Here is a 288,358-nt window from a genome sequence, read left to right on the forward strand (position 1 = left end):
TTTTGTACAGTTTAAGTGACAGGATGGCACAGTAGGTTCTCCAGATTTGGCTGAAACACCTTCAAAAATCCCTCAGAGATGTCAGTGTTGGTGGCAGCATTTCCCTGAGGATTTAGGAAACATGAGTCAGCAAGGAGGATATGAGGACAGGAAGTCAAGACATTATATAGAACCATAGAATCATTTATGTTGGAAAGACCTCTAAGATTACTGAGACCAACTGTTAACCCAGCACTGCCAAGTTCACCACTGAATGGAAACAGCAGAGTGTAAAATAAGGGAGGCAGCGATAGATCGAGTATTGAAAGAAAAGTTATGAACAATGAAAGGAAGACAGGAGAAAATGATACAAAAATGGGGAATAATAGTTCATGCATTAAGTGAGAAATAGGAGTTTTGGCAGCAGAACTGTGTATACAGACGAGCAGTGTCAGTAGCATTTTCTGGCTTTTCTAATGCCATGCTTTGCATCATGCCTGGTTTAACATGGTATGGGACTAGTGACCCAGAGGCTCAGATTTCTTTTGCCATGATGGATTTGGCATTTCACCTCAGTGGGGCACAGCATCCCACAGTGATGGTGGGGGATCATTTAAATGAATTTTCACAAAAAGGATATGAAACAAGCTGCCACACCAGAAAAGGGTACCAGCAGGGCTACACTCAGTACTGTCACTCAAGGAGCAGTGCAAGGCTGCAAGGATCCCAGCCCTGCTACCCTGATCTAGCAGAGCCTGGGGTAGTCAGCAGCTGCACTGGGCTGCCTCCCAGGAGCAGGGTGGACAAGATCAGCCAACATCTATTCCTCTTTAATCAATTATGTTTCTTTATGTTTTGGTGTCGTTCTTTTGTGCATAATAAATTGCATGCTCTGGCACATCCCCAGCCACTGTCCTGGATGGTGGTTCCTCAGGCAGGCAGTGCTGCCAGAGCTCAGAGGCTGGTATGTGTTAGGAGGTGGTGCAGGCTACAGTCTCCAGTGTGTTTCTGATGGCCCAGCTCCTCCTGCCCCCTGGGCTTGGCAGGATTCCCAGGGCTCACCAGACCCCATCGGGAAGAGGCTGAACCATGAAAGTTGGTTCCCCTTCATGTCACTGCTTCCAGTTGGTTTGATTACAAGGGGTGCAAGTCAGGACAGTGTTCAGGGCTTCCTTTCATGCACACCCTGTTATGCTGTGTCTGCAAGGAGAGCACCTGCAAGGTCCACTCTCCTGGAGCCACTGGTGCTTTTCACTTTGTGTGGGTGCCACTGAACACACTCAGTCGCTTTAGGAGGAATGGGAAGGGAAATAATGTACTAAGAGTACATTTTCATCTTCCACAAAGGCCTTGTACTTTCTCAGCTTCCACCACTGCTTCAGGAAGTTTACTGGGACCCTGGTAATGGAGCTAAAGATGGTTTTTTGATGAGAAGAGTGGTCACAGATACTCTGTGGGATATTTCTCCATTTAACCCCTTCCTGAAGGAACTCTCAAAGCAGCAGCCTGGAGGGTGATGGCTCCTTGTGAAACAAAGGGTTTAGACAGACTTTAGGAGGGGAGGCTTTTCCTCTCCAAGCAATGTATGAAATTCCAGATAATTTCCTTCTGCTTTGGTGTTTAGTGGTGTGCCTGCAACTCCTCCAGGTTGGGAAGCACGAAAGGATAATATTAATCACCTTCCACTTCTGAGCCTTTTGAAACATGAGGGCTGGCATCCTTACAAATGTTTGTCATGCAGGAAATCACCAGCAAGAGAAACATACACAGCACTGAACTTAGCTGAAGTAGTGAGGCACCAGCTTCTGCATGACTGCACACTGCAGTCAGGAGTAGTAGTGATGGCAGTATCGCACATGGAAGAGCAGTTCAGATGGTGAAGGGATGTCAGGAATACACAGTGGGACAGATATTGGAGGGTAGTAACCTAGAGCAGCTCCAAAGGATTGTGAAATGGCCCTTTTCCATGTCCAGCTCTAAGACAAAACTGGCTGGATCTATAGTCCCAAAACTCAGAGCAAGGAATGATAAATAAAGCTTGAGGACCTAAGCAGAGGGAGCTTCTGGCTTCCAAATTTTCCAAACCAACATTACTCAGCCCAGCATGTCTGCTTGGGTGGATGTGTTCTCCTCTTGAAGTCAGAAGGGGAAAGGGAGCAAAAAAAGACATGGAAAGCTGAGCTGCTTGCCCTGCTGTGCTGGTTTTGGCAGGAATAAAGTTAATTTTCTTCATAGTAACTAGTATGGGGCTGTGTTTTGGATTTGTGGTGGAAACAGTGTTGATAACACTGGGATGTTTTCTTTATTGCTGAGGGCTTGCACAGCATCGAGGTCCTTCCTGATCCTCAACCCCCTGCCACCAGCAATGGGGCTGGGGGTGTATACAAAGTTGGATGGGGACACAGCCAGGACAGCTGGCCCCAACTGACCAAAGGGACATTCCCCACCCTACAGCATCGTGCTCAGTATATAAAACTGGGGGAAGAAGGAGGAAGCGCAGACATTTTGAGTTGCTGTGTTTCACCTTCCCAAGGCACCATTGTGCACAATGGAGCCCTGCTTTCCTGGGGATGGCTGAGCACCTGCCTGCCCATGGGAAACAGTGAATGAATTCCTTGTTTTGCTTTGCTTGTGGGTGTGACTTTTTCTTTCCCTATTAAACTGCCTTTATCTCAACCCACAAGGTTTCTTACCTACATGAATTTGAACCATAACACCTGCTCACTCATCCAAGAGGCAGGAGCCGGTGGTGGCTGTGACCTGTTGATGATGCACCAGTGGATATCTGGGCACCTTTTCCTGTCCCCATCTCTGTGCTGGGCAGAGGATGCTGGACTTCCTCACACCTCCTCCCCTGGGATCTGCACAGCAGGGAGCCTGTGATGGCTGGGGAGCACACATAGCTATGGAGGCTATTGTTGTTCCATGGGTGGTGTTCAAGGGCTCAACCCTTTGGATTTTTCTTTCATGCTCATGATATCTTCATTTTCCAGAAGCCAGTGAAAACAGGATATGATGACATCAAGTGAACCTCTCTGATTACTCCTCCCAGGAAAACAGCCTATGGGCAAGGACCCTACAAAACCAGAAGGAACTGCCAGGAAAAACAAAACAGTCTCTTAGCAGTGACTTCCCCTCCATCTAGGGAAACCTCTGCCATGTCTTCCATAACAGAACAGCTTGTATCTCCTACTCCATGTCTCTGCACAGATCAGGTACTTGGATGCCAGACACCCTTTGGATGTTGCTTTGCAAGAGTATAATGTAAGATTAGGAGAAACAAACACAGAGCAATGAGCACTTCAGTACTGGTTGCTCCTTCCTGCTTCTCATTCTCCCCTGAGAGATAGCCAGTTTGGGAACCTGCAGAGGATGCTGATAAAGAACAGATGGGGCTTTAACTTACCAGAAAGGCCATGAGTTAGTACTCTCTATTGGAAAATCACTTTGCCTTTTTTTTCCTAACAATTGCTTCTAACTTTGCAGGTTAGGGACATGTCATATGGACTTACTTGCTCTGTGTCCTGGCTCCTGTGCCACGGAGGCATGAAAGCCTTTTGGGCACAGAGCTGCCCACACCAGCAATCCAAAGGACATAAAGAGAAATTTGTCCTCTTTCCTGGGAAACAGCGGTTCTCAGAACAAGTGAACCCTCACTTGATTTGCTTTTGCTTAAACAGAAGGCTTGAATCAGTATTAGAGTCAAAACAAAAGCTGTTTGTTCTTTGATTATTAATCTTTAACAGAAACCTGTAAACAGTGGACTGTGGGGATAATGCTGTACTAGAGATGGTGCATTAGTGCCTCCAGGATCTGAGATACAGGCTGATGTATTTGAGTGTTGACTTCTCAATCTCAGGGGAAAAAAATATTGCTTCAGACTGTAGGAAAGGTGTCTGGTTAGCTGTGTTGGCAAATAATCTCTCTGAGAGAAGACAATAGATTTTCTCTCTATTTTTGTTTTTTTTAAGACCTGTGATCATTGATATAGCTCAGGCCCATAATGGTACTGTTAGACCCATATTTAAGAAAGGAAATCCGAATTCTTCTAAGAAGGGAAGGAGGCATTGCTGTCTTTTATTTCTTTGTGTTTGGAGACAATTTAGTTACTTAAGTTTGCTTTGCTTCCCAAATTTTCAGGCTCTGTCACACACAAGGCATGCCTACCCCAGCATCAGTGTTTAATTGCAGCATAGCAACTGCATATAAACTCCAACAGGGATGAAATAACAGCAAGACAGACGTCCAGGGAGGCCTGTCAAGTCCAGTCAGGGGCTTGAGCAAGCTTGTTAGACCACACTGCTGCAGCTTGACTGCTGTTGACATCCTGACTACTTGGAGTTAGATGAGTCTGCCAGTGCACCATTCTCTTCTCCAACTGCATTTTAAAAAGGAACATCTTGTGGATCCCTCCACAAAGTCCTGGTATAATGTGCCATTCTGCACACTGGACAGGCTTTCCAGGGCTCTCCAGTGGCCTCAGATCATCATGAAGATTTTATATCTCTACACTTTTAAGATAATGAATCCCAAATCCATGAAGGGAACTCAGCTCCCCTCCTCACCAGAAAAATAATTCTCCAGAATCAGAGCAAATGGTGATGTGTCCCATGGACTGCTCCAACCAAGGGCCCAAACACCAGCACTGGAAAGTGGAAAAACAGCCCTCATGTGAAATCAGTGTTGCTCTAGAACCACCCCCCTGAACTATGTCTCAGGATTCCTTTACCCACTAGTCACCTCCTGACAGTCAAATATACTGTGAGCTGCTCCTCTTGACCAAGACTTTCTATTCCTGGCCCATACTGTGCTTACTCTGACAGAGCCTTGATCTTTCATTAGAGAAGCAGAATGTGAATACCTCCCATTCACAGCCTCGTATCTCACATGAAGGCAAAGTACAAGGGAAAAACCACACATATTTTTCTTGCTTTGTTGCCACCAATTACTCATTTCTCTCTTCCTATATTATGCTGAATAATTTCTCATCACTCTTCAAATACTTGGAGGCCAGGATTCTGTTCCTAATCAAACTAGACTTAGGCAAACTAGATTTTGCTTTTGGAATGTTTTTCTGCATGGGATCTCCAGCCTCCTAATCATCTTTGTTGCTGTTTTTTTATTTTTTTCTCATTTGTCATGATTTTTCTGGTAAATGGGATTCCTCAAAATGAGAGCATTATTCCAATGAGTGCAATATTCCAGCCACAGGAGCCCTGCATGTCCCATTGTGTGTGTGATGTTGCCCTCAGGTGGTTACTCCAGAGAGAAAATGCAGCCTGAAAAAAACCTTTGCTATTTCAGGGCAGATTTGTAACAGCACAGGATCTGTGGAAAGGGTAACTCCGTGCTCTGAAGTGGTGCCTTTGCAAAGAAACCAGGACTACGCTGGCTTTTTCTGATCCTCATCCAGTTCTCTGCATTTTAAATGTATTTCCTGATGTGGCTGTTGCTGTGCTTAAAGAGCATCAGGAGGAAGCTCAGCTTTGGTGAGCTACACAAAGCTGAAAGGGAATCCTATGACAAGAGGCACAAGAATTGAGAGACTTTCACCATCAACATCTTTATTAATACTAATTTTATCACTACAGCTTCTTGTCTTGGTGAGACTTTTCAGTAATTCTTTTTGTCTCAAAACTCTATGCATCATAGATTTCCTTTCTTTATTGCACCAGGTGTTGTGTAATTCCTAGATTATAATTCACATAAATTCATGGAAGGTGCCAGAAGGTGACAAGAGACTTTGCTAAAGGTCTAATTAGAAACTAATCATGCTGTCTCTTCCCTGACCCATTTCTTCACAAAGCTAAACCATAATTCTACTCATTCCCTTTTCCCATCACAGCCTCCACTGTCTCAATGATTATGGCATTGATTATTTTTTCCCAGCCTTTTCTATTCCTCTCTGCCCCTTTGTTAGGGAAGTGATCATGCCTATCACTGATTTCAACATAGAGATACACAGCTGATTTGTTTAGAGGTTCTTACGGTAGTGTGTACATTCCTGACCCATTTAATAATTGACAATTTGCTCTGGTTTTATCTTGCTCTGCACTGAGCATCCTCTCTCCACACTGCACTATTCTCCACAGAGGTGCCCAGACCTTTTCCTGCACATCAGCTCTAACCCCGATTTTTTTCATTTAAATATTAGGTAACTGAAATACAATTTTCCACCTTCCCTTAACTTATACTGCCACACAGAGAGCTCCATCTGCCATCACTTTGTCCCACTTATTTAACTTTTGGTTCATTCCCTCTGAAGGCAAATGCCAAAACTCTCACTTGCTTTAAAAGGAGTGGCATTTACTAGAGCCTATGGAAGGTTTTACCAATCATTCCTGTCTTACATAGATTTGGTCACCTCACTGAACACTTCAGCCTTTGGATGTGGCACAAAAGTAACTCTAATCTCCCTAATGGCACCAAAGATTTTGCCATTGAAGCCAAAGGAACTGGATCACTCTTGGCTACTGTGTCTCAGCCCTGATCATGGGAGTTGCCTTGCAAATCCCATCAATCCGTAAGTGCTGAGAAATGGATGCTTTCTTCTGTTCTTTCTTTCACAACCTCACTTTAGTTCCTTGCTTCCCACAGAACCAATGCTTGTACAATCACTTGGTGTGTCTATAGGTGTGTCCTCCTAGCAATGTCTTGATCTGTTTGCCAATTTCAACAACTTCAGCAAGCAGAGATTTCAAAAATAGTTCTGAAAGATGTTTCTACACGTTTCATGAAAACTGATGGTTTTGGGAGGTGCAGGGGGGGGGAATTTTATATACACACCTAGAGAAAACAAAGTCTTAGAACAACTCTGTTACAAAGTTTTTGTGTTTGTACTTGCAAAATACAAAGTCTTTGTGTTTGCAAATAGTAGCTGCATTTTGCAAATACATGTAGAAAAAGAGGCTTCATTAGTTCCGCTCCTTGTGGAACTGATTATTAATCTTTGGCAAGGATTCATCCTGCAAGCCGTTGTTGCCAAGTTTTCTTAAGAGCCACTTGCAAAGGGCTTTATCCTTGTACCTTTTTTGAAGGGCCAGTTATTTATGCTGGGATTTGACTTAGCTAAGTCTTTGCAGGAATGCTGAAAAGATGAAGGGAAAAAAATATGCTTACAGTCTTGTTGATAGTGTCTTGTTTACTGTATTCAGTAATACAGTAAAAAGATACATTAAAAAACAATCCCTACCTATGTTCCCACTGTATTTTGGGTCCTCATATAGGCCTCAGGGTCCATAGTGCTATTTTCTTTAGGCGAGATGTCTGCAGTGCTGTTATTACATTATACTCAAGCATGCCTGGTTTTCCAGACTAGCTGTTTTTAATGAAAAAGGAAAATCATATCCTTATGTTAGAAGTTCAGCTGACTCAGTCTTCATTTTCTTAATGCCTGTGGACCTGAAGGGTTTCTTCAGATTACTGTTGTTGTTGTTGTTGTTATACAATGTTGGCATAACAACTAATAATGGGCAGCAGGGCTACCACAGAAAGAATAAATAATTACTCAGAAAGAAGACCACAGAAGCATTTCCAGATAGCTAGTGCAGTTCCCAAAAAGGGGAGAAAATAATGCACAGAATCGGAGCAGAAAAGTGTCCAAAATTTCCATTGAAATGAACAGATCATGAGACCGACTTCTCAAAACACATCTTCTCTTGTGCATTTCCTCAGGCCTGCAAAGGGAGCTCATGCTCCAGCAGCCCCTCGGCAGCCTCCCAAACCAATTTTGGGAGCTCTGTGGGTGCCTAATGCTCAGTGCAAAACCGTGCTTAAATCTGGGCTTCTCCTTTCCCCTCCGAAGCCCTTCTTTGTAAGGGCTAGTTTTGGGAGCTGCCTATGAGGAGCTATGGCACAGCAAAAGGATGGAGAACCTGCCTCTCTCCTGAAATGCACCTATCCCTCACATCCCACAAATCCCACTGATGCTCACCAAAAGCCACATCTGGAGTTTGCCAAGATCAGGATGGAGAAAAGGAACTTGGGATCTGGCCAGTGATAACAGTTACTATTAAGGGATCCTCAGCAGTAGTAATTCCCTTTGAGAAGGATGGCAGACATTCTCTGCTGCTTCTTTTTGACTCAGCCCAATATGACAATTGCTTTTTAAAATTTTATTTGTAAATTATATAAATTATTGAGTATAGACTCCCTATACATACTGATTGATCAGCAACCCTTTTTTGAAGACACGGCCTTTGTTTCTGCCACCAATACTTCTGTCACTACAATAATGAAAAAATCACCCAGGATATTCTTTTCCATAAGAAATGTATAGCTGTACTGTTGTACAGATCTTAGGATTAGCCCTTCCCTCAAGTGCATTTGACCAGTGGCATTATGTGTTTTAATGATTTTTGCTTTCTTTGCAAGATGGTACTTTTAGATGGCTTGGAGCAATGGTTGCAGGGTCCAACTTAGCACTGTGCCCTGCTAAGACAATAATATTTTTGCTTTCTTTGCAAGATGGTACTTTTAGATGGCTTGGAGCAATGGTTGCAGGGGATACACTGTGCCCTGCTAAGACAATAAGACAACAAAAACGGCAAAACTGACCAGGGTTTAAATTTGTTTCTCTGCTGATTGGATGGAGTTTCCTTCTATTTAAGCAATTCCTTGTGTCCAGGCTGCTGTGCACCGGGGTTAGCTAGTGCACAAGCCCGCAAGCCTCCACCACGCTTCCCAAAATGCCAGCAATGTGTCCAGGCCCAAGGGGGCTCTGCCTCCCCTTTTGCTCCGGGATTAGCACTCTTTGTGTGCCGAATAGCAGGAGCCGTGTCCCGGAGCGCAGGAAGGACCTGCACACCCGGCTGTCAGTGCATGGCTGCGCGCACAGCTGGGACCATCGCCTGCTGCACTCCCGGTGCTGAGCCCGAGCTCCCGGTGCCTGCTGCCTGCCTCCCATCACCGATACCCCTGAGATTATCTCTGGGCTATCACCGACCTAAATACACTGGTTTGGACTTGAAAGTTGCCTTTGTTTTTAATGATGCCACGTCTCTAAGTCCAGCACACGTAAGAAACCGCCTGTTTCCAAACAGCTGTTGTGTAACTCGGCTCCCCACCCCCAGAGATGGTGCCTGCCATTCATTTAATGGGCTCGGTTTCACTGGGAAGTGCCTGGGGGAGCCTCTGAGCGCCCTAATTAGCAACAGAAGGGGCCAGTCCTGGAGGTAGCAGTGAAACATTTGTGAGGTCTCGTGACAATAAGGGATGCAGAGAAGAGGCCGTTCCCAGCTGGGAAAACATTAACTTCTATTCAACTTGCAGTGCAGAACAGAGGACTGAAGAGAAACTGTTGGAGGGAAGGTACCTGTAGAAATTATGAGAACTTTCTAGGCAAGAAAAGAGCATTTGTGAAGGGGAGGAGGGAGTGAAAGAGATTATCCATTGAGAGTTGTCCATTGCTCCTGCAGCCTGAGTTTTATGTAAAACACCGTGGAGAAACACGGAGGCCTCGTGGGCTGGCTGCTGGTGGAGACAGGAGCGAGGCATTGCTGCGATCTGCTCTCAGATGTTTCAGCTGGCTCTTGTTAATAAGATTCAGGAATTAACAGCTTGGAAGTGCTTAGGAGCTCAGTGTTTCCTCTGAGGATGTGATCACTGAGGCTGAGGACAGAGCCTGCCATTCAGCACTGGAGTAGACTTGGGTGCAAAACAAGTCTCCCACGAACCAGCTGAATGTCCTGTGACCTTACAAGGAGGGGGAACACTTTTCTCGTCCATTGACGGTGTGGTGATGTGCTTGGGGCTATTCCTTAATCCCCAGGACACAGCAACATTTGCTAAGCTCTCTGATTTTTCCCATGCAGTTCCATTTCTGGGCAGGGCTTTTTTCATACAATACCAATTGAGAAGATTTCTGTGGGAGTATGGACACTCCCAGCTTGGACCCACTGGACCTTGGGGACCATCCCCCTTCAGAAGTTATGCATGGAAATGCATCATTCAGTATCTCTGGACTGTGGGAACAAATATCCAGTGAAGCAAAGGAAAGCCTTGTCAGCCTTAAGGACCTTCCTTAAAAGCAAAGGAAGAAGGTGAAGTTCAAAGTGAAATCATGAGGCAAGCAGGGTTGTAGAAGCCTGGAGGAGCAGAGGGGGGATCTTAAATTTTCAGCCATCACCATGCCCTGCAATGCCGCTGGCCAGCAGCTCACTGGTAGTGGCCACTCACCAAGTGAGCTCGTCCCTTCGTCCCTGCTGTTCATAAAGATCCCCTGTTCTGAACACCATCTGCTCCCTGGTCACTTAAGACTGTGGACTTGATTTTGTGCATAAAAAAAAAAAAGAAAATCATGCAGCAAAGCATTCAAGCTGTAAGATGAAGACCAGCATGTTGCAGCCAGGGCCATAACATGCAGTGGGGGCATTGCAGTGACTTCAAAGGTCAAAATAATAATTTCTGAGTTGCAACAGCATCTCAGGTTATAAAAGAGCTGTGCTTGAAGCTTTTGTGGTCCACTCTTACCCGTGTTTTTGAGCTCATTTCATAACCAGAAACTACCAGCTTTCCTTCTTCTGTCTCAGGTTTTGGTATTAATAGTATTTATGGAGCTTTATGGATTATGGTTATATGCAACTGGAAATGAGAAAGAAGAAAAGTAAAAAAAAAAAAAAAAAAAAAAAAAAAAAAAAAAAAAAAAAAAAAAAGAGAAAAAAAAAAAAAGAAGAAAAAGAAAAAGGAATTATGCTACTATGAGCTATTCTCTCCCACTAGTGAGCACCCAGCATTTTGCAGAACTCCTGCATGGCCTTTGAGTGCTTTTTCCAGCAGCAGTGAATGGTCCTGGGAGAGCTGGCAGGTTATGTTGTGTTTGGCTCTTCCTGCTCATATCCAGCTGCTAAACCAGCTGAAAAAATACTTTATGCAGTTCCATGTGCACATTTTTTGTCACAGGGGTGATCCTGCAGATCAGTGACAAGAGCGACACAAAAACATAGGAAACAAGCTCTCTGTTAGTATGTGACTTGTGCCATGGAAACATATTAAATCCCCTTATAACATTACACCAGTTGGAAAGAGACTACAGGATGGCAACAACTGAAAGTTTAGGTGGAGCTGCAATAATAAGATACAGTATATCAAATATTGTTCTCTCTCCTGGTTATTTTGTTCTTTTTCTTCTTATTGTTGGGGTCTTCCCATTCCAGAAGAGCAGCTACACCAGGAAATCACAGCAGCGTGACAGAGGCAGAAAACTTTCCAACAGTGCTCCAAGGAGGCTTTTTAAAAACACATTTGCTGAGACATATTTTGCTAAGGGGTCCTGCTCCCGTACAGGGAGATGCTCTGAGACATTTGAGCAGTTCCTTTCCTGTGGGATTCCCCTTCCACTTACGGCACGTGAATCAAATCCAGCGGAAGGCAGCCTTGCTGAATCCAGCAAGTAGTTTTTGCCTGGATTTGTGCATTTTGGCCACTAGAGGTTGTAAGAGAGAGGGAAATAAAATATTGTTTTCCACGAGACAATCTGCTGCAGCATCCCAGAGCAGGATTTTTTCTAGGACCTTGTCCAGCAGAGCTCCCACAAAATTCCTGCACATTCCTTGCATGTACATAGATGGGATCCTGATATCTCAGCTATTTCAGATTTATAAGTGGCAGTTTGTTGCCTTTTAGCCCCAGGGCATTAATGGCCTTAGTGTGATCCCTTAAATCTGAAGTAAAAGATCTTCTGATTCTCAGAATCTTTTAGAGAGAGAGCAGCAACCGGTGTCTTTTCTCTGCAGCATGAACTAGCTCTTTTGGCTCTTTGCACACATTCCTTGTACAGATAATTTCACTCTAAGATGTTTAGGCCAGACCTTCTTCCCCCAGCCTTTATGCTTTTTCCTGGTGCTGAGTGAGAATTTTGTAATGGTCTTGTATGAATGTAAGAATTTTGCTGTGGTCCCCTGGAAACATCACAGCCTGTTGTACCTTGGCACCTTGAAGGGTCCTCAGCTACCTTCCACATGGGCTGCAATTCTTTCCTCTAGTTGCTAATAATTCTCTAGTCTTCTAACTGCAGTGCCTCTGCAGTCGGGGATACCATCTTCCCAGAAGACTCAAGAGTGCTGAATTTTGTTTGGGAAATACAATGTTAAAGCTAAGTAATCCAAAGAGTAGCCATGATCAAAAATAGCTATAGTGTAGCAATAAGTTGAACTTCAGCCAGGTGAAGGATTTGCAAAGTTTTCTTGCTGATGGCTCTTTGGGATGGCACAGTGGCTGCATGTGAACTCACAGCAGTACAAGACCTAATCATCACAGAGCTCACTGGTGGTGGGACTCCAAGCATTGCACACCGAGAGGAATCATGTCCTCTGCAGTAAAAGGCAGCTATTCCTGGACTGAAGCACAGCAAAGACATTGCAACAATTCCATTTCCCTGGCTACAGTTTTCCTCAGAATTTTGGGGACAGGATTATCAGCACAATATTTTAAACCTTCAAAAAATACTTCACAATCTTAAATTACTTATTTTTTTCCAATATATTTTATGCCAGTATTTTTAGCTTTATCATCATGTGGTTGAAAATGAATAATGTCTTCAGTCCTAACTCTTTATCATGCACAACCACCAGTAGACCGAGCTTGTTTACCAGCACTGGAAAAACCCAAGAGTCTCAATTCCAAGATTTTATGGATGGTAAATAGCAGCAAGCCACACTGATGACAAATGTATTGAATTGTACCTTACAGTGCACATCTTAATGTACAGCAGTGGCCTTGGTTGTGTAATTTTGTCAGTCCTCAAGTTTGAGAGGAAACCACTTGTGTCATGGATCTCAAGGTCCCCAATTCAACTGCAAGAAAGAATTACTATATTCACATGCCTTAAAATGTCCTTATTTACACACTTAAAAAAAAAACAAAAACAAACAAACAAACAAAAAAAAAAAAAAAAAAAAACAAACAAACCAAAACAAACCCAAAACCCTGTAATAAATCAAAAAAAAAAAAAAAAAAAAAAAAAACAACAAACCCAAAACCCTGTAATAAATTAATTTTTCTTCTTTTACCTTAAAACTCACTGACTGCAAAGCAGAACCTCAGACTTAGGAATAAGGCAGCACAGATTCCCCTGTTACTTAGAGTTTATGGACAGAAATCTTTTCCATCTGAAGCAGTCTCACAATTTAATTTTTATGACTGAGACCCACCATTGTCCTGTCTTCTCCATAGATGGAGGCAGCAAAGTGTCCTAAGAGAACCCACCAAAATTACTAAAGTTCATGTTTCAAGCTTCCTTATTTTGGATGCAAATGTATCACACGCATGAAATGGGTCCTTCTAGCCCAGTCCCTGCCTCTGTCAGTGGCCAGAGGGGAAGCTCAAGAATAATTTGAGAAGAGGCCATGCCCATGGTGGCAATTTCCTGGATATCTCCAGTCTCCAACAGTGGAAAAGCACAGGGCCCTCCCAACCAGCAGGGATTTCTTGGTGGATTTCCTGCTGGCATCAGGCCCTGCTGTGTAACACCCCCTGCTTCCCTGTCAGCTTCTACCCCTCAGTGCTGCCCACGGGGCTGTGTAGGGCCAGAACCCCATCTCAGGTCCATGGTTTGGGGTTAAATCCCAGCCTCCCCAGCTGGTGTGGGCTGGGGGAATGGAACAAAGCAGTGAGATTTAGTTGCCATAAGAGCCGGAGCGCAGGTGCCAGGCTGGAATTGCAGCAGCAATTGGTCAGGAGTGAGGGCAAAGCCAAGCCCTGTGGCAGAGGTGAGTAATGAACCCTGGGCACACCTGTGCTGGCCCCACAAGGCAAGGCAAGGCAATCTGGTAGGATTACAGCATCATCCATGTAGGTTCTAAACATGTCCAGAAAGGGAGACCCCCTGACCTCCCTTGGCAGCGTGTTCCAGTGCTCTGCCACCCCTCACAGCCTCACTCTGCTGTGGAGTTGCCCCAGGGGGATCCTTGGCCAGCCCTCTGGGGAGGTTCCTCCATTCCTGGTTGTCTTTGCTGTAGCCATGGACTCCTGGCCAGGGTCTGGCAGCTGAGGAGGGACTTCTGGGACTCCAAAGAGCATCACCCGTGGTCTTGCAGTGCACGGCACCACCACAACAAACCACACACTGCTCCGAGTTCTACAGCCAAAAAGGACTGTAGTGGTTTGGCCTTGGCTGGTGCCAGGTGTTCAAATCATGTACAAATGTGTGTGTATGTAGAAGGGAGGAATGTATTGTGGGACAAAATGATCTGTACATAATTCCTTCTCAAAGAAAGTGGCTTGTCCCTCCACTGTACCAGGACTTCTGTTACCTCTCAGCTGCTGCATATTCCTTTAACTAATTCCCTTCCTGTAGCATTGCCTCTTAAATCCTGGAACACTGAATTTTGTCCTTTGGTGCTACTCAAAGCTCAGTCCAATCTGTCATATATCAGAAAGGGGGACATGTCAGGGAATTGCTGAGGATTCTTGAAAACCACTTTGTTACAACCTTTGTAAGCTTGGTGCAGTTCTCCTCCCCTGCAGCATGTGGTACCTGTCCCCTTGTAATCACTCATGACCTTATGACTTCGCCAAAAAATTGCTTTGAGGGGAAGGGAGAGGAAAGAAATAGCAGGGTTTTCTCTACTGAATTACTGTGACTGTTCTTGTGGTAAGGAGGCTGCAAACTGGAAGGTTGTGTTTCTTACCTGCTCACAACCTGGAGAAGGGAGAGAAGGTTTTGATATCAACCTTCTCTCTGTCTTTTTCACATTGATTTGGGAGCTTGCTAATCAGTTAGGAAATACCTCAGTGACACAGCATGTCACAGACACTGAAGATGAAAAATGTACCCAAATAACCCCAGTGAAAGAATTTGCAGAAAAAGAGCCAGCTCTATGTCAAAGCTATAAACCTTTTTTCTTACTTTTTAATTTTTTTTTTTTTTATTTCATTTTAATTGCTGTGTCTCTGGGTTTCTGAGACTTTTTGTTTTCTAAGATACTGAGAAAATTTCTGGGTCAGAAGACCAGTCCTAGATTTATCATATCACAATGCCGGATGTAGCAAAAACCCATAAAACTAGGAGTGAAAAAAACCAAACAACACACTCATCAGATAAAGCAAAAGAAAAAGCTTGATTTACAATCTGCTTCTATAGAAGGCCTCACTCCTATATGTGCAATCAATTATTCAAATAACTTGTTAACAATTGATATAATTATTTCTAATTATTTCTGATTAAAGTCCTTGAATTATGTGATTACATCTTGATGTATGCATCATAAATGCAGAAGGTACAGCCTAGATGAGGAGGAAATATAATTTTATTTTTCAATTTATTTATTTTTGCTAGATAAAAGGACTCTGAAAGTTTAATTTTCATGATCCTAAGCAGAGGGTCACTGAACTCATCTTTATTACATTTCTTTTTGTAAGTTAAGTAGTAGAACATCTTCAGTTATGGAAGCAAAATTCACTGTATTCTTTATATTTAGGAAGGCTAAAAAATGCAGCAGAGTTGTGTGACGGACATGCAAGTAATGTGAATGTATATGTTTTCTTTCTACAAAATCAAGTCTGTAGTGCTAAATTAAGTGGGCTGTTCCTAGGAGAATATAACCATTGGAAAAGCAGCAGTTAATTCAAAGTTTGTTAATTTGTTAATTTCTCTCGTGTTTAAATTTTAAAATTCATGTTTCCTTCTACTGTAAATTCAACTATGTTCTTATGATTGTTTAGCATTTTACAATTATTGGTGCTTAGAAGATTTCAATATGTATCAGACAAGCATCTGAACTTGAGGCATTAATTCAGCGGGGCATGCAGCTGGAGGAGATTGCTGGCTCAAAACATCTCAGGTGGCTGGGTGTGAGGGAAAGGGGCAGGGGGGCCTTGCTCTGGTGGCTGCCAATCCCTGGCACACTCAGGCAATGCTCCTCACCTGCCTCTGGAGCTCCCACCCAGCCCAGAATGGCCAGGTGACAGCAAGTCCCCCCTGGGGGAGCAGCCCAGGAAAGCCAAAGGGCACTGAAACTGAGGCGTGAGGCAAGCACCAGTCTTGGCTCTACCTCCTCTCAGAACTCCTCTGAGCTGAACACTGCTGGAACTAGGAGTGGTAGCTATACTTGTTCTTTTCTATAGTGTTTCTGTCTCTCTCTTTCTTCTTCTAATTCCTTCTTCTTAGAGTTTCCAGTAGTTTAAAATCAGACAGGCTTGTAGTTTACTAAGTTGAATGGACTAAGTTAATACTTTGTGAAATGCTTTATGTTGATTGAATGCTTCCCTAAAACTTTTGCTGAAGTTCTCTGATTTTCTAAAGTTGCCAGTAAAGTTTTTTGCTGTTTTGACCTCTTGAGAAGATCTTGTCAGTATTTCTCCCTGCATCTAACTCAGAGTACATAAATAAATGTAAGCCCTTTTGCGAGCCTCATTGGGCAAATTTTTGGGGGCCTTAGTACCTAGCAGGGTACTAAGCAAAGTGGATGCTGAGGAAGCTCTATCTAGTGAGCCAGAACTAACCTGATCTCATCGCTTCCATGCATCTTCACAGTTGAGCAGATTGATTACACTGAAATATCTTCCTTTTTAAATTATTCTGTTTAGTCCAGTCCTTTGCTGATGCATTCTACTCACAGATTTTACAGTCCTTAGGGAGCTCAATCCTTCATGGTCACCAGCTGTGTAATAAAGATGAGGGAATTATATCTCACAGTGGCAGACCCTTGTGTCTTTGTGTGGTGCTGAACAACTGCTGGGTCACAGGAGTTACCACCAGGTTTTCATCGTGGTAAGTCCAGCTTCTTGTGCTTGGGCACACCAGTTCGGTGTGGCTCAGTAGCAGGCAGGAGCATGGAGTGAGCTGATGTAACCTCTGTAGCTTGAATCACAGCAGCATTTTGCTCCATCTGCATGAGATGGTTTCTAGTCTTAGGAACAAAGCCAGCCATGCAGAAGTCCTGAAGACAAAGAAGAGCTGGATCAGCAGGGAATTGGTGAAATGGAGGAAAGGGCAGATGAGGATGAACTGAGTACCAGTGCTAGTTGTTGCACCAGTTCTGAGGGGCTGCTGTACCTGCCTGTGATTAAACCTTTTATGTCTCAATGGCATCTGAATTCAGAGGCATTTCAGCATTGAGTTTACTCTTGCTTAGTGTCTGGCTCTTAGAAAAGACTACAGAATATCAGGAGAGACAACAGTTATTATCAGCCTGTTGTATACTGTGCTGGGGCTGACGTGAAGATTATTCTGGCGTCAAAGAGTGCAAGGACATGAGCAATTTTGAAACAGAGCTAAAAGAATGAAGGTGACAGTAACATAAAACTTTCCTATCACTTTCTGGCTTTGTTCCTCTGTATTTACACTCAGCTGAAATGTCATAACTCAATGCTAGGCTTGGCAAAACAATGGGAGCAAGAAGCAGCCAGGGATATGCCCAAGCAAAGAGATTTCCCCTCTGAACTTGTAGAGCAGAGGGGAAGGCAACTGGCACCAGGGTAATGTTTCCTTGTAACATAATGCCATCTTCTGGGCCTCGCTCTGGCAGAGGAGGCAGTACAAACGAACTTGGGATGCAAGTCCAGCAGAGCTAGAAAACACCTGCAGCCCCACAGCCATGTCAGCAGAGACTGAATGAGATTACATTTGCAGTTAGCTACTACATATGGTTTAATAGAAGCAGGTTTTAGAGATTTTTCATTCCTTACTGTCTCACACATTGCCATGGAGTATGACAGTGTATATACATCCTGTGCTACATTCAGACTGGCTATTGCTGCTGTAAGCAGTGAAAACCAAAGATGTGGTATCATTAAAGAGCAATTGAGACTTTCTGGGTTCACTGCTGTGTCGCTTGTAAGTCCAGGGAGCATTAAACAGTGCATTTGTCATTCCTGCAGCGGATAGACAGTGATAGGATAGACTTGTCTATGAAAATGATGTTCTGACTAGCAAGTAGGATTTCCTACTCACCACAATTCCCAAAGGTATGATCCCAGAAGCATGTTGGTTTGTGATACACATTTGCTAGTTGAGTTGAGATCACTTATATGATTAGAAGTGTAAGATGCTAGTGCCAGACTCCTCTGAGTTCAAATCCTATCCTAACACAAAACTGCCATGTAACCTGGGGACAGATGAGGAACTGGGAACTTTCCCAAGCTGTTCCCATGAGAGGTTTCTTCATATATATTTTGTTTGATGACAATACACTTGGAAGAAATTCCCCTGAGTGCAGATGTTGTTGTATTTTTCAATTTTTTTTTTTTTTTTTTTTTTTTTTTCTGAGGAGGCATGTTTTTAGGCAACCTGTTGCCTCATCTGCCTGAGTCTGTTAGGGAGGAGCACACCTACAAACATATCAAACTAGGTGCTCTTCTAGAAAGGATGCTCAGATCACACCATGTGCATGTGGTTTCCCATGGAACAGTACTCCTGCTGCTTCTGTTAACAGCTGCTGGGAGAGAAATTCTGCCTTTTCCCTCATGCTGTAATCCAGGACCCTGATGTTCAGGACATAAGCAGCTGAGATCTGGCTCTTGTTCTTGTCCTTGCCCACAAGGATTTAAACCAGAGCTCCTGCCTCTCCTGTAGCAGGGACTTGTGAGCTGATATCTGATAAATCAGCTTTCTGTTCATTATTTGCCAAGGAGGCAAGGGAGGCAATCCCCAGTAGCACTCAGAGCTACTTGAAATGACAGCAGTAAGGTGCAGTGTTTGTCCACCTGCAGCAGAAGCTTCCTGTGGCCATGGGATGTGTGGTAAGGGATTAAGAACTGCATGTCACATATGCTTTAAGGGCTCTCACTCCAGAGGTTCCAGCCATGGTGATTATATTGGATCTGAAATGGCACATGACATGCTTCCTTAGTACTACTGTGCCTGACTGGAAATTCTCAATGACACCTTTTGAGGATTTTAACGTGATGCATTTTCTACCTTCGTGATAATGGCCATACCTGATAGGTGTCACTAAGAGATGGTTTACAAAAAATACCAACCTTTGGCTGTGGTTCAGGTCTGATATGCAAACTGCTCAGATACAGGGCAGGTAGCCTTCCTTACCTGCAGTATCTCTGACTTTTGGCATTTATTTCCTGCAGTTAACTGTTAAACAGCAGTTGTCCCACTTTATGAATGCTAAAAAAAGGGTACAACAGCTCAGCATTTCTCTTTCCTAACAGGCTCATTTTAGAGGCCCTCATTGGCAGCTTCTGTGATTCATGCCAAATGGAACTAATTTCCATGACTATTAAGGGTCATTTGCAGAGAGTTACACATAACACAGCACAGGTTTGCAGTGAACACTCTCTGAGAGCTAATTTTTCTGCTGGCTATAGTCTGTATCACAGCAGCACTGTGACCATCTGTGGGTCTCCCTGCATCTGTGTGAACAGAAGCACTGCACAAAAGCAGAAAAGGTTAAGTGAAAAGACCTACTGCCAAGGGAAAACTCTTATCTCTCATGGACAGCTTTCTTCTTTTTAATGTGTTAGCTCCAACCCAAAATTGCATAATGGTAGGAGCCTTTGTTTTGCCCCTTGTAGGACATGCATACGTTCCAGGTAGAAAAGCCATTTCAGATGCTTGAGGAGGATGAAATATGAGTCAGCTCAGTCAGTTGGAGTGATCTTGCTCTGAAATTTAAAAATGGCACCATCTGAAGTTGGTTCTGCAAATACCCTAACACTTAGCTATTTTCAAGGCAGGACAAAACATATACATGAAAGAAAAACATTCAGGACTTCTGGGCTTCCTTCTTTGGATAGCAAAAAGGGCATCTAGCTTCATGAAGATTCTTGCATAGAGTAAAGCTGGCACTGAGCCCCTTGTCCTCTAACTGTCCCCAGGGAGCAGCAGTGAATGCACAGCAAGGTTGCACCTAGTTAGTAGCAATGTGTGAGGATTCATCATTTTTGCAGCCTCATTCTTTGGTTTAAGGCGTGCTCTGTGCAGGCTTGAACTTCACCTAGAGGCAAGGCACTCTGTGCATTTAAATGATAAGCAAAACAAGTAAACACAGACAGAAATAAGAAGGTGATTAGCATCAATAAAGGGGTTTGCAAACTCGGTTTGAACTTTCTGCAATTACTTAATGAAACAAATTCACTCCAGTTTCTGTTAAATCTTTCAGATTGTCTCAATCAAGACTGAGGGGTGTGAATAAACAGGGATTTGTTTTGTCACTTTTGTGGTAAAAGAAGGGGTAGTGAGTGCTGACCTGGCACATGTGATTTAAAGGGACTTTAAATCCTCCAAAGGAGAAGAATGCCCTGGATAACCTATTGAATTGCCTTCCAGAATTATTATGATGTTATCCCCTGTGGCTTCAGGTCTGCACAGGCCACAGGTTTTTAAGGGCAAATGACATATGGTGTCAGCTTGGCCAGCAAAGGATTTTTTCCCTTCAGTGTTTTTCCTGTGCTTTGTTCATGTTTGTTAAATTTCTCCAGAGCCTCCTGCTTGTTGTAACAGACCTCATCAATGCCAGATTTTCATTACACTCTTTTCAATAGACTAGTTTGTTGCCCAGAGCAATAGCCTGAGCAAGTCTGGGGACTGAAAAGATCTAAAATTAAAACCCTGCAGAGAAACTGTCTTTGTTCATTCCCAGAGAAATGAAACATGAATATATCTTTGCCAGAAACAAAGGAACCTATCCCAGAAATGACAGCGTTCTGTCCCTCTCCAAGAGGACTGGGAGCAGCTCCAGACTGTGAGAGACCCGGGTATGAAAGGCAAAGTGAGCGTGCCTTGCTCTCTCTTCCCTCCTGGGCATGGAAGGAGCACGGGAGCAATGTGACCACGGCCCTCCTGACATCAAGCAGAAAGCACTGCTGCCATTTGGAACATCAGCTTTATGTAGGTTTCTCCTTTCTTTACATTTCAGATACCAGGCTTTCCCACAGCATGGATTTCTTTGTCACAGTGATGTGTACCCAGGCTGGTGGACTGCACAGGCTGCTCTTCTGCACAGCAAATAACTGTGCTGGGAGAATCGTTCATTTTCCACGCAATGCTTCTGCTGTTTTCTGTCATTTTTCAGCAGCTTGGCAGAAGGGTGGCACCTGCCTAGTTTTTCATTTGGCTTGAGAACTACTTATTCTTCTATAGAACTACTATACCTGCATTTTTTGACAGGAAATACCTGAGAAGCCGCTGGACTCACCTGCCCCCCTTTCAGCACCCACACATGGTGGGATGCCAGCGTGGGCTGTGACTTTTTGTGTGTGGTCCCTTTTCTAAAGATTTATTTGGTTTTTAAATGGGTTTGTAGTCAAGTGAAATGGTAACATCCTTTCATGGAGACATACAAAGGCTCAGGAGAATGATGCTACGTGAAGTGACTTCCAGACCTTTTTCATTTGTAGGCACATTCTGTCTGGTGCCCTTATGTGGCAACTGTGATCAGAAAACATCTTGAGTCAGAGCACACCTTTGTTTCTTTATTGGTACTTCTCTTTGTCTCAGGAGCTAAGAGTTTTAAAATGTTGAGGAGCAGCACTTACTAACATTGTTCATTTGATGCTGGCCCTAGCCCCTAAAGCAGGCCAGTGGAGGTGTGCTGCCATGTGAGCTGAAAAGCACCATACAATGCTGACAATAGATGTTTTTCTTTGCTTAAGATTGGACCTTGTGTAAAGCAAAGCAATATTAAAATACATGTTGCCAGCTTGTGACGTAATCCTTCTCAAATTGGCAGGTTTCATTTTATCAAATTCCCCATAATTTTCCATTGTTGTTATAGGGAGGAAAGCATTGGAGCAGGACAATGTGTGTTTGAAAGTGTCTTAGCAGATCTTGTGGGATTTGAATTGAAGCTCTGGTGAGAAGTGAGGTAGTTCTCTGCCACGGAGGCAAGAAAAAGACCTGTTAAGGACTTCATGGTACAATAGGTAATTTATACTTCATAGATCTATTGGCTTTGCACTTTTTCTGCTCATCACCTGCTCGTCACCCATGATGCTGTAGGTACAAAGTAATTTTGGTTACCTGTAGGTTTGCTCATCTGAGAACACCAGCAAATTTGAGGAAAAGAGCTTTACTAGCTGTGTACAAGTCTAGGACACCTGGCAGAAAAGTAGTATCCCCTGCTATGGCAAGTTGAGGAGAGATTGAAATGAGATAAAACACTTTATCTAGTTCCAGGGCAAATAAAAATGCGGAAGAATATCTTTGTGCCATCTGGGAGTACCTGAATCCTTCAGCATGCCAGAGAAAGCTGTCAGTATCAGCCACGACATCTTAGAAATACTTTACACACGCTGCTGCTACAACAAAAGTTGTTCATTTTTCTGGTGACACTATTTTATAATTCCCTTTTCACAGTGTACAAGCATATCTTTTTGTTATTTCAATAAAGAAACAGTTTCTTGAAGTATTCTTGAGAGAGACTGAATGAGCAGTAAAAACCTGCTCTCTGTTTCCCTCTGTCTAATTACAGTCAGACCTTTAATGACTGGTACTCTAAGGTGTAGTAATTTTTTGACTGGGATCTGGTCTCATGCTTTTTATGACCTACCATAGCCCAGATAAATAAATTAAAGAATGTGCAGTGAATTTATTCAGACTTTTGTCACTGAGTACTCTAGTGATGGCAGACCAACATACAAATTCCTGATGCAAGCTGCTGTTTCTTTGAGCTATGACAGAACTGATCTTTGGTAATCTCTCAAGTGTTACTCTGAAGAGCAAAGAATTCCTCATCCAGCAGGATGATACACAACCTCATTGGGGCTTGCAGTTACTGTGCACAGTGTTTAGGTCATTGGGCAACTGGGACTTGAGTTTGATCAACAGGTGCTCCAAAGATCTTTGGCTTGACCTCAGAGGAAGGCTAAAATGTTAAAATTGTTTCTTTTGCTACAAATTTCTAGCTATGAAATCAGACAGGCCTAATTATGAGCACACTGCCTGTGGAGTCAGGAAGCCTGCATGCAGTTTTGAGGAAAATATCACTAATGGAGATAAAGAGAGGGATATTAAGTTTATGTGGAGTACATAAATTGTTTCAAATTGCTACCAGACACCTTTGCTGCAGGAGTACGAGGTTCTGCCTCTGGAAGAGGCCATTACTGACTGCCTCTGCCTGTAGAGAAATGTGTCTGATGGGGCTCTTAGCATTTAGCACCACAAACTGGTCTAATGGCCACTGGCCAGGCTGCAATCAGATCCCCTGGGGCCCTTTGCCACCATACCTGGGGACTCTTGAGCACCCATCCAAAACTGAACTGTGATACCTGACTCTGGCAAGTGAAACCTTTCTGGTCCTTGCAGAGAATTTCCTTCATTGCTTGTAAACTTGTACAGGTCCTGTGGGAATGCTGACTTATGTCAGGATGAATCTGTGCACTTCCTTCTTCAGAGTCCTGGTTTTGTTACAGAATCTGCTTTATTCTAAAGGAGACTCTTGTGTACAGCAGGTGCAGAGAATCAGGTGGGCAGAAGACCAAGAGGGATCACTTGGGTAGTAGCTTAAATTAATGCTTCTCACTTCCAGATTGGAGCTCCTGATTCTCTCATTAATTTCTTTGCTGTTAATATAATCCGTGTTCAATTCCTGTAGACATTCCAGAAGCCATAATGATAGTAAACCCCTCTCCCATGTTATTAATCTATGAAATGCAAAACAGGCTAACAAAACTCGCTGGAATTGCAAATAAGCAGTTTTATAGGATATATGAATAAAACTTTTCTGCTTCCTTCTTACAGAAATGGCAATGAAACAAGTTCCAATTTGTATGAACTTCTAGTCCTGGCATTTATTATTAATGTGATGTGTCTGGCTACTGTGTGCCAAAGGCAGCAATGTGAACTCCTGACAATACAGACTTTGAGTACTAAAGATCATAATCTTACCATTTTGTTCCTTGTTCTTTTATTTTTAGATTATTCTAATGTATTTTTACCTAAAGTTCACAGGAAAAACAGATAATTTGAAAACATTTTCCTGTAAAGCATACTATTTAGCAGCTGTTCTGAACTTTTCATTTGCCTTCTTAAAGGTAGATAAGCCAAAATCTTCAAAGGGTTCCATCCTTATCAAAATTTTAAGTCTCTACTTTATCTTTTGTTGTATTGCATGTAAGGTTATACTTGAAAAGTAGTTTTCTATTGATGCTTCTTTCTTACTCGGCTCGTTCCACAAAATGTTTTAGTTAAGGGGCTTTCAGACCTGGAGAAGACTTAGGACTCCAAGCATGTTGGGACTGAAACCTCACGGCAGAGCGAATACCTGGAAGTGTTTTTCAACTTTTTCCTTGGATTTTGTTACTTTTGTTACACTTTTGTTACACTTTCCTGTTTGTTATCCTGCCATCCCCCTTGCACCTATGGTGCAGTGTAGAATTCAGTTTATTTTCTTGGTTTACTCATTCACTACAGTGTAATATGTTTCTTGCCCTGTAACCTGCAGGGTTTTTACTTGTGTGAGTGACTTTTATCAAGTCACCAGAAAGAAGGTTGCTTGCCAAGTAGCTCCCTCCATCATACATATACCATAACCATTGTGCAGGCATTAATTCTGACAAGGCATTGTAACAGCAAAAAACGTGAGGTCTTGGAGATAAATTTCACCCTTCAGTGTGAAAACTGACTTTTGCTGTATACTTAGGTCAGAGTATGGATCAGTGATGAGGTACAGACTTTGACTCTTCTGCTCCATTTCCTTGCAAGCGCTGATGTACAGACCTAGGGAGGTCAGGCTGCAGCACTCTGTCTATTTTGGGTGTCCCACGACATGGATGAATCCACTGTATTGAGTTAGAGCAACATTTTTCTCCAAGTCAGGTGATTGACAACATGGTATTTCTGAAAGATTATTCTGCTGAGAGTTTGATACTTAGAGCTGGGGATGAGACTTTCCAGGATGGTAGCCACAGCTTGGGATGCTATTTTCATTGCCTGTATGAAAAAGGCCTATCTTGCCTTTTTTTTTTTTTTTTTTTTTAAGCTGATGCCACAGCCTGACTCATCTCTCTTTCCTCTGCTTGTAGATGAGAATTTTTTTTTTTTTTTTAATTGAAGGGGTTCAAGAGAGTATTTCTGGTCTGAAAACCACTGGATGTAGATTTTGCTGCTTTGGTTATCTGTAAAGGGCCATTTTGAAAGGGCCATCCCAGTAGTTCTCAGTATTTTCAACTCTTTAAATTCTGTGTCAATATGAACAAAAATGAATGTGCTGATCCTTTGGCTTTAAATAAGCCTTTAAAACAGAGCTCACTGAGCTGGTTCTGCTATGGAAGACATGACCTTTCTGGGAGCTTGGGGATGTGTTGGCATGCTGTTGGCAGGCTGAACACAGTCTTTGGGAATATTATATTACACCAGCAGTAAAATCTACCTAAGGGCTTACTGCCATATTGGTTCATTAGTGGCTATATCCATAAAAAGGATAGAGGGAAGGGACTGGAACATGACTCTTTGGTACCGAGCCATGATTTGTGCTTTCATCTTTGTGCTCTCTAGCATCATGAATGTATTTAAAACTGCAGGCTGCAGAAGGCTGTGCAAGGCTTGAAGAAAGACATCCCTTCTCTGTCTCGAAACGGGACTTGGTTCAGAGATAAAATTGAGACATGGGAGCCTGAAAAGTGGATTATTGCTGTTTAATGATTTCTCTGCCCTCTGATTTCAGACTTCCTCTGCCTCATTTTGATGGCACTTTTCCACCATTGGTTGTGGGACAACAGGAATGAAGTGATTTGCAAGATTCTTGCAGTGAGCCAAATACCTGTTCTAAACATTTTTCTTCTGTCTATAATACATTTCCAAAACCTGAGTTACATTTAGCAGAATTCTCTAAGTGGGCTGGAGTTTTGTGCTGGGACAACAAGTATAGGTTGTTCAGGAGTTATTTAACCTGGGACAGTCAGTCTCAGCACACTACCAGTGTGTTATGCACTTCAGCTACTTTAGAGAGCATGCTTGTGCTGGTTGTGGCTGGGGTAGGGTTCATTTTCTTCCCAGAAGCTGTGTTTTGGATTTGTGCCGAACACAGGGCTGATAACATAGATATTTTTTTGTTATTGCTGAGCAGGGCTTACACAGAGCTGAGGCCTTTTCTGCTTTCCGTGCTGCCATGGCTGGCAAGAAATTTGGGTGTGCATGGGATATTGGGAGGGGACACAGCTGGGACTGGTGACCCCAACTGACCAAAAGGATATTCCAGCCCGTATGAGATCCTGCTCAGGATATAAAGTGGGGGGAAGGAGGAGAAAAGTAGGGGGGCATTTTACAGTGAAGGCATTTGTCTTCCCAAATCACTGGCACCTGTGATGGGGCCCTGCTCTCCTGGGGATGACTGAACACCAGCCTGCCCATGGGAACTGGTGAATTAATTCCCTGTCTTGCTTTGCCTGTGTGTTTGTCTTTTGCTTTCCCTATTAAACTCTCTTTATCTCAATCCACGAGTTCTCCAGCTTTTACCCTTCCCATTCTCTCCCTGGCCCCGCTGGTGGGGAAGTGAGTGAGGGGCTGGCTGGGGCCTGGCTCCTGGCTGGGGTTAAACCATGGCAGTACTGCTAAGAAACCCATATGTGAAAGAAAGTGGCTTTTCTACTTTTTGTTTTGTCACTTGGCACCAAAGGGGTTAGCAAAGTCCAAGAGCATAGCACAGTTGATTTGGTGTTGCTCCTACTGGGGTACAGGTGCTGCCCCTTGCTGGGTTCTTTCAATGCAGCATTGCTTGAATACATGTGGCACTCCATAAGAAATGAATATTGGTACTCAAAAAAGAATCAGGGGTGTGGAGGGCTTCTTTTTTTTGTAGGAAACTGTAAAGTTATTGGAGATGTCAACATCTTTGGGATCAGTGCCCTACATTAATTGATAAAGTGTATGTGCTGCCTTGGAGGTGGATATCAAGTCTGAAAAGGATGTATCCTATGAAAAACATTATAGTATTGTAAGGAAGCATTGTCTGCTTTACTTGAAAGGTGACCTTTCTAGTGCATATGATTCTGAATAGAGAGGAGACCCACCCATTGCACCATGATCATCTCATTCCACAGGAGCACAAATCCTGCTGTGATCAAAGGCAGGGAATAGGATAAAATCCCTTCCTTCTCTGTGAATCAGTCCAGTGGCAGTGACCTGCACTGTAGCTGTGACATTGCAGCTGATTTCTTTTCAGCTACTGGGATTCAAATTTTTTTTGTCTTCTTATGGAATGCATCTGAACATTTCCAAGCATATTTCCAGAGAAAATGCATATTTGAAAAGGAAATTTATCTTGAAAATAGATGTCAGCAGCTGAATTTAAATATTGTGTATTTTGCAGACTAATTGTAGTGATACAGTGCACAGTAAGCAATTATAGTTGCTAATTGTCTGTAAACAGGACTGATATTTTGTTTCCTCCTTCATATGATTGTTGTGAAGCTGCATATGTGAAAAGAATATTGAGTTCCTAAATGCATATTTTTGTTAGATGTATACGTAATTTTTTATGGAAATGGGTGCTAAAATAATAATCAAGTAGAATAACTGTCTTGCAAAAAGCATGCAAAATGTGAAAGTGAGGTGCTCTGATATTGTCAAAAAACCCCCAACAAACAGGGACATAAGTAGTTTGGGAACGAAGGTAAAGCTTCTCTTCATGGGAATTGATTCCTTCTCCTTGTTCTGCCCTCACCACTCCTGCTGCACCTGAAATCTGTTCAGGTGTTGTATTTGAAACTCTGTGGGTAACAGGGCAGCAGCTCTTGCTCACCCCACTGGGACCTGTGCAGTCAAAACCTGCCTTCCTGGTGCAACATAAAACAGCTCTTAAAAAAGCACATGCTACTGAAGCTGGTGTTTATCTTGGGAAATCCAGCTTCCTCCCATCCCCTGTCAGTCTTCACCTTTTTGTTTTGAGTATTATTTGCTGCTGAGTGTTCTCATTTCCAAACTACTTGGAACATGAGTCTCCATAGAGTGAGTTATTTAGAATTTGGTAAATTCTGAAACTGGTAGCAGCTTTTTAGATGCAAATCAGAGGGGAATTTATGTTCATTTGGTTAGGACTCCTGTAGTCTTAACAGAATGTGACAGCAGTCCTGGCAACAGAAAATCACAATGACTCTGTGTGTCTCCTGAGAAATGAGAAATCCAGGGTAGTGACTGCTTTCCCAGATTCCAACCAGAACTTTAATGAAAATCTACTAGGAAAGAGGATCCCGTTGCAGAAGTCCCAGTGGTCTGGCAGCAGTGCCAGCGCTGCTCAGGCTCTGCAGAGCCCAGCACGGAGGCACCAGGTGGTCTGTCCGTGTTACCTGGTCTGCCTTTGGGGTGGGCTGTACAGAGGACTGGGAGCTGAACAGAAGGGGCTAATATCTGGCATTTTGTGCTCATAGAAACAAACAGACCAGAGAGAATAAGAAAAGCATTATGTACTGAAACGAGATTCTTTATTTCAGTGCAGTACAAAGAAATGGGGGTTACTTTGCTTTGAATGAAAGTACCGAACCTAAAAAATGGAGCAGATAAAATACGTTTGTGTAGTACTAGGAATCCTTGGATATCAAAGCAGTGAAAAATGATCTCTATGATGCTGCAGCATTAAAATCAGTATTTACATATCTTTAAATTAATAAATTACTAGCTTGATTTATGTTATGTTATTGGTAGCTTAGTTTCCAGCAGTACATTACCACTGACAATGCTGTCTTAGCCATCAGTCTTTCAGCCAGTGATTTCCTTACATTTAAAATGCATTGGTACAGAAGCAACACTCTGTACCAAGCCAGCTCTGCAAAACATCAGCAAAATCAGCCTCTTCTCTTTTTTCTTCCAAGCAAATGAATTTGATCAATTTTGTTAATTGCATTGAACTTTGGTTATGAATAGTAATACTGTAAACAGTGGGCCCAGTTCACAATCAAGTAACATGAACTATCTATATTAAGGTCATGAGTACGAACTTTAAGTATTGTTTAAAGGAAAAAAAAGATTGCTACATTGTCATCCTGCAGCACCAAAGAGAGTGGCTGCTCAGGATTGGATTTTTTCAATTACACCTTGCAATCAGGACAGATCATCTGTTTTCCAAGTAAATGCAGATTTACATTTTCAAAGGTACGAAAGCATACCAACACAGTGGTTTGCAGCAGACTCAATGGCCCCATTCACGGATTAAGGGATAATGTATTTTTTTTTTTAAATAAATAAACATTAAGTACACAGGTATTGCTGTGAACCAAGCCCATTGTCTAAAGGAAGCACATTTCTTGCCAAATTAAGTCTTTACATAAGAACATGTTTTTATAATGGATTTGAATAGCTGCTGTGCAAGTTATTAAAATCATGTGTCTTGCAGCTTGCACTTTGTACCAACACAAAAAGATGAATAAACATGCAGTAAAATGTAACATTGTTTATAAAATAATGTGTAAAAAAAACATTCAGTATCTTATATTAAAGCATTTACACTGCATAGGCATTCATATAAGGATATAGTATAATAAAACTTATCAAATATACAAGCATGCAGCAGTTGCCTTATATTCACAGTTCTAGAAATGACCACACATTGATTTCCTCAAATATAAATTGGATTATCCAAAATAGATTCTGCAGCCACTCTCCTTTGCAGTGGCAAACTATGTTCTCATGTGCATTGCAGATACTGACCTATATAACAGGCCTAAGCTATGCCGCTGCATTGTACACATCTGTGATAAATACTGTTTTGGAATAGGAAGGATAATGAGAAGTGATCCGTACTTCTCATAGCAGAACTTGGAGACTACACAGTGCTTGAATTGAACAAAATATATACGCATATTAATTGTATTCTCCTTAGAGAGTAATGCTGTAACCTTGCCACATATCTAGCTACTGCATAAGCTGGCCATGCAGTTTTCAAAATAAGTTTAGACAAATTTTTCTATTTGATATTTATTCCATCAGAAGAGGTATAGTAGGAAACATATAGTACACATCCTTTTTGCTCTGCAAACTCTACACAGGACTCCTGATACTTTTAGATTGTGTTGGAAAATACAGTGCAGTGCCAAAGTCACACTCAGAGATTTAAAATACATTTGCAGAGAGATATCTTTCTTCATTTGGTCTTTTGAATGCGGTGGTGTTATATATGATGGTGAGTTTGGATCATCTTAACTGTCACAAGATGACAAGTACCCAGGTTAGACCTCCTCTGTGGCCAAATGCCATCTGGAGGATAAAGGTGAGGTTACGCGGCTTGAAGTTGTCTGTGGTTTTGACTCACTTATGTTATTGCCTAGCTTGGCAGGTTAACCTGGAGTGTGACTCCAGGCCAACAGCAAACAGAATACCTGGAGGCAAGGCTTGTGTTAGTTGTGCAAGGTTTGCAAAATTGAGCTCTAGTTCCTAATACAGGTTTTGAGTGTGGCAAGGTGAAATCGGACTGAGGAGTATGACTTTAGACCCTTTCCCTGTCCAGGTGTTTTTTCAGTAGTGCCTGCATTCTGCTTTTGCCCTGACTTCACCTTGTCTTCATACATAGTAATTTGTGTGCCTTTAAACAATGTGTGCATGCACTTCCTTCTTCTGAGCACTTCAGGTAAGGCTAGTGGAAGTAACCGTGTAGGATGTTACAGCACCACCAATGCAAGTTGCAGGGATTCATCCTTGTGTACAAAGCAGCAGCAAAGGATTCAAAGAATTCAGGAAATAGCTTGAAAAGGAAAAAAGACAGATGAGGCACAGATGATGGAACATTTGCTAATTTGCAAAGTGGAGTGTGGAAAGGGAAGAAAAGTGGGGCAGTGATTGCTGTTCTATTAAAAAAAAAAAAAAAGGTATAATCCTCTCCGGAATGTTTCTTTCAGAGAGAAACACTGCCCTTTGTATTTTTTTTTTTTTTAACTGAGCTTTTTTTGGCCCACATGCAGTGTGGGAATGACAAGGTGAGTAGATGGGTTTGGTGTGTGCTATCAGAAATGGTGACACTGATGTCCCTCTGTGCTGCAGCCAGGAGTCCACTTTGGTAACTCATTATTCTGAGTCTCTGTGTGCATATTTACATTTTCTAGTAAAGGATAAGTGGCCCTTTCCAGAAAGCTGTACTATTTCCTGTCAGCCTTATTTAAGAGTAGGTCAGGAGTGGAACAAGTGCTAGAGATGTTCCAAGCTCTTCTACCAAAGATACTAATTTTTCCTTTGAGGATATGTCTCTGAGTGTATGTGTGTGAGGAGCCTCAAGTCTGTATTTGGAATCTGATACAAGGACATTTGGAATCTGATCTGGATGGGGGAACTTGAATGCTTTTATTTTATCAACCAGCACTTGGAAATGGGCTTGCAGCTTTTTTTGGTTGGCTTACTTGCTGCCACAGATGTTGCTTTTCTGTCTTTCTCCAGACGTGTTCCATAAGATCTCTGTAGTGACATCTGAAGACACAACTGCTGTGAGAAGTGACTAGTTTTCAATGATTATTTGGCAGTAAGATCTGTATAAATATACACAGAATCCCATTTTTTTAGCCTACCTTTTAAGCTGCATACATTGAGAAAGGGACATAAGACTTTGAATGCCGAAACCTTTATACAGCACATCAAAGCAGTTCTCTGATTCTTCACTGCATTTTCTGCATACTGAGAGCAGCAGTTCAGATGTGGGGACTGTCCATAAAAGTAAGAGTTTTGGTTTATAAATTCCAGTCCCATTAATCTGAGGTACTGCATTAGCCTTTCATTACCCTCCCAAGTCTCATTTGCTGGCAAAAATGAGAATGCCTTGCGGTTTTGATCCTGATTCTTGTGTATTTTAATATTTGTACTAGGTTCTTTGGATTCCTCACTGAACCTGCCCTTCATTTTTCCTTTTCACAGGGAAAATTCTTACAGCCTAGTTTAGAAATGTCTTTGAAGAATCTGGAGATTGTTAAAAGCAGATGTCACAACTGTCTTGAGCATAGTGAGAAGGAGGAAAAGGAGCTCTCCTGAGAAGTCTGACAGTTTGCCACAAAGAAATTGGTACAAAAGCTGTGAGCCCCAAGTTCCCAGAGAGAAGCACCATCTTGTGAGAATTAATAGAAGTCAGATGTGTAAGATCTTTGCTTCTTTTAGAAACCTTATCTGCTCTATTTCTAGTAGCAACCTGGCCTGTTCCCTCAGAAGAGGGAATGTTACCTGCTTCTCCCACCTCTCACACAGTGAAGAAATTAGTTCAATTCATAAAGATAAGGGGCATTTGACCTCTCACCTTTTCATGCTAAAGTTAGCCACACATTTCAGTCATTGCAAATCTGGCTGTGTGGTAAAGAATGGTTTATTCTAGAATTAAGCAAGCACACCAGAAGAGGTATTTATATAATCAGAAGACCATCTACCTCATTTAAAGCCAGCCAAGCACTCTCCCCACCCCCGCCTTCCATCTCTTTTCCCAGATTCTGCAGATGTGTCTTTCCAGGTCAAGAATTATGCGAGGCACCTGGAATTATATGCTTGGCCTCCTTTATTATACTTCTACTATCTCATTAGATGAGGGATCTCTCAAAGGGCAAGAACATGTTGAACAACCAGCAGTTTTCACAAACAGCAGGTGACTAAAAGTGCTTCATTTTCTTTGCTACTCAGGCCATGACAAATGTAAGCCTGGACTGGGTTGCTGAAGAAGTAGGAGACAATAAGAGAACAAGTTAGATGAGAGGAAGTCCTCTGAACTTTAGAAAGAAACAGCTATCGCTTCCAGAAGCATCCTGCTTTTTTGTCAAGTTCCAAGTAAAACACTGAATACAAGTGCAGTGTAACTTGAAGAAATAAAAATAAGGAATACTTGCAGAGTAATTTAAGAGATTATTGTGAAGTAATTGAACTTCGAGATCTACTAGATTGAAATCTACTAGAAAATACTTGTTAGCAGGTCAGTCCATAAAAAGTTGGTCTACATATTTCCATTTGAAGAGCTTCTCGTTTTACATTTTATATGCTGTTTTGCTTAGACACTACACATAACAGTGCATGTCTTTAATCTTTAATAGAAAGATTCCTTCCCCATTAAAACCCCCATTAAGTCCCTCAAAGTTACATTTGAAAATAATTCTAGCTTCTAAGTGACTTACAAACTTATACAGTTAGCTCTTCTGGGAGGATTCCTTTTCCTCATTTGAGTGTGTCAAGTTGGATTGCCTGATACTTGTGCTTAGTTTTCACCAGTTTATCCATAGTTCAGAATGGTATCTGTCTGATGACTGTATTTGTACATTGAGAGAACAAGCAATCCACAAGCAAATGCTGCGTGCAATGTGAAATTTGCAGGCGTGTGCTATGTTGTCAATTTTTGCTTATATTGTACTAGAAACTTCTGATGTCCAAGGAGGAGTCCCATTTCAAATAGTGCTTTACTACTTGCTACCTACTAAAGAGAAATCAATGGACTTTTATTTGTGCTGATTTCTTTCTGTTAAGCATAAGTTCGTGGTTGTTAAAGGTTCTTTCCTCATTCTGAAAACAATCATGGGATTTCACTTGTATCAAGATGAGCAAGGAGGATGCATAAGAAACACAGGATTTTGCAGAGAAAGGAACAAAACAAAAATGCAATCCAGAGCTTTTATGTCAGCATCCAGTCCATTAACTCAAGCTGATCCAAGTTAGTTTGCCTTGGCTCTTTTTGCCCCTTCCTCTCTACCCTTACTACATTTTATGCTGTTATAAGAGGGATGGATTTTACTGTATGAGATTCAATGTCCACCATGTGTTCACACAACTGTGATACATGCAATTCATATTGTTCATTGTTGTGGCCATGCAACACAAAATAACCCTCTGGAATACTGCAGTTGCCAGCCATTTTATTATATTTTGTTATGTTCTGTAGCCTGAATTGGCCATCAACCTTCTTTCTGTTCTTAAAGGGAGAATGATCATGATTATTTTACAGGGTTAAAAAGTTATTGAGTCTTCCTGTAAAATCTCAGTGTAGAATTTGTTGTGAACAAAATAGAGCTGACTACATTACTATAGCAGAATAATTTGCAGCCAGAGTTGAATTAAGCTCTTAAAATCTATTTTTAACAATGTTTTCAGAAATAGGCTGCTGTAGCTTGATTTTTGTCCTACATGTTTTTAAACTGTAGGGAAAAACCTGACATTAGCATGTTAATGCAGTTTGAATCATATGGATATGGAACATAAATGTGTTTTCATGACAACCCAGTTTAAGTTGCTGTGTTGAACCACTCAATACAGCTGGATTATTTTCAGATTCTCTGTAAATTCCTGATTGCAAGGTAATTCAAACAAACAATTCTCACAGACTTTCCAGGAAGCCCATGCAGAATTAATCTAAACTGAAGGTACAATAGAAAGTTCCACTTTATTATAGGACCAGAGTTTATCCATTGACTTCAGCACCCTTAAGAGTGTAAAGCACGTGAGTTCTTTTCTTGTCTAAACTATTTTGAATGAGGTCTCTTTTACATGCTAGTTTGGCAAGCTTCTAAGGCATTTGTGCAAAGTGATGATCCAAGAGCAACCTGATTCAATACTGAGAAATTCATAAATAACATCCAGCAGTAATTAAAGTGAAAAACTACAGCTAAGAAAAGCAATATCCTACAGCATCAGTTGAGCTGCTATACCTTGCAGTGTTAGAAGTGGAGCAGTGTCAGAAGTGGTACCTTTAACTCGGGAGGCATCATTGTGAATTTTAAACACACCAAGGATTCATTCTGGTTTCTTTACATAGATTGCATTGGAATAATGATGACTGAAAAACCATGAATGTATGATAGCTGTAGAGAGAGAAAGGGTAAGAGTGGAAGAAAAACACAGCACCAGAAAGTACCATCTGGAAACATACTAAACATTTAGTCAGTATATTTGTATTAAAATGATGAGTTAATTTTGAAGACCAGAAAGGTTTGAAGATAACTTAGTGTACTCTATGAGGTCATTCTCAGGAGTCAAGTGTATAATCATCTGAGACAGGGATATTTAGAACTTCAGACTGAAGAACTGAAAGAGCCAGCTGATGTCTTTACCATCTCGATGAGAGTGCACTCTCATCACTCTTTCCAGTAAGTACATGCTAAAGTCACAAAAAACCCCTATAAATTTTCTGCATTTTTTTATTAGATTAGGGTTAACTGGCAGATAACAGAACTTATTTGCTCAGTTTTTATGTGTGCAAATATCAACAAAGTAGTAGAATTTAGGCAGCTGGTAGTATAGCAAATAATGGGTAGGTGTTAAAAATAGCATTTGGAGGCCTTTCTACTTGTTTCTCAAGCTCTCTTCTGAACCACCAGCACAGCCTGGATTTACTGGGAGGAATACCTGGCCCTACACTGGATAAAGTTGAAATATTTTCCTGTTAGGGTACAGCTACAGCCATTGTGCTGTAGCACACAATCCATGCCTTTCTGGTCTTCAAACAAGAGGTGAGAGTTGCTGTGGATACTAGTTCATGCTTCAGGCAGAAAAAGTAGCTGGCCCAAAACAGCTTGAGACTTAACGTGCAAGATCTGGAAAGTAGCCACTGTGTGATATTTGGGCTTCAACCTGTGCTTACAGAAATTTCTGTGAGTATGGTATTGATAGCAGCCAGATGTTGGGGGAATTCAGATTTTATACCTTGGCAGGACAGAATAATTCAACTGTGTTGTAGATTATTGGATAAAGAAGCCAGGAGTAAATTGTGAAATTTAGTTCTTGAACTGGGATTGGATAAAAACGCTCCAGTTTAGATGTGCTTGTGGTTTGGACCAACATCTTGCAGTCACTTTTTGTCTTTTTGTGACTCTAGTTTTAGGTGCTAAACTGTAAACATCACAATGTCTTCTTACTTAGGAAGTTTGCTCTATGCCTCAGCACTAGGTACAGGATCTTTAGCAGGACTTCATGTGAGGAACAGTTAAACAAAAACTTGTATGAATAAGGCACTAGTAAATGTTTGCAGCAAACAACAATTACAGTCTATATTCTTTAAGAATAAAACCGTTCTGTTTAGGAAATTGCCTTTAATATTACAGAGTTACCAATGCCAGTTAGAAGGGCCTAGAGAAAGTGCATCTTTTGGGTTATGCCTGTGAGGTCTGTAAGAAACCCCTGAATGCAAATCCCTGTTACATTAGGAAACAGCCTGTGCAGTGGTGATACTCAGGAGATTGGAAGCAAGAGGAAACTGGTTTAGATTGTGATCCCTGCTAAACTAGTGTGAAATCACTGTAATGGATTTGCTTCTGATTTATTACAGTGGTAGAAGGATCTGAAGCCAAAACTGAGGCTGCTTTAGCAAATCTAGTTAAACAGTAACAGCACTGGCCCAAGCCAAAGAATTGGCGATAATCCCCTTATACGGTTTCAAAAAATAATCTGGTATTTTAAATTTCCTATTTGCTGAAGTTCAGGGATGCACTTTGTCTTTTGGCTAATGTAATAGGTCAAGGCCTTATGAACTACTTTGGAGCTGATGCCATTCTAAACAGTTATTACAGTATTGATCCATACTTTATACCAAATGGAATTTGAGTCTGCCATTCCATTTACAGGATGGCTGGCCAGTATTTTGAGTTGAAAGTTGTTCAAAACCACCCTAATTCTTCCATTCATAAAACCAAAATATACTACCACTTTAAAAAAATACTTTTATGTATCTGCTCTTTGAGGGGGTCATTGAAGCACCAAGAATCTGTTTATCTAGCCAATAAGAAAATATTTGCAAACCAGCAGACCTTGTTAGTATTCATGATCTGCATTTTCCTAGGATCTGTCCAGTAAAACTATTTTACCACTCATTTGTTATACCAAATCAATCAATGGTCAGTCTGATTTCATCAATAAACCCTGCTTGGTAAGCAACTTAGCTTTGTCATCTGACAAATTTGTGTTCCACTCAGATCCAAGATACAGATCCAGATACAAGATATCATTTAAAAAACTTAATACATTTGCAGTATCCATAATGCAAGAGGGGAAAAAAACCCCTTACACTGATTGATTACTGTATATTATTGCCATTAGGTGCTACATATAACAACTCCAGGCAGTGGTTTTTTTTTTGTTTTTTTTTTTTTTTTTTTTTTTTTTTTTTGTTTGCATGAATTATTTTGTGTTTTATGTAAGGTCATGGTATTAAGTTTATCTCAAACTTTAAGGTCACCTATCCATAGGGACCTCAGAAACTGTACAACTATCTCAACCAGCTTTTAAAAATGTGGTGGGCTTTTTGTTTGTTCATTTTGTGGGTTTTTGAGTCACAAGACTAAAGTTGTTGGTGGTACAACTCAGCTGAAATTTTCATCAGTAATTAATCTGGACTAATACTCATTTCTTAAACAAAACAAAAATTCCCCAACAAGTAAGTTAAGTTCTGGGAATCTCTCTCCCATATATGCTATACATACTCTAAATTAAATATAGAAGGAAGAAAATCCAGAAATTTCTACTCACAAAGACCTTTCCTCATAGCAATACAGGAAACCATTTTCTTTTAAAAAACCTTTTTCTTATCAGTATGTCAGATTATATGCTTTTCTATGTGTGTGAGAGACTAATACATGCCATGTGTTTATCTGAATATCAGAAAATGTTACTGACTATTGGAGTTGTGCAAAATATTTTCTGTAAAAGCTGACAATCTTAAAAGTTTTTTTGATTTGTCATTTTCAGTAAGATGATGTAAATCTTTGCAATTGCAAAATAAACAAAAAATCTTTGTCAAAAGTGTGCCTTTTGGGGTCATAATTAGTCTTGTGGGGTATCTCTAGCTGACAATTTGAAATTGTGCATATGTTAATTTATTAGAATTTCCTAAGCTGTGCTCAATGTGAAATAAATTTGAATTTTTTCACCTTATAAGTGTAAGCTATGTTTTGAAAGTCAAGGTGCATTTTTAACTTCCTTGTAAGATTTATTTATTGGAATGTGGTTGGGTTTCTTTCTCTTTTTGCCCTCTGCTTTTGAAGTGTGCCTTCAGGAGATGAGAAGAAAAGTCATCATTTTGGAAAACGTTCTGTGAATGTTTAACAAAACACAGAATGCAGTTTGCTTTCATGGCTGGGTTTCTTCAATGGAAGCAGAGGCATAGTAGTGAAGTATTTTTATTATGAAACTCTGCTATTACATCTCTGACTGGAGAAAAATCTGTCATCAAACATTTGTGTGCATTTCTTCAAAGAGCAAATTCACACTTTTATAGAACAGTTGCTTCTTGGTGCAACTTAGTTGTGATTGTAGAGGCACACTTTTGACACCAACAAAAACTGTGGTCTAAATGAAGGCAACACTTTCTGTCCATGCAGGTGTATTTAACTATATGGATGACATTTTAACAAAAAAATGTCACTTCACAATTTTTATTTCTTTTTAAAGTAGAAGTTAGGAAAGCAAATTCTTCAGGTGTAAAAATCAACATCATTACTGTATGATCATTTAACAACAATTATTGCATGATTTTGCATAACCCTTGGCCTTTCTAAAAAGCAGTACTTGATTTTGAGATGTGCATTGGTTTAATAATGAGTCATCACATATCTGCTGACTCACACGTGACAAATATTTAACTTGGGGAAGAAATTTTCTTCAGATTACAAAAACATAAAAATCCGTTCTAGGTTTTAGCTATTAACCCAGAGATTTTCACTGTTAGATGAAATGCATGTAATTGGAAATAACTATTCTGTTGAAAGGAATCCACAGTACTTTGATAAAAAATCTGAGAGGCTTTAGGGAATATGACAAACTTGATGAGGCCAACCCCAACCCCTCAAAAATTTCTCATACTGTTAGGAGACTAAAGAATTACCAATCCTGTAACTCCAATGTATTTTAAGGCTAATTAGAAGACATGGAATAGTGATACTCAAAGTAAACGCTCAAAACCAGTAAGTATTTTTATGACAGGGTAGTTATTCAAAGGGAATTATTTATATGGGTGAAACTTTGCTAATTCCTTTACATTTTCTATTACAGTAAACCTACCATCTATCTCTATGTTGATAATAACTGATCTTAGAATGCCATTTCATAGCTCAAATCTTCATTTTGCCTCAAGGTTTGCTCTAGCCAGGTTGGCAATTGGGGAAAGTCCTAAAACAGAAACATTGACACATGCTGATAAATTTAAATGTGGAACATTAAAATTTACATGGAAGCGGAAATGACATTCAGTGTCAGAAATAACAAATTTGAGTCTTAAATAATCCATATAGAGAATATAGGTTAGACAGATTTAATATAAGTGTGCTTTTTCCTAAAAACACCCCCCCAAACCAAACTTCTTTTTTTTTTCTTTTTCTTTAAGTCTTTTGTCTGTAAATATGAAAGAAGGCTACACCCCAACATAATTCTTCATTGCCATACTAAATGGTAAAACAGTCTTTCTAATTCACATTGCTCATGGAAGTCTTATTTGAAGTTCCTTTATTGAGTTTGTGATTAAAGCAGTTTGGGATTTTTGTTGGTTGTAAACTTTTGGCATAATGTGAATACCAGTCCCTTTCAAAAACAGCCTTGAGTTGCTTAATGATGCTTGTGCTGTTCCCCGCGTCTGCTTGGTTGATAACAAGGCCAGCTCCAGCATTCTGCGTAAAAGCATTTCCTACCCAATCAAAATTACCTGCAAGCAAAGGCAGGAATAGACAGTGAGTTTCTAACATTAAAAAAAGAACCAAATAAAAAACCAATCTCCCTCAAGACAATCCAGGATGAAGCACTACCATTTTCCCCAGTGCAGAGATGGAAATAAGTTAGTTTTTTTTTAATAGCAGCAGGAAAAAAAAGCTCCAATACATACCATGCGTAGTGAAGATTGTTTCTGGAAGTTTTAACAGCTCTAAGTCTTCAGAAGTGAAAAGAGATTCTTCTATTTATTCAAAACTAATTTGCTCTTCTTTTTACATCTATTACATTATTATTCCATTTACTTTCCTCACTGGCCTTTTCAGTGCTAAAAATGATTTTTTTTTCTGTATAAACAATTCAAAGTTCCAAACCAGTAGATATTTTACAACTTACCTGTTAACAGATACTATTTGAGGAAAGAAAAATAGGTTTTACTGGTTTATGCCAGTTATTACAATCTTTGTGGAAATCTAAGGTAACAAGTAAGCACTTTGAATCCTGGGGATATCAGGGCAAAAAGGTTATTTGGACTAATGGAAAACAGGTAAATCAAGTGCTTCAGCTACTTTTTTTTTATTTCACTAAAACTGTAAGTATTTCAAATTATACACTTAAAACACATGCAGTATTTTGGACAAACAGGGCTGTTACTTCACCAGGAAATGTTAAGAATTCTAAAGTTATCAAGGATGGTAAATTGGAACCTCATCACAACGGACAATTTTTCCTATGCTAAAAGTAAAAAAAAAAAAACCAACAACTTTTATGGGGTGCCACACAGCAATTTTAGTTAAATACACTTTTAACCCAAAATACCAGTTAGATATGTACTTAGTGTTAGGAAGGTGTCTGAAATGCCATTATAATAAATGGAGTAAGGCTTTGGATGATGAGGATGAAGAGCATCTGTACAGTATTTGCCAGGATTGACCATAGCTCTAGTAATAACATGGGGAAAGGAGAACACTCCTTCTTCATTGGATTGCAGAACAAGAGAATATGCTAATAATTATACCTGCTTCATAAATTGTGTTGTATTTGTGCTTTCAGTCTGTTTTAGGATACTGAAAGCAGAATGCTGGTCTCGAGAAACTGATTTAGAGGGGAAAAAAGAGTTTTAGATGAGAAAGTTCAGTTATCATTCAGGTTCCCAAAGAAATGAACTATTATCTTCACTTAAAGAACATATCAGCTGCAGATTGCTCCTCTACAAAAGGTTGTTATTTCAGGCTTTTGGATACAAACTAGAATTTCTTGAGATGTGGTTACTTACCAATATATGCAGCTCCATCAGTCACCATGTATTTGTTACGATTCAGTTTGGGAAGGGAAGTGTTCTTCTGTTCTTTAAGAAAGCAGGCACTCTCTTCCTCAAGGTCAAAGAATTTCTGCCATAAAATAGAAAGAAACAGGTTAATGAGAATTGCTCTACAAGAGAGAGAAAAAATACAGTCTGTTCTCTAATCTTTATTGAAAATTAGTTGGTACTACAGAACAGCTTGAGTTTTTATTGCCAAGCATTACCTTTAATAAAATGCTGCACCATTGTATTTCTAATTAAATTCTCATAGTTTGTGATACTCCTGCCTTGGCATTCTGAACTATATAAAGTGTATGGCTACTGCATGCTAAAAGCAATACAGTGCCAGGTAGTAAAGGCTGTAAAATGAAAAAAAAAAAAAAAATCTGTTCTCCATGGTAAGAGCCAGGAACTTTTTTTAAACTCATTTCCTCATTTTTCAAGGGACACTGGGGTTTGAAGTCTGCTTCAGGATTGGGATCAGTGACACAACAACAGCTGAATTAATACCTCTGCAATCACACATTGCATAGTTTCCAACAGGAAACTTACGATTTCAGAAATGTAGAAGCTTGTCAGGATTGAATTTGGTATAAAGAGATCAAATTTTCCAGGCAACAAGAGGAAAATGTTTTACCCTGGAGAGTGAAGTATGAGCAAGATTTATTTATTTATTTGTTTGTTTGTTTATCTATTTATAAATTTAGAGCTATATGCACTCCTCATCTGATCAGTAACAGACAAAAATGAGCAAGAATACACCTGCACAACTCAAAAATAGATTCACATGGATGCTCAAGAATAACTTGGCTGTAGATAGATGTTCCTTGCCACTCCTTTGTGTTTTCCAGTTGTCTAGAGACAATTTTGTTCTAGGTCATAACTTCTGCAGGCCCTTTCAAAGCACACACCTTCCTCTGTTCAGCACTGCACCCAACAGAGCTGGCCCCTTCCTGCTGCTCCTTTCAGAGTTAGAGCAGGCATTCGCACACACAGGATGCATTTACAGGGTCAAGTACACAAAATTTAAGGAATACAGGAATTAAGGTCCCAGGAAGCACAGTGGTGAGCTCTTCACCTTGAGTCTGCCCTTTCTGATTCAAGCTTTAACTTCATGACCACATGTGCATAGGACAGAGCTCCCTGCTTCAGCAGCAGTTTGAGATGCAGGTTACTCCTTGCCCTATGGCTGTGAGCTTATAGCATTTAGTTAGTCCTCAAACAAAGCTTTCTAGTGCAAGTTCTTCCAGTGACCATTTTCTTTAGAGTACTTGTATTGAGTTTGCATTCTCAAAACAGTTTCAGTTGAAACCAGTAATTATTAATGCTTCTGTGAATGAGACTCGGAGATGCTGCAAATGCCAGGTGTAACAGGGTTGCAATGCCCTAACTCTATACTTGCAGTTAGGCAACACCAGAATTTGCAATAGCCTGGTCAGGAGAAACCAGGAGGAGACTCCCATCCAACAGAGAAATTACATCTGCATCTCCTTCTCCAGAATGGCCATTGGCAAACCAGTGCACCCTGCAGCTGCAGTCAGCCATTGGCACTCACTGCAAACTTTCAAGCCAAACTGGTCTTTCCATAGGGATAAGGAAAAAAAAAAAAGAAAACAATCAAGACAATGCATATCACAAGGATCAAAAGCTGAATGAAAAATAAGAAGCTACTGAGTATGCTTTGTAGGATCCCCAAAAGAACAGGACAACACAGGGATAGGAGGTCATGTGGTGCAGGCGTGTGTGGCATTTTGCAAGAGGGAAAAGCAGTGTTTTCAATAGTTCAAAAGGTAACTTAGTTTTTTACTTTTTTTAACCTATTCTTTCTCCTCCATACACACACATAGTTTTGTTTCACTTTGATCCTGGCTGTAATGGATGAATACAGAAGAAATGCATCTTTAAAAAGCAGTTGCTCATCTGACATGCTTTTTAAATTAAAAGAGAATTGAGATGGAGCCTATGGCACTGTTGTGCCAAAATCAAGTCGATAACAGCAAACTCTGACCCTTGGGCTATTACTCATACCAAAGTTTATTTAAGGCAGTGGTTCACCCAGACTGGGAAACGTGATGCACAGCACAGAGGTAACTGACTTAGTGTTGTACCTTTACAACTCTCTACAGCTGATTTTTTTCCTGAAAGTTGTTCTTGTATTTTCTAACTGCAGAGACTCTACCTGGACTATTTACCTGGACTCTACCTGGACTATTTAGAACAGATGTTTAGGAGCAAGTTTTATTCCTTTTATCATTTAGTTCTTGACAAGATAAAATCTGTACAAAAGATTTTTCCTGCTGTAAATAGATGGTAATGGATATTAGGTACCACTTTGCAAAAAAATTTTGAATACGTAAATAGAATTTTGATGATAAACATGGAAAAAGCTAGAAGTTATTTAAAATTGAAGTGGCTTAAAAAGAGTCAGCTATGTATGGGGGTTTTTGACTTAAAACCACACTTTATGCTACTTTTTTACTGAGGAAACTTATAATAACAACATACAGGATAACAAAAATCCCTATTTCTAGATACACATAATACCACTTATTGTGTGTATAAGAAATAGTACTTCCTTTTTAGAATTGTTGTCAATTTTCAAACCGCCAGAAGAATTTACGGGATTATCAAGTTAGGAAATCAAAATAATTCAACAGATTATTTAGAACTTTTACCTGAAAAAAAACCAAAACAAAGTCAAATAAACCCACAACCCCCTCCCCTGCAAAGATCCAAGGTGGCTGATTTCCAGTGTGCTTCATTTCGTGAAAGTGAAGTGTGTCACACTGGAAATAGCACTTACCATACATTCTGTTCTCTAATACAGTTGTATGGTATTTCTCACTTTCCTGCACTGCATGTCTAATGTGGCCCCAGAGTGGTGTTTCTGTCTCCACAATTTTGAGTTTTTATTCTGAATTTAACGTAAAATCTTCATTATTTTTTCTTGTACTTTTCACTTGACTGAAGATAAAGGAGATGCTTACACATCTTAACAGTAAGGTTATGTGAATGCAGACTAAATCATATTTTTGTCAGATTGACTCTTATCTCACAGTATAAACATGACCAGTGGCTACAGTTCGCTCTGTTGGCTCCCCTGTGAGAGACCACGAGGTGTTTTGCACAGGCTGCCCACCACACTGACTGCCTTTTGGCGCCAAGGTATTTTTCTGTCTCAATTTCAAATTCTGTTAGTACTAGGAGTAAATTATTTGTTCAATATTTTACATTTCTTGATATTTAATTGAATTTAAAGACTTTGATAATAACAGAAAAAATTCTCAGTCGTTATATTTTCTTGATTTTTTTTGGGGGGTGGGGAATAACTTATATTTTAAAGTAATATGAATTATACTTACAACTTTCAAACTACAGCTTGGAACTTCAGTGCAAATAGCTTTCAGAGATGAAACAAAGTTGAAAGTAAGGGGATCTGTGTCTCTTGAGAAACTTATGAGAAGTCGCACTTTAATACTTCGTAAAACTAATGCTTCTCTTATCTTCCCATCTAAATACGGCCAGTACCTGTGGAGAAAGAAGACAACATTTGCAGAGAACTTTTAAAGCTTGAAAACATTAGGGAGAGCCGCTCCCGTGCTGGAGAGCCGCTGCCAGAGGGCGCTGCTGGCCAGCCCAGACACGGCCACAGAGGATTTCCCTGCAGGTCAGGGAACTGGAACACCGCATCCCTGGCTGGCATCCCTTGTTCACCCCCTGAGCATCGGGCCAGGGCAGGCTGGGGACCGGAATGCCTTCTGTAACTTCTTGGGAAACAGAGCTGCTGTGCAGGGTGCCTGTGTCCTTCAGGAGCAGCAGGTGAGATGGGCTGCTTAAGGAGGATGCTATGTGATGAGGAGTGCATAAATTCTGCCAGGAATGGGATGGTGGCTTCCACGGTGCTATTCTCACAATTGACAGTAAGCTTTGAATTCCTGACATTTGGTGGGAGCAGGTCAGGGCAGGGAGAATTAAACAAAGAAAAATGCATGTTTTCTACATTCCAGCAGTATCAAACATCTGGGCTAATGAAACCTGAGCTCTACCATGCCAGAAAATAACTTAGAAGCATGAACTGGGAGCTGGCAAGGTAGCGATGCAGGGGCAGTGCCTCAAACACAAAGCCATGATGAAGGAAAAACGTTGAAGAATTCACACAGGTGCTTCCCTGCATGTCCCTAATCCAGTAGATTTCTGAATTCTTCCACCATGAGAATAAAGTAAGGAGGAGTATAGGAGATAACATACAACACTGTAATGGTTCTACACACTAAGATGCTTTCCAAGATAAAGGAGAAGTAGGAGGGATACATAACATGAGACTGTGGTTCCCTATGATGGAGGCTGTACCTAATGAGTTTATTGGAAAAACTCTCTCATAGTCTTAAAACAGTTTATGCTTGGTATCAGTTACATGATAATTATTTTTTTAAAATTTTGAACAGAACAGCTCTAAATAGAAAAGAGTACATAACCACATGCTTGGTTTGGCTTAACTGTGTTCAAATAAAATGCAAAGATGGAACAGCAGACTTTGCTAGGTTCTATATTCATTGTGAGCATTATCAAGAGTAGGAGGGACCAGTGGATACTTGCCTCCTGAGCTGGATGGTTTTGATGCACTCTGGCTCCAGTGTTGGGCCTACGAATGCTTTTTAATGGTCCATACAAACTGGCTGTTCGAACATTATGTAGTTTTGTTTGGTTTTAGCACCTCTCAGCTAATCAAACTGTGAAATCATTCAAATGTAATCTATTCTGAACGGGGAATTTTCATTTATATGTGTATGCCAGTAAGATAATGACATTTCCCACACTGTATACAAGTATACACATTATTTCTCTCTTAACACACACACACACACACACACTCTGTCATGTTGAATATCTGCATGATACTCATAATATGCCAGTAGTTGTGGGCTCAGAATAGTCAATATAATAGTGCAAGAAATAGGATTATTGTATAAGCAGACTTATATTCCTGGGTCCCAGTCTCATGCAGATGGTCAGACTAGACAATTTCTGATCTCCTTCAACAGGCAGATCCAAAGCTTAGGACCCAGAACTGGAAATGTCCTCTTAGGTCCCAATTCTGCTCCCATTTAAGTCAATGGTAGGACTCTCACTGATTTCAATAAGAGCAGAATTGGGCCCCAAGAAACTGGTGCATAGTAGTAACTAACCTCCTGTGGGTTCATTTTCTCCAGCAGACCCTGCTGGCATTGTGGGAACCAGCTGGACCTGGACACTCACCGTTTAGCATTGGTGTTGATGACAATGGGCAAGTAGTCCATGACAGCAATGTACACAAACTGTTTGGCATCGTCAATAACACTGTAGATAGCTTCGATATCCAGGACTCTGTCCTTGGGGCAGAAGAGTTTAGGTGAGTTCTGTGAAAGGAAAAGTTCAAATATGGCATTAAAAACTATTTATTTTCTCTCCCCCTCAGTCTTCTAGAGAAGAGAAGTAGTATCCATTATTTTAGCAGAGATTATTAACTAATACCTTCATCTGTCCTGCTCCTGCTAGAATACTCAAAGCTACAAAGGGAAGCTACTTGCTTACTTGGCCCTCAAAAGCCTCACCATTTAGGTGTAACTGTCGGTAAAATGCAAAATACACAGACTTCAAAACATCCACTAGCATGAAAGAAGCTGTAATTGAAGTTAAATTTCAGAGAATTTTGCTCCAAAGAGCCCCAGAACTGGTTTCTATTAGATGAAGTGTTCATATGTTCCTGCCACATGAGCGTGATCCTTCACTTGTGAGCAGGAATTAAGTGTTTTATGTCAGTTGCAGGGAGACACTGCAGTTTTGCAAGAAACTTATCTTTAAAACAAAGCTTCAGGCATGAATTTCCCAGTACAGAGCTGGTACAAGCCCAGGTTGCAGCTTTTCTGCAATCCTCTGGGGCTGTCAAAGGCAAGGTGAAGCCAGTGGAAATTGCTCATCTGTGGCAGATGTGCCCAGGACTTTTTATTCTGCTGCACAAGCAGGGAGAGAAAAGAGAGTCCCCCTTTCAAGCTGCTTGCAGGCAATGACTTCATTCCTGGGACAGAGGTTGTGGAAGGCACTTTAACCCAGCTGGAACACGTGTTTTCCTGCCACTGTATCACCTTCTCACCTTTGTTACTTGCTTGGGTTGCAGCTGACATCCAGATGGGCATCTTTCCTTTAGGAAAAGATCCCAGAGGTTTTATTAGTCTTCCTTAATTTCAGTACACTGACTGTCACAGTGTTTTCTTATTACTGACTGATGTTCTTAAGGATTTACTAGAACTAAGTACAGAAAATACTAGAAAATTAACTGTAGCAAGATTTCAAGACCAATATTCTAGATCCATTCCTGAACACTAAAAAACCAAAACCTTTTACACTTTTTCAGCCAGCCTGGAAGATGAGTTTGTTGCTAAGCAACACTAAGCTATGATTCCCAAGTATAACAAAAAAATTCAATGACTGTGTATTACGCTTGATTTATATAGCACAAACATTGAAATAAGTTTTCAAAAAATTAATTTCAGCTCAAGAAAAAAGTGTAAAATGATTTAAATATTGTTAAAATATTAAATAGAATTATTTCAATTATCTGACACTTTTTGGAGGTAATTGCTCTGAGATGTTATTCTTAACACTTTTATTATTTTCTTGAACTTTTAAGTTACAGAACAGCTGGAGAATGAAATTGTCATGCATTTGTTTTATTCAGTTGTATTCAATACAAATATCTGAAAGTGAAAGACCTCCTGAAGATAATTAGGAGAAAAGTCTCAGCAAAAACCCTCACTGTAGCACTGTGCTTTGGCGTTCCACTTGTTACTCCATGGCACAGCTGATCCCTGCCCCACAGCCATGGACTGGCTTAGGACTCGTCTCCATGTTGTGTAGCACTTGCCGTTCTGATCAAGCACCCACCTGTTCCTCCTCTTCACCTGCAAGGAACAGGCCTTTATTCCGGCTGGGAACAGCACCTTTCCATGCCCCTGCTCAGGGGTGTGCTATCCCGAACCCACAGGGAGGCAGCAGCCTGTCTCTGCCCCAGGCAGGACGGCCACGGCAGCAAGGGAACTGCCTGGCTCCTGGAAACTCCTTCTGATCATTAGCTCAGGAACACACAACAGCATTAACATTTGGTCCACCAAGTCAACCCCAAGCAACTCCAGGACTGCACTTAAGAGGGGCAAGTCCCAAGTGGCTGTGGATACAAATTTAGGTATCTCTTGGAGTTGGATTTCAGTGATCTGAGCTCCTGAGTACCACTGAGTCCTTCCTTTTATTTTCTGAAGTGAAATACCAAGCCTACAGGAAAGGAAAAAATCACAGAGAAAGGGAACACTCTACAAACTGAAAAAAAAGGTAGAGTCTCTCTCCACCTGCCTTTGTCTAGGATCCCAGATTCCTTAATCTGGGCCTTAACCAGCTTTCAATTCTGTGTTCCCCTCCAGGATCGACTTTCAGCAGGATGTCTCCATTTTGTACAGATTTCCTAGAAAGGAGTAGGTTTTCATTTCACAGTGCATTAGCAAACTGTCCAAAACTGTCTCTCATTTAAGCTAGTCCTTAAGATTCTCCAGAATCAATGGAAGTGTCCATTTTTTCAAACCACTATTTATTCTGGCTGTCCTAGGCACTTCCACATTTTCACTCCAAAATAGTTTTCTGTCTGTCCACTGATTGTAGGAGTAGGAAAAATCCTGGACAGCAGAACATTGCCTGGTGCCCAGCAGGTGAAGGGGAACCCTGCCCTGTATAACCACTCATCTGCACTGTCTGATGCCAGTGGCTGTACAACTTAAAAGTGGCTATAAAGCAATGGCGGTTTTGCCCTTGTTTTAGAGAGAATGGAAAATTACTCTCAGCAACTTTATCTATATTCCTGATTTTGAAGGGGCAGTTTACACTCATGTAATTACCCCTAAAATGAATGACACTCCACATCTTCCATCATCTCTATCTCACTGGGTACTTTTTTCCAGTTTCACTACATCACTGATGAGATGGAGGATTCCGTTTCTTTCCATTAAAAATATATGCACAGACAGTGCTTCCATGGGGATCACTGCTTGGATTTTAGAAGTTTTAAAATGTCATTTAAAAATAAAGCTGAAGTAGATGATCTTGTACAGAAGTACAAATGTTTTGCAATAGGTGAATTCTTATAAATTACATTGATAAAAATGCAAACTCTGCTTATTCTGTATTATTTTCTATGTCTGATTAATTGTTCATTTACTCCCAAGTAATTCACATTCTATCTATTAGAATAAATAAAATGATTTAAATTGAAGGGTCTCTGTATTGTTTTGTGAACATGACTGGAAAAGTGTTGAACATGGCAAAAAAAGGGAAATTGAATAATACTCAAATGAAATCCTGCAGCATTCTAAAGTCCTGACAAACTGCGTATCATAGAAACCAGAATTAAACAAAAAATAAAAATTGTGATTTTTCAAATTTCCAGGTCTTTCAAAGATCTTGTGGGTTAAGTACATTTCTTCCCTATCCTCCCCCACCACCCCCTGGAACTCATTTCAGAACTTACCGACACAAAAGCTTCTGATTTTGTCTCGTTCAGCTGAAGTGTCAGTTTATTTTGAGTATCGTACACTCCATAGAGTCTCTTAGACCAACTCGGAGGTATTTTATTCTTATACCTTAATGAGCTATACAGGGCAAATATCCTTTGTAAATCCAGGACCAGGCAGCTACAGTTGTATACAATGACGCCAAGTTCCTTCATCTGTGAAATTAAAAGTTGGATCATTAGTGATATTTTCGCTGATGGATCTGTGGAAGTATGCAGCAAGAACACAAAAACCTCACCTCGGGTACCCCAGCTTTCTGGGTGTCAGTTTCTTCATATGTTAAAAGGGAGATAATGATACCTTTCTCTCACAGAAAGTACTCGTAAGCATAACAAGCATCAACATTCTCACATATAAATTATGAGGAAAAATAGTTCAAGTAAATACAGACAGCAGAGTACAATTAAATTCTTTAGCCTTCAACAGGCACAATCCTGCTTCTCATTTAGGTAAAGGCATGTCTTCTGGATCATAAATCTTGTCTTGGCAGAGATTTCATTAATTTTACACCCCTAGTAGCTAAGTTGTTGACAGAATTTCATGCTAAATGTATTGTGTGGCTTTTGTAATCAAAGTGTAACCACATGCTCACTCTCTCCCCTTCCTTTGCTTTGGAACAGCTCAAGAAAGGACTGGTGTGGGTCTGGATGCTATTGACCTCTCATTACCTGTATTTAATAATAGTTCAGCCATCTTCTAAAACAAAGCAAGAAGAAAATCTGCATGTATCTGTTGGAAAACCATTTGTACAATAAATATTTAAAGGATCCATGCTGTTTTTTTGCAGGCAAACTCTCTGCAAAGAATGCCTGGCATTATGAAGAAAACAAGGGTGGTATGAACTCTCCCGCATGCTTACCCTTTCACTCCAAAATATTCCCACTGATGTTATTCCCTTAGATGAGATCTCCACAGTTACACAGACTAGTTTCTGGTAAAAGCGTCTTTCTGTAAAGCCTGTGGGAACTCTGAACCCCGCACTGATGATATCTCAGAGCTTGTTCCAGTGCAATTCTCCCTGACTGCAGATGCGAACCACTCTGCAGGAGTGGGCAGAGAGAAAGCAAAGGATAGAACTGAACCTTGACTCCCTGTGTGATGGGTGAACACAATACTCCAGTGAGAAGGAAATTCTATGGGTGATACATTCTTCATGTCCCCGACCTGGAAATACCACATCCCTAAGAATACACAACACTGAGGTATCTCGTTCCTAAATATTTGCCAAATAGTAACCACAGGAAGAAGACCTAATATTATTGCTACCTAAATCAGAATATTTCTGCAAGCTTCTTTAATCTGTTAGCCTGCACAACCTGAAATTTGCAGAGAATTGAAAAAACCAGACATACTGCACTGCAGTCTTTCATTTCTGGATAAGCCAGTAAATTAATTTTTATGCTAAATATAAATATGACCAACATCCTAGCTGAAAAATCTATTTGGAATAACTTCCTTAATTTTTCCCCTGGGTGCTGGTATCTTCGAGGATGCTCCTGTATTCAGCTCTAGGCTGTCCCCATAGTCTGGGCACTATTTGTCTCCAAATATTTTTAACTATACATTAGCACTGTTTTCACTGTGTGCTGCCAATACAGCTCTCTTAATTGCCAGGCATGCCATTGCAGAGGACTTGCTAATAGTACTCTGTTACATCTATCTGCATAATGTGGTTTAATCGGCTTTTCATGGCTGTTAGTTGATTCTGACATAATTATGTGGTTACAGTTTTCCTTTCATTTATCAGTCCATTATTACCATTCCACTTTATCCATTCTATTAAAAGTAAAGATGAAAGGGTCCTCAATGCACACCAGAAGCTGCCAGGATTGCATCTGCATGAGCAACTCTCCTCGCAACAGGAGCGCCTGCAGTGCGGCCCCTCCCCGAGAATTAAGAGACTGTCCTTCTGCCTAAGTGGTTCCTCACGTAGAGATAGGGAGGAAGCCAGGGGCACTAATGGGTTTTGTTAAATGCCGCTTTCACAGATCACCAGCTAGCCGGAGTGCCAAGCGAAGCATTAGGCACGCCTTAGCGCCAGCCTCTCCCCAGGAGCAGGAGCGCACGGGGAGCGCAGGGCCTGGCGCTCCCGGAGCCGCTCCCGCGGGAATGCCGGGCTGGGGCGCGGCCGCTCCGCCGCCCGCAGGGAGCAGGCTCAGAGCGCGGGCTGCAATGGAGCCACCCAGAGATGTGGGTACAGCGCAGTAATGAACGCTGCCTTCCCAAGGTGTTGCGTCTTGCAGCTGGCTTCTCAAAGAACTGATCAAAGCTTTTCTTGTTTCTGAAGCTTTTCCCCACGGGGATTCCCTAATACATGATAGAGGCAGGGCTCCTCTCCCTAGCTGGGAAAACACAGATATCCTCTGCTGCCTGTTTTCATTAAGCTTTTATAAGCTTAGGTTCAAATTTAACTCAACCTGAACAGTAGATTCAAAGCTACAGGCAGAGGGCAGACAGCGACTCTGATGGTTGCTGCACAAACCAAATTTTCGTAAGGAACCGGTTTCGATGTCAACCTGTCACTTTGTGACCCTCTCAGTTTAGGCGTAATACATCCCCTTGAAATGCAAACAATACATGTCTGTAGTAAAACCCCACCTGTCTCTTTTCTTGTGTAACAGCCCTGGTAAGTTTGGAGACAAAAAAAAACGTGTTTCAGAAGCACCTTCTACACTGAGCGTAGTTTTACTCCCATACTCTGAGGTGAGGAGAAACTGCTTTTCTTCCTATTAATCATGAAACCTTATAATCCTGGAGACATAGGGGGCAGCAGGAATCTGGTAGTGACAGATTAGTATGAAGTGGTATGACATCTAGATAAGGAAAAAGACTTCCTCTTCTGTTTGAGAGCTGCTGTCATTACAGACTTTTCTTTTGTAGTCTCAGAGGAGAAGCAGAAAAAAAAATCTATATTGTAAGAATCAAAATATGAGTGTTGCTCCCTGACTTGTCATCATGGAAACCTTCAGGTAAGCATCATTTGAGGTATCTGTTAAGGTAAAACCCTTCAGGGCAGGAGCTCTTCAGGCAAGGGAAGTATTTCTTCATCCTGCGTTTTAAGAGCAATTAATACAGTAATGAAAATGTCACTAAAAATTAAAGTGAAGAAGATCTCAAAAAATCAAAAGCTTAATGAAACTAAGGAAGATAAATGTGAAATGAAAATATGGAGTAATAAATTGGTTACCTCAAAATGGAACAAAAGTTTTTGGAAGATAAAGTTGTACAGTTGCTTGTGAGTGACATTTGCAGGGCATGTGCCAGGGACTGCGGAAAGGAATGGTTATCTACACAGAGAATTTTGCGTCCTCTCTTAAGCAGATTTCTTCTCCTCTTTGTTAAGAATTACCATGCATGCTCCAATCAAAGAATGAAAAATATGGGAGCTGGTTTTCCTTGTTTTTCCCCATGCCATTTACATTTGTGTAGAGCAACTATTAAAGACTACCAGACTGTTTGACTTCCTTGCCAATAAGGGCTTTCTTAAAGCACCAGAAGAGTGAATAATCATACCTGGATTAAGAAATGTAGTTTCCTCCCACTGTACAATGATACTCTAACTACAGAACTCAGTTAAGCTATGAAAAGTAATAAATATGGCTTAGGTAGAAAAATAGTAATTTTTATGACAAAAGGAGGAATTCCTTGCTAAATTGGACAAAAACCAGCATTTCACAAACAGGAATTCTTACTTATTCTTTTTCCATGTGCATTCATAGGCATCCTCTGCAAAAGGAAGAAAAAACATGGGAGAAGAACCTGAACAATGCAGGCTGTGAACACAGCACTGTAAGATTCCTACCCTGAGAAACAGAGTGAGCAGGACTTTTTTGGTCTGTTTGGGTCATGGGCCAGAGAGGGTGTTCGATGTGTCCTTACCCTGCACTGTGCAGACGAGACAGCTCATTTTATATTTACCTTGAGCTATACTCTGAGAGACAACCCCGCTGTGTAGGCAAGGTACTATTTGACCTACATAAGAGTGACACAATCTGGTTCACAGCTTGCAATATCTGAGTTGTGGCAAATGTAGCAGGAAGCTTTAGAAAACCCCTTGCTTAAATAAAAAGTTTTTAGCAGTTGTTCACACCCAAACCTGATCCTGTAAACAACAGGCAGCTCTCCTCAGGCAGGAATTGCCACTTGCCCAAAAGCTCTGGCCACTGGCAGATGCCAGGAATCCATTGCCTGTGCTACAGAAACCCTGGATTAACTACAGGGAGCCTATTGCACACAAAATTTACTAAAGTAGACTTTTGGTATACAGGATAGTGTATGCATCTGTCATTTGCCTGTGTTTGAAAATGTATTTAATTGCACATTTGAGCCTCTGATTTTTTTAAATGACCAGTTTCTAAGTAAATGACTGACCAAAGCCAGAATCACAACAGGGTAAACTAATGGAATAACAAAAAGCACTCCATACTGGTAAATCAATTACTAAAGCCTGTGATTTCAATAGCTTCTAAAGGAAAGTAATATACAATATATTCATTGTCAGTTTAAGACAAATCACAGATATTTACGCTAATCTTTTTATAAAATATCCTCTAATTATCTAGTTACCCAGCACTCCAAACATACTTTCTTTTTCATTATCAGGCTTACCTGATCCTTACTGCAGACCTCCCTTATGTTTTGATATGGTATCCTTTAATACTGAGTGAATATTCCCCAATCATACATAGCACACTGAAGGCTGCCTCTGTGGAGCTATTCTTTATCTCTCTTTACCAACATATACCAATATATCTGCTGAGCAGATATGCATGCCCATCCCATGCCAGGCACAGGTGACAGCCAAGGCCTGTGGCAGCAGTGTAGGAGGAGAAGGGCATTCTGGTGGGGGTGACCATCAGCAGAGAGAGAGTTAGAGATTTGAGAAAGGTAAGAAGTGTTTCTCTGTGCGGAGTTGTTTGCTGTGACTGCTGTAGCACACTTTGCTGGAAGAGGCTGACAGGAGCAGTGCTCATCACAAATGCACCATTCAGGCAGACCTTGTTTTGATGTAAACCAAATGTGGAACCTGATGCTGAACATGCTGAGAAGACTGTAGCACTGCTTGGCATCTCTCTCACAAAACCTCTGCAGGTATTACAGTCCCCCACAACAGCAAAAGGATGTGCCTCAGCTAACACTTCACTAGAAACTGAAGAAACCTACCCTTACGTTCCTGAGACAAAAATCCTCCTTCTATGCTTGGCTAGTAATACAGTACAGAGACTTCACACTTTGTTATGTTAAAATCAAAAGTAATTCAGTGAAATCCAAATCCAGCACAGTCCTCTTTCTGCTCCATGTTCCACTTTTCCTTTGCTAGGAAAATGGGAGCTACATTGATAATGGGAAATACTAAGCAGAAAACATTAATGCAAATGGGAAAGCACTATTTTCCTAGGAAGTTAATAAAACTCGGTCTAGCTTAAAGTATCAGAAAGTGAATAAATCTAAATTAACAGCATCTTTGGATGTCAGAAATCATCTAGAGGACAATTAATGCTTTTACTTGAATTCCCTGTTATTTTGACAGCCACAAATTGCTTTAGAATATTACTTACAGAATTCAAACATATTAAATTTTGAGACTACCTATTTCAGTGTTTAATTGTGCAACTTTCCTGTTTTCTAAAGACAATTTCATTGAATAAATGGTATTTTTAAAATCTTACATTCAGCTCTCAACCATTCTCAAATTAATTACCTTGTGAATCTTGCACTTGGATCTCTCTCATGCCTGGCCTATGTACTACAGTTTTGTAGGTTTTACATTTCTGTCATCTAAGGTTAAAGGTTAATTTTCTATCATGTAGGTTTTAAGTAATTTAAAAATAATTGCCAGGTAGAATTTCTGATGAACTAGAAAAAAAGCTCTTGCACTTGACAAAAAAATGAAATTTCAACCTGAGCCAGGAACTCAATCTCATCACTGAAAATGGAAAACTGTCACTCAAGCCACTGTGCTGGAAATAAATGTTAGCATGTGACCAAGAAAAGGTGATGCCTTTGATAGAGAGCATACCCAGCATTTGTACTGAATGTCACTATAAAACCATGACAAGTTTTCACCAAAGGAAAGGAGGTGGTATAAGTGGACTGACTGTACCACTGAGGCTGATAAATTTGAATTGTCAGCCACCAGCAGTCCAGCTGTCTTTAATTCTCACCTTTAGAAAGTACACTTGATAGATTTGGAGCTGTAGGTCATGCAGAAGTCCCAAGAAGTTACAACTTCATATGTTATTTTTACTAATATTACCTAATGACAAAAAGCTGCTCTGATAAGGCAGAGAAGATCTTTAATGAGCTGCTAATTTTTGTATTCCCTTCTTTTTTTCAGTGGTCCATAGGCAAAGAATACAAAACTGCATTGTGATGCTCTACTCATTTCCACTTCACTTCAGCTGCACCATTATTTTTCATTGCACCCTGATCTTAAGGAAATCATGCTGAGAAAAAAAAGATAGGCTTAGCATTTCATTTCTGCTGAAAAGTACTGCTGCTGAGACACAAAGCAAGTTAGGCACCCAGGCAGAAGAGAGCTTGTTTTAAAATGGTGTGGTTTAAAAAGAATTTTGTGATGAAGAGGTAGCAATGCATATTCAAAGCAGAAAAGCAGAAATCCCCCGTGTCCTCATCACATTAGAAAGAAGCCCCATCATGATTTTTCTTTTTCAGCCATCTGTTCTAGTGATACGAAAAACTCATCAAAAATAAATTTGTTTGCAGAAAAAATCAAATAGAATTTGTTTAAACCATGGACCACTCTGGGATGATGTTTACATGGACCCTACCACAGAATTGTGAGTGCAAGTTTAGGCTTTTTACTGCTGTTGTTTAAGCTCACTAACAAACCAAGCCTGACACATGGCTAATTGTCAGAGCAAGCCAGAAAGCAGAACTGAATCAGTTAAAAATTCGTTGCCATATAATATATCAGCATAATTAATATCACTTGCCATAATCACAGCTTCTTTTATAGTTTTCAAACGAATTTTCAGTTTACAGTTTCATTACCCCCTCAAAGCAGGCACAAGTGTCTTCTTTAGGGGAAATGGAAACTTGCAACTGCAAGAAAACATTTTTCCAAGATCATGTTTGATTTATTTCTTATTTTACTGCATGAAATTTAATTAATGTGAATTCTAATTTGATTCTATTTCTCTTTTGAAACAATTTTGTTCCTTTTGTCAAAGAAAAGTGCAGGCTGGAAAGAAAAGGATCATGTTGTGTTGGCCTCCCATCTCACTGCTGGCAAGCTGCATCACATTTCAGTCTTTGTGTCATTCACATGACATTAAAAATTCCCTTCTCCAGCAGAACCACAAGAAAACTAGCAGGTGAAGTGAAAGACCCTGCTAACACCTGAAAAGGGCTGGACTCTCCTTCACCAGGTACATGTGTGTACCTCCCTGAAGCCTCTTTCCATCTTCCCTGCACCAGAGCCTGTCCTGTCAGCCCTTATCTCGCAGTCTCTTCACGCAGCAGGAAATCACAGCACGAGCCCTTAGCATTTGTTCTCATCCTATGCAATGCTGCAAAGGGCAGCCTGCACACATCTTCTGCTGTGCAACAGAGAGAGGAGAGTGCAGAGGGCTCATCTCAGAGTAAGGGCAGTATTTATATCTAAACATTTCTCTCAAAGCATACAGTTTCTTTGGGGCTTTTAGATCCATGGCCTTCAGGGAAATGCAACAGCATGTAGTTGACTAATTGGATGCATTATTTATAGTGTTACTGACACACAGAGTGGGTTTTCCTTTTGCAAACTGAATAGAGATTGGTAGCAGGCATGCTGGGGACACAAACCGGGACAATGACATTGCATATGAATTATTGCTGTAACTGTTGAGCTTTGCCAGACTACCTGATCAGAATAAGAAACATATTTTCTTGGTGTAAGCAGAGGGTCGAAAGCACCAATTAATTTTTGACTGAGCCTTGATTAAATTCAGTGTACAGGACCTTGAGGTAAGCTAGAAATCCAAGCAGTTTAGACACATAAGGCAATTTAGCCAAATGGTACACAGGCAGCCCCAGAACAATGGCTAGTCAATATGAAAATCTATTTTAGAAATCCACTGTGCTCTCTGTCCTTTTTTCTTGAGTAACCATCTTAGATATTTGTGAGGTTTCTGCTGCTTCAACATGGAAGCAATTTCTCTTGTAAAGATACAATCCCGATAAAGGCCCTTAGGAAGAAAACTGGCAGTTAAAATAATACATCATATTTCTGCCTCCTGACTCTAACAGTACAATTGGGAACACAGAATGACAGACTGTATAAGGCTGGAAGGACCCACTGGAGGTTATCTGGTCTAGCCTCCCTCCTACGAGGGTCATCCTAGAGCATATTGCACAGGATGGCACCCAGACAGTTCTTGAACACCTCCAGTGATGGAGACACCACAACCTCTCTGGACAATCTGTTCCACTGCACAGACACCCACACAGAAAAGTTCTTCCTGTGCATCAGTTTCTGGCCATTGCCTCTTGTCCTATTGCTTGGCACTACCACACAGAACCTGGCTCCATCCTCAACACCCTTCCTTGAGATACAGTCATTGATGAAATCCCCTCTCAATCATCTCTTCACCAGGCTAAGCAGGGTGAGTTTCCTCAGCTACTTCTTGTGAGGTGCTCTAGCCCTACATTTGAAAGAAATGCCTAGTAATTCATCTTACTGATTTGAAATAGTTGCCTGTCCAGTATCACAATTCCTATGACTTCCACAGTTCTTTGAAGACACTTAGCAATTCTGTTTGCAGGGGCTGCCTGCCCAATACACCTGCCTCATGCTGGGATTAATAGTTTTCCACTGAGCAGTTCCAGTGAAACATCAATGACTTCACTGTTTTGATGACTGCTGTTTACTTAGAAAAGTTAAGAAAGGTGACTGCATGATGACTTCTAAACCAGGCCTTGATTCTTATGACGACAGTATAAAAATCTGAAAAGGTTAGTGATGACATTAATGCTGCACATTCATATGGAAGGAATGCTTTGTCAGAATCTATTTTTTTCTGCTTGATGACTTATGGGTATAGAAAGATGAGTTTTTATTCTGAACTGAAGAATCATTTGTCTTTTATAAAATGACTGAAATTATTGTCCTTCCTTACCCTGACTCATGGAGATTTATGCCATGGTATTTCAGCCTGATTTACTGTGTGTCTTTTTCACAGGACAATACCAAATCCAGTTTTCCATGAAAGGATTCAAACTTTCAAGCAGAAGGTGACTGGGCTCCATCTGGGAACCTTTTGGAGTTGAGGCAGTTCTGAATGAAGACATTTTTCTAGGGGGGAACTGTCATCTGTGCAATATCAAAGTGTGTGTGCGTGGGTGGAATCACATATTGGGAATACACTTGCATGATTATTTTAATGTTGTTATTTTAATTGTTTAGTTGAACAAGATTGATCTGATGGGGTATGCTAATAACTAAATCCCTCTGAGAGGAATCTGTCTCCATTTGTTAACATTGCTGACCAAGATTAGTTGCCAGCAAATTCTTGTGGAAGATGACAGAATAGATTGTGGTGCATTAGCTCCCCCATCAGAGATTCAGCTTGGGTTAAACAAACAAGTTTTCTTTCAGCCTAACATAAATCAAATTTTTTGGAAAATGGTGGATTTACTGCCTTTTTTATATCCATGTAAGTTTACTGGTTATTTCAGACTACCCCTGGGTAGATCACTGCAGAGATGTGCCTAGAAACAATTTTTGTCTCTGTGACCAATGTCTTTTTTATTTATTTTTTTTTAAAGGCAAGACAACATCCATGTGAGCTATTTGTGATGCAGTTTCTGGGAGATCCTCCTAAACAGTTTTGATAAATTTCAACAGCTTAACTCTTAGAGTGCTGTGCCTTATCCCTAGGCCATAGACTCATGCAAGCACACCTCACCAGTGCTGTCTATTCACCAGTAGTTGCTTCGAGATAGCAGAAGAGGTTTTAAAAGCTGTCTCCTTTTTTGCATGCACTTTTATGGATGATTTTCCATCCTGTGTGCAGTGGTGTACAGTTTGTGTTCTGGCAGCAAATTCCTGCATGCCTCCAGTTCCTTAAACACTTTTAGAACCCATCTAAAATTCTCAAGTCTGATAATGCTAGTAAACTGATATTATTTGTCAATTATCTGAGGGACCAGTAATAAACCAGAACCAATCGCCCTCTCTTTGCAATATCCATTACTCTTAATTAAGACATAGTATGCATTAAAAGGCAAACAAATGATTATGAGGTTAGTTTTACTGGAGAAAGAACCTTCTATTTTCCTTTGGGGTTTGGAGATCCAACTACCTGAATATGCCATGCTACTTTGGAAAGAAGTCAGTCTATCAATTCAAAATGGATATTCCATAATTTTGCTCTGCAGGTTTATTATTTATTGATTTACAATCTATTCTTGATTACTCCAACAGCAGGTAAACCTGTTCACAGGACTTCCACAGCACAAAAAAAAAAAACGATGAGAAGAAAATATAATCATAGAATGATTTGCATTGAAAATGTCCATAAAGATCATCTAGTTCCAACCCTCCTGCTATAGGCAGGGATGCCATTCACTAGACCAGATTGCTCAGGGTCCCATCCAACCTGTCCTTAAACATTTCCACGGATGGAGTATTCACAATTTCTCTGGGCCAACCTGTTCCAGTGCCTTGCTACCCTCACAGTGCAGAATTTCTTCCTAAAATCCAATTGAAATCTACTCACACTAAACCTGGTATTCAGCAATATTCAGGTACCCAGCTACCTGAATATGCCATGCTGCTCTGGAAGGAAGTCAGTTTATCTGTTCAAACCAAATATTCCATCATTTTGCTCTGAAGGTTTATTTATTCTGATTTACAATTTATTATTGATTATTTCAACAGTAGATAAACCTGTTTCACAGAACTTTCAGAGCAATTGAACAAATTGACAAAAAATCAAAAAGACAAGATCTGTGATTTCAAAGGTCAAAACAGTGATGAGCATATTCCTACAGTCAACAGAAATCAAATAAAAACATGCAACAAGCTGTTGATGTATTTTGCCCTCTCCTACACTAAATACAGACACATAATGCAGATGATTCATTGGTGCATGTGAGAATGGAGCACAACAGTGGGAGAAGTATGACAAACGGGAATAATTTCCGAGTTCCTCAGAGCTGGGAATCAGCACTGCACCGAGAGAAACTAGCCAAGCTGAGAGGACTTTCTGGCTCCAACTGCAAGGTGAAGATATAGCTCCCATGCTGTTTTCAGTCAGTAAATCACAAAACCAGAAGGCCACAGCAGTAAGGAGGAACTCGTGGCACTACCAGGCAGCAATGAAGCACATACGTGGCACAAGTGGAGCAGCCACATTACCACATTCCTGTCCGGTTTTAACCAGCCCCCTGTGAGCAGTGCACAGCAATAGTGAGCAGGAGACAAACAGTCCTTTTGCTTCACTGATATTTATTTGTAAATACTGGTTGCATAGGTAATAAATTTCAAGCAGAGTAACCATAATGGGCAACAATGTCCTGATTTATTGGATGTAACCAAGAAAAAGCAGCCTGTCTCAGTTAAAGAATCAAACAAAACATTCTACTTCCAAAAATGCAAACTTTTCACCATGATAAATGCATGCTGTAAGATCTGCACATTTACAAGAGTATCATCTCCCAGTCCCCTAACTTTTGGGGGACAAGGAAAAAAAAAAAAGAAAAAGAGAAAACAGAAAAGCTGCAATTTTGGAGATATGTATCAGCCACTAAAGTGCTTTAGATTTGGTCAAAGATAAAAACCCTAGCCAAAAGCTCTTAGTGAAAATAATAGAAGTATTTTCAACTTGTCCTTTGAAGGACAAGCTGCAATAGCATCATAGCAAAGCTCTGACAGTACAACTAGACTTCTATGCAGCAGGAAATAGAAAAAAGTAATAAATAGTGTAAGTAAAAAATTACTAAAAAAGTAATTGTCAATACAGCTCGGTAATATCTCCCTGTGCCTGCTTTCTACCCATATTGCCTCATTTACCTATGCTTGAAGATCTGGGCTGCACTTTTCTGTTATCTTTAAAATATTAGCTAGCTCAGGAAATGATTGCATAGACAGAAAACCCATGAAGATTTTTTTAAGGATTGGATCACATGGATAACAGCACATCAAAACTTTTTAGAAGAGATATTCTCTATCTTATGTAAGAGATATTTATTAACCCAGAAATACAAATTTAGATAGAATACACCAGTATTATCTTGCCTGTACTTTCAGCCTAGTATTTACCCATCTGAGCTTGATGGAACCTCAGTGGACAATGAGGTTGAAAGAGCCTCGTTTCATGTTATAGGACACTTGAGACTGTGTTCACTTTACTAATAGCAATATGATACTGAACACCACTGGGATAGTAAGAAAATTAAGCAAATTATTAGAAGAAGATGGGAAAAACTGACAAAGTGCACATTAGGGACAAATCTGTAATTCATACTAGCACAACATGGTATCAAATGGAAACTCTCAATATAACTGGCTTGACTGAAAAGACGCAATTCTACTGTCAGACAAAATATCTTATCTCAAAAGGGCCAGATGCACCATTATATAACTTCAAGAGACTCAGATAAAATTCAGAGAAACCACTGACTGATTATAGACTGCTTTTGCTCTATGAGCTCTGTAAACATCATCAATAGAAATTGCAAATGTGCAGATCTTGTCTCAGTGGTCAGTTTTGAGAGGTGGCTCTGCTATGGCAAGATTTTGGGGAAGCTGGAAACAAATAAGATCATCATGATGTATTTTTGAGATATATAGAAATCCAGTGTTTATTACATATTGGTTTTATTGGAGGACAATATTTTCCCCACAATTAAATAGAAAATACATTTGATGATATAATTTGAGGAAATCATAATCCCCCTTTCCTAGGAGAGATACATAAAAAGAAACACAGCTTGCATTTGCTTCTGGAAGCATTCCAGAGATTCTTGAATTTTGGGTAAGTTTTCATTAGAATCCATATCCCCAGAAAGGAAGACCAAGAGAAGGGGTAATTCTGAGGTGAGTTTTGTCCCTGGTAAGTGTGGCCTTTGAGCTATATCTCCTCCTTATGAGTATCATCAATATAATTGGGATGAGAGTTTTGAGTAAGGAACCATGTGGATTGCTTCCACTTGATTTTACCCACCACAATCAATGAAAGGGTTGCTCCTCTGAGACTCCCAGAAACATAAATAGCTCTAAACCTGCCCCTTCAGATGCAGCTATTAATACCTGAAATACCATCATTTACCAACTCTTGTAATTTCAGAGTAGGATGGGAAAGAGTTTAGGTTTTATCAGTCTTTTTGTCACAAAAGATTAGAGGAGAAGATGGTACAGATGAATTCAGACTGCGGCTTTTGTCTCCTTTTTTCTGTTTCAGGAAGGACAGCCTGAACAACTCAACTGAAATCCCCATTATTTCTCAAACTAGTTCTGTCCTGTCTGGTGATAACAGGCAAGACAAGCAGACACATTCCAAGCACTCTTGGAGACATCCTGCTGTAAGCCTTCCTACAGCTTAGTTCAAAAAACAGACTCACACAAAACCAAATCAAATATTAGCTCATCAGTTTTTACTTAAAATGGACACACAGAAAATGTCTATCCTTTGACCAACCTAAGTTTGGGGGGTTTACTCCCTCCCTTTTTTGCCCTGCCTTTTTGTTTGTTTTCCTAGTGAGTATAGGCTTATTGATTTCACAAATTTTAGAATCCAATATACTTTCGCTGTAAGTATGCACTTGATTATTCGTATTTATCATAAAAGACAAAACTTATCTACCGTATCTACAGATGTTTAATAGATCTTTTTCTGAATAATTCTCATAGCTCTCCATCTCAGCTAATTTGACTGTTGATTCAACTGAATTATTAACAGAATAAATGAACGGGGCAACTTTATCCTTCAAATGTAACTGAAAAATTCATAATTGCTACAACTTTCATGTGCTGCAGGACTCAATACTAATGAGACAAGTATGTTTTAAATACTAACAACCATAAGGAAAAAACAGTTCACAGAGAGTTTCTCATTCACACACTGTCACATCTCACCTTCTACAGTACTTTTGCCCCCTTGGGTATTTATTTACCATCTTAGGTGCATCAAATAAAAACCACTCCTCAGATTAAACTCTCTGTTTCCAACCTGACAAAAACTGTTGGGACAGTTTATCTAATTTCCCAGTTGCCTTAAATTATGTAGATGAAATTAGCAGTTTGTAAGAGGACGATGGAGAGGAAACTGAATGACAAGGAAATCCTGATGGATTTTTAAGATTAAGAATAATCAAATGCCTTTCTGAAGTCTTATACTGGTGAAACAAATGACACAAATAATCCAACAGAGACACAAAATTAACAGGAAAATGAGAAAAAGATCACATGGTTATTTTTTTGTCTTTAAAGAAGTATGTTTCCCAGCCTAGTTGGATTTTTTTATCCTTTAAAAGGATAAAAAAATCCTGTGATTTATCCCGTGATTTTTACAGCCTGATTGTTTTTGGTACTTAAAAAAATTAAGTCTAGCAGCCATTTAGCTTAAATTTATCTGAATTTAAATGATCAGAAGAATGAACAATCCAGAAAATACATGGGATTAAAAGGCGTCTTAGAAACAAAAATCCTCTGCAAGCAGTTTTTACACAGCTAAGATTAAAAAATCATGCTTAGGAACTTTGCCTCAACAACAGCTGAGCAAAATTTAAGCAGGAACTTTTGGGATAATGGTTTTAAGATATGCCAGGCAAGAGAGAGCAAACGACTACCTAAGGTGGATCTGGATATTGGGATTTGTTTAAGAACCAACACGATGGGAGCTTTTGCAACTCCTTGATTATAGTTCACACTTTCCATCCATATCTTCTGTTCCTGCAGGGAAGGGGCTGCTGGCCCCAGATGCTGAGCAGAAAGTTGGGTCTATCCCTGCTGCATGGCTGCTCACCTGTCTCAGGCATCACCAGCCAGTGGTTTTGGTGCATCCCCCAGGTTCCATCTCACCCACAGCTCTCTAATCTCCAGGATCTCTCCCATTTTAAGGACTTTTCCTCCAGTCAGGGACTTCACCTTTTTCCCTTTGGGTCTCCCTCCTTAGTGTCAAGACCATTTCTTCCTGGCACCCCAGACAAGGCACTTCCCTTCAGGCCAGATGTTTTCAGTCAGACTCCACAATTCCAGGGAGCAAACAGCAAGCTTCTACTTGAGACCTTGAAGGCTCGAATTTGATCACTAACCTTCACACATACACTCAACTACCCGGTACTGGTAATATTCATGATTTAAACTATTTTTTTTTTTTTTGCCAACAAGACTAGCTAATATTAGCCTGATTTCACTTCCAGTGAAGACAACAGGATTAATTTTACTTTTTTCAGGAATTTTCAGTAACAGTATTTTCCAAGAGCTGATTATATATTGCACATAAATGCATTTTTCTGAAGTGGTTTAACTAATCCATTACAGTTGTTTGCCCACTGGATTAAATTATTTATGTGTGAATAAAACTTTTCCAAAAATGTTGCTAGTATTAAAACCTCCAGAAATGCTCATATTTATTACAAACTTCATGCTCCATAACAGAATTAAGGAGATAAGCATTTTCAAGCTTTGCTGCAGTTATTGGCGGGAGTCATGGAATAAAAGAAATATATGATAAGTTTTGTTAGCTGATGGATTATAACCATTTTTATATAACCATTTTCTTTTACTAAGTAATAATATGTTACTGGGTCAAGGATTAGAAACTAAAATACAGCACCATGGCCATCTTGATTGCTATTGGTGCAAGCCACAGGAAAAAATTAATCAGTATACATACACACTTTTAGGCATGTTTGAATGACTCATTTTTTTAGTTGTTTCTCAGTATGCATAAATTTATCAGCAAGAAGCTAGATGATTTCACTGGTAAAATCTTACAGAGCTTACTGTATCTAAGAAAGTGGCAAAGCTCTGATTGTTCATAATCATCACTTTTCAATGGGTTATGTAACTGGGTAATATTTGGATATTTTGATAACAATAGAAAAAGATGCAAAAAATCTAGACTTGTACAAAGAAAAATTCAAAATATTCCACTATGAACAAAAAAAAAATCCCATTTTTGTAAAATCCTGCCTTCAGGAACTCTAAACAGTACTTAACATTTCCCTGGGGGTTTGATTTCAGACTGAAGCAGATAGCTGGCATAGATGATTTCAGCCAGAATTACTAGTCTTGCTAAACTTTCAATTTAACTGAAACACAGTTTTACTTGAAAAGTAATGATGTGCTCTTAGCCTTGCTCATAATTTCAAAGCTGAGACTCTGGTGAGTATTAAAACTTTGCCAGCAGAGGCACAGGATATCTGCAACTTTAAAGGCTATTCTTAAGTAATGTCTGCAGCATATGAAAATCTCTCCTTGATGTAGAAAATTTGCTTTTAAGAAAATACTCTTATTGCTTCTTGTCAGTGCTGGCAAATCGAGAAAATGGCAACGAAACTAAATAAGCTTCCTATGTGATTGATTTCTGGTACCCAGCTTATAAACACAGAATTCTCCACAAATACTGCAAACCCAAATCACTTAAGTCCTGGTGATGTTTTCCAAGGAGCTGTTAAAAGTAAAATTATTGTTTCAGCTTTAGATTTAGCCTCCTAAGAGACAAATGATGCTATAAGAGACTTGGTTTGTCTTTTTGGTTGTTTTTAATAACAGGCAAAGAGACAATAGAGGAAAGGGAGAGGGAGAAGGAGAGGGAGCTGATCCCTCATTTGCAGCTATACTGAGACTATGATAATGAGAACCCGTGGGAGATACATTTCCCCAGTGAGGGCTCAGCTCACCGTGGGTTTTAAGATTAGGTCCCACACATGTGCAAAGCATTTTGCTTGAGGAAAGGACTCAAAATAAAATTACAGAGTTTTGTGCTTATTTTGTTTCTTATGTGGAAAAGAAAGTTCAAGACAGATTATTATTTTAGGACAGCATATCAGATGTCTTTGACAGTTGCCCTGATTTATTAACCTGCAGCTCTGGGGTAAGGGAATCAGACCTCAGATCTGGCATCAACAGGAGCCAAGCATCTAATTTCCTTTGGCTCTTCTGAAACTGCAACATACATTTCTCAACTAACTGAAAGCAGATTCGCTTTTTCCGTAACAAAGAGATTTCTTTTTGCATTGTACAAATAATCTTTGGAGTTTCATCTTACAACTACATATAAAAAATATACTGTTATATGACAATAAGATTAAAACAAGTCCAAATGCACACAGAAACGAGTGATAAAATTAACATCACTTTTGAAACACTGGCCTACAAGTAACTGGCATCAAAGTTTAATGCAGGTATGTTACAAGATTTAAGATTTACTTCAGCATGAGAAGAGCAAGCCTATATGGAATAGTATAATCTGTGATGAAAATCATAAATACATAAGCAATATATAAATAATCTAATAATCTGTGCGGTAAATGTGCTTCTTTTCCCCACATTCATTATTTTCACTGGTACTCAAACCCCCAAATAGAAGAGGCTTCAAAGACAAGCTATTTATAAGCCAAATAAATCCTATGAAGAGCTATTTTGTTATGACAGAAGAGTTTAGCTCATGAGGCAGAGATAATGTAAAAACATTTTCTGAACTGTCCAAAAGCCCAAACTGTATTTTCTTGCATTGACTGAAAATACAACATTCTCTTTTCCAAGACTTTCTCTAACAGCATTGTTTTTTCTACCACTGTTCCAGATTCCTTTGTAAGCATACCTTTTAAGTAAATTAATATAGTAAGAAGAACAAATATGCATTTGTTCACTTTCTGTACTAAATTGGCTAATTTGCTTTTAGTCAGACTTCCAGTCCTAGCTGAAAACAAATATTAAAAAGTTCAGCACAACCAAGACACACGTTCTTGTTTACAAAATCATTAGAACATCATCACGTTCAAAGTTACTCTTGTGTTTCTGAGATTCTGCTCATATTTAGAAAGCAAGCTTTTTATAGCAACTAATAACTACCTAGGACTGCTGCTTTTCCCTCTCTGTTGTGCTTTACAGTTACTGAGATCTCAAAGTACAAGTTTCACTCCATAGGTGTGGCTGAAAGCAGCCTCACACAGTCAGTGGTATGTAGCAAAAATGAACATGACAGCCACTAATAATCCTGAGACTGCTACAGAAATAAAAAAAGGCACACATACCTACAAAAAGGCAAATAAGATATGTTACTGACAAATTCCTCAAAATGGTCACAGACTGCACAGAGTTCTTAGCACTGCTTCAACTGTCATGTTTATGAGGAATAAAAATGTGGAATTCTCTCTAATGCATTCAGCCTTCAAAAGCATTATGCTGTTTGACTTTCTGTACCCACAAATCTGACCCTCCCCAAAGGTAGTGGGTATTCCAGTATAATACCCACTATCCTTTTGGAAGTCTTTCCAAATTTGGGGTTTGCTTTTTTAAATGGCAAATCAGAGGAACTACGACTTGCCCATGATATTACTATAGAGTTTCCATAGTGGTTTGTTTACCAATGGGTTTGCTCCCCCTTTTTTTAATAAGTAAACTGGAACAATCAATGACCATCACAGAACTCAATAAAAACAATCAAATATTTAAAATTTAAGCGTAACCATGGAAGACAGCTGTTATAACGAAAGGAAGCAAAATTTATAGTAGTACATTGTTGCCAATACAGAAGAGTAATCAGAACTGTGGCAGTACAGTTTTTTATGCCAGCACTTTTGCCAGCAAACTATCAGAAAACAGAGCTATCCAAGTGTCCTCAAAACACTACTTTTTTTTTTTTTTTTCATTATACACTCAAAGGTTATAGGATTAGATTTTCAATTAAATTACCTGTCCCAACGATCTCCAGTCCAGGCTGGCACTTCCAATGTATACATGCTGCTTATCAACAATCCAGAACGAAGACTGAAGCCGACCTTCATTATATGCTGACATGTTCATATACAACACTTCAGCACCTAGAGATTTAAGGATAAAATAAGAAATGGCATTACGTAATACAAGATAATTTACATTATTAAAAGAGAAAATGACTTCACATTTCATGGCCTCAGTTTCCAAAATTAGTGAGAGGCATAATGAAACATACCATTAAGGTTTAAAAACAATGATAAACATTGTTACTGTCCCAATATTTATGACTTTAATTAACATATTCAGTCATAGGAAGATTAATATTTCAGTCATATGAAGAAATATTTATGTAATGCATGTCCCAAGAATAGGGAACATTCCCATGTGTTATAATGTTTACATAATTTCCTTCCACTTTAGAATCAAATAATCCTTTTTTTTTCCAGCACTCTATGTTCCTAAAAATAGTTCATTTCTAAATTTCTATTCCATAGCAAAAACCCCATATTGCAGTAATGATCTTTAAAATATGAACACAATTAAAACCTCTGCCTAAAAAGCAGATTCTGCTCTGCTCCTCCTGCCCTGTGCAATGGTTTGAGCAGGTATCTGCAGTGGTTGTGGCATGTAACAGACCCCAACAAGAGGAACATGGGTGGAGAATTAAGGAAGTAAGCAAAGGCTTAAATAAATTATGTTGAAACAGCTCTTAATCCTGCTAATCTGTGATATTCAACCTACTACTCTGAATAGCACAGTTTTATTAATGACTATAGGCCCCTGAAATCAAAGGAGCTCCTTGTTGGCTCCATTGCATCACTAGGAATGTCTGAATTGGCCCCATCTCTATGTCTGCAGAACTAAATCCAGAATATATTTAATATTGGGTAAGTTTAGGGGATTTCTCACACCATTACTGTTCTTTCAGTGCTCTGGTGTTTGCAAAATTAGGTGATTAATCTGAATTAATCATTGCTGAAGGCATTTTACAATAACCCACTCATCTACACATTTCAGTCATGACTAACCAGGGAAGAGAACTGACAGTAAACAGCAGCCTGGGGGACAGTGATGGTAGCAGCCACCTCCTATTAAACACTCATGGGGCCTCCAGTACCACGAACTCCAGTAATGGTTGAAAATGACTCACAATTTAAAAAGAATTCCAGGATAGACAGAGAGCTAAATGTATATTTTTTCATCAAATTTCCTATTTTTGATTTCCTAAGAGACATTTGACTTGCAATTTTAGGCAACAGCTACCAGTGCTAAATATTTCTTTATTATTATGAGAACAGCAACTTTCCTTGAAAAAATTATTCTAAAAGTTCAGACATCAAGAAAAGAAGAAAAAGCAGGTAAAGGTGCCACTTACCATGATGCAGTAAACACGCAAAATAACATTTTGAGCACATTACAGACTTTGGCTCATTGGTCAACTGCATTTGGTGCAACCCAGCTACTTTTCCAAATTTTAGTATGTTTCACTTACCCACACTCATCTACGCTTAGAAACAAAGATTTTTTCCAATTTCCTTGCAACATATTGCTGCTACTTTCAATTCATGCATTAACGAGCAGAACTGTGCTAATTATTGAGAAAATGAGTGTGAAATGGAAAAGAAAACAGAAAACACTGTAGCAGCTATTAAATGGTTTAAATTGTTTCCTGGTGAATAAACAAAACAAAAGCAACTGCTATTAGCTAAGGATGACCGTTCTGTAAGGCACTAAACTTCCAGCTAGTCATCCAAAAACTGTGTTTAAAATCAGGTTTAACAAAGCAGTTTGCCTTCATGATGTTTTCTTTCCGTACATCCAATTTGCAGCATTAAAGAGCAGTATGAATTTAACACCCACAACACACCTACACCAAACAGATTATAAATGAAATGTTAGGATTTTTGCATAGTAAAGACAAAACAATAGGAAGTAACAATGAGCTTCCTTCCCATAACTGAGAGTATAAAGAATGACAATTTAAAACCATTTTTGAAATATTAGGGACAAACAAAAATGCTGAGTGCCAAAGCTATAACAGGAGACTATTTAACCAGTAATGCTAACATTAAAAATAGCAGACATCATCAGTAACTTGACACAAAATTCAAAAGTTGTAAAACACCAGAATTTGTTGGCGTGGGTTGTTCAGACATGGGCAGAAGCAGTGGGATGGGACTATTACTCTAAGATATAATCTAGGCTTCAATTACCAAAATAGTGAATATAGCAGTGCAGAAGATACCGCTATCACATATACCAGTAAGATCAAAACCTGGAACCCAATTTCTTCTCCTTTTGGAAACAGCCAACTAGTAAGTGAACAGGTGAGGAAGCAGTATCTCAAAGTTAATTAATAAAAAAGTCATTTGTTGCAAACAGCAGCTGTTGTGCAGACTATTAATGAGCCCTTACCTTTTGAAGAAAGGAAACGCGTATCAGTATTGATAATTGCCTCTGTTCCAGAGCCCTTGAGATGCTTTGTTAAAACAGGCTTATCAAGCCTTCAACACAATCCACCATCCCTAGCGTGGTTCAGGTCCCATGAGGAAATTAAATTGGACGGATCAATATGTGAAGCCGTAACAGAGCTCTCTGTCATGCTGCAGTCTCAATTACAAGAAGCTGTGAGTCTACTGAGTTCTACAACCAGAAGGGCACATTTGTAGGCTTGATTGCTAATAAACATGCCAAATAAATCTAACTATTTTGTTTCACTGGAGATTAAAATTCAGGATGAGAACTTAGAGAAAACCAGTGCTGTCACTTAAAACTCAAGTGGATTTGTCTGTTCCCTAAAATTGTACATTTTAAGCGCTGGGACAGGTTACACATTTTCTGCAGTAAAAAAGCCCACAAAAAAAGAGACACTGTAGGGAACAAAGCATGTTGTAAGTAACAGACATTTATCTGAGTACTTTTTCTTCTAGGTGGGGAATTTTTTCACACTGTATAAGGTAGATGACTGATGCGGTCTGGGATGCATAGAGAGGATCCTGCCATTGAGAGCCTGGACCTTCTGCATGTGATGTGAACACAGCCCCTGGAAGTGCCAGACAGCAACTTAGCCTCTAGCTTTGTCTCACAACAGAGGAAGAACACAGAAAGTATCAGTAGTATTGCAAGAAAGATTGACTTTTCATCCACTAAAAAAAAAATTAAAAATCCAACTCCCAAAGTAATCCCAAAGAAGAGGGATGGCCAAGCAAATGTCATTTACAATTTCTAGCTTTGCAACATCCTGTTTGGTCTAGCTGCCTGCTCTCAGATACTTCACTAACAATGTCTGAAAGCTACAGGGCAAGCTTGACTTCAAGAATAGGAACTTGAAGAGAATTGAGATTATTCAGCCTGGAGAGAATGCTTCATGGTGACCTAACTGTGGCCTTCCAGTGCCTGAAGGGAGCCTACAAGAGGATGGAGGTGGACATTTTCCAAGGGCATGTTGGAAAGCACAAAGGACAAAGGGGAATGAATTCAAACTGAAAGAGGGTAAGTTTACTTTAGATATTAGGAGGAAACTCCTTACTGTGAGGGTGGTGAGGCAGTGGAACAGGCTGCCCAGAGAAGTTGAGGATGTGCTGTCCCTGGAAGTGCTCAAGGCCATGTTTAATGGGGCTCTAAGCAACCTGGTCTACTAGAAGCTCTCCCTGCCCATGGCAGTGGGGCTGGAACTAGGTGATTTTTAAGGTCCCTTTCTACCCAAGCCATTTAATGATTTTATGAACCTAAAGCTAGGACATTTTTTACATATTTGAGGCAAAGCACTAAACTCTAAGCAGGACTCTTTGATCAGGAGCTCATTGCATACACGCTGTCATGAAAACCTGTGTCAGACACATTCCTGGCGCATCTGTGTTGTGGCTGTGGATTTTCCTGCTGCTCAAGCAAGGTCACCAGACAGCTACACTGGGAGTTTCTTCTTTGGGGGAGAGACGGCAGGAGGTCAGAACTCACAAGTCAGGGCTGCCACTTGGCCTCCACATCAAGTTTATGCAACAGTCTGGAGAAGGTGCATCTTCTTTTGAAACCTTCACTTTCTTCAGGCTTTGGATCCAACACCTGTGAGCAGCTTAGGATATTGTGCTTGTACTGAGGCAACATCATTATGTCAAATTCCCTCACTGGTGGATGCAGTAAATAATTTTTGTAAGGAAGACCCAGAAAGAGCAACTATTTAGGCTGCTATTATCACAGCTGCCTTGAAAGCAAACATGCAAATTCTGCTTGCCACAGTTTTCAGCAGTACCACTTACAAGCTAAACTCACTCTGGAGTTAGCAAACATAACGCCCAAGAAACAGAAGCTGCATTTGCTTGTAGCATGCCTAAAATTGGTCTTCTGTCTTCACAACTTTCTTACTTTAACTACAGTGTTTTTGAAAATAAGGGGGAGAACTTTAGGAATAAAAGGAGAGCCAGAGTTATCTGGGAAGTCTGTATAGATACAAATGTCTCTTTCTCTATATTTTGCAATATATGCTTTAACTTCATTTATTAGCTTTTGATAATAACCTTTAGCACAAAGTACCCCATGAATAAATATACTTTTTATTCTACTGAGACAAAGTTCAGAGTTTTCAATACAATTGGTCACAAGTGATGGAGTAGCTGTCTCATTTGGGGTAGACACAAGTAACCCAGGTGGAGGATCATCCCCCCATGAATTTTCAAGCTTTTTCTCAACCGATTGTAAAAAGTATGGACTTCTTCCAGAAGCCCTATTAGTGTGACCTACCACCACTCAGAATAGGACAAGTACAAAAGCAGAAGAATGCACAACTTGAAAACAAAGTTATTTTTACTAAGTCTCTGAATGATTAAAAGACAAACTAGACTATTTACTATTTCTGTGCTCTTCACGGAATATTGGATTTGAAATTCAATTTAAAAGTCTGCCTGGTCCAGAAAGATTAATGATTCAGACTTATTTTATAAGAGAACACTCAAGGACTTTTAGGGAAATCTCTGATGGTAATACCTTAACTTTGAATCAGCTGTTTAGTTTACATTGTCCTCTGCTTCTCTCTCTCTAACACACATCCCCCTGTTCTTTTTAAAACTACCAGGACTGAATCCTGTCACTCTAGGATTATGTGCTATTCATCAATCTAAAGACAGAGTAATTTAAAAAAGAAGCAGCCTAGAATCAAAACCTTGCTGTCTTTTCTCTAGCAGCTCTATATTCAACTGTCACACATGCAAAAAATGAAATCATAATTACTCAAAGAAGTTACATTCTAGCACAAGTCCAAGTAATCTCCAGAAAGCTTTTGCAATAATATTTACATTCATGCCATCCTGGCCTGTCTTAGACTCAATCCTACCTGCATGAGAAACACTCCCAATGTACAATCAGCCATAAGCTGTGTGCACATGTATCTTCTCAAAACTGCCTTTAGGAAAACCAGACTGTTTCTGATGTAGGTATTTTTCACAAAAATTTAATGTAATGCTTACTATCTTGTTTTACAGCATCTGAGGTCACTGACACAAAGATAATTTTGAGGAAATCAAAGCCCAGGAGAGGAATCTGTGACCAAAGCTCCATGAGCCCCTCTGCTCTCTCTCTGGAAAGACACAGGTGCCTGCAGCACCCACTGGAATTGCAGTGGAAGGGCTCACATGCTCTGGGCTGCAGCGTGGGTGGTTCGGGGACAACACGCAGTCACTCTGCCTCCTGTGTGCTGCTGCTGTTCATCTCCACTGGCACGCTCCCCAGCCAGCTCACGTGTCCCTGTCTGGCTGGAGCTTGGAAGACAGGCTGCTACAAGAGAGCTCTCCTAAGCAGACAGGCTGCAGTCAAGGATCTCCCTGTGGAGCTGAGGACGTGAGAAGAGAGGTCTCCATTGCTGCCGTCTGACTTCCCAGCCCCCTCTCCAGGCCCTGTGCCAGCTTCTTCCTGGCTCCTTTCCCTCCCCAGCAGACTGCAACATGCTGATGGGCTCTGCCCTGGATGATCAGGGGAGCAAATATCCTCCACACTCACCATTGGTTTTTTGCTTTGTTTTTTACTCAGTCAGCGGGTTGAAATAATTTCTGTGAGGTGGTACAGCCCCAGAAACTGCTCCAGCCACACAGCTGTGGAAGCCAAGAGCTGAGAATGTGGACAGGAAAGAGCAGGAAGAAAAAGGAATATAGTGACAAATGAGCATTACAAAACCCAGCTCTGTAACTGAAACCAAAGTATTACAGAATTACAAATGGCATGTTTAAAAAAGGGAAAAAAACCCTAACCCCAAAAAACCAACACCAATTACCCTAGTAGCATGAACAGATCTCGTCTTCAGCAACCCTTCTCCATCCCTCCACTGCCTCCTCAGCTGCGCCAAAGGAGCTTTTTCAGGGAGTCAGTTGGATCAGAAAATGGATGCAGGTTAAACATAAATAAAAATAAGGAAGTTATTTCAATTGTAGAACAATTCACTAGTCCAGCTCACCACGTGGCAGTAAACAATTTTTTCAAACACAGCTGAAGGCACAGAGCAAGTGTCGAATGAGCAGCTACGGCTGAGTGCAACAAGATGCAGGAACTGCTTATGGCACTGCTGCCATTTAAAGGTACACCCACACAGTCTCAGCCTCCGTTCCTCTCAAAATCAGGCCTCAGTAATTTCAGGTGGCAAGCTCCAGAATTCATTTGCCTTTTATCTTGCATAATCATTTGTCTTGTGCAAAGCAGATAAGAATGCAATGCTAGCATTTGCTTGGGTTGGCATTCTCCATGTGCTTACACAGGGGTCCACAGTGACACAGAAAATCAAGAAAAGACCCATCAGGGACCATGTGTGCAGAGTTTGCTGACTGGATACAGGATGGCAGATTTTTAAGAACAAAGGAAAGGTCAGAATTAATTTCTTGCAATTGCTGATTTAACTTCAACCGCATCTTGGGAGCTAGTTAGTTCCCAAAGTAACATTTATCTAAATATACCCTTACCCTGGCTTTGAAGAAATCAAATGTTGGCTTTTGTTGCTGGCCCAAGTAATCAAAACACTGATTTCTCAGCTAAGTACCCAACTGTAGCTAGAGTTCAGCGTGGGAGAGTTACAGCTCTCCCCCATGTGAATTTTGTGCTACCTGCTGGGCCATTTTGATTTACTCAGCAGAAAAATCCTAGAAATATAACCAGAGTGCTTCCCATCCCATCTCACAGGTCAGACAAAAGAGAGGCCTGACAGTATTACTTTGTAATACTTACTCACCCAGGTACACCTAACTTCTGATTCACCAGCAAACAGCCAGTGGTCCATCACAAATATAACAGAGATAGAGATTCCCCTCTTTACCCGCAGAATAAACACAGCAGGAGAACACTTTACCTTCCCCATTAATAGAATCATACAACGGCTTGGGCTGGAAGAGAACTCAAAGGTCATCTAGGTCCAAACCCTCTACCATGGGCAGGGACACCTTCCAGCAGATGGAAGACCAGGTTGGTCAAAGCTCCATCCAAACTGGCATCGAACAGTTCCAGAGACGGAGCATCAACAACTTCTCCGGACAACCTTTTCCAATGCCTCACCACCCTCACAGCTGATAAATCATGCATGGATGTGTTTACTTAACCTACAAACAGAATTTTAGACTGCAAAGAAGGAATAAGCTCATCTAACTACAGATCTCTGGTCTTTCCCATGATGGAAATCCAGGGCATCAGCATGCCCTTGAGAGGCATTTGCTGCCACCCAGTAGAAAATGCCAGCACCCGACAGCATAGCTCACTACATAGAACAAGACAGGAAAGGACATGCTCAACTCTATACTTTCCAACCTAGATGTGGCCTGTGAAGCCAGGGATACTGCATTTGCTAAAAAATTTCTTACTGTTTGGGCCAAAACTAAGGTCTCTCCTTTTAGTCTGTCTTTAAAAAAATTTAATTGAGCCTGTGCAGAAGAATTTAGTGTAATTTAAAAAGCTCCAAACAGCTTTTCCTTTCCACCTAGTAATTTTATCAAAAGTAGCAAACATTTCTGCCTCTTCTAACATGTGCTGTTGCTTGATGTAGCAAACCTGAGAAAAATCCTCATTTTTTACTGCTTTGACTCTGATATCAGTATTTTTATAGCAATTTTTACTTCTTTTTGAGCTCTTTGAAGTATTTCATATCAAGTCATAGAAAATTTTGAATAAAATTTTGAATAATGAGAGAATTGATGATCAGTTCAATTCTTTCCCCTTAGCAGAACTCAGCATTCCTTTAAATAGCATTTTCTTAGTACAAATCTTTTCTGAGAGGCTGATGATTCAGTAGAGCCTGTAAGAGAACTCATATACAACAAAGTTTGCTAGAATATTAAAAAAAAAAAAAATCCACATCTTTTCTTGCCCTTCATTATTGGAGAGTAGACTGCTCATTTACTAGACAAAGCTGTAAAAGTGATTGCTTTGGAGATTGGGAAAAGTAATTTTCTTACTTAGTTGATTCAGGCGACCAAGCATATTACCACTTAAAGGAAGACTATAATACAATCAGTAAAAGCATTATTAAAGCTGGATTCTGGCTTTCTTTCTTTGCCTAAGTATAATTGCATATGTGTTTACTATAAAAGAAAGGCATTTTAAATATAATAGAGTGATTAGTAAACTTGCACACTGCTTATCCCACTTCCTTGTGAAGACTTTTCTTTACTTGGATTAGCATTATGAACCACTATATTTATTTATATACTTCTTGGATGAAACATCCAAGAATTCAATGACATTATTTCATCCTAATGTATGAGGAATTAGGATCACAACCTTTTATGAATGAACAAGGCTAAATCTCTACCAAGAAAAATGCAGTAACTATTTATCCCTATCTCTCTTTTTAACTTAGCAACATGATTTCATTCTGATATTTATATATTCCAAAATCATCAGTATTGGCAACAGTCTCTTCTAAATATGCTGACTAGCAGTAACAACACTTGTGCATTATTCTCAAAATGTGCTCCTCAGACATCTGGAGCTCTGCTTTGGGTTCTGCCAGTTTCCTTCTCCAGAATGAGAAATAAATCTCAGTTCTGGAAAGTGAGATACTGCAGGGCAGGCAAAGAGTTGAGGGCAGAGTTTGCCCCCTTGAGTGGCTACTGCTTTTAATTTTTACAATACCTTCAAAACAGAATCTATTTTTTTCCCTGAACTTTCATTAGATGATTCTCTGAGCAGCCTCTGAGATACCAGAGTATTATCTGCAGGCTACCAAAAGCCAAGAGCACCAGCTGACCTGGTGGTGGCCACACAAGAAGAGCAGAGACACAGCCAGAAGTAATCTGGGTCTGCCAGTGGCACAGACATTTCCTTTCCCTACTTCTCCCTTGTCTCTAAGCAATTTTCCCCATCTCCTTCCTTTGATTCTATCTTGTTATCTTGCTGAGTCAGCCTTTGACTTTTCTACATTTTTTTCAGGTTATTCCTGTTTCAATGGCAATTATTTTTTCTCCATGTTGTCACAAGTCCACCAATAACATGCTTCACCTTTTGACAACATTCTGTTCAGATCTTTTCCTAAATTAATTACTCAGTTTTCAGTTTCTGACTGATGGTTCTATCTGCTTCATTCCTCCCTCTTATTTCACTTTCCCCACTATTTCCCCCCAACATCATTCATCCTCCCTCTCCTTCACTCTCTTTCATTTCATACTCAGTTCATAATTTCACTCTTGCCCTTGCCTACTCTTACATTGTTTCATTTATCTTGTATATTCATCCAGTTATTCATTCAGTCCCTCTCGCTCCAGTTACTTGAGGAACATATTTTATTTTATAACTACATAAGCAGTATGGTATATTCTTCAAGCCTTTGCAAATAAATTTGTGGAAAGGAAAATATACATTTTCTTACGAATTCTAAGGCTAACCATGGCTTTGGGATACCCAGATTGGTCCTAATTTTACTTTATTTACATGTGCTAGGACTTCCACAGGTATTAACTCAATATATACATGCCAAAATAAACATAGATTTCTGACAGTTATTGCAATTTAGGACTCAGGGAATTTTTTCTTGCTTTCTTAGTCTAAACAATAACTGAAGCTGAGCTTTTTATTACCATGAATCTTAGGTTCTTGAAAGAACAAGACACTTTTACAGCCTCTTCTTTTATCAAAGTAAGTGCGTACAGGAGACACTGCAGCTCTGCTGTAGCAGACTGAAGAGTCTCACACTTGATTTTCTATTGTTCTAACTAGTCTGTCAAATGCATTTTTGAGGTCTTCATTATTCTGGCTTGGTCCTTCATTCATTTATTTAAGTGGAGGCATTTTAAAGAGAAAAAATGGACATGCCCTGATGTCAAAATTGGAAAACTCCAGACAGTGGACTGATAAAAAACAAAAGGTGTATGGGGAAAAATGTGTTGATTTGAGGAAATACATAGGGGATACAAATCAATAGCTTGTCAGTTAGCAGATTTTTAACATGGATGGATTGACTTTCTTCCAAACAGCCTATTTGAAATGTAGAAAGCAAAACAAAGGAAACCACAACTCCACAGATTCTATCTTATTATCTGTGTGAAGGACACACAATAATACAGCCAATAAAAGTAACTACACACTGAAATCACAGAGGATTTTAGCACCACAGAGGGACTAGACCACAAATATTGTTTCATTTCTCCAGTGTAAACATCAACAACGTCCTGTGAAGGACAGGAATATAGGTATATTACTCCCCTGTGACATTTTGAACTGGTGGATAACCAGGTCTGTAGGACTTCTTTTTCTACTCCAAACCATACATGACAGACAGAATTAGCTTGAGGACAATAAGAGACAGAGATGGACCAGTTCAGTTGGGATGACAGTAGTGTACAGGACAGGGGCTGTAGAACTGGACTGCTTGCAGCTGACTACTGGGATCTCTATGAAAGCAAGACCAGAAGGCAGCACAGGCACTTCAAGTCCCAATATCAAATAATGGACTTGGTTCTAATCCTTTGTCTTATGACTGAGAACAGCTGCTCTTTGCTTAGGAACTGTTATTTTTGAAAGCTTCTCATTGCAATCATCACAATGTTCTTTTGTAGTGGTATTGAAGCTTAGTATCGTTATTATATAGTCCTATAACTGCTGGCACTTTTGTCCATCACTTTAATGTAACAAGACTATTGAGATTAAAAGCTTCAAGTGCAGGGATCTGTTTTGCTTTGAGTCACTGAAATGACTGTCAATTTCGGTACTACATAATTACTAATACTTGCACACTGTAGAAAGTTAATATTTTGTCCAAAGGATGGAAAAGGGGCTGAAATCACTCTGTTCTCAAGGATAAACATGTTCTCAAGGGTAAACATTAGAGACAACTGCTCTGTAAGGACATGCAGAAAGAGATGGAAAAGATGGAGAGTAACACAGAGATATCACTCTGAGAACTTTGCTTCCGGTTGAATAACTTCAGAAGGATCTTAATGTAATTTGCTTTCCAACCGTTAGGCTGTGTAAAAATTCATAACACACCAAAGTGCTGCAGAAACAAAGGTTAACTTGAAAACTGCTATAGGAGATTACCAGAAAGATCAGTACTGCAGTGGCAAATCCTTGTTAGAAAGATCAGGCTTGGTAACTAATGTTGTATAAACCACCAAGATTTGGTTACGTGGGTTTACTTTATACTACAGTTGTGCTGTACACAATAACCCAAGCTGAGTAGCCTTTCCAAAGTATTCATCAAATGAAAATCAAGTGGTGTTGGTCAGAGTGCCAGTTGGGTTTGGGCATTTGTTAATGCTTCTTATATAACTTTGAGCACACAGTATTTAATCAGGTTTGAAGCAGAAATTGAGCTAGCAGCAAAGGAGCTAAAAGAACAGTACAAGTGTCCATGTCATGTCACTTCAGGTGATGGTCTTCTCAGAGCTGCCCGGGTTTGAAGTTACACTTCAGTCTAGATGACATACAAAACTTGAACAAGGGACAAAAGACAAAGCTCTCAGCCCTGCTGAGAAGGCTGAAGCCTGCTTGCAAAACAGTAGCAATCAAAAATACACCAAATCATGCCAGCAACACAGTTTTGGCTGACCAAGGTACAGTTCTAAGAAAACAGGCTTCCAGTGAACATTTAAGTATGTGAAAATCACATTAATGGACAAACCAAAATTAAATTGTTTTCCTTGGATCCCTTTTAGGACCATTAGCCTTCATGTCTTTTCAGGATAACGTCAGTGTTATTGCATACAGGAGAAAGCATAGGATGCCAAAATTTCTGCAAAGGGAGCACAGCTACTTAACAAATGATTTCTGAGCTCAGATGGCCCTGGCAGCTCTTACCAACTCTTTCAGTAGCTGTAGGTAGGAACTTGCATGCTATCCATATGTTTTAAAAATGTCACAACTAATTTCTGCTAATGCCATCCGTTATTGGTTCCTCTGTGCTAAAGAGTGTCAGCAATTCAAAGCAGCTAGTGCCATAAGGGAAGAATCCATTCCAGCATGTGAACCACCAAGCAAGATTTGAAGATGATCCCTGTGGCACAAGCTCCTATGTTGGACCTTACTAGGTCCTAGCTGACAAGAGCACTTTGGCTCTTCACAAGATGGCTGGATTGCAAATGCTCATAGTTGTGCTGGAGCTTATTAAATAGAAAAATGCCCACTGCTGCTAAATCCATGAATACGCACACCTTAGTATCAGACTTGAGTGCAGTATTTGCAAACTGAAATTATGTACCAAAAAAAAACTGATCATCTACCATGAAAGCCCTTTTCAACTACAAATTTCAAAGCAGAAGAATTATGATATTGTTTCTACTGAACACCTAACATCTTAAATATGCCTAATACTACATCTGTCACTAAAAAATACACGTCAGAGTACATCTGTCTTTGATTAACGAAGAAAATTATTTAAATGAATGTATTATTATTTACCTATGCATCTTTGAAACAGAGACTACAGATACTGGAAAGCACGACTGGCATTTCATAACGCCAAAGTACACGTTACCAATGAGAGGGTACTGTCTTTGGGTACACAGCCATTTCTCTCAGCAAAGGTACACATTTCTAAGTCTACAGACACAGAAGCTGTAGAGCTTAGAATCAGGATTTATTGCTTACATATCTGGCTCTAAAAGACAGAATTTTTGGCTTAAGTGAACCTTTTCCCCCTTCCTCTTTGCAAAACAAGACAGTACAACCTAAGGTCCTGGCTGCCCTCAGAATTTAAATTATTGTGAACTCTGTTTTGGTTTTTTTTCTCCCTCTATTGGCTGTGGATGTGACAGCCTCATACTGATAATGCTTTCCTGCTAGAAAGTTCTGTAAGTCAGGCTATGCCTAAATCTTTTTAAAATTAGTGTGCTTCAGGCTCACAAGAGAAAGTAAGCTGTTCACATTACGAACTATTATGGTCCCTAAAATGAGAATATTTGTGTATTCAGGGGAAGTTTAATTCCCAGATTAGGCATCTAGTTTCCTATAAAACTTATAATAAAAATTGGATTATCGCTAGTTTATTGTATTTTTTGAGCTAAAAAACATCCAAAATAGGCAGCAGGCAATGCTGATGGAAAGTATGTTATTTATGTCAGTTCCTCACTTGGAATTGCACAGAAGGATGGATTCTCCAATGAAGTTTTAAAATTCTGTCCTACAATCAGAACCTTAAAATAATACTGTTACTATTAAGGGTAAGACATTTCTTTCAAAATATGTCTGGAGGCAATAGAAGGAGCAGAAGCAGAGTAGGGGCCGGAAGCCAGGTTTCTTCTACCCCAAATGAATGTGTGACTACTACAGCCATCTTTAAATGCAAACAGATAAAAAGATTTTCTACAAACTGTTAGAACTCAAACAGGAAAGACCAAGGGAGCAACACCACAAAACACCTTCTGCTCTTCCTAAATCCTTGTGATTGCAAGCTCAGTTTTAAGAAGGTTAAGATGTTCAATATTAGCTTTTGTGATACTAGCTTAAGTCATTTGCTTTCTGTCAGGTGCCTGGTAAAGCAGACAGCTGTAAGGTAAAAACTGGCAGTTTAGAAACTTTCAGACAGAGCAAGATTTTCAACATCATCTTCTGCAACTCAGGCTGATGTTCTGTGTTGAAGATGTTTGGTTATTGACATAGATGTAACAAAAATAGTCCCCACCTGCACTTTTCAGTCATGTTTCATAAAGTTGGATGTGGCTTATTTTACATTGCAGGACACAGCTCCCCTGCTGAAACAAATAAGAAACATTGCATATGAGTTCTCATGTGATTTAGGCATAAAACCAGCGCTGAACATTCCCTTGTGATCAAGATGTTTGTGGATATGTGCACACTGTGCAACATAAACTGAGGTAAGACAGTTTAGATGCCTAAACAGAAAGATGTTTCTCCAAAAACAAACCTAGTTTCTGCATGCTAGTATTGCTGAGATGTTATGTATGAATGCTTGAATACTTGAATCTCTGATGCAAAACTAGTACCTGCTTCTTTCCTTTAAGATGGGATGCAGTTAGCTTTGGAAATTCAGCTTGGTAATTCTCACTACATAGAGCTCAGTCAAAGTTACATAAGCATTTTAAGAGGCAAAGAACTTTATGAGATCTTCCATCTGGTAAGTGGCTTTAAGATTGCTTGTCACAGGCTTAAAGTTTTTGAGAAAATATCAGGAAACATTCTCCAATAGCAACTAATAAAAGATAAATCAAATCATGCATCTACTATTTTGTTGTATTCTAGTTGTCTAAATTAATAATAAAAACTGAACAAGCCATGATTCATAATAAATAAAAATATGAAAATGAATTTTAAAATCAGATGTCAAAGGTGTTGTCAGTGGAATTTTCATTAACTGCCTTTTGTACACTCCCATATTTTCAAGTGTGACTTAGAGTTTTAGAAGAATGTTAATATTTATGATTTGAAAGGAATGGAAGAGATTTCTTGCCCTCTGTTCACATTCACCTTTATTTAACTCTGTGAAACTCAGATCCAAATTACTTGCTTTCTTCAGGAAGACTCACCCCTCAAAAAATCCTGCTTACTTCTTCATGAAAAATCATAGGGAAAAACCAGTCTGCTTTTGGTACTGCTGCAGGAACTTCCTCCATCTTAACACCCTTCCCTCACACACACTCTTGGAGAATCCAGCCTAGGAAATGCATGAAGAAAGCAATGGAGCTACAGATGCATTCAATGCCTTATGCGAAACCATCCACTGAACATCACCTCTCAAGAGCACTCTTTACACTCCAATGGAACATGCATAAGATGATATTATTCTTATGGTACATTGTGCAAAAAACTGGCCATCTGGACAGGAACAAATCTCTTCAAGATCCACCTACAGGATTCCAGCTTCCCATTATATGAAAGGAATGTATTTTCTTCTTAGTCTTTGCAGAGTATTTACATTGATTCCCAACATTATCTTCACATGAAGAGGAACTAGAGACTTAATTAGAATCAGAAAATCCCAAGTTAAAAGGGCCCTCAGAAGATCGTCTGACCCATTTTTTTGTGGAAAAAGGGAACCTATGTGAGATTATTCAGCACCCTGTCCAGCAACAACATCTTGGAAACCTCCAGTAATGGAGACTCTACTACGTCCCCAAGGAAGGTTGTTCTAGTGAATGATTGTTCTTACTGAAAAAAAAATTCCATCTTATCTTGAAATAAATGTCCTTAAGCACATGCATTTATGTTCTCCTTCCAAATCATTACAGAATGATTAAACCCAGCTTTGAAATCAATCTAGACCATTCCCATGCACCAGATCTATGAGGCCATTCCTCACAGAGGCTTGTCTACTTTATTCTTAAAATTGCCAGTGGTAGTTCTTGTCTAATATCTTTACAGACCACTGCCCCCATATTTTGAACAGTTTTTTTTATAATACTGAAACCAATTATTTTGGGCTTAATATAAATCCATGTCATCATCATTTACCCTAGCAACGGCTGTCAAAAAACTTCAGTCACCCAGACCCTAAACAGTTTTAGGACCAAGGAAACTAATCAGGAAATGTTCACTCTTAGTCTTATAATTTTATCTTTTCCAGAAAAAATACCAGTTTCTCCAGAATGATCAATTTCACATTCCTAGGGCTTGCAGTATACAAAGGCTCTAGTTCAAAAAAAACACCAAATTCACTGTTTATTTCATAAGAAAAAAATGTTCTGATATTCCCAGATAATCTCCATCTTTTCTATGACATAACAAATGTCTTTCAATTCTTCAGCAGTATGTTAAAATTTATTTCTTCCCTTCCCCCACAAGAAGAGAGGGAAGGAGAACATGATTGTGGCCAACAGTAAAAACTCACACCCCCCAGCTCTAACACTGTACAGTACCTTAAGTGTGCCAACAGAAGCAGACAGAATATGGAATTAAATACATTTCATCATTTATATAAACCATATTTACTATTGCTGTCCATTGTGCTACACTTACGCCTTAAGTGTGCCAACAGAAGCAGACAGAATATGGAATTAAATACATTTCATCATCTATATAAACCATATTTACTGTCCATTGCTGTCCATTGTGCTACACTTACATTCAGACTGTACAGAAAAGTACAGGAAACACTCAAACTTCTCAAAGTCCCTTGACATTACATGAGCTTGAGCTTTCTGGTGCCAAGGCAGATTGAACCTGTTGCAACCAGGTTCCCATGGTCCTTCCGCCCTTGTCCACCCCAGCTACGTGTTTCCTTTCTCTGTGTTGCCCCCAGCCTGTGAGATCACACACTGAGTAATGCAGAAATCTAATGCAAATGACAATTAAGCTAGCCCAAAAAAAAAAGCAGTGTGTAAAAAAAAAAAGCAGCAAAATCAGCCCCCTGAACTGTCTCACCACGTGATCACTGGTGCAAGGAAGAAGGCAGAGACAACATATGGTGGGGAGAGCAAAGAGGAAGCTGTGATCATGCAGCTGCCCAGATATAACCTGATTTAATTTGTCATGGAATGGTATCTGCTAGTATTTGTAATCTAAAGGGCACAATTTAATGCAGAAAAAATTTCTAAAGCTTTACTATCTACTCATTTATTTACTTATGTACTATCTTTTTTAGAGCTTTACCATCTACTCATATTATTTTTACCCTGCAACTGCAATATAAGTTTTTAGTTTCTTTGTTTTGGTTGTATCTGATGAGGAAACACTGTCATCCTAGGCAAATGTGCATGACCTGCTCAGTGAATAACAGCTGCACATGTGATCTAGTGATTGGATCCTGCCCTATGACAATGACTCCATATTATTCTCTGGTTTTCTTGCTAATACACAAAAGTGATTAGTTGACATAGAGGATATTTTTTCCTAAGATCACTCTGTGACATGGACAGACTCTTTTCTTGTCTGTCTCAGCCACCACAGACAAAAGACAAAATATTCCTTGCAAATACATGAAAAATGCTTCATGAAAAAGGAGTACTAGAGTAAAAAATAAATAGAAAAGAAAGAAAGCAATGCAAATTGAAGCAGGAAAATCCATTGGTATGTCTTAAAAAGCATGAACACTATCAGCTAAAATATGAAAACAATTAGGAAGAGATGTAGATTCCGTACACGTGAGAAATAATACAACAACCTGCTAATTGGAGACAGTGCTATTCAAATGTTACTGATGAACAAAGACTGGGACATAATTATGTGAAAGGCGGAGGAGGGTTACAAGAAACGCTTCAGTCTAGTAGACTGAGCCCCAGCTGAGGAAAGGCTAAAACAATAACCATGAAAACAAGCGTTAATAAACTACTGTCACTGTACACAGAGGATAAAGAAGAACATGTTTGTTTACACAATGAGCTCAATTTTTGTCTAAAGACAGACCTACCTTTCACAAGAGAGTCGTATACAGATATGCATAGTATGGATACACATATGTCCTATAAAAACATCATCACAGTTTGTAGTCTGTCTAGTAGTAATTTTGAAAACGTGAGCTGGGGGAACTTACATGTGATTATTTGTTTTTAATTACTAATATGCTTATTTAAAATTTAATTGTGACTATAGAAAACAAATGCTCAGATCTGGCTTCTGGTGCCTGTGTTGCCATTAATAATCACTGGTTTCTATCCTCAAGAGATAGAAAAAGCAAAAAACCTCACGTAACAGGGATGCTGTAAAAAGAAATTCATTAATACTGTATTTGCAGATCACTCAGATACCACAGTAAGAAACAGCACAGAAAGGCCTATGAGGAAATTAATCATTCTGCATTCAGTGCAGGATCTGGCAGATGTGCAAAGAAGAAAGCCTAGAGACATACATTAAATATGAAGATAAAAAAAGATTCTAGCCATTACCAGCAGAAATAATATCCCCTGAATGAACATCAGTTGCCTTAGGCATTAAATGTTTGATGTATTCTCATTCAATATAAGGGAAAACCCTCTGATTAATATGCTAATATTACAACAAGTACCAGCCAGGTATTCTGTGCAAAATACAGAATCTGATAACATAATTGAAGTCTATCGTAAATATATGATATGGGATTAGTATTTCCTTATTTTTTCATGCTTAGTTTTGCAACTAAATAACACTCCCACAGTCCAGCAATTATTGGCAAATGTACATTATCTCAGCAGTCAGAGAATCCTGCCACCACAGCTGACACAGTATGGTATGTGTTAGCACAATAAATCAATCCGTGTTTCACACTGCAGCCACTGGACTCCTGTAATCAAGCTCCCCTGCTTTACAGCTACCTCAAGTAAGTCAGGAGAGCATAGACAGGGCAAAAAAAATTACTGGAGTGATGAAAAACCTGCAGGTTCACAGCTAGCTCAGATGTCTGCACTAGCATTGCAACTGTGAATTACTAATTTTATTTCACTCCACATCAGTTCAGTTCTGCTCCCCCTCCACATAAGCAGTTTATCTTACCCCACCAGCCCACATTTGAAGTCAGATTTCAGCCTTCTCTATTAATCAATAGGGACAGCTGCTGCAGAGGAAGGATGTGTGGAGAGGACTTTAGGTAGGATGCACCGTTGTGGCGGAAAAGATCTATAAAAACATCTTTCTACAGTTCTTCAGAAATGGGGAGAAGAGGCAAGGGGACTCAATGCATGACTGTCCAGAAAAAGGAAAGATGTGCTGAAATAATCTGTCTGGCAGAAATAGTCTCAAGACCTGTGTTAAGATGCAGCAGTACAGGAGCCTACCATGGTTCCCTGTACAAAAAAGCCAAAACTGCATGAAAACATATGGATGACAAAGTACTGCTCTTCAAGCAATCCCATGTGTTTAAACTGATTCTGCTTTGCTGAGGCTGCTTAAAGCAGCCAGGGCATGCTACCTGAAGATTCCCTTAAGGTTCCTGGGCAATATATTAACAGGTATATCCATGGCCAACAGCCAAATTATCCCTCGTCCTGGCCCTAGGAACCAGTCTGCACCACATGAGGGCACTGCCCAGGGGTTCTGATCACTCAGTCTGTTGAAAAGAAAGGCAAAACTCTTCCACCCTCTTCCTGCAATAGCAATTCTCTCTCATATTCAGTAGAACAGTTTGGAGACAGTCTGACTTGTGCATACAATCTGCCTTGGAAAGAAGAGCCAAACCTATGCCCACCTAGCAAGGTGAAGGCAGACTCAGACAGGCGTGAAATTCCCAGAGTCCCACTGGCTGTGTATGTGCTTTCTGTCCATACTGCCCATGGCTTGGGTGCCAAGCATGTTTGCTGCTTAGCAAAATCAGAGTCATTTATCAGCTGAGGAACCCCAGAGTAGTGCTTGGTCTCTCTGCTGCCTAATTCAGACTGACACCACAAGTCGGGGTTTGGGTCTGCTCAGACAAATGTATTTTGGTTCTCCATCCTGAGATGCTTCACAACTTGGCTGAGCCACTGATTTGTTTACTGCTTTCTTCACCAAGAGAAGGGTCAAGGGTGTTAAAAAGGGTGCATGGCATATTTTAAAGACAAATCTGACCAGTTGCAGGGAAAAAAAAAGTTAGTTGTCTTCATGGATATAAGTCCAAGTGATAATGCACAATTCCCTTCCAATGATCAGTTCTGACAGATTTCAGAGGATGCAGGTGGCCAGCCCCTCACAAACTAAAATATTAATAATTTTAGTAGACAGCTTTTCCAGGACAGCATAGCAAAGATTAATGTTATCTAGGTTTCTTTTTAAGCTAGCCTCACACTTAGCTTCTATTTGACACAAACAGGACATACCATAAACTGCTCATTTCAACATAAGGTCTACTCATTTCAACATAAAATTAAGACAACTAAATCTGACTGAATTAAAATGAATTTATTTCTTTTCAGGAATGCGAAACCAAAGAAAGATTTATCTAACTTCCATGGAGATAAAAAACAAACAGCAAACATAAATGAGTGAAGGAATTGCAACAGAGCTGGCAATCACCTTGCCATAACCAAGACATTCTAACAAAAAATATCAGCGAAGAAATTAACAGACCAAAACATGGAATGAGAAAAAAAATCATAGAGGGAAAATCTAGAAGTTGCAATATTGATGTTTGAGAAAGGCCAATAGTACACAATGATATATACAATTCCAGAGTTCGAAGATGATGACAACAAAACTCACAAGAATTACTAGCAACTTTCTCCAATCCTTTGTTTGTATATGTATATGTGTAGAGCACAAACATATTGATAATTTCATTTAAATACTGTAAGATTTCCTGTCTCAGAAATCTAAAAAAGTCATAGGGGAAACTGAAGCTAGTAAAACTGAAGCTAGTAAAAGCCTGTGTTCTGGGATTTTTTTAAGCTCACAGGTTAGATTAATTCCCACATAAATAGAAGGAAGTGTTAAAATATTGCTCCTCCTTTTCTAGCTAAAAATTTCTCTTTTTTTTTTTTTTTTTTTTTAATATGATTATTTTTGCTATTGGGTATTTTTAATAAATGATACTTAAAATATCTGTTGCCAGTACATTGATATGAATGTATAGGCCTACCTCTCCTATTCTCTGACTCATAGGAAATTGGGACATTAGAATCACAGGGAAAAGAAACAACTTTTCAAAAGATAATTTCACTGGCATTGGTACTAAAATACCTGTTTCCTTTTGAACACATCAGAAAAAGACATTCCACATATATCTGACAAAGTATTTGATATATTCTTACTGGTTATCAAAGGATCAATATCTCTTTTGGTTATGTAGCAGATATCATCAAATCCCTGGAATAGGTAGTGTCATGAAATGAGGAGGATCTATAGTTATTATTTAATTAAATTTAAGTTTATTAAATTTAAATAATATGTCAATCTTGATTAAAAGCTGATTTCCCTCAGAGATAAGGACTTCCATTAATAATATTCTTTTGCTTGTGCAGTGAGGGGATTACAAGGAATTTAAACAAATATAGATTGAGTTTTGTGGGAAGAGGGTGCCCTTTATTCTTCACCATGAACAGTCATGCTATGTTAGGATGCTACTACACAGATCAACTCCTTTGCCTAATTAAATTTTTTAGAGTTTCCTTTGTGACCCATACAGGTATCCTTGTCAAAAATGATCACCATCAAAACACATTCTTTTTGATCTTTGAAAAGTGTATATTACCCTTAAAATCATGCTTTTCTCAGATATAGATAAATAAGAGTGTATGAGATTGCTGGAACACCTAAGAGAGACTAATTTCTTTCAGCAACTCTTGAATTCTCTTTACCATTTTTCCACACAGTTTTACATAAAGCAAGTTCATTCATGTAGTGCCAATGTGCAATCCCTCTTTGGATAGGGATTTTTGAGCCTCAAAATAACAATTAGGAAAGTAGAGACCAAAGAAATATAAATAGCACAAAGAACCTTGTCAGCTGGTTAAATCTGACCAATGGTCTATTTTCCAGTGCTTCAGGATCATCAGTACCATACACATGTTGGTTTATTAATTTACTTAGGTATTGTTCAAAAGAGGAAAAGCATCTTGTCCCACAAGGTATTAGTGCAGACTCTCAGGTTATGTTGTCTACTGTTAAAATGAGCACAGGGAATTTAAACACCTCTCTAACACACTGCCTTTTTATTTGCTTGCAAACTGCAATCATCAGCTACAGTAACAGTTTCAGACTTCTGACATCCGTGAACCAGAGAAAGCTGAAGGATTTCAGAGTGTGGGGAAGGTCATAGTGCAGTACCAGTATTGTGCATTTTATGAACCAACCAAGTCTGCATTTTAAATAACAGGAGCATCACACAGCAGACAATGGCAGAACGACATAAAGACCTTGGTCTTACCCTTTGTTTTCAAGTCGTTTAATACCTTTGATTCCACGGGCAGTTTATCGCTCACTAGTTTTATCTCAATATTTCGGGACGCCAGTTCAAGCAGTTTTTCAAAAAGTCGCTGACCCTGGGAAGGACATTAAAGGAAAGCAGAAGCTTTTAGACACAGAATTGATCAAACTGCATATCAACAAATTAAAAAAGCATGTTAAAACAAAAAAAATTATAAACAACACCTGAGTAACTATGTTCCCAGATATGATTAAACCTACCCTAAAACTTTGCAACTCAATTTCATTTTCTTGGAGAAATACTGTTCTTGAAGGCCAATAAAGTTTCTTACTTTTCCCAGAATGTGCAATACTGACAAGGTGACAGGTGTTAGGCAGAAAATGAAGTGTCCAGGGGTTTTATGCTGCATAAGCACATTTTGACATTAACTTTCTTCTAAATAATCACAGTCTATTGACTTAGTATTAAAAGCTCAAGGAAAACAGTTTATTACATTTTTTTCTGTATTGAGTGATATTTTTGCAAGTGGTTCTAAACACAGCACAACACATTTCCAAGTAGTTGCTTGCTTGTCTTCAGATGAGTTATACCAAGAAGGAAAATAATTACCTATAGGAATTTTATGAGCATTTAAATTCTATGCTGCTGTAAACTTTTACTATTTAAACCCTATTTCTAACACAGAACAAGAAAAGGAAAGTCATACTGAGCTGGATACATGTCAAAACAGAAATTTCATATAAAAAAAAAAAATTGTTCATCATGTTTTTCCATATCCAAAAAAAAAAAAAAAAACAAGAAGTGAAACTTCTGATTGCATTGTAAATGTTTAAATTTTAGGTTGAATATTTTAAATTAAATTAAAAATTTTAGTAACATCCAACTAGACCATGTGAAGAATAAACTCCTGTGCTGTTACTACACTTACAACCAGAGCTCTCTTCCTTGGTGCTATTCTAACCTAGTACTGCAGATACCACATTCAATTAGCAGTCCAATACTTTGGGCTTATGCACCTGACAAAATGCCTTCCCCACCTACACAGTTCACTTGAGATTCAATGCATTGTTTGTCCCAGGGTGAACAAAAAACAAAAAAGCAATAGCTACACATCATCTTTCAAACAAACAGGTAGAAGATAAAGCTCTTCACAGAAACATGTTACATAACTCTCTGTACAAACTAAGAATCTTAAAATGATCCTTCCATTCAACAAAAATGACCCAACCAAGAACAGTTCAGGCTGATTTAATATGATGCAGCATGGACCAACAAAACCTCAGACAAAGGCCCTCCCCACACTCTGAAAACTAGCAGCAGAGAGTGGAAAGCCTAGAAATTTGGCCTGTAATTGCCTAGACAGATTGATACTTTGAGCTTTGCTGGGCTTTAAGCATTATGCAGTCGCAGAAAGTAGTGCTTCCCCTGTTTAAAGTACAGACCTATTTTTTAATATTCATTTATTTTGAATATATGTGGCAAAATAAAAATACCATCCCCCTAAAATATAGCTTTCTCAAAATTATCAATGTTCCAGAGGCTGCAATGGAAACAGAACTGCTGCTTGTTTTACTTTTGTAATGTATGCCTGCTTGCTCACTTAAATCCATAGTACAGCTCCCTGCTCATCCTAGGGCTCACAAGAACCTCACAGTGAACACAATGCTGCCATAGTGAAAGCATTAAAGAATAGCTAACAGAACAGAAAACAAGAACATTCCTTGCATGAAGTTCCAAATGCTTCTTTTACTCAGATTCAGCATTTCTCAAGGTGACTAGGTGGTTCCATATGTAAGAAATACCATCCATGATTTTAACTCACACACCCCAGAGTCCTGAGCTGCTCTTTTAGTTTAAGGAGTGGCTTTCCCTCACATACCTCATCAAGCTAAAAAAATCCTTAATTATTACACCAGAGATTGTTTGGTCTTTTTAAGAAGAAGAGCAGATGCTAGAGAATTTAAGAATTAATGAGGTAAGAGTGTGGAGGAGACGGATGCTCCATATAGAGTCATGCAGCTGCTCCAGCATGATTCTGGAGGAGCAGAGGTGCACTGGCTGGTGTTCCTGAGTGCCCTGCTCCCTCCAAGAGGGTTTCTCATGCAACTGCTACTGTCTGGCACTGCTAGACTCCAATCAAATCTGGGAACAGCCATGGCCATCCTGCTGTCTGCTGAATTCCCAATCCTTGCTTTGCCCCATCCCCCAGCTACCCTGAAGCATCAGGCTCTGGCATGTCAGAGCTCAGCCAGCCTTTGGATATGCTTCAAATATTACAGCCCATTTGGTTTTCATTAGCTACATCTTTGCAAAAGTCAGCTGGGAAATTCAAGGATTAAAAGGTTTGCATTATGCATATTAACTAATATACATGCAAGTAGAAAAGGTACTCAGGTTCTCTGTGTTGATTCCATTTACTAGATAGACAGATAAACACCATTTTTGTTTAGGTTATCTGTAAAAACTGATTTTGTCTAGAAGAACAGCAGAAAACTCTGGCATACAGAAATAAACATGGAAAATGCATTCATAAATTAGATGGAAAATTATTATAATTATCAATACAAATTAATAGGTTAACTGTTCTGACAAAGAAATGCTTAGAAAGTTAATGTCTAAAACTGATAAAATAAATTGCTTCAGGGGATGGCTCCTAATTTAATATAGGGAACTACAGTAGTTATTTTTGGATATTATTGTCACTTCTACCTGCAGGAGACTATATTCACGTGTATTGTTTGATAAACAAGCCTGGACATTCTGTATTAATTGCAGTTTGGACAAAAAAGAATTTGGCAGCACCTCCTGAGTTTTCCCTGATGTAACCAACACAGCTGTCTCCTACAGGCCATGCTGCCTTCTGAACAGCCCATCCTATGGGTTCATAGATTGCTTGGAGTGCAGCCCTGCATTTCAATGAAACCGTCTCCTCTGGAAATGCATCTGTTTTCCCATCAGGGACACCACAAGCTATCCAATTATGGCATTTTTTTTTCAATCATATTTATGAATGGTAAAACCTCAGATTGATTCAACATTTAAAGCATCTCTAAGTATGATGGTTAAAACCAGGAGTGCACTTGCCACAAATATTTGTGTTTATACAGGTACATAAAAACCACCACCTGTTACAAAATTGGAAAGAATTCCCTTTGTCTCACCTGTCACTGCATCATCCCTCAGCAGGCATTCACACCCCCAAGGCTTAAGCTTGATGAACCAAACTATGAAAAATTCACAACTTGCTTTTAAAAGCAAGTACATACTCCAGTAAATAGGGCTACTAGAAATTCTTCCCACACTGCTGAAGAACCTAGACTACTTCTCCATTAATATTAATTTGAAACTCAGTTTCTACACTTTCTGACATGTTTACTTGCAATTTTACTGGTTTGTTCTATGAAAAGGAAAAAAGATGGGACAGAAGGTCTGAAATGTTTTGTTACTGCTGTCAGAACATTTGAAATGCTTCTGTTGAATACAAACCCTTATGCTGTCATTCAGACCACATTCCCTTTGTGAGACAATACCAGGCTGCTGCACCACTACGTGACAGTGATCAGAAGCACTGCTATAAACCCAGCTTGGGAGGACTGAGAATAGGAGCAGCCAAGTGCTATGAAACTGTGGCTACCTTGTAGCAAAATCTGCATTTTAACAAACAATACCACCAGAAATCTGCTTATCCTGATAAAATATTCTCTTACACTTTTTGCTGGCCTGTTTGAAAAACACCAAAAGTGACAAAATAGAATGTAGTAAGTATTTATCACATGAAAAAAATTACTTTTGCATGGTGGCCTTAAACCAACATAAATCTCAAACATCAGTTTGAACTGTATCTGCCACAGAAAACTGGTGAATTAAAATAACCCCAAAGCTGTCAATACCAAAAGGTCCTGAAATTTCCCCCAAAGCAATTTATTAGCAGACTCTAGACAGGTTGACTGTACCCTGGCTGATTTCCCTTGTCTGCTCTTGTCTCTGTCACCATAGATTCCTCATTAGAAATAAAATGGGGAGATACAAACTGCTGTATTTACTGAAGGACTCAAATTGTATTATTGTATTCCTCAGTAAGATAAATTCCTGCCGTTTAGAAAACACTTATCTTTTTAATCCCACACAAAAAGCCTGGTTATCTCATAGACTTTTCTTCTGGGTTTATGTATATATTTCTACTATTTTTCCCAAGTTTTGCCATAATCCAGCCTCTGGGTATATTTCTAAAACACCACTAAAAACCATAGCATTCTGGCAGAAACCAACAGAGCAAATAAATCAAGAAATCCTAACTTTTACAGCTGGTATTTAATACAGAACAAAGAAACTTTAATGCTTTCCTCAGTTCTTCTAACCAAACAGCTAATGCAAAAGAAAGGAATATGCTTTCATTTTAAAAACCTTCCTTTCCCTGAATTTATTTTCTACACCTCAGTCAGTACAAGGGAAATGCCACCACCTGAAGAGGAGAGATGTTTATGTAAAGACAAGCTTGTATACCTCTATAGCTGATCCTATCCAATTTGCACTGGGAGCTGCTAGATTTGGAGATATACTTTTTTGTATTTATTTTTAATAATTTTCAAGGAAGGAAACAAGTTCTTGCACTAACATTTTTGGGAGCTGCTAGATTTGGAGATATACTTTTTTGTATTTATTTTTTAATAATTTTCAAGGAAGGAAACTAACATTTGTTCTACCAAACAAATCACTTCAGCTCCTTGGGCAATGCATGTATGAGTGACTCATGGCATCTCACCAGAGATTCATTACAAAGCTGGACAACTGCCTTACATCAGTATTAGATGGATGGGACTTCTTGCATCAAGCCATATAGAAAATTCATAGTAGCTTGGTGAATAAAATCAGAAGTATGTATTTTTTATGTGATACTTGTAAAAATCAGATGCAGATCTGCCCTTGATCATCTTATGTTTATCCAAATATCCATCCAGGGCCAACTGGGTCATACACATGGCAATACCAGTAAGTCATGATGGCATTGATTCTGATCTGTGAAAAACAAACTGAAGTTTGTGAAGGACTTGCTGGAAATCTAAAAGGTCATTCTAAATTAAAGTTTCAAAACATAAGATGACCCAGAGGAAATGAACTGTGAAAATTGTGAACTGGAAGAATCTTGTATTCACCTCTCTCTTTGCACTGAAAGTGAATCAAAAGCCACCCTCAAAAAAAAAGTTTCCATTTTCCTCTACTATCCCTAAACATAGATTACCACAGGAAGAGCCACACACTCACATTTCACAAAAACCTCAGTGCTGCTACATGACAATCACCCTGCTATTTGAAAACACATATACGACAATACAAACTTGCCAAAATAGGTGGATTTTTTTCTGAATGAGACAAGCAGCATAGAGAGAACTCACTATTTGCCAAGCAAATATTTGTTTATTTAACTGCTTTATCTGTTGAAGCACAGAAACACTGTTTCATCATATGTCTGTCTTTAGGGAATCCAATTTAGCAAAGCTCATCAACTCAGATGACTGAGCATGGCTGTTGTGACCTGGACAGCTCAGTTCTTAATGAATGTTTATTTAGATTTGTAACAACAAAACACAGACAAGCAAGAGTCAAGGACACCAGGTAATGTACCCACAAACAAAAATACAGAAAAATACAGCAGGAAGTTCTGCAATTTTATATATGCAAGTGTATACATATCTATGTATGTCCAATATACATTTGGACAAGACAGACAATATGTATACATATAGATTACACATATATTGGGCATATATGTGTATGTGTGCATACAAAGTTGCAGAATTTCCTGCTGTATTTTTATTCAATATGTATATTGCCAATATGTGTGTGTACATGTACTCATGCATCTATGCATGGGACTACACAGATGTATATAGAGAATGTAATTAAACATTGTAACTAATTGTGAAAAAGAAAGCTACCCAACTCTAGCTTTTCTCCTTCAAAAACCCATGTCTATTCAAGTGCTTTTGTGGAGAACCTTGCTCTCCAATACAACTTGAATATTCATAAAGTGGAAATTGCTAATTATGTAGCAGGATGTGGGTCCATATGGAAAATGGTTATGTCCTTAATTTCTAAAAACAAGACTCCTTCAAGGAACAACTAGAACTCATCCACTAAGCACTCTACTACCTGGGAGTTTTGCATCTCATCCCCTTACCTTTCATAATGCTTCTGCTATGCTGGGCAAATTTCCCCAAACTCAGATTGTAAAGACTTGAGAGCATTGGACTTATTCTTCAAACAATTACTAGATTATAGTTATTGAAACTTCTCTGAAATTTCACTTCCGCTTCACAGAGTGGAGAAAGCAGATGTAATGATACAAATTTTCTCCCTTCCCTTTCACAGAGTGAGCTTTGTGTACATTCTCTGGGGCAGCAATTTGTTAAGAAACACTGCTTCTTGGCAATTTTTTAGCAATCAGACTGGCCAGTAACAATATAGTGTTTTAGCATGAATAGACAGGCTTGACAGAAAGATCTATCAGCTGTTCAGCCCACGCTGCTGTACAAATGAGAAAATGACTGGAATATTAATTGCTTTTAAACAGAAGTAATTACTCATTTTTGTAAGACTACTAGCAGGTAGAAAAAGATAGCTAGAACAGAGTATTATGAAAAATGTTTCGTTTTTCTGGCTTCAACTGTGCATGTGAGGACAAAAGACCAAATCCACTTCTTAGACATCTCTTCTTCCTTTCAATGCTGAATGGTATCTTAGAGTTTTTGCTTTGCAAAGCGAATGTGGAAAAGGGAATGGATTTGATGCTTAAATACTGGAATCCCAATTTCAATTTTGCTATTTTATATCCTCTGTTTGGGATTTGTTAGGCTCTGCCAGTTTTGAAGCAAATGACATGCTGAATTTTTTTCAGACAAAATATTTTTGAAAGATTCATGCACATATCAATTCATGCACATTCTAGAAACATCTAAGGCCCTATCTCCTTGAATTCATCTGCTTGAATGACAGTACATCGGTTTGAAGCTTCTTAGGCAATAAATTTAAATAAAGCTTAGCTGCACAATTACATTGTGAAAAAGTCAATATTTTGATATTCCACATAAATTTATTCACAAACCACATTCCGATATTTATAAACATTCTAAAATGTAGGATTTGCATTACATTTTCTATTCATCTGCTCACCGTATATTTTCAGTATTTTAAATGGACACGCAGCAAACTTTTTCTGAAGAAAATTTAATGCATGCTGCTCAACTAGGCTACAGTCTATTTCAAAAGAAGCAGAATATAGTTGGAGAGAATACCAGGATTTGCCTATCATCTACCAAAAGGCATTTTCCTACAGCACCGCACCAACAGAACTAGTAAGGAAAGCCAAGATTTATGCCATGGTAGAACAGAGTCGATTCCTTACAGTTAGCTGGCTGTCATTTTAGCACCAATTCATGTCAGCTGAGTGGCTCCTTTCAGCAAACAATCTATCTAGTGGAAAAGAGAAGATACTCTCAGCCTATCCCTTCTTTGGTTCTTGGTTTCACAAGTGATGCTAAATGGAAACCTTTCCTGACCATATTTCTAAGAGGATTGCTCTCAAGAATGAAGTGTTTGTTGGCACAGCATCACTGCAATGCATATCTGCCTTATTCACTATGATTTATGATTTTTCACGCTGTTTTTAATTGCAGAAGTCCTGAACACTGCTCCCTTGCAAGACTAATTTTGAAAACCTATGAATCATCTGATACAATATTGTTCTTTGTAAGTGTAGTTCTATCCATCTATTTGGCTGGAGAATTAATCCAAATGCTTGCCTTTTTATTTCATCAGTAGCACCAAATAAAAAATAATTGTATAGATTTATGAATGTCACCAAATAGGTGGATGTGCTAATATAGATACAATTTGACAGTTTTCTTAAGGTCACACAATGTCTTTCTTTCCTAAGATGGAAGTGCTATATGTTGAATGTTACCTAGTCCAAGCATACCACTGCTCTTAGAAACTTTTGTATTGGCAGGAAAATCCCCATAAGAAAATTATTTTTAGACTACCCAAACAAATAGTTCTGCTACAGGGAAGGGTTTTAGTTCTGTAAAATTAAGTTTGACAACAAGAACAGACTGTTAAGGTCCCACTCTTTTGTTAGGCTAGAACATACCTGGCATGCTGATGGATGACTGTGATTGAGGTCCCACTGGGAAGATACTATGTCAACAGACTTTTCAGCCATATTAAGCAAATTCATCCAGCCTTGGAAAAGAGACAAATGGGATGGTGCACTGTCTGAATAGTTGATCCCTTCAGGAATATTTTCCACGAGAGCAACCCTGAGAATAGATAAGGAAAAAATAACCACTTAACAAAAGTACTTTTCTTTATTAGAAGGCTCCAAATTGTAAAGAACTTCAGATTTTGGGCCTGGGGTTGAACATCTGCTCCCAGAGGCTCTCAGCAGCTTGCCACCCTGTAACTCTGAAGCATCTGACTGTCATGCTCCACACTTCCCAGAACAATGAAGTGCAGAAATGACCTACTGCTAATGCAGCAAAGCCAATCAAGCTTTCAAAGCTCTGCAAAAATAGCTTACACAGGGAAAAGGTTATTTCTTACAACACAGTAAGTGGGAACTAGTCCTTAAGGTGAGCATGGGAAGAATGAAACGATCTCTTGCTTTGCCACTCTCATCTCTGAATATGTTTTCTTCTCTCTAAGGAATGTGGCAAGATTCACACTCCCTGGCATTCTCTTAGGTCTGCTTTTACAGCTGACATTTTATTACACTGACGTCTCTAAACATGAATTCTCCCTTTCCAACTGCTCTAAGCTACCCAATTTTTCTGCTTTTGTTTACCTGTGTAAGGCTCTAACTGGGACCCGGTGGTTAAAAAAAGAATTATGACCTTTTAGTTTCTTGCTCTTTTTGGAAAGCTCTTTGATCTTACTGTCCACAGTTTTCAAAACATTTTCAAATTAGAGTACACAAATTCATTTGGAGACAATCACACCCAGGAAGCCAAACAAGCATTGTAGCAAACTGTCAGCTCAAAACATGCTCCTCTGCTTCAGGGAAATGATGTGTTTCATTCAGCACCTCACTGCTAGATTTCCTTAAATTGCATCAGGTAAAGCTTCTTTCTACGCTCAGTAAAGGAATTTTAAAATGAAATAAAGTCAAACAAGTTCTTCAATTCTGTCTTTAGGTAAAGAGAATAAATTTTCATATAAATGCCTCCAACATCTGCCACTTCTACTGCGAATGATACAAACCAGATGTAGGAAAGCTGTAATAGGAACTTGGAAAACACTCCTCTACTATATACAAGTACATCAAGCATTTCCACACTGGTTTTGTACTTGTCAATAGCGTTAATTATCAACTCCAGTAATATGAATATAATTTGTAAACTTTAAGTAAATCATTATTACAAAATTCCAGGGTAAAAGGGATTTGTACATGTTTTGACTCTTAGAAAAACAGATTAGTGCAGTATATACTATTAATTCAGTTCATCCTAGAGGGTTCACATGGAAACTTTTAGAGCTATTTCAGAATATCAAACATGTTTGTAAAGAGAACCCATTAAAAGACTGAAGATTGGTACTCTTAAACAATGTTAAGAAAACCCAGCAAGAATTGTGATAAAGTAAACCCATGGTCATTATCACAATCTCCTGGCCTGGCAAAAAATCCCTCCACTCAAACCAGAACAGGCACAGCTCCTCCTGCGTGTTCTCTTATTCCCCCAAATCTGTCAAACAATGTCACTAAGCTGCAATTACCAATGACACTCTCCACAACTTACTTTGAACACACTATTCTATTTATTAACATTTAACTTAGCTACATTGCAGTAATGAAGTCGGAAATCAGCAAATAAGCTGTAAAATGTAAAAAACACAACTAGATTTTTAAATGTCTTTAAAGTATATTTTATTCTAAAACATTCTACCTTCCTTGTTTACAAACTTTCTGAAATAACTAGTGCTCTAAAAATTGAGAGCCCTTTTAAAAATATTTAAAAATAAACTATTTTACTCTAACACTCAGATGTTCAGCCTTTTCTTTGCCAATAATCCTGTTACACAACTTCATAAAACTTTGGTTAGATCCCTTGAAAGCCTCGCTTGTTCTTTTTCAATAGTTAAAATTACAAATCATATTGCAGCTCTTAGCATGCCCATGTTTCCAGAACTTTTTTATGGAGAGTTGTAGGATGGCCACCTACAAAGAGCAAGAAATTGAAGCTGAGAAGATAAAGTGATCTCTACAAGGACATGAAACCCCCCTCATAATCCAGTTGCAAAGATCAGAAATGAATGCACCTCTTTCTGAAACCTTCCATCCCCAACTCAATCACATCTAGACACAGTAAAGAGTTATTCTGAATATGCTTCAAATACATTCTTAATACCAAATAATTTTTCAAAAATAAAATAATGGCAAATGCAGTTCTGATTTACCTAGAATTTAAAAGTGTGCATCACTTCCTTGAACAAGTAGTGACCAAAATTGCCCAACATTAGAATATTGCCTGACATACACAGTGTTTTCTAGTGGAACCCATGCAAATTAATTACACAGGAGCCCACAAAATAACTGATAGGAATTAATCTGTCACAGTCACTTCCAATGGCTTTTAGTAGTGTTTCCTATGGGCTGTACTTGTGTCTCACTGGAAAACATTAGCTTAATTTCCACTTCTCCTGTCTCTTTCTCTGGCAAGTTGAGAGCTGACAAAAACCTAACTCTGCCACAGAAGGGCTAGGATGATCTGGAGGTCATGTAGCTCAACCCTCCTTGTTAAAGGAGGGCCAATGCCAGCAGGTTGATCAGGACAGTATCCAGTCAGTTTTTTGCATATCTCCAGTATCTCCAAACCCAAAACTCATCATATTTGAGATGACGGACCTGACACAGCCAAATACATACAAGTTAATTCCTGACTTCACATTATTTAGTTGCACTTTAAGCTATAATGCAGGAAGAGTTGTGGGTCATTGCTGTTCACATACATTTTGTTACACATACCATCAAGATATGCACAAAAGTTGGGCTCTTCCTCATTTGTCATGGGTTAAAACCTTTTACTTTTTCAAGGAAATTAGCAAGGAAAATTTACTGGGCAATAAGGAATTCAATCCCTCTTAAAGGGCCCTTGCCAAGGACAAGGTGCCTCTTTGCAAGAAAATTTGTCCCGACTATTGGAATGAACTAGTTCTTCACTTGGACAACATCTCCCAACTTCTAAATCTGCACAGCATTCACCAGGCTGTGGGACCAGCACTAAATAACACACATGACTGCACAGCTCCTGCCATTGTATAATTTGGTTTTGGTTGTCCAGTAGAAGCCAAATGCATTCCAGTTAACAGAAGTGTTATTCAGAACAGACACTATCTGGAAATATTTTTCCTACTCTTCCATTTTACCAAATAGCAAGTACAGGGAAGTGGTCACAGCACCAAGCCTGAGTCCAGGAAGGGTTTGGACAATGCTCTCAGGAACATGATGTGATTCTTGGGATGTCCTCCACAGGGACAGGAGCTGGACTCAATGATCCTGATGGGGCCCTTTCAACTCATCGTATTCTATGATTCTACCTTGTGTTCTTTAGCAAAAATGAATAAAAATTAAAGACAAAAAAAAAAAAAAAAGACATTTCATCTAGCTAGGGCACTAGTTAAAATGTTGTTTTCAGAGCGTAGATTTCTCTTTAATAATGAATTGATTCTGCCATAAAATTCCAGTGTTAAAACCCAACACCAAACTCAGAAGTACAACAAAAAGCCAAGAACCAAGTTTTTATACTATGTGATTTTTCCTTTATAATATTCCCTTTTTCTTTGGCACAATAGCAAAGTTCCAGTGCTTAGTCAAGATGAGTTTAATTAAAACTTCTGTGCAAAAATTTGAGTTTGCAAGCCCAAATTCCATCAATATAAGCTAAATTTAGCTTTCATTTTTGTTCCAATATGACCCACAAAGAAGTGTTCTTCAAATGTGGTATTACAAAAACTTCCAGGAGAGAAGGTCACTCACAGACCTTGAGGAAAGTTAGACATAGTGACATAATTTATTCTGCAAAAATGGCATATTAATGAAGCAAAACACAACTGTACCATGGTGATTAAAACAGGTTTTTCCTATCCTCAAAATCATTAGCAGATAACCTTACACCTGCTGAATGAAGATGTTCGTCCCTCTCTGATTTCCTGGTGCTCTGTTTCATGTGATAATGCCAACATAGTCTTGTGTCTTCAGTTTTACAGCTGAGTATCCTCAAAACTACCTCACACAGAGTGAGAAAGTAATGTTACACAATTTCCGTGAAGTTAGACACAGAGACGAGGGTCAGAGTGAGATCCAAGCTCTTCTCAGCTTACAGAAATGGGGCAATAGAATGGTGTTTAATGCCTACCACAGAACAGACCATGACCTCAATAATAAGACTCTTCTGAGCTCAGCTATGACTTGCATTTAGCAATTCCAAGTGAATTCTGTATGCAGTTAAGGATTCTTGTTCATCTTTGACAGTTCTTTGGTCAGAAAGCAAGAAGGTTTGTTTCTGGTGTCACACCCATTTGTTCCTCAGAAGGAAACAGGGCTTCTTAATTTAGAACATGGGTTAATTAAAGCAGAGAGGGCTGGGACAGTGAAAATAGGCAGATGCTATATGTCTGTCTCTTGAAAAAATCTGGGGCTATTGGCAGAAATTTATAGCTCTGTCAGAAAATTTAGCTCTGACAATTTTACTAGTATAAAAGGAATATTTTTTGATGGTTCGCACCATATTAAAACAATAAACTCTGGAACATTATTCACTTTGGTTTATCTCAATCTACAGTCATCCACTAAAGAAAACATAAGTCATATGCACTTAAGCATCTCTACATCATCTGAATTTACTCACCATTAAAGGGAAGAAACTTAGTAAGAAAACACTGCAATGATTTATATGAGACAATAAAGAAACAAAAGATGAACAAAGACTTTGACATAAGGCTGCTCTATTTCAGACAAGGGACAGAAAAAAAAAAAAGATGATTGAGAAAGGCACGTGAGTTCTGTCCCTACACTATGGTCCTATTTAAAGATACCCTCTTGTGACCCCTTTTTCTTTCTTTCTTAACCCAGAAGCCCTGGAATCACTATCCCCTGGCCTGAAGAACCACATCTACTCACAGAGTTCCATTCTGCTTATAAAGCCAGAGTCTTAATGTTTATTCAAAACCTACCATCTTTCTCAGATCAGTGCTTTCAATTAAGGTTTTCACCATGTCTCTTTCAAACCCTTCACATCCTTCTTCATCACATCCCTTCTACCACTCATCCCCCTCAGTTCTAATCATTAGCTGTCATCCTGGCCAAGAGTACCTTCTCTTCAGTTCTCAACTGAACCACAGCCTCAGCTCTTGATTCTGAAGGAGATTAAGAAATGCCCTTCTAGACAGGGTACAGTTACAACTTCAAAAACAAGCAAAACAAATCCTCTTTTCTGGGTTCACAGAGAAAATATCCTAAAAACATAGGGAAAGTATAACACAACTGTATTTGGATATTCTACTGAAAGACAATGGTAATGATTTGGAAGACCAAGTGCAATAAGTTTGCTTTGAGATAAGAAAGGAAGCATAAAGGTATCCAGTATATTTGGATAATTACATGATATATCCAGCAAAGAAAAATCAAACTGTGTATTGCATGCAATCTTTACTTTGTAATCAATTACATCTAATTCTTCCAGTATGAGAAGTTACAAAATGTGCTATCACATACTTATGCTATGAATTTCAATTTTAAATAAAATACTTTTGATCCATTATAAGGAATTCAAGACAGAACACCAGAGTTAAAAGTGAAATACAAAGCAACTAAGATAGAATTTACAAATGCCTGTGAGCTCAAGCTCAGTACTCAAAAGCACCTGGACTATTAGCATCTGAGAACATATCACAGGTTCTGTAACAGTGCTCTAACAGTGACAGTCTCATCTGGTGAGGCACGTGTGTGTATGTGTTTGTGTGTATGTTTGTGTGTGTTTGCATGTGTGCAAGTGCCTGAGTACATGCATAATATGAAAACTCTTTGACGGCATTTACTTGTCTGCTTTTTGAATTTTAGTCATGAAGACCTTGATGTCCAGAGACAAAATCTTGGGATGATGAATGCTTAGTTCAAGATTATTCTTCGAATTAGATCTGTGGTGAATGAGGATAAATTCAGGTTTATGATATTAAATATATTTTTCTGCAGACATGCAAGGTACAAAGTCTCATTTGAACATTTCCAAGTATGTGGTAGAGCGGACTAGAATGATGTTTAAAATGAAAGGCTGTGCTGCCTTAAGCCAAAGAGGGAACACTGGTCCTGGGTTTCTGCTCTCCATCACAGGAACCAGTCAGTGACTCCTCACTCACACTGCTCACGTGGGCTAGCATGGCACCAGGGCACCCTGACAAAAGAAAGGGTCCCAGCACTTTACACCATAAAAAGGACTGGACTCAGAAGACACAGGTCTCTTCAGTCAAGTGAGTGGCTTGATCCTTTTAAACATGCAGCTGCAGAAAGTGTCTGTGGCACAAGAGTGAGAATAAAAAGCCCTGCCAACTTCAAGTATTCACTGAAATCCAGCCTTAAGCACATCAGTTAATTCCTGTAATTAGAACTTATACCTTCCCCTTCTACAGCTGCCTCTTCTTTGCACTTAGCTTCTTTTTTTCTTACTGGTCCACAGAAACAATTGAAGCATGATAACTATATTTCAAAACATATTTTAACTCCTTACCACTTAGGCCTTTTTATGTTGTTTGTAATCAACTTGAAGATCACTTTGTTACTGCTGGGCCCACATAATTGTTTTTGTGCCCACTCATCACAATGTCTGGAAGACAAATACAGCATGCGGACACGCACAGCACATCCATTAATCTTGGCAGATTTTATGTCCCACACTCTTGGTTGGTACAATATAGAAAATAAGATTTTCAGTCAGTGGAACAATATTGGTTTTTACCACTTAAAGATTAGACTCAGTTCTGTAGCTCTATAGAACAAATAACTAGAAACACTCCCAGAATACCTCTTCTCTTTGGATTGTCCCATGGATGTGTGAAAAGGATGATACCCTCTCTCTGATACTATCATCTTCAGAAGAATGCACCAATAATAAAGTCCTTCTGTGATGAATAACGCAGTAGCTGTGTTGTAACACACCATAAGCACAAAAGTTTTAAAAGAAGGATCCACTATACAAATTCACCAGCCATCCAAGCTTTAAACTTCTGAATGATTTCTAATTAAACACATTTTAGGTGATAAAATTAAGTTTTCACAGTTGCATTTCAGATGCAGCTTTCAGTTCCCAAAGGCAAAACTGCATGCAAAAGAGGGAAAGAATTGACCAGATGTTTCACAATGTCACTTCATCCTACCGGGAACAGTATTTCCCTGGAGTCAAAGCAAACCTGAACCTTAGTTGGAAATTCAATCTAGCCTGCCAAGATCATTTTAATACTGGAACCTAGATAGCAGCCATATAAAATATCAAATGAAAAAGGAGCACAAGAAAGAATGAACAGCAAACATTAAAGGTCTTTGTTTATTTTACTTACATGACTGATACTTGCCTCAGTTCAAAAAAACATATAAATAAAGTACGATGAGCACAGAGCCTTAAGTAGCCTTAGGAGTTTTCATGTGGTTTGTGCAGACTTAGGATTTCTTGTGAATTATGCAGAACAATCCACTCAATACTGATCTTTTTCCTACACTTTTACATATCCAGGTGCATACCAAAATAAACCTTACCAACTGTCCTTTGTTCTATAAACGTTGACACAAGGATGTCAAAATATAATTGTTGTTTCCATTGTATAAAACTATTTATCATCATTAGGACTCAATAAAAAACCCTCACAGAAGAAGAAAAAAAATCAGAATCTAATCAAAAGGGATCGAAAAAATACATATAAAGACCATTTTGTAATAAAATACTGTGTGGTTTTGCTTCAGGTTTCTAGCTCTGTTATGCCTGAACCATAGCACTAGCACTCCTGTCTAAGAATACCTAAATATATTAGATATTTTAAAATTATTTCAAAAGCAAATTAACTTGTCTGATTGTTAAAGTCTACATATACAAGCAAAATAAATCTGAGAACTAGTAATCACTAAAAGTATCAACAGCTGAGACTCTGAAATCTCTAACTGGTAGAATTATCATCATAAGAATGCAGAGAACCAAAGAAGTCTTTAGTTTACTGAATTGACTTTTAATTTACTGAGATGACAGGATGCAGAGTTTAGTCTTCTAGACTTCAGTCTGGCATTTCTCACCAATTCAGTAAAAGAAGTTTTTTCACAGGTTCTGAACATAGAAATCTCATAACAATTTATCCTTTTTTATACCTTCTGTAACTATTTAGATATAAACAGATCAAACAGATAAAGACCTAGTATGCCAGAACATATAAATATTTTATGGAATAATTATAAATATTGCATTGTTTATGACTTGGATAGAATTTTTTTGACACCAGCTAAGGAAAATTACATTTTAAAGCTGAGCAGCCAAGCCATCAAACCAGAAACAAGCATAGCTACATTTAATAAACACAAGTGTAAAAATATAATAAAGCTAAAATCTACATAATAGAGATCTAGTGTTGATCTTAATTTCAATTCTGTATATAAATTAATGAAGAATAAAATTACTCAATACCTGAAATTAACAACAGATTAACAACAGATTTAGTTAAGGCTGATTTGACTGGAAAACCACTACACTATTCCAACACTATGCTTTATTGTCCCAGCTTTCCCATCTTCATCTATGAGAGTCAGTGCCTTATTCCATGAGGGAAGAGCTACTTGTTATAGTGACAACTAGGGCTGCAATAGTGACAACGACATTTGAATTTCCAAGACACAGAATGGATTTCCATTTTAGGAAACATTCAGAGTTGGATCTAATATTTTAACTTCAGGTGAAATCTTGCAGGAACTGATGAGCATTTGATCATTACTATCTAAATCCAGCCTGTGTTGGCAGTTCTTGAAACCCCACTGTGCTATTTAATCAGTAATCAGTGCTGAAGCATACCACAACTTTCATATTTTACCTAAAAGTTCAGCGCAAAGATAAGTACATTTACTAAACATCATAATGAAAAGTGGAATGTTTGATAAGGCTACAAGAAATGTCAAAAAGACATTATTTGAACCAAACTGGCACAGCCATCATCACACTTTCCCCATGTTCTGATGGAAGTTGACCTTTGAAAATTCATCAAATCAATAGGAAAGACAGCATACACCATATTTCTAGATTCATGCAATTCTTTGGTTGCTGTCAGAGCTTTGATTTGCACCCTTTTAAAATGGAATAATGCCTATATTTTCATCAGAAAAAAATTTCATAAAGTTCAAGTAAATCTTATTTCACAATCTCCTGTTTGAATTACTCAATTTTTTTTTTTTTTCAAATGAAACATCAAGGCACTTTTATGTCAAAGAAAGCAATAGTATCTCTAGACACTAATCATTGTGCATTTCAGAGCATGCTGTAGCTGAATTTCACATACAAGAAGGCACAATACAGAGGTCAAACGCTGCAGTGTTCTGCTCATGGCTCTCTTTATGCACAACAGATATAAGCCTTGGGGATATGTGTGAAATCTATTTAATGGACACAGACTAAGAACAGAAACTGCCATCTGTTCCTCATATATATTTGGAATTTCTGTAAGACACTTCCATTAGGCTATTGTTAGGCTATGACGAATCATGACAAGAAGCTCTAAAATTTGTCTGTGATACACCCCTGTCCTCATCATGTCTAAAACGTGCTACAAAACTCTTCAGCACCTTATCACGGGCCAGAATAACTTCCTTTCAGACTGTGATTTCACAACATTGTTTAAAAACAACAGAGGGAAAACAGCTTGCATTTTGATCTTATTAAAAAAATTCATCACTGATGAAGGATGTCATATCAACGTTTGCATATGACGGAAATTTATCTGGGGTCACAACAGCACTTCAGGAGTTCAAATCTGCTCTGTCAAACTTCAAGTAGCTCAACCAGCTTCTGTATGACTATTTCATTCTTCAGCTCCCATATTTCTCAGCAATTCTCTCATTTTTGTCCCCAGATGCTTATTCATTCCAGCTCCTTGTGGAGCACTTTGTGAGAGGGAACAAAGGCAATTTCTCTCATGGTTATCCTTCACTGTGATGATGTTTTATACAATGAAATATAAACTTTCTTGGTAAGTGCTCAAAATGCATCCCTTTGAATGAACTGTTCATTCTTATGAGATTTTCTTTCTTCTTGCTCTTGAGAAAAGAACTGCTGGGAGGAAGCCAGAATGGAATCAGCAAAGTCCTTTCATAGGGATCATTAGGTTTTCTAAAGACAATAGGCCTACTCTTGTATTTTTTTCCTGGGCATTCTCTGCATCAAAGAAGCTTGCTCCAACCATGTGCCATCTTTTTTTCCCCCACCATCTTTTGCTCTAGATGCATCCTGTTTTGAACTCTACTTCTCCCTTTGCCCCCCTCTTTTATGTATTACAGCCTAGACGACCTCTTTTGTTTTGTTCCATCTAGTTAGTCTTCCTCTCAATAAATTTCTTCCAAATGAGAAAACACAATACTGTTACTAAATCTGCAGGACATATCTGTGCATTCTATTCTGATTCTCCACCACATCTGATTTGTCCAGGTAGACTGAAAGCTCCGATTAGTGGCACTTCTTGTTACTCAAGCAGTAGTGACAAAGTAGGATTAAATTTTGGCAAATTCCTAGGAGTGACTACATTAGAAGGAAGCGCACAGGCTTCTGAAAAACTCTGCTGACAATAAACATTACCCAGGGACATACTTTTAAGTACTGCTACCTAAATTGTCATCATTCAATTCTTTACATAAAATGCCTCATGCAAGCCTAATCTGGCTTACTGTTTTGGGTGACAGGTTTTTGTGTATGGCTTTTTCTTTGTTTTGTTTTTTTTAAAGGGGGTTTGCAGATAACTTGGCAGCTTCCAAATTACAAGAAGCACAGTAGTAACAACCAAGACTTCTAATTACTATTTCTAATGATAACTCTTTGGAAGGTTCCTGCAACTTTCCTTTAGCTGCAGCAAATACAAAACCAGATATATCACTTTAAAAATGGAACATGTGGACAGTGTGTAGGACCTTAAGTAGGTATTCCAAACTCAAATGGAGAAGGTTTCCTGAGTGATCAAGTCTCTCTCCTTGCTACTTCAGGCAATGTTTCATATGCTTTTATTCTTAAATTATCACAGAATCACAGAATATTCTGAGTTGTTAGGGGCCTACAAGGATCATAAAGTCCAACTCTTTAAGTGAATGGCCTCTATAGGGATTGAATCCATGACCTTGGCATCCAGATGAGGAAAAGACAATAGTACAAGCAAGAGTTTTTACCACCACTTGTCATATTGGAATATTTTTATCTTGCTGCTTTCCTAGGCAGAAATCTGCCTCATTTCGTATCCTTTTACCTGCTCTAGCTTTTATCCTCAATAACTGAGATCCCACCCTGCAATTTCTCTCTCCTGTGCTATTTTCATGGACGACAATAATTTCTCTTTTTAGCTTTCACCCCACACAGCCAAGTGCTTTTAGCATCTTTCTTATTAAAGCAACTTTTCACTTCTAGAACCTTCTCCTACTAAGCATGAGTTCAACTTTCTTGATTACCCATGGTCAGTTACACATAATATTCCAGATTATAATCACTGATGCCTTTCAAAATGGCATTAAATACTTGGCACTTTTCTTGCCGGATATTAATATATTGCATCTATCTCTAAGCAATACTATCTACTTTTATTACAGTTTCCCTAAGGTATTGTTTCCCTTAAACAGCAGTAAGATGTAAAATCTAGTAAAATTTCAGTTGGACTACTGCTTGGGAGTGACAAAAATTGAACTGTTAACCAAAGTAGTACTTATATCCCCATGAGAAACCAGAATATGTATTTTCAAATCAACAATTTGAATAAAGTATTTTTCTATAATCAGCATGAGGAAAGGGCATTTTTTGATAATTCAATTATTTTCTGCCTTCAGAAAAAAATTATTTGTTGTTCAAATTTAATTCTAATGATCTCTATAGGGAGATGTATCTTTAGGAAGCTCTACAATCAGCTGCCATTCCCTACTATTGTCATTTCCTGCTTCTGCATGACTGCTGTAATTTGTAAAGTTCAAAGAGAAAAATAAAGTAAAAAGGTACCAAGACTAAAGAAATAAACCAACTAAAAGCCAGATGATACTGAGATGTGTAACAGGCATAAGAGAAAAATCTTTCTACAACCCTATTTTAAAACTGGAAGCAACATGTTCCAAAAAACAGCTGACACTTGAAGTAGCTTTTTCTCCAATTTGCTTCTGAGAATGTTTATTATTATTTTCATCTAATTCAAGATCAGACTGACCTCAGAACTTCAGGATTGATGAACTCCACAAAATATGAAACAGGAGACGTTGTTAAGCAGGGACAACAAAAAGAAGATAAAAATACAGAAAATCTGTGAAGAACAATTTTGAGGTGTTAACCCAGTCCATGCAATAAGAAATTACATGATGGAATCTGAGGAAAAAAAAATTAAGAAATTGTGCTGAAAAGATCCAGGATTAATCGTTAACAGGAGATTAACCACTGCCAGAATCACTGTAAGGAAGAATACCACTGCAGAAGAGAATAATGAGCTCCAACTGGCAATCCAGCAAACAAAACAGCAGACAGTATTATTAAATAATTCAGGTTAGATGATACCCCTGGAGGTCATTCAGTCTAACCTCCTGCTCAAAGCGGGTCCTCTTAGAACAGGTTGCTCATGACTTTGTCTAATAAATTTTTTGGTATCTCCAAGGATGGAGATTACACAATCCTCTCTGGGTGCCTGTTTTGATATTTAACACTCTAACAACGGAGAAAAATTTAAATTTAAGAACAAGATTCTATGATAAAGGCTAATGTTTTGCAGCAATTTCCAGCAACCCAAGAAATTGAGTAAGGCTCTTCATTCAATCTCAGTAGATGAAAAGTCAAAGAACCTGTGTCAATAATAAAGTAAGATGCCTTGTTCTAATCCCTGTTCTTGCTTTTCATCTGCAAATGAACGATTTTGCAATTTGCAGTAATAAGTGACTTTTCTGTAACTCCAGACCATAAGATCACCTCTTGCCTTCTATGATATTTTCCTGAACTTCCAAATTCTTCCAAACAGACACAATATTTCTCATCCTAATCCTTGAGCACAAACTACACTCATTAGAATATGAAATGGTATTGATAGTGAGCTGCATGACGCAGAGCAACTCAAAGTCCCCAGGCAGTGCAAAGGTGAACTGCTTTATTGCAAAAACCAGGCCTTTTAAAGCAGTTAGGTCTTTATCAGTTATATAGCTTTGAATCATAACAAATAGAATCCAACCAACTACTATATACCATGATGTGAACACATAATGGTTATATAACTTGATTTTCTACCTCTAACCCAGCTGAGTCACTTTCCCAGAGTCCTCTTCTACTTAGCCAAAGCAGCAGGCCTAAGCTATGATTTTACAAGGGTAACAAGGCCCTTATTTTCTAATTTCATAAGGCTTTGCCTATATGCAACAGTGAGCATCACTGATTCTCAAAAAATCCTGCTGTATGTTCTCTGTTCATGATGTTACAGTACCATTGCTGCCCTCCCTTGTGGTAATTTCTCACCCACCAAAATGTTTGCTCAGACTGATTCAGAGTACATCACTAGATGTACCTTACCTTGCTAAAGTAATTACCTTATGACTGGAAATACATTAGTCTGGTAGAACCTACCTCATACAAAATAAAGGGAATTTTTATCCCTCTTTCCAACATCTGCATTAAAGTATTGTATAACAGTGAAATAAAATTTACAGGCTGGGTTTTTGGTTTTGTTTTTTAAAGCAGAAGATATGTTAACTTAAAAACACTACCTGGGGAAGCATAAAATTTCAAGCAACCTATTTCAAAGAGACCAGACTTTCATCACAACAGATGAAAGAATTTTTCTTGACTTAATCATAGATTATAATGAGCTAATTATAATCAGTAAATTAAAGCAATACAGATGGGATGTAGAAAATTCACTTGCGACAGCAAATGAGATGTATGAAGATGATTAATTAAATTATTACAAAACAAAACCAACTGTAAGACAAGAAAGGTTGATACATAAAACCAAAAATAAAGCTTCTTTCAAAGGAACTTCAATAGGAACACTAAATTGTAAAGCAGAAATATTCCCTAACACACTCTAGTCCAGAATTTGTGTTTATAAATTAATTTGGACATTCACAACTAGAAATCTCTATATAAAAATAGGTTCAAGATCAGAGTAACACAAAATGTCCTATTATTTTGCCTAATACAAAGTGATTAGAAATGAAAACATCTTACTTTGATTCAAAAAGAGAAAAAACCTCCACATTTGTTAGTTACTCATTACTCAGGCTAATCCTTTTCCTATAAAAAACCCTCAGCATTATTTAATTTTGCTATTTCTGGTATTTTGTGGACCTAAAGTTTCTCATTTAACACAATTCAAGGCAAGTTTGTCAGGACTGCCTGCAGTACCCATATAGACTAAACTACCACTCATTCTCTTATTCTGTCTCTAATACTTCTCATAAGATGTGCTGTACTATCTTACAGTAAACAATTTATCCAGGCTTACTCAAAGAATAAAGCTGACAAGTCTACATTGCTGAAATTTTACTTTTCCACTGTAAAATAGAAATATCTGATGAAAACTCAACACTTTGAGGTACTAATTGCCCAGCTCCATGCCAATCCTCTCAGGAGCTATCTTCACTCTAGCTGTTAAGTATCCACCAGAGAAATAATGAAAGGTTATTGCATCCAACACTCTCACAAGTGCAAGACTAAGTCCTGCCAGGTATAGATAGTGTCATTCCTGGTTTTGTGCAGTATCTAACATATCCTGGACAAGAATACATTGCACACCATAGGCAAAGGTGGACTTAGGACTATGTCAAGATAGAAAGATAGATGAAAGGACAGACAAAAACAATAGGTTACAAACGGATTAATTTATTGTTCATAGGCCTTACTGGTAAAAACACCTGGAGCCTCAACAAAAAACCTACAATTCAGAGTAGATGCCTACCACCTTATCACACAATCTTTTGAAGCTACTTCCCCAGTCTACCACTATGGAAGAAGATGTTTTGGAAAGATGATATTGTTCTGAAGACTTTACATCTCTGTTCCCAAACCCAGAGAAAACTCAGGGCTGAGAAGGACCAGGGGAGTTTGTTTCTGTGAGCTGCTACTTCAGCTACTTATAATTGATTATAAGTGTTTTAATAATATCTGTCCTGAAGGAAGAATTTTGATGACTCTCATTAATCAAACTATGCCCATCAATGTAGATGCTATGGCAGGAAAAATGTCTCAAAGTATGTCTCTGTCCCTTGGTCTCAGTGACTACCAATAAATAACACAAATTATTGATAACCTGCACAGCACCTTTGAAACAAAGCCCTCCTTAGTGATGCTCCAAAGATAGACATGGAGACAAAACCACAGAGAACAAGAGACTCTAAAAACTTTATAGTAATGGTGATGGAAGAAAGAAAAATGGTAACACAATATCACCTCTTTGTCTCTCCTATTTGTCCATTGGCAAGCAAAAACTTCTCACAAAAGTGATAGGTTTCCTTCAGCCCTCCCAGGTGCAAGCCAACTGTTTATGGAAACTGTTCACAGATCCCTCATGTGTCCCTCACCTGAGGAGGCAGATGGTGGATTGTGATGAAGCAAAACAAATTAAAATCTAGGCTCCCTAAAGTGAATAACAAAATGCCTAACACTTCATTTGGAACAGAACTTAGCTCACACTTACTCATTTTAAATAACCTCCAGGAAACATACATAAAGAATTCTGTAGTAGTTCACTTTTCAAATCCATTAACTGCCTGTTTGGTCTCATTAATAATAAACTTTAGTTAATTCTTGCCCAGCAATTTTATGTGCCTCATGATTTTATGCATACAAGAAAAAGACTAAATAATTAGTATGTAGAAGGACTACAAATGTTCAGTTTGCGAGGAATTCAAGTTGCAAGTGAATGCTTTTAACAATCTAGTTTAAATGGTTATTGATAATCAAAAGCATTGTAGAAAAAAAGCCATTTGAGGCTTGTAATATCTGCTGTAAGGGACAGGATCAATGATTATTGATAATCAAAAGCATTGTAGAAAAAAAGCCATTTGAGGCTGTGTAATATTTGCTGTAAGGGCCAGGATTCACTTAGGAGCAGCCTCATCAGTGGGCCCACACACACAACACACAAAATTCAATAAATCACACACTTGCTCTTTACACAGCTGCTCATTCTACAGGTCCTGTGAACTCTGCCTTATTTCCTATCCACAGTTTCCACAGACAGCACAAAACACACCACAACACACACACATCTGGCTACACCCCTGATATGGTGATTAGGACACCTATCCAGAAGGGGACATGCAGAGAAAAGCTTACAGCTCAGCTCATCTGCTTTCCATCTACTGCTCACTCTCTAAAGACAGGCACACACATCCTCACCTGGTAAGGTCATGAGCTCAGTGGTGTGAGCTCTGCTTGGTTTTATCTGAGCATATCTCCCAGATCAGTAACCACCCAGAGGAATATTTTAATTGGGAAACCCAATTTTGCTGAAGAACAAGATGGAGACATCTGCTAAAAAGGCAGTGGTGTTATAAATACAGCATACAAGAAACCTCACCTGGTTGGGGTGCATTTTTCATTAGAGCAATTTTGTAATAGATTAAAAAAACCAAAAAAACCACCAACATAGATTATACTCTGGGCTTCAGCTCCTAATTCCTGCAAAATTTGCATTTCAGTACACAAGGTGTGGTTTGGGATGTGGAACCAACGCCAGCCAGCTCCAAGATGGACTCAACACTAGCCAAGGCAATGGCGGTAACACCTCCAGGGTAACACAGTTAAGCAGGGGGGCAAAAACTATTGTGCAAGAGTGATTACAGATGGGGAGAGGAGTGAGAATATGTGAGACAAACAGCCCTGCAGACACCAGTATAAGTGGAGATGAAGTGGGAGCAGATGCTCCAGGCGCCACAGGTGAGATTCCCTTGCAGCCCATGATGAGGCAGCTGTCCCCCTGCAGCCCATGGTGACCCACAAGGGAGCAGAGATCCACCTGCAGCCCATGGAGGACCTTAGGGAAAAGCAGGTGGATGTGCCTGAAGGAGGCTGTTACCCTGTGGAGCAGGCTCCTTGCAGGACCTGTGAACCTGTGGAAAGAAGAGGTCCACGCTGGAGCAGCTTTGCTGCCAGGATTTGTGACCCCATGAGACCCACAGTGGGGCAGGGGAAGAGAGTGAGAAGTCCTCCCCTTGAGGAAGAATGAATGACAGAGATAACATGGGATGAGCTGGCCACAGCCCCTTCCCACCCTCCAGCACCACTGGGGAGAAGGAGGTAGAGAACCTGGAAGTGAAGATGAGCCTGAGAAGAAGGGAGGGGTGGGGGGAAAGGTGTTCTTAAACTTTGGGTTTATTTCCCATTATCATACTTTGATTTGATTGGTGATAAATTAAACTGATTCCCCCGAGTAGAGTCAGTTTTGCCCATGACAGTAATCAGTGGGTGATCTCTCCCTGTTCCTATCTTCACCCACGAGTGTCACATTCTCATTCTCTCTCCTCCACCCAGCTGAGGAGACGAGTGATAAAACCCTTGGTGGGCACCTGGAATCCAGCCAAGGCCAACCCACCACAGCATACTGTCTGGTCTGATTCTGGCATTATCAAATGGTGAAAAACTTCTTGGCCACAGGAGTAAAAACTTCAAAAAACAATACTGAAAAGAATATATTCTAATTGAGCTGAAAGAGTTGTTCAGGACAGGACTTACTCTTGTGCCTGGGGAAATTTACAACAAAAATCATCATGACCAAGTCTTAGGTAATTAGGGTTGTCCATGTTCTGAGTACTGCAGAGATGAGAAAGAAATAACTTACAATACTCCTTTGTCTGGACAGTTTCTATCCTATTTGCCCTCTCCCATTAGTTGTACTCTGACTCAATTCATCACAATTTTTATAATGAATGCTTGTCAATACTTTATTTACCTTACAGAGAATTCATAAAAGAATTCTTTCAATATAAAGTTACATGTTTTTGCCAAATAATGGTTTTGCCTTTTCTCTCCAAGTATGTTGCAACATAACTTCCTTTCCCAATTTTTCTTAATCCTTCAGGTCTTGGCTGACAGAATCTCAAATACACATTAAGTCACCAACTCAGTTTCAGAAGTTTAGGTTGGCACATTCTCACTGCTTTATTTGATTATCCAGATTTTGAAAGTTCATTCTAGAAATCTATCCTGGGCAAAAAATGCACTTGGATAATAACACAATCATTACTGTCACTTAGAGAATATATAGAAACAATTTAAATTATTCTTATTTTATACTTTCTATATTTTTTCCTTCTATCTGGCTTCAAAGAATAACTAGATTAATAAAATCACTGTTTTATTTGCCACAATCTCAAATACAATCAGAAAAATACAATTTTTTCCACAGGCCTATTTATAATAGAAAGAGGTTTTTTTTGACACCTTGCAAACATAGACACTAAAATAGCTATAAGTCTATAAATTACATGTCTGGAAAATAACTAAATCTTTGGGAAACCACTATGATCTCTGGAAGAACAAAGTTAAAGTAAGTATGAAACTCAAAAAAAGGTCACCATGTAAGTATGTCTTTTCAGTAAGATCAGTGAAAACTACAAAATTACAAATTCCAATGGAGGTAACTAAAACAAAAAGCAGGGCAAGCAGGACAGATCTGAAGCAAACACTGTCAACACCCTTCCGCCCCCACAAAAAACCCCACAGGCAAAACGCGTAAGAAGCCAGAGGTGCACTCCCAATTGCCATGGTGCATTCAGGCTTTCAAGTTTAGGACCGACCTTTTAGGTGCTGACACTTGGAAATGGATTTGGCTTATTCCTGTTACTCTCCACTCTGCAGTGTCAATGAAAGCAGAGGAATATCAGATGCACACTCAAGACAGTAGCACTGTGAACAGCATGACACAGTGGGGCACATTTTGTCAAAAAAAGACTTTAAAAAATGCAGTACTCTTTCAGTAGCAAATAGACTCCAGTAAAAAAAAAAAAAAAAAAATAGAAATGGTCTTCAGTAGAACAAAAGTGAGGTTGTGTCTTTTAGACACAACTGAGCACAGCTTAGCACAGACACTGAACGTCCCTAAACTTGCTCAGATTCCAATAAATAATCCTCTAATAACCCAAAAAGGAAGAACGCATCTATGCTGTATCAAACATAAAACTTAAGAGTATAGCATAACACTACCAAACCTGAGAATGACAGAATAAAATAGTGAAAAGACAGTTTAAAAATAATTTTGCTAGGTAAAAGAAATCTCAGTAATTCTAGTCTTTGTTCAAAGAAAACATAGCATGTTTATCAAGATTTTCTGTAGGCCTCATGCATGAGACCAAAGAAGGATTTTATATATTTTAATCAAATTAATTCCAAATATTGTAGGTTATTATTTGATTTTAAAACATATATGACATTTAATCTAGAAAAAATTAAGTAACAGAACTCAGGTGTAGTGTTTGTGGCAAATTGAATGAAAAAATTATAAAGCATTTTAGTTTGATTTTTAAAATGTAATTTGTTTTTACATTTTAATGTATTATTCCCCTGCTCCTGATATGGAAAAGTAGTTTTCAGTATTAACTAAAGTTCATAATAACTATTTTACATTTATTAACTCTATATATCTTCTAGACAGTTCTTCCTTAGCTCCTTCATTATTGCTAAATTTTAAATCTGTATTTAACAACAGCATTGCAATTGTAATTTTGAGAGCTTTGGTCAAAGAAGTAATATGTTAATTAATTAAAATAACAACGTAGCTTGCATAATATAAAGGCAAGTTTTAGTAAGTTTTCAGCCCTAGAGAGTCTGAACTGGAATACATGAGAATGACATTGCTAAGTGTAAATCCATCTTTGTTAAAATATGGGAACATGAAAAATTTACTCATTATAATATTTTGTCATTTCATCTACTAAAACCAAGAAGCAATAGCCACATAACTTATAATTACACTGTCGTTATGAAGTGTATCAGTGAGCCATAACAGAATGATCTCATGAAAAAGAAATTACTTCAGCTTCAAAGCATATGAAAGCCAAAACTAAGCATTGTTGTCTTCTCCTCAGCACATAAACAGACTGTCCCTTGAGGGTGGGACTGTATGAAAAGCAAACACGTTCTGCCATTGCAAGCTTGCTACTATAGGTCAAATAACTAAAAGACAACAAGCAACTAAAATGAGGATTAGAACAATAGTTGCTTATTGCAAAAAACCAGACAAACACAAAAGCCTCATCAACAACAAAAAAAACTAAGAAGCCTTGCTCACATAATAATCTATTCTGAACATCTCCCCCCCATACCACCCTCAAAACAACAAGCTCTGTACAAATTAAAATGGGGACCTTTTATCAGTCTTATAGTTTAATTCTGTTTTGGTGAGACATCAAGACTACTTGAGCTGCACTTGGTTGACTGACTGACTGACCAAGGGTTTTTCGGTGCCTTTGCTCCCAAGCATTCCATGAGGATATAATAAAAAAACTTGGTTGACTGACTGACTGACCAAGGGTTTTTCGATGCCTTTGCTCTCAAGCATTCCATGAGGATATAATAATAAAAAAAATAAAAAATAAAAAATAAAAAAAAAAAAAGTTGTAGGTAGAAGACATCAGAAGACATTTTTCTATCACAAACTATCAAGACCCAAATCCACAAATCCCATACCTTCTTGTACACACCCTGAATAGCTGAATTATTAACTACCTGGAGTTTGGACTTTACTGTAGTACAAGAAGCAACAAGATCATGAATGAACACACATGAATAAAAGAAAATTACTGCAATTTTTCAGCAAGATACGCTAAGCATTAGCAGAAGATTTTTGCTGCTAGTTAGTAGTCATACACAAAATAATGGCATCTGTAATGAATACCACTTTTCCCACTGTTGTCTTCAAATGCAGAGTAAAGTTTCAGCAGCTTGAAAATGCTTTCTCTTTTATTATCTCAAATTGTTTCTTTTTCACTGCAAATGGAATGTGTTTTTTAAAAAGCTACTGAATAATCAATGAAATAGGAAAATTTGTGTTATTGTTGCACTACTTTAGTGCCATGACAAAATACAGACTTCCAAGTAGTGCTGAATTTACTAGAAATGCTTTTCATATTAAATAAATCCTAAATTAAACTGAATTTTAGTCTTAATTAGAAAAATGCTGTTATTAAAAATATTAATTTCACTCTCATATTAATTTAAAAAAAAAACCAAAAAGAGCAGCAGCTAAGTATTTAAAATAAGGTAAATTTGGGGATGCGGGGGGAAAAAGTAAATTTAAGAGGTTAACTCTTCAAACAATGAAAACATCTGGTAACATAGGTGTCTTAGACTAATTTGTAAGTAGTTTGTGATGTAGACTCTCTCTTCAAATGAGAGACCAAGCAGAAACTCTACTCCACTACAGACTTGCAGCAGTATTTTCAACTTTCAACTCAGGAGCCACTGCATTCAAATGGCAATTCCATAATCAGGTAATTAGCAATACTCCAGCAGAGAGACTCAGAGACAAGAAATAAGCACCCAAAGGGTGGAGATGGAGACAAGGCACTCCAACTCATTGCTGGTGCGAGCAGTGGTCATAGCACATTTTCCTACAGTCGGGATCCTTTCCTACCCATGGGATCTGACGGACGGGAGCTGTGAGAAATACTTTAGGAAAGAGGTGACCACAGTTTCCCAAAGAAGGGAATGACCACAGTTTCCCAAAGAAGGGAATGACCACAGTTTCCCAAAATGCCTGGCAGTAAAATTTAAAGGCTCAAGAGGGACATAAACAACCATGACTGCCTCATTAGCAATGTGATAGAGAATCAGTTTCTCCATCTCAGTGCTCTGCTCCTGTTGATTACTATCCTAACTACTTTCATCCAGTACCAGTATGGGTCCAACATCACACCAAGCCAGAGTGAGGTGAGCTGTGCTTTGCTTTTAGAACACTTAACTTGAGCTGCTTACCCAAGAGAAAAGAGCCTTCTTGGATTTTTAACTAATTATAAAAGTAAAAAAATCCCTGCTGGGAATTTGTTTCTCAGAAAATAAGCAAAGATCCTTTCTTTATCTTTTTCTGATACAGAGATGGGTAATTTTTATTTAACTACACTTCATGCAATCAGGTATTCTGCACAATTTCAAGTCTGGCCACTGTGCATGCAATGTAATGACCTTCTAGTATTAGCTTTCTAAAACACTCGCACTAAACTCTACAATGATATTTACAACACACCTCATTATAAAAAAGAGAGATGGATAGGAGAGCTCAATGCTTTGCCACTGCTTTTGACCTTGAACAAAGCCTAACACAGAATATTTCCTGAGGACTGAGGAACAACAACCAAAGGTTAGTTGTTTTTCCACTCCAACTCCAGCTATTTTGTATTCCTAATTTGTCACTTATGTGTAGGAAGAGTATCCCACAATAGAGTCATTATTAATAAAAGTCCAATCAGAATTCTTGCCTTGCTAGATGGCAAGACACATAGGAAGTACATTAAGCTTGAATATGTCAAACAAATGTCCCTCTTCATTGTCACATTATTAGCAACAGAATGAGTTCAAAGAATGGAATTACCTGGAAGAAGGGAAAAAAGGTACATACCATCATCATGATGGATTGCTGGATCTGGAGAGCAAAGGAGAGGAAAAGAGAAGATGCAACAACAACAAAGATTGTTCTGAGGACAATTTACTTTTCACATGTAATAAATTAGTTCCAAATAAAAGGTTGCATTTAGAAAATGGATGTTTACTCTGATTTTGTTACTGTTTAAACACTGCACATATGTGCCTCCCAAAGAAATTAAAAGCAAACCATTTGTTGTTTGTAGATAAGTCTTTGAATTTGACTAAATGCCTTTACTATCTTTAGTATTTTCTTTTAAATAAACTCATCTTGGTTATAACTAAAAACAGTAAAGTCAGAATTTGTGAGTTAAGGCTCTAGACACAGCTATTCCAGTTCACTTCCAGATGAAAGATACCATAGAAACAACGAAAACCTAAGTTTTCTGTAAAGAATCTACCAATTCTTAGAATTGGTACACATATGTTATTTATCTAATAGCATACTAGGTCAATATAAATAGGGAAAACTTAAAGAATTTTTAAATTTTTTTTTATTGTAACACACAAATACTCCACAAATAAATGAGGGTGACAATAATGCATATAACTTTAATACCATAAGACAGCTAATTAAACTTCAGTCAGGACCACTGATAACTCCTCTATCTTGCAATATGGGTTCTCAGATAAGCTTAAGGATAAACAAGTTTGGTATAGCAACAGATAATCCAGCTGATAGGTCCTTGATTACCAAAGGAATAAGCAAGTCTGTGGTTGCTGAGATCAAAAAAAGCCAACTTACTCATTTGTAATTAGTGCACGCCTTCAGGTTACGTTTGTGCCAACACCACTGAGCTTCTCAAACAGCGTTAAACATCCCACATTTAGCATTTTTCAGTTTCATTCCCCTGTGGGAGGGTAAAATTTTTTCTACCTTCTTCATATTTTGTTCATATCAATGGGACTTTCACACTGTCCACACGGAACACTGCAAACAGCTCTATGCGACCCAGATTTTTCTGAGTAACTTGAGAATCTTGTATGCCCCTTTCCTGACTATTCAGATTAAAATTAGACAATACTGAGGTGTACATTTAATCCCATATGTGTGTACTGTTGAGATGACTACAGAAACTTCACCACAAAGACCTCCTGTTTCTTGATATTGCTGAATCAAGAGATGCTCTTTAAACACTCAGTATGCACCTCAGTAGTGTTATAAGAAAGTACACAGAAAAGATATTATGTTGGCTTATTATTTACACTTGTGTAAAGCATTCTGAAGATGGTAGTGACAATCTTCAGAAAAGTAATTTGCTGAACTGCAAACTAGCCCTTTCCAAATCCTACCTGTCCTTGTTATGGATCATCTGATGTAAAACTGAGAGCTAAGACAAAATTCAGCAACATAAATACAGCAACACAGATACAGCACACCAATGCAGATGACTGCACTTCAGAGAAAATTTATCATGCACATTATGCCTGAATAGCTCATTCAGGGCAAAGGAGGACTAGCAGAGGAGGAAATTATTGTATTGTTTCAATAGAAAGTACATTACCACAGTGGGAAAAAGCAGAAACATAATCGACTCCTCCCTTTTTTTAAACCGTGGTTAAGGGAAGAAAACAACATCCTTTGAAACAGCCTTCATAGTCAACTGTTACACAGCTGTTGATTATTTCAGATGAGAGATGAAGGAAAAATAATTTTTTAATTTTCTGATCTGTCACTGCTGTTTTTAAAATTTTCACGAAGCACTCACCACTACTTTCTTTTGCAACAGAAGACATAATTATCTTAGTTAAAGCATCTTGCTTTTTAAGAAAAAACAATTTCCCTGGCTCAGTACTCTACTGACTGAGTCTTGGGCACCACTGTGTGCATTTGACTTGGCCACTGCTCTACAGAACATCAGTGGGTTCAAGCACCTAAATTATCTGCTGAAATACAGCAGACCCCCTCGATCCTGGGCTCTTCTACAGAACTTCTAAGTACTGCATGTAGGCAGGTGACCTCAGTGCCATTTGTGAGCCTAGGAAACAGTCCTTTCTTTGTGCACTAGCAGAGCAGAACATCACTTCTTAGCCCGTTATTTTCTCTTTAAAAATAAAACTGAAAAAAAAAAAAAGGACATAAAGCAAACCCTTTGCACCAAAGTCCTCAGGTGACTGAAGATCCAAAATACTATTGAACTTACTAATGGTAAAAGCTTCCCTCCCATTTCTTCAAACTTAGCATTCCAGCTGTATCAACTACGCCAAATCCTTATGCAGCAGGGAAACATTTTGAAAAGCATTTCTTGGCATCTTGCCCTTCAGCACAAGAAAATTTGCATTTTTACAGCATTTCTGCCTGTCAGCACTACAACATTTTAATGGGTTTTGCAGCTGTGGGGAGAATTGAGAACTGGTCAGCGGATTCTTATTGCAGACTGCTGAGAGACAAGTGCCTGAGGGTGCTGAGGCAGGAGAAACCAGCTGACCTGACCAGTCTTCACACTCCACAGAAAATTCAAACAGCACCTTTCACTTCCAATGAGTATACCCAAACAAAGGCCCTTCCTGATCCATGGGCTCTGTGTAGCAAGGAACATTAAAATCCTTACTTTTTTCCCCCCTTGCTCCTAACAAAATAAGCAGCTTTCTGTAGGAACTCATGAAAGAACAAAAACATAGCCAATTGCAACTTCAACTCCCATAAGCTGCACTTAGTATATGGGGTTTAAGTCACAGATCCCAGTAACTACTGCAAGTAAGAGCAAAATCAGAGAACCACAGGGTCCCAAGTTTCTCCTGGGGATGGGAACAGCAGCGTGGCTGACTTAAGGGTGCTTCTTCAAAGGACATTACTTAAATGTACAAGTGAGAGGCAGCAGCAATGCCAGGAACTAATCAGCACATGGAATCTCTCTGGAAGAGCTTCATGCTGAGCCAGAAGAGTATTGCAGTACCAGGAGGTATCATTCCACAGGGGAATTACCCAGCATATGGATGCCCAGTTTCAAAGTGTGAATTAAGCTCAAGAATCCAAGTCTGACTAGCAGGTTAAACACCATTCCCTCTGCTTGAAGCAGAATAGCACATCTTCTCCACAGTGTCTCTTAGTTGAACACTAATCCTACACATTTCACCCCAAAAGACATCCCTTGGCCAACCCAAGATGAATCTGTCTTGTTTCAGTCAGTGCACCTTATTAAATCCTACTAATTGCTGTCACAAAATATAATCTTTCTCAGGTGTAAAAAGAGCTGATATATTTTGATTTCAAGTCTATTAAAACTGGCATCACATAAGTATATTCACTGTATTAACTATCTTATGACACAGTTTTCTAATAATTACACCAAAACTAATTAGCCAAATTCTTGTCTTAACATAATACTTAAAACTGTGAATTCGTTTGATATTTGCAGCACTGTGGCCAACACAGATTTATCCTCCAGACACTCTCAATCTCCAAATATAGAAGCAAGATAGCTCATCTAGGCAGGGAACACGCATGTGTGTGGGAGGGAGTCTGGAAACATTCCGAGGAATGGAGTATATGCCACTTTCTAAACCAGTGGGGATAGGGAAAAACCACAAAGAGGCCTGTAATGAAAAGCCCAAGGGAAGGGCAAGCACACCACCAGAATCTCACAAAGCCAAACCCAAATGACAAGGTAAAGAAGGAGAGAAGGAAAACAAGTTACAGATGTCTGTCAAGGGGAAGAAAAGTAAATTTTAAAAAGTGCAAGAAGTAAGAAAGCAATGAGGAAATATCTTTATTGCATGGCAAGATTTAATCAGTGTGTAAGTCATGAAAAATGAAGTACACACAAGCAGTAAGATGAACTACTCCAAGTCAGAGTTTGTAGATAAAGCATTAACAATTTAACACACCACCATTCATTATTCAAAACATCCACACTCACATGAAAGTTCTTGAAATCCAGCTTGCCTCTCAGGTTTGATGTTAATGAGAGGAATAGCATTCAGGCTTGCCAGTATCCTGCCTATGTGACAGCCACAGTGCCTCTGTCGTTTTCATAACATCAAGGTGCTGCATCACTCAGTGCTTAAAAAAAATTAAAACCTCACCTTTGTAAAAAGCAGATCTGTAGCTCACATTATCACATTGTAGACAGCTAGGTGCTACATTGAAGGATAAACTACAAAAACATGAGGATCCTGAAGATCTGAGGTGAATTGAAATGAAAAAAGATAAAGTACATTTTGCAAAACTTCTACTAAAAAAAACCCCAAAAAACAGTGACCCAATTCTGTTGGACTTAGAATAAGAAATATATCTGTCATGTCTGTTTATTATCTAGAAGCCATATATACCATTAACCAAGAGGCACTACATCATTTAGTTTTCTCTGTTCACTACCATACTGTAATTGAAGATCTCCAGGATATGCTTATCAAAAAACCCACACAACTGCGTTGTCTACATCTTTCAAAAGTTCATGTTTAATCTTTAGACATAAAAGGACAAGGACACCATCAGAACAGAAACTTTTTTTAAACCCCAGTTTTGGTTACTAAACACACTATTTTTCTCCTCCCACTTTCTCCTTAGTTTTGAGAAAGGACCAGCCAATTTTCATTTTATTTAATCTCTTTTTGCCCATTAGATTTCTGACCCCTTACCATGAACATGGAAAGGCTGGCCTAGTTTTATTCCTATACTTCTAAATATCTTCATTTTGATGCCACAGTTCTAACATATCCTCAGTTTATACACAAAAAAACCCCTTGTACTACCAAGTTTGTTTTCTCAGCATCTTATTTGTTCATAAATTCTTAATTCTGAGCTGTTTTCAAGATTCACTATCTACAAATGTTATAGAAAAAGTCTTTCAAATACATAACATACAGCAGTTTGGCCCATATGAAGTGCCTGTTCCTGACTCCAGGCAATGCACCTAAACGGCAGCTGGGGAAGCTCTGCCCCCAGCCCATGGCATGCAGCTTCCTTCCTGACAGAATTGAGGACAGCAACGCTGCCCTCCTTAGGTGAAGCCACTCTTGCCCCTGAAATGGCTAAGGAAACCCAGCTGCACACTTCAGGGAACACCCTGCATATGCATTAGTCAGGAATCAGGAGCTGAGACTTCCCAGCACAACAGTAAGTGCTCACTTGGTACCTGTTCAGTCACTAAAAAAAATACCAGACTCTTTCCTTTGTTTGTACCATGTTTAAGTCTTGAGTAAATACCATTACCGTGACTTTCAAATTATGTAAAACTCAACAGCTGAGGTATTTAGTCAGTCCTGTACAAAGCCATATAGCAGCCACATGAGCCCCTCATCAGCTATTATGCCTATTTAGCTCTTTTAGGCAGCAGCCCATTCACTGTTCACCCATCTGTAAAATACACTAAAATATTCTAACATAACAACTTTAAAAAGCCTCTCAGAAGAACAACAAATATTGTATAAATAGTCCCTCTCATATACATTAATTAGTTAACCAGATGTTTTTATTTTATTTCTACATTCAGTTTGTGACTATGTTCATATTAAACCTTTTTATAAGGCTTGAATATGCCAAATAATTACAGACAAAACTAGGCCTTTTTTTTTTTTTTTTTAATAACAGAATTTGTGTTGCTTTTTTATTTCCTTCTATACAACCTTTGATCTTCTCATATGGGCATTTTGTAACTGCAAAGAGCAACATTAATTCAGACTGAATAATCACATATCAATACACAAGAAGCAGGAATTTGATTGCTACTATTTTTCATTTGGCCCATGCATCTTTCTAAAGGGTCCTGATTATCTTGGTGTGACTTGAAATGGATAAATGTGTTAGCTTATGTTTGTAGAAACCAATCAAGAATCAAAATATTCTTTTTGCTCAAAAATAAGCATGATTTTATGGTGTTAATAATTGAATGAGAATTTTCTAAGTAAGAGCTCTCTTATCCAGAACAGAAATTAAATTATATTCTATGATGTTGGCATTTACACAATCCAACAATACCCTAAACTTAATTAATGCCCTTCCTCTCCAGCAAGAACAAACAAAACTGCTTTGCAAAACAACAAAGGAAAATTGAAGGTAAAAACTTTAGTCAGCAACTATTTGAAATCAGCACTGCAAATTCAGCAGATATAGTCAAGGTAGGAACAGTAATAAAAATCCACAGATGAAAAGAATAAAGTACCTAAAGTATCCATTCCCAAAGGACACTGCAATGCTCAAATTACAGAGGCAAGAATCTATGGAAACGTTCCAGGACACCTCAGGAGTACTAAGATAGGTCTAACTACTGTCAGATGGTTTTATGTGGTATCTATTTGTATTTCTCCTTTGTTGTTTGTTTAATTTTGGTTTTAGTTGTGGGGTTTGTTTGTTTGTTGTGGTTTTTTTAAATGGTAATTAAGTTAGGTCCATCTAGAATTGCATCTGATTAAAAATGCATCTTTAAAACTTGTTGCATTCAAGTCAAAACCGGGAGGTGGGAGGAAAGGAAAATTGATGGGTACCTTTCTGGCCAAGATGAACAAAGTCAGGAACCTCTTCCCCTAACAGACACAAGCTATCTAGATTGATAAAGCAGTGTTTTAAGAACACCAAAGTGGGGGACAGGGGGGGAAAAAAAACTAAACCAAACACCTCTTTAGGTCTTAATAGAAAGCATTAACTGATTTATTGGTATTTACCCTACAGAGTACATTTTAATAGCAAAATCCTGACTCTCAAAAAAGGCCTGGAAACATAAAACCCCCTCAAATATCAGAAGCACATTTTTCTCTGTAAATTCTACCATGTGTACATGGCCAGAGCAGTACCTCTGACACAGGATCAGTTGGCTGCCCAATTTAGGTATTTGTGCGACTCTTCTCAAGAGCAAATTGAAAAATTCACTGTTGTCTCCTCTCTAGTCAGTCCTGAAGAAGTCTTTTCACATGCAAACAGATGTGCCACTAAGGAAAATAACAGATTGTCTGTTGTCATACACAGGTTATATCTCTACTGCTTTCCCACACTGTTCCCCAAAGCTGCTGTAGTGATGGACTGCCTCCAGTTTTGGCAGCCTGTCTTGGCCCAAAACTGGAAGGTGTATGGGGATATCTTTGAGGTGGCTCACATGCATTTATGAAACAGAGCAGATGGGGCAGCTCTTGCAGTCTATCACTGTCTCACTGGCACCGGCTGCATCTTTGAGGAGACACTTCCACTAGTCCAGCACTTCCGTCTCCACTGGCCCAAATACATCACCTCAAGTGTCTTCTAATGCATTTATTGAACCATACTCTCCACCAGCATCTGCAATGAACTGTAAAACATGCACTGCCAAGCTGATACAAGTGATCCAAAACTGGCTGAGAAAAGGACTAGGGTTTCTGACAGTGTTTGAACAAAATCCAAATCACGGCTGCCTCCCTGATGCTGGTGACACATTCATCTTGCCTTAAAGTGTCATGAGCAGTAATGAAGCTTATGCATGTTCATATTTTACTAAACTACTGGTAAAAGTGCATTTTTCTCCAATACTGAGCCAGTAGAAGAGTTCTAAAAAATATTCTTATTCAAGCCCAGCTAACTTGAGGAGCTATTTCATAAATGACAACAAAGAAAATTCTTAAAAATCACTTTATTTCCCCAACAGGTTCTTTAAAGAAATATTTTGATAAATTACTGAAAATAAATTAACTCTATACCTGCCAAACTGACAGAAGATACCAGATACCATATGTGGTCGTATATATGAATGTCACATACTTATTCCAAGAGTTACAATCAGATCTAGAGTACAAAGTCAAAGCCAACACTTCCAATATGCTATCAAATATCCATTAAAAGTTTAGTCTGAGGCAAGATGAATCCTCCCCCTCATGTCAGAAGGCATGTAAATCACTGATGGTTCTCAGAAGAGCCATTTCAACACTTAGTATGTAAAGAAATCAGCTTTAAACTCACCACATTGTGATGCTGTCAGTCATAAGAACTCTCAGCTGTATAATAATTTTGAAATAATCTTATTTGGAAAGGACTGGTCATTAAATAGAGAACAAATGACAGGTCTGCATCTGGCACATGCCAAAGCTGGTTTTGTGTGTTATTATTTTTTTTTTTGCTTTATGTCTGGTTGACAGGAAGCAAATTAATTATGGGAAAAAAACCCCTAAAACATAAAATGAGAAAATTCTAATGCTAATGAAACATTACTCCAGTGCATTTTTTACCCTTGGTCAAGACAATTGGATGCCAGTAAGTTGAATAAAGTAAGCAAACTCATACCTTCCTGATTAACACAGGCAATTGACATCTTGTCCAGCATGCAAGAGCAACCTGTATCTGAAGTGTTACTCACAACGATGCTCTGACTAACTAGAGAGACATGGTCATATGGACACCATATCACAGACCACTGAGAGGTGACTCTGGCTTCACCTAGATTTCACCCATGTGTTCAGAGGAAAATACACCAGGAAGAAAATCTTCAGAACAACAAAGAAAAACCCCAAACATTTCCCCAAATGCTGTGTTCCTGTACATGTAAAGAGCTTTGGGAAAAACCAGCCCCAACAAACAGCAACCACCAGCTCTCCCTGATGCCTCCCAGCAGGACACTAACACCAGGAGCCACTGCCCTTGGGGTGCAACCTCAGGGCCAGCACAGCAAAGTGAGCTGCACGTGGCTGAACAGCAGAGTCAGCTCAAGGCCACCAGGCCCACCAGCTCTGCACAAGGATTTGGGCTTCAGCAGGCACCACACCTGCTTCCTCTTGAACACAACACTGCCCCGGTGCTCGGAAAGGCAGGCTCAGCCACCTACCTACTCAGCACGTCACAAAAATCATCCAGCACACTACACTCCTGAGGAGTATCAAATCATGCTAGCCCAGAGGACACTCACAGTGCTGCCCTAGGATTAGCTGCAGAACCCAATACATCTAATGTAACCTGACAGGATAATAAGTATCTTTTTCATATCCTGCTCTGAGGGTGGAGAAGCAATTAAAAATAAATGGTGTCACTGGAACAGGCGCTTGCCAGGATCTGATGCAAAGTCAGCTCTGGCTGAACGAACAAGTCACCCTGAAATGGAGCATGAATTCAGAGAGATTCTACTACAATTTTTAGCTACTTTCAATGCCTTTCCCACAAGCAAAAGGAAGAACGATTTAACAGGGAGCTTTATTAAGCTGGGTGGCTACTCTCACCAGGCAGAATAAAAACCTCTCCGAAATGTATAAATCGGTTTTCAAGATCATGAGAATGACCAGTAATTTTAGATTTAATAGCTCTGTTTAGTATAGCCTTACAATCTGGTATAGAAAATGACCTCAGAAATCTTTTGAGTTCTGCTCGGATGAAGTAATTTCACTCTTCTGAAGACATTAACATGAAAAGAGAAAAGAAAGAATTAAGCTGAGAAGGGAGAAAGAGAGGGAAAAAAAGAGAAAATAGAAAGATTTAATCACAGAGAAGCTCCAGCAAACTACACAGGAGATAGGATACTCTAACACATGAATTGCTCCTTTATCCCACCTGCATTATCTAGGAACATTAAAGTAATAGGAATTTGATTTCTATTAGCTTGGAACATTTTCTCTGGTATCAATTCACAAATTGTAAGTCATAAAAGGAGAAATAAGCATGTACTTTAAAAGGTAACTTCAAGAACACAAAACATGTTAATCTCTGTTTTACATCCTAAAAAACATGTATCATGGCAGGAAAAGCTGCCTTAAGGAGACTCTAAAGCCCTCTGTCCTAAACTCCACAGAAAATAATTTGATTTAACGGAACTAAGAGTAGGAAAAGTAATAGGTTTGTATGTTTGAATAAAATGAGTGGAAGCCCAGACCAATTTAATCCAATGTAATAAACCATGAACTATCTACTGGCAGTAATGCAGACAGAAAACTATCTACACAGATCATGAGTTTTGTCACTTATTTTTTATCTGTGAAGACACTCTCTGTAGCTGAAAGTAAATGCAAAACAAAAAAAAAAATTTTTTTTTTTTTTTTTTTTTTTTTTGTATTTTGTGCTGAAACACAGGAAAAAAAATTGTATTTTGTACAGGTACTGTACTGTTAATACACTATCTTTTCCATTGAAATGCATTTCAAAAAATGAAAAATAAAAGGCAGAATAAGTAGAACTTCTTGTGCAAGTTGAATTTTTGATTTCCCTCCCTGGCTTCAGATGTTGAATGGACTTGCAGGAGGTACACCAGGCACCAGGCCTTTGCAGTGCCCAGCCAAGAAACTTCAAATGAAAGAGTATTCTTTCTTTGGATGCAAAAATAAAAATTACTACAAATAGAGATCATCTGAAAAATTAGGAGCTCATTCTCTGTATCACCCAAAACCAAGAAGAAAACAGTAATCTAGAATTCTTAGGGTTGGAAAAGATCTTAAAATCACTAAGTCCAATCATTAATCCAGCACCACTGTTAACCCTCTTCACCACTAAACCACATCCCTGAGCCCCGTATTTATATCTCTTTTAGATACCTGCAGGGATGATGATTCTCCCACTTTCCTGAGCAACTTGTTTCAATGCTTCATAACCTTTTCGGTGAAGAAATAGTTTTTAAGATCCCACCTGAACCTTCCCTAACACAACCTGAAGCCATTTCCTCTACCACTTGCCATGTGGGAGAAGAGACTGACCTTCACCTGGCTGCAGCCTGTTTCAGGTGGTTGAACTGAGCAGTAAGGTCAGCCCTGAGCCTCCTGTTCTCCAGACTAAGCAACCCCAGCTCCCTCAGCCATTCCTCATAAGAGCTGGTACCCCAGACCCTTCACCAGCCCTGTAGTCCTCCTCTGGACACTCTCCCGCACCTCAATATCTTTCCTGTAGTGAGGGGCCCAGAACTGATCACTGGATTCAAGGTGAGGCCTCACCTGTGCCGAGTACAGGGGGACAATCCCTGTCCTGGTCCTGCTGGCCACACTACTGCTGGTCCAGGCCAGGATGCCATCGGCCTTCTTGGCCCCCTGGGCAGACACTGGCTCATGTTCAGCTGCTGTAAACCAGCACTCCCAGGTCCTTTGCTGCTGGGCAGCTTTCCAACCACTCTGCCCCAGCCTGTGGTGCTGCAAGGGGTCGTTGTGACCCAAGGGCAGGATCCAGCACTTTGCCTTAGAGAACTTCATACCTTTGGCCTTGGCCCATTGATCCAGCCTCTCCAGACTCCTCTGCAGAGCCTCCAGAAGATCAACACTCCCGCTCAAATCAGTGTGTCTGCAAACTGACTGATGGTAGACTTGATCCTCTAGTCCATCATGTTGACAGAAAGCATTTTTATGCCAAGTGGAGTAGTTGTTTTGTAAATAGAAATCTTCAGTTGCTCTTTAACAGGCTTTTCAAAATCTGAGCATCTTGTTCTGTTTACACATTTAACTATTATGCTTGTCATAGTTTGTTTATCAAATAGAAACCAGTCAATATAAACCTTGCTATGTTCAAAACCCACGCAGCACAGAGAAAATCTCCTCCACAATAAACCAGGGGCAAAGCACTTCCAAGGTAAATGAATGTAAGCCTGTGCTGCAGCATGCTTATTTAACAGCGCTGCAAAACCCTACTTAGTGAAATAGCAGAGTACTTGAAAGAAAGATTTATAAAGCAACAGAAAAAAATCAATTGTGGGCCCTCATTCACAACCACAGAATAATCACCTAATGAAATTGAAAGCAATGCATGCAACACACAGTAATTGTTCAATATAAGTAATTATTGTATACAACTAGATTTAATCTCTAAAATTCAGCGTTGCAGGGTACTGTTGAATTCTAAAGCTTTGCACGTCAACAGGAAGATTCAACTCCTGTTACCAATCCTTATCCAAACAGGATACCAATCCTCATCCAAAACAATCCAAACAATATCTAAAGAAATCACAAACATTGCTCAGGTATCATTGTGTACTTGTGATAGGGCAGCACTGGTTAAAGCCTCCCTACAATCAAGAAGTGAACTAAATAGGCTTTGCCACTCCTGTCATAAACAACAGCAAATTCTTCCAACAGAAATCCAAACACAAAAGAGCAAGTGCCTTCATTATTTATGACTCTGAGGAGAAGAGAAATTATCAAAACAGGATCACTGGAACAGAATGCAAGACAGAATCTGCCATGAAAACACACAAAAAGAGAAAGCAAGAAAATCCTTCCAATTAGAATCAGAGAAAGGCAATATTGAAAAAAAATATCATGACAACAGTTTTAGTTTTAGCTTGGTAAGTATGGAAAGTAGCCACCATTGCTTCCCCTTTTTCCTTGTTCTGTAGTCCCTCTCAAGAGACAGGGCCAATCCCACAGCCAGAGGTAGGAGCTATGCCAGCTGCTACCACTGCTTCAACAGATATTGGAAAAGCCAGTGAGAGGAGGATAACTAAGGGCATGTGAAAACTCTCCAGGATCCCTTGCGTGGCTATCAGCACCAACAAGCAGGAGAAGAGGCTCAAGTTGAGCCTTGAACAGCTCTAGTTACCATTAATAAATCCAAAATATTGGTTCAAATAGTTTGAGTAGCAGAGACAATCTCTTAATAGTTGTAATTTCTTCAGTTTCCCAAATTGCTGTTTTTAGAGTTTATCAGTCAATTCCAACAAAGTCAAGTAAGTCTTAACTGCACAGAGTTACATCAGAGGCTAGCCAAGATTTATTCACAATAGATCAGCCATTAAAATGTACTATTTTCAAATGACAATAATCTAGTTTTATAGATTCACTGTCTAATGGACCCACAGCAAGACAGGCAACATTCCCAGACTGCTAAGCATATCCTCTTAACCAGTCTCATCCATCAGGGCTGCTGAACAGCATTTCTCAAGAGAATAATTTCCATCACTAACCGAGCACAAACTGCAAAGCCTCAACTTTTCACAGTCACTGCTACTTTTTTTCCTTTAATTTCAATCAGTTGACATTCCTTTTAATAGGATGGGTAGCATCAGTCTCTCCAGCAATCAGTGAAGATATGCAAAAAAGCTTGATTTCCCATTCCCTGACTTATTTTTGTTACAAAGCCCCCAAGAGAAATAAATACATCAATAAAGAGTAAGGTCATTCTGGGAACATATGCAGTAAGTATTCCCCATGTAATAAGTGCTTACGGAATGGTTTATAGAAGAGGAGCCTCATGATGAATTACAAGCAGATCAGAAAAGCTGCATTTGTGTTCCTGAACAATCCAATCACAACAACAAAGAGAGACGTAAGCTTTACTGGAAAACACCACTTGCTAAAGTTTTAGATTCTAAAAAGTCTTTTTACATTCTCTTTCTTTCTCTTAAAAATTCTATTTTTTCACACAAGCTCCAAAACTTTCTAGCCAGAGAACTTTTCTAGACCACAGTTCTATTTCAGGTGTATTTTCCTTTACAACAAAAACCACAGAAATTAAATTTTCCAAAGAAAACAGCCATTAAAAACCATCATCAAAGTTCTTCTCAAATCCACAGCATCCTTTCCCATCAACATTCTTCACAAATTCAATCAGTTAAAACCAAAAAAAGAGTTATAGGCTCATGCATATAAACTTATATTTGACAAACATTTCATTACAAAAAAAAAAGTTAAGAAATCATCTATTACCATTCTGTCTAGCACATCCTGCAAATGTAAGCACCTCTTCCTCAATGTCAGGGAAAGTACTCACACAGCCGAAATGTAAGAAACTCTTGTCTTATTAAAAGTGCTTAGCCCAAGTACTAAATATATGCCACTGGCAGCAATTGATTTGTGACACTTCAGCTAACTCTGTGATGTATTTAACACATAAAGGACTCCAGTTTCATCATGTAGAGAAGACTCAATGTTAGCAGGTAGCAGCTGCCAGCACTTTGGATACTGTTATTAGAACTGGTTTCGGCAGTTTATACACACAGCATTTATGTGCCTTCTGGTTCAGGCATTAGTAGCTAGATCACACACTTGAATCACTCAGTGAAAGGCGCCTTAAAATAGAGCTGGGGTCTGGGTTCACTTTTAGCCCTGTAAATGCAGAGCAGTTTAATTGATTATGATGTTTAAAGTCAAGGTGCTGAATTTAGTCTCAGGCTCCTCGAACACAATCCAGGCAGGGACAAGACTGACACATGTGAACCAACAGAACACTGAGCAAAGGTAAGCATTCTTTGGAAAGGCAGATTGCTGTAACCCATACAAACAGACAGAAGAAATCAATCTCTCACATGGAAAAAAATTAATATCCCTATTTTTTCTTAGTACTATGTATTACTTCTGATTTTTTTCTCCTTTGAAGAATAAAAAATGAAGAAAGTGAAGTCCTTCCTTAGCCAGGCCTACACAGCTACCCAGAACAGAATGGGAAACATTAGTTGATCCAACTAAGAGGAAACACGGTGCAGTAGTTTCTGACTGTGTTGAAGTCGTGTGCAGCACACTGAAGCCAATGAGCAGAAAGACATTTCCCTGATCTGACCTAGTTCTGTCAAGGATTCACACATGGAGACAGTGGGTGTAGAGGTGACACATACAGTATCTTCAAAAATTTTGGAAGGCAACACCTCATGGTAAAAGACACTTAAGCCTCTGATGGGGAAAAGAAAGCTGGCTGAACTCTAGAAAATTCAGGGAAGATATCAGAAGCCTGTCCAGATCTGTATGAGTACAATGAAGTGAACAAAATCAAACCTAAAAACAATTATGGCAAGAAGGGCCAGATGGACAGTTGGTTTCAGGACAAAGCTACCTGATGCTGCAAGTATATTCTGTTTGGAAGGAGATACAGATTTAAAGAATCCTCTTGGTTTGTTTTTTTCTTTCTTAAACAGCATGAAAATAATATTAAAAAACCCCATTATAATTAAAAAAACATTACAAAATTTTCTGGATTCTGAATTAGTGCTGTCTGCAATGTAACAGGTGCAGCATAAAAAGGTACTATCCCAAAAGAGTCTTCACACAAAATGAACAAAGAATAACAGAAATGAGGATCAAAAGCTCAAAGAAACATTAATCTTTCATTAAATTATTTTAAAATTCAAATGTCAATTAGCTCCTACCCAATGTATACCCAACCATTGGCAGGTTCTGCACAAACACTGGAACAGGCTGTCCAGAAAGGCTGTGGAGTCCATCCTTGGAGCTACACAGAGCATGACTGTGCACATGTCTGAGCAACCTGCTGGAGCTGACTGTTCTGAGTGGGGTCATGGACTGCAGGATGCCCAGAGGCCTCTCCCACTCCAGCAATTCCATGATAAGATTAGAATGGATTTCTGTGAAGTTATTTAACTATGATGGGTTTTTTTCGCACAGTGGATCAGAGTGGGTGCTCTGTATGAAATTAAAAGTTTTGATAAAATCCCAAACAGAATACAACTGGGAATGAAGCCTACAAATGGTTTTTACATCATCTTGGTGGACAGAAGAGGCCCAGAAGATGACCCAGGAAAAGCACTGGTCATCACTAATGAACTGATTAATGGAGGAAGCTGACAGTGAGGAGCAGCAAAATGAAATTCACAGTCAGGAAATGAAAGGTCCAAAAAACTAATCACCTACTTAAAACTAACAGGACCAAGAGTTAAAAGATATACACAGCCATGGCAGGTGTCTGAGGCAAATCTTAATTCAACACTTTCAACACTCATCTTTCTGATAATATCACTAGTTGCCTTTACAGTTCATAGGTAAGCCACTGTGTCTATAACAGGAATGCATCAAACAGGAAATAGAAAAGCTCCTCCTACACAGAAGGGACAGCAATCTTAGGTCAAAAGGCATCAGTGACCTTTCTGGGGAAAGAAAGAAAGAGGCAGTCTTGATGAGAAATAGACATGAAAGAATTGGGAACTATGTGATCCACCTCAGTACTTAAATACTGAAACATAATGGGCTTTGGCTCAGGCTTTCAAAATAATTGATCTAACATAAGGGTCTTGCTCAAAACACACCACAAAAAATAACGTCAAAAAGTGTGCTTTGTTTAACTAACCTCCAAAATGAGAAACCATTTCTTCCTGTTAGGCGCTCTTCCCAATAACACCACAGGATCATAGCAATTACTTCATGACCTTATATAACACACATATGTTCCTTTCCACCCCAAAAGAGAAGTTTTGTTTGTTACCTCTTACCGACAGTTATTTTGACAGTTCTTTTCTGAGAGTCCATCCTCATCTTCTCCCATAATATCCACTGCCGAAAATATCAGTGCAACCAGAATTGCAAAGCAGCATACCAGTGCAAAGATCACAATGCATCTTTGCTGGGACTGAAAGAGATTAAGATTAAAAAAAGTTTTAGTGCCATGAGCACATTCTAGTCAACCACTTGCAACTCTGAAACTTTTATGTAAGATCTAAATTTCTTTGAAGACCTTACTGCAATAGCTGTCAACATGAAACACACCTCAAGATGAAAACACTCTCAAAACTGTCCTTCATGTATCACCTTGAGATGTATTTGAAATCTCTCAGACGCTGTTTAATAATTCATATCACAAATAATATTCATAATTTAAACTGCTTTCTGTTTGTACCACAAGGAAAGCATTACGCATTAAAATAATGACTCCTACATTAACAACGTATTTTCTGATTGTGGCTCACAGGTAAAGTACACACTCGGGATGGCACTTAAAAGTTTTGTTGTGTTTGGTTGAAATAAAACATGTCGTTGCAAGAAGACTGAAGAGCAGTTTTTTTTTCTTATCGCTACAAAAAGTACCCGACATTGTCATTATGACTGTCGCAGCCAGACACTTTGGGAAGTCCTTGCCCCACAATATCTATAATATAATGAACACAAATTCACAGATGATAAATGGGATTCAAGGAAACAATGGAAGACTGTTGCCCACTACAATAGGCAATGCCTTCCACATCTCAGATTAAATATTAAAACACGGCATAGCACTACCTTATGCAATCTTGCAGTAATAAATCAGATGCACCTGGTAGCACCCTAGATAAATGTGAAACCTCCTAAAGACAGTCTCTTGGCATACAATTTACATAGCTGCATAAACATAAAGTATATTCTATTCTGAAACCAAATGTTCAAACAAATATACTGTGTTTTTTCCTGCTGAAGTAAATTTAAACAAGACCACATCCATATATATAAAAACATCAATGTCTAACTTCTGTTGCAATAGTAATTTTCTTAATTTTCATTATTGCTCCATAATTAAAATGTCACATGGAGGAAAAGGCCTCATAAAGGAATGGGAAAGCAGGAAAGCATGAAAAATGTAAGGGAAAGGAAAAAACATTACGCTTGCAGCTGATAACAAATTTCACAGTATTTCCATTGTTCCTGATTTTTGTTTAAGAGACAATAAGTTTCAGAGTAATAAGAATATTTACCCATACACCTAAAGAAAAGGTCTAACTTTTATTTTAAATTAAAAAATTCCAATACTTTCCAGCTAGTGCACTTCTCAGGAGAAACATGCTCATGTTTCATTTCAGAATAAATAAGATATAAAGATTTTATTTCAGTCTGTGAAAATACAAAACACAGCAAACAACTTCTTCAGACAAACAGGAAAATCTAATCCAAAATTTAGTGACAAATATAGCTTTTAACAGTAATACCAAATGTGTGGTTCAGGTTATAAGCATGTCTTAAATGCAATGCATATTAGACACTTTTATACATTTCAAATATATATTTAAATCCGTATTTCTATTATATTAACTAAAATCTTACCAGAATGCAGCATAAAAAAATGTTCTTCAGCCATAACAAAGACAACTCATGAAAGAAAATTTGGAAGGTTTTTTTTTTCCTGCTGCTAAGTAGAATCATGGCAACATTTGAAAAGAATTGTAAATTACTGCACCTGGATGTCCAGAACTAAGGCTGCACAGTGGGACTTAGGAAAAAATTGTTAAACACTCTCATTGCCTCATACTACTAGCAAGAAAAACTAAGAAGTGCTGAAGAAAAGTAGGTATTCAGGTCTGGGACACGGCTCTATGCCATTTCTTCATCAGGACACTTCAGACTGCTGTTAGGATGACCATTAGGAGACCAACCTGTCTCATGCAGGTTTCTGTAGTACTGCAAAGTGCATTCACAGAAACTCTTTGATGCAGGTTCCTCCACGCGCTGAACGTATCCCATGGCAGCAAGACAGCACAGCTACTCCCATAACCAGCAAACCAAAAAGAGCCTGGGCTTGTTTTCTAATCCCCAGGAGCACAGGATGTGACCCAGCACGGCTCACAAGCACAGGGCTCTTTTTCCTCCCAAGTCAGGCTAAATGCTGCCATTCTACATCCTGGGACTAATTTTGAGTTACTCTGGATAAATTTGTAGCACAAGCATCCTAGCTGCCACACTGTGTGAAAGACTTCATGCTATTGCTCCAGAGAGTAACTCCCATCTTCTTGTTATGCTTCCATGCAAGCTGCGCAACAACCACAGAGAGTAGTGGGATCACTGGACCAGCAGGGACCGCATCAGCCTCCGAGGCTGGGCCAGTACTCACAGAGACAGCAGGAGATGCTTCACTGAAAGGTGGCCACAGTGTTGTAAGTCACAACACACCTCTAGAAACCTCTCAGCCTGCTTAAAGCTTGAAGGCCAAATCAATATAAAACCTACAGAGAACCAACAATAACATGGTATCACAAGGAGGAGGGGCTGTGGGGGAAAATGGGCACCTGCAACAGATGCTTAAAGTTAAATACCAGGAAATCCTATGGCAGCAATTTCTAGGTGCTCATGTTAAAGCACTATGGAAAGGGGAAGTTAAAATAATTCTGAATGGATCCTCCTAATCCAACTTTAATTTCCATTCCACATAATTTTGGGGAACACATTCAAGGTTTCTTGACTTCTGTGTCATAGCTGAAAATTGTATTAAGTTTAAATCCCTGTTCTTTCATGGATACAGCTTGTCAAGCTCTGCATTTTGTGAGTACTGCTCACTGCAAGCAGCACAAGCTTAGTACCATTAGTAAGAACACTGCTATTCTACCAGCACTAAAATAAAGACAGAACCACACAAACCTATTTTACTGCTCTTATTTCATAGATCCTTTATATTATGCAGTTGTCTTTGACAAGTATAATGAATTAATTGTCTCACTTTTTCTTAAATACCAGCTTAACTGTATGGTTACAAATAGCATAGGGAACCTTTTAAATCAAAATTCAAAAAACCCCCTGTGATGACAGTAGTTTCTCTTTGAACTCAAAAACAGCGCAAAATAGTAAATAACATAAAGCAAAGATTCCAAATTTGTCATCCTCCTAACTCTACGTTTTCAGCCACAGGTCTGAAGGGTCAAGTAAAGGCAAGTAAAAAAAAATTAAAGAGAGTAAAGAAGATTTTAAAAAGTTTCACAGTTCATGTTGAACTTACTCCTGCTGAGTGGTGGGTTTGTCATTGCACATATTACATTATAAATTAATGTTTGGAAATTGTTTATACTAAAATTCATATTTATACTAGAAAAGAAAGAAGAAAAAACAGCTACTTGCATCAAACCAGCCTTCTGAGCCTATCTTTTCACAACGGTAATAAGTCTTTATTTTCACACACTTAGCCATAATGCTGACCATTTTCAAATAACCTTTTCCCAATTGAAACAGATTAGGGTAGACCATATCCCTGATCTATTATACCATCCTCTGTGTGCATCTACGTGCAAGGAATAGCAGGCATCATGAAAGAATCCAAAATCAAAGCGCTCACACCACTGACACACTAGAAGGGACCTGCTAGGCTGCTCCTCAGACCCCTGTGTCAGTGGGCTTGGGCAGACTGTTTGGTGCTGTCTTGTTGCACATCCCCTTGGCAATTGGGATCCCTCTGAGCTTATGAGACCTGTCCTTCTGTTTCCTCCAGTAAATGCCCCAGCATGCAAGCTTTCAGTCTTCAACACTTAATTACGAATACAGGGATCTCTAAAACTTATGCAGTCCGTCTATCCATATACATAGTTAATTTGTACAAATATTAATTCCAACAGATATTTGTTTGTCCTTAAAAATCTAGAGTTGAAAGAGATCCTGTAGTCTTTTCAGGCAACCCCATCCCATATATAAGCACCTGACTGATGCCAAACTGAAGTCTTTTATGCTGCAACAATACTTTTTTTTCCTTCCTGTACTCATGGAAAACAGTGAACAGAACATTTAATTCTCTCTTTTACATATTTAAAGGCTGTTATAGATGCTAAGAGGCTCAGGGCCAGACCCCCTACAAGTTTGACGGTACTGATGGGCAAGCCCAGAAATTCTATTGCATGAAAGAAAGATTTGTTCAGGGCTTAAGGAAGATTGGGAAAGAAATTCCTGCAGGAACAAAGACTATCAAAAATATTGTGAGTAAAATGTGTTTCTTTCACCTGGCTCAACTAACTTAAACAATACTTAAGTTAAAATAAATCCACCAAAACACTGCATTACTAAAACAGAGCACGGGAATTTTTTCATGCTGTTATACCTCTAGGGAGAGAGTGAGAAGAAAAGCCAAAAGCTGCACAATGGTTATTCAGTACAGTACTATTCAGACTAAAGTTTAATCTGGGAACGACCTGCTTGTTTATTATTATGAAAAAGGATTGCCTATGTCAATTAAGCTTATCAGAGCCTGTGATACCCATGCAGAATTGAGAATAAGAGCAAGAAAAAGGTCTCCATCTTTACTGTACTCACATTGCTCAAAAGCTGTTAAGAACACTACACTGGCTCCTGAAGCTTTCAGTTTCTTCACAAACAACAGGCATTGCTTTGAGACTGAAATTTAAATCAGGAATTTATTCTTCCTCCAATGCAGTACAAGAATGTCTTCTCCCAAAAAAAGGAGCCATGAAACTGCAATGCTGTGTCTACTGATAAAACTGACATAACAGAACGTGTCATGGCTTTGAACTTGTGCTTCGTTTTTTTACACCTACTTACAGACTGAAGAAGCAATACTTATACACCACACTAATACAGGCTCTAAGAGGCAGGCTTTCGCATCTTTGGTCATTTCATTAGTCTGCTCTTTCCTGCAACACACATGAACACAAATGTGACAACAAAAGCACTCATCTGCAACACCCATGACTGTTTGATAGCCCTTAAAGAGCTGCTTATGAGTCAGGTTCTATGGGGTGATGCAATACACCTGCCAAAGATAGCAAGGAACTGGACTTGAAGAATTAGCAATCATTCCTGATTACCCTTGGTCATGTGCGTTTATTAGAGAAAAACATTACTATAACTATTAATAACATTACTATAACATTATTATCATTATAACAGTATTACTATTAACATCACTATAAATACTATTTCCCCTTAATCTGGAATCTGCATACACTAATAATCTTCATTGCAGCCTTGATTCTCCCAGCTAGTATGATTAATGCCAATCGACACTTAAAATCCTCCTTAAAAGGAACAGACTGCTAAGGTAAGTTAAATATTTAAAACTGGCTGGACCTAGCTAGTTTCAACCTTGGATATTTAAGGTAGTGGCTGAAACTAACAGAACCTTTAGGACTCACCTCTGAAAACTCACAAGCCTGAGTGAAGTATCAGAAGCCTGGAAAAAGCAAAAGTGTTACCCATATTCAAGAAAAAATGGTGATCAGGCAGTAGAGGTTGGGAAACAATAGTTATTCTAGCTTCAGTCTCTAGAAAATACATAGATATCTAGCAGGTAAGAAGCTTTGTCATGCAAAATCATATTGATCAAGTCTGATTTATATCTTTCCTAGTCACAAGCCCTATTGTCCTAATGGAGAAGCTGAAAATAATGCATACTCTCACCTTTATTAAAAACTTTCTTACAAACCAGAGCAACTATTTCCAGATTATCACAGGAGAGGTATAAAGCTGGTTGAAAAATCAAGCTCATTGAAAAAAATGGGAGAACATTTTAGAATGGATTCTGCATTTAGAATGGATTCAGAGGATTCTGCTTTGTATCTGGTTTTGCTCATGTCTCCATTAACAATCTAAATTCTGGAATAGAAATGGAAAGTGCTTATTAAGTTTTCAATCGAAACCAAAGCAGTACAAATTGAAGACCAGGTTAGAATTTAAAAATGTTCTTGACTCTTTAGAGAGTATGTCAACAAAAATATGATAAATTTCAATAAAGGAAGAGAAAAGAGCTAGAAGCAGGTAGGATCAAGCTGTTGCATGTATACAGGAACTGAGAAACCACTAGGAAAAAGAATAACCAAAACTATTAACAGGCTGGAACAGATGTTTTAGGAAGACAGGCCAAAAAAGAGTAGGAGTTCATAGTTTGGAGAGAAGAAGAAATATGACCAAGGGGTACAATATTTACACATGAACATCAGGTATAGTGAAGGCAGAATTATCCACCAAGTACTACAATTCCAGAAATAGTGGATGTTTATTCAAACTTCAGGAGTTAAATTTCAAAAAGATAAAGTACTTTTTTTTGAAGATGATATTAAGCATCTGGAATTTGTTGCCACGGGAGGCTGTGAAAGCGAACAGCAGCAGGAGGTTTAAAAAGAGATTAGACAAAGCTTTCAAAAATACATCCTCATCAGATGCTAGAGAAAACAGGCTGGGATGTGCCCTCTGCTAGAGATGATGGGAAACATGCCGTTGCCCACTGGTAGGCACACAGTACAGGACTAGACATGCCGTGAGTGCGAGCTGCAGAATGTATTTTCTACCTTCTTAAATAGTTTTATTTTTCTGCAGAAGGAATTAAGAATTATAGCAGAGAACAACCTGATCATGTCACATCACGCCACATTGTGTTGACTTCGATTTCTATATCCTGCTATGATGCCTGAACTGCATGCAAGGCAAAAATACTCCTTAGCTTCCACTTCAAGCATATTTTGTTTACCTTTCAAGACTGAATGCAGACAGTTTAAAGCAGAGTCAACAGTAAATATTTAGTTCTATAGTTACCCACTGAAAAAAGAGAATCACCAACTAATTCTCCAAACACATCCTTTAATGTGGTTTCCAAGCAAACAAGAAGGTACACTGTCCTCTGTCTCCCTGTCTGCCCAGTTTCTTTTGAGTTGGATTCATACAGAAGGATTAAAATAATATAATTATCTCAGAAATCTTTGAAGATACATATGCAGGTAGATTTGGCTGAGAAAGACACAAATAAGTGCCTCTACCAAGGGAAAGACAGTCCAAAGTTTTGCCTTCCCCCACAGCCAGGGCTCAGCAGCAAGCAGCCTTGTGGAATAGGGGTAGGAGGAATCCCTGCCCTGGGCAGGGGGCTGTGGTCCCTGAGCACACACTCAGTGAGGCAGCTGCTTTGGCTTCACTGCTCTCTGAACAAACCTTTGATCCAACAGCTCAGGCACATAACACGTGGACAGGCTAAAAATAGAAAACCAATAAACTGCTTTGGAAGAAATCCAAGGTCTCAGAGGTTACTTATCTGGACCTCCTCCACACAGGGTTCTGTACTGCAGAAAGATATTAACATTCAGAATGTGATGTCTGTAAGAAAAAAAGGTTTCCAGCACATAACCAACTAACCTCTGATGCAATTTGTCAACCAAAACTGGAATAAGAGAAGGGGTGAAAAGCCTGAGTTCATGTGCTATTTTCCCAAAATTGGGCCCTGACTTCTCATCATGATATATCGACTCAGCCTTCAGCATAATGTAAGGCAGTATTATAATTTGGCAACATTAAAAAAAAAAGCCATTGTCTACCCTAAAAATAACATTCTACTCAAATCTATTGTCTCCTGAAAAGAGAAAAATAAATAACAATTGTATTGAACAATCTGTTCAATTGTATTGAACAATCTGAACCTGGCTTGAACAGCCAACTCAGAAGAATATTAATACTTCATTAGTATGAAAAAACAATGTGAGTAAGATTTCTATATTCCAATATCTCTTTGTGCATCTTTAAACCTGGATCCTCTAAATAAAGACTCCTACCACAGCTAGCATTACAGCCATTACAACCAGGACAAAACCAAACAAAAAAAGCACCAAAAAATTGTGTTCCACATACAGTACTTTAATATATTACATCTTTTATGTACAGATAGACTTTCTATGTACAACTTTATTTCACAAGTATAATTAAAAACTAAACTCTTCAAAAATCAGGTGAAACCCAGCAACTAATAACTGAGCAAACAAACATTTGGTCTATTATTTCCCATGAAAATCTGGATCCCATAAGGCAGTATTTTGAGAAAGAATGAAATTAATAACTACACGAAGAAGCAAACCATTAATATATTGCAGAACAGTCCATTTAAAATCAATTACAATCATCAGACAACAGCTGGCTGGGGGGTATATAGCAGATGATAAAAAGACTGGCCTAGAGCGTAGAAGTCCATTTTCTAGCAGAAAATGCTCTTTGAAATTTTACACCCTTTGTGTATCTGGAGTCTACAGCATGCAAACCAAGCAGTTAAAAAGCCCTACTCTGAAACGTAGGCCTACTTCTCTCAACACTCAGTTTAATTTTGATGCTGAAAGTCTTAATTCCTGATGAAAAACTAGACACGAATATCAGAATCTCTAAAAATTAGAATCTTCCATGGACACAAAACAAGGAGTTGCAGTAATTTACCATATTGCATCTGTCCCTAGCCAACAATACTTTGCTTGTATTCATCAAAATCACATTTTTGTACTAACCCTGACTCAAGAATTTATTAAATCTCTTGTGGAATTAATTGTTTATTGTACATGTTCAACTTTTAATCTAAAGATTAATTATATTTCTATGAAATTTAAATGGAATATTTTAAGTTAAAAAGAAGGGGAAAATTATAATTTTTTTCTTAGTTGCTGGTTAAACAGGCTCAACACTTTTCCTCTTAGATATTTCTGACTAATTTTAAGTGTCTCATCAAAAAAGTGAGGACATCCCACATTTGAAGTACTCAAAGTCATGCTTTTATTTCAAGTTTTATTTCAGATTGTATTTTCAACTGGTTGCTTTTGAATACAAAAGTGAGCTAGAACACAGAAGTGTCCACTGGCTACAATGACTGAAGAGTGATTTAATCCTAGTTCCCCTGGATCAGTCTAATATATTTTGTTCTGGCAGCATAATTCTGCACCAGACTAGGCAGGATTGCAATAACTAAGACAGCTTTAGGTTTTCAGGTAAGGATCCTAAAGGAGCAATATATAACAGCTATAAATGTTCTAAATTTTAATGATAACCCTGCCATGCTATTAAAGCACATTCCAGACTAAAGGCAGTTTATTTAGATGGCAACATCCAGATATTCAGTATATTTTAACAGGCTGAATACAGGACAGGAAGCATTTGGGAGCAGAGGACAGGACAGGGTGTACTCTGGCAAGTTATGGTATCTACCATTGCAACATCAAAGAGTTTCAGACTCCCTGACAAAGGAGATCAGCAAAATGTTGGGCAGCTATTTTCTGAGCACAGGATAAATAATTTTTTATGTGCTAGAGGACCTTTTTAAAAGAAAATACAGTAAACCTAACAGTATCAGTGGAAGCATGTCTGTGACAGATCACTCCACATCAATGAAGCTTCCAAAAAGCACCAAAACATCTGTGCGCGTCTTACCCACGTGTGTGCCATGGCTCCTGAAATCAGCATTTGTAATGTAGATTCTTGTTGCAGAACAGTTATTAATCTGTGTGTGTGTGTCTGTGTATATATCAATATTCTTAAATATGTATATTTATACACACAAACAGACATGTAATAATGACCATAAACATCCAACATAAATCTGTCTCTAAACCACAAAGACAAATTAGAAGTAGGCAGTGCAAAGTAGCAGCATGAAGGCAGACCAGACTATATACAGATGAATACACTGATTTACATTACAATTACACTACATTACAATACTCCAATTTACAAATGGCAATGCCTCTGTTATGTTCAAAATTAACTATAATTTACTTTTGTATGATTAGTAACTACAGAAAAAAATTCTAGTAATGTACTCAGTTAAGTAATGTAAGACACTGACAGTACAGCTTCAACTACAAGTCACTTTCTTTCAAGAAAGTGTTTTATATAACAGTGCTGCTAATAAAGCTTTAAGAGAAACTAAGGGAGATTTTAAAGCAATGAAGAAAGTTTATTCACAGTATTTGCATCCATCCTTTTTGGCACGTTAAATGATCATATGTACAGTCTGCTCAAGCTTCATGCACACAGCTTTGTTTTGCTAAGATACTTTCAAAATGAGACAAGACCAAAAAAAAAAACTAAAAATAAAAAGTTGTGGCTACTGGCACATAGACTCCATCAGAGAGGTTGTTAGACACAAATTTGAGCTCAAGTGCAGTTCTGTAGAATTACAAATTCATCACTCTACCTGGAGCATGTGTCTTCTTATCCAAATTGACAGGGCAAAATACATTACGTTAAAGCTTTGCAATGAGATTTTAGCATTTAACCCTGCAATTGGAAAAGGCTAACAATGTATCCACCATCAATTACAGCATTATCACATTAAGTTCCTATAAAGCAATAATTCCAGTCAAAGGCAGGTGGTGCAACGGAACCTGGACATACTAACGAATTTTGGTACATAAATCACAAATTACCGGATTATCTTTCATAAAGTGTAAACAGCAAATTGAGAATATTTCAGATTAATTTTTTTTAAAGGTTTGCTTTCACTCATTCTGACAAGATACACTTAAAGAAAAAGTTCTATTAACTCTGTTATAAATTAAAACAAGTTCAGGAAAAGAAATTATCTCATACGGGAAGCATTTAATTTTAGCTCATTCTGAATTTTTAACTACACTGCAAGTACATGTTGAACTAATAGATTTGCCATCTGGCCAAGAAGTTAATTCCATTGTCACAGAGAGCACAACCAATGTGACATTCACAATAGGAATTATATTCTACTGTAAAGAGAGATAAAGGAAAACAGAGGCTTATGATCTGCAGCTAATCAGAGATATAAAGGTAAACTAGTTAATTATAGTGATTAAGTGTATCCGATCTATGGTTTCTTTCCTGTGAAAGACTCAAGAGGTAATTTAGGCACTGTGGTTTTTATCCTACAGAATTCTGTATTTGAATTAAATGACAGTGTTCATACTATATTTTAAGTAACTCTACTTGACAGAAAATTCTTTACTGGCTGAGTAATATGTAATATTATGAGTAAAGATGGGACTGCCATGTTGACTTCAGCTTCCCTGAATCACAAGAAATGAACAAATATTTGGATATTTACAAATACAATAATTTTATAAGCACACACAAATATATACCAAGCAAGCAAACAAAAAAGAGCACCAAGAGAAATAAAGACAAGAAACAAACAGCAGCAGGCATTTAAGACCTCCATCTTCTACTTCCCTCTACCACAGTCTCTTATCTGTTCCAGATCTGTACTCGTTGTTGTAGAAGTATTTTTTCTGCTCCTAGTGGAGTAAACACACACCATTATGGGTGGACGAGATAAAGGTAAGAGAATCAAGTTAACTGGGCAAAGTAAATTGCTCCTGGATGTTTTCTTTTTTCACTATTTCAACTATATTAATCCTTTCCCCTTTCCTTGTTTCACCAAACAACAAAAAACAATTAATCACTGTCATTGTCTCGCTCCAGCTAACCAGCCCCCACTCTATTCTGCCATCTTACACGATTCTGCCTTCATACAGTGCAGACAAAAGCTGCACAACATCGACACCAGGATTCAGAACCAGCAGAAGATAATGGATATCTTGAGGGGAGAAATCAAAAAATCAGCACCAGCAGGACCTAGTTTTGAAGGATCAAAGAGATTATTTTTCTAGAGAGAGCTGCAACCAGGTTCCTGCAGCAGCAGAGTAAAAACTACTGTACTCTGATTAACTTTTCACCTCTCATTGGAATTACCAGATACCTCTTCTACCAGCAGCAATGCTCCCTGCTGTTTGCCCTTCCTGTGCTGCCTTATTTCCATATTAATAAGGTCAGACTCCTTCTGATATGTTGAGATATCAAGGTGTCCTGATTTAAGGCATTTTGTCAGGTTTGATTTCACAGCTTGTTTTTCTCATTTGCTACCTTTGTGGAAAAGGCTTTGTCCTACTCTTTTCTTTGTTTAATGTATTACTATAGCATTCTACTGAATTGGGCTCATTGCCTATTGTTCTACTACTGAGCCAAAATATTTATTTTTATTTTCTTAGTCTGTTTATAGGATAAATAAAATAATTTTAAAAAATAAAAATCTCCTCATGAAGATATATAAGGGCAATCTATCAATATTATAACTGACTGGGCAGACAAAAAAATGTTAACTTGGCTTCCTATATTTTCTATTTGTCCTTCAATGTTTTTTGCATTCAAGTAATAAAAAAAAACTAGATAAAACAGAGCCCAGTTATGTAAAACATTTCCCATTACTAGGTGGCAGAGAATATCTTTCCCTCATCTCACTTTCAAATATCATGACATCTGACTTGAAAATGGAAGAACTCCTCCTTTGTATTACATAATATTTAAGTCAGCCTATGAATTTAGAAGCTATTCAGAAGGAAAACTATGAATTCACATGAATACACATATTTACATGTGCAGCCATGACCACAAAAGTCTCAGTTCAATAAGAAGACAATCTTAGAGATTAAATACAATATCCAATATACATTACTGGTTAAAAATAAATTAATTAAAATATCTATCCAGGGACATGGCTGTCTCCATGAAAACCATAAAACATTCTGGCCTAGCTGAATGTGCGTCCAGTTTTATTATTGTTTTAAAGTAGGCAATCACTACAAATTTTTTAATGATTGCCAATTTGGAATTTTAATTATTCTGTAAAATAAAACATGGAATGAAGGTACAGTGAAATTCTGCCTTCTTATTCTCAGTTCTGTAGCAGAGAATCCCAAAAAAGTAAAAATAGTGAGAGAGATGAAGATGAACCTTGAATATAAAACAGCCACACTGCAGTTTGACATGGTGGTGCTACAAATACCTCAGTAAGGATTCAATGCTCCTGAAAGCAAGAGGAGGTGTATTGCACCGCACCAACAGAGATGATGATGGACCAGACAGAGTTCCAGGAAAGAGTGACTGCATGCCAAAGAGTGCCACTAACCATTATCACCTTTCATCCTACGTATTTTTTTTTTTTTTTTTTTTTGACAACAAACTTTCTTCAGGAATACTTTCTTAGGAGGAAAAGAAACGACATGTTTTGGAACAAAAGCCTCTTATGGCAGGCTACCAACTCATGCAAATTGTTTTGGGCACAGGTTTGTCTTACAATACCTTACAAGCCCTTTCTAAACTGAAAAATAAAGTGCAGCTTAAGTTTTCAATACAGTATTGTTGGGAAGGACCTGGAGTCCCGCATCTCTCATTCAGGCTCTTACACAGTATCAAGCCATAAAATTGCAAAGCACCCAGAGAAAGGTAAAGAGATTTATCTGTGAAATTTCAGTCTCAGGGTGACAGACTCATTCCCAGTCTAGAAGTAGTAGCAACAATTTATTAGAAGCTCTCACTGAAGAAAGCAGCCATTTTGTTAAGTTCTATAAAATTTACACAGACCTCTGCATTTATTTTCCCACACTATCAGAAATGTTCATAAAATAATGTTCAAAGAGGTCTCAAAATATGGACGTTTCCTCACCTCTCAGAAAGCAGCAAAATGCAAACTAATTTCTAGCATTTTGGAAGTAATTGGAGATACACAGATCTTACATTGTCATATTAATTTGCATTTTAAGTTATTTGCTGAAAGCAATAGCTGTGTAACACATGCATATTGTACTTACAAAAAACTGCTTAGTCCTAATAATTTTTGCATGTGTTGCTTAAGGCTTAAATATATTCCACATGAATAAAAATCAATACAGTGTTTACTGTGTATTCTGGTAAAATAACCTATGAAATTCATGTAAAATTGGGTCCATATTTGTTTTCTGAATGTGCAATATTTTAACAAGTATAATTTTAAGCAATGTACATAGATACTCTACTTCTCAAAAATAGCAAACTCAGTATAAACTGGTAACATTTCCAGATTACTCTGTGTCACCATGTGTCCCTGTACACACTTGTTGAGACAACAGTGACTCCCATAATTCTTCACATCCAGATTCCCTCAGTATAGGAAATGTAACTAATTGCTTTTCTTAGTTTCCTAGCTATTTATAAAAAAAAAATTAATAAAAACTCCAGTGGTACAGACACAGTAGGTATGTGGTTCTTCCACAGCACATTGAAAATAAACTATTATTATTTTTTTCTGAGATAATAGACAACATTTGAACAGGAGCAGAAGCTATATGAAAGGCCACATGTGCTCATATTATCAGCAGATTGATACTCCATGTTTACGTCTATGTAGAGATTACTTTTTAATTATAGGAATTTATTCCCATATTAATCTATTAAGAAATTTCCACAAAAACAGTTACACAGAAAGCCTTGGCGCATATACTAAAAAAAATTTTCATTTTGTGGACCAACATGCACTGAACTCCTGGTAGCCATGCAAATCAACAGATATCTTTGTTGGCATTTGTAAGAGATATGTATGTGTACACATATCATATATTTCCTACAGAGCTTATTTCTGGGCAAATGTCATTGTACATCAAAAGTGTGTAATAGTTCCCAAACTTTCTTGGTCACTGAAACCTTGCCAGACATCAAGAGCTACAATGGAAACCCACAACTATTTTTTTTTATCAAAAAATTGTAATTGCAATGAAAGTCAAGTAAGCAGTAATATTTAATACAGTTCAGGGGGTCATCTACAGATCACTTACCATAGCTTTTGTAAGTCATCAGTGCTGTCCAGACTACATCCAAACAAATTTCACAGAGAGAGCTTAATGATCTGGGATCAAAATTCCCTTTTCTTCTATCTATGGAGACATATGGGCAAGATGCACAGACCTCATTACAACCTAACTCTGCAAACATACAGCAGAGATGCTTGGAATATGTATTTTAAATATACAGCAAAGGACAAAATTTTGTAGCAGCTTTGACCTAAAAATGTGCAGGTGCATGCATTACAGACAGAAATGTCCACAAATGCACCAAAACATTCTATCACTAAAAATGACACTTGCTTTGCAGTAAGCTCACCACACTGGTTACATTCAGCAAGGAGTCACTGGGGAGAGGGTTGCTCTGAAAGGCTGTCTTTACCTACTAAATAGCCACCACGCTTGCTAGCACTCCCCCAAGGCAGATTTAATTCACAGTATGAGCCATGATCTATGACATTTCTCACGTTCCCCATTGTTATACTGATGGCAAACTGCCCATCTGCTCCTGTCTTTCTTGGCTACCCACCTTCTGCATTGAATTTGCTATTAGCTTTGAAAAAGCCTCAGTGTATAATAACAATTTTGCCACTGTCTTCAAAAGGAACACGGCTAAGCTCAACCTTCAGAAAGAATACAGTTGGATTTATATTGCAAAAGCCATAAATACACTATAAAAATGTGATAAATTTCCTTCAAATAATAAAATGGTGGCCTTTCTTTTTCAGGGGCATTAAAATGCAGACTATGATCACATAAAAGTCACTCAGTCAAAACAACCTTTTCAGGGGTAATATGCAATTCATTGTTTAAATTCTTTGCCTTTTCTCCTGTCTATTCTATCTGTCTATGAACAGTTTTCCAGTTTTCTGGAAGAAAATTCCAGTTTTCCCTAAGGCCCTAAGTGTACAATTAGATATATGCCCAAGCTAAAACTCATCCATGTCACTGAGCTCAAATTCAGATTTTTCCAAGGACATGAAATTGTGGCTATGATCTACCACATTCATTTTGGCACATTCATATTGTACAGGCAGGTAGCACACCCATAGCTCAAGCACTCCTGTTTAACATGGCTCTGTGCTAGACAAACCTCTTGATCCCATTTTGAGATTACACTAAATATATAAAGATATGGTGTACAGTCATCAGCTTGATTTATACTTTGAATACAAAAGACTTGAGCAAAATTTAATTGATGCTTCAAAGCATCTGGCATTTCATGGAATATTTAGATACTACCCTATTACATATTTACCCTATGACATATTACCAAGAATAGATTGCAATTTCATTTTCCTTTGCTGCTAAGACTTTTTAACATGTTTATAGTTTTCTTTGTCCCTTTCTTCTCTATATTCTTCAGGAAACTTTCCACAACATGCAAAAGTTTTAGATATTGTTTTTCTTGTGACAACTTTGCTCCTCTTGGGGAAACACCAAATGGCAAAACAACTCCCTTTGTCTGCTAGGACTGCAAGGTTCAATTTCCTTTTGAACATTAGCTTTGCACTCAGCTGCTGAGTTACTAAGTGAACAACCTGAACAATAAAGTGTTACACTAACTTCTTTTTCTGTTTGCAACTGTGTACTGCTATCATATAGGTACTGCCATAATAACCTTACAAAGTTCATGGACTTTCTTCAAAACTTGTGCTAATACAAACATGAACAGATTTCAGCCGTTGTTCTTCTTAGCTCCTTCATGGCTGCAACTTCTATACAGTTATTTAGTAAAGATGAAAACATTTAAATACATGTCATTCTGATCTATCTGCTTCTTGCATGGCCTTCAGTTCAATTCTTACATTAAAAAAAGGGTAAACTGGAAGCTAACTAAGCTTGCTATCTCAACTACATATTAATAATAAACTGAACTAGTTTGCAAAAGGTTATTATAAAGCTTAGCAGCCCTGCCTGAGAAGTATATAAACTATTTTATTAAACATGAGGGGAAAAATAATTAGTTTCCATCAAAGCCACAATAATTCAAACTAAAGGAAATTACCTAGCAATTTATAAATTCAATAAATATGCTCATGCTTATCCAGAGATCCCTTCAAGGACATTGCATCTATTTGCTATATCTGCAGAAATTAATATATTCCCTTTCTGATGTTTTGTAGCTGTGCAAATTGCTTTGTAGATGGCAAGACTGGCAATTTATCTCTTTGCTATGTAAGAATGGACTCAGAGACTGTAAATGATTACTTGACTAAAAGCATCTCAGGTTTTTTGGCTTGATGCAAGAATTTTCCAGTACTCTGTTACACTCTGAAGAATCACAAGCTGAAAGAAAGCACCCAGGTAACCTTCCCAACTGAAATGAAGATCTACACGTTTGAGAGAGAAAAGAAACTTTCTGAAGGTTAAAAAAACCTTCAACAGAATTTAAAAAAATACAAAAACAAGAAACAGTTTGAAAAAATTGCAGTCATCTTGCTTTAGTTAATCACAAGACTGAACAGAGCATGTGGTCCAACACATGTTTAAAAATTTAACTAATTATTTGGATGGCACCCTTCCTGAAAAGCAAGCCCTGTCTCCTCTCCAGCCTCTATGCTGAGCTGTCATAAAGCTCACAGGGCTACTTCAGGGAGGGTACCTAACGTGTAGACAAACCAAGCTGCTCTGCTGTGGTAAGACAGGGGAAGAGAACAGCCCTGCCTAATCATTATTCAAAGAGCTGGAACGTCTTTAGGGCAACACCAAAATGCCATCAAAGTGAATTAATGTTCACTAGGATGATGGCATTCCAAAGGCAGTTTAGGATAATGAAGTCATTTAAGGCCATCTTTCTGAACAGCAATCTTAGCTTATTCTATGAGGTGATTAAAACTGAGATGGGAAGTAGTGGGCTGTCTGCAACAACCAGTGCTGCCAAGAAAAAACATTGAAAAATCTTTATTTTTTATTCCTCCAAGGTACACACGGAGCCAGAAAAATTAAGAATGTGGTTCCCATATGTAATATTACAGGTTCCAACCCATCCTTTTCAGCCTCTCTGACCTGTGGATTAGAATGAGGCAGGTCTATGGGATTGAGGAGAAAAGAAAAGGAAGACAAAAGTTGGATTGTTATATGTATATCACTAACTACAGTGATAAGACAAGTAAATTTAAAGAACTACTTTTAGAAAAGTGAAAAGATGAACACTACAAAAATATTACTTGTATTTGTTGCTGAATTTCCCTGAAGATGATATATTTATTGACTTTCAGGCAAATCTAGCAAAAGATCTAAAAACACATGCTCATATCCCCAAGGATGCCCAGGATGAGGGCTTCAGCACTATCACAGGAACTACTGTAACCATGCTCACTCTCCATGGCCTTGATGTTGGAACATATAGCATAATGAAGGAAAAAAAATCCTGTCATGGTGCATCTAATATTCAAAGAATTCTTCCACAAAGAAGCTATGCACAAATTTCTTTTATCTTTTTTTTTTCCCATTTATCTGTGTATGGTATACCTCTATAAATATATCTTCAGAAGGTATCCCTTCATAAGTGTCTGGTACAACCAAGGAATAAATTCCAATATTTTCATATTGGAATATCATAATCACAGTAAATTTTGCTATTTCTTCTGCAATGTTATTAACTTTTTGCTACCACTCACTGATTCTCCCTCAATTCCAGCAAGTTCCCTGTCTCATCTCTGAAAAGATATATTTGCACAGGAGAATAAAGATGCATTGAGGCTTTGTAGCATGCCTCAACACCTTCACTCAAATAGCCTGGAAGGCTTCAGTATGTTCTACGAAAATCTTTTGACTGCTGTCAGAAGTGTCAGAAAACAACATCAAAGTCCCCTAAGAATACAGGACAGTGCCAAAACTGGAGGAGTAGCATAAGCAATTTCCATCTACCATTTTAGATTGTCATTTTTAATAAACACCTGGAAACTTCCAATAGTTTCAGTATGTCCCAGTCCATGACCACAGCTCTTATGGCTCTTACAACTTATTCCATGCATAATAACATATGAAAACCTATGCAGCAGTGACACCTAATTCCAAAATACTGGTCCAGTATTGAAACACTCTATGCTACTTATAGTGCAGAAAAATGCACACAACATTTCTGATTTTATTTGCCTCAAAATTATTTTTAAACTATAACCACTAAATTATTTTTAAACTATAACCATCCATAGATGGTTAGAAGCAAGATGACAGATTTAGCATGTAAACTTATGGAAACATCAAATTAGTGTCTGGAGGTAAAAAAGGCAAGCTGAATTTACTAGAGAGGGAGCAGAACACCAAAGAAAATTTCTTCACATTGTGAATTTTTGTACATTTGTGGACCTAAACCCTGAAAGTCACAAAGTTCTGGTTCACTCATTTCAAAAATCACAGAACAACTGGAAGAGGTATAGAAATAGGTAAAAAGGACAATCAAAGCATACAATGTTTCTATATAAAGAAAGATTAAATAAACTGGTAATCTTCGTCTTGGAAAAAGACATGACTAACAGAGGAATGTGACAGAACTACAAATTCATAAGCAGCATGGAAAAGATGACTATGAAAGAGTTATTCACTGTCTCTTCCAATAAACACATTAGAGGGCATTAAATTAATTTTGTTGGCAAGCTTGAATGAACAAACAAAAAAAGGGTACTCAAGGCATTGTTAAGCTATAGAACACTATGTCATGAGACACACAGGTGAGAGAAGCTTACATAGATTTGGAAGCGAGTATTTATGGGTTTTCTTCATGGAGAAAAGCCCTGGGATGTAGTGAAGAGAAATGCCAACTCTAGAAACTGAAAATTACATGATTGGGTCTATATTCTCCCCAGTTTGCCAGGGTCCTGTCAAAGATAGGCTACAAGGCTGGCCAGATGTTTAGCCTGAACAACACAGCTACTCTTGAGGTCCTTGGTAGTCCTTTCCTGGAGAACAACTCTGGCTAAACACTCCAAGACTGTATTTCAGGGCAATATTGTTGTAAGACACACTGCTCACTCAATATTAGTAACACAGTCACTTATGGCAAAAAACACAAACACTGAATTTTCTAGAATTTGCATTCCAGAGCTTCAAGGAATGTAACAGAACATTACAGATCCCAACCAGACCCCACGTCTCCTCCTACCAGCCAGTGTTACAGGAGCCCATGTCAGCTACCAGAGATGCCAGACCCTGTCCCAGCAGGGCTGGGCTCCAGCTCCCCACAGCCCTGCCCTGCCCTGGCACTGCTGAGCCAGGGCTGCCTGCAGCACAACCTGGAGCACCAGGGCTGCCCCCAGGTGCCCTCCTCCCTGGCTGGGCTGGTGAGAGGGGCCCTGCCCTGACAGACCCCCACCAGTAAGAGCCCCATTCCTGCTGGACTCTGCTTCCCAGGGGTGCCCCTGGCACATGTGGCACTCTGGCCAGTAGGGCCCACTGCACAAAGCAGCCTACGCCTCCCACAGCAAGGCAATGCAGTCACTGATCCCTCAAAATCTGCACAAGAGGAGACCCTCTTGCAGGCACAAGGGAGAGGTTACTGCACTGCACACAGGCTGTGATGGGTGACAGTGAGGTCTCAGCTGCTCCTGCTTTAGGGATCCAGAGATCTCACTGCTGAGTGATGACATGTAAGCTGCCCTAATATTTTACATGAAGAATGACCATACAATCTAATTCTGTAATCATTTGCCTTAAACACATCAATGAAGTCACATTCCTTCTATGCCCTAAGATTGGAATAAATGGCAAAAAATGTTTAGCTGAACTGTCTTGCATTTCTCACATTTTCAGAGTGTTCATTAGGGATCAGTGTGTTAAGCTTTTAGTGAGCCTGAAGTATCACTGTCCAGGAGACTTTCATGGAAATATCTTCTCATAGCCTCCAGCATAACTATTCTGAAGAACATTTTCAAGATTACTTTCTTCCTGCACATCATAGTACAGTGAACATTAACTTTCACTTGTCAGCTTTATCCAGTCACCATTACAAAGGAGAGGTAATACTTGCATAAAAAAATTAAACCTTAGGGCTGATCAGTAGATTTTATTTGTGACATAGGAAGAGAAGAAAGACAGAGAAACTCCTTTACATAAATCTGTCAAAATTTAAAACCATTTGTATCTAATTTATGACAAGAGTTGTATGGGTTCATTAAAGTTTATGACTTCAATAAAAACAACAGCAATTACAACTACCTACAAACAGCACCAACGTGAATTCAACAAACTGGCTCAAATGTTATAAAATAAAGCTAGAGTTAACACTGTCTGATGTAATGCAAACAACATCTGATAATATCTATCAAAGAAGAACTGGTATCAATCTAAATCCAGCTACTAATGTATTAGTCCTAGCCTTCAGAGGACACTTTTTCTTTATTATTGTACAAGACCTTGGAGCTCCCCAGTGCCACACACTGCCACGTGTTCTGTGCCAAAACTCAGCTTCCAGCTAGCAAATACATTAGATTCATGAAGACAGCAGACTGATTTCTCCTTGCTTTCTACTCTGAGAATTAAGTTTATCTAGAAAAAGTAGTGCTTGTCCACTATAAGAAGAGCTCTTATATCTATGGATTTATGTGATTTATATAAACCTTTCACATAAACACAAGCAGCAATGCAAATGAGTCTCAATAACTGCATGCACAAAGGTACTGTGTACTTTGGCTATATGGCCTGCTCTTCTTTCCCAAATAATAACAGAAGATTAATTAATTTTGGCAGTACTCCACCAAGCCACCTGAGAAGTCTTTATTATCTCTATTTTGCCTATAACACAAACTCAGTTTTTGCTCATTTTGAATAGATTCTGATTACAACAAAAGGAAGATATATTCATCTCTACCGGGAAAGAACAGTTAAAAGGATAGGTTTCAAGCTCCTTAAGTTGGCATAATTATGAAAGGCTTGTAAATGTCTCAGCAAATAGGAAAAAACATACACTCAATGTCAGTGGGCAAAGCAAGTTTCACTGAAATTAATGGAACTGGCACAAAATTCACTATGTCAATATCATTAAAGTGAATGAAAAAGATCTGCTAGTCCCACTGGAAACTTGACAAGGCTGTAATTGATCCAAGTTCCTACTAAACAGAATTAGCAACTAATAAACTGCCTAGAGAAGAAAACTGTCATCACCATCTTATGGCTCCATAAAATGCATCTCCTGATGGTTGACCAACACAGAGGAGAAATAAACACAGGCAATCCATTGCAGCTGGGCAATTTCTGGCTATTTCTTAAGCCAATATCAACAAAGCAAAGAAGATATTCTAGACTATTCTGCATTTTTTCAGCACTCCCATGCTCTAAATCTAGTCTCTTTCTTCCTTGTTCAGATACGAGGGGTACTTCCAGTAGACAAACCACTTAGCAGTAAAAATATACAATCTACATCAATTCTGTGAATAATTCAGAGTTTATCTGGCCACAATTTTAGAATCAGAGAACCAGTAAAAAATGAAGCTATTTAAACAGGAGAAAAGTAACAAATTTAAATTTAAAAACCAGTTACACACACATACACATACACACAAAGGGCTTATTAGGTTTGAAAAATGAAAAATTTTAGTGTTATGAAGCAGGATCTCAATTCCAATTTATAAATACATTCTAACATATCCACAACGGAACCATATTCTTTATACCTTCAAATGCAAACTTACTCTCTAGTTCTTTTCTGGATTACTGCTTTCTAAAATTTAAGAACAATATGTCGGCACCAAGACAGCAAAGCATAGTGCTCTTTGCTTTCTAAAATATTCATTCTTCAGGTAGGAATTATATAATCCAGATGATGAGTGAGATGTGTTCAATTTTCTCCTATGCACTGTCCCTACTTCTGTTCATTTAAAGGAGAGCAGCATGTACAAGACCAATGCTGATAGCACAGTTAGAGTTATATAAATGAACCATGAATTTCTCAAAGTAACATTAAAAGCAGCAATGAATCTTAGACTTAGATGCTGAAAAGGTTCATTAGTTCAGAGTACCAGTAATTTAAACATCTTTGTTTTACAGTCTGCAGAAGGAAAACCAGTAGAATTTCCATCTGTTTCTCAGACTGATAGCACAGTCTGACACAAAAAGCTATGAGAAATGATTCTCTAAGTCAAGACAGCATTCAGAGAACAAAAGTACCCCAAGTGACTTTCATGACCAGAGAGTAAATTCCATTTCTTTTGTGCTTTCACAGTCTTAACATACTGTCATTTTCATTTCTGCTTAGCAATGCTCTCGCCTTTACAAGCCCAATCACAGATTCCTTGCCAAATCAAAGTCTGCAAAACTCTCCCTCACAGCAGACAATGTCTTTCACCTCAAAAGTCCAAACCTCATGGTTATTTTTCAAGCAAGCAACTCCTGGAATTAGTTCATTACAAGTGATGGCATTGGCTGGAGAAAAGGAGGGGGTTGCATGGCCCGGGGCATGGCAGCAACATGAGCCTGGACTGGATCATTTCAGCTGCTTTGAGTAGAGGTGGTCTTGACAAATTCCTGGATAACCTCTTGTGTAACTACAGAGAACAACTGTGATTATGAAGTATTGTAGCTATTTCAGCCAGACGCTTTATTTTGGATGATGTAAATGGTCCTTCTGTATTTCCATTTTCAGTCATAGCAGAGCAAAGATTTCTGAAATTGAAAGATGTCATGGATATATTAAATTTGTGCTGCCTTGCCAGTTTTGTTGAAACATTTGTGAATTCACATTGATCACTAAAGAACATCCATATGATTCTGTCAGTGATCTTCCATGATTTTCAGGCTACTAGCTAAATGAACCAGGAGGCCTGTAAACCATTTTCAAATCAAATACACAGTCCTGTGCTGAAAAGACTGACTGTCTCTTGGGACACTAGGTGATTTGCAGCTATCATAGTTCATCTAATACATGTATCTCAAAAAAAGTCATCATCAAGACAAACTGAAGTAATGAACTGTATGTGCTAAGATCAGCATTCTTAAAGGGAAACACAATAAGATGCAGTCTTAATATTTTAAATTCCTCTATTTCCCACATCCATGCAAATATCATTCCTGGAGTTTTTGTTGAAGACTCAGCAGAACTCAGAACTCTTTAAAAATCCTTTTGTCTTGGCACTGAGCAAGGAAAACTCTGTTCAGTTCACGAGATCATCTGTCATCAGTGCTAACTGCAACACAACAGGATTGAATTTGTGATCTTGACGATAGCTTACAGACTACTTATGGGTTTTCCAAAGCTTGAGCTCATCCATTTTTGAGCTGCCTGTTTTCTGTGCTAGAAGGAAAATACAGGCCATTTTTCCTGACAACACTTGCACATTTTGGTGGCAAAGATCTGCATGTAAAAGGACCCTACTTCCTCCCTCCTATCTCCACTCCCCCAAGAAAAGTTGTAGCACACTGAAAAAACAGCATGTGGAAGTTTGGACTGCCACTGTCTAGGGAGCACATATTCCGTGGGCAGGCAGACTATTTCATTTGCCAGAGCTGTCAAGCCAGCCCTTTCTACAAACACTAGCTTAAGACAAAAGAAAAGAAAAATTATAACAAAATGTTTTAAAAGCTACATGCAGAGGGCTGAAGCAAAGGCATAGTAATTAAGTGGTTTCCTGGGTAACGATGGGGCAAACTGATCAAATCTGCCTGCTTAAAATTAAATTCTTAAAATCTACATTTAGACATTTAAGAGTTGCACAACTTCCAGGTGTTCTGAGTTGCAGCTGTTTTGATTAACTGCACCTCTAGCGAAGTAAGCAAGTCAGTCCAGTTTTGGAAATGTAAGTCAGTATGATTCTTCCTCTTCTCCAGTTGTGACTTCCGTATAAAGTACAAAAAGGGCTTGATTTGCCAACATGTCAGTACCCTTAAAATGTCAGACTGAAGTGAAAGCAAAGATCACAATGTAAGACTTTCAATTTAAGCATTAAGACTAGAGGTCTGCCTACCTAAACACAGGTATGAATCCAGTCCACTGTGAGAGAGTACATGACATGAAAGGACAGCCTAAAATCCAATGGTCTGACTTAGCAGTGAAATTTGTGGCAGAAATCCAAAAATGAAGCTTGGAAAATTTCCTTTACCATCCCCCTCATTAGGTACCTGCATTTCTTGAAAGGGACAACAGGGAAATAATACAGGTGAAGTGGTTAATGCTAGACATAAATCCACTGTAACATTCCCCTCTTCATGAGAGAGTTCCTGCCTTGCAAGCCTCCAATGAGTGCTCCACATGGTTTATCAGTCCTTTTGCCTTCTGGCAGTAAGTATTAGCAAGCAAGAGATCTCTGTAATGAACTGTGCAGCAAGGATTTGAAGAATTACTTAGAAATTTTATTTACATGAAAATGAAATGCACAGCCTAGCAGATGGGAGATTGTGAAAGACGATTTGGACTATCTAAATCATCTTTATTTCAAGAATAGATAAGCTCTTGTGCAGTTTTCTAAACCAAGGAATCAGACATCTGGAGATCTCATTGTCGTAGCTTAAAACCTTATTTTTATACTAGTTTTTCGCATCTTTCTGTTGTGGGAGGCTGTGAGCATGGGAAAGAAAATATTAGCTGGCTAATCAGTAACTTCGCATTACAAACAAAACCAGTTACGCATGGTTTTCTCTGGTTTGTACAACAATACCAGCCAGACTCTGGTGTAACTTAATGAAACAATTGGTCTCCTGCTAGGTATGCATTTGTGCAGGTGGTTTACAGTGTTATAATAGAAGTGATGTGTGCATGTAGTTCAGTAACTAGGATTCAGAAACAACCTGTGTAAAAAGGGAAATGAGGTGTTCATTCCCTTTATTTTCCTATGAGAGAAAATACACATGCTAAAAATGAAAAAAAAAAAAAAAAAAAAAAAGTGGCAGGTGGCAAAGAAGAACTTGAATTATGTTCCAACTCTTTAAAGAATTGAGCCATGGGAATTCTCATCTTTAAAAATAATTTGAAATGTCAGAATGTTATTCTCTATGGTGTTTCCTGCAAGGTTTGGGGTTTTTTCACTAATTTAAGCAAGAACAAACAACACTGAATTTTAATTAACTATCAGGTACATCAGTTTCTATTCCAAACCTCCTCCAGGAAACAACTATTTTAGAATTTAACAGAGAAGGGTGTTTATAACAAAAAATAATATGCTTCTCACTGCAGCCTAGTGAGTGCCAGGCCCTAAAGATAGTAAAAATCTTAAGCTAAGCATGGTCTTCTGCTATATCTATTTCCTCAGACTACACTGTCCATTCAGAAATTGTGCTTTTGATTTTAAAAAAATACATTTGCATTTACACAACATCGTCTGAGATCAGAGATTCAGGTGAAAATATACATGTCACTATTGAAAATAGAAGAGATTCTGCAAGTTTGCCATATTCAGCTGTGGGTCTCACTTTGACCATTAAAACTAACAACACTGACGTTTTTTAAGGTGAGATGGCCTCTTAATTCCTGAAAAAAATCAGCTTCATGGTTTTGGTCAGGATTCCTCCTTGAAGTTAATGCTGACTCAAAGTAACATCTTTCAATTAACCTTCCCCAAAGATTAACTGCTGTGCCAATTACTTTTCACCATATATTCTCCACAGCACTTCAATCAGGCCTAGAACCAAAATGTTCCACAGTGAACTCTTAGTGAAGATGCCCCAGCCATGGTCCCAGGCAGGTCAGGGCAGAGAGTGGCAGCCTTGGCCCCTGATCTCCTGTCAGAGCTCCTAGATGAGGGTCAGTGCATCACACAGCATCCCCAGGAGACTCCAGCTTCTCACGACAAGGATTTCTTTGGGCAACACTAAGAGCACAGCCCATAACATGTATTTTTGACCAAGAATTTCCAGGTGTATCTAAGCTGCCCATTCTTACAAACAAATGTTACCACACACACTGCCCACAGCTTCATTTGGAGACTGCTAAAACAAAATCTACTGAAGCCTTTTTCTTCCCACAGAAAATGAAGAAGCAGTGGGGAGGAGGAGGAGAACTGAACACTTTTTTTGTTGGCTTAGGATGCAATTAATCCCAGAAACCTCTCAACACATCACACCAAGGAGTGAGCACTTGCCCTAAGCAACTGACTCTGTTTTCATTTCTTAAGTCTGAGTCACTGCTGAGTTACTTTCTAAGTAGGAGAGTATTTAGCAGCAGGTGAATTAATATCATCACCTCTTCTGGATACCTTTTAACAAACATGGGTATGATCCACAGCAGTGGCAAATATGCACGTAATTAAAACTGTATTAAACATACAGGAAAATCTAGACTTTGGAGAATTTCCATGGTTCTCATACTCCTGGAAGAGCAAATAACTTTTAAGCTGTGAAACAAATGTTTACAACAGGGGCCTATATTAGGGATGTATTAAAATTCCAGTATAATATGTTCAACAAAAATTTTGATCAAAAATTATTTTGCTGAAGACAAAGATTATCAGAAAAAAAAAATGTTGTGTTACAGATGGGAAACAAACTGCTTAGAAAACCTTTATACCACTGATAAATTAGTATTATGTACTATTATTCCAGGAAAGTAATTTTTTCCCTATAATTATCTATTGCTATAAAGTAGTTTCTCAAGCAGCATCTTGCAGGTATCTTTTACATGCATGAATTTAATTATATTGCTCATGAAAAATCCTCCTACTCTCTCATCACTGACTGGAAGCTTATATTTTATGTGCTACCCTACCCCCACTGACAGATCAGAGAGAATATTTCACTGGAGCATTAAAATGATCCACAGCAAATGCAGGACTTCCATGAACCTGGACTAGAAAATCCATGAGGCTGAAACAACCAGTAAAACTATTAAGGTCACTGTACAGGAATAAGAATTAAAAGTATTTTAACCTTTTTCCACCTTTTAGATTCTCCCACAAATATTTTTACATTTCTTTTTACTAAAAAGGGACTTAATCAACAGTGAAGCCAACTCTGTTAGTAGATTTATAAAAGAGGTGTAGCATTTTGGGGACTTGTGATATGCTGACAACCCAAAATCTCCTACAAAAACAAATGTTTCACAAAGTCATATGAAATTTTAAAATATTGTATAATAAACTTATTTCTATAACAGTTTATAAACTGCATGTTCTATGTTATGATGCACTACATTAAAACTGTTTTATTCATTTGGCTTGCATTTGCCATGACTTCAAGGAGTTCTGAAAATGATGCAGTAGAAGGATTCATGTTTATGCTGGTACACTCTTAAATCTGTTTATGTTTTTCCAAGCAAGTCACTCTAAATTAATGTGTCCTATTAGGCTGTGGAACTACTCCCTATCCGAAGTAAAATACATAAATACACATTTGGTGAAAGTTACACATATTAAACTCATGGAGGTGTTTTGTTTTTATTATCTTCAAAAGGAAAGAACACGCAACATATTTGTTCTATGGCACACAACAAATGCTGTTAATTGCAAGCATCAAAGGATTAAACTGCTGCCACCCTACAGCACGTGTTCTCAATCCACACTATACAAAACTATATCCACAATAACAGTTTCCTAGTAGTTTTTTGTTTGTTTTAACACACTTAAACCCAGAATTATGACTGCCTCCTTTCTCGGAACCTAGCAACATGGCAATTAGCTGTCAATTTCAAACCTGTCAAACCCACCAGGATCACTAAGACAGAAAACTCTTCTGGGACTCAGTCTTTCAAGCTTTTCTTCAACTTCCTAGAAGACCAAAAGAAGCAGTTGGCTTTGGATGATGAATACATGAATGACCTTGAAAACAAAAGGCACAGCTGGAGAAAAGGGAACTCCACTTGCTGACTACAGGACCACACCAGCATTGATGAGCAGAGGAAATGCAGTCCACAAGCAGCCCCCGTGCACAAAGAGGTAACAGCCAGCTACAAGCATCATTTCATTACAATCTCTGCAGCAAACAAATGTTAGTAGAGACCTTCATATATTCTGCCGAAAACGTCCCTAGTGTGCTGTATTCATCCTTCACACAGAGCTCACTTTTTCATGCTTTGCATGTACAAGGAAACCATTTTTCTTCCACCTATGCCATAGCAGAGGAATTATTAGATGCAAGTGCTGATTTTGTGATTGATCCTCTGTAATAGTGGAATGAGGACTAGTACAAAAAAAAAGTTTTTTAAACATGCCTAATACTTTTGACAATCCTTCAAAGAGAAAAATAAGAAAATTAACATTAGTGCACACAAGTTTAGTCAGAAGAGAATCTAAAAGTTTATTTGAATTAAAAGACCTTAAGTTATCAAGCACTCTCTAAAATTAGTCCCTTCTATTTCTTCAATGAAAAGAAAAAATACATGAGGAACATTTCTTTTTCTGACATAAATTTTGTAGGCCAGTTTGAGTTGTTGGAAAATCATTTTTATGTGAATGATTTAGAGGTCTGCAGTACCTCTTTAGTTACTCAAGACCAAATGGCCCAGACAACATGTTTGTCCCAAATCAAGTACATATTTTTCAAAACTTAATCTCTAGAATTACTGCTGGTAAAATCTCTACCACATCAGATAGATTTTTTCTTTCTGAAAAGGAAGAACCACAACAAAACCTGCTAAAAGTAGGTATTTACAGAAAAATAAGCTAAATCAGAGGTGTAGTCTTATAACATCTTCTTACTTGCCATTTCTTCCAAATGACTAGGTAGTCTTAGTCATTACCTAACCAAATAAATCCCCATTATATGGCTAAGACAGAGTTCTCCCTGTTACTAGACATGTGTATGTCCAGTTAACAGGAAGAACATGTCAGCAGCCTTAGAGCCTTTAGTCTGGTAACCTGACACACATGCACCACACCTCCTATCCTATGACAGGGAAAATTATCACAGAAGTCCTGTCATGAAAGCCACATCACATAAGGGGAAAAAAGGCTAAAGGCTGCAACACAAGATCTCAAATTCTCTGAGCTATTCAAAAGGTTAGCACTATGAAGTTGAAGCCATGGCTATTAAAAAAAAGGACCCTATTATGGTAATGGAGTCAGAAGTCTTGAGGATTTCACCACCAGATTTATCTACCACCTTTGACTGAATAAGGACCAACAGCAGAGATTACCAACCTTCTGCTGTGGGTTCCAAAAATCTTTATGAATTCGAAACCTCTAGTCAGATATGCAATGTGTATGTTGGTGAGAAGAGTGGTGTCCCAGCACAGGGCCAGGGGAGTTGACAGCTCTCACCTCCAAGCTGAAACTTCATAATCAAAAGATACAATAGAGCTGCCTATGGGCTGTGTATCCCCAGGCCACATCACAACACTGAAAAACATCTAAATGAAATATTTATAACAACAGATTTACAGTAGACTGAAAACTCTAGTACAACATCTAGAGAATTCCTTTAGAAATGGCAGCTTCTCATCACCACTCTGTGTAGGGAAGCAAACCAGAAAATCTACCCAAACTGCACCATGCCTCCCACCACTACATATTACCCACCACTACATATTAACCATCCTCAGCTCTGCTTAGAGCACATTCCTTATACAAGCACTGGAACATATCCTTCAGGGCACAACTCCATAACTTGCTCTTCTTGCATCTGCACAGTATCAGGTGGGTATAAAGTTGTCAGCACCTTTTTATCTTCCCTAGACTTCTTTTACATACAAGGTCCATGGTAAGTCTCAATATTAATTGTTTTCAGTATTCTCAGTATAGTCATGAAGGACAAGAACAATTATGTGAGGCAAAACACCATGTTGCTACGAGGGTCCTAAGATATATGGGAAACATAATTCTGTCCTGATATTTCAAAACACTGCAAACACCACAATGCAAACATTAAGCAGATGCAGAAAAATATGTATCATCCAGCCACCTTTTCACTAAAGCTGTATTCCTCTGGAAGCTGCTCCCATCAATTATTTCACCTAGAGACGAGAATGACCTTTTTCCCTGCCTTCATTTTCATCAACTTCATTTCTGATGGCACAACCAGATCAAAGCCAAAAGGATAGACTAATGCTAAAAGCATCCATTTTAAACAGTTTTTCATATATCCCATGGTTGAAGGAATAAAACCCTGTCTTGAGCACAGATGCAGCAGGCATGCCAATACATTATGCAAAACACAGCAAATAATTTATAACTTCCTGAGAGCAACTCATTTTAAGTTATACTACCAGTGTAATGGCACAGCTTAAAAGATGGATTTCAGTGAGCAAAACCTGATCTGCATAGTAGGTTGATTGTAGAATCAAAAGGCAAATGGCTTAAAAACATAATCCCCCATCACCTAAAAAAATACTCTTGCATAAACCTTGCCTGCTGACATATTTTATTCACTGAAATTATTCAGGCTCCATAAACATGGATGCTGAGATTTTAAAATACAAACTTATTTCATTACATGTAAATGCTAACACATATATAGATATATCTGGAGATATTTCAACATTATATTTCAATAAAAGTTCAACATGGTTTATTTTCATCTTTCACAAACAATATTTATGGAGCATGCAAGAGTGTACTTCACTCTAGAAGAGTGCCAGACTTAATGGCACGGTAAATCGCCTGATATGCAGTTTTTTAACCTAAACCAAACTGTGCCAACAGTTACTTGGGACATATTAGGTAATACCAAACACATGCACAAAGTTATAGTGCAACAGATTCCTTCTGACTACTGTCAGCATGAGTACTTCTGAATGAACAAACTTATTTTTTACCAGAAAACTGGCAGAATAACATAAAAGAACAAAACCTGAGAATATTATTTAGTCTTGAATCAAGTTCATAGCAGATGCAAAGCTATATTTCCTTTCCTTAAACGTATTTTATATTACATATAAAGTCCACAGCTTATATATTTATAATATACCTCTTTAAATAAGGATTACATTTTCAGGCACAGATTATCAGACTTCAATTTAGTTACTGAAATGAAAAAAAAATGTTTAGCCTAAATTCATCTGGAGGAATAATACACCCAATTGTTAAATAAGCTTTTTTAAATTCTGCACCAGGAAGACACTGCAAATGAACTTTGCCATACCAAACATATCCCTTTCACTAATTATACTTTATTAGAATTTAGCACTGTGATAGTCATGTCTATAACTTTTTAGTTTTTCTGGTAAAGCCAATACGTTATTTATAATTTTATTTTTGTTCTTTAGACTAACTAGAAAAAAACACTTTGAATAATTAAACCTGATATCTAATGCATTTGACAGCTTGCAATTTGGGCTTCTTTAAGACCATTTACTATTTACATTCTACAAGACATCATATCATCTAAAAATTTTAAGTGAGAGGCTGTTCCCTCTGGACTAGTAATGTAATTTATTACATTGCTGACTACTATTAAGGGTAGTCAGCAATGTAACACACCTTTGGGAGATGTGTGTGGTGTAGGTTTCTTTTCTTTTTTTACTTTCTTTTTTCCTTCAGTAACTTATGCAAGACCCTTGCCCAGGCCATCCAAATTGAAAGAAATAGATCCCTTGTGAACTCACTGCTTTAGTTACTGAACTAATCCATGTCAAGCAAGACACAATGTAAGTTTACATTGGCTAAAACTTTATTAACAGCAAGTATGTGGCAGTACATGAACGTTATTTTTCTAGAAGGAAATGTTTTTATTAACTTGCTGGTACAGAAGCATAATCTGCATTTGACTTATGTAGGAACTAGAGAACCACAAAAGTGGAAATATATGTAACATCATTTGTTATTGATTATGTTCTATGATCACAATGGGCAAATTAAGCCTGAACTACTACCTCCAGCATTTTCCTGTAAGAAAATTTTGATGCAAGATAAAAGTAACTATGGGCACAGTCTTCTCTAACAAGAAACAACAGTATATTCAAGTCTCTTCAGTAAAACAGTACTGTTTAATGGTTACTCAACATAGGGGATTTTTGTCCAAAAAAAAGCAACAGTAATATTAACAGCAACAACAACCAATATTAATAACTATAACAACAACAACCACCACACGTAGATTCACACTAAACATCTTTCCAAGAACCTTACAGCCTGCTTGCCATTGAATTATTGATTTTGCAATCTATTCTACATACTGAGGAGGAAAACCATAAATTTTTAACACATCAAAGTGCAACGTCTAACATGAAACATATAGGCTACGATAACATGATTGGCTTCATGACTTTTATATCAGTGAAACCACTTAGAAAAGGAAAAGATCAGAAAGAATTTAGTGATAGTCTTAGGGTTTTTTAATTTTTGTACTACTGAGGAAGAACAAAATACACAACAAAGACAAAATATATATCTAATGTTGTTTCACATTTGCTGTACACTTTTCAAACTCTCATAGTTATTCTGGAAAAAATCTTCTCTTCCATTTGAATCACAAAGAGAATAATTCCCTACACATCAAGCTGGACTGTCAAGTAAATGTATTTCAGTGCTCTTCAGACTTATTTAGTAATTTGTTTAGCTTTCTCTCTGATGTACTGTAATGTCCTAATCAAAAAATTCCTGGACTTAGTATGCCCTTAAAATGAACGGCTGAGTTTCCATACAGGACACTGGGCTTGATGTTTATTTCAGTCAACACCCACCCCCAACCCCCAAAAAATCCCAACAAAACAGTCTTGACGAGTCTTGGGAGTAAACACTCCCAAGATATGCTTCCTCCCTCCAATTCTTTAATACGTAGAAAAATGCTAATATGCATATTTTTATTCTATTCTCAGGCATTTTTTAAACCATTAATAGCATTGGTATCAACTTACACTATATTTAGATCCCATATTTATGTGCTTTATATTCTACTTCTATTGTTTTAATGTTTAGACCAGAATATTTAAATTGGTACAAATAATAAAATAATTATTCTAAAAACTTTTCCCTGGTTATTTTTCCCACCAAATAAATGCACTAGAGAAACAATGTAATTAACAGGTTTTCATGGTTTGAAAACCCAGAAAAATAAAAACTTCATAGCTCTCTAAAAGTCAAAGACATGTACTGAGCAGATCTGCTTCTTTAAACCCCAAAACCCCTATGAAAGAAACCATATAAACATACAGCCTGCATGAGTGATTGGCATAGGTTTATTTATATTTTTATGCATAAAGTCTGTGTCAGAGATTATTAATCCAAAATCATTTAAAAAGCCCATACAGCTGTCCTTCTGAAATAAACCAAGTTGACAGACTTACAATTTACATCAAATACTCATCAGCAATCTTTCCCAGTTTTAAAAGATTTTATATAAGCTGCACAACATGTTCAGTGCCAGATATATTTGTCACCAACTTGCATTGCTGTTGTCTTGCAGAAAAAAATCATAATTCCTTTGCATCTTACATATTGGATTTTTCTTTGTTTTAAATACTGACCTTTACTAATTTCATCATCTTATAAACATTTTTAAAGAGTAATAACCTTGATCTGGTGAAAAAGTAAAGAGCTTCTTACCATCCTGATCCAGTATTTTCCACGTCTCTGGAGTTCAGCAGCAAGGAGCTGTTGCTGTTGCACTGCTTACTAGAGACACTGGAGGCTTTGGAAGCAGAGAATGTTTTATGTGGTTAAAATGTATCACCACTGATTATATTTCAGTCCCTCAATTCCTAGCCTTGATGCTCTGGAAATCAGCCAATCCAAGTGATAAAGAGGTTTGCAAAAAGAAGTTGCAGAATTTCCACAGTGAATGCTTCATGGAAATGTTTTGCTTCTTGATACTTGCTTTTTTATATCCACTAAATGTTAAAATAAATCCTGGCTCCCTTTTCCCTCCTTCTCTTTTTTCTCCCCTAAAATGAGATTCATATATTGTTCACAAGGGACTTTGGCATTTGCTATAGTCAGGCACAGTGCAGAAAGGCATCATGCCAGATTACGCATACATCTCAGCCAAGATACCTGAATTTTGACTTGCAACACACCCTGTTATTCCAAACATGGATCTTCCTAAGCCAAAGCTTCTAACTGCCAAAATACACAGTGTTTTTGTGAGGCAGCCAAATGCCCCTTCAGATTAGCTAAGAGCATCTTTTATTTGCAATGTGGTTGCTCTTTGTTGGCTTTTCTTTTTTTTTTTTTTAAACACTTTTTTCCCTGGGAAAGATAAGGTGGTAAGTTCCAAAGGGATGAAACGATCAACTGGCACTTCTACTGCCACTCCTCTCAAGAACAAATTTCACACAGCATATTTCACAGCATATTTCCCTGCAATGCTACAACTATGATTAATTACTCAGTTAACATTATAACCATCTTAATGTTCTCAGTGGTAGCTCAGGATGCTTCTGTGTTTTGTGTAATAAAATAAAATTTAAAAAGTCCAAACAAAACAAAACCAAAGCAAGCAAAAAAAAAAAAAAAAAAAAAAAAAAAAAAAAAAAAAAAAAAACAAAAAAAAAAAACCACCATAAAAACCCACAAAAACCCAAAAGTTAACTAAACAGGCAGTCCTGACTCCATGGTGTTATCAAATAACACCTCACAGTAAGAGGTGACTAAGAGGGAGGCAAAGGGAACCAAGTCAGATTACTGGCTAGTTTAACAAGTACTTAGAATAATTCCCAAGCGTTTTGGACCTCACAATAAAGGCATTTGAAAGAAAGGATTATCAAAAGGCTATGGAGACCACCTTAGAGATGCTCTCAAGAAGAAAGCATGTTATTGTACTAAGAGAGTGTAAAACTGAGCCTGAAATTTTAATGAATAATGAAAGAGGATGGTGTTAAGCTTCTGCAACAACAGAGAGTTTATAAAGCTCTAGAAAAGTGAAGACCATGTTCTGTGCAAGGAGGGAAAATAAATTCAGAAGAGATATCTGTGGGTTTTTTCTATTGTTTGCAAAAGGAAACAATAATGATTTTCACTGAATCTGAATGGGTATGGAAGTGCAGGACTGACCTGAAGAATGCAAGGAAAAGGATGCTGGACTAATTGGCAAGCCTGTTTAATAGGTGAAGAAGAGCTGGATGGAAAATTCAAATGTTTGTTGAAACAGCAATGAACTTAAGAAATTACATTAAAAAATAAGATTTAATCATCAATAACACTGACAGTGTAGTTTCTGCACTTAGAGAAAGAACAAAGTAATAAATGACACGTGCTATGAACACCATGGAAAGATTAGGTTGTTTTCTAGAGTGACAAGGAAGCAGCAGGAGGGGAGTCTGCAGGAGGCCTGTTTTAGCCATGTTGAGCTGTTGACATCTAGCTGAACAGCCAAAAGAAGCTCTCTTTATTCCAGGCCCTTCTTCTTCAGCCAGAGCTAAAAAAAACCATTTGCAAGGCATCATGGCAAAGATGAATTTGACTTGTATTTACAGATGAACTTGTCCGATGCAAATAAAAGGACCACAGTTTAATCCCTAAGAAAAATAGCAAGATGAAGTGGAAAGAGGTACTGAAAGGCTGATTAAGAAGATAGAAGGGGAAAAAAACAAGCAAACCAGGTTCTATGACACCAAGAGAGACAAAATTTCAGGAAGAAAGATGGACAGCAGTATACAAGATAGGTTACAGGACAAAGAAAATCAGTACACAGCCCTAGTTTCATTGTTTGACCAGAAAGCTGTCTACAGATACCTTGTCTTGAGCAGTATCAGCAGCACGGAAGGAGCAGAAGATGCACGGATTGGTCAGTGCCCAGGGCCACACCAGAACTCGGGCAGTGTCCATAAACAATTCACTGAGACCCAACTGAGGGAATTCTGTGAAACAATTTGATTGCAATCAATCTGGCTACAGAAGTAAAAACTTTTCCATCAGAAAGTTTTCAGTCATCTTATTAGTCTACACAAACCTTTCCTGTAATCCTTGAAATTTATGAAATCCTTATGATCACAAAGATATCTGCTGGGATAGTGATCAGATGCAGATGAATACATGCAGCCAGTTAGTGCTCCTGCATGTTTCTAACAAAATGTGTATGGGACAGGGTAGCATGGCCCTATGCATACACGCAACAACTCTGCCTTTCAGTCAATGAAGCCAGAATACTTCCATTTTTTACCAAAAATTTTAATTTTGCATCAGACAAAATTTTAATTCAATTATTGAATGCATACAAATTTCAGAATGAATTCTGTCACAGTCTTCTCACAATTAAAACACATACCTCCCAAATTCAAGCACAGATATCACCTCCTGAATTCAACTAAAAGATATTTCTATACAGAAAAAATGCTATCATGCAACTATACAGGCAGAAAAAAAAATTCAAGTTGACTAACTTCAGTTAGCACACCTGGCTCAAACCAAAGTCATCTTTTCCATTTACTTTGAACTCCTTCTAATACAGAAAAAGAAGTGACCACCAAGGGAAAGGTACTGATATAACTGCAAAAGTTTCAATGTGAACTCCCACTTCTACATCTATAAGCCTTAAAGATTTTTTTTCTCCCTTCAATTCTTGAAAGATTCACAAGCAATGGGAGCTTAAATTTTCCAGACAGGTCCAGATTTTCTCCTTTTTATGAGGAAACCAATTCCTTCCCAAGTTTGTGTTAAAACCTGTAATTTAATCCTTGCTGACTGGTTACAACCCTATTGCCAGACTTCACCACTCTCACCATATTAACTGCCAACATGAGCTCCTTGCTTTGGAGGCTATTTCAAAAATAAAAATAAAGCTCTCAAAGGCATCTGATACATTCTTTACGTCCCTGTAGAAATGTAGTTAGCAGGCCACATAATTTAAACACTTATTTAGGCGACATAAGGATGCCCTTGAATGTTCTAAATGATCAAGGAATATGTAACAAAACTGAAAAAACTTAAGCTGGATTAAAAGTAATCTATCTTTTGTGATGAAAATAGGTTAGATATGGCAATACAAGTTATTTCACAAGTGTTCTTTGCAACATGTCACCACTCAGACTAGAGCCCTCAATCTGCAACAACTGAATGGTTGCACTAACTGGTACCAAACATAAAGCAACTGATCAAAGAACTGAATTTTTGTCCCAATAGAATTTCTTTTATTTTGGCATTTGATTGTTGTCTGGAGAGAAGAGTTTAAAAAAATTCAGTTTTTCATTAAATGAAAAATCCTCATAAATTAAAATGCACAATTGTTGAGTTGTTTTGGATTTGTTTGAAATGCCACAAAGCCTCAGGGACATACAATTATGGCTCTCTTGGGGCACTCTGTAAGTCTGTCCAAATTGTCCTTAGAGTTATGAAGCATTTTCTCTCCCCATAAGTTGTAAAAATAATGAAAGTATCTATGGACAATTTGTTGTAAATAGATAAAAATAAACCACAGCTCGGTAAGTAATAAGACAAAACCATGTAATATTATTTGGCATCACAGAATGAAAACAAACGAGATTATATATGTCTGCAGAAATTCTAAAAGTCAGCAAACCAAAACAGATACAAAACTTCAAAGACAGCTAGACAAAAGATGAAATTTATCAATAAAAGACTTTGATGATTTATTTTTTTTTTGCTGGGAATAAATATGTCCAAAGTGCACTCTGAGTGTAAATTGGTAAAATGCTGTAATTCTATGGGCTAAAAAAGTCAACCAAACACAAACATTCTCCATGCCTCCAAAAATCTAACTAGAACAAGAACTCCAAAACCAAATGATACAATGATAAATGCCATTATCAGCTCTTTGTTGTTCATCAGTTTCATTAGCAACATCGAAAAGCAACAGGATTTGCAGGAAAAAAAAAAAAAGTAGGAAAGAAAGAGAGAGAAAGCAGAAAGACAGAAGAAGAGAGTTGGCAGGGGCAGGGTAGGGTGCAGAGAGGGGCAGAACTTCACAGTATCTCATCTTCAAGACTTGGTAGATCTACAAATAAATAGCTAGCTCAGAAAACAACCAACAACACTAAAAATCAAAGACTGATATCCCCATCTACTCTGCTACTCTTTCACATACACAGCAGTATTTCACCTTGCAAGAAGCTTTACCAAAATCTCAGATATAAGCTACATCCTGAAATCACTCTCTCACAATTCATATATGAATATCAATGAAACTTTCCAGTGGTAAAATCCTGTTCTTCAAGAGGACCTATAAAAGCACAGCCTCAAATACTTCAAATAATGTTCTGAAGCAGAAAAAAGATTAAGATGCTCGACTGGCCTTGCAGGAAAGAAAACTTTTATGCAAAATTCTGCTTGTAGAGATTTGGACATCACACAGTAGGAATACATTCAGATCTTATGAAATTGGTACAGCATCTACAGAATAGAAGAGGCTCCCTACCAATTCAACTCTGCTCAAGCAGTAACCAAAGATTAAAACATGGCCCTGGATGTTTAACATTACCCAGTCCTAAAATGATGTGCCAGCTCACAGGTCACAACTGGAGAAGATGGCAGCTACTTAAATGAGCAGTATCAATATACAGAGGATGATGGGCTGTCATTGCCATCAAGCACAAACATTGCTTACTTGTTTCAAAGAAGTATTTTCCCTTTATTTTTGAGGAGCTGAAGGTGTGAGTTAAAGGTAAGAACAGTTGCAAAATAAAGTCCATTGCATTAAAAAAAAAAAAAAAGGACAAAAAGAGACAGAGAAATAGAAAGCCTCCTTATCTATCTGATGCAGCTGAAAAAACATATGAGTGCTGCCTCCCAGAGTCCAGCTGCCTGGAACAAGTCTTTCTATTTTTAAAGTGATTCAGTGGCCAAGAAAATCTCCAAGGGCCAAGAAAATCTCCAAGGGCCAAGAAACAATAATTACAACCTCTTTCTGCCACTGTTCTGAGGGGTCACACCACCCCAGCTCAAGTTTCACATAGATTTGGGCCTGTGTATTGCCTAAACAGCAGAGACAGGTATCAGCTTAAAAACAGAGCTGAATTAATCTCTTTCTTTCATATGCACATGAATGCCTGCCCTCAAAATCTCATAAAGGAAAATGGAGTTAATAGACCCCCTCTCTGCACAGGTCCTGCACAGGTCTTGTAGCCAGGTGGGCTACAAGAGCCACTTCACTCCAGGGAGACGCTGGGGGACACGGGGCACAGAGCGAGATGCAGAGCTGCTCTGAGCGGCGGCAGCTTCCACTTTCTGTCATCAGTGTCAAAAGAGGCGATGCTACTGTTTCTCTGCAGGCTGCAGCCAAACTACTCAGAGCAGCACAGCATTTCTTGATCTAACCACTGAAATTAGCACACACTGCAATGATATTTTAAAGCCAAAAGCAGATGTTGAAGGAGTTCCATTTAAAGAAGTTTATGGTACTTTGAGCACGAATCAGAAATCACTATTTTGCAAGTTTGCAGCAATCCTTCCATCACAAAGTAGCTCAAGAGACGTTTCTACCAAAAAAAAAAAAAAAAAAAAGCGCGCTGCCGGCGGCGGGCGAGGCGAGCGCGGGCCCGCGGCGGCACCGGCGGCGCGCACCCGAGTTCGCTCCAGCAGCCCGGGCGAGAGCCATCGCCACAGAGGCTGCGGCGAGTGCTTAGGAAAAAAAAAAAAAAAAAAAAAAAAAAGCTAAGTACAAAGAGCATGATCTTATTATTTTTGTCAAAAGGAAACAAAAATTTGCTTTTCTTCATCATCAGTGAAGATCGGACACAGCCTTTAAATACTGAGAGTAAAATCAGCGTAACTCAGCAAACAATTCATTTCGGTCACTGAGAAATAAGGTTGCCAGGACAGCGTTTCCCTTACAAACTTCCAAGGCCGCAGGGGCCCGTGTCCGAATTCCGGGCGGGAAGCAGCGGCGCGCCTCGGCCCGCGGCCGCCGGGGGGCGGTGCAGCACCGCGGGCGCGCTGCCGGCGGCGGGCGAGGCGAGCGCGGGCCCGCGGCGGCACCGGCGGCGCGCACCCGAGTTCGCTCCAGCAGCCCGGGCGAGAGCCATCGCCACAGAGGCTGCCGCGAGTACTTAGTAAAAGGCAGCGTCTTTATGGAAAGACCCTACGTAATGCAGACACTAAAAATAGCCAATTAGTATTTGGCCTCCCATGAAACAACATTAGCTGTGTTGATGTAATTACCTTTTGTTTCCATGTGAAATTATACTTAATATGATTTTACTGGATCATAAAAGACGTTTCATTCTGCTGCAATACTCTGACTAATGCCAGTCTCAAACTTTGGTGGAAGAGGGACGAAATGGCAGAAAGAGAAAAGGTGCTACCACTAAGTTGAAAACAGTCAAATACAGAAGTGGAGAAAATGGAGCAGCCTCCAAGGAGATTTTCAGGGCTTTCTGTGACCTCAGGAATACTATAGATAAAGGTGACCTATATCTGTTGGACTTCCTTGACCATGGCACCTCTCCAAAATTGTCCCGAGCAAGCAAATGCCTGACACACGTGCTAGAGATGGATGGCTCTGGAAAACTCCAGATGGAATGGGAGGCACAGCAGAGTACTACTGCAGAGTCATATGGACAAGAAAATGCTCAGAAAGGAACTGGATGTCTAAGGCTCATATTCCTGTGTGACACAGTGCCTGTCAGACATGGCAAATCCCAAGCAACAGGGCCAGAAGAGTGTCAAACTATTCCAGTGTAAAAAGCTCAGTAACAGATATAACCTACTTTGAAAAGCAACACGTGAGTCTGCACAAGTGGTTCTCAGGGAAGGAACCAGTCTTAAGAAAGAAATTGAAACAGCACCAGCACTTGCTCAGGTACCAGACACTATGAAGCAGGTGATGCTGATTTAAACCTACTTCCAAATGAAGAGTCATGAGCAGAAGTCAAGCAGGCAAATGACTGCTACAGATTTGTGAAAACTTGAAAAGTGTAGGTGTACACAATATGCATCTCCAGCACAGGCTGAGCAAAAAATGGACCTGCACAGTGCTGAAAGACATATGCAAGCTCAATATCCCCCTTACCTGATAGCATTTTGTGAAAAGGCACAGCAAGTAGCCAGACAGCTGAACAGAAACAAGCTCTGGAAATGACAGATCATTTGAAAACCTGATCATAGCAGTGGATGACAACCTGGCCCACTTGTGCTAAGAATACAAGAAGGAAGAATAGGGAAGAGCTGATTTTAGTCTCAAGGTCTTTGAAAAGATTCTAAGAAGTCTGCAGAAGCTTCTGAATTCTTTCACCAAAATATTATCCATGTTGCAAAAAGGAGAAAACTGATTTAAGGGGTGGACCGCTGGCTTAAAAGATAGAGGAATAGTGAGTTATTATGGCTTTACCCTAAACTAATTAAGGCCAAATACAGTTGAGATCAACAGACCAATTCTTTCACTCATTTGACCAAGCTTAAAACCTGTCCATTTCACATAGGATCACAAGATTCCATGTCCTGAGAAGTAAGAGGCTCTGACCTATGAAAAAAGGAAGTCAAGAGTCTTACAATAAACTCTGTAAATCTATGTTTTTAAAACAAAAGAAGTTGCTGAGAAAGAACAGGTTATCTCACTCTGGAGGCTGATGCACAGAGCTGCCAGCCTAACAGCCAAGAACTTCAAAGTACAGACCAACACAAATCAGAGTGACCATCTGCTTATACACAGATACTCTTGGCCTAACCGTCACAAAAGACAGGCGCCTGGGGAGCAACACTGCTCCAACCAGGTCTGCAAATGGTTTATGCTTACATAAACTATTGTGGGGGGATGACCCTGGTCAGAAGATCAACACCCATACTGCTGTTCACTCACTTCCCCCCTCTCTGTGGCACACAGGAGACAAAATGAAGAACAAAGCAAGGAAACTTGTGGATCAAATAAAGACAGCTTAACAGGTTAAGGAAAGAGGGGACACACCACCTCCAAGGCAGCAAGTGACTTGAAGACACTCACTACCTCCCACAAGTGTGGATACCCTTCAAGCAACAACCACCAGGGAAACACTCACACACCCCCACACCCTCCTTCTTTTACCCCCAGTTTCTATTGCCAAGTAAGCAGTCACAGCTGTATCCCATACCAGCCTCCTCCCCTACTTTCCTACTGAATTTGAGGGGAGATGGAGAAACAAAGACCTCTGTGCTGTGCAAACACTCTTCGGCAATAGCCAGTTAGTACATTATCAGCGCTGTTTTAGCTATATATCCAAAACACAGTAACACACAGCACTGTGAAAAAAATTAATTACATCCCAGGCCGACACAATACAACTATTTTGCAAGAAAGCTGATTGTCAGGACAGGCGACCAGAAAAAGAGAGCAATCTGGATAATATGGAGAACTTCGTGTTAGACAAGTCTTAACAAAGAGAGAATGTTGCAACCTGCCTGAAGCCACCATAGATGGAGTTGGTGTTCAACTCAAAAGACTCTGTGAGAAATAAATTATTAAATCAGATATAACTTCATACATGAACAGTCTCAGACTTGCTCTTTGTCGCCAAAGCATTGCTTACTTCACAAATGAAATGTGTCTAGTGCTTCTCTGGAGTCAGCTGGTAGGATGACATAAGAGCTTCAGTTAGGAAAGAAAAGCGAGAAAGAAAAGTGATCAATAAGGCAGCAAAAACCCAAAGCCAAAATCAAGGCTGCTTGACTTCTCTGGACATATCTTCCAGATGAAAAGTGATCACTGCTTGTAAGGCCGTGTTTTCAGGCTAGCAGGAAGTGACTAGACAGTGGAATAGTGGTTGAGTAGCAAAGTAAAAAAAAATTTTGCAGTGCAAAATGAGACAAATAAAGAATATACAAAAACAAGAATATACTGTGCCTGATGAATACAGTCATTACACTGTACTGGCAGAGGAATAAAGGAATAATATGCATTTATAGTAATTTAAATTAAAGCCACTTTTTAGCAGTGTAGCTGAAATTTAATGTCGGGTGATGAGGAACTTAATGAACTTATTACTGGTCAAGCTGAACTGAAGGCACAGCTTAAGTTCATTAATAGCTTAATCATCTAATGATTTTAAGGCATCCAGAGGTAATTAAGGCCTAGGTATTCTTCCTGGCCCAATTCTTTGCTGCCACAGGGCATATACAGTCTCAGTAGTTTCAACTGTGTTTTACTTGTTGCTATGTTCCAATTGTTTACACAGCTGAAAAATATGGTGTGGCGAGATTGAGAGTGACCTGCCAGGAAAACAAAAATAATCTTTGCAAAACTAAGGACTGAGAAATATACAGAGAGAATGGCACACATTGCTAGAGCAATACCACCACTATTTCCAAAGTATTGGAAGATTCTGCCCTGATGACGTGCAAAAACTATGACTACTAAACTTAACAGCATACTAAAGTAGCATGCAGCAGTGCTCTCCATATTACATTTGTTTAATGCTGTCTTTTCAGCTTCTACTGGATAAGCATCAATGGGAGCAGACCCAATACCTCACAGAAGGGGTTGAAGAACCCACAAGTCAGACATCTGAATAGTAAAAGCGTGATTGGAAACAAATCCACATTGCATCTGGTTGCTGTACACATTGCTTTACAGAAGAGAGAAGCCTGTCTTTAAAGGCATCTTCTTGAATAAAGAACTTCAAAGATCCAATGCTCAGACTTAATTTTAAAATCAATTAAAATCCTCTGTATGATATATATAATACTTCCTACCTTGATAAGTCTTTTTTGGGCAGGAGAGAGAGGGAAATGTAATAATTTTCATTATTTACAAGAACTACATGCAATGTTTATGTAGCCAACAAAATAAAGCTTCCTGTATATATGAATTTCCTTAAGACAGTATCAGCCTTTGAATCTGCTATAAATAATTTGACCACTAATTGAAGAAAAAGCCACAGCATGAACACAGTTTACAGGAACTATTAAAAACTACAAATCAGACTAGTAGGAGTTATACATTTCTTCCCACAGATCTAAATATTTGAATTTTTTTCTTTGCTATATCTTTACAAATAAACTAACTACACTTGGATTATATTCTAATCTCTTATAACCTGAAGGGAATTGTTGACATCAGTTTTACATTCTATCTCTTTCTCTCAAAACAAGGTAGTTCATTACTTCATGAAAACCAGTCTCTCAGAGAAGAAAGTTATACTTCAACATATTCCCATTGGAAATCGCTTCTGCCTACTTTTCAGTAGGCTGCTTTCAAAACTTTATTGAGCCCTCTGAACACAGGAGAATCTCCAGCTAACTCAGTCCTGATCTAAGAAGAAAACAGAATATATTTCTGGGGAAAAATCCAAAACCATATCCTCCCCAATCCAAAAACCAGAGCTTCAATCCCACGAGCTGAAATTGTAAGATATGTTATGCAAATGCAAACCCTTTGTTTTCCTGAAGAGTTTATTTTTAGCTAAATGATGAGTGTACCTTAATTAGAATTTTATATTGCTTCTGTACTATTTGTGATTGTAGACATCAATCTGCAAATGCCAGGGCTAGATGAAAAGTGAGGGCAGTGTGCCTCTTCTTACAGACACAATAAAGAAAGACAAGCCCAAAAGTGAAATATAGCGGCTAGGACATTAATCTAGGAGTTAGAGAGCTAATTTAAATCCAAACCAAACAAACTGAGACAAATTGCCATTCCCTGCCTTTATTTCACCTCCTCAGCCTTCCTGACAAGGCCTCTCATGGCATTTGCACAGCATGCTGCATAAAAGGCCCTAATCTTGGTACAGAATGCTAATCCACATTATACAATATGCTGTTAAAAATATAAAGGTGACCTCCAACTTTCTCTACATGCTTTTACACAATTCTGTTTCTGTGAGATTAGGATACATATGTTCATAAACTAAGATTGTGTCACACAGTGAGCCTGGAACCTGTCCAACTTTGTTGCTATGACCTGTGAAGCCAGTCCAAATCTCTGAATGTGTTCTAAAGATAATCCCAGTTCCAAGCCTCTCCATCTTCACTGCTACTAGAACTGCAAAATTGATGACAGATGTCTACATATCTTCAAATTTGTAGAGTTAGATGCAGGTTTACTACTCAGTTTGAACCAAGGCAACTTTTGCAGTTGAATAAAAAACAGAAAACAATTTCACAGAATAGACAGATGCTTCAATGGCAACCTGAACATTTTCAAAGCACTGAATATATACTAAATATTATATTAAGTGGCTATCACAGTCTCCTGAGCTATGGGGCTTAATGTGAAGATAAAGTGAATCATCTGAAATTGTTCAGATTCTCCTTCTATCCAAAAATAAATGCATGGTTTTCATACTTTTCTGTCAAACTCTGTGTTACTGCACAAGCGTTATAAAAAAAAAAAAAAAAAAAAAAAGTGAAAATATAGCCTTAATAAACAGGGAAGAATAAGGAAGTTGGCAACCTGAAGTAGTCTGACAGCATTATCAAATGAGACAGGAATGGTGGTTTTTTGTTTTAACTGGCATATGTGCCTTCACAGAGGTGTACAACAAATCACTATTTTTCAATGAAAAAATCCCAACAACAAAAGTGAAAAACCACCCTTTCTGTAATAGAAGTTTGATAAGAATAAGAATGAACATAAAACAGGTGTTGTCTGATACACTTTGTAAGCAAAGCATATTTGTTGCAGCCTGTAAATCAAGACAGTCAATCATTCTTTGAATTACTGTACTCATGCATTTTTACCTAGTCTCTATCTTTTTTTACTTAGACAAAAACTACAGTTGCTGATTGATAGCAACACATTTTTACCAAGCTGCTTTTTCAAATTCCATCTTACTAAAAAGTGACTGAATGATTCAGTTTTCTGAAAAATTTAATAAACAGAATTATCTCTCTGAAGAATAGGAGTGCAGCCACCATAAAGATTCTTTGAATACTGCCTGATTTATACAGTTCCTCACCTACTGCACCATGACCCCCTACTCTGCAGTACTCCAAACCTATAGGAACTGGAAACACTGGGACTCCAGATGGCAAACAGTGCAGAATGTAAACAGGTTATAAATCACCTGAAGAGCTCAAGGGAGGTGTTAGGCAGGCAGGACAAGTGATCTTGTTATATATTTAAATTTTATTTTTTAAAATCACAAACTAGTACTTGCTTGCTTTAGCATACAGACTCACAGAAGTGTAAAAGTACTTAAAACTATATGCCCTACTTGCACCATTTTTAAAAATGAAATAAAGGTAACATTCATTTTCTGAAAAAATGGTAATGTAATTATGTCAGGTTTCTGTTATTATTAAAGTGTTTTAATAGAGGAGGGAAGGTATACTTTAAGAACAGGGTTACGCATTCATGTTCAAATAGCAAGAAAAGAAACCAACAAACAAATGCAAAAAGCACACCACGACCAAAGCCCCAACCCCTAAATGTAATGCAACACACTTACAAAGAAAAGGACTCCATTTCAAACTATGACAAATTAAAGACCAAGTCAGTGTCTGTGCCGAATATAAACTTAGAAATGAAACACAGCCTAAAGCCCTCAAGACAAGGGCTCCACAGTAATTAGCACCACGTAAGCCATCAACATTTCTTCCCACAGAGTCTAAAATGGATAATTTTAAGGCCTTGATCTCAAGTTCACTGGAATTAGCAGAGTTTTCAATGGCTTTGGATTATGTCCTAGAGAAATAAGCAGGCACAAGTAGACTGGAATATAAGATAAGCTAACAGAAAAACACATTAACAGTAAGAATGAGCTTACTTTATTTCCTGAGAAACAATTTGCACACCTGCTTTATTTCAAAATCCTAATACAATTATACTGCAGGCTACATTTGCGTGCAAGAGGCAGCAGTTACTTTGAACTGAAGATCTTCAGCTTATTTCAAGATAAAACAATAAAATCAAACATAAAAAGTAATAATAAATGTATTATAACCTAAGGGGACTTGGTAATTTTGTAAGCAAAGAACAAAATATCACCATTTTTATATTAACTGTAATGAAAAATATTAGATACATTAGTCATAACTCTGGCAAAAATGCAAGAATACCAAGTTCTAAATACTTTTTTACAGGAAACTACTATTTTAAGTCTTTAAACTGATGATTACGTCTTTACACTGATGATAAAATATAATCTTATCCATCATTCAGTATTACACTGAGTTATAGCTAATGTATTCCAGAGGTATAAGCATGAACTCCATGAGTGCCAATCTTCCTTTCAGTCTTGTTTTTATGATTTACTTAAAACAGGGACATATTTCATGGGCATGCTTCCAGCAATCCAATTATAAAACACACACGACTGTAAAAGTTGACAGAAAGTATATACATTATCTTATTATGCAATTTTTCTTCTTTTCCATTTCCCAGCAAAGCAACCTTTATATTCTCAGAAAATACACCTATTACATGTATTTTTGTTGAGTTTGATCGCTGTTGCACTGATCTTTTATCAGTGCAACAGCTTAATAGTTAATAGGTTTCTGTGCCACACGGTTTGCATATGTAGCTTACAATTTAATGAAAAAAATGTATTTTATAAAATTACAGAGAAATGTAATTAAATATTTTAATAATTATCTCTTAAAGACCACCTGTTGGTTTAAATTGCTCCAATGACTTGAGAAAAATGAAATGAGCTGGTAATTTGTTTCCATTTTACAGATCTGTTCAAGAATAAACATGCTTTGGTGCTTGATCTTTCAAAGTCTCCTGCAAGATCCTCATAGGGAATCTGATTAAATATGGGCTGGATGAGCAGACTTTTCAGTGAGGACTGAAAAGTGGCTGAAGGGTCAGGCCCAGAGAGTGATGGTGGATAACAGAGCAGAGTATGCCTCAGCAAGTCTGCAATGATACAGAATTGGGAGGAGTGGCTGAGATGCCTGAGGGTTGTGCTGCCATCCAGAGGAACACTGACAGCCTGGAGGAACCTCAAGAAGTTCAACAAAAGGAACTGCAAATTCCTGTGCCAGAACAGGGACAACCTCAGCAGTTCCTGTGTCAGTATGTGCTGGGGGCAGGCAGGTGGAAAGCCGCTTTGCAGAAGAGGCCCTGAGGATGCTGAAAGACACCAAGATGCCCTTGTGGCCAAGAGGACCAGCAGTATCCTGGGCTACATCAGAAGGGGCATTGCTGGCAGGTCAAGAGAGGGGATCTTTCCCCCTCTACTCAGCCCTGGTGATATCACAGCTGCAGTGCTGTGTCCAGTCCTGGGCTCCCCAGAAATATGGGGCTGCTGGAGAGGGTCAAGCAAAGGGCCATGAAGAAGATAGTTAAGGGAATTTATCAGTATGTAAAAATGTCTGAAGAGAAGCAGATGTAAAGACAATGGACACAGAGTTATCAGTGGTGTCCAGTGACATCTTGCACTGTTTATCCAAGTATTTGAGGATAAGCTCTCCAACCTGTGTGAAGCTATGGCCACATAGAGTATGCAAATACTAATAAATGCTATCAAAGTTATTGGAGCATGTGTGTCCTGTGTGCCTGTGTTTTAATAAGTGCACTCCTCAAAGCAGACAGATAAGAAGGACTTTATGTGGGAAATGAAGTGACTGGTAAGTAATATTATGAATTTGTACTAGCAATGCAAGTTTAATCAAAAAAGTCTAATAACACATGCCTCAAAGTTTCACCCTTCCTGAAAGGAAACAATAGCTAAATCAGTATGCTAGAAGACAAGAAATTTGAACTTGCATAACATCATATTAAGGCACTCTGAAGCAGCTGTTATTAAGAATTGTTCATATTAATATTGCCTTTCAAAACTAGGACCTAGACTGTCCTTTACCCTGAAGCCAAACAAAAGCCCTTGCTCAGATAAATAAGCCTAAGAAGGAGCCCTAGCAAAATGCTAAAATGTACTATGATAGCATTTAAGTTTCCACCTGTCAGAACACAATTATATTCTTCAATTTGCTCTTAGCCCCAAGTTCCGCAATGCAGTGAGGACACATCTTGTAAATTCAAAAAGTCCCAAGCACAGAGCCCTACCTCAAAAGTCAGTAGGCAGATCTACAAAAATAACCTAGTCCTGTCACTTTGGGAAATATTTTACCTTTTATGCTTTGGATTAGGGTAAGTCAAATTTCACTTTATGAAAGCTAATTGCTTAATGGCTAATGTTCATATTGACATGGAACAAACAAGTAATTGAAGTAATTTGTCCTCAAATATCATTGTGTACTGCAACAGCCTGCCAGAGCCATCCATCCAGGTTCCTACTCTGAAAAAAAAAGACACCAAAAGGCATACTCTGTGTGAGGCCAAGATTAATTCAAACATATCTCTAAAGATGCCAAATTGCTTTGCATTTCAACCAACCATCAAAAGGGAGGTTTATGATCAGTTCCTCTAATATTCTCACATTCCTGCTCCCTTCTTTTCATCAAATTTGCTCACTCTTCAGCAACATGAATGCTACATCATTTCACCCATCTGAAATAAAGGAAGCAATTCCATTTGGCAAAAAAATGAATTAAACTTTTGATAAAAGTCAGCAAGTTGATCATCTTAGCCTCTGGTCACAAGATCACCAGCAGCAACACAAGAAATGTGGCTAACCCCATTTCACTATCAACCCACAGAGGAGACATGCTTAGAATTACATCTAAAATTTCCAGTGTACCACCTATTCTGGTGAGCTGGTAACTATTCACATGGTTTATAACTTGTCTATGTGTATATTTTATCATCTTTACTGGATACATCCCCAGAACCCTTACAGAAAGCTGAGTAATGCTATAAGTCCATTATACATAGAGAGGAACAAGTTGCAGTAAGAGTATGGTACCTTGTCCAAGGTCACAAGAAAAACACAAAACCTGTTTCCATTCTGTCCTTAAAAGGAGTAGTCCTGAGATACTATCCTGAGATTTTATTCCCTGTCTATGCCCAAAACGTTTCTTTACACTAGGCCAACTTCAAGAGACTGAATCCAGAAACTGAATATAAAAGCATAATGAAGTGAAAATTGAGTAATACTTTCTCTGCTCACTTCCATCACTCTTTCAAAGGCTAGCCATTTTCCTGGAAAATGCAGGGAAGCTAAGCAAAGGTAACCTTGCAACAGAAGAAACTTCTGGCATATAAGGAAACTGGGTCAACATTTTGATTCTCAAAGAAGTACTTCTACTATTAGATACTCTTTTCTCTACTACAAAAAGAATTATTCTCAAATATGTTCTGAAATCTCTCAAGCAAAGTTACAGTCAGCCTAACTGCAGACAGCTTGCTTTGGGAGTAATCTCAGAAAGATAATAGCCAGGTGCACTTAAGAGCAGGTGCAGGGGAGAAATTATACCTACTTCTTTATTAGAGTTGGAAATGGCAAAAATTGCCCACATTCAAAGTGAGGTCAAGATCAGGAATTGGTCAGACTGAGAGGTCAGACTTTTCATACTTGAAGAGAGAAGGCAACAAGTGAGGAAGATGATGTGGACATCACCTGGATTTACCAAGAGCAAATTGTATTCAACTAACCTGAATGCCCTCTGTGTGATATGACTGTGAACTCCATGGACAAGAAGAAAGCAATCATATTGCATTGCTGGACACTGGCAAGGCTTATGGCAGTCTCCCATACAATCCAACGAGTATAAAAGGTTGCAGTGTTGTAACAACACCATAGACACTAAAAGTCACACCAAATTAAATCAGATAACAAAAACCTTAAAAAATCTCAGGAACAAGTTTTCTAAGTGGTAAAAAAAAGTTTCTTTTTCTCTTGAGGTCTGCAAGAATAAGATAGTCTGCCTCTGGAGTATGAAAGAAAATAAACTAGTCCTATGTTTAAGATCCCAAAAGACAAGACAAAAGGAAAAGGCCAGTTTAAAAATGCACACTTTTATTCCCTCAAACCTTATTACATAGGGGAAAATGCAGCTTCCTAAGAGTGTTGAAGAACTTTTTGCAAGCAGGTTGGACTTCCCCTCCCTCTGAAATTAGTCCATTAGGATGCATACACAGTCAGGAATTCGGGACTGAGAGAAAATGAAAGAACTGGTATTATTTCAAACTTGTAACAATCTGATGCCTTTTATCTGCAACCAACAATTTTATTGGAAATGCAAACTTTGTGAAAGCAATGTAAGAACTGAAACTCTTGCTATTGACATATGTGGCATTGATACTGTATTTGGAGGCAAGTCTAGGTCATAAAACACATTTCCCCATCAGACCTGATGTTCTTATCTGTACTCTTTATATCCTTCTTCCCACAACATATAGGAGAGGAAGGAAGAAAATAAAAGCTTCCTGATTATCTGAAATATCAGCATCAACCCCTGTTTCCCTTATCAAGTGAAAGTGCTCATGAAACACCAGAGAAAGGAAGGCATTTCAATTCTCAGAAAGACAGTGTTGTTACTGAAATGACAAATGGAGACTAGTCATAGCATGTAATGGGTTATTGACATGAAAAAAATCATGACTGAAGTGACTGTATTGTTCTCCCTACGTGTTTCAAGTAGAACAACAACCTTACAGACTATATGGTAGGCAATAACAAAGAAAAATTATTATTTCATTTCTGTAATCTTTGTTTTAGAGTCCTCAGGAAGGAATTCTACTTTTAACGTAGTTTTTCTTTGCAAAGTGGTATGAAAACTGATTGAATCTTTACATAAATAAATGACAACTTGCCTGACATAAAGACCACAGCAAGAAACCAAAAACCCTGTATCTCAGAATAAGTACGTTTAAATAAATCAGGTGAGACCATTATGTTTTACCTCTGTTTTTGGTGACATCCATACATACAAACTTTGGAATGAGGTGTTTTTTGGTGCTGAAAAAAGACCTCACCTCAGAAATGTTTGTACAAATGTACATTTGCAAAGACTTATGTCTAAAGCGTTCCTATGGTGGCCATCTAGAAATTACTCATGTGCCTTCTCTGCAAACAGAAAATAAAAAAAAAATAGAGAGCAAGGTGCAGACAACATTATTTGTTGTCTGCACAGCATTTGTTGTTGCAAACAGAAAATAAAAAAAAAATAGAGAGCAAGGTGCAGACAACATTGTGTCCAGTCATACACAGCAAACTGCAAATAAATAATTTAAACCAACAGAAAATCCTAAAGAACTTGTCAGATGCATTACGACTTTGATAAAATTAACTCACAATTAGAATATCTCCAGCTTGTAGAAAATAAGAGTGACCTCTATTCACTCCAAATACTTAACCACTTTTTGGTGGTTTCTGTAGCTTCCACATCCTTCACTTAAAAGTATGCAACAGAAGTTAGTTCAATGAACCAATGACTCCACGTGTCTCAGGAAAATACTAGTGTCCATTATACCAATACATTGAAAAAAGAAAATCAATCTCTACATCAACATCCATGTATGTTTTTAGAACCCACTATTCCAAGGAGTCAAACACAAAAATTGCTTTTGCTCTTCTTGTCTTGTTGCAATATTTGGCCAGTTTGTATGTGGAGATTAATGGTGGAGTTTCAGGCAGAGTCTTCAGGAGAAATCAGTGAGTCTGCCGCTGTGAGGATAGCAAAAGAACAGACAAAACCAAACAGCAGGAAGGAAAAAAAAAAACAACAAAAAACAAACCTACACAACTCTATTTGTAATTGCTTCCCCAAATGTACTAACCTAAAACAGAATCCAGAACTAAAATCTACTGCATGGAAAAATCTGAAAAAACCCACATTTTGGCCCTTTCATCTTGCACAGCTGGTCTTTTCCTCTGACTTGGCTATCCAAGTCAAAACTTTCAAAGGCTGAGTTGAACAATCATGTTTTCTACTCCAGAACCCTAAAAGAGCTTCCATCTTTCTGTGTACTCCTACAAGCAAGTTCTCCGCTCCTTTCAGCAATCTTCCAGCCTGTGGTTTCCCTTGTTTTATTCAAGCTTCATTGTTCCTCTCCCTCTCTGCTTGCCCCACCTCCACCTTAAAAGCTTCTCTGAGCCTCACGGCTCAGTTGCTTTCAAAAATCACTCATCTCTCCCTTCACAGCAGAGCAGCGAGGACAGTATAACAAGAGAACCTTTCTTCTGCTGCTAAGCCATCAGTTTTGGGTTTTTTTTATTTTTTTTTTGTTTGTTTGGTTTTTTTTTGTTTTTTTTTAAAGAAGAAAGCAACACAATGAATAGTAAATGTGCAATAAATACAACTAAAAAAAGCTAACTGTTACAATATCATACTCAATGATTAAAAGTATGCACATACATAGAAATTAAATTTAATTAAGTAGATCTAGAAAAAGCTACTGTAAAACCAAAGTAACTCACAGAAGAGAGGCCACTGCCAGCAGTTTTGCTGTTTTCAGACTACATTGCCATCATCATATCTCAAATTAGACAGGCAATTATCATCTAGAATGGTGTTTTGGGAAGGTGTTTCCTTCATGGTGGTAACAATTGAACAACCATCAGTAACTGGTTCCTCATCCAGCTGTTCTACTCAAGTCAGGAATTCCACATTATGAGCATGAATAAATTAGCCAGATATGTTATCAAAAATTAATAATGCCCAGAAATAAACTGAGAACATCTGATGCCACACAGAAGCATTAAGTAAATAAACAAAGCAACAAGTATTCCCAAAGGTTCTTATAAAATATTTTTCATCTTGCAAACACTGGAGAAACACATATTTAAAAAACCCAAAATGGAAACAGCTGTTAGGGAGAGACTTTTAGCAAAAAAGAAATCATAGAAAGCATCAGCTTAAATAGAACAACCAGATTTAGTCCAAACAGGAAGGGATCTTACAGCCTTTCAAAAAACCCACCCACCCACTCCCCCCACCCCCCTTATTTAAGCAATATATTTTAAAAGCCCAAAACAACAAAAATACAACATACAGTCATAACCTGAGAGCTAAAACATACAAAAATTTCAAGTACTTCATGTGTGTCTTAGGTACTGTGGCCTGTAAATCAGAAGGTATTACTATACAGTGGTACTTCCATAATAAACCGGTATTTCTACATCTGCTACAAATTGCTCACTTGACCAGAGAAAATCCTATTTACTACCGGAACAAACTGACTTGAAAAGATGCACTCTCAGTTTTCTATTCCTGAAAAACAGAAATAAATGTGCAATCACTTGAAAAACAGATTCCATAAGAAAAAGAAACAGCTTTTTCATCCCTTTCAAGACACAATGGTACAATTGCTTGTATTTCTCTGCACATTAAAAAAAAAAAAATTCAGAATCCTTATTTACTTAAAAGAAAAGACATTCAGAAAGAACATGCTGTTGGCTGACACGATGAAGTCACACTGGTGGTGAAAAGTTTTATTACTCTTCATGTAATCATTGCCCTTTATATTACCAGATCCATAGACCACACTTGCAAGGCTGTCAGACAGCTCACACTCACTCAAACTTCCATCTTCCTTGCAACTTCAGGATTTTCAGAAGTGCATATTTGGGATTTATGAGTTTAAATCACTTATGAACTTCAGAAAGTGTTGCCCTGCCAGAACAAAAATTATGTATAAACATTGTAAGAGAAGCGCATTCTTGAAAATCCTACATATATTTTGCTCACCATATTTTCCCTGGGTGTTTCACACAAGGTGCATTGCAGAACATGGCATGCAATATCAAAACAAGGCTGTGGATTTGTTAGAGGAGTTTGAGATGACAGAGCAAGAGCATGGGGACAAGGGAATAAAGAAAAATAATTTTAAAATAAGCATCATGAAAGAATTGATGAGATTACATAAATAGGAAAAAAATTAAAAACCAAGGGCCTTGGGTAGGCAAACCCAACCTTGGAGAAGTAAAAAGGGAAACAGTTGTGCAACACAGTGTCTTGTAAAAAATGGATAGGAGCAAATACAAACAGAATGCCTGGAAGAGTCCTAGCACAGACACACACTAGAGGAAGAAAGTGAACAAACTGAAAAAAAAAGTATTTTTAAAAATTGAAATTTCCAGCAGACTAAGGTCTCAGCTGTCATATGGTAGCAGAAACAAACTGATTTAGGCTGATGTGCATTAAGATCATATACACAGAGCCAGAGAATACAGTGTGGCACATTCCAGCTTTCTGCAGCAGGAGTTTGATGCAGCTAAGCCATGACAAAAAGGCTTAAAGAGAACAATATTGCAGAAAATGGGATAAAGTAACACAGAAGGGGTTAGCTGCCCGCCACAAGCCCAATGGGGAATTGAAAGAAAAGTCTGCAGGGACAGCAGCTCATGCTGGCAAATGAAATTGCATTGTTCAAAAGGGTAACGTTTTCCAAAACACTTAAGGGTTTTGTTCCATGCTAGACACAAAGGAATTGTTATTCAAACAATAAATTGTTTACACTGTAAAAGCCTGAAAACAGCATTTGATGTATTGATGTATTTTGATGCTCACAACATTCCAAATAAGCACCAATCAGTCTTCAGCATCACAGATTTGGTTCACATTCTACAAATAAGTCACTCAAAAAATAGTTTAAAATTGCAAATAATTTCAAAATTGTTTGGCTTTCATTTATCAATAATCTTTTTGTCTGCATGTTTTAAGTAATTCATTTCCAATTCATCATTTCTTATAACCATCTCATCCATTGCACTAACCAGGGGAAGTATGTAGTCTTTATTGATGTAACAGGAGTTACTCAAAAGATGCATCTTCTCATGGATCTAAAAAGCACAGTTACAACAGAGAAGCAGAATTGAATATACTTTGTCCAATATTGTTTTAAGCAGCACTTATGTACAGGATTGCATGCATGACTCAGAGCAACTCTTTTACCTAGACAATAGCAAAGTCAGATGTCACACTATCTCACTGGTTTTCCAAGAAAAGATACATAGAGAATTTGTACAGTTTAGCAAACACTTCAAACCATGACTGAAGCCACATCTAAATGATACAAAGAGTATCACTATCTTACCTGAATTTAGCACCATGTATCCTGTTGAAAACTCGGGGAAACTACTTTTCCACAAGGCATCCAAGATCACAAAGTAGAAAGCTGCCTTCAGTATTAGAGCATATAGGACTAAACACACAGCTGCAGGCCTAAGACAATTCTTTAATAAGCAGGAAGAAGTTATGGAATGTACTGATTCAGGGCAAGAAAGAAAACAGTGTGCTGTCTGCCAACCCATTGGCTTGAAACCTTTGAAACACTTTGTTCCATAAGGCAATAGCAAATGGGCAGCACGGGGTTACAAATGCACATCAACTTCTGTTTCAGAAGACAGAAATCCCCACCCACTCTACTGCAAAGGCTGTTAGAGCTCTTCCAGCCCTAGAGCCACTGATAGAGCATTAGCTCTAACTTAGTGTGTTTCACTCATCTTCCCAACCTTTTCTATGCTGGCTATTTTATCACAGCCCAGGAAGAGACTAAACAGGCCAACTTCTGTCAGCAGCTGCCAGAAAGCCACAATAATTTCTATAAGACATCATATCGCTTGTGTTTCTTTTTAACATTCCAGGAATACAAGCCTAGATGTTCATGGGTGCTCTCTAACAAATAACTATGGGGAAATAGCCGAACCTGACATGAATCCCCATCTTCATTGTAGCCACTCCAGTGTAGCCACTCCAATGTAGCCACTCTTGTGGACAGGAATGTCCACATTCTTCCATTTTCTCATCTTATTTTTCACAAGAGTCAACAGAGTCTTTTCGTTTTGGTTATCTGTCTTTTTTCCCCCAGTTATTACCATTGAAGCAGGTGCACATTTCTACTTAAATTAGCACAAAACATGAAAACAGATTATACCTGCTATCATAAATCTGAAATTATATTCCAGTTTAGGTTTGATTTGCTTTTTAGCATGATCAGCACTGTTTTTCACTTACACTTTCTAAAGAAGTACAGAAGTATTCTAATGGGGAACAAAGAAATAATTTCACAGGTAGCTTTGTTTTGCTGAGTTTTCTTAAGATATCCATTTATTACTCTTGGCATAAATTGCAGTTTCAAATGCGCCCTGCACCCATCTGACTTCCTTGTATATTCTCCCTTCTGAAACACCTTAAGGTGAGCTTAAATCTATATATTTTTTTCATATTCCCATAGATATTCCAGTTTTTTACATCCTTTCTTTTCTATTAGGATAACTTCTGTTCTTCTGATGGCCCTGTGCTAACTGCAAAGTGTTCTCAAATAATTTATACAGCAATCAGCCTGATGATCCTGAGACTTAAATCTCAAGAAAAAGTGAAGATTCCAAGACATATTTTTCCTCCAGCTGCTTAGCATGAGATACTGAGCTTGGTTTTTAGCTCCAAATCCATGACAGCCGAGCTGATGTAGTCTTTACAGTCTTCTCTCAAGGAGCTCATATACAACTTGAATCCATAGTAATGAAGTCAATGGATCATGGTTTTGGAACAAGATCAAACAGAAGCACACAAGCTGCATTTAGGAAATAGTGTCACCTTAAACACCATTCTCAGAAGCAAATAGCCTCAGCTGAGGTAACGCCTGAAGTTTGTTCAGCCCATAATGCATATTCCCTTAACAAAATAAAACCCTGCCTAGAAAAGATCAGTCATGAAAGTTAATGGACAGCCAGAATTTCTGTAACACGAAAAGCAGAGTAAGGCATGTTTATTGTGTCTGGAACTGCTGAAGACCTTATTAACTTTTACACATTCCTGTGTTTCAAAACAAATACAAATCTACTCATTATGGCAGGCTTTTTACAGCATAAACTGGCTTTTAGAAAACTAAGTTAGAGTACAACCCCAAGTACATATGCCTTTCCTGCAGTAACAACAGGATCACAGACTTTAAGCTGGTCAGTATCTTGTCACTGTATCTCATCTTGTCACTGCTCCACATTTGGTTCTGCCCCAAACAGTTAAAAATGCCTCGGGAAAATCCAGCCTATTTAATGTATCAGAATGCCAGGAATTATCTAAGTCACTATTTGTTTTATTAGCAGCAATTCTCAAATACATAAGCTTTATTATTCCATTAAACATTTAATTACAACTGTAAATAAACATACATGAATAGCAACAAAAATAAAAATAGAATGACTGGTATTTATGAACTGCAACAACCTTATCAGTTACAAAATAAGCCACTGATTATGTTGACATGATGCAGCCAAAAATGAAACTTACTAAGCTCTCTCAAAATCTTGGTTTTAAGATGAGAAATTAACAAAATGCACTTTATTCACCTACAAATACTGCACATAGTGGATTTTACCTGTTGTGCAAAAGTGGGGAAAAATTGGGAAATTTTTTTCATCTTCAGAGAGCAAGCCAAAGTAGAATTACTAAAAATACCACTCTGATATTTCTTTGTCCAGGGCTAGATACTATCCTACACAGTCAAATTCACAGTGCATTGATCAAAACAAAAGAAGACGAATCCCTATAAAAATATTCAAATCCTATATTATATTTGGAAAACCTTTATAAAAGTTAAAGAATTCTGAGGAGAAAATCCTATTAAGAAAAAAAAAATTAAACTAACTTTTGATGGATAAGCACTCCAGCAAACCCTAGGAATAAATTTCTAATCTAATAAAAAAATATTTTCTGATTAAATCAGTTCACTTAAGAGGCACCAATGTATCATTCATTTCCTCTCTTCCCCCTCCTGAATTTCTGAGCTTCTCCCAACTCCCTCCACACATTTTTTAGCTGAGTGGCCACTCTGCCCACAAGCAACTGCAAGAAGCCCAGCATTTGTCACTTGAGGTGACAATGGGTTAACTGACTTCCCTTGAAACATAAATGACCAGGGAATCTGTGAGTACCTCATTTCTCAATGAATGGATCAACTGCATCCCCACCAGGCAAGGGAGCACCTAGATAACACCCAGCTCATCTCTGCCACATGGGCAGGGAGATGTCAAGCAAGCAGCAGCACACGTGCTGGATTTGACTGCTCAGGGAACATGGATCCCAGCAGACACTTATTGCCTAGCAGAGATAGATCCTCAGGCAATCTACTTTTGTTCCCAGAAACTGTGAGGGGCAAGTTGAAAACAACTTGATTGTCCACTCAGACTACACAATCTTACAGACATTAGAGAACTGTCACTGCATGGGAAAATGAATGTTACACTTTTTCACTCTACCAGCTGTCACCTAGGAGTGCAAAATCTTTAAAAATTGCATCCAAATTTCATTTTAAGAAACCTCTTTTCAGACTCTGAAATACAACAGAGGAGCTATTTGGTGTATATGGATATATGGACCTTGTAAGACATTAGCAGGATGCCTATTTTTTTCCTCTCAGTAATGAAACTATAAAAAGGCATGGAAATCAGACCTGAAATAATGTTACAAAAAAAGCAAAGCAAGAGGTGGGCTGTTAGAAACCCACTACTTGTGCCTCAAGAAAACATTCCATCAGGGGAGATAGATCTAGAGAGTCTATTGCCAGCGCAGGACTTGTTCAGGAACAATGAAGAGTATATGATTTCCCATTGTGAACAGCAATAAAGCAAGGTTTATTAATCACTGGCATGAGCTGGCCAGTTGTTACCAGACTATCAAAAGGATGGAAAAGTTATCTTATCTTCAGTATTTTAGCATTCCTGCTTATGGAATGGAAGAAGGCCTAAGCTAAACACACAACCAGTCATAGCACATAGCTTCTTTGGCATCGTCTACAGACGGTGAACTGATAGCATCTGTGAGGAGATATTCATGAAGCATAATTTGCCCAGTGTTATAAATACTGCTACTACCCTTAGGTGTGTTACAGTCAATGGTCAGCTTCAAGACCAAATCACTGAAGACTGCAGAGTATTTAGTTGTGTAACAGACAAGGAGATTAAGTTGCAAGTTTCTGCAGCTCCTTTTTCAAAATGCTTAAACAAGAATGGTAAATGCTGTTAAAATAAACTATGACAGTAGCAAAAAACTAATTTGGATTTTCCTTAATTCTGGTAGCACTAGGACAAGCAAAGTAGGGGAAAGCACCTTTCCTACACATACACTGAAGTTAACATCTGGAAGAAATGTAGACTAATATATATGGGTTTTTTTCAGAAACCAGAAATCTTCATTTCTAAGAAGTCTTGAATGGGCTGAACTGAATTATAAATTAATTTCTATATGCATATAGAAATTAATTTTAAGAGCAACTTTGAAACTTTATTGTGTATTCCTGTGCAACTACATAGTCAGACACTATAAATTAAGCTTGTTACAGCCAATGTGCCTCTCAAATATTTTAAATTTAGCTTTAGAGATTTGGACTTTGAAAGTGACTGATGTTGAAATCATCAGAACTGATGCGTTAAATTAATGCAATGTTGAATGGTTTTCTCATACACCAGAAAAAGAAGAGCTGCTCCTAGGATTAGTGTATTTGGTTTACATGCCTAGGTTTTGGGGGGCGAGGAGACACTGCAGAGGTGGCCTCTGTGAGACCACTGGCTGCCCCGTGCAGGCCACTGCCAGTTCCAGCTGGCTCCATGACAAACCTGCTCTTTGCCAAAGCTGGACCCATCAATAGGACTGGCTGGTGCCTCTGTTGCCAACACATATGAGGAAAAAAAAAAAAAACCTGCTGTCCAGGAGCTATGGGAGAGGAGCAAGAAAAATGTGAGAGAAACAGTCCTGCAGACACCAAGGTCAGTGAAGGAGAACAGCAAGGAGGCACACCAGGTGCTGCAGCAGGGATTCTGCTGCTGCCCACAAAGAGAGCAGGCTGTCCCGCTGCAGCCCATGGAGAGCCACACCAGAGCAGGTAGAGCAGCTATCCACTGCAGCCCCTGCCAGAGCAGGTGGATGTGCTCTGAAGGAAGCTGTAGCCAGTGAAGAACCCACAAAGGAGCAGGAAGTGCAGTGCAGCCCATGGGAGGGCCCATGCTGGAGCAGTCCATTCCTGGAGTGCACCCCATAGAGAGGACCCACACTGGAAGGTTTTGAAGAGCTACAGTTTGTATGGAGGACCCACACTGGAATAATTTGAGAGGGACTATATCCCATGGCAGGGATCCCCCACCACATCAGGGAACTGTGAAGAAGAAGGAGTGACGAAGTGTTATGAATTCACTGCAGCCCCCATTTCCCAATACCCTGTGCCCCTCAGGGGGTTGAGGGGAAAGAGGTTGAAGATTCAGGAACAAAGGACTGAAGCTGAGCCTGGAAAAATGGGGGGAGGAGAGAAGGTGATTTTAGTCTTATCCTTGTTTCTCACTATCCTATCCTATATTTAATTGGAAAGAGAAATGAAATTTTCCCTAAGTTGAGTGGTTTGCCTGTGACAGTAATTGGTCATCTCTCCATCTTTATCTCAAGCTACAGGATTTTTTATCTCATGTTCTCCTCCTGTCCTGTTGAGGAGGGGGAGAGAGTGGCTTGGTGGACAGCTGGCAGAAAACCAAGGTTAACCCACTGTGACTAAAAAGAGAAAAAAAAACCTATTAGGTATCATATTTTCACTGCTTTGCAATACGAAATTACTTTTGTGTGTGGTAACTACAGTAACAAATTACTCAGCATTTGAAATTCCCCATACTACTTTCAAAAGAAAACATTTTATATTTTTTCCTCTCTAAAATGTTATTCAGTATCTCCCAACACTGCTCAATTATTTTGGTCCCCTTTTTCCACTTTTCTGAACATTTATTTTCTCTAATTATGTTTGTCTACAAAACATTACTGGAGAAAGACACCTGCAAGGAAATCAGCATTTGAACATAAAAATTCCCCTCCACACACAGTCTGTCAGCAGTGAAGTAAACTGCATGCTACTACTTCAGCAAGAGTCACAACTCATGCTAAGTACCACTGCTCCAGGCAGGCAATCCACATACCAGTCTCCTGTTGAGAAAAAGCCCAAATCCCTCTAACTCAATTGAGTTTGTTCCTTTGGTTTTAATGACAAAATCTAAATATAGATATCCATCTCCAGGACCAGACAAACATTTGGAATTATAATCTGCAACCACACTACCAAAAAGCTTCAAATATTGGAAACTAACTCTGTAGAACCCTCTGAATTGTCCCCATCTATGTACCTTCCTACATGGCACAAGTCATGCACTTTGGTATCTAACATTATTGCAGATGACAAATTATTTATACCTGCCTATTGCAAAAGATCTGACAACTGCACCAAGCACAGCATCGCTGGTCAGGGAAGGCAGGGGATTGTGCTGCAGCCTGACCTCGAGTGCTGTGTGCAGCTCTGGGTGCCACAATATAAGAAAGACATAAAGCTCCTAAAGTGAGTCCAAAGGAGGGCAACAAACATGGTGAAAGGCCTGGACGGAAAGCCATAAAAAAGTGGCTGAGGTTGCTTGATTGTTCAGCCTGGAGAAGACTGAGGAGAGACCCCACAGTCATCTACAAATTCCTCATGAGAGAAAGTAGAGGAGCAAGCTCTTTTCTCTGGGGACCAGCAACAGGACCTGAGGGAATGGCTGGAAGTTGTGTCAGGGAAGGTTTAGGTTGGATATTAGATAAAGGTTCTTCTCCCAGAGGGTGGTTGGACTGGAACTGGCTCCCCAGGGAAGTGGTCACAGCACCAGCCTGACAGAGTTCTACAAGTGTTTGGACAACACTCTCAGGTACTTGGTGTGATCCTTGGGGTGTTCTATGCTGGACCAGGAGTTGGACTCATAGATGACTCCTGTGAATCTCTTCCAAATCAGGATAGTCTGTGATTCTATGAACTCATTTAACTCAAAAGAAGACATGTGTTTGCATTTATTTCAAGACTAGGGCTGTTTTGGGAATATGGGAATGCTTTTTGAATTCTGATTTATAACCTTGCATTATTCTTCCTTAAACTGAAGCCACTGCCACTGTCCAGCAACTGATTTGGCTTCACTGGGGTCTACTCCTGCTATGTGCTTCATATCAAGCTATGTCCACCTTCTCTGTTTAGGTATTGAAGACTATAGCTATGCACACAGTGTCTTCTGCATCCTTCTGGAGATTACAAATTTGTCTTCTGACATTTAACATTAGTGATAATTTTAATGCAAGAGCAGAAATGCACTTGGAAACTGTCCAACAAAGCTTTTATTAAGGATTTCCAATATCATAAAAAAAAGAAAAGAAAAACAAAAGCTGCCTAGCAGACTTACTAATTTTTGAATAATAAAAATTAATTGGCAAAATGGGATTTGGAATTTCAACTTTTATAAAGGTATTATGACAGGTGAATTAAAGCTGTATTTTATTTATTATTTGCTTGTGCAGCTCTGAAAAATATTCTGGCTACGCTTGTCAGGCACTTTTGTAAACTGTCTTAAGCCTAACACTTGCATATTAGATATCTGCCTCTTCTGCCAAGTGACACTGCTATCCCTGTACCTCATGGCCACTTTTCTCCCTGGGCAGCAATGCTGCCAAAGGCATAGCAGTGTGCTGTCCAACAACATCAACTGGTCAAATAACAGCAAGAGCACTTAGAATCGGAAAATCCCAACACTGCCCTTGCTGCTGATCAGATCTTCAATTTAAAAAACCCAAAAAAATGATGCAATAATTGTCAATAACTTCTCTTAATTATGATTCTTCAAAAATAACAGACTGAGGATTGCCAGGAAATAACACTGTCCTAATGTCAGGTCTCCCCAGAAGTTAGTTTTGGACCAGTTTCTTAAAAGAGAATTTTTAAAATCTTTTAACATAATTAAGCAAATAATTAAATTTAGACATTATTAGAGAAAGACTACCACTACATCCTTGAGAATGAATACTTGTATTTGTCAAAAACAAATATATGCTTGAAGCATTTCTCTTGTACCTTAGAAAGAAATCTGTTCAGTTTGAACCTTTTATTATCAAAAATTAAGTTCTCTAGAATTCTTTGCTGAGGTACCAGGAAAGCAGCTATTCAATAACTGTCATTACTGTGGGATGCAGGGACATGATGGAGAGCTGCTGCAAATTAAACCAGACCCAATAACTCCTATCAGCCAAAGCTTACCACATGAGCTACTTTTTCCCAATCCCTACCTCCTCCTTCACAATTAATTTAAAAAGGCACCAGACAAAGAGAAAGAAACCAACAAATTAAAAAAAACCCATTATGCAAGGAAGAATTTAAGAATATTTCACTCATCTGTTTTCTCCAACACTTCCAATACCAGGGAAACAATTTTACTAAGAGGCACAAGGAACTAGTTGAAGCAAATACATGGAATCTGAACAATTTCAGCTCTGCAGGAATTTCAGGCAAACATCACTAAGGCCATATCTACAGTTGGAGTTCCCCACATCTCTTGTAAATTCCTCCATTAACAGTATGGCTCTTCAGCACACTGGGTACAGCATGCATGTACCTGAGGCCTCACTTCAGCAAAAACTCCTCACTGGGCCTTCAAACATGTTGCAGCAAATTAATTTAATCTTAAATTCAGCATCTGAGTTCTCAAAAGAACAGAGGTGGGTTGTGTTCAAATCTTTTATAGTACAAGCTGTGTTGCTGCCACTTGGAAAAAGAAAACCCTACAAAAACAGCTAGCCAATGAGCCACACTATATTAAGATCCATTTGAAGAACAATTAATTAGCAAGACACCAGTAGGATGTTACAGATTTTTACTTCCTCTATGGTCAGCCAATAATTAAATATTGATCAGTTTTAAAGAAACCAGATCATATTTGTGCATCTGAACTTGTCCTGTGCTTTCAGAAGAGATAAAACAGTTGAATTTTGAACCTCTTTACCATACTCTTGAACCTCTTTATCACAGTCCTCAACTTGACATCTGTATAAGAAAAAGCCTAAAACAAACCAAAAACCACAACACCAAACCCCACAACTTTGCTGCAGTTTTGAGATCTAGAAACAAACTGTTTCTATATTTGAGAATCTTTTTACATAATTTGATACAAATTGGCTTCAGAAGGTGTTTTTTAACTCATCAAACTGGATACAGATTAGTAAGTGTTGCACATGATTAAGTTAGGCTATTCACTTCGACAAAAAGTCAGTATAAAATACCTACTGTGGCCTACAAGGTCTTACTGTAAGTAATGAACAAAATGTGCTGGCCCAATTTCATCCCTGTTACAACAGAAATCAATTTAAGAAATCATTTCAATGAAGCAAAACTCAATCCCCTCCACAATACTGAAAGAGTACATGTGAAATTTCAAAATCTGTTCATGTGTACCTTGACTTGCACTCACTATATACTCTATACCCCTCTTCTGCCTAGCCTGTCATTGTACAGCATCAAGTCTGTGATTATATACTTTTAAATTCAGTGCCTCCATGAATGCTCACTCCCTGGATTTTGATTTTCTTTGTAGGTTTCAAATAACATTATTATCTCAGAGGGAGCTGTAATGAAATGTTATGCAAACTTTGTGAGGTGGATGGACGATATGAATATCTTCATTATTGGCCATAAGCGATCGTATGACAATGAGTATCCCATTCAAAATGATGCATCTCAAAGTAATTGGTTTGTCTCCTGGAGTGGAAGAGTGGAGTGTAGGAAATAACTTCTCTTGCAAGAGAACACTCAAAACTCTCAAAAATTCATCTGAATACAAAAAATAACAACCTTGCTCTAAAACTGTATAAGCAAAATAGAATTTATAATTAAATAGACATTTTATTTATATTCATGCAATAGCCTATCTGTTAAACACTCATGAGTAATGCAGTTGCCTTAAACCATAAAAAAAGTATTTTCATGTATCTACCATTAGCATATCAGTGTACTTTGGGGTAGTCAAAATAAGTGTAAATTAAATAAATATTTTATTGGAGGCAAGGGATATCAATGCTCCAATTTGTTTCTCTTTGCATTGTTTAAATAGGCTGTGGGAGTAAAAATAACTGGATCAACGAGAGGGAAACCCCCAGAAGAACACGCATTACAGATTACAGAGAAAGCTTTTCACACAAATGCTGCAGGGATATTGAAGACTGCTTTTGTGACAAAATACTGACTTAATAAAAATAATAATAACCCCCAGGAACAACAACAACAACCAAAAAAAAAAAAAAAAGGCAACAAAACCACACACAAAATAAAGGTTTTGCACTTTCAATCTTCAGGCAAGTTAAAGGCTATTTTCTTTCTTCCTGCTAATATTGTGGTAAGGTTTAATATACAGGTATCTGACCATTCAGCTACCAGATATCAAACTGTTGACAGATTAATCCACACTGCAATTAATAATTATTCATTTGATCACAGATATCAACATGTAGCAAAATCTGTTACAAAAGACACAGCTCAGATTTCTGTGCTTTCGATGTTTTAGCTGTACAAAGATAAGGCACTGACCTTTATTCTTGATTGACAATGGGAGAATACTTCAACTACAAGCTTACTACTGAAGCCTTGTCAGTGTGAAGAATCACAAAATTGTGTTAAAAGGCAGACAGAATTCAGTACCTTCCTCAACATTTGAAATGTGATCTTTCCAAAAGACCATCAGTTCTTGTCATTTCCCCGGAAGTATAAGCAAGTCAAGTTTGAGATTTCACTAAGAGGGATAAAATACTCTCTGCAGGTTAGGGGGAAGAGAGGGTTACAGTCTATGAACTACTTGGTAAAGGACCTTCTTTCAGGTTTCCTCTTCAAAGGACTCTACTATGCCATCTAGGATTTTCATGTAATAAAGACAATTTATCCTTCTTATCAGACCATTTCTATTCAAAGAGACTTGAGGTGGCTGTACCAGAAGAAATATTTTCCTGTACCTCTTGAAGTCAATGTGACTGTGATTGCAAATTACTCACTAATGTAAAGAACAGCAGACTGTTGCATTATGCAAGCCCATCCACATTCTTTTGCATCCCTGTAAATGCAGCCACTTCCCTGTCTTGATTGTACTGTACACTCTAACAATGGGTTTCACCTAATAAGCTATTCAGGAAACTTACATAGCATGCAGGTCATCTCAATCCATTTCCTTGCTGTTACAAGTAACATGAAGAATGCTTTCAAACATCATCTGAGACAGGAACACTTTGAAGCACCTTAAATTCTCATAAAATATTCACTAGAGCTATCCACAATATCAGTCTTATTGTGGCCTCAAACACATTTAAGTCATGTACTACTGCTGCAGCAAGAAAAGTCTTGAAGGAAATCTCTACCCCACGTAGGTAGAGCATGTTCAAAGTCCCATGCATGGAGAAGGAAAAGATGGGGGAGGGGGAGGATGAAAATTACATCTAAAATTTAAAACAAAACAAACAAACAAAAACCCAACCACCAGTTCTTTTAGCTATTCTAGAACTGCATTATAATCACCGTGAGATAAATGTTCTAACCTCCATCTGCACCATCCCAATCTTTTTCCTCCCACATCAGTGCTGAATTTGCTGGAGTAGAAGAAGGAATCAGCCAAGAATGTTAAAAAATATTTCCAGTTAGAAGGATACTTGTAAGTAGTTTGGAACAGTACTGACATCCCATTTATCTCAGATCTGACCACTATGGGACCTCTAAATAGCTCCTTTCTCTATCATTTGGGAAATGCCATGCCCAACTACTGGAGCAACACTTTTCTTCTGGAGTCCCAGCTGACAGATAGCCTAACAGAGTACATAGACAGAGGTCCAGAAATAAAAATAATAATAAAAAAATTTTAAAAAGTGGGGGGATAAAGAAGCTGGCTTACGTGCTCCAGTTTGTCTTTCCTCCTCAGCCAGACACTGGCACTGTAGTCCTGCTGCTTGACAGTGCTGTAGAAGTTCGCACCTACTCTGGTGAGGCTTGGGGAAGGCTCCCTGGGTCTGCTCTTCAGCCTCATCTGCTCGAAGCCCTCATGGGGGGATGAGGAGAGCCAGTCATGCCTGACTTCCATCTTGACATGACAAGGCAAAGTCCAAGGGGAAAAAATCAGAAGAAATCAAGAAATTAAGAGGTACTAAACGAAGATGGTCCAAAAAGGGACAGAATGGGAGAAGAAGAAAGAGAAGGAAATCAAAAAACCCCTTAAAACCAGAAAATGGTAAGAGAAGGGGGAGACAAGCAGAGATAAGGTAGGAGTGGAGGGAGAAAGAAAGGAAGGCTGCAGGTACGAGAGAGGAGCGGGCTGGGAGAGATGAAGGGGCACTCGGGAAAGAAGACGCTCCAAGATGCCGCTGCTTGTTGCCCTGGCCGCCAGGAAGCTGCAGTCCAGGACCGACGCAGCGGGAAGCGGCAGCCTGCGGCTCTGCCCGGGACGGAGGCGAGGGGCGGCGCGGCCCCGGCAGCCGAGGCCGGGCGGGGCTGCCGCCTCCAGCCCGCCTGCAGGTTGGCGCAGTGGAGGGGCCGCCGCCCGCCTGGGGATGAGCCCGGCTCCGCCCCCGCCTCCCCTCCCCGCAGCCACCTTCGGGGGAGCAGCCAGCGGCACGGGAGAGCCCCTTCCTTTTGACAGGAGCGGCCGCCGCCGCCCTCCTGGGGCCCCCCGTACCCCTGGGGAAGTTGTCTCGTCTGCTCTCCCCTCGTCCCGGCGGCACCGACCCACCCGCAGCCCGCCGAGGGCTGGGCGGCCGCTTGCCACTCCCTCTCCTGGAAGCCTTTGTCCGATCTCCCCACGGCGGAGCTCCCGGGGCCGCCGCCCGCTGCCCTGCCCAGCCCATCCCGGGGTGGGCTGTGCCCCTCACCCCGCCCGGCCCCGCCGCGGCCAGCGGGGGATGCGGGGCTGCGGCCGCCGGGGCCACCGCGGGGCCTCTCCCGCAGCACCTCGCCGTCACCGCGTCCCCTCCCTCCCTGGGCAGGGGCTCACGGTTCTCTCGGGCGTAACCAGACCGAGCTGCCGGCCCTTTCGCCGGGGCAGCCAGGAGCGCACCTCGCCTGACCAGAAGGAGAAAGCCCCGGCTCGGCTCCGGTCCGGGTCCGAGTCCCGCCTGGAAGCCCCCGCCGCCGCAGCGACTCAGCCGGCACCAGACCTCAGGAATCGAACCTCTTCTGTGGTCCCGATGGACAGGGTCGCTGGGATGCCCACATTCGTAGATCCCTGGCATCTAGGATTTCTCTCATAAAATAAAAAGACCTTCTAGGGTGGTTTCTATAGTCCGCTGCCACCTCTTTTAGTAGAAGTTGATGTGTGTTGCTATTTAGCTCAAACGTGTTTCAGCAGAAAAAAGGACTTTCCTTTTTCACACTATGAAAAGCCACCTCGCTAATTGCCCACACACTCTGTAAAGCTATATTAGGCATAGACAAGAAAACTTTCTCACACTGCGTATCAAGAAATATTTACTGGAGCTCAGAACAACATTTCAGTTTCCTGGTCAATATTTGTCATCGGGCAAGTGTTTGCATATATTCCAGTCCTTTGGAAATAGGTGACTCTGAGTATGTATGACTGATACATCAGCATCTGCAGATTTATTTTTTTTTCCCCTGCTACACAACTACACTGATGTCGCTATTCTGATAAAGGGATGCTGAACTAGAGGTCTACACTCGAATGCAATTAACTGATAATAGCTTTTGAATGGTAAAGAAGTTCAACCAGACAAATTTCTGCGAAAATTACAGCAGAGCCCTCGGCTAATCACTTGATCTACAGAGTGCTACTTCCGTCTGATGAAAAAGTAAATTTAAAATATCCTTATGATTAGATTTAAGGTTTATTACTGTAAAATAACAACCAGAAACCAGACAGATAATTAATTTTTTCCTGTCAAGATTCTAAAGATAAGACAAAACTCACATCACAACTCATAATTGAGGATTATTTATAATAGATAATAGTAGTATATTTGTGAAATACTGGAAAAATAAACTCAACAGTAGCAGAGGTTTGATAGGAACATAAATTACAGCATCTTCCTCTAAAACTAGAAACAAAATTTCAAAATCCTTACCTAAATAATACTACAAAAATGAGTGTAACAAAATGCTAACAACCAGAACCATCAATATTATATACTTTTCACTCACCAGTATAAAGGACTTGTAGTTTTCTTTCTATTAACTTTCTAGTTTCTTCAGTTAGGAAATGTAGGTATTTCCAGGATTGTCAATACAGCCTCAAAACACCTGGATCAAGAAAGAGACCTATGTGATCCTGCTGCATGCAGGACACACTGGAAGTCACTGAGATTTAATGTATGGCACATCTCAGCTGCAGCAGTTTTAAGCTCACACAGAATAACTTGATTAGAGATCTGCTGAACTGAACTTGAGCTGCAGATGCCCATTTAGGAATTCTATATGCTCATACATGCACCTATTCCCAAAGGACTGGAATAAATGCATACATTCAGTCAGAAGAAAGGAAAAGAAGGGAAAACAAAAGATCCTCTTTGTTTCTTCAAATACATAATATCCCAACAGGTGTACGTATACATACATGTATATATAGCGTTCTTGTAAAACTGCATGTGCAATAAATCAGGAGAGCCTGCTTTATGCTGCTTTTGCATAAGAATTTTCACATTGTTTCTCTAGCAGTACATGAAGCACTTCAACCTTTTCGTCATCCTTCTGATCTTTCTTGGTTTTGCTGCTTGCAAATATTCATAAAGAAGTTGTTAGTGTCACTTTGCAGTTGCCCCCTGCTTTGCCCCCCATCCCTTAATACTGTAACAGAATCAATGTGCCACTGTACTTGAGTACAAGGCATTGTCTCATTCCCCCATATGTACTGCATTAAGGCTTTTTAGTTAGCAATTGGGTAGGGTTAATTTATCCTACCTTCCCTAGCTGCACTACCAGCAGAGCTTCTCAACTGCCAGAGGAATGTCTTTCTGCCTATCCAGGACAGCCAGATAATGGAGTCCTAAAGTTGCTTTTAGTCTCTAGGCTATGAAGAGAGAGTTTGCTCCTCTTTCCAAACACCCTCTTTGACATGTAGGTGTGCTGCTTTCTACTACTACTACTGCCAACATTATTATTATCTCAGTCCTACTCTCACTAGGAATGAGAGAGAAAAGGCAAAAAAAGAAGCCTGGAAAAAGTCTGTTAAAATCATGCGAACAAGCTGTGCTTGCTAAGCCTTTCTTGCTTGCTGACCCCAAGCAGAAAAGATTTCTAGTGGGAAAACATAATCTAATGACTATAAATTATTGTGTTTTCATAAAAATTTTACTCAGGCAAAGTAATAAGCTAAGAATACAATGTCAGTCCCTAGTGAATACGTGGTTATTAATCTAATTTGAAAAGAGTAAAGAACTGTTTTCCAGATTTCGTGTTCCAGTTTATTTCCAGGTTAGATCTATGCAATCCCCCCCCCCCAGTTTTGTTCAAACAACCACAAGCATATCAACCAACTTAATTCAAAGATAATTCAACTCATTAAAATTCAATCAGTTCTGTAGTAGATAAGCAATTCCAGTTGGCTGTATGAGCTGGATTAAACTGCTGTCTTTCTCTTCCACGCAATTTTCAGAATTACCCAAACACCTGCTCCTGTCAAGGCCCTTTGCTTCCATACCCAGATGACTATAGCAGCAAGGATGACTGAAATTACAAACATCACACTTATATAATTAGCAATAGATGCAAGTCATGCATATAATTCATTATATGATTTTACCTTACCATGGTTCAGGTTAGAATTTTCTTCAATTCGCTGCCCATCTTATCAAGATTCAGAGGAACTCCTTTAAAGCAATCTACAGAATTTTCCATTTTCTATACCAACAGGATGAATGCTGTAGGGGGCAGAGTTAACTCAGGCCAATACAAAGAAAATTAGGATATAAGTGGAAACATGTAGGTAGGGCTTCAACAGATTTACTTTTTTAAAAAGACAGCTTCTATTTCTTCCAAAAAATATTATCTAGATAAGTTTTAAAGGACCTTTTCCCTGTGCTCCAGCTTTCTAAACACATTTTTTTTAAATGAAGGGGTTCTAGCAATTCAACATATCTACAAGAACCTTAGACATTTTATCAGCAAATGGCATATACCTAAAACTATAAAAACTCCTATAGCAAAACTTTATTTTGGTTGCATAGCAATACTTGCATGCATGCACCTGTAATAGATTCAAAGCCTCCTTACAAAGTACTAATTTCTAATGCAGAGCTGGGCTGCACACAAGCACTGACCCACTTTTTAGAATATACCACACCTGACCAAAACAGCAGGTAGGAATTGCCTTGCAGGCTTCAGCTGCTGTCCAGTCAGAGGGCTGTGACTGACACCAGCTCCAGTAGCAGTGCTGGGCCAGGCAGCCGGGTGGGAAGGGAACTGTCACCTGCTTACCCAGCTCAGCCTAATTTGCTTTCTCATCTAGGAATTGACAAAAACACTCAAATGGACAGATCTTTTTAACCTTCCAATAACACTGGCCTGTTCCCGATTAAATTAATCGTCTTTCAAACAATTTTTAGACTTACCAAAACACCAGCTCCTTCCTAGCTCCCCTAATTCATCAGCCTACAAAGAAAAACCCACTGCAGCAAGCTGTTTCCTCTATGCTGATATGCTGGCCATGTCTCCAAGCCTATCTGCTACTACATTCTGGAAGTAGCTGCCTATCATTGAAACATGGGTTTGCAAAAGGGAAGGACCAGAGAGGGGAAAATAAAAGAAAGAAAAAAGAGATTATTTTTTTCCCTTATAGTGCAATGTCCTACAGAGCCAAGCACAAGGTCAGAATAGTAAAAGTCACTAGATGTGCAGTAGGAAAAAAGTAAGAAAAAAGCTAGACTGCTACATTGAGATTTATAAATAATTTGTGCATTATTTCTTTGTCAAATCCTATGCAGCACAATATGAAACCTTTATACCTTTATCTTCAATTTTTGGACAAGAATTGCAGTTAGAAGTATGAAATGGGAGGGTCAAATCTAAAGTTAAGGGGAAATTTTGGAGTTGGAGGTGCTTCAGATTTCAGGTTATGAACATATCAGACACCTACCTCAGAAATAACATGGAAACATCATCTAATACTGATAATGTTCCCTGCTTTAGCCCTCTCTTTCTGAATTCAACTATTAACCAAACTCTTCTGTGTCTCTTGCATGAAATTTTAACCTCAAACTCTTTCTTCTTTTCATGATCTCTGATTCAAAATAAAAATCAGCAACAAACAAAAAAATCCCAAACCCCAAACAAACACAAAAAAAAAAAAAAAAACACAAAAAACCACACATAACAAACATAACAAACCCTAACACAGAACAACCATGTGTTAGGAACATCATTAGTCTTGAGACATCTCTTGTCTGTCAGATTTAGTTGAAATAAAGCATGTCCCAGAACACAGTCTGGGATTGACAGACAAATAGTATAATTACATAAACTTTGTTTGCTTTAGAAACCAAATAAAAAATGCCTGAGACATCAACTAATCCATCTTCCCTTTGAAACAAAATGTTATTCTATAAGTATCATCAAAATATCCACTTCACCTAGAACTCCAAGCCTAGAGTGTTTCTCCTGTGGCCTCCTTTTATCTCCATCTAACCTAAGAGGCTGCTAAACTGGTCCCTTGGATCTGTCATGAGCTGCATGGATACCAGCATGGACTGGGACACTCTCACTTTCACTAGGGATTGTGAGATAATATATATCTTCTATCTCAAACCAAATTCTGCCTTTGCCCTTTCCACTCTCCTTCATCCCTTCCCCCACACCCAAACATACATTGCTGAAGAACACTTTCAGTTCTGGGCCTCAATAATCTTGTCCAGACAAGATTTCATTTTGCACCTTAAAATAATATTCATTAGTGGTATACTTACTAACTGGGCCGAATTCTGTCCTCTATTCCACCTCTATGTCCCCACCGGAGTCATGAAACAAAAATAATTGCATAATGAACCTGTGACCAAGGGGCAAAATTTGGCCTACATTTCTTTAAAATAAATCTGTAGCAAGTAATAGGTGTGCACTTACGGTGAGAATGAGACTCTTTACATTTGTGTGAAGGGTCCTGGCTTTTTTTTTTTGTCTGTTTACTGGGCAGATTAACATCTATCTCAGCTTGGGTTTTTCATGCTGAATTTATCTGGTTGGTGCAGCTAAGTGCAATAAGCAGAATTCTGACAAGATCGGAGCTCTCGACGAGTCTTGCTCTGAAGTGAGTTGTTGAAATTGTTCCAGAGAAGCGGCAGTCAGCAGACAAAAAACACTGTAAAGGACAATGTTTTTAACAATTGTTCAGGGATAGAGGAATGCTTTTTCACTTCTATTTTCAACACATAATTTTTTGTTGATAACAAGGGATATATTCTTTACATCTGCATAATTTGAGGTGTAGGGAGGAACAGGTGAGAAAAAATTGAACAACCTTAGAATCATAGAATCATTAAGGTTGGAAAAGATCTCTAAGATAATTGAATCAAACCTTTAACACTTTGTTCACCAATTAACTATATCCCCAAGTGTCCTATCCACACACCTTTTGAATACATACCAGGTATGGTGATTCTGCCACTTCCCTGAGCAGTCTGTCCCAATGCCTGAATGCTACTACATAAACCAAAAAAAAAAAAAAAAAGTATGTAGAGAAAATAAAGAAACTTCAATTAGGGTATGGGGGATGTAAAACAAAGAGAAGGAAACATTAGTGAATATTCTTTTGAGGATGGATGGGTAGGGCAGTGTAAGGAAAGAACAGGCTCTAACATTAGCACTCTGAAATCTCCTATAAGTGTATTCTCACAAGGATTAATATGGTGCAAAGAAAGAAATTTATTTCAAAAAGATCAAAATAGCACAAAGACTTCTTCTTTTTTTTTTTTTTTTTTTTTTTTAATAGCAGAGTATCTCTGTAGTGTATGTTTCCACTTACTCAGCAAAATTTTCAGCACAAAAATTATTAAAACAGGAACTATCCAAAGACATATAAGACATTTTTTACTTACAAAATATTTTTCTACCATAAAAAAGTATACTTTCAAATAACCCTAACTTTTTTAACACAGAAATTTAATTTTCAATATATTCTGCCTAATTTTTGAAGATATTACTCTGAACTTAAGAGAATTACCTAAATTTTAACTGCCTTTTGGAAATTAGCTCCAAACTTTCTAAATAATATCAAACTGCAAGCTACACTATCAGAAGCTTTAACACAATGTGTTTTCTAACTGCAATAAAACTTAGAAGAAAAAATGGTTCATCTGCATTTGTGCCATCCTGTGTACTGTAAATACAGTTGATTTAAAACATTTTTCACTGAAGTGTTTATAAGCATTTGGATGGTGGCTTCCAGTGAGATACAGGTGAAATGGTCATTATTTGCTGAAATATTTTTCACTGAGGGAAAGCAGAAAGTTATGTCACAAAAGACATTTCTTCCCCACAAGAGTTATGTTGTGTTGCATCGGACATCAGACCTCCTTGTGACAAGAAAGATGTTTATTGGTGTGACAGCACCTAAAATAAGATAAAATAAGACCCACGAGGCAATATGATACATATTCTTTGACTACAAGCTTATCCTTGTTCCATGGCCCAACTGATCTGACAGCATTTGGGGTCGTTGTGCATGAATAAGACCAGCTACACACAGAAGAGCAAAGTTGGAGGACAATGTTCTCACATGGTTGGTGCAAGAAAGAAGAATTGACTGTGGCAGCCTGGATTTAGAGTGGTTTGAGTTACAGAGAATTATGTCCTTACAAATAAATGTATTTCATATAAAGCTTGACTGACACAGAAGATTGCCTACATGATTAACACTTCAGGACAAGTTTTCTAAAGGTTATTATTAATCAGTGCCTAGCATACATTATGGCTCAGGTACAATATAAAAAAATTACAGACACTGTCTCGTTCACATTTGCTGTGACAGAGATCTTGGGATTCTTTGTACAAGGTTTTGCATAGATATATTATAAGTGATACTCTCTGCCTCTTGAGCTTTCTATCTGAATAAACAAGTCAGAGATCAGAGAAAGAAAGGAAGCAGTTATTCCATTTTAGCAGATAAAATCTGAGATACAAAGAAGACATGCCAAAATTTATTAAGTAGTCTGTAAAAGACCTAAAGATTGAGATAAGACCTCCTGGAATTCATTCCACTCCTTAGCCAAAAAATGCACTATGGTTTTGTGCTAATGATTACACACTACAGAGGAAATTTCAGCCCAGTGGTTATGCAGTAAAGGTTTTCACTGTTTCTTTTCTAGGGCTTTGCTAACATAAGTACCAGCAAGGGTGTTGAAAATACCATAGATGTGCTGTCAAACAGGTATAGCCTCAACAGGACTTGGCAAATTCATTATGTGATGTTGACAGCTGCATTACAAACTCCTGATTACTTTACAACCCTGATGCTATTTCACAAAGTAACACAGAGTGAAGGAGAATTAAGGTACAGAAAAACAAAAATGCAGAATATGTCAACTGTTATTTGAAGGAGGTGGAAATGAATAACTATTGGTGCCAAATGCTAACAGGAAAAAACCCACTTGTAATAAGGTGATGATAAAAAGCAAGCAATGTGTACTAGTTTGTGGATTGTAACAATACAAGGAAAAAATAAAATTTCTCAGGAAAGTGCATCTACCTTCACAACAAAAATGAAGTGGATTCCTAGCACAAAAAGATTTACAGCTAGAGGGCTAGAGGGGTTTTTTACCAAAATAAATTAGTTCAAAGGAGGCAACGAATGCAAATACCAACAGTCAGGGTTAGGTTTTTCATTGGTATAGATTTCCTCATCTGGCTCAGCTTTGTTTCTTGATTTTACTGGGGACATGAGTCAAAGCTGCCAATATTCTGTCTCTTTTTCACCTCAAGAAGCAGTAGTTGGTTTGAAGATTGAAACATATATGTGTATAGTGTATCACATGAAATGAGAAAAATGGGGAAGGATGAATGATGTAGTCTTCTGCTCTGCCCTAAAACTAGTTTTCTTCCTCATACATATATTTCTGCTACATTTAACATATTCAAAAGGGGACATGGTGGAGCTGGCCAGAAAATCTGTTGGTTCATACTTAATTCTATCCATCTGAATACACACTGATTGTGCAGTTGTGTTAATGTGACCAAAGTGACCAACACTTTCCTGAATCATTGATGACTATGGTTCAGAAAGGACTGAATCTGTCTGAGATCCTTGGGATATAGGATAGTCTTACTTTCCGTAAACTTCTGGGGTCAGATTAGCATAAATAGACACAATACATTTGCCTTTAGAGCCACAGCTTCAAAGAAACACTCTTAGCTCATCCTCACTTTGCTGTACCCTCACTGGGAGATTGTACTGGAAGACAAAAGCTGAGTGAGGGAGCATGGATATTATCTCTGCAAGCAATGCTTCCTGCATTGTACCATATGGTTAGGCCCTTGTATGCAGAGCCAGGCAGAATCGCCATAGCTCCAACCTATCATAGCGACATGTAAGACATGTGAGATGTGCTCCTGCTGAACTTTGCTGACTTCTGGTACAAAATGTGTTTCGTTCTAATAAAATCCACAGGAAATGTATTCTAAGGGAAAAGTTCATTTCCCTCATAAACACTCTCGATAGCTTAAACCAAATAATCTTGAAATATTAAAATCCCTGTGAAGTCGGAAAACTGGCAAAGGAGGGACTGCAATCATCACAGTTTGTGTACTCTGCTTTAGAAAGAAAAAAATCCTTAGGGTACTTAAAATTAAAAATAATTAGAACTTTTTTCAAAGTCGAATTTTGATCATCTGTAAAGCCTGGAAATTACTGTAAATGTTCAAGCTATTGAATGTTGAAGTATGTATTACCCTTTCCTGAAAATTGTTGTGGCGCATATGATCCCTTTTTATACTGCACAAGAAGGATTCAGATAATCCCTAGATGCGTCACTAAGATTTTTTTCATGCAGAAAACATTTGCAATTGTGACAGTCCTGAGGAAAAGGTAGAAAAAAATTGATGCAGTGTAAGGTATCTTAGTATTTAGTAGGTATACTGGCTTGTTGCTGTTTGTTTTCCAGTTAATTTGCAGTACTCAACTTCCCTTCTGTAAAGTATTTAATTACCCTTATGTAATGAAAGTTAGAAGCTGAAAAACCTGAAGCAGTTACATAAATGCTTAAACCCATCAACCAAATTTATCAGGTGTTCTAGAATTTACCAATTCAAATTCTTGAAACATTATAGAAAATCAAAGTAAGGCCACTTTAGGGATCCTCTTTTAAGAGCTTTAATATGCTCCATGCTTTGGTAGAGAAGTAGAATTTACAAGGGATTGATTTTGTACCAGGAATGTGCTTTCTTGTAAAAACCCATCCACAACTGACCATGTTGTACTTCCCATTCACACAGTTTGCTCATTATGTACTTCTCAGAGTTCACATGAAATTCTAAGCAACTATATAGGTAAAGAATACCTGAATGTCACGTACCATGAAGAGTTTTCACAGGCTTCTTCTGTCTGTATTTCTTCTGAGGGGTTGGGAACCTCTTCCCAAAGATTCTCTCTTCTTGAACCTCTGTCTTAACAGCAAGGCATAAAAGACAGAAGAGTCCATTCAAAAAGGAAAGGAAGTTTAGAAATGGAATATTATTTCTGATAATGGGAACTGCAAAGTGGGAGTTAATTATGAGTGGCTTTCTAGGAATGAAGGCAGTCATGGGATTTTCACCAGAAGAGACAAGAGTTTGCTTTTAGAGAAGACTCAGGTTTGTCTTTCTGCAATCCAGTACATACTGTTTTGAAGCTATCCCATAAATGCTACATCCATCAAAGTATTGATCAAACATAAGTTCCTTCTGTTGGTTCCATAGCTACTTCTTAAAGAGCTTTCCCTGTAACTGACTTTAGGCAAATGTGGTACTGACTGGCTAGCACCACATCAAAATCAATAAACTAATCTCAGTATTATATAGAATCTCAGAATATCTTGAGTTGGAAGGGACCCATGAAGCTCATCAAGTCCAAATCCCTGCTCCTTGCAGGACTACCTAAAAGTAAACAGTATGGCTAAGTGTCATCCAGCTGCACCTTGAACCCTGGCAGGCTTCATGTTGTCACCACTTCCCTGGGAAGCCTGGTGATTCACCCTCTCACAGTGAGGGTGAGACATTTTCCTAATGTCCAGTCAGATTTTACCCTGATGCAGCTTCATTCCATTTCTTTGTGTCCTAATGCTGGTCACCAGAGTGAGGAGATCAGCACTTGCTCCTTTGCTGCCTGCCTTGAGGGTGTGTCTTAACTGAAGTGAGCCTGCAGTTATTATTAAGTCTGTTAATGACAGGGGGCCCAGTCTGAGCATGGCAAATGAAGAGGATGGACTAGCCTGAAGAGAATTGAGCAACATCATAGAACCTGGTAGCTGGATTCTGAGAAAAATGGACTAAGGAGTGAGCAGAGAGGCTGGGGAAAACAGTTTAGCATTTAGTTGTGTGCCTGTGATGTAATGATCTCCCTAAGCAGAGTTTCTTTATTCAAACTGTAATTAAACTTTTTAGTCCGCTATGAGGCATTCACAACTCAAGATAAGAATATCACCACTTACACTTGATTTTGAAATATCCCTCAACATTCATCTGATACACTTTAGCAGTATCATCTCCAAAAGAAGTACTAAATTCTGTAAAAGTTTTATATTCACTTTTCTTTACTAGCAATGCACAGAAGGAAACTTTAATATTTATTAATATGTTAAGGTAATCAATTTTGAACAATTCTTTACAGAATATTTTTTCAAAAATTAGGTTTTTAATAGCAATAAATATGTCTTCCAAATCTAATAAAGCAGTAAACCCATACAATTTCTTCTTGTAATACAAGCTGTAAAGCAGTTCAAAATGGAAACAAGAAAAGCATAGTAAAAAAGGTAAAAATTACTCTTTGTACCCTAAACACTAACCACCTGACATACAGCTTATGAGCAAAGAGACACTCACGGTGAGCTGATATTCCTCCAGTATTCTTCCCAAATATATCTTTTAAAGAACTGAAATAACTGGCTGGGAAAGACATCTGATGTAGCTCATCTGAAAGAGCAGTGGGATGTGCCTCCAGATATTTTCACAAACAAAAGAAGAAACACTGGTGTGGGTAGGGTTTGGCAGAGAGGACACTCACATTCAGGGTAAAATAACCCTGGTACCAGTTAAAAAATGAGGAAGATCTCATTGGATCTTCCTCCTCCTCCATGGAGCATCCTCCATTACCTTCAGGCCAAACTGTGCAGAAATGCCAAGACCTAATGAAGAACTACTTAACCTGAACTGCAGAATGGAGTCTCCTTACCTTGTGAACATCTGCTCTACCCAGCCCTCTTATTTAGAACCATCATTCACTATGCACTGTTGAAACTTAAATATAAAAATTTCAAAATTAATTTTTTAAAAAAGAAAGGCTTGTCTTTAATGCCCAGAACACACTACAGGGGCCACTGTATCTCATACAAGCATATCCCATAGCCATGTCATGTCTTTATTACTCAGCCTAAAGAGGTTATCATCAAATAGTTGGTTGACCCATGGTAATTTGGAAGACCATCTAATACCATTCAAAATATTCAGTTAAAAAAGAGCAACCAAGCAAAGAATCCAGTGCAAAATATTTTCTACAAAGAAGTGAGAATTTTGCATGTAGCATATTTGGGGGAGGGGAGTAACCTGCGTTTGTAGAAGAAACCCTGAAAATGTGACCCAGTTGCACCTTATGGTTTTAGAGAAACAGGGGGCAGATACAAAAGATCAGTTTTGCAAACGATTTTTGCATTTAGGGATATATCATATTTCATCCTCTTTAAATTATCGAATTTGTCAATAATGTTATACTAGGAGTTTTTTTCCTGGATATCTTACAGACTTTGCTTGCTTTTGTACTAATTAGGCTATTGACAGCAGTTCCTGAGGTGATTTGTGGTTTCTCAGACTGTTTTAGGAGTGAGGAGCAATGTTGTTACTTTTGTAATTCATGGACTGGCTTATCATTCTAATAAAGCAGTAAACCCATACAATTTCTTCTTGTAATACAAGCTGTAAAGCAGTTCAAAATGGAAACAAGAAAAGCATAGTAAAAAAAGTAAAAATTACTCTTTGTACCCTAAACACTAACCACCTGACATACAGCTTATGAGCAAAGAGACACTCACGGTGAGCTGATATTCCTCCAGTATTCTTCCCAAATATATCTTTTAAAGAACTGAAATAACTGGCTGGGAAAGACATCTGATGTAGCTCATCTGAAAGAGCAGTGGGATGTGCCTCCAGATATTTTCACAAACAAAAGAAGAAACACTGGTGTGGGTAGGGTTTGGCAGAGAGGACACTCACATTCAGGGTAAAATAACCCTGGTACCAGTTAAAAAATGAGGAAGATCTCATTGGATCTTCCTCCTCCTCCATGGAGCATCCTCCATTACCTTCAGGCCAAACTGTGCAGAAATGCCAAGACCTAATGAAGAACTACTTAACCTGAACTGCAGAATGGAGTCTCCTTACCTTGTGAACATCTGCTCTACCCAGCCCTCTTATTTAGAACCATCATTCACTATGCACTGTTGAAACTTAAATATAAAAATTTCAAAATTAATTTTTTAAAAAAGAAAGGCTTGTCTTTAATGCCCAGAACACACTACAGGGGCCACTGTATCTCATACAAGCATATCCCATAGCCATGTCATGTCTTTATTACTCAGCCTAAGGAGGTTATCATCAAATAGTTGGTTGACCCATGGTAATTTGGAAGACCATCTAATGCCATTCAAAATATTCAGTTAAAAAAGAACAACCAAGCAAAGAATCCAGTGCAAAATATTTTCTACAAAGAAGGGAGAATTTTGCATGTAGCATATTTGGGGGAGGGGAGTAACCTGGGTTTGCAGAAGAAACCCTGAAAATGTGACCCAGTTGCACCTTATGGTTTTAGAGAAACAGGGGGCAGATACAAAAGATCAGTTTTGCAAACGATTTTTGCATTTAGGGATATATCATATTTCATCCTCTTTAAATTATCGAATTTGTCAATAATGTTATACTAGGAGTTTTTTTCCTGGATATCTTACAGACTTTGGTTGCTTGCTTTTGTACTAATTAGGATATTGACAGCAGTTCCTGAGGTGATTTGTGGTTTCTCAGACTGTTTTAGGAGTGAGGAGCAATGCTGTTACTTTTGTAATTTATGGACTGGCTTATCATTAGGGCTTAGAAATCAGCTACAATATTTGTGGCTGCAGTACATAACTATAGATTATGTAGTTTTGTATCGTGGGGTAAGAACAGCTAATAGCTTGTTACAGAGCCTGCCTTAAAAGCTGAAACATTTGCCAGTCATCTGCTTGGCATTACTGGACATTTGGTATCAGAGAGGAAAAACAACACACTGAAAAACAAACAGAAAGAGCATGAAAATAGAAAAGAAACCAGGCAGAAAAACTTGGAAGTTAGGATATTTATACAAACTGCTGTCTGGGACAGCAATAACTTCATTATTTTCCATGTTTCCATATCATACAGTTCATTCTGTACAACAGGGCAGGGAAGGCAAGGCAAGGGAAGGGAAGGGGAAAGAGGGGAAAGAAGGGAAGGCAAGAAAGCAGGTATTTCTAGACATGTACAGAGAACAGAGAGGATTAATCAATAGCCTAGAGGATAGGAGCAGACACTGCAGTGTATGCTTGTCTCAAAATAAATCTATATACTGTAGTTTCTACCTACTCCCAGTGAGAAACAGTAATATGGATGGTCTCACAACTAAGGACTAAGAATTCTCCTTGAACTCCCAGCATGTCTCCTGTACTTTGGAGCAACATTCTACCCTGTGTCCACTTGGCCTCCCACAGAGGAGAAGGTCAAAGAAAAAAAGGAAAAAAAAAAAGAATATAAAGAAAAGCAGCAGCAGCACATTTTTTAGGCTGCAGGGCCTTTCTTCCTGCAAAAGGAAAGCAAATGGCCTTTTATTCCCATTGCTGCCTGTGGCACTTTTCCTCTCTGTAAATCCCATTAATTTTAACACACTGGTCTTACTGTATACCAAGATCCTGTCTCATTTTTGGTGCCTTTTGGTGACCTGAAGACTCACAAGAGGAAGTAGGACATAGCTTCACAGGACAAAAGAAGGCAAAAGCTGAAAGTAAGTGAGAATTTTCTACAGAAACAATAGATTGTTGACAATCTTGAAAAGTAAGGCAACACTTTCCCCTTTCTCTCTTCATTCATTTTCTTTCCATTTACAGTCAGAAATGGGAAATGTTTTTCTGCAGAAGTTGAGCTTCTGTACACTTCTTAAATAGTCAGAGCTTGTAATGTTCTAAGTGTTCATTACTGTACTGAAGTAAATGAAATCTCTATAAACACATTTAAAATGAAATTTTTAAGCAAAATTAAATAAAGACGGTGGCGATGTCTTTGCAGTTTTCTTCAGCGACTTTCTGTTAGAAATCTTATTCTTTTCATGTTTAATAAATTCCACAAAAATTACTTTAAACAGGTGCTTTATTACTAGTATTGATGATCAATGACTAATGAACACTACACTATATTTCAAGAAATGCCTAGGTAGTTTTAAAATGCAAACAGGCAATTGCATGTTAGTTGGAATTACTAAGTTCTAAGCAATCTGTTTTTCTGGGTCTACTCTTGGTTCATGATATAAAAATGAAAATTACATTTTCCACATCTCAGAGTAGTTGAGATTTCAACTCCAAATTTTCCTAACATTCTTTCACTGAGATTGCACACGACTCTAAATTATGCTGGGTGTAAAAAATGGGAGAAAATTGTGCAATCTTATTTAGCATCAAACACCAGACTTTTTTTTCTCATATTTGATTAATAGTATTCTCTCCCAGTTCACAAGAGAAAGAATTCCTATACAGAATGAAGCATCATCCTATTTTTATGGAGATCGGTACAAACAGGTATTTACTGCCTTTCTGTATTATCTTCAAAGTCTCTGAAGATGTGATTTTTGAATGTCAAATATTTTTTGTATCATCAAAAAGTATCATATGCAATAAAAATCAAAAGAAATATTCATCGTTTAAACTGAAGGTAGCTGAACATTTTATGAACTATTTTGCATTCTGCTAACCACATTTTGTAATTTTCTGAAAGAATATGTCTATATTTTCTTTGAATCACTGAGCAGCATCCTGATTTAATCCATACAATTCCAAAGACAGATACAAAAAAAATTGAAAATCTGTCTCTCCCAAGATTAATCAACAAGGCACATACAAAGTTAAATCTCCCCTTTTTTATTTCCTGACATTTTCTGAAGAATAGTGGTTTTCAGGGAACTATCAAAACTGCAATTGTTCCATCACCTCTTATGATGGACAAATAATAATTCTAACTCACAATGATTTCTAAGTCCACAAAAAAAAAAAAAAAAAAAATTAAAATATTTCTCCCACTTAACACAAGTTGTGCTGAAAAAGTGATGGAACCAGGGATTGCTGATGTGTTCATAGCCTCCACATTATCATTGTCTCATATGATTCTGGTAATGTGTCACTGAAAAGTTGATGTCCCTTATGTTCCTCCTCCATCATCATCACAGCATGCATTTTGGAATGGTAATTAATATTGCATGGATAACGGTTTTAGTTCCCCCCAAAAAAATTTAAACAACCCAACCCATAACTGAAGTGATTGTCTAAAAGTAAATTGCATAGGTGGTTCTAGTTTTTCCAGTTCTATATGGGACTGGGTAAAGCTCAATATCCAACTAGCTGAAACAATATTAATAAGCTACATTCAAGTGCAACATTGAGTAATACTAGCCTCATAAACATGGTTAAATTAAAAGGCCAATTAATTTGTTGTTGATATTTATTTCATGCATAGTATACCATATCTCAGAGGGGTTTTATCCATTTTTCCTGATGGATGAAAAAAAGGTAGCAAAATATTCACTAAAGAGGTATAGTAGTTAATTTAGGATGCTGACAGCACTGAGGTTCTTTAACAATTTATTTACTGACTTGCACACTACCACAGTTTGTAATAAACATGATTGCATTGCTGGCTTGTGAGACTTAAGAGAAATTAACAACAAAAAAGGAGAATAAAATGGAATTCTTATGACATGATATAATTACTTGCACAACTTATTAATGCTCTACTTTAGTGAACTGTTACTTTATAAATTCTTGTATATTAGAAATTATGCTCAGAGTATTTTCCATGTACCTCTGGAGCTAGATACAAGATATTTTATCCTTTCCCATGAATGATTATTATGAAACTTTACAAAAACTTGCTCAAAAAGCATGTTGGTTTCACTAAGTCCATAGAAGTGCTACATTAGAAAGGTCATGGGTAATTCTATGGTATTTTCACTAATTTCTCCCTGACTGGCTTTGCATACCTGAGATCACAGTATCTACATAAGCTGAAAAGCAACCCTTATAGATGTTTCAGAAAACTGATTCTCAGTTTTATTGTCTATGGGTTTCTGTGACACTCAGAAACACCACCAGTACTGAATCACATTCTTAGATTCACATCTAAGAAAAAAGGAAAGGAAAAAAGGAAAGTCTAAAGCTATATCACATTTTTACTTGGACAGATTTTACATAAAATGCTGAACTGAGCTATGCATTTTTTGTTAGCCTTTCTTAAAGTCCTTTGCCTGCTAGACATAATCAACACATAAATATCTTTCACAGTAAAATTAACCCCTTGTTTCTCTTGACCAAGAGGAAGAGCATGTTTCAAAAGATGCAAAACCAGATTTTCATTTTTTAAAATGAAATCAACAACAATGAGGTGAAGAGAGTTTTTATCAGTGAAAACTTTTTCTCTTCTTCTTTTTTGATGGTTATGTATGCAAATGCTTCTATATTTTTGCTAATTTGGGGACCTAATTTGTTTACAACTGAATAAAAATTGCATGGCATTGATTTTTTTCTGACATTGCTGTTCTGATTATTATTTTGAGCAACAAAAATGAATGCAAAACAAATAAACAAACCACCCCCAGAACATCGGGGCGATATGCCAGTTTCCTCATTACTTCTGTCCTGTATGGTCAATTACAGCAGTGCTCCTGTTCCGAGGCTCATCCTTGTTTACAAAGCATCTCAGTACATATTGTAATGTTACCTTCATTTTTCCAAAGCCTTGCGTTATTTTCACTAGTCAAGCCTTAGGGCATTATTACAAGCTAGAAACAAGCCTGTAAGAGCTGTAGTTGTACTAGACAGTAGTAAATCAATGCCGTAAATTGCAGTCTTTACTAAGAACAGCCCACCTTTTCTAGCTGCTGGCTGCAAAACCAGACAACACAATGGAAGACACAGGCCACTACCATGAGAAAAACTGTGCCTTTTGTCAGGAAAAGCATGCAAGCTGTAGAATACAAAAGCATCAGCAACAGACTGACACCTACGTTTCAGCAATAGTGTGAAACATATTTTCGAAAGCATTTCAAAATTTTATCCAGAGAAGGTAGAGTATATAATCATTATCTGATAGTACTGGGATTTCTCCTTGGTAATGAGTGGTAGCCACAATATTGACACTTATTCATCACATCAGTTAGGACAGAAGACTCTCTTTCAGTACCTGAAACCTAATTTAAACAAGAGAAATTAATGAACACCAGGGTTCTGGTCCCTCAATTCATCTCCCATTGCCGCTATTTCATCTCTGTTTAGTAACTTAGTAACCTTTCCAAAGTCTGCAGAGATACAAATTCTTTATCATACTGGATTAAGTCATAATGAAGTAAATTCAGAAAAAATTCCAAGTTTCTGTTTATACTAATGCCAGCAGCCACATCAATCTAGAAATGCCATACAGAGCAAAAAGGTAGATAATAGAATCTGACTGGGGATTACATGGGAAGATTCTTGCTGTTTCTGTGGATGTTGCTAATTTGTTAAATTCTGTAATCGGGTGGATTTTGCATTCATGCAAGACAATCTCTACATCTTCCCTCTACACAAGGGAAATAAGAGGCTTAGTAATTCTCAAGTCTATTAATTGCTTATTCTGGACTGCAGATACCATCAGAGCATAAATGCAGAAATCATTCAAGATTATTCTCTGCCTTCCTGCAATCTATTTTGTCACAGAAAGTCAGGAAAACCAACAGGCTTCATAGCTGAGAGAGGCATTTGGACACTTGCAAAAAGCTGTGCAAGCTTTCTGGGTAGTTATTTGTCCTTGTGTAGCCAAACAAATTTTTTACTACATTTGTTATAATACAGACTTGGAGATTGCCACTATTATCAGCAAAATAAATAAAAACATTAGACTTCTTTAAAGATTCACTCAGGAAACATGTAAAACAACACAAATCCAGTAAAAATATTTCTTATTGATGCTCTGAATTGCTCTATGATCCTAAGGTCAGGAGAAATGGCTTGAAAGAATTTATATTAATCAAAACAACCAATGTGAGTTCCAACAGACTGATGCTATTTAAAGTTAATACTAAAATATAAGGCAAATAATAAGGGCAAAATAATATTACATATTAAGGCCAAATATATAAGGGCAAAAACATATTACATCAGTTTTTATCCATAGCATATCCATGTCAGTACTTTGAAATGGATACAAAAATATATGCACTATTATTTATGCTGCAAATACTATGCTGCTATCATAGATAAATATCTTACAGAGTATTCTTAATATATTTTTCCTTGCCTAAAGCTGATTAAATATTCTCTACCATGATTGAAAATGCTCCATAAGTAATAGATTTCGATTGTTTGCCCAGTATCTTGTAAGCATACATAAGCAGAAATATCCTGACTCAACATAATCTGGTCAACTCTGACAACAGATATATTTTATTCATGTATTTCTCTCTCTTTTATATGGCTAACAATCTGAATTTGCTTTGTATACCCTTCTAAGATGACCACCAGAACCGGACTTAAAAATCCTTTTGCTCCTTAATGTTATATTGGCATTAATGGCATTTACAATCAGTGTGTTTCATTTCTTATCAGTGACAAGTCTCTTCCTAGCAATAACTTCTGAGTATGTGTTAATCTGGGATGTGATAACACAAATGGAAAGTCAACTGGAGCAAACCCAAATATTACAATTTATTTCAAAGACCAAAGTTGTCAGGGAAGGAAGAGGCAGTTTAATCTGAGAAGTCACCTCAGCAGTAGTATCTAATCCTCAAAAGAGATCTATTCAATATTGCAGCTGCAAATTTGAGCATGGCCAGAAGGCCAAAAAGAAGAAAAGAAGTATATTTCTCAGCTCTTTCAAAAAAAAGTAATTGAAAGAGCACGTTCTCTTCTTCTCATTGCTCTTAGAGAGTACAAGGAAAAGGGTGCTCCAGGGAGTGCAGAAGCAGACGTATATTTGAAGGCAGTGTTGAAAAACAGAGACAGCAAGTAGAAAGCTGAGTATTAAGATTCTCATTACTACATTAGAACATGCTCAAAATATATTATGCATATTGGCTTATTGTTTTTTTGCTTATGTTCAGGTACAGAATCAGAGTAATATCTGACACTGTATTGTGAGACCACTTTCCCTCCTGGGGCCTGAGACTCACTCTCTTGTTTTTCAGGTTGGTGTCTACAATTTCTTTTATTTCCATCCTGTAGCAGCCCTGTTGCATTTTACTTTTACCAAAGTTATGAAGAGAAAACTAGAAAGAAGTTATAAAAGGTAAGATATGTATGAACTTGCTTTTGTTGCACACTGGAAGGTAGTTCTGAAAATCACATATTGGTGCACCATTTTCATTGAAAATTGTTTCTTTGAATTTATCTTTTAGCTAAAAAAAATAAGGACATGTGAAATTTGTATGTGTGGGTATGTGGATGTAAATGGTACATAAGATCTTATTGAGAAAGAGGAGAAAAAACGTAGACCTACAACAACAGCAGATTTTAGGTGAGGCAGTTTCTTTCTATATTCATGGGTTTTTCCCAAAGAATTTAGGAGTTGGACAAACACTCAGCAAACTATCAGCCTTCTGTGTTATTACAGTAAACAGAAAGTTGCTATCATGTGGCCTGTAGCAAATGATGAAATGTGCATGTGGTGTAACTGGCACCTTTTTGAATAGTAGAATATATAATTGCTATTCTTTCGGGTTTTGTATTGATTTTGTGTGGTTGTTTTTTTTTTTTAACAGACTGGCTTAAAATACTTTAAAATACTGAAATAAACTTTCATATCCCACACATTGGGTATGTGGACATAAATGGAAAATTCTTTGATACCATTTTTGAATGGAGTTTAGATGTAAAAAATTATTAGTCATTCGTAGTGTGTACTTTAGGATCTGATTTTGAATAGTTGTACACCCACGTGAGAATTTGGCACTATTTTTGTTAGTCTTATTCTATTAAATAATATTTTCATGGCAGAGAATTAATTTCAATCTGTATTTTGTCTAGTCCCATGAGAACAGTTAATTGACAATGGGATAAATGGTTTTCCATGGTGTCAAAAAACTGAACAAATAAATACCTAGAGGGAACAGAAAGTTGGGTTAGCCAAAACAGTGACTTAAAAACACTGCTGTTAGTATTTCCACTTGAGGGGAAGGAAGCTTCATTTTAGACTGAGACCAGGAGTCAAAAGAGGGATGCTTAGGATGAAATCACCGGTTAGATACAAATAGATTTCAGTGGCCTTTTGCTTCCCTCAACTGCTCTCTCACCTAAAAAGTGTCAAGATTATGATGTCAAGAAAAGGATTAAGGGATTTTAGAGATAATCAGAATTTGAATCAACAAGTGAAAGAAGTTAGCAGACTTCAAACTGCAAAAATTATGTCATATTTAGTAGTGAGACAGTGAGGGTGTATATCACTGAACATGACGAATTCTTCATCACCTTCAGTTCGGATTGATATCCTTCTGAAAGATTCACTCAAATGAGGATTTTGCAAGTCAGATGTAGCAATGACTCTCAGCAATTCAATATTAATATTATCTAAGGGTTCAAACAGACATTTTAAATATTTCTGTGACTTTGAATTCTATTAATATTATTAATATATATAGCAGAAAAATCTAACTTATGTAACAGGACATTTATGAGTGAGTAAAAGATGAAATCAACTTCTGCTCTAAAGATTTTTGTTTTATACTTGCCCCTGAAAAGAAAACAAAAATAATTTAAATAATTATATTGCATAATTGTAATTGATATTTTAAAATAGGTATATTTAGGCTAAAAATCTCTATACAAATAAGAATTGCAGTAAACACGATCTAGTGGTTATAAAAGTGTCTGATAAGCTGTTTTAGAATTTAGATAGAGAACAGCAGAGATAGTTAGAAATTAATTTATCAAATTACATCAGTTCAAGCCATCTCCTCACTTATAAATGCTGAGGGACAGGTGAACAGTTCAGATGAGGCAAGTCACAAAAGCCACCTGCTGAGGTGTAAGGATCCTTAAAAAACACTTTGGATCAAGCTTCAGGAAAAAGCAGCACATACATTACATTCTCCATCTGGAGGATGTGATCAAAATGGGTCTTTTAAAAAAAAAGTTTCAACCTCTAAGTGCTTTCACTGTGGTCACAGCTGGAAGCTGGGCTGTGGTTTTGTAGGCTAAGCTTTTACACTTTCTGCTGATAACTATTAGAAGTGTGTGGAGTGCTGACAGATTCTTTTCAGGCACTGACCTAGATTTAGCCTGATTCAGTCCAAAGACCTTTTCATAGGGAGAAAACCCTGTCCTTCCTTATATTCTAATTTATGCAACTTGTTTAGTCTGGATGACTCTACAGCCTGTAGTACACAAAGGCAATTCGAAGCATCAAGGGAATATACTAAATATGAGCATAACCCTGTTTTATCATCCCTTTGTCTGACAGCAACAAAGATTATTCTACAGCATTGTAAAATCATGATTCCTGTGAGCTGTTCCCAAAGGACAGGCATCCATCAAAGTTTCAATCTCATTATGGAGTGCAGAGCTTTTATCTCCTTTGACAGGTTCGCGTTCAGGAGGTGACTTTGACCTTCTCAGAGCACCTCTAAATTCACAGAAATTGGTGTCTTTGCCGTGGGCACCTGTTCATTTATATAAGCAGAGAAGCTTACAAGAATTTTCTACTGTATTCACCATAGGCCTAGATTTCACTTTTCCACTCCTTATACAATTCCTTTTCACACAGAGAGAAGCTGGGCATTAACCACTTCTCTCATCTTAAGAAATTTCTTTTAACAGTTCACCTATCCTTAAATATCAAGATTACATTCTAATGAGTACCTTTCTACCTAAATCTTTGCATCCTGACAAAAAAACCCCAATCCTGTGTTTTTCTAACTAAGGCAGCTGTGCTCAGCTTCAGCTGACCTCAAAGATAGGAAGATGGCACAGGTTACACAGGGAGTTTGTGCCATTCTGTACATTCTGCTCTTTTAAAAGTTATTAATACCTGTAATAAAATCTATATTTTCTTATGTTAATGTTTAAACTCTCCAGAGTTCCTGTTTCTTGTATTCTGCTTGTCACATTACCAATTTGTATTTTTAAAAATCTTTTTGAATCCAGTCCTTTCTAGCTGTAAGTAATGTAAACAGCATCTACATCTTCAACCAACTTCATTAATATGCAATACATTCTGACTTCCCAGAGTGTCACCAATGGCAAAACTAAACAGTGAAAAATGAGAGCAGAGGAATTATTGATGTGTAATTTATAAATATGTAACTGCAATGCTAAATCTAGTTCTCTTTCATTTTCTTTTGTGGTCAGTACTGAGCAAGATGACAGTTCAAAGTACCTAAAGGTGGCTCCTCCTTCATTTCTTTTACTGAAAGTTGTCTATGCTGGGAGCCTAAAAATGAGATATGTCTGAGCAAATGCAGATTTGAAGAGTTGTGCTGGTCACTTAAGGCTTCTTTACAAGGTCAGAGGGAAAAATAGGGAGTAAGTCTTCTTTAAACTGCCTGTCTGTAATAGGTCTAATGAATCACTTTGTGCTTCTCCCATTGACCTTAAAAAGAAGACTCAAATTACTTTCTTAAGTGCATATGCTTTCAGCTTATGTTGTAAATGCCAGAAGGTGGTGCAATGTATTCCACACTAACCTTCTAATTTAGATTATTAAATTTAGGTAGCAACTTCATGCATAGCTCCAGGCCATCCAATAATTAAACTTTCTTTTCAAGTATTGAAAAATGTGCTATTTTGTTACCTCCCAGTTCATGTTTAGTTTTCAGGCAGCAAAAAGAGTTTAGCAGATACAGTTGACCCCCAAACTCTCCCCACCTTTTCCTTCCAGACCTGTAGCTCCTACTCCGTATCCACTTCAGACAGACATCCAGATTCATGTTGTAAATCTTCAATTTGCAATGTCATGTGGGCAAAGCCACCACCTTTTGTGACCACCTATGATCCCAGCCCTCAGCAGGATCATTTGTTCTCTCTGAACACTTGGCTCTGGGATACTGGACCAATTTTCGGATGCAACAGGAAAATTCTAGTTCATAAAAGATGTGTAACTACTGTGATTATACATTGCTTTGCCTGGAAACAAGGGAGATCCTTAGAGACATTGGCTGAAATGGCAGCCAGAGAGTTTTTCACAGTAATTTATGAAATTGGATGATCCCCCAGACACTTGTGGTGTTGAACAAAATAGAACCAAAAGCAGAAAGGTGTCTGACCTGGACATTAGGAGAGAATATGTCATCCTTTCCTTGTAGAGTTTCTGTCTCAGCTCAGAATCTCTAAATTTTGGCTTGAATCTCCTTCCAGTGCATAGCTGGGACATCAACAAACTGAACAAAATGAAATCAAATTTTGAATAAATGCAAGCTACCTATTTTTCTTATACACTTAAATTAATATACTTCTAACATTTTCAAAGAATTTTTACAAATAAGAGGTCACTGTTTGTCAATGCAACTTATGGTGGCTCCTGTTTGGCAATAATTATTATCAAATTCTTCACTGATTTTTTTTCTTTTTTTTTTTTTTATTTATAATGCTCTACAAATCATGAGAATATTTTCTTGTTAAGAGAACTGCCTCTTCAAAAACAAGACTGTACTCAAAATATATACATATGACTCTTAAATCATCAATGTTTCTAAAATAATGTGAGCTTTTCTCGATTAGGATTTTACATAAGTAAATGACACACAATTAGAATAATGGCAGTTACAAACAAACTCTTCACCTGTCTGAAGGAAATGTTTCCTGAAGCAGCTGACAGCACACTTAGAAGCAAGACACACTCTTTGTGTCTGTGAAAGTGGAAAATAAAAGAGTGACTTCTACTACTGCTACTTTATGGCCATCATACCAGAGCTCTCCAAGCAGGGGGAGCGCAATCCACGCAGGCATCACAGTACATTTTGGGGTTGCCTCTTCTGGTGGCACTGGCAATGAAAACCCTATGGAGCAGTGGCAGCAAAGCACTTCCTAAGGAGCAGGAAGGGCTGCAAAACTGAAGCCACTTTGCATTCCAAGCTCCCACCCAGTAATAACCCACATCTCATTGACTGGGTAAGTCCAACTTACAGTCAGTGCTTCTTTCACTGATTAAGAAATATTCTGGAGTCATTGTAAGGGAGGGAAATTCTAAAACTGTTTGTGAACACGGTGATAAATTTCAGCTGTTGCTTTGGGCCACGTCTTTTGAAGAGCTAGTAGTGTTTCTTCTGCAGGAATATAAGCAGCTCAGAGAATGCCTTACTTCAAGACGCAGAAAGAGAGTAATGGTGATATGCACACCACAGGACTGTAGAGATATCATGTGCCTTAAGTAGCTGAAGGACCTGACGTGCAGGTCTTATTTTGGGGAAGGAAATGAGAGATGGACAATAGAAAGACAGGGACTTAGCAGGGACTGTGGACTGTGGAGTAGAAACTTGGAGGAAAATGGTTAAAGAGAGAGAAAATATGATGGGATGGTGGATTAACAGGCGCAGTCTGCACTGGGACTAGAGGATGTATATGTGTATTTGTGTACATACATGAATATATTTTTTCTTAAGTTTTCTACAGAATATAATTTTCTTTTACTAGGTTTGTCAACAGTTGTTAGAACCATTCAACAACATGAATATACCCTACTGTGTGTGATAAATAAGTTGTACTTCCATTCAGTTTTATTTATCATACAAGTTGAATGCCACATCTCCTTTTTAATTACTATCCCTACTGAAAGATGCTGGCCTGATTTACAGAGCAGTACAGCAAATGTAAGATTACACAGACTCGATAATGAGCTGTAAGCACCTATGAAAATGAGGCCAACTTTATACTTGGGGATTGCACAACCCAGGGCTAATGAAGCAGCCATGCTGCTGAACATCTCCTGTATAAAACATTCATAAAGAAAAGTGCATGCTGCAGTGTGGAGGTCGGTATTTGAGGGTTTGTCGGGTTTTTTTGTCACCCACATTTCCTTAAGCTTTGCAATATCAATGAGCACAGAAAGATGGCAACGACTTTGATTTTTGCTGACTCTTAAGTTTTGCTGAACTTGTATTTTTTACAGTCTTTAGTCTATCAGTGTATTTAATACCAAAATACTGGCACAATTTGCTAAAACAAAAACCTTGACAATAGTTAAAAACCTCTAATTATGGACAAAATAAATCTAAACTTTAAACAAAATATGTCTGACAAGAAAGCTAGCTCCTTCTAGTTTTTAACGTTTTTATTTTGACTTGGAATGCTGAAAAAAGGTTCATGTATATTTTACAAATTTCATAACTTCAGGTGTCATAATGAAGTCTGTGCTGCTTACTTCTGAAGCCAGGATGTGGCTTATATTGTGAACCTTGCTAACCTGCCATTTCATCCTGCTTAAATTCCTGTAGGGCTTGCACAGCTTCAGCACAACTTTCTCTTTGCATTTTCGAAAATAACATCTTAGAAGAGGTACTGAAAATACCACTTTGACCAACATTCAGCCCTACTGTAAAATGTCTGAATTCTGAATTTTGTGAAGTATAGACTATTCTCTGGCTAAATTTGTCCCATTGTTCTTGTAGAAACAAAGGGGATTTTGGCAGCAAACCTGTTAAAAGGTATTCAGCCCTTACAGTTCTAGTTTAGTGTTTGAAAGTTTTATTCTTCATGAAAGGCTTGTTGATCTATATTGAAGAACTACAATTTTAGGGTAAAAATTCCCAAAGATTCTGTAACTATAGTATTTGAGGGATGAGAATATTTTTTGCAAAATCTAATGCAATGCTGCTTGCAAGTTCCTTGAGAAGTAGCAAGGGATTAAAAAATGCGGTTGCAGTCCATGCACACCCAGGAGAACTTAGTGTTTAGAAATGATTAGAGGCTATTCTTGTAAGGTAATGATCTCCCTGAAACTGGCCATGAATGTATTAACAGCTGTACCTCCTCCTCACTAAATTCAAACCCTTATGAAGCACTGATAGATTAAAGTGTTAGAAAGTAATTAAACCATAATTGCACAATGAAAAATAACTTAGAATCGTGAAGAAAAGAATAAACTTACCAGAATATTAATGCTTTGTTTTTTTAAATACAACATAGCAATGTAATTCACAGGACTACAACATCTTTTCTGGCACGAATGGGAATTTACAGACTTCAATTAACAGTTTTGTTGTTCAATACTGTTAATTAAAACATGAGATGTACATTTAAAAAAAAAGTCCAAAACCACAGAGCCTTGGAGTTTGGATAAAACTAATCTCTATCATTTATATCAACATCTTTACATGTTGCAGTGTTTTATGTAAACCAGGCTGTATTTACATCACCAAAAGAGAAAAAAAAAACTAGACAGGACTTCGAGACTAATTAATTGCATCAAAGGACCTGATAATGTAAAGGGTTGAGCATATTTCACAGAAGCCTGAGAAGAGACATTTTATCTGCACCCAGCTTCCAAAATATAGAAACATGGTATAATCTAAACTCTGACTCCTTTGTAGCATCTGAGCAGCCTGCACTTATGGCAGGGGGTCTGGTATTAGAAGATCTTTAAGATCTCTTCCAAAACAAGACATTCTGTGTTTTCATGATTCTATGATCTGTAGAAGAATATGCCTAGAATCTTTCTGTTTTAAAAAATTATCAAGACTTGTGTTTCTCTTTTGAGGAAAGATTGGTCATCTGATTAACCTCAAAGCACTGGCAGAATCCAACATTTGCTCTTCATCAAAAATGACCCAATTGCATTAGGCATTTTTAAACTGAAAATTACCCGAACAGAAAAGATCAAGCTGAAATGTTTTAATTGCATCAATTACCTTAAGTAATTCATTAAAATGTCATAACACTGAGAGATGATGCTCTCCAGAGTTCATGTATATATGATCTTGGTTGCTTTAATGTTTATTTTGTATCACCCATAATCATTTTACTCAAACAAGATGCTTCTTTGTGTATGTAAGGAGAACAATGAAAAAGCTGTTGTTTTAGACCATATAAAATGTGAAAAACTTGCATGCATATCTGAAATTATTTTCTTATCTTTTATTTTCATTTTTTATGAAAATAAAAATCTCCTAAATAAATCTCTGTGAAGGCATGGACTATGTGATAATGTAATCTCTCAATCTCCTTTATATTTACCAGTGTTCATAATGTGTTTTAATTGGTTATTCAGTGCTCCAATAATTATCTCAGAGAGAACTAGAGCTTGTTTGTGTTTTAGTTTAAGCTTTAGAGGACAAAAGGAAAAAAAAAGGAGGCATCTTGATTTCCTGGTCTCACAAAAATTGAGACATAAACTATGCAAAGTAAGATATAAAGATATGGTAAATCAATTACAACCCAGTACTTGGTTTTGAAGTGCAGTGCAAACTTGGATACAAAAGTCAGCAGGCACCAGAGACACTGAGGGATTGTAAGCATTTGACATTTTCAATCAAAATATGACACGATTATACAATGCATAACTATATTTCTGAAAAACATCATTACCCTAGCAGATGAAAGAATAAGAATATTCAAAAACTGGAAGCGGGATAACATTAAGCACAAAAAGCTGGATAACATTAAGCACAAAATTATTTCTTTTCAATAGTTAAAATAAGTAATGGTTGGAGCTCCTTCAGAATTTATGGTTTAGGGTTCCCATTAATATATATTATGTATAAATTAATATGTATTATGTAGAAATTAATATGTTGAATGTGGAGCCATTAAAATACAGAAGAGAGAGGACAAACAATTGTGAAGGCATGCAAAGGGATGCTAAATCAGAAAACTGAGAGAGAGTTCAGAATATTTACCCCATGAGTTTTCCACAGAACTTAGAAAATATGGGTAGGAAAAGAAACACTTAAGGAATTTCTTCACTGTCTTCAGAGCAGAATACAGTTCTGTGTATGGGAGATAAAAGGAAGGACCAAGAAAAAGCTAAAGAAGAATGTGGAAAAATTCCAAGCCCACAGCTGTGGCATTTCATTGCAAATCAATGATTAATTTCCAATAATACAACTTGAAGATACAAAGATGTGATTGAGACTTCCAATTTCCTAGAATTATATCCTTTGCACTCAGCAAAAATAAAGGATAATTATTTATTTGGCATATTTTCAGAAAAACCAACATCAAATTTAGATACTTTGCATCAAAGATTTAACTTGTGCTGTCCAGTCTTTAAAGATGCCTGTCAAAGCATAATATCATCATCCAGAAACAAGCCCACAGCTAACCAAAACCATATTGCAGGAGTCAAACTCTACCAAGTAAAAAAATTAATCTGAGCAGTCTTTGATTTTCCCTTGCTCCACAAGCCCTAGTACAACAATATTGACCTTAAGAAATTAAGACTTAATTATATCCTTTCTATAGTTACTAAGCAGTTTTTCTACAGTTATATATATAAGCATATAAATACTAATATGTGAGCACATATAGACCAATCATATTTAATTAATTATAAGACCGGGTACATTACTTTTGTACTTCAATGTTTTTGCTTTTATTTTTACTGTAAAAGTAAATCCTAAAATTATTTTCATTTGAAAATTCCTGGAATAACTTGAAACTGTGATAGTCTGTTTCACATCAGTATTTTTTATTTTTTTAAAAGCAGAAGTCTGCAAATGAAAGTAAGTGTAATTCCCACCTCTTTCACTTTTCTAACTCTCCTCCAAAGTCAGACCAAAGACTGACCCATCTTTATGTGTGAGTCATACTTTAAGTAGTTCTCTGGCTCCCCTGTGGATCTTTTCTTACTTTTAGAGAAGATGGGCAATGCAAGAGAGAGATTTATTTCACCACAGAATGATGAGGAACACAATGACTGCACAAATTTATGATCTGCTGTGAAGAGAGATAGCACTGTTGGGAACAGTCACCAGATATGTGATAAAATGTGTAGTCTAGATAGGTTTGGATTTTAAAAAATTAAATACTGCACAAATATGAACATGTATAATGTAAATCCATGTATTTGTAATATATGGTTATAAATATTTGAGAAAAAAAGTAAAAAACTCAGCACACCTAAATTTGCTTTAATAATTCATCCACATTAATGAAATCCTAGCAATTTTATATCATCAGTTAACTACAAAAAGAGCAGAATTTTTATCTTGGATGGTACAAAAAAACGTAACCGATGAAAAACTTTGAGTAGAACTAAAGTGAGTATCAGATGACGCTGTGCATGCAACTTCTATCTCTAAAAGCAGAAGAGACTCCTGCTTTGCAATTGCAGAAGGATGGAACTAGAAGAAACCAGAGTATCTGGTCAAAAATAGGTGAATTTTTTGCTATATATGACCTTTACTTCATACAGGTAGTACATATTTGATGTTGAAAAAACACAGTCACTAATATAAATAATGTTGGAAAATAATTTAATTCAATTTTATAGGTAAGTCAATACATCAATATTACTAGTGTGATTCTAGGCAATTATAAGCAAGTCTAAGGCCTTCAGAACACATGGATCTATGTTATATGTTGAAAATTATACTTTTATTACTCAGGAAAATATTTGGAAAGTTGTTTTGTCTAAGGATAGCAGTAGATCCCAAGTTTTCAAAAACAGTAAGCATTGGTTTATTTGCTACCTTAAGTTATCCTAACTATTTTGACCTATCCTGTCAAAATAGTTAACATAAAGAACAAAACAAGTCACTGAGCATTTGAGGGTTTTATCATTCAAATGAGCACTTGTTATTGTAGGGGCAAACTATTTTTGTTTTATTACATTTGTGCTATGACAGTTAATGAGCTCCATCAGCCTAATCGTGCTCCAATACCATGCTCTCAGTCAGTCACAGAGCACCATGTGGCCTCTCTGCACCCAACTCACTTTTTGGACTTAAAGTGCACTCATTATGCTTTGCTCTATAAAACAAAATGCTGCTCTAGTTGGATTCCAAACTGCTGCTGGAAAACTGGGAAAGCTACTGCCAGGGGATCTGGAGTATTTAGTTACACATACATGAGATAAACAAAAAAAGAAAAGTAAGAATTCTGACTTAAATAGAAGGAATTACCACCTATTAATGGAGAATGCCTAATATTAATTTAATTCTCAGAGCTGAGTACTAAGGGAGATAAAGGGAAATAAATGAACTAACAGCTCAAAAGCCAACACCAACAGAATGCTAGGTTTTAACTTAGAGATAATCAGGCTACCTAAAACATGTAGAAGATTCAATTATCTTATCAGTTCATTTTACTGCTGTGTCTAATATGTGGGAAAAGTACCTTGATTAAGATGATTTTTGACCTCTCTGTGAGAATTGTCTTGGATATTAAACAACTTATCCATTCAGCAGTACTGTTACTAGTACCCTGAATGTACTGATAACCATCAGCAGTTCATGGCTTAGAAAAGTCAATCTGAGCATTGCAAAGACAGCATTGTAGGTTTGCTCAGAAAAGAAGAGTAAAGGTTGCAGAAGGATTACTTACCTCTAATAAACATTAGTTAACTTTTCATTTCAATAATCTAGAATGGGCATTTTGATATTAGAAAACTCTTAGAAGGTATTGAAGAGTAATAAAACTTACAGCACACTGTTACAGCCTCCTGACAATTCAACACAGTCCTGTCAGAATTCCTCTGGCGTAATACTGATCTCATATGAAGAATTTTTTACCTGCCAAAACAAGCCAGAAAAAATCTTTTTTGGAAGAAATCTGAAAATCACCAATGCTATTGAAATGATAAGTATTATAAAAAGCTGACATCAATAAAATTGAATTAAATTTTATTTTAACATTATTTATACTAGTTAGTGTGGTTTTTTATTATCAAAAAGTTGCCAATATATTTGGTTAAAAACTCTAACCTCAGATTAATGAAGATGAGAAATAAGAATGACCAAATAAAGTAGGTGCTTGGGAAGAGCAGTTTTTTCTCTCCTATGTGTTATTTTACCTAAAAGCAGGCATTGAAGATTTCAGATGGAGTAGTCACATGGATACTTAGTCTTCAAAGCAAAAATAAATTAAAATTGCAAAATTATGTTACAGTTACATAAAAGAGGTTTCACGACAGCTCTGGAAAGTTGACTGTTAATGTTCCCACTAGGTATTACTCAGCAGCACACAAAATTATGCTTTGGTATTTAAAAAGGCAATGAGTAAGTAATATCCTTTGTATTAAATAGCTTACCAAAGGATAGCGGTGCAACTGTTTCTTCTGGTCATAAAAAAAGTGTAATTGTTTCTTCTGGCCATAAAATTTGTATAGAAGTCCATATATTTTCACAATTGATTGGGGTGCCCTCTGTATGTAATGTAAATATAGAAGAAAAATTGTAATCTCTGAAAGAGAAAATACTAAAAAAAGCAATTTGAGTTTAGCTGGTCTTGTCATCTACATGTAGAACTCTAAGTGTTCAGTATTTTGACACATGCAAAATTAAATGGTAAAGGGAGTTAAATAAATTAAGCAGTAGAAAAGTTAAATGAAACCATGAATGATTGTGATTTCAGTCATAAATGGTATTTTAAATAAATAAATTATATTTTAGGTAACTTCCAATAATTACTTCTGGCCTATATGGCACCTTCTTTCATGAATTACATTCTCAGATTCTAAGCAGGCTGAAGAATTTATTTGTGCACAAAATCTGTGCATTATTAAATTTGGAAAGTTGATTTTAAAAGCCAGAAACATATTCAAATTATTTTAAAAATTAAAGTCAACTTCCATGCAATGTTTGTTTATACTGTAAATGAAACAAGATGCTGCTTTAGAATGTCTCATAACTAAAAAAACACAGACAGAATGTAGGTATTAATTTGGTTGACATTAACATGAAGACACTTTTGGATATTCTATTTCTTAAAACAATGAAAGACAGGAGAAACTCCATCAGAGTCAAGGCATTCACAGTTGTGCAAAAGTGCTTGAAAAGAGAATATAGACCATTTCCTCTTTGGCATCTTACCAGATACAATTTTTATCCCAGCACTGCATGGATTCTTTTATTCTAGGCAATGGTTCAATGTACGTTATAGATTTAGAGATCCTCCCCTCTGCTTACAATATATATTCACAAGATACAGAAGGAAAAAAAATAACAGCAGTGTAAGAACAAGGATAACTGTTGCCATTGGCAAAGTTTTCTATCATGTATCAGACAGCTGCTCTTTAAGCATTTTTGTGCTTCCTTGTCTCAGTTAGTGCTGCTTGCTCTCTTCTTTCTGTCTTCAATTACCTGTATCCTATTTTCACATTTATTCTCGTGTCCTGTAAATTCATTGGCATTGTGAAGTCACTCAGCACACATTGGGCCTGTTTACATTCACATCTGAGTTTGGCTCAAGAGTGTGCTTTTGAAATAACTCCCCTCTTCATGCTGTATATATCATGGGTTGGTTCACACCACAGAGCAGCTGTTTTATGTACAAGACACTTCCTGTGTGAAGCTGAACTGAAAGATGCCCTCCAATGCACCCCAGCACTGGTCATTGCATCACCCGCATCAACTGCTTCTCCCTACACACCAGCTCTTGTTGGATTGCACTTCTTGCTAATACCTGTAGTTGCATGCAACCAGCAACAAGCCAAATGTTATCTCTTGCTTGCCAAAATAATCCATTTCCTTCAATTTTGGTGTGTTTTTGGAGATGTAGCTGAATTATTTTTTTAATAAAAGGATGAGATGAAGAATGCAGCCTCTTGACACAGGAGCTGGAGAAAAGGCTGTTTGGAGTATTTTGTGAGATAGCAACAGATCTGTCATCCAATTTAGTGTGACAAATGCATATGAGGAGCAAAACATGCAATATTTGCGTTGTATCAGTCATAGAGTGGGCAGGGTGAATCCTATTATTACCTGGGAATACTTCCATATGTCTGTCCTCTCCTTATACATAGCTTAGTTCACCTTCCTTTTACATTTTAATAATAGTCCTCAAAATGAACTAGTAGTAATAGAATTGGGGTGGCGATCTCCTATATGACCAAAAAAACCCCACAGCGTCTATGCTTATTCCCAATACTAATTTTGAAGAAGGGTAGAAGATGGGGATCTTTCACAACTGTGATTGACATGTTAAAATAAAGAGAATGAAGTGACCATATGTTTTGTGCTCTGACTGAGGAGATTGTCATCAAGTTATATATCTGTCTAGCCAGTTAATGACTAATCCAAACCTCTTCTGTTGTACTGTTAATTTCCTGTGCTGAACAGTGTTTCTCTAAGATTACAATGAACTTGGGATTTCAGCATTATTTCTGAGGGTGGTGTGTTTACACTGAGTCATCCATCCATCCATCCTGATGCCCTCACCCTCTTGGAAGTTCCTTTTAGTAGAAACTTTGTTTTCTTTTCATTTGCTTGAAGAGTCAAATGAGGCTTTGGACTAGTTTCAAGGATGTTAGCAAATGCTGCAGGGTCAGCTGCAGTGATTAGAAGTTGGTTCTGGGGAGCAGCAGAGCTATCCAAGTAGTGGAGATCTACCTGTTGAATCAGAGGACTCTGACTTGAGCTCATCTGCAGCTTGAAAGTTTGATGCTTAAAATTAAAGATTCGTGTCTACCCTTGCTCTTTTAGTGGCCTCAGCTTGGGTTTCAGGCACTCCCTGAAGAGAGATCATACTGAGAGTAGGCCCTGTGCAGCTGTGCCTGAGCTCATACATCATCTATAACTTGAACTTCATAGAAAAAGTAAAACTTTTAAGGGAGGAAGAAAGCCATCAGAGTATGTATCAGGTACATATGGTTAGTACTGAGACCAAATGAGGCCAATAGCTACTTACAGCTAACTACCAACATTTTCACTTTGCCCACTTCAAACCTAAGATACCTTTATTAATTGTCATGAAAAAAATAGCACCAGAGCTATCTCTACATACCACTTTCCCTCTATCCCAGTTCTCCTGTGGATTAAATTCTCATCTTCCTGAAGCTGTCTGCAACTTTTTTTGCAGGTTGACTCACCTGCCTTCTTTTAAAACCTGATTCAATCCCATGAACAAACCTTGCTGTGACCTTTTACAGCTAGCTTCCACTTTGCTCCCAGCTTGATTAATTTTGCCCGGTTTTCCGACTTCTGTGCTTTTATTTGCACATCTCTCTTATACAATCTATTTGGCCTTGTTCTCTCTTTACCTTTGTCTCTCTCTTTGGCTCTCTTCCTCCTGCCTTCTATTTACACTTTTTCAAAAGGAATAGGGCTCTCCTTCCTGTGCTCCAAATATTATTCATTTTCCTTCTAATACAGCCCTTTTCCTGTCCTCTTTTGCAAAGCTTTACTATAATAGATTTTTCTCACAGTGACCTTTTGTTTTCAAAAGTGTTAGTCTGAAAAATTGGTTAGCGGTGAAACCTCAAGGATGTATACAATGGCAAAATGAAAAGAATCAAACCTGAGTACTTGACCCCTGGCTGAGTGCAATGTTCAGTTGTTCCTTCTCCCCCAGGCTTTGCCTGAATGGTTCACACCAGTTTTCTCCAAAGCACCCTCACTTATTCTGGGGATGATTCACATCAGGGATTACACTGAAAAAGAGTGATCATAAGACTGCAGCACTGTCAGCTCTCCCCAGCCTGTACAATTGTTTACCACCCTGTCCTTTACAAATAAAGAATCCTAGGGCCTGTCATAAACAACGTCTGTGCCAGGTGATGAAAACATTTTGGTGGAATGTAGAACATTCCTCACAATATTTCAAGCACTTTGAACATAAAAGTAATTGTGTTTTAGAGCTATAGGACAACATGTAAGCCATGTGGTAAACAGCTTCCCTGCTGTAGAAGGAATCAGCCAGAAGCAACATAGGCATAGGCACATGCACACAAATTAGATTTAGGGACAAGGATATTATTCTGAATTTTTTTTTATTTCACTGTATAGATATGTTTTATTATTGCTTTTATGATTTGTTCTCCTATGGAATGAGCTCACATGACTCACAGTGCTTTACAGATATAATCCACCATGATGATACCATCTCACACTTATGGCTCCTCAAAGCTACAGCTGATCTCAAGATAGACATTTCATTCTTTCATTCAACAATTCTTCTGTCAAGTTAGTCCATGCTATGTTCATGCTTAAACATACCTGTGTAGCCTATGGGTGAAAGAAGTGCTGAATTTTCCATGACCCCAATTTCCATTGAGGCTTTCTTCTACACCTGAAAGCAGAAATGACTGGATGCTGCTGCTTCATACCTGTGCCCACAAGGTATGAAGCACCTCTCCTTTTTTCAGGTCATAGTCTTGCTCTAAGATCCGCTGAGTATTGCAGGACTGCCCAGTTTATTACAACCTGGCTTCCAGTTTGCATTCTGATAGCTTACTCATTGATCAGATGGCAAATAAATCTTTAGAGGTTATGCCAAGTATTAATGGAAAAAGAGAGACCAAGTGGAATTAATGTTGCTGGCATCCTACTGGTTTATATGGTCATAACTACATGAAGGTAAAAAATGTCATCTCATTTCTACCAAAATCAGTGAAAGCCTCCCCATTAGTAGAAAACATGTGGTGATCATAGTTTGAATGGAAAAGTGTCTTTTTTTAGAGCAGTTGATACAGATGGAAAAAATAGGCAAGCTTTTTCGCACAGACTTTTTTCAGGTAAGAAAACAGAAACAAAACACTTCAAACACCTTATGAAAATTGGTCTCAGCTTAATTATCATCAGTCATCAGTCTGAAAAAAAGAAGAGGTAGGAGTTAGTAGTCGTAAGATAGGGTGATATGTTAGCAAAGGGTGGAGGAGAGAAGTTCAGTAGCTCCTGTGAGAATACAGAAAAAGAAGCAATTATCTCTTATGCAGCAATGAGATAGGAGTGATGTTTGGCACAAGAGAAATCCTAAAGTCTTGATCTCATTGTATTTTTTTTTTTTTTTTTTTTGTGGATTGAAGTTACGAGCTTCAATTCTTAGGCTTGTCTTTTAATTATACTTTGAAAGTTTTCCTTAAAGTCCAAGACATAATGATTGTTTTCTGAATGTTCTGCTAATGGTAACAGCTCTTCCAGCAGCTGTATTTGCAAGTCTTCCTTGAATATGTGCAAGTTACACATCTAAGATGTATGTATGTTGAATATCCTGCTGGATAAGTGATAGATTAAGTTTATTGCACATTTAAAGGGTGACAAATAAAAGAAATATGAAAGAAGGTGAAGAAAGAGGGGAGAACAGTAGCAGAGGGAATGGAACCTTAGCTCTTGCTCTATGTCTTCACAGAGGGGACAAAATAATAAAAAGGAAGTTAGAAGGGAAAAGATGAGATAGCCAAACTCTAGCTCTGTAAATGAATCTTGATAATAAAGATAGTCTAACGGTAAGTCTGGGACTTTGAAAAGTGAAGACCTACATTTAAGAAAATAAATTCTCCCAGGCACTCATTAATTACTTCCTTCTAACAAGAAGCAGAGGAATGTGAAGCAGCATATGACTTTAAAAATGCACCACATTCTTACAAGAGGCAATGAGAAAAAAGGAGCAAGTACATTAATTTATTGAGACTGGAAGTTTTGTCAAAGTTTACTTAAAAGTTGTCTATTTAAATGTATATGCAGACTAGTAGAAGTATGCTGCAAAAAAAATCTTTTTCTTCCTCAGTAGTCAATAAGACAACATATAAAAATCTGCTTTTAGCACTCCATTGCTTTCTGGAGGTCATTACTTGTTTACTTGCTTTTTTAATTCTTTATTCTAGGGCAAGTCAGAGTGAGTACCTTATCGTATCAGTAGTACTGGAATGTAAAAGCCTGATGGACAATGAATTGAAGTGGACCTAAAAAAAATTTAAAAAAAATAAATAGGCATTTAGTGGGCTTGGTTTTCAGCAGCATCTAAGATTTAAGCTTTCTGGGAACAGATAAGCAGGTCTGTCCTTGCTGTTCTCTCTTCACCAGAACTGGGGATTGATACATTTGTTGTGGGTTTCCCTTCAAGTATTGTTTGTGATGTAATTCTGTGCTTTTGAGGAGAGAAATATAGAGAAACATTGTCTTCGTAGAGAGAATGTTCCAGAAGGCTTTGAAATTCCATTGAACTGGATGCAGTATTGGATGTAGATAAGGGGACAAGTAGCCCTTTGTAGTTACTACCAAGAAAAAGCATTCTGAATATCTGGATAGAGTATGGGAAAACACAATTGCCTTTATAAGTGCAAACTTGTCCCCTGCTGTTCTTATTCACCATGAAATTGTCAATAAGCAGTTTTTACTCTTTCGTCAAGCATGATATGAATTTAGAGTAAAAAAAAATAAGAGAGTGCAGTGTTAGACTAATCAAAATAATGTCCTTATTATGATGAGCTTAATAACCCAAAAATGTATCTTAATTAATTAGCTTTAAATCAGATGCTAAAAAAAAAAAGTATCTCAGTTCTAAGTGGGACCTCAGATTAACTAATTAGTTAATGTTTGCAAAGTGTGGTGGATATGTGGAAAGGGAGGGAGCTTTTTCTGTAGTGCAGGATCTGTGCTTAGGCTGGATGAGTGTGGTCTCAGCTGAGGCCCTGGAGTCTGGGCTTGCATATAGGAGAGAATATAACTTGGTGGTTACAGTCAGCTGTTGACAAAACATTACAGCTCTGAGCTGAGCTGTGCTACTGATGTACTGTGGCTGGCAGCAAGTCTGTTTTGTCCCTCTATTATAGCAGAAGAGTTAGAACAAACTGCTTTGGTAGGGCAGTAAGGTTCAGTCAGCTGATGTGTATGATGCTCTTGAAAGGCCATTGAGTGATATTGAGCATGAATTTAATCTCTTTATATCAACTGTGACCTAATGCAGTCCTAAGGACTGTACTTGTAGGGTGAGGGAGCCATGAGTTCTCTGTGGCTTTCACAATGCTGTGTGCGTGCATGAAAAAAGGTTTTTGTTTTGGTGGCATGCCCAATTGATTTGATTTGCAGATGTACAACTGAGGCGAGGTGACCACAGGAAGGAAGGATGGGACAGATTAAAGGCAGAAGATATTGAGAGGCAGCTCTCAGTAACAGGCAAGCAGCACAAACAAAAAAAAAAAAAAAAAAGAAGGAGTGCATAAGGTGGGTTGTAACACAGGAAGGGGCAAAGTAGGGAACACATACTTAGCAATAATACAAAAATTAATCTTTGATTCCTTCCTCGGCAAATGACAACACACCACTAGAAATTGTTTTCTCTCTGAGAACTACTCAGACTGGGAGGAGGAAAATTCATACAAGATTTTATACTGTTATGGAGTAATTTGAGCCCTTGTGAAGGACAGCAGAAAGAATTTATCTTTCTCGGTGATACTGTGTGCATGAAAGGCATTATAACAAAGCAGGTATGTTCTTGCACCACTAAACTGGCTCTTTCTCACATCCAGAAGATAACACTTGCTGTATTTTCTACAAAAATTTGTGGCTGCTTGCTCTAGTTGTTTTCCCCATTGATGATCTGCCTCTCCTTCTACCCCTCTCTCCTCTACAACCTGCACCCCTGACTCACCACTGACTGTTGCAGAACTGATGTGTATGTGTCAGGATTCTTGGTGACTGCCTCAGAGTTTGTGTTCCTGCCCAGCTGAGGGCATCTCTTCCTTCTTAGATTTATCTATGAAGTCAGAAACTAGCTTGGTCTCAAGCTTCTTCAAAAATTGACAAGTAAAACATAAAATACTAGTGCCAAATCAGTGCTCCGTGATGTCCAACTGACAGCAGCTTGAAAAGGAATCCAAGCCACAGCTCTTTTCCATATCCATTTACTCGCTTCTGACTTCTGCATGGTATGCAGTATCATGCATTTCTCATAATCAATTTTATTTCCTACTGTAAGTATAATTTTCCTTACTGTTGAATTTCATTAAAATGGTGAAAATTTCAGTTCCCATCTATTAAATACTGTTTTACACTGTTGACTATTTTAAATTCCTAAAATATATTTAATTTGTTAGCAATTTCTCCACTCTAAGGAGCTCCTTATATATTCAAGTGCAAAAAGGAAACTTCTATTATATTTTGCCTGTTTATCAAAATTTCATACAATAGTCTAATGAAAGCATGTACAATTTATTAAACAGTTACTAATTAATTAACTTCAGGATTATTTCCCTTTCATTCGTAATATTTATCTTTGCCTCAGTAAGGTCTAATGCTAGAGGCCTTGCTTGGTTTGGATACAATAATTCCTATCTTTATACTTCTGTATATCATCATTTAGAATTCAACAGTGCCTACAAATAGCATCTAACATGCATTATTATGGATTTGTCAGCAATTAATTTAATCTTTTATTATATTGACAATTTATCTACCTTTTCTTCTCAACTGATCTTTAGACCTGACTAATCTAATTACTCTTTTGTTCTTCAAAGCTTTGAACAACTTGACTCATCTGAGGAAACCAGGACCTCTGAAATGTTAATGCACAATGAAATTGGCTAACAGGGAAAATAAATTCAGGCTACTTCAGTATCCTTTCCTTGAAATTCTACCTTCTTAAAATTTTGGTTTATATTTTAGCAATATTCTGGCATATATTCAAATGGAAGAATATGCCATACTCACGGAAAGTAATAATTTAGAATTCATATCATGCTGTTTCACACCGGAAACAGCAGCCAGTCAGAGCTATGAGAAAGTACAGTGGCATCAGGAAACCTTACTGTTCTATAATGTGCAAAAAAAAAAAAACCCTGTGAAAACTGTAATGGTTTGACATGAGAGTCACGTTAGAGTTTGACTGTCTTCCTGGGCACACAGAGATGAGGCTGAGTATTTCTTTTGCCTACCCATTCTCCTAATTATGGTGAAGGTAATTTCAATAGCTACCCTGCCCAGGGAAGGGCTCAAATTATCCTAAAGGCCACACATCCCCAGATCCCAACTTCCATGTGGATCTTGGAGAGGTTCAAATACTCTTGTAAGGACAAAACGCATCCCCACAATTCCCACCATATATGTAGGACAGGGACCAAAGTTATGCCTTCATCCTTATTACAATTACTCTTCTCTCTTTTTCTAGTCTTCACCCTTTTCTCTCACAATAAGTTCCTTGATCCCAACTCATTTACTCCCAGTATCTTAATTTACTTCTTTACCTCAGCCTTTGTACCCCTGCGTATACTCTTTTTTTTCTCAGTTCACCATGAGGATATTCCTGTACTCACTTTTCTAAAAAGGGCCTACTTCCCTATCTTCTCTTTAAAGAGTGTGGGTCCTTTCTTGTTGTGTGGGCTCCAGTACCATTCGGAAGATGCAAAGAATCTGGCAAACCCAAAATAAAACATACAGCATATGAAACAATAATAGACACTGTTTGTAATGAAGAGCAATTTTATAAATTAATGAAATACATCAATTTTTAAATTGGCAATTTTAAATTGGCCCATTTAAGTAAATCCAGCTTTCCTTTGAGTGGTATTAAAAAATCTGATAAAGTGCTGTTAGTGTGAGGTGTGCTGTCAGGGGACATGACAGTGATAAGTTTTGAAGCGAAAGTGCAGACAAAGAGGTTTGATGAAGTAGAGCACATTTTCTTTGTTTCTGCTTAATTTGATGCAGCAGGGGATATAAATACGACTCATGGTACCTTGGTTCAAAGAAAAGGAGCATAGCAATCTCTCCTCACACAAAATAAAATCCAGCTGAGCCATTACTTCTAAACAGATCTGGAAGTTTTTTCATAGCTACTTACTTTTTATCTGAGGTGTGCTCCTCAACCCTCCATTTAGATCAATTTCATTGCATTTTAGCTTAATGTGATAAGGAAGGAATATTTTTTAGGAGAACCAGAAGTCAGGTTCAAGACAGTTTCTCTTTTATCAAACCTGGGCAGTTGGTAGCTAATCTCCTGCACCTTTGGTCCACAGTACAACCACGCATAATTTTCAAGCTCCTTGTCAGGACAGACCCAATGTCAGAACAGCAGTAAGTCAATACACAAGTTTTGTGCTGTCAAAAGGAGAGCAAAGACTTGTACAGACTGGAGGTTGTAGAACGGTGGGTTTTTTCCCTCTGACACAGAAATGTGATGTTATCTCCCATCTCCCAGGAGATGAGTTTGATTTAAGGAGTGAAGAAATCCTTCTCAATAGCTATTGTGCTGAAAGACAGATTGTCAACAACCCTTGAGATGGTGTCTGAGCAAGAGATGTGTATTTCACTTCAGGTGATGTAATTCAAAACAGGCTGTAAGAATCAAAGGAAAGTAAAAAATAAAGGGTAACAGTCAAAAAAATTTAATAATCTACTGACAATATCCATTGCATATCTACTGCAACCTGAGGAATTTATCATATTAGCTATCATTTTTATCAGCATTATTATGTGATTGATTGATTGATTAAAAGAAATCAATGTAGCTAGTGAATCAATAAACTTAGGCAACATTTCAGGTGTCACAGACAAGAAAAAAGAAGCAGTGACTGTCTAAACCACATAGATCACATACTATCTTTAATTTGACTTTTTTCACATATGCTATTAGTTTGTGGAAATGTGAATAAGTAGCAAAATGAAAAATAAAAAACCCCACTAAATTTATCTATAATTATATGTGATTTTCAGGCTGGGTACTAAATTTGTGCTTTTTATTGTTTGTTTCCTTTTGTTCTTTACTTATTGTAAATATTTCAGAGACTTTCTGAGCTAATGGCATGCCTGATTTCTTCCAAAAGATACTTCTAAGTTCACAGCAGGGAGCTTAGTTATCAATATCCTCTTCATTAACCACCTATTTTCAGGGAAATGCTGTGTTCAAAAACCACCAGGTTTGAGCTGAAGCTGTTTATCCATGGGAGAGAGAAAGCACACCAGTGACACAAGTTTCCCCTGTAAGCTCCATGCTCTAATGCTCTGTGCAGGAATGAGATGTCATGTTAAGTTCCATACCTAAGAAATATTTCATCCTTTGCTGAGTCTGCCAAAAAAACAGTCATTAATGCTAGAGGTGAACATAACCTACCCTCTAGAAACTTCTAGCTGGCAGTCAAACAATTCTATACAGTCCAATATTGCTGTAGCAAATAATGCAACCATGCTTATTGAAAATTCCCTATAAACCCCACCTCTGGGGAAATTCTGTCCTAGAAGATGGACTTTTCAATGTCAGAACAAAAAAATGCTCCATACTACCTTTTTCATGCATAGAAACAATGTAGAGATGAGGTAGAAATTGAATCTAACTCAATCCTTTCTTCAAGTTCTCTAAATTCTTTAGCTGATCCCATCTGAAGAACCCTGAAGCCCTACCCCACCTACTGGGATCCAACCTATTGGGAATCCATTTTTTGGTGTTGGCTGCAACTTTCCATTGGAACAGCCACTGTAACAGCTAAGCTTGTGAAAACCCTTTGAGAAATCTCTGCAGATATGTGGACTGTGGGAACTCTGGTGAGGACAATGTTTGGCAGCACCGCAGAGGGTCTCTGCAGTTACTCACTCCAGCCTCACTCATAGGTTTGGAAAGAGAACTGTTGAAAGATTAGACATCACTTTTTCTTGCTATCTATAGGTCTTCAGATACCCTAAAAAAGAGCAAAAAAAGAGAAGTGTGTGAAAGTGGTGACCATTTTCTACCCACAGAAGGAAGCACTGTCCCAAGCAGCCTTTGGCTATAGAGAAGCACTGGTAGCAGATGAGCAAAATGGCAGAAGGAATTTAAAAATTGATGCACAGAAGGATTGTGGCCTCCTTGATGTTAATTTTCTCATGCTTAGAAGCTGGGCCCTGAAGAAGGAAGGTCTTTGACTGTATCTGCTGACAAATGTACACTTTTTTATATCACTGCCTTTCTATTATACACCTGTTTCTGTACTGTTAATTGCAGCACTGGGCTTTGAGGCAAGGTGAAATGAGGTCTCTTTAGTACGCTAAGTTTTGCTATAGTTTTTCATAGGAAAAAGTATGAGTGATGTAAATTTTCTTCAGTGTGGAAGATATAAAGTGATATTAGTATAGCAAAATCATAAATTGTGCCAGCTACAGAGTTTCATTTGCTAAGCAGCCTGATTCAACCTGGTACAAATTCAGAGCTGCTTATCAGCAACTCAGTGCTTGAAATCCCAACCACTGTCACAGGACAGTTTGACATTGCTCTAGCTCACAAACGTCCTTTCCATGGGACCCCTCCCTACTGCTAATGAATTAAAATGAGGAAAGGCACCATGCCTTTAAGTCCCAAAGGGAATCAAATGCAAAAAATGTGACAAATTATCAATGTAATTCATAATCCTGCAGAGACAATATATATTTCAGGTAGAAGCTGAAAAATGTAAAGCGAACCTAGAAATACTTTCCCGCTTAAAGAACAATTGTGAGAAGCATTTTTCTCAGTGAACTTAATTTTTTCTACCAGAAATTCATTTTGAACCATTTGGTTTGGGAGGAAAACTTGAATGCAAACAGCTGAAAGAATCCAGTGGATCGGTGTCATGGTGGCTAAGGGGCTTAAGTACATGTCAATGTGAAATATGAGAAGAAGTGAAGGGAGGTGCATCTGTTCAGTCTGAGGGAGGCTAAAGAGGTAGAAAATCATAGTTTTCAATTACCAAGTAAATGGCTATAGAGAAAATACATGGGAAAAGGCCTGTGTCTTTTTGAAAGTGCACAGCAAAAAGAGCAGAGGCAACACTCACAAGCTGCAGAAAGGGAAATTGCAAAGAGAAGAAAAATATTCCCCTAAAGGAGTTTGCTTAAACACTGAACCCAGCTGCCCAAATAAGTTGTAGAATTCCTGCCAATGGACTCAAAACTCCTGTGTACAAGTCCCAGAGCTGCTCTGACTGCACAGGTTTATCATGTCCTCTGAAGTCCCTTCCAAGAAAGTCTCTAAATAGTATTTAGAATAACTTCATAGTTTCTGAATGTCAGAGTAAGTATAAGTGAAATTGCATTAATGAAAGGCAAGGTCAAAAGGTACTACAAATGCATACAGCTATGTAATCACAAGCTCTCTGTCATTTCAGCATGAAAAATTAATTTAATTTCCTATGAAAACTGGGTCAGAGACAAATTGCTTCATGGATAAAGCTCAGTTTATTTTTTACCACATCAAAATCCAAAGCTCAGTTTATCTAAAAATAGTTTTGGGGAAAAAATTGTGGTTTTGCACTAACACTCAGTGTTCTAGAAAACAAAACATTCTCTGGCATGTTTTTATACATAAGAACATCTACTGAGCTTATAAAATATTGATTCTGCCTATAACTGACAGTGTTCAGCTTCAAATGCTCTGCTTCAAAGATGTGAAGACTGCTGGGCAAGTCTAAATAACCTGAAGGATGAAGAATTGATCAGCCACTAAGAAGAGATAGTGAATAGGCTAACAACCTGAAACTAAAAATTTTGTATTTTCTGTAATTCAGTCACTGTTTATTAGGGCAAAGCCAAACATTTCCAGTAGTGCTGTTCATTTGCATTTATTCACACTTTTATATGCTTACATTTACCATAGATTTAAAAAGAAAAAATAGTCCATGTACTATTCAATGAATGCACTGATGCCACGCTACTATGAAATTAAAACCATGGTTTTATTCTGAAAATAAACTCAGATCCCTTCTGTTCATAGGTTAATATTTTTGTTGAAAGGGTATTTAAATTGGGTCATACTAATTTTAAAAAAATATAGCTGTTTACACTGAGGTACTGAAATTAAAATAACGACTTCAATGAAAAATCTATTATCACTTAATGACCTCAATGTCCATCATTTGATCAACCAAGATTTAAATAAAAAATAATATGCACGAGCAATAGCATCAATAGGCATAAAACGTAATTCAGTTTTTGCCTGTTTAACCATAGCATTTAACCACAGAGTTGGCTCAATGAAGAAACACTATAGACAATCATGACATACAGGTAGATATATACAGGTGGGTGTGTATATATATATAGAGAACATACACCTGTCATTATACATATGTTGTAAACATGTTTAATGTGTTTGTCTTATACAGTTGCTGTAGTGCAGCATAATCTAAAATAATATGAGCATAATCAAATAAGCAACTTCTGTCACACAAAACTTTTTATAATATCTTGTTCTTTGAGTTAGCAAAATTCTGTTAGTCTGTTACACAATGGTTGTTACTGGCTTTTGTAGCAGTAAAGTCCAGTCCTATCAGTTTCTAAAAGTGAGCTGAGTCATGTGGTCTATTTTCTCTGAATTATCTGTGCCCATCTCTCTAGGAACTACAGAAACACAAGATTGTACAGTGCCACTTTGTCACTTTTTCCCATGTCCTTTTTAAGATCTTTTCACTGAGAGCCTCACATTTTTCTTCAAGCAATGTGTATCTACTGTGACACTGCTCTTTTTCCTGACAAATCATTTCTGCAAAATTCATTAGCATTTCAAATCATCTTTCTACATCTTTGAGTTCCTTTTCTCTTTGCAATCACCCTGTTTCATGCTAAGGAGAAAAACACGTTAATTATTTATTCCTCAATTTAATGCAATGATGAATAAAGAATAGCCAAATGGCTTCAACTTACACTTTGCAGTACAGGAAACACTGAAAGAGGATTAATTTCAGTAACTGTTATTCTCCAGTGTGAGTTCTCTATAGCAGCTGCATTAAACATTTCATGTAGCTCTTCTTTTGCAGGTAGTTTTTCCACAAATACTTTTTCTCAGATCAAAAAGAAAACAGATGCAGTTTTAGCAGGATGAAAAATGGTTTCTCTTATGCAAGACTTATTCTTTCTGAAGATTAAGACCCTCTCTTACTAACTTAAAAATACATAACAGAAAAGGACCCCTCACAGATAGTCACAGAAATACTCAGAGAGTCTGTCAGTGATTGTTGATAAAATTACTTTCAAAATCACCAGATGAAATTAAACTCAAAAGGAACTGTATTTTAAGAAAAAAGGTTTACTTAAAACATTAACAGCAGGCAGGTTGGAAATCCTTGGTGAATAGTTTTTACTTCATCATACAGGAACACATTTGTAATGGTAAAGAATTTTTTATGACAAGTAGATCGTAAACCATATTTTAAATAGTTCTTCATCATAGGGCTACCTTTCATCTTAAAATATTTAATATTGTTAATATTTAAAAGATGGTTTTAACTTGAAAATAGTAACATTTTTTACACAAAGAATAAGAGATTCCTCTCTGACCAACACAAAAGCACTCAAACCCCATAGTCAGCCTGAATGGGGAAGTTGGGAAAAGCAGAAAAAAGCGCACCAACCAAAAATGTAGAAGAAAAATTACGTTTCATGCTGTGAGATAAACACACTTTTCATTGTAATTAATTAAGTAATGCAAAGGCATTATGTCATATGTCCAAAGAACAGTTTTGGTCTTACGAGAAATTTTAAGAGACTTTTGGTCTTAAGCGATTATATTCCTGTTTCCCTGATCAATTAATTTTATGCCTTCAAAAGTTGCATTGTGCTATCTAACTTAGTCAGCTTTAAGGACAAAACTCATAGCCTAAATCTATTTAGCCTGGAAATTTTTAATTCTGTGCATTAGAATTTGTAGATTGTCCATTTGGTAAGTAAAAGCTGAAACACTTAAATATTAATGAGTTTGTCACCAACCCACCTAATTAAAGAACAAAATAGCATTTCAATTACTTCTGGCTTTCTGAGGACAAGAAATTGAACCAAGTTTAATATTATGATGTAAAACCCAGCACTTGTTTCAAGCAGCTCATTCATTATAGTGAGTATATCATCATTGTTATTCACACTCCAGCAAGATCTCCAAATGGCAGGGTATATATCATTCAAGTTGATATTTACAAAAGAAACACCACGTATTGTGGAGAAGAACTGGGGAAGAAACCTTTCAGTGACTTTTTTCCTGTGAGAAACTTACTATTCTTGTCTCACTGTAAAAAATGGCAAAACTGACAGTATGATTCAGCCATTGTTTCTTGCAGCCATTTGCCAAACAAAAAAGGTAACATAGCAACTATTTGTAATCACGTTTCTGAAAATATTTAGACAGATGGTATGGTGACAAGATGTTGGTAACTGCATATTTGAAAGAAAGCATACTTTCAAAAATCATCTTAGTCCACCCATTTACAACAGCAGTTTAGCATGAACAAAATTGCTCACATATATGAAAACTTCAGAAAATATTTCACTTAAAAAATCTTCAGAAATTTCCCTGCCATAATTGAAAGCAGACATTGTTAGCAGTTACATTTGCTGATACAGGAAATAATGATAATAAAATAGTCAAACAGGAGCCATGAGATACCCACGCTCTTCTAAAAATTGATTAATAATGCAGCAGTGTATAATCCTTTCACTGTAAAATCTCACATTTATGTAGCATTTAGTAATATTGAACTTGACATAATTTTTATCACTTCAATAAATATTAAAGAGATAACAGCCAATCTCTATCACAATCTGTAATAAAATTTCCCAAGTTCTTCAAGGAAGACAGGACTTCAATAATGTGTTTCTGGGGAAGGGTCACCGCTGAAAGCATTTACCATAGGGCCAAAACCACTAGGAAAATATGAGATAAAAAAAGGTAGTCTTAGGGAACAGAAAAGATGACCTGAAAAAAGCTAGGAGAACGGACATTAATCCAAATTTCACTTCAGAACATTTGCAATGCCTCTCTGACTGGAAGAAAATATCTTTAACAGAACCTAAAACTTTCACTGATGTTCTAACATAATTCTAAACATATTTATTTTAAAAATGTCTTACTTTTTATATAAGCAATTTAATATTAACAATATTGAAATAATTTGAAGTAGTAATTCAAAAGTGATGCATTTGTTATACATCTGAGTTCCATCACAGACACTCACTGATTTCAAGTTTTTGTGAAATGGAGGCATGTGTACCAATCAATCTATGGCTCAAAAGCTCTCTTCATCCTAGTAAAATGCTTGGAATCTTATTAAATAACTCTGCAAAGTCTGCATCAGTCAGGGTAGCTCTGAGTTCATTACAAAGACTGTAAGGGGAGACCATAATAACTGAAAAAAACATGAAACAGATCAATAAAAGTAGTTAATAACATGAGCATACAGATATATAGAATTTATATTCAGAATGTCACTAGAAATTTCATAAGTCTATGTGACTTTAAAGTTTATTTTATTCATGGTACTATTCAAATTAGAAAGTGCATTCCTGACACACTAATAACAGAGAATAATGCTCCTAGAATGAATGCCGAGTGATTTTGCCTGTACATTTTTAAGCAGAAATTCTATCAGACAGATAGAATAATATCAAATAAGTCTGCAGATCAATGGGTACAAAAGAAATGGACACTCTTGATACAGAAGTTCTGTTCAGAGTGGCATGGTTCCATTTGCAAGTTACAATTTCTTGCTCCACGCTGTGGATATATCTATGCTGTCATCCATCAGTTTTAGAGATAAGCAAATTACATTTCTGTATTTAGTAATTCTTCCACTTGTTTTTGATGCTGCTAGAAAGTGGTTTATACCTGCTGTGCAGGTGACAGTGCTTTGGAGACAGCAGCACTATGGAATGTAATGATAGTACAATAGGAATTTCTAACTATTTTTCTTTAGACAGTCAAGGAAATCAGAAGGCATCCTTAAGACTGCCCACGTATGTTTGCTCAGCCACACAATATAGGCACTGTTATGAACATGTAGGACTCATAAGCACAAAAAACACATCCTCAAGGAGGAAACAATCAAGAAAAAAGATTCATTGAAAACTTATTTCCACATATAGTTTGAACATTAGAAGAGCATAAGTTAAAAAACCATTAATCATATTCAAAATTAATCTTAAAGATTTGCTTTTGTTTTTTGAAGATCTGATAGGTTTTTCTTCCCTTCTGTACTTGTTTATGCATTCCTAGTGAATTTATTCCAGTTCTGAGTTCCCTAAAGTCTTCTCAGCAAGCCTACAACATCTTCTTCAGCTAACACTCTTCAATTACATAGAGCTCATCACTTTGCTGGGAATAGATATGCAGCATACTAAATAAGGGAAGATAAAGACTTCTCAACTCACTCTCTGCTCAGTTGAAAAACACTGTTTTGGTCTAAACTTTACACCAGGGAAGATCCGCCAGGTATAGCAGAGGAGCCAGTTCAGTCCACAAAATGGTTTGGTACAGAGTGCTGACTTAATAACATCTAAAAGTGGAAAGAACAGTGCCAGCAGGGATGGAAAACTAAACAGGTGTCACTGCAGGAGAGAGTGATATGCAATATTATCATTATTCTTACTGCCTCCATTTCAGGAAATCATAAGTGGACTTATGAAATTCCATGATAAAGAAGAAAATCAGCAAGTCAGAAAGACCTGCTACTCTCTTTTAAGTCTGAATATTAAGATATAGCTATTGTATCACTATTAGCAAAGTCAGAGAAGTGTCAAGGTCAGACAGATGAAAGTGCCATGAAATTTTCTGGAATAAAGCTTGGAAATCAAATTCTCTGTTCACAGGGCCAGGCAATCTGTGCCCTAGTATTCCTGACTCACAAAAACTTTATTTTGTATCTAATTTTGCATAGTTTATGTGTCTAATATAATCTATGTTATTTTCCCCAACAGTAAGTGATTTATTTTTCTTTTTAAATTCTAAATGAAATGTGTTTTCTTGTTAGCAAATTGGGAACTACAGAAGTAATTGTCTCAGCTGACTACATTTTAGCATGACATATCTGGATTTATTTCAAAGATGTGCTTTTTTTTTTTTTCCCCAGTTAATTAAACCAATAGAAAGCCTGCAATGGTTTCCAGCTAAATTATTGCTTCCCAACATACATCATATATACTTATTTTTCCAAAATATTTGTAGTTTAGCAACAATCAGCACGTGCAGTGGTAATAAATATAGTGCTAATTTAGATCAGTATGCAAGGCATAATTGATTTTTATTTACAGTTTGCATGAGTTTGCCTTGAGTAAATCAGCAAAGAATATTCTGATCCAAACACTTTCCTGAGAGTGCTTTGCTTCCTTTAAGGACACCTCTGTTTCCATATCAGCCAGTAGTTTAGAAATCTCCCCAGGGAAAATCACTAAAACAAACAGTAACTTTTCTATAATTATAAAGTCAATTTTTTTTTCCTGTCAATTCAAAGTCTTCTTTATTAAAGTTCTGTCTGAGGCCTTAAGGTAAATTTCCAACAATAAAATTATGTATTACAGTCAAAACTAGACTGCTAGGAGCTCTTTAAAGTAAAAATCAAGCATTGAGAAGAGGGGAGAAAGAGGGATGGGAAGTAAAGGTCAGAAGCCAATACTCAAAAGACATCCAAAGACATGGACACCCTAACCTTCAGTAAAGTATTTCTTCAATATAATATCAATGTAGAAATTAAAATACATTGTGAACTGAGGTACTACAATCCATCACAATTTCCTCCTTCACTATATGGCTGAATGTTATTCCAAAAGTTGTGAAAAAGGAAAACCACATAAACAGCATTCCCTTGAAAAAGGATGTGAAACATAAAGCAGTGCAGAAACTGAACATATGTCAACAGCAATGTGATACCATGAAAAAGAAATTATTGCTTACAGTTATTACCAGGTAACACTCTTAAGGAAATTGCTTCACTCTGCTCAATACTGGTAGAGCCCCACCTGGGTTATGAGGCTGACTGCTAACCATTGTCATGCATACAAGATGTGGAACAACTGAAAAGACTGCAGAGAAGAAAACACCATCCCCGCATGATTTACAAACTATAGTGGACAGAAAATGGAATCTGTTTGTTCTACAGAGAGAAAAAAAAGAGTAAATATTAAAAAAAAATTATCAAAGACCTAGTATTTTAGAAAATAAAAGCACAAAAATTTTGCAAGTGTTCTCTGAATATGATTTACAATAATGTTTGAATTACAGCAAATATTTATAATAGACGTTAGAAAACACCTTGTAGTAGCAGAACCAAGGGCTAAACAATTGCCTGAAGGAAGCACTATTATTTTGGAAATGGTTGTATAATAATTCAGGAATTATGGCAGGTTGGTGAGGATTGGTGTAACGATATATTGACAGTCTTCCAATCTTATTTATATTACTCAATGAATACACATGTTAACATATGTACAACTACATATTGCTTATTCACATTTCCAAGAGAGACCTTTCTTATTTGACAAACAAAAGAGCAAAAGCATGAAACAGTGATAACACTACAAAACCCCAGGCTCAGTTATTGGCTTTTGTCAGATTAGTGCACTTTATAAGTTTTAAAATCATGGCATGAGATAGCAATTTCACAGTTGTTTTTCAAAATATACTCATGAAATTCAAATAATCTGTTTTATTGTTAATATTCCTGTCACAATACATTTGATAACTGCAAATACTGACATAACTAATCCTGCTCACATATCATGGGCAGGTCTAATATTTTGCTAGTTTTACTGAGTGATATTATGCCACCAACATTTAAGTACTCTTCCTGATGATTCCAAACATGGAGCAGCATTCCAAACATGATTCCTTTACAGAGCAGCGGCAGAGTTCCCTAAACTTACTTTTTTAAAAAAAACATCCTTTTCTTTCAGGCAAAAGACACCAAAGAATGTACAGAAATTGTATGTACCTTTAGACAGGAAAATTCCATGAACTAAGAAATTCAGCTTGGAAGTACATCTAGTCAAAACTCTTCCAAAAACAAATTACTAACTTTCATCAATTATTGTTTTGAAGAACAGACTGTAGACATTACCTTAAAGTTGAATTACAGTGCTAATATTTATTGGCAATCACTGCCCTTCTCATAGTCAAGACAGTGATTTTTCAGTTCCCTGTCTGCTTTTTCACTATTAACCAAGCATTACTCAGCACAGACAGGTAATGTTTTTAGGAGCCGATTTATCCCTGCAAGTCTAGAGGCTTTGGTATCAGGAACCTTCAAGGACAGTCAAAACTAATTGAGCACAGGTGGAACTACAAAATGAGTTATGTACCAACATGGATGGCAGTCCTGAAAAGTGCAACCTGACTGGTAATTAAACACAAGTGTGTGTCAGCTTTTTGCTTGGGGTTGAGAAATAATAGTCACACCTCTTGTTTATGTAATTAATTCCTGATATCACTCTGATTGCAGCAATGAAGCAGCAAGCATGTGAGGTCACCTAATTGAGAAAGCAGGTTTCTTACAGTGTTAACATGTATTTTTTGAAGCCTGCAAACATCTTGTCTTTTAGAAGACATCTGTACAGAATTGTGTCTGACAAGAATTCCTGAGTGTATATATATATATAAGAAACATATTTTCCTAAGGCAATTACATGATCTGATAGAAATTCATCTCAATTCCAGAATTTATTCTCAATAACTGTTTGCAGACAGCATAACCAAAATAGTGTGCATGTGATAAAAGACTATTTACTGCTGTGACATTTAAATATCTAGAGGTTTTAAGCACTATAATGAGTGTTAACAGAGACATATCAAAGATAAAATAGACACCTATTTTTTCAGCTTCTATTACACTAATCAGCAAAGCTATTAATTTTCCAAAGTGCTTAAATGCATAGGCAGAACTGAATTAAGTAAATTGCCATGATTAATTGTGTAGATACTTCTCAAGCCTGTATTTTGGCTGACCTTCATGATTTTATTGGCAGTGCTGTAAAATATCCAGTGTCACATACAGAACTGGTTGAATAGTTGACTGCAGGTGTTGGAAGAAATTTTCAAATGTACAACATTAAGACAGGAATCAAACACTTGCATTCATATTTACCTACATATAAAACCACACCTCTGACATTTGGATCCTATATTTCAGCTCCCAAACATGGATTTTGGTGCCTTCAGTTAGGCAACAAGATATAACAAGTTGTGCTAACTTTTTTAACACATTTTCTACCTAAATTTTTTGTATTTTTCTTCTAGAATGTATTCTTTTTGTGAGCGGATCTCTAGCTAACAGAGAAGTTGCAACTTCTTTGGCAAGTTTCACTTACTAAATGGCTATCAGGGATGTGAGTATTAATGTGCTCTATAGCAAATGCTAGTACTTCTCATTATAATGCCACTATTAAATTTTTCCCTTTAGAAAAATTTATCTGGCTCTTCAGAGAAAATATGACTTGTTGTAATTGAATTAAATCCAAAAGTGCGTATCAGTTTTGTGACTTGAGTGGAGAAGAGTGCTAATGTATCAAACCCCTCCAGATATAAAACTATGTAAATAAATAGATCAGTGAAAACGATGCATATCTCAAATTTGATTTATCCCTTGTGCCTTTCATTTTTACTAATAGCCATCTCAAAATCCACAGAAAGATGTCAAATAAGAAGTACTGGATTAAGAATCTGTAACTTTTGCAATGATAAATATATAGCCAACACCTATGAAGTGAGTTGGACATATTAAAACACTAACTGATTCTAGAAAAATCTCTTTGATATTATTCCCCTCTAAGGCAAAAAATTCAGAAAACTGCTAAAATTCCTGAAGCACCCTGAGGTTATTGTGAGGCCACAAATCTCTAAAGTGAGCATTTCTTCACCCCTTGAAGAACACCTACTGGAACAAAAGCACTGTTCTTAAAATGACCTTCTGTTAAGGATATATTCTAAAACATTTGTCTATTTGCTTGTAAGGTAACAGGCAGGAGAAATTAAAGTATTTTATTTTTCAAAAGTCATTGTTTATAGAGAAAATCATAATTCACTAGAGCAGCAATAGACAGATGGATACTTCATCATAACACATCCAATTGACACGTTGGCGCATCTGTCATTTGCTTACTCCCAAAATCACAGGGTAAGGCATTCTGTCACAAAATAAACCCTGCATATATGGCAAGAAGGCAATGGCAATCTATCGTCATGTGAATAGAGATTTCTAAACAACTTCCTACTTACTAAGGTGCAGCAGCCCATAATACTACATTTCATGAATTTTCAAGGGCTCAGGTATGATGCTTGTGTTCTTTTTTGTGAAATTGGTGAGGCTAGAGACTAATAGGTGCCATTGATCCCTGCTCTTTATGCTGATATATATAAATCTTCAGGGAAACAGTATTGCAGCCTTTCAATAAATAAAGTGAGCTTATAGAAAGATGGGGACAGACTTTTTAGCAAGGCCTGTAGAGGCAGGACCAGGGGTAAAAACTAAAATTAAAAGAGCATTGGTTTAGATAAGATATAAAGAAGAAGTTCTTTACAATGAGGGTATTGAAACACTAACAGATTGGCCAGAGTGGTGGTAGATGCCCCTATCCCTGGAAACATCCAAGGTCATGCTATATGCTCAGCCTGCTCCCATTGAAGAAGCCCTGCTCATTGCAGGGGTGTTGGACTACACAACCTTTAAAGGTCCTCCAATCCAAACCATTCTATGATTTATGTTGAATTTCAAAATAAAAATATTTTATAATACAGAATAATTCTCTCTGTATGCTTGTAAGATGATGAGAGCCTACAGACATTTGTAGTAATGAAACATTACTGCCTCATGACCAGTTCTTCTAACCTGAATTCCACTGAAAATCTACCACTTAAAGAAAAATACAGTCACCATTTCCGATCTTACTGTCTTAAGTATGAGGAGAAAGCATCATGACCTAGACAATTTAAGGTCTCTTTCTCATAGTCATGTTCACAGTAACTAAATATAACAAAAATAAATCATCGATTAAAGATATATTATATTAGCTGTCTCAGAGGTGACATGGTTTAGAATGAGATTCAGTTTGGATGTAGGTAAAGGTTGTTATAATGCATTTTGTGAAGATAACTTCACAAGGTACCAAGAATTGAATTTCTACAGAAATCACAAGTATGTCTATGCATAAACTAGAAATGCATGAGACTGTGTTCATGAAACCTTGCTCTGACATTTGATTGGCATTGCATCTGGTTTACCTGAAGCCATCTGAAAAAGGCAGAAAAGTCTTGCAAGTGATATTTGGTAAGGTAAAAAAAAAACAAAACCCAAACAATTTCCCTGGTTCTCTCACAAAAAAAATAGCATTCTGTAAAATGGTTCTTGTGAAAAGAGGCTGAGAAAACTCTTTGTTGAGTGAAAAAAGATGTAGAGGCTCTAATTCTCACTTCATCCACTTAAAGTCACAGTGCAGAAAAGAGAGAGCTAGCCTCTTCCCACTGGTGGGAAAAAGTCAGGCACAAACTGTTTTATAAGGAATATCTTTAGAAAAACCAATATATTTGTAATGCCTAATTAATACCTGTTCCTCTTACCAGATTACTAGAACATGGGGAGTTACTTCACTCTGAACCATCACACAGAGCAAGGCACACTCAGTTCTGCCCTTTACGTTTTATTTGGTCTGAACTGGATAGAAATTTAAATAGTTCTGAACCATATTAACTAATGCACTAAAATGCATTTGTATATCATTGTCAAAAAAACTTACAACAGACTTACTTCCATTTTACTTATTATTACAACCTAACTTCTTAATCAATATCTATAAACCATCTTTCACAATCAAAACAACTTTCACAATCAAAAAATCCTGCTCTAAAATAACAAGGTTTTATCTTTACTAACCAACAAATAAGGTAAATAAAAATTTTCTGAATAGTAAGATCATTGCTGCATGGGAACGGAAATGGAATCAACTTATATCAAAGTTCCAAACTTTAGTATTTAATCCATGAACTTCTACAAAGCCTTTCAACATGGTCAATAGTACATGATTTGAGGAAGCATCTGGTACCATAAACTAGTACTACAAAAACATGAAAATTATACAGAACTCCTAGAGAGTGCATTTAATAATCCTCATCATACTAGGAAATTCCTAGCTAGATATTCCCCTTATATATCTAATTCCCACCCACTCTTTTTCAGGACTGGATCTTTATGGTGGGATTGGACTCTCATGCAATTTTCACCTTAGATTTCTACATCAGCACTTCATGCCTATACTCTGCATGGTGAAGACCAGGATGACCTGAGATGGTCTCACATATTCAGTGCAATCTGATTGTGTCTCATAACTCTGTAACTATATCTCCAATGTCCTGTCAGTCTAGTCCAAGTGAAGTTTCAATCATGTGTGGCCTTTTTTCTCAAGTACCTAAAAATTGCCTTGACTGGACCACTTACTGTTTGCCTGTTTAACTCCACCTCACAGTAATTTCTGTTGCAGCAGCCATTCCTCTGCTTTCTTGCAAATATTTAATGGCACTCCAAAATAGCTACTATATTTCCTACAGTAAATATCACCTCAATGTAAGCATTTCCAAATCCTTCTACATGAACTATTGGAAATAAATAGAACTATAGATTTTAAGCAAGTGAATCAAATGCAAAATACATGCTAATTTGGCCAGTCCACTAGTGCACACTGCAAACATTCTTTCTTGCACTATATCTCATAACAACCTCATGGCTCAAAGGGAGAAAGGTTGTGAATTTTTTGTGCATCTCAGCACTTCAGTTGAGTTTATACATATGTAATGTATTTAACCAAGGGGAGAAGTACTGCAATGGCTAAGGAATAAAATGGAGGACTTGATCTTCAAAGAAAAATAAAACTGTGAAAAAAAGATTGTTATCTGTTTCATTGCATAATGTACCTTTAGTTAGGAATATTGGTAAAAATAGACCAGCAATTAGGGAAAAAAAAAAAAAATACAACCAGGAATTATCAACACAGACAGTTACTCTGCACTGAATGTAAATTATTTAGAAGATTCAAGGTATCTGAATGTTTCTAATGAAATAAATTGGAATAATAAAAACCCTGTCAAAATATGTTATGTTTCTTCAAGAATCTACTTTAAAAAGAAATGTAAATCTAATGAACAGCCTTCCTTGTAAAATCAAAATTATTCAAAGAGAAAGTGAAGTTTGCAGCAGTTTTATGCAGTAACACATTATTTTCTTCACATATAACCAAAAGATGGGAACCTTGATCTCCAAACAGAGCACTGTTCAAGCTTAGCTACAGGAGTAAAACTCTTGCTCCACAGCATATATACAAACACACACATTCATTCAAAGGGATGGGTTTTGCCTCCATGAAAACCTGAACACTGAAGTTGCATGTGTCTAGACATGATTCTTTTCATTGCTGTTTTTTCTTTTCACATATTCCCTGTTTCTCATTTGCAGAATCCCATGATGTTTGCCCGAGCAGTGATAAGGAGGACAGCTAGGAACTGCACAATTCATCGCAAATGAAATAGCACCACAACTAACTAACAACTGGAACTCAAGGCTCACTAAAGCCTTTAAGTTAGGTCTGAAATGAACAGGTGAACACCACTGGGCAATTCAAAAGAAGCACTGATCCCAACATATCATCTGGTTTAGAAATCTCTAAGAGTCTTAAGACTATACAGACTAACCCCGCTTCTTTGAATAGGATGACACTCTTCATCACTGCTTGTTTATATGCTCTGCCTTTATTTTTTAATATCACATTGGATTAGCTAGTTACCAAATATTAGAGAGAGAGAGAAAAAAAAAGATTAATTAAATTCATGCTACTGTTTGGATTTTATTTAGAGGAATTCCATATTTATTCTGTGGGTTGATTAGCTTTATCTTCTTGGTTAGGAGCTTAGCTAAAAATAGAAGCGAGAAGTAGCAAGAAATGATTCAGGAAAAAGAACAACCAAACCCCTAGAGCATTAAAATTATCTGTTTCAGCTCAGATAAAAGGCTGGAAAAACCACCACTGTCCCATGATTCAGGAATCCAGGTCTGCTTTGTCCTGGTCACTTCCTCTGTCATCTACTAATCCTTTCTGAGTTTGTCCAAGACTAGACTTTTTGTTAAAATTTCCTTGATGGGGATTCTGCCCTCCCTTTACCACTGCACTCGTGCTGCTCCTTCTTTCGTACTTCCTTGAGCACTTTAGCTTCACTGTGGGATATGGTCATTAAAACTGGAATAGAAAAAAACTCTATGGGCTATGTTAAACTGCTACAGTAATTTACCATGAATATTGTATTAGATGTATTTTCTGCCAGTCTGCTGTTAGCTTGCATAAAAATGTGTGTTTGAGCATTAACATTACCTAATGAACTTTTAAGTAATGCAGGTCACCCATGTGTTAGTCTCAGAAAAGTGACATCTGAAGGACTGGACTCTGAATGTGAGCTCCTCACTGGATGCAGGTTTTAGAAGTTCTGATATCAACTGCTTTTTATAGCTCCCATTACACACTGGTTTCACTTTTCTGTGGCTATCCATTATCCAGGCTTTCTTCTTCTGAGAACTGCACAAGAATAGAGGAACTCTTGTAGAGGTCTCTGAATTTGGGTGAGGTGGGTGAATCCTGATAAATCCACTACTTTGGTCTGAAAGCATTTTCTTCAGCGCAAATATGGATTAATTTGTTTTTTCTCAGGTGAGGGTTCTGGCACACACAGATGCACAGAAATATATTCTGCAGTATGCATTTTAGAGCAATCCTTTCATAGCTGATTCTCCTCATAATTATCAGTGCTCTACAAGTCTCTTCCCACTGAATAATTTAAAGGAAATCTCAATGAATACTTTAAGTGATGCAGGAGAGAGAGGCCTTCCAAACACTGAGATATGGCATATCTGGTTTTATAGACAAAAAATTGTATGAGACAACTGAGGTGTCCATATTCTAAACTAGCTGCAAATTTTATTTAAAAAATAAATATTAATATTCAGTTCTGTTTCCACATCAGTAGGAAAAAAAAAAAAAAAAAAAAAAGGAAATAAGCAATCTCCTTTTGGAAAGCATATTCTAAGGAAAAATAGGATGTACAAACATTTGATGCACACTTTTCAGCATGCTTATACATCCCTAAAAATTACTGTCATAATTATATATCTGGAGAAATTGACAGGGAAAATTAGCCTGTACATGATTTATCTTTTCACACTCCTAGATTTCCTCATTCAGGGATTCTCATCCTTTTGATAGCCAAGCCTCAGCTCAAAATATTGTCAGGTGAATCCAGGTCTGCCTAGTCCCTGACCCCCTTCCTGAAATCTACCAATCCTTCCTGAGTCTATCTAAGCCTCAGAATTTCTGTCCCAATTTCCTCAACTATGCTTCTGACCTCCTCCTGCCACCTCTTCTTCTATTCTCTCAGCTGTAGTCACATTGGTGCTGAAATAGGAATAAACAGCCCATTGTGATGCATCTGTTTGTGTCCAGGGTATTTTGGTATCTCTGCTTGGGAGCAGGGGAACCTGCAGAGCTCTGACACCAGTCCTGCACAGAGCTAGCGCAGATCCATACAGCTCATTTCTTGGAAGTCTTAGAGAAGGGGTCTAGTCAGCAGTAACCACTTGCCTAAATCACATCTTTTGTGGGCTTTCATGTTTATGCAAGGACAGTAAATGTGCAAGAAGCTGTGCAAAGTAGGCAGTAGGTCTTCCAGTAAAATATCTCCTATATGTTAAAAAAAAAGATTTCTCTCCTTTTGGGTCACTGGGGAAACAAAACACAATATCACTGTCTAAAGTCACTAGAATATGATGAATGTATCTCACATCAAAATAGCATTGTGAGAGTGTGAGTATCCAGTAGACTTCCAATATAATTAAATTTACAGTATAATAATTTGCCTCTAAGAAGGATGTACCTTTACATATAAAGATTTTAAGAATCTAACAGAGAAACCATACAGAGAGAGAGATGCTTCATTTTGCTGCTTGCATAGTATAAAATGCATTTTATGAAGAAGTACCTGACCTTGTCATGCAAATGGAAAATTTAATCAGTGCAGCTGTAGAAATCTATGTAAATTTTAAAAACTAAGTTGCACAATTCAGACAAAATCAATAGCTTCCAGAATAGATATTTCCAAGCTCTTATGTCATAGCTAATTAAATCACCAGACTGCTAACAACTATTCTCATGAGGTACCATGTACATATGACTGTACACTGAGCTTATAAAACAGACCTTTTGGGTTTTCTACTTCAAAGCATAAAATAGAAAACACCATATATTGTACATAACACTATATGATTGATATCATCTAATCCACTACTATAATACTCCAAAAGATGAAAAGGCAGTAGCAACTGTGTCAACCTTTCCACCTACCAGCCTGTTTCAGATGAGTGCTATCTATCTTTTCAAGGTATTGGGAAACTAAATGAAAGTGAGCAGGGAACAAATGTCTGATGGGTGACTTATCTGCCATTAATGCTTTATACTTGCTGGTGAAAAGCAAGCTAGTGTATGCTTAGCTCCAGGCCTCCAGGGAACCACTAAGATGGACTGAATGGGATAATCTCCTCCTCACTGCAGAAGAGGATGGAGCTGCAGTAAGAGATAGTGGACTCAACAGAGAAGGGTGCAACAGTAAAAGGGGTCATTTTATGTCAACAGCGGGAAACCAGACTGCTTTATTGAGAAGGCAAAACTGGGCTCACTGAGCCATTCACTTTCGGAAGGGAGCACAGATGGCTTACTGACACATTTATCAGGCACTCCAGTGACAGGTCTTCAACTTTTATGCAATTTTTATGAGGTTAGTGTTTCTAAAAACATTTCAGTAATTATCTATTTAATTTTTACCAAATTCACTCTCAAGTCTCACTCCCTTCAGTTATCATAGCTGGAAGCAGGTGAGGACCTCTAAACCATACTCTGCTAAATACTGAAATATGAATTAAAAAATCTTCTTGCTTCCCACCATCACAAGGTGTAAATCCCACTGGCATTACTGGGACTTTTATGAACAGAGAATAGAAGTGTATTTGACAGACAGAAGTTCTTTCATTATTTTATCTCTTTGCAATGCACAAAGAAGAACAGAATGATAAATGTCACTACAGTTTGGAAGAACTAATAAAGAAAAAATATTTTTGTCACAGAACTGGGCAAGAGTACTGGATAAGTTGATCAAAAAGGTTGCTAGAGCTTTGCATGATATAACAGAAAGCACATTCTTTTTAAAATAGTCATAATTGTAGTGTATAGTATCTTCTCATTGTCAATGTTGCAGATTCTTCATTTGAAGCTTGAGTATATATTGTGAAAATTAAGGAAAATCAGCTTTCTAGAAAAAAATACCCCAGGGATAAGTTGTAGTTTACATGAAACTAGTGATTATGCAGTGAAGTTTCTTTTTCATTCTCAGCCAAACTGCTGAATAATTTTGCACTGCAACATTGAAGAGTAAGAAAACAGAAGACTGAAACAAGAGGAGAATAGCAAGGAGCTCTGCTGTACTGCAGAACCTCTCTGGTCACTTAAGACTCAGTCTGCTCTGACAGAAAATTCCAATCCATCCTTTTGTTAGTCCTGGTGATGTATAGAAGTTTACCAAATAAACTGGCCCTTGGAGATATGAGCCATTTCTTTTACTTTGAGAGCTGAAGGAGTAATTTATAAGATACTGGGGTTTTTTCTCTTATTTCCAGATTCTTCAGAATCTATAACTTTTTTTTTTATGTTTGCTTTGTGTTTGAATACAGTATTGATAACAGATATTTAAAACTTGTAACTTGTAATATTGGATAAATAATGTCAGTAATTCCTTGTTTCTCAACTGAATGAACTTTTCTACAGCTAAAACATCAGCCTTTCTAAATTGAAACAATCTGCAAATATTCCTCTATGTAGCAACAACATCCACAGCTAATAAAATGTATTCTGTTTCCCCAAATGTGGGAGAGGATGATTACCATAACCCAGCATTAAATTAAGTTAAATCATAGCAAACCTTGTTCATCCATTCCTACAGACACCGTGACAAAACATGGCTGATTAATAAAATATGGAGCATTTTCACATTGTCTAACACAACCTGAGGCAATATCTAATACTCTGTACCCTTTGCCTCTAATTAGTCCACAATATGATGGAGTGATATATGGTACCTTCTCTAAAAAATTATGTCCACTTAAAAGAAAGGATCAAATGTTAGAAGAAAGGATCAAATGTTAAAAGAAAGTAGAAATGGCCTTGGGGTTTGAGGGAACTGCCAAGTTCATAGGGTCTGCTTTCACAAGAAATTACATCATGCAGTGTTTTTCATGAGGTGATGAACACCACTTAGAAGTACTGAGTGTCTCTACCACTACACTAATCATTATTGGGAAGCTGTCCCCAACTCTCATGAAGTGTACTCATGACTATTTAATGTTTATTTCTTCTAGTACTAAGAATGTGCTCTAATTTCAAGATCTCATTTTCCTCCCTGAATCACACTTTAAAGAAATCCTCCTATTTCCTCTAACATTATCATAAACATTTTAAAGTAGTCAGTTACATTTTCTTAAGAAAATGTTTAGTGTTATCATGGGAGTGGATTTTCTGTGAACTTAAAGCTCTGGATATTAGTCTAACTCCCACATAAATAAGGATTTTGTCCATTCATGTTAACTACACTACCACTCCTCTGCAGGGTACTTCTTTCCAAAGACAAATGATATGTGCAGAGATGATATTGGTCTATATCTAGAATCAGGATTTGTCTGTTCAGGTTTTTTTCAGTTAGTAAGACATACAAATTTTCAGGCTTTTAAAGATAAACTTTTTACTTTTTTTTCAAAATTGTGTGTTTATACTAGCCTAAAGCCTCTCTGATTTGCTCTTTGCTGCTGTTTCAGTCCCAGACAGCCCTGCCAAGATCTAGAGCTGTTACAACTGTTACTGTAACAACATTTTCTGTTATGCAAGTCACATTCCAGTAAAGACTAAACCATCCCAAATTAAAATAGATCATCTCAAATAGGCCAAAGGCAAAGACGAGGTCCTCAATTTCTGACAACACGTAGTTAAACAAAAGCTTTTCTTCCTCCCACGTTTGATCCAAGCAGAAGTCACACTATAGATTTGGCTTATCAGGTACCTAATTGAATCTTTCTTTCGACTCAATGCCTACTTATATAAATCCTCTGCCTGAAGATAAATTCACCCTTTAAGTGTGAAAGTATGTCTGGGATATTTACATCACAGATCTGGACTTACATACTTCAGGTAGGATTGTAGAACAATCCAAAACTTGAGTAGTACCTAACTGGTCATAATTTTGCATCCAGACTGAATTTAATCCTAAGGCAAAAAGCCATCTCATCTCCAGTGCTTGCAGAGAGAAAGGGAACAATTTTCTGACAACATGTAACAGCTAGAGAAAATGCTCCAATTTCAGTTTGGGACCTCTAGACAAATAACTTGAGCCTTCATGGTAAATCGTGATAGTTAAAATATTGTTAATGACTTATAATGGCACTAATTAGTCATGTTATTTTCAAATCTAAAACAATTTTGTTTTCAAGTGATTTTCAACACAGAATCAAGTTGCTGCTCTAGACCCAAGGAAGTACTGTGCAAATAGGATTTCTTATGTTAGGGTAACATTCAAATAACCCTACAATACATGCTGTTTGACTGAAGATGCAACATTTCTGAGTTGACAAGGCAGTGGTAAGGCACATTCACCAGTGATACTATGTTCAGTTTTAAATAGAGTTCATAATTCTAGGTTAAATAATATCCAAGAAGCAATGAAACATACCTGAAACAATATTTGTATTAAAGGCATAGACCTTTTGGTTTTATTATTTTCATTAATACTTCCCAAGGAGTAGGGCAAGAAGTAGCAACTCTACTTTGTTCCCATGTGGAATGGTCCTGAAGGCAAAATTCATAATTTTAAGAAGTACATCTGCTTTGACAATGATTTGCAGTAACAGAAAGGCACAGGGAAAGAATCATACAGTAGAAGATGTTCAGAAACGGTTTTGTCTATGCTTTTAAAGAGAGAGACATTCCTACAATTTACCTAAGATTTTGCAATGGAAAGATTTTCCTAATAAGAGCAGAGCCAAAGTGTAATTGCCTATGTAGAATACAGCTTCTTTATATCCTGTACTAAAAGTTTTTACATTTCATATAAATACCTTCCATTTTACTGTCTTAGTTGTGTTTAAACACCGAGAGAATTGAGCAACCAGCAGAAATTTCTGAGCAATTTTGCTGACCAGGGTAGTGAGAACATACCCTCTCATAATCAAATTGACAATATCTTTCATGATAACAGCTATCGCTCTATCTAAGGATTTATAAATTCTTTCCTCTTTGAAGGTACCTGTAATGTCATTCTTTAAAATATTTGTAGGAAATTCCAAAGACATCTTGAAAATTTCCTTCTAAGTCTGTAAGCACCAGAATGTCTGTACAAATCCTTCTCTCTCAGATTGTTAAGCAGATCAGAAAGCTGTCAAAACAAAGTATGGAGAAAACATTCCATGCTCAGATACAGTTCTAGGTGCCAGAATGAGAACAAAATACAGCTAAGATGTTTAATTTTCTGTTTCAACAATATCAGGAGGCTGAGGAGCTATGGTCACCTAATAATAGCTGTAGTTTAATGGATCCTCCACTTGATACTGCAACAAAGGAACCATTGGTTGTTTTTTCCTGCTGTTTCATTCATGTACCATCATGTTCATTGTCTTATTTGTTTTAACTAAAAGGCTTAAACAAAGGCTTTCTTGAGAGAGAAACCAGACTGCTAAGGGTAAACTATTATCATTAAAGTTTTTTTTTTTTTGTCTTCAGAACAAATTGCCATAATAAACTAACTTTGTAACCTTCAGTTGGAGGTTTCAGAATTCTAATGAAATTACAGCTGTAGGCAAATAAATATCTCCTAAGTGACCTAGATAGCTTTTTCCATTATGTCTTCTGTGTCAATTTAATGTGACACAGAGCAAGGAGCAGAGTGTCTATTGTTTTAGGGTTTACTTTTTCCAGGTTGACTCCTTATTCCTTACATTGCCTATACTACGAGCCCATACCCTTGTAACAAACTTGTAACACAAGAGAAAACCTGAATGTTAGGATCCAAACTTTAAAAACAATTGTAATATGTTTAGCAGTGCAGTTATGCAATATCTAGGTTAAGACTCCTATGGACAGAAATCTTTTGGATTTTCACTACAGTTACAGATTTCAATGTCACTGGAGAATGAGAATGAACATATCTGGAACCAAGTATACAAAAATGTAGACATCTCATATCTATGACCCAAAAGTGATAAGATACATTAAGATTTTTAAAGGGTATCTATATTAATATTGAATGATGAAACAAATGATCCATATTTTTACTCTGTGCAATTCAAGGGCATTGTGTCACCTCTGAGTCCGACAAGCAACTTCACTTAGAAAACCAAAATTTGAATATTGGAGCTATTGCAACATATGGTGACTGTGAAGTGATCACTGGTAGTAAGATTTTTCTCTAAACCAAGCAAAAATATTTAAAACCAAGGCATATAAAAACCAGGCCTTTATAATGGAAATAGTGAGAAAGCATCATAACAAAATAGAATGAGAACAGGAAAAAATGAAAATGCTAATGAAAAACTTGATAAACTAAAGAATGGATGAATTATATGCTCGACCTGTATTGTAGGAAAGTGGAAGCTGCAGACAGATATAATAGCTTTGCAGGCAGAACTTCATCCTTGAATGACATGGAGGAAGTAGTCTGGTCATGAATAAAGAGTTTTCACATTTTGCCTATTTTTCTTAGTTTGAAATAAATGTATATTTTCTCTAAAACCTCCTGAATGACTAGAGGGAGGCTAAGTGTGAGGACCAAACAGATTTTTTCATCATTTCAAAGGTTTTTGCAAGGTTACCTAATTTCTTCCTTACTTACTGAATATAAACAATAAGGTATACTGGCATCTTGAAGCCAAGTATTCTTATTGATATTGATTTTAATGCAGGTATTCAGATTAGAAGTGACACAGTGAAAGAATCAGCCTTGTTGTGTGTATTTTTCCCATCGTGTACACTTCAATACAATTAGGCAAATGCAGCAGCAATTTCTTTATTAATTTTTTTTTTTACTTTAAAGACAAATACATCATCCTTTTGGTGTGAAAAAATTATTTTATACCTTGCCAACTAACATCACAAATCTATGAATAAAAATATAATTCCTTGTGGATGTTCAAGTAAGCCTGCTACTGTTTCTAGGCAGTATTATTTTAACAATTAAATTCTTCAGGCATACATCAGCATAAATCTGTAAAGATATTGGCAATTTTTCTGTTGTTATTTTTCATACTGTGATACATTTCTAAATTTATGCTATTTTTCACTGCATATATTATGGCAATAGTGCTCAATGAGACTTCAGTCCTCTATAAACACAATGGCAACACATCAATCTTGAAAATAATGGAATTTTTTCTTAATCAAGGAAAGAAGAGGCTCCCACTTCTAGCAGCAAAGAAGACAACATATTCTCCTTATTTTCACACCTCTTGGTGTGGCTACCTCTTGGTCTTGGCTAAAATATGAGGGGCACATTCTCTGCTTGGTTCATCATCACAGATTACCTTAATTTCTCCTAGATAGATAGAAAGAAAAGTCTTAATGCTATTGTTTCTTTCTCTACAATATTAAAATCAGAGAATTCTCCAAGAACTAAAAATAATCCAGGTAAATATGAAGTCCTGTCTAACTTTAACATTTCTGTCCTGTGCTGCTACAAAATCATTCTCAGTAAAGCAGCAACCATGCAAGAGTTACTGTCTTTTTACTGACCAACATCTACAGGCACATAAGTGCAGATTTATTTGTGTTAGTATAAGCCTATTCACTCTTATTCAGTTGCAGAATACAGGGAAACAAAAACTCTGATTTCAAATTCCTGTTCCTGAAGCAGTGTAGCATAGGAACTACAGATGTTATAATTAAACACACGGGTTAGGTAGATTTTCCTTCAGAGATGACTTGCATGGGTTAATTATGAAGAATGTGCCACCGCTGAAGTCTAAAAAATATCAGGTGAAACATTTTTATCCCCTGGCTCCTGGTTTGATGCATCCTTCTATAAGTTAAAGATCGCTTTTTTTCCACGTAAACCAGCAGTGAATTTTAGGTAAGCATGTTATTCCTGTGTGACATCAGAAAGCACTGCCTGCCACAATGGAACAGCTGACATCAGGTAGGAGAGTCCTTCTGCTACTGTTTGTGTGCAGGTTCTGGGACTGGAGGCTAGGTGATTTCCGTGTGCAGTCTTAATTTTTGGAACTGGGAGTTTGATCTACAAAGCTAACACAAGGTTCATATTTTTAGCCAAATCTTTGTTTCTGATGTGCCATGGCAACATTCTTCTTACAGATTTATGAGAGTTATATTTGCTTTATTTGTGTAATAGAAGTTGTAAATCCCAGAGTCAGTAACATTGTTATAATAGTGGCTTTAGACTGTTCTGCCCAAGGATCTCAGACTTCTAGAATTTGATTTTGCCATTTCCTGTTTAAACAATCAATACTGTGGAAGAAAGAACTGTTCAGGAAGCCAAATCATTTTCCTCCAAGACTGGAACAATAATAGAGCATTGCTTATTGCCACTGAAGTCTTATACCTACAGACTAGCAGTAAATGTCAAAAACTGGTCACAGCATTTTACTAAACCTCAAAATATCCTCATACATTCAAAGCCTGCAACCAACAGGCTTCACTGCTGACAGAACACAGCTGGTGTTTAAAGCTGTGCAGAGATTACAGTATCTGCAGTAAATACATCAGAGGTTTTAAGATACTAATTGGATCCGCTGTAATTTGGAAATTCCTATGTGACTGGGAATATGCAATGAATCATGCTCAGCTTTCTCTGCTGTTAGCACCCAGCAGGAATATTTATGACAGTAGCTAGAAGTAAAATCATGAAGGGCATGCCATGGTCGTATCCCTGGATGATATATGTGTATACATATTGGGAAATGTAATACAGTAGTGTATTTATTACTTCCTATGGCTTTGCATAGGTTCTTGTCACTTATAAAGATAATAAAAATTGATGTGTGTATTTAAATAGGGCCTCCCACAAGTTTTAAGTCACATAAAAATGGGGCAATTAGGCAACTAGATTTACATAATGCTCAGAACATGTGCTAAGGTGCTTTCAGCACAGATTTTCAATTAAATTTTTTAGAGTTCATTTTCCTTTCATTGTTTTAATTATTTGAATATTCAATATATTTTTATTTGTGTTGTACTGGAAGCCTTATCTACTAAAAAGTGCTGTCTTGATGGTAGTTTTTAATCAAAAACCTGCTGCCAGTAATTCTAGCTTGCATAAATTAGGTTTGTTTTTTTGCACTGATCCCAGGGAAGTAAAGATCATTATTCCACTTACAGACAAGCCTACTGTTTTCTACAGGCCTATTTTTCACTAAACTAGGAAGCTTTGTTCTTGTAACAGTTGGGTTTGGAACCAAGCCTATAGAAACACAAGGATTTTTCTTGCCCTTGAGAGTTCCCTTCAGGCCAGGTTGTTGAACCAGCAGAACAGAAAGGATGCTTATCCTGTAAGGTTTATTGCAATGAATCTGTTCAGTCATTCAGATCAAAGAAGCATGAGGAACAGAACAGTGTACTGAGAAGCAATAGACTAAATATGGCCTATAGCCAGAATTGACCCTCCTAATCACACATACTGGTCCATTTAGGAGCACAATTGCTGCAGATTCTTTGTACAATCCAAAATCTACAAGTGTTATTACATTTTCTTAATCATCATCTGAAGATTTCTTGCTCTTTCTCTAGAGAGGAGAGTACAAGTTGAATTCTGTCACCTGTATAACACACCTAAAGGTGTGTATAGCTGTGTCACATCTAAGAAATATATGCCATGTTGGGAGGATGATTACTAGACAGAAAGACTGGCACCAACAGTTAGTGGCTGAGAAGGGGAAATTGTATTTTCCAAGGAGGTGGAATGGAATATTGGGGTTGGAATAGTAAATTTGGGCTCAAAAATTAGGAAAGAAAGAAGCAAAAACATATAAAATCTGAACACATTATGAGAAGTGCAGCCACAATACTTTAATTACATTAAACCAAGTTTTCTAATTCTGACCTGCAACGATCAGTCAGATACCCTGCCAAAGCATGTCCTATACCACTTCCCACTCTACTCTACATGAAAGACAACATCCAGCTGCTGCTCTTAATACTTCATTAGCTACAGTAGCAGCTGTCAGCCTGAAAAGGTTTCAGCCCTGCTGATTGTAGTTGTTAACATGATTCTGTTTCAAATGACTCAGCCCAGTTTTGCATGTTTGTTTGTTTAGACTGGAAATTACACATCTGAAAGCTGGCATTAAAACAACAAGATTAAGATTGAAAACTGCAGCTCTCTGGAGATTAATGCCAGAATTTCACAAGAGTTTTCTGATGAGCAATTCACCAGGATGGCAGTCCAACTGGGCAACATGCGAGAGCAAAACTACAGGTTGCTGGTACAGATTCAGGCGCCTGTTGACTAAACATTAGAAGATTCCCCAACCACTGGACAGGGGTTTTGTGAACACCTTGTGAACCACTGATTTAGGTGCTCCTGTCCATGCCAGGTGTTTGATTCTTCAAACAAGTGGTTTCAAAGGATGATAAAGGATGAGGCTAAGTATATGTGCATTTCCCAGTTAACTACCAAGGGCAGATGTGCTATTAAGCAAACTCATATATGCACACTAGAATTTTTTCTGTGCTTTCCCTCCCTATGGGGCTCTCTCGGAAACACAGCTAAAATGAGGAGTTAGAGATTTACCTTCTGATCTACAACAAGAGATGCATACATTTATGAACTGACTAAGACAAGCTCCTTGTGCATATGGAATATTCCCTTTCATCTTTATTTTAAGTGCAGTTGTGTAACAGTTGCGTTAGTAGGACAAGATGATATAAGGGTCCATGCCACAAGCTGTACAAGCCACCAATAGTTCAAACAGAATTGTGGATAAACCTTCAGAGAAAACAGGATCATGACAGTAAATATGAAGTAACCTTTTCTTTCTCCCCTACAGTATCTCAAAGCAGATACTACAATCCCTCCTTAGTACAAATTCAGGAATATCACACCAACTACTGCTGTTGGTTTGGTACATTTAAACTTCATACCTTGCTACTTTTTAGGTTTTGTGCATGATTAACCTACAAATCCTAATGACCTATAGTTCATTTTCTTCCAAAGTAAGGTGGAAAAATCACACTGATTTTTCATGAAAGATGATTCCTTCAAGATCTGCTGAAGAACAATTTCATTGAATTAGATTGTTTCTGTAGTTGCTATCTTAAATAAGATCTATACAAGGAGACAACCTCTTAACTTTACATTATAAAAAAATGTATAACTCCCATTAGAAATTGTTCAACTTTTCTAAGAATTCAAAATCTGCATAAAAATTTGACAAATATTTAATACTGTCTCTCAAATTTCAACTACAGATGAAGGTATCAGTCATATATTTTTGTATGTGAGAGGGAAAGAGAGAGAAAAGCAGCTCAATAACTTTTCAAGTAGAATTTGGAGCATTTGTTTTGTATTATTTACCCCTATCCTTTGGTAAAAGTATGCTGCTGTTGAAAAACAATGGCTGGACAAAGAAGGCTGGCGAGCTCCTGGATGGAGCTGACAAATGTGTTTTAGGCTGATAGATGAGCAGGGGGAGCTCTCAAGACTGCTATTCATTAAGCTTAATGGAAGAAGCCCCAGCCAAGGTATGAGCTTCCAGTTCATCATGCATACAAAACCCCAGTTATGCTCCCACTTGCTCTTGTGCTAGGAGCTTTCTTCAGAAATAAGTAAGCAAAAGACCTAGCTAAACTCATAGACTTGATTAGATTGTTTTTTACATAGCAGAATTTTTTAATATAGCACATATTTAATTTCAATTTTGAAAAAACATAAAAAAAACAAAGAAAAAATTGTCAGGTGCATTTTTTTTTTTTTTTGCATCAGACAGAAATGAAGAGAAAAAAATTGCAGATAATAATTTGTTAACAAAAGTGATTTTCTGAAAATCTTATTTTTGACATCACAGTTAATAGTAGCTACTTACTTCTAGTTAGTATCCAATAATAAAGTAATAGCACAAGAAGTGCTGCAGTAATTATGCATTATGCTTAATGAGGTAATGATTCTGTCAACCCCACACATGCTGAGGGATAATTTACTGTGTATACTGTCCTAGTAATTTGAACAAATTCTTTTATAGATAAAGGTATGACTCAAAGTGAGCGAAATTCTTGAATGATTCCCTAAATAAACAGAAAAAGTCAGTATAAATAATAGAAACCATGACAGGATTTTCATCTTACAAACAATGACTTTGGCTGTTCAGGCCGAAATGTATTATTCATATCAGAATTCACTTACTGATAGGAACACACATATTCTTGCAGTTATAAACAACAAAGCATTTTTACTTGCATGTATCATCACTACATGATTACCGTGAAACTTCTGTCTTTTAGATTTTGGGTTTTTTTCCTCTGTATGACAATCTCCCTTAAGCACAATTTAATTAGTAATTTTTGATCTTGACTATTCCCTGTTGAAAATAGGGCAAATGCAGTCATCTCTGGCTTGCTGTGTCTACAGTTTGGAGCAGGGAAGCAGAGACCTTTCTGAAAGACAGAGGACTATCCATTATCATCTTTGAAAAATGTTTTTTGTTTATCATCACCATTTTGTTAATGACTGTGGAGAGTTTTCAGATATTCTCAAGACCGACATCTATCCTGATTACAATATTAGTGCAAATCTATCCTCTTCTATCAGGACTTGCATTAACATTTTAATTTTGCCTATTGCACAGAAGCAATTATTTATTTATTTATGGAAAATTTAACAAGAGTATACAATTCCCCTGCAATAAATACTGGTTGCATCTTAAACTAGAAGTATGGATTAATACTTTTTATAATCCTCATTCCTGAGAATAAACTTCATTACTAAGGGAAAGTAAATAGATTTTGGTTCAGACCTTACAGCAAAAATTGTTGCTTATCCACTCTGAGACTTTCCGAGGAAAGCACATTCTAGATGAAGGATTTATCAGTTTTTCTTCAGTTGGTTATCAGTTAAGTATGAAATTAAATTGTATGTTTTCAAATGATGCCAAAAATAAGGTAAATTTCAACATTTGTAATACCTTTTGAGATCATATATATGTGTATATATATGTGATTGTATTGGTAGTATTAGTCAATCCAGTGCATCCAATTGTAAAAATTTGTATGCTTTAGGAAAATTAATTAAGACTGCATATTTGCCTTTCTTTCAAGAGTCATAGCCGTTTTGCCATGATTATATATCTGGCTGTCATCAAGTTGCACTTGCAGAGAGGTCTTTTGCTTTGTGGAGAGATAAACTGCATGATCTAATAGGTCATTTTCTTTCCCTAACTTCTATGGTTCAATGAACAATAAATAATATTATTGTGTTTATGTAATGTCTTCTTCCAGCAATAAAATATTGCCCACAAGACACAGACATCACAGAGATAGTGATGTAATCCCTCAAAGGACCAGAAATGATCAATATATCAAACACTGTATAATTTTTCTGTACTGTTGCCCATATTTAACATTGCAGCTTCTCAATAAATCAATTTGATTTACCCCACAAATTAAAAAAAAAAAAAAAGAAAAAAAGAAACATAACAGTGAGAAATCCTACAGAGAGAATTTTATAAACTATGACTCTTTGTTTCCTATTTTCCTTCACAAAACATATTACAGATAAGTATCTCTGTTAGAGACCAAAGAAAATAATTTGATCCTAGCACATTTACAGTGTTAGGAACAGAACATAAATTCAGTTGCCTAGAAGCACACCTAACATTTTATCTCACATTCCACAGTTGCAGTCTGAATTTCGATAGGTGCCTAGAGAAAATAAATGTTTTCCCTAGTGATGATAAGCTGAAGCAGAAGATAAAAATCATATACTTGACAACAGCAGAGTACCCAATTAGATGGCTACATTGGTCAGATATGTGTTTATGAGGGTGCTGGGTTTTTGTTTTCACATGTCTTACTTAGATCTGTCCCCTCAGATAAATCAGAAATGTCATACATAGAGTGCTTTTCTATTTAGAGAATAAAAAAAAAAAAACAAAAAAACAAAAAAAACTTGCATTTCATACTGTTTAGCAGTTAAATAAAGTATCTGAATTGTGCTGGAAAAATAAATGTATTATCTCAATTTTTAAAGATACAGCAAACATGGTAATATGGTTCTCATTATTATCACAGTCACTAAAACTTTTTAATAATTCCTGGATGGAGTCCAAGGAAAATCTATACTGTATCTTCTACCTCACTGTACTAGAATAAAATGTATGGCCAGTCCTCTTATCAGCCATGTAATCAAAAGAAAGTATTGTAACAGAAGCTCTTTATAGTTTCAGGTCCATTAAAAAAAGAAAAGTGCATTAGTTTCCAGCTCTCCAAAAGGTCAAGGTTCACAGAAAAAGAGCTTCTTCATTGTTTGTGAAATATACTATAGCAAAAGCTTAAACCATAGAAAGCAATGTGCTAATATTGCCAGTAAAATGTTAAGATTCCTTCATAACAAAGCAATTTAAACCAACAGATTTATTTGCTTTTGCAAATTAATTTCAACCTTGGGTTGCAATACAGGGCGGTCTGCATACTGTCATAAATACATGATATTTTAAAATCAAGCTATATAATTATCTGCTTGAATTTGAAAATGTTTTTGTATTTTAAACAGAAAATTTCATCATTATCCTTGCCGAAGCAAAATTTAAATTAAAGAAACTTCATTTAATGATTAATCAAATATCAGATAATGAAACAGAAAAACCAAGAAAATCCATGAAATTGCATTATAAGTAATGAAAAGGAGATAAAAATTTAATGCATAATTTTAAAAAATGTCTTCAATTATTAATCCACCTCTACTAATTTCAGAGCCCCAGCAGAATAAAATACTCTTTCCAATGGCATAACTCCTGATAGACTTTATTCCTGGTTGAACACTTATTTCTACTGTCCCCAACATTTGTTCATACTAAAGGTTTATAAGGTAATGATATGAAGTCTTCTTTGCCCCATATCCTCCCAATAAAGTTGTTTGGAACACTAGAAGTATTTTCTCCTGTTGAATAATGACATAAAATCATGGCCATGTGTAGTAACAAACAAGAGCTGAAATTCTCATTTTTAGCTCTGCTATGGACTTTAATTTGAAAGCAGATCAGTTTAGATCAGCACACCCCACTTTTAGAATTGAATAGTAATAATGTGGTCTCACTTTCATTTTCATTTCATTTGCATGTTTTATATAGACTCTATACTCTTACATATTTACACTCTAACAATACAAAATTAGGGAATTTTTTATACATGTACCATGTTAGTTTAATGGAAACTCAATCTATATGTATGTTCCATGTACCTCTATAATTAAAAAATTACTGAATTCAGTCTACCTTAAGACTCACCTTAGGCCTGAACTTTGTCAGCTATAAACCACTGAAGTGTAGAACAATCCAGCTTTATGACTTTGGTAGCCTACCTATGCCAGACTCACTGTATAGCCTAAAAGTTCCCTCAATGAATTCGTTGATCATAAGTTCTTTTGTTCTCTGGATATAGCTGTTTATCTCCCATTTGAAACACCATTACAATCCTAATATAACTGCTAATAAAATAAAAAAGTCTGTCTATTTGAGCAGAAATAGTGAATTATCTTTATATAAGCAGGATAAACTTGTCTGTTGACAATGACAAAAAGTTATATTTTCTAGTCATATTGGATTTTAAATTTAATTGACTGGTTATTTCAAACTGAAAAACAAATCTTATTGAGAAAATGAATAAAGCTTACACCAGTTTTGAAAATTAGTAGACCACTAACAATTTACACTGATGACTCCAGCGAATCAAGCCACACAGCTCCATTCTTATGTCCTTATCTTCAAGATGAGGGATGGATTTTCCCTCAAATTTTTGTAGCAGCTCATAAACTGAAGTTAATCTTATAGCATCTTTTCCAATATTTTATTCTGAGCTGCAAAGATGACAATAATGTTCAGTATTACAAAAATACTTATTTTATATTTGTTCTAGTTTTCATAAGCCAAAAACATCAGGATGAACAAAGTTTGACAAAAAATCAAAGGACATTCTTGGTAATACAGATGTTATAGGAGAAGAATTACAGTGAGAAAGTGGAGAAAAGGACAGATTTCATAACAAAGAGAATTTGAGGAAGCTTGTAAAAATACCTACAACTAAAAGATTGGTCAAATATAAAAAACTGGAAGTAATTCTTGGACTTGACTGTTAAATGTAACAACTGAAATGTTCTTATTTTCTCTTTAAACTTTATCTGGCCATTTATTTTCTCTTTAAACTTTATCTGACCAAATGACCAGTAATGCATGAGGCCATATAACTGTGTGGAAATATTAGCAGCAAAGGGGAACACTATGCATAATAGTGCTCATAACAAACCCACATTGGACAGCTAGGAGCATATCTGGAACAGCACTTGAGACCAAAAAAAGGGAAAAACCCAAAATGGACTCTTTTTAGAGGGACCCCATATCAGAGTTGCTGACTATAAAATCCTCAGCATCATTCACACAATGGTTGCACTGCCTGCCACTTCCAGGCAAGCAGACTACGCCGACAGTGACTTTGCAAAAGCAAGTATTTGCTCCTACAGATGTGGGAAGGTTCACATCCAAATTCAAAACACACTATCATGAGGAAAATAGCTTTTATCTGGCTTCCTTTGAAGGCAAGACACTAGCAATTAATTCAGTCTTGTCTTGGCCTACAGTATGGATTTCTTTTATTTCCTTTCCAATACTTCCACTGAGTCTGTGATAAGAGGGAAGAAAAAAAAATAGAATGAATAAGTTCTTGGAATCAGTAAGTTCAGCCAACAATGAATGTCACATCTGGTCTGATTTCAAGACTTATCTGCTGACAGGAAGAGAAATTCAGAAGAAAGAGAAGAGAAGGAAAGAGAGATACTATTTCATACAACATCTGTTAATGTACATATTTAGGGTGCATTCCAATCCCTGGAATCACGCAACAAAGCAAACCTTTTCTGGGGAAAATTTAACACTGTAGCACTGTGGTAGCATTTTGCTAGAAAATTCTTTGCAAGAGAATTCTTTGCTGGAAATGTTAGGATTTATCCCCAGAGATATGATTGTTTCTTGGCTTTAGAGAAGACAATATCAAAGTAACATCTTTAAACTTGGGCAGAAGTTAATGAGATGGTTTTTAATCTCATTTCCCAAAAGGGATTTCATTCTAGTCACAGGACAGCTCTTTCTTGAATTCTGTCTTTCAGAGATGTAATTTTTTACACCTGCAGTTCTATCCTTCCTGCAAAAAGAGACATAGAATCATAGAATAGTCTGAGTTGTAAGGGATCTTAAAGACCATCTAGTTCCAAATCCCCAGACATGGCAGGGACACCTTCCACTAGATCAGGTTGCTCAAAGCCCCATCCAACATGGCCTTCATCACTTCCAGGTGCAGAGTATCCATAACTTATCTGGGCAGCCTGTTCCAGTGCTTTACCATGCTCACAGTAAAGAATTTCTACCCAATAGCTAACCTGCACCTACCCTCCTTCAGCTTAAGACCACTCTCCCTTGTCCTGTCACTGCAAGCCCCTGTGAAAAAATTCTCTCCAGCTCTCTCTCTCCAGGCCCCCTTCAGGTACAGGAAGGTGCTATAAGGTCTTCCTGGAGCCTTGTCTTGCCCAGGCTGAGCAAGCCCAACTCTCTCAGCCTGTTACCATAGGAGAGGTGCTCCAGCCCTGTGATCATCTTCATGCCTCTCCTCTGAGCTCACCACAACAGGTCAATGCCCTTCTTACGTTGGGAGCTCCAGAAGAGAACACAGTACTACAGAAGGAGTCTCAAGAGAGCAGAGCACAGGTGGAGAATCCCCTCTCTTGACCAGCTGGCCTTGCTACTTTTGATGCAGCTGAGGATGCAGTTGCTTTTCTGGGCTGTGAGCATGCATTTTTGGGTTACATTGAGATTCTTCTCCACCAACACCCCCAAGTTCTTTACTCCAGGTCTAATCTCAATCCATTCTCTGCCCATCAATCCATGCTCTGCTCTGTATTTGTGCTTGGGATTGCCCTAACTGAGGTGCAGGACCTTGCACTTGGCCTTTTTGAACTATAGGAGGTTCACATAGACCCACCCCTCAAGCTGTGAGAGTCCCTACAGATGGCACCCCTTCCTTCCAGTATGCTGACTGCTCTACACAGCTGGATGTCACTGGCCAGCTTGCTGAGGGATGTCCTTGATCCACTGTCCATGTCACTGACAAAGATATTAAACAGCGCTGATCCCAGCACTGGCCCCCAAAGAACACCACCCATCACTGTTCTTCACTTAGGCATCAAAGTGTTGACCACAACTCTGAGTGCAACCATTCAGCCAATTCCTCATCCACCCAGTGATCCACATGCAGCTCAGAGACAAGGATGTTGTACAGGACACCCATACGCTTTGCACAAGCCCAGGCAGACAACATTAGTCACTCTTCCTTCTTACCAATGCTGTAACCCCACCATAAAAGGCCACAGAGTTTGTCAGGCACAATTTGCCCACAGCAAAGTCATGTTGACTGTCACCAGTCAGTTCCATATTTTCCATGTGCCTTTGCATAGCTTTTAGGATGATCAAGACACTGATTTTTCAAGGTACTGAGGTGAAACTAATTGGCCAGTAGTTCCTCAGGTCTTCCATATTTCCCTTTTTAAAAATGGCATTTATGTTTCCCCTTTTCCAGTCAGTGGGAACTTCCAGGGTACCCAAGGGTACAAAGGTAGAAATAAATTATCGCTGGAAGCTATCATCACAAAATCAGGTTCTAATCTGAAGAAGGAGAGAGAGTTTATTTTGGAAATCCATGGGAAACCAGAGATGACAGAAACAGCTGCTGTTGTAATATGCCATCAGAAAAAAACAGAGTTCGCTCACACTTGGGGGCCTGCTTCAGGACCAGAATACAAGTTAGGAGCCCCTGAAAAGCAGAGCACAAAGAGCCATATCACAATCCTTATCCAACAGCTAGGGAAAAAATTTCCAATGGTAAATGTATCCATTGTTCATCAACAGCGAGCAAGCTACAAAGGAGCATGGTCACTCTAAAACACCCCACAGACAATTCTGTCTCTGTGAGAGTTCAGATCAGGAAGACACCCATAAGCTCTCTTAAAATATGAACTGCTCTGTAGATATGTGCCTTCAAACAAAGAAGACTGTGCTGTGACTTCAGAATTTTAAGTACTTCACCCTACCATTGTTCACCAAGAAACAAATCTTTTTAAGTGCATGCCTCAGCCACTGAAGTATTGACAAAGCAAAGATGGTAGAAATGAGTATCATCTGTGCAATTCTGGCACCTGAGCCTTATCATCTGCACTGTTTACCTGAAGAATACAAATGCTATTGAAAAGATTAAAGACACCAGGATTCTAATCTAAGTCAGGGTCTGGTTTCCCATCACTTCCCGGCTTTCTGGCTACTCCTCTTTGCAGAATGAGTCACTTTACTCAATCTTAGACTCTTTCCATTTCTCTCAAATACGAGAAAACTATTTCATGGTCAGGGCTGCAGTCGTTCTCAGGATTTATGAGTGAGAATATCTGCCTACAGAACATTGAAAGGAAGAAATAATTCATCAATGCCACTAACTTCTATGTCTTGGTTTGTATCCAAATTTTTCATCTAAGTTTGTAGGAGTTCAGTCTGGGACTTGAGCAGAAACAAAACTGATAAGTTAAAACAGAAAATGAAATATTGGCTGCTGTAACTGTGTATATGAAAAATCTGTATTGACTACGGGTAAGTATTTTGCAATATAAAATTCAGAATACATCTCTGGTTTAAAAAAAAAACAAAAACGCTTGTATTCAGACTGGAGAAATCCTAATGATAAACATCCTAGAGACTCAAAAGTTTTACTTTTAAAATCCTCTGCATCTCAGGGAATAAGTGTTTTTCCTAGTGTCCCAGAAATACTAACAATGTGCAGTCACAGATTACTGATTTTTTCCTGTTTATTGTCAACATTTGCCTCCCATGATGATGTTAAGAGAGCTGAAATACTATCCTTGTTATCTCAATTTGTGAATTAGGATAGAAATATGTTACAGCAAAGTCAGAAAGAGTTATTTGTTTTTCTATTTCTTTTTGTATAAATCTTTTCCTCTCTGAGGTTTAAGTTTACCTCCATTTCTTACATTTTCCTGAAAAAAAAACAAAACATAATTAATGGAATATGAGCACCTATTATGAAAGCAGTGTAAGGTACACCATATTTTAGAGTAGCAGCTAATAGCTATCATAAATCAAGCTAGGTAGGGAACACTTTGTTTTGTTTGCTTATAATGTACACAAAGATATTCAGCTAGAGATTTGTCATGAAAAATATTAAAAAACCCAAAATAGATTGCCTTAAGTTTTAAAAGGTCAGCTATGACAACTATTGTCCACTAGGGAAAAGAACTCAAACAAAGAGATGTTCTGAAGATCTGCTTTACAGATTTTTTTTTACCTACTGAAATTAGCGTAACACTGTGATAGAAAAGCTGAATCCTCCTGCTGAGATAAAATCAAATTTTCTACCTGCCTCAAGGGAAGAGATGTCTTCTTTGAAATGAACCTAACAATGGTAATAGCTGCCCATTATTCCAAACATAATAAAATTATTATGCAACTACTTCACTGAGAACTTCAGTCACTCACGGTCCTTGAACATCCCACAAAAATTATTAGCAGACTTAGGGTAGCTAATTCTGTGGATTTCCACCATATTGACTTGCCCAGACTAAGTTCTGTGGAGAATGAGAATAGATCATAGCTGATTTAGAAAATCATGAAACACTGGAATTGCAGATAGATGATTTGAGCTGCAAGTGTCCCACTAGATATTAGTTCTGTAAAATGTCTGTTGGTACCTCCAAGACCAATGACCTCTACAAAGCTGACTCTCAGTCTCATTGAAAACAAATTGAAATAATGCCAAAAGATAAACTACTAAATAAAACTTTTCTTTAAAGTGGCCTGGTTTCACCAGGTACAGAAGAAAAGGAAAACTTCCTAGCAAAAACTAAAAATCAAGAAAAAAAGAAGACTGTTTATTGCAACTCACTATTCATTCCCATAGCCTGATGTGGACAAAGTTTCTTTCAGATTGCTCTTTTTCAGGCATTGAAACCTCATGAGAATAAATGTGCGACTTCAAAATTAAAATAAGGTATTTTCTATGAGAAGCAAGACACCCAAGAGACTATCTCACAAGCTGAAAACTGATCACTCTAATCCAGCTACCAAGAAGATGCTCAATGCATATAGTATAGTTAGTTATAACTCTCCAGTGTTAAATTCATCTAAGATTAATTTCAAAGGCTAATGCATTTTTATTTGCCAAGAGCTATTGGGTATTTAGTTCTGGAACAGTTATTGGTGAATAAGGAATTAAAGCTGTTGCAAAAATAGTATAGTTATATGAGAAGACTGTTTCATCATCATCATTTTTCAGACTAATTCACTTTGAGAGATGAGTTCTTATACTAAATGCACATATTAATCATAGAAGTTCTTTAAACCTTTATCAGACCCTTACATTTTCTGTATTTAAAAGCAACTCTCTGACTTCAGTCACTGTAATTTTCTCAGGATTTTAGATCTAACTGGAAATAGGATTATTGATCTACCATGAGAAAAAACTAGTCTATATTAACAAAAACCTGAATAAGCCACATTCCAAATAAATTTTCTTTTATTATTTATTTAGTCCATATATGTAACCTGCCTTTGTCAGTAAAGACAAAGGGGGAATTTCACTAACTGCAGTTATCTGCAGAAGACTGAATTACTTTTTATTTGGTGCACAAGGAATCATGTGGTCATGGGTGGAGAAGGAAGAAAGCAAGGCAAAAGGATTCTTTTCTGATCAGGGACTTAATTATTTCTGAGGAGCAGGCCAAGCAGTGGCATGACGCTGTGGCTCAAGGGTGAAATGTGAAGAGTACAATGCCTCCTCTTTGCAGCCTTCATAAAGAAACATTCCCTCTAACCTGGGTGAGACCTGACTGAATCTATCAGCTGCATCAAGAAGCTGGGTTCCTGGAGAGCTAGTGCAGAGCCCTGCCTTGGCAAGGAGAGAAGTCGATGACACCACAGCAGGAATGCTCTGATGTATCTGAAAGTGAATTTCATGCAAAATGCATAAAATGCAGAAGATCTACTCTTTCCTGGACAAATTATAACTTACTTAAGACTAAAGTATGGGCATTTTAAAAACAGGGACTATGGAGAGGATAGAAGAATATTTGCAATTATATTCTCCATTTGCATATAGGCATTAAAAAATCATATTTCCACAAACTAAGAGCATTAATCTTGCTGGAGAAGTGAAATTCTATTGTATATCCAAGAGATATAATTACACAAAGAACCAAATGAAAATACTGATATATGTATGGTGTCACTCTTCTGGAGGTGGTGAAAATACTTTCACCCAAATTCTTGATGTGTTAAAGATGGTTTATCAACAAAGCATGTTTATCAATGAAAGAGGCATTTTGCATATATCTCCAAAGTCAGTGGACAACAACTGTGGTAACTACTCCATATGTCTTTCAGATGGTAATTGAACTGTCTAGAGTAATGAATGGAGCATAGAATAATGTGCATCCAGTTTGCCTTTGTTTATTCACACTGTCAGCCTGACTTTGGTTCACTCTTACAGGCAGATTTCTCTATTAATGTCCATATAGTTTATTTCAAGTTTAACTTCTCAATGCCTAACACTCCTTTGGGCACAAGACTCATTACAGCGCTGGACTAATCACTGAAGAGTTTTTCTTTCTGTCATTTTTCTATGTAAATAAATAAATGGAAAAATTTTAGAATGCCATGAATTACATTAGTGATAATATGCACAACTTTTCTCCTCACAGTAGCTTAATCTCTTCTTTAAGTTCAGTCATGAAACATCAGCCAACAAAAATTGGCTTTGAGCAACAATCTTAACAAGTTCTTAAATACATGAGAAAAAGAAGGAGAACTAGCTTTTCTTTTCCATTCCAAAATATATAAAGCAAAATGTTCTTCCATGCAATAAATATTATTCTCTGGTGTGATTTATTCCACATAAGTACCTAGAAAATTCAACCTTAAGTAAATATTTAT

General features: G+C 37.8%; 1 protein-coding gene across 2 annotated transcripts; it reads right to left on the reverse strand.

Moving 5' to 3' along the window:
* Nucleotides 1–39,102: 39,102 nt before the first annotated feature.
* On the reverse strand, nucleotides 39,103–205,160 carry PLD5 (phospholipase D family member 5). Of its 2 annotated transcripts, XM_041477187.1 has the most exons (10): nucleotides 204,975–205,160; nucleotides 137,249–137,385; nucleotides 98,522–98,690; nucleotides 90,376–90,490; nucleotides 68,193–68,320; nucleotides 49,282–49,479; nucleotides 45,990–46,129; nucleotides 44,096–44,261; nucleotides 40,707–40,821; nucleotides 39,103–39,428 (listed from the first exon to the last, which is right to left on the reverse strand). In XM_041477187.1, the coding sequence occupies exons 1-10, from the start codon at nucleotides 205,158–205,160 to the stop codon at nucleotides 39,193–39,195; spliced, it is 1,590 nt and encodes a 529-aa protein (XP_041333121.1). In that variant the 3' UTR covers nucleotides 39,103–39,192. The 2 variants fall into 2 exon arrangements, with proteins under 2 accessions (XP_041333121.1, XP_041333122.1); XM_041477188.1 differs by lacking the exon at nucleotides 204,975–205,160 and having other exon boundaries at nucleotides 137,242–137,385.
* Nucleotides 205,161–288,358: the final 83,198 nt, after the last annotated feature.

The sequence above is a fragment of the Pyrgilauda ruficollis genome, unplaced genomic scaffold (assembly GCF_017590135.1).
Source record: "Pyrgilauda ruficollis isolate IOZ18807 unplaced genomic scaffold, ASM1759013v1 scaffold4, whole genome shotgun sequence".
Taxonomy (NCBI): domain Eukaryota; kingdom Metazoa; phylum Chordata; class Aves; order Passeriformes; family Passeridae; genus Pyrgilauda; species Pyrgilauda ruficollis.

What these genes read in the sequence shown, in the direction of transcription:
- PLD5 (XM_041477187.1), bottom strand. Translation starts at nt 205,160, where the DNA reads ATGGAAGTCAGGCATGACTGGCTCTCCTCATCCCCCCATGAGGGCTTC. An exon ending in ACTGGAGATCGTTGGGACAG is followed by an intron (nt 49,480 to 68,192) that starts GTAATTTAATTG and finishes TTAATTTCACAG; the next exon opens with ATGAAGGAACTTGGCGTCAT. An exon ending in CAAGCTGTAGTTTGAAAGTT is followed by an intron (nt 40,822 to 44,095) that starts GTAAGTATAATT and finishes ATTTTATGGCAG; the next exon opens with AAATTCTTTGACCTTGAGGA.